Raw genomic sequence first — 288,358 nt, forward strand, 5'->3', positions numbered from 1 at the left:
CTACCCTATCCGAAAGATCATTTATGTAGATAGAAAACAACAGCGGACCTACCACACTTCCCTGGGGCACTCCAGATGATACCCTCACCTCCGATGAACACTCACCATCGAGGACAACGTACTGGGTTCTATTACTTAAGAAGTCTTCGAGCCACTCACATATTTGGGAACCCATCCCATATGGCATCCGTCTGACACCCTTCATCCATGGTTCGGAAGATATCATGTGAAAAGAGGGAGAGTTGCCTTTCGCAGGAGCGATGCTTTCTAAAGCCGTGCTGATGCATGGACAGCAGCTTCTCTGCCTCAAGGAAATTCATTATATTCAAACTGAGCATATGTTCGAGAATCCTGCAACAAACCGATGTTAAGGTGCGGTCCAGCTTCCACACCCTTTGCGCCACATTTATTTCCCAGCATCGTGGTTGCATGAATGTTTGAACAGGCTCTTCACAGTGCATCTCGGAATTAACCCAATAGCGTCCATATTATTTTTTCGTTAATTTCTTTAACATTTCTTACTTTTACCTTGCTTATGACATTAGAAAAGAAGCATTTAAAGTGGAAAAGTAATTTTTACCTTCCTGGTTTTCATGTAATCTACTGTACCATGTACTGGGTGTACAAGTGCAGATATTGTACTTTAATATTTAGCCACTTCAGTGTGTCAGCTGTTTTTTTTTTCTCTGCATCTAACTCTTCCTGCAAACACGGCACATAATTTAAAACCTGACATTTTCTGCACGGTCGTAGTTGCACGACTTAGTGGACTACGCCTGTTGGTATAGACTGACCGTTTTGCGTCCACACGTCCACACTTCAACACCTGACCGGCTTGCCCAGGGAATGGCTTGCTATTGCCACATGTACTTGGAGGTATGAATCAACCTAAAAACATACTACTCCAAATAGCTATGATTATTACTCTGCACATTAAGTTAGTACTAATGTAACATTGTTCAGTCACTGTCCTCTGTCATCAGTAAAAATATCTGTACCCATACTGCCAAGTCCCTGTGTGCTGCACTTTTAACAGGAAACCGTACATTTGTATGAATTACGTTCTGCTGCCAGTGATTGCTGATTTCTGCAAGGACATTATGTCAGTTTCTGCACAATATGGGAATGTTACACGTTATTGTTCTGAAGCAAAGAAACTGTACATGAGTACAAATGACAAATCGAAAAGTAAAATAACAAATTACTTGACGTGATAAACCGCAAAATATTCAACGTGTAGTCGTGCATTACATTTCTTCCATTAGGTAGGTGCTGATGTCTTACAGTTTAGTCCAACACATCATCATCTTTTGTGTTCGTGTACTTTCAGAATCAGGTGCTTCGTTGCATCAAACTCAACTTCATCTCCTACAGTACAGTATGGGATTCAACCAGCCCCATTTGGTGGCTTCATATAGTTCGTCAAGTATGACTGCATAATTTCTCTTCGAAATTTTACAAGAGACATAGTTTTCCATTTTTTTGCTAGAGTATCCAGGAATTGTGTGCTCTGACATCCAATAACTAACAGAAAACAGTTCAGTACCATTTCCTGTTACAGATATTTATCTTGTACTGATTCACATATTGACTCATTCGATCAATTCCACCGATGTGCTTGTTGTATTCTGTCAGAATGGAGGGTCAAGGAGCTACAAAGGAACAAGATACTTCCCAAATAATGCAGTTGTCACGCCGTTTTCACAGAAACACATAATTTTCCTTTTGTGTGGCAGAATGTACCTCTTTTTCATTTCCTTCTTTGGAAAGGGGGAATTTTGGGACATACTATTTTCTCTCGCAGTCCCAGTGCGTTCAAAATAATACCACATTAAAACAGCAACAGGCATAATAGGATGATGGGTAGAATCATCAAAATGCTCTCATTTGTATTTAGCGTTACCTTTATGTAACGCTGAAAATCTAATATGTGTCGTTACGATACAAATAATGTTGCATGCATTTAAATAAATAGCATGTGACCGTTGGTGTGCTGGGGAACTATTTGCTGTTCTTGAGCCTGAATGATAAAATAGTTTCATTGTTACATAGAGTATGAATCCATGATTTGATTCTTAAAACTACTAACATAGGAATGGAAGAACATATGTTCAACAATCCTTAAATAACGATACCAAAATTGTGGAAGACCATCACTGTCCAAGGCTAACTGTGTCATATTCATCATCATCATCATCATCATCATGTGTTGTGCCCTAGGGCAGGTCTTCACATGTAGCTTTCTATGCACTCCTGTCATTTGCTAGCATCTTCATTTTCTCATAACTGTTTCCTTTAATTACACTATACGCCCTCTGATATCTTCTGCATCTTCTTCTTCTACCATTCACCATTCGCTCCATACCATCCATCAGTAAGCAATCTCTTTTCATCCAATGTCCAAGCCAACTTTATTTCTTCTTCCTGATTATCTTTAAAATTTCTCAATCTCCCCCCCCCCCCCCACCACCCCCCACTCTTCTCACCTCCTCCTCATTTTTCACTTTCTCTACCCATTTTATCATTTCCACCCTCCTCCAAACCCGCACCTCAAATCCTTCTATTCTTCTTCCTTCCTCTTTCCCCAGTGTCCATGTCTTAGCTCTGTATAATACTGTACTCCATATAAAGCACTTTCCCAGCCTCCTCCCGTCCGTTCACCCACATAGAAGCCTCCTATTCTTATTAAATGCCTTCTTGGCAATTTCTGTACGTGTTCTCATCTCCTCATTACATCTGATACTTCCTTAATTATGCTTCCCAGATATCTGAAAGCATTAACTTGTTCTGTATTTTGTTGTTCTAGCTGTATAGTTGTTCGTACTTTTGTTGCATTTTTGTAGTTTTCTTATTAATTGTCATTCTGAATTCCTCACAGGACTTACTTCATTCTTTTAAGATCCCTGCCATGTCACACGTAGCATTAATGTAACGCTTGGCATTGATGGGTTGAGAGAGCCGGTTCTCTGACTCTCTGCACAGCTGTTCACCTCCATTACGTCTTTTGTTGCAGACAAGTCTAAGGACGCCATCAGCCGCACCATGGTGTCCCAGGTGAGCATAGCCATGGGGCCCATGGTTCCACACAGGAACGACAGGAACGACGAGTTGCCGGAAGTGTTCGAAGAGCCGTGACGTCACACGCCTGCCTGACGTCGGCAACAATCGCACCACGCTCGAGCGCCACGTGACCGGGGCAACAATGGGAAGCCGCCGAACCGGCATACACCATTCACTGCATCCCTTCTCAACACTTTGATGCGTGCGGGCGTCCGCTACAAAAACTGAAAGTGGATTTAACGTCGGTAAAGAGTCGGACTGCCAAAGAGTTTATCTGTTACCAAAGATATAAACGTTTAATACTGGAGCTTATTGTTGATTTCAGAATATTTTCAAAGTGACAAAGACAAACAAAGTGATTCTTCAGCTGGGTAGTAAACCACTACCTTCGGACAGTAACAGCAGACTCATTGTACGAAAATTTTCACAGGCTATCTTACCATTTTCCTACACCTCCACGTCCTCTGCTGTATTACAGATGTTTTTAATTACTTCCTTTCACTACGTCAGTGTACTAGATAATAGTTCACAACGAAGACTAACCACGCCATGAATTTCCGTAGTAGCAACTGTATTGCGTATTCTACAAACACTGTCATCCAAGAAATCTGTTCACTCTAATATTTGTAAATACTTCGAACGTGTACTTGCTGTGAAAATTGCTCATTGACTTTGTGCATCAAATATACGTGTACTGCGAATTCCAAATGGGAGAAAATCGTGTGTTTGATGGAGCGAAAATTAGTAGTATTTCAAGAGGTAGCAAAGATGTAAATGTTTACCTTTTTAGAACTAGAACTTACACGTGATTGGGTCACTTTATAATAGAAAATCGCATTGAGAGAGAGATAAAGAGAGCATTTCCATGCTAACAGCGGAAGGCTTCTTGTAGGTCAGTGCTGAAGTTTCCACACACTTGCAGTTTCATAAGAGGTACCGCGCTTTGATTTTCATTAGGTGTCCTGCCATTCCTTGAGCGTGCTGGAAATATGTTTACAACAGAGCAGAGAAAGAACTAGTAGTTAAATTCTAGTTCTCTGCTCATATGTCTTCCACGGCTCTACCACAGGAATACCAGATAAACTGTACATCACAAATACGAAAAGCTGCAGAGCATACGCCACCTCCTGCTAATTACCTATGATATTTCCTCATAGATTATACACACGAATTTAAGACTGTATAAAATGTGTACCTGGCCAAATATAGACGTTTGGCAATTTTGTATAAAAACAGCAACCATTGCTTCTTGGTGAATTACCAACCAAATATTTTCAGTAATCAGTGTTCCACAGATTTTTAAACATCTTAAGAAAGCAGCAATAAACTGCGGCAAGGATGTATTCTTTACTGTCGAGAATACTTTTGATCCGAATGTCACCCACAGTCGACGAAGGCTGTGAGAGATTGATGCACTGATAACTTCCGTCGACTGAACGTGATCTTTTGGTCGACGCAAGTCTCAACTATAAAGAAAATATTCTCAAAGCAGCTGTGCGTGTTTAATAATGACATATTTATTTCGAATACTAATGAGTTGTACATATAAACACTTCACTTGCTGATATGGTTTAGTTAAGGCTGTTACTTTTGGTTTTTCTAGTTTTTTCCAGGCAAAAACAAAGATTAGCTAAGTGGTCACTGACTAGGTATCAGAACATTCCTTCATGACAGTCTAGACACGAAGGCATCGGATTGATAACAGAATCATGATATTCGATTCCACATAGATAATTGTCTCAACTGGAGCATGTGACAGGTGATAAGATGTTGTATTGTATTGTATTGCATTGTATTATATGAAACTGGGGACCGAGAAACGATGGAGAGGCTTCGTCCCCGCCGTAGCCCTCAGTGGTTCACAACCCCACAACAGGCTACAGCAGTCCACTCACCCCACCGCCGCCCCACACCGCTCACACCACACGAGCGTAACCCCAATGTTTGCGTAGTAGAGTAATGATAGTGTATGCGTACGTGGAGAAAGTGTTTGCGCAGCAATCGCATGACATAGCGTAACTGAGGCGGAATAAGGGGAACCAGCCTGCATTCGCCGCGGCAGATGGAAAACCGCCTTAAAAACCATCCACAGACTGGCTGGTTCACCGGACCTCCACACAAATCCACCGGGCGGATTCGTGCCGGGGACCGGCACGCCATCCCGCCCGGAAAGCAGAGTGTTAGACCGCACGGCTAACCGGGTGGGCGATAAGATGTTAGTCGTAAGATATTAAACATACATTTTCACTGCTTTAATGCCTTAGAAAACATTTCACAATACAGCTGAGACTAGACCACTCCCATAAAAATTGCTTCTTCCCATATACAGTTTCTACCAGCCAGTGCTCTCTCAATATTTAATTATTGGCTATCTCTATTTGAACTTCTGAGCCGTTATCAGTGGCCCGTGAGTTTCTTGGCCGACGGCTGCATTATAGTTCTAATCTATGCCTAAACTGGATATCCAACTCAGCTGTTTAACCAGCCAAAGACCCTCACACCACGAAGTGTCACTAGAATGCAAAACAAAATACGTTCCCATTCTGTGCCAACATAGTCCTATGACACCGCGTGTTCCAGATTTCTGCAGAACAACACGATGGACTGTTTCAGGACTAGCGCAAAAGAACGATGATGACTCTGCTGTGCCAGTTCAAAAATTTGCCTGCAATTCAGACGTTGGCAGTACGATCAGAAAATTGATTCTGCTTTATTTGACTTGTTTCTTACCCATACATTTCACTGTCGTGCAAAAGAACGCCACGAGATGCAGCACACATCCCTAAATTATTTACTATATTAGCGAAACTTTTAAATACGTATAACTCGTAAAAACGTGTGTTACAAGCAACGCAGAACAAAGTTGACATCGTTTTTTCAGACATGCCACCACTAACAAGTGCTACGAACAAAGGATATACTTATAAAATATAAACTGATATTAAAAGGTGGAATGCCACTTACACCTCAGTCGAAAATTAAGTACATATTAACATACTTGGTAACTGACGTCACGCATTGACTACTAAAAACTATGTTGCCAGTCAGTGCCATAGGATAGATGTCCTCCAAAAGTTAATGTATTTCCTTAAACTGGTCATGAAATTCTGAATTTTCAGGAAAATTATCAGTACTTATAGACGTTACATGTATCTATTTTGACAACGCAGATACATGTGTAGGGTGACACATTTCGGGAACATTGTTACGAATGCTTATCAGTTTCCTGCAGGATATACATAGTCATGACACAAAGCGTACGAATTATAGTTGGCACATTAAATCTCCATGGATTTCTTTAAACGCACTGAAACTATAAATATTAATAACTCAATCCATTATCAAGAAATAACGATATCTTTAGCAAAACTTACCATCTGCAGGAACAAAACCACGAGATTGTAAAATTTGTAGCAAACGCTAAGAAAATAATTATTCTGGTTTTATACATCTCTTCAAAAGAAATATTGCAATATCCTGCAGATCTGACAATCCCTGCTTCGATATTTTTGTAGTCCACAACATAAGTTTTATAACCTGAAACGGATAAATAATCCTTAAACACGTATACACCGATGGAAATTTTTTCTCCGACAACAACATAGCGGAAGATGCAAAGCACAAAATGCAGGAAGACCGAGGAATTTCAGTGCTGAAAGACAGAATTCTGCATCCAGATAGTACAGAGAGCACTGAATATGAGTGAACGTATCCTCAAGACTTCTACTAGAGTCAACAGTAGGATCTTCGACGATATGTTTACTTCAAGAGTCCTTGGTGGGAGCTTTGAGAATGAGTTCAATCTTAACATACTCTGACGGACACATCTGCCAAGAAGCATTTTGGGTTAGTGATAACGTCTGAAAAGACGAAACGTAAAGAACTAATAAATACAAATTGTGTGAGCACTGACTAGTATAAAGTATAGAGACTAAGTTAATGAGCTCACCAATCCCCCCCCCCCTCCCCCCAACAACAACTGAAGTATTAATCTAATGCCTAGCTGTATTGCTTTCCACATTCTAGTTCTCATATCCACTTAAGGCTATAGGCATCATCAGATGGTTTATACACTCTACACAACGACTCTTCAAAGTACTGTACAAGTACAAAGTTTTACTACAATACAATGTATTCAAACCTTATAATAACAACTTTACCAAAAGTCTAAACTGAAAATGATACTATATGTTTGAATCGAAACTGAAACACGCAATCAAAAATGCAATAATTATATTTCTTAGTATACTATTATAATAAACGATATGGGCAGTACTACTGATTAACCATATAAATATTCTAAAATTATTACTTTTCTATGTTAATTACCTTAAATTACAATGCTGAGAGTTATTTTCCATCACAATTTTATCATATCTTAGAAAAGAATAATGTGTCCGTAGGAATGTCACACAAACCGCATTGGTAATTTTCTGGGACATGGCTGACTAGAACAAAATATACCGTAACAGTGCTAAATTCCCAGTCATATATACCTGAAGCGGCTTCCTACCAAAACTTGTTAGAATAACAAAGATCTTGCACTCAAAACAACAACTAAAGTGTTCAGAACATTACTTACAGAAACAGGAGATTCTTAGCAGCGACTGTCGCCACTTGAGTTTGAGCGCAGACAAAGGTAATGAAACATAGCCAAGTTACCATTAAAGGGAGAACTCGTTCCCAAAGTTGGCAGCACTAGAGAATATGAGCATCCCAGTCGCCAGATACGTGAGCCTGTTGAGTGGGCATGAGAGAGGGAGGGAGGGAGGGAGAAACAGCCGAGGACGTAAACGTCGCTCCAGAATGAGAAACATCTCGATAATCCGCCAGTAGAATGCCCCTGAGGAGTTCAGTGTTCCCCCTACAACCCATTCCAAGCCTACGCCACTAGGCGCTTCTGTCATTTCATCAGCATTTGCAGATTACGACTGTGTCATCATATATATTGGTCAGCCATCAATATAGGAGTAATAATTCTCCGTTAACGTCTTTCAGGGTAGAAAAGTAACGAAGAACAGACCAAAATTACTTCGTCCCATAATTGTACTCCATATCACAATAAGAGTACATGCTAAATCATTCTTTGTGAACAACAGTGTCAGCAATACTCATATCGTATTTGCTGGATTTTCGCTTGACAAAATTCTCTTGTGTGTGTCGTGGATGAAAATACCCACATCCACCAAGAAGTTAGTTGTGATTAATAACAGACACACAATATTCACAATATTAAGGACAGTAAAACTGCGAAAAAGAAGAGCTACAACAGGTTTCTCCCCATAAATGCTTAAAATTTAGGTTGTACTAATCCAAAACTGTTTTATGACCCCTATAAATTATTCAAAGCCTTTCCAGATCCCTATGCCACTATTTCTGATATAAATGTAAATTGCTCAAAATATCTAACAATTGTTTTAAAAATGGGAGCACCTCAAACATGCAAAATATCGACAAGAACTGTTGAGACTTTCTAGCCCAACGCTGTTACAGACAAACAGTGTCACAGAATGCTAAATATAGTGACAAACAGTTTTTAGCAAAAATTATCTTATTTGTTTTGTATATTTCAGTTTGTGCAACAGTTTAAAAATAAAATGTATATGCTTTTCATTTGCTATTGTAGGGAGTGAACACCATTTATTAAATGCCTATTTCTTGCAGTTTTATTCTGGGACAGACAGGGACATTTACCATTTCTCAATACAAGCGTTTTATTACATGATCTTATTGGTAACTCAGTACAAAGAAAAGGAAATATTTTTTTAAGTTTTATGAATCATCTAACTCCGTAAATAACACTCTTTACCTTTGTCTAGTCCACAACATTGTTACCAAATATTATGGCTGATGTGTTATATAACATTGTTTAAAGTTTATTTTCGGATGAAAACAGTTTTATTCAATAAATGTTAGTACCCAACACTTTACCTGCATCTGGCATATAGCAAACCTGTAAATCTGAATGCCTAATGCAGATAAAACTTTTCTGTACATAAATATATTTGTTTATGAAGGTATCACTCTACATACTAAATGATTTCCTTTATCTTGCAGTTACCAGTTACTGGCATTAATATGTGTAATGTGCCTCTGCACAGATAGTGATATTTCTGTCAATTTAATAACAAAAATATGATTGAAAATAAATGTCTTAATGATAAGTTAAATTCCCTAAAGCACATTGAGATTTCTTACACAAAGTTAGTTTACACCCACTACCAGCACCCTTATAATATTCAATATTAGAGCTCGTTCATTTTATTACTTTTTCTAACTTTTGTCCATGTCTGTAAACAGGACAATATATCATCATAAAAATTATTACCATACCTCTAGAGCATGAAAATAAAAAGTGTAACCGTAAGCTAGAGTTATCACTTTTTTATAAGTACTGTGTACAGTGTTTTGCCAAAGAGATTTTTCTACGTACAGTGTGTGTGGTGCAAAATATGATGTTAATACACCAATGTATAGTGAAATTTTGGAAGCAAATCGACTATAATACAGTGGAAGGGTATGCCATTACTTTAGTAACAGTGCCAAAGCAATAAGTGTTGATCACCTGATGTATATTTTATCATGACTTTACACTTACAGAACGTATAGAATATTTGTAGCTATGAGAGTGGATTCATTGAAAAAAAAACAGTTTTTTTTCTGTTTATGAGAATAAATGAGTAGTTTTGAGGAGAAATACGATGCAATATTTTGCACTGAAAAATAATTTTGTTTGTTAAGCTACAATACATGACAGGAGAATGTAGTGAGATCACTTTATCTTTATAAATATAAGTTTCGTAATTTCTGTTTAATTTTGAGTTTAGCAATATGTAAATATCTTTGTTTCTTACACAACAGTATTCAGAGGGCAGCAGTGGTTTAATTTCTTGATTATTCTATGTAATGTTTGTGCACAAAGAGTTAATTTTAGAAAATCTTTGTAAATAGTATGCATAATTTATGTATCAAATTTAGTTATTGTTATACAAAAGACACTTTCTTTGCTCCAAAATTTGTGGCAATTGTTGTCTCTTTATAAATGCATATAGTTTTCTATAGTAAAATAATTAAATACTGTACAGAAGCCATTGATGAGTTACGTTTTCTTAAGATACATACCACTCCTACCCATCATAGTTTACATTCAGTTTTCTACAATACAAAATTTACTTATAGACATGGAGAACAAATGATTGTTTCTGAATGATATTTGATGACAACAGTGGAAGTGGGCTTGTGTAATTTTAAGAAGTATTGTTTTTCCTTCTAATATGAAACGAGTACTGCACTGATCGTTTATACTTTGTATTAATAGTGTATTTGTTGCGGAAATTTTATATCGACGTTTAGGCACTGAACAAAGTCAAGAAAAATGAATTTATGTCTAATTATCTTAAACTGCACGTGATACGGATCTTATGGTCAGTTTCGATTGCGAGAGTCCCGTTTTGTGAGTCTTTGGAACTATTTGCGTTAAGGTTAGACAATCGTTTCACTTATTTCTTTACTCAGTTTCCCAATTCATATTACTTCCTGTTTGAATGAAAATGCTATGAACAATCCAATGAGTATTCCGTTATAGTCCTGGCAAACCTATGCCTCGAACAAATTGAAGTAAACGCACTAGAATAAACGAAGTTCAAGCCAAGGTGTGTCATCCATACGTGCACGAGTCGTTTGTAGTATGCCCACATGGTACGAAAAATATTGAAAAGTTCCTGGAACATTTAAATTCCACCTATCACATTACGAAAATCCCAACGTCAAATCTGAAGGATGACACTTCCTCGACGCTTTAGTTAGGAGAAGGCCAAAGGGATCCCTTGGATCACAGCGTTTATAGTAAACCAACGCACAATGACTCTTTTTACTCCTCGAGCCATCACCATCTGCTACAAAGAAATTCCTTGCTGAAAAGTCTAGTTGTCAGATCTCGAAAGCTGTCAGACAACAGGAGCCTCGCCGAAGAAGCAGAAATTTCACGAACAGTGTTTCGAATGAATGGGAACTGAGATCCAGAAATAGAGCGGGCGTTGCAGTCAGAATCAACGACGCTTGTCAACGAAGTTGAGATTGAGAGGGAGAGAAATAAAAAGAAATGCCAAGAATCGCTTATCAGCCTTGTTGTCACTGTTGTTGTGGGGCTAGTGGAGGACTGGTTTGATGCAGCCCTCCAAGCTAATCTATCCTGTGCACGTTTCTTCTGTCCGCACAACTGCTCTAACTTAACATGTATTTGAAAATCCTTATTGCGGTCAAGACGTGTCTCTGTCTCCATCTACAGTTTTTACTCACCACGCTTCCCTTCATTACATAAATGCAATAATACGATGATGTCCTAGGGTGGATACTATCATGCGATCGCTAATTGATAGTCAAGTTGTACCACATACACTCCTGGAAATTGAAATAAGAACACCGTGAATTCATTGTCCCAGGAAGGGGAAACTTTATTGACACATTCCTGGGGTCAGATACATCACATGATCACACTGACAGAACCACAGGCACATAGACACAGGCAACAGAGCATGCACAATGTCGGCACTAGTACAGTGTATATCCACCTTTCGCAGCAATGCAGGCTGCTATTCTCCCATGGAGACGATCGTAGAGATGCTGGATGTAGTCCTGTGGAACGGCTTGCCATGCCATTTCCACCTGGCGCCTCAGTTGGACCAGCGTTCGTGCTGGACGTGCAGACCGCGTGAGACGACGCTTCATCCAGTCCCAAACATGCTCAATGGGGGACAGATCCGGAGATCTTGCTGGCCAGGGTAGTTGACTTACACCTTCTAGAGCACGTTGGGTGGCACGGGATACATGCGGACGTGCATTGTCCTGTTGGAACAGCAAGTTCCCTTGCCGGTCTAGGAATGGTAGAACGATGGGTTCGATGACGGTTTGGATGTACCGTGCACTATTCAGTGTCCCCTCGACGATCACCAGTGGTGTACGGCCAGTGTAGGAGATCGCTCCCCACACCATGATGCCGGGTGTTGGCCCTGTGTGCCTCGGTCGTATGCAGTCCTGATTGTGGCGCTCACCTGCACGGCGCCAAACACGCATACGACCATCATTGGCACCAAGGCAGAAGCGACTCTCATCGCTGAAGACGACACGTCTCCATTCGTCCCTCCATTCACGCCTGTCGCGACACCACTGGAGGCGGGCTGCACGATGTTGGGGCGTGAGCGGAAGACGGCCTAACGGTGTGCGGGACCGTAGCCCAGCTTCATGGAGACGGTTGCGAATGGTCCTCGCCGATACCCCAGGAGCAACAAATTTGTTGGGAAGTGGCGGTGCGGTCCCCTACGGCACTGCGTAGGATCCTACGGTCTTGGCGTGCATCCGTGCGTCGCTGCGGTCCGGTCCCTGGTCGACGGGCACGTGCACCTTCCGCCGACCACTGGCGACAACATCGATGTACTGTGGAGACCTCACGCCCCACGTGTTGAGCAATTGGGCGGTACGTCCACCCGGCCTCCCGCATGCCCACTATACGCCCTCGCTCAAAGTCCGTCAACTGCACATACGGTTCACGTCCACGCTGTCGCGGCATGCTACCAGTGTTAAAGACTGCGATGGAGCTCCGTATGCCACGGCAAACTGGCTGACACTGACGGCGGCGGTGCACAAATGCTGCGCAGCTAGCGCCATTCGACGGCCAACACCGCGGTTCCTGGTGTGTCCGCTGTGCCGTGCGTGTGATCATTGCTTGTACAGCCCTCTCGCAGTGTCCGGGGCAAGTATGGTGGGTCTGACACACCGGTGTCAATGTGTTCTGTTTTCCATTTCCAGGAGTGTATTTCTTTTCTTCCCAATTCGATTAAAAAGCGACTCGTTATTCACTGTATCCAACTAATCATCAGTATTCGCCTGTAACACCACATTTCAAAAGCCTCTCTTCTCTTTTTGTCTGAACTCTTTATCATCCACATTTTGCTTTCAAACAGGTTTCCACTCCTGACAAATATCTTTCAGAAAAAACTTCCTAATACATTTATATTAGATGTTAACAAATTTCTCTTTTTCAGAAATGCTTTAGTTCCCATTACCAGTCAGCATTTCATATCCTCTCTACCTGCGCCATCATCAGTTATTTTGCTGCCCAACTAGCAAAACCCATCTACTACTCTTATCGTCTCATTTTTTTAATTCAGTTCCCTCAGCATCACCTGTTTTAAATCGGTTACATTCTATTACCCATGGATCACCTTCGTTGAGATTCATCTTATAAACACTTTTGAAGACACTCTCCATTCCGTTCAACTGCTTTTCTAAATGCTTCGCCGTCCCTGACAGAATACAATGTCGTCGGCAATCTCAGAGTTTATATTTTTTCCCTCTGAATTTTAATTTCTTTTCGAAATCTGCCCTTGATTTCCTTCACAACGTGTTCAATATACAGATTTAATAACATCTGGTACTGATTTCCTTCACAGCGTGTTGAATGTACAGATTTAACAACATCGGGTATAGGGTACAACCCTCAGTGCGTTCTCGACCACGGCTTCCCTTTCATGCTCTCAGACTTGTTTCTGGTTTCTGTACAAGTTGCAGGTAATTTTTCGATCCCTGTATTTTAACCCTGATAACTCCATAATCCTAAACAGGGTTTTCCAGTCAACACTGTCAAAAGCCTTCTCTAAAGCTGCAAACGTTATAAACGGAGGTTCAAAATGGTTCAAATGGCTCTGAGCACAGTCCCCTAGACCTTAGAACTACTTAAACCTAACTAACCTAAGGACATCACACACATCCATGCTCGAGGCAGGATTCGAACCTGCGACCGTAGCGGTCGAACGATTTCAGACTGTAGCGCCTAGAACCGCTCGGCCACTCCGGTCGGCAAACGGAGGTTTATTTCTGTCTTCTAGTACCGTCTGAGCTGCACATTATTGTTGCTCAGTCGGGAACTGAAATACATCATAGGAGGAGAAGGTGAAAGCTTACATGCAAACCTTACGTCATACTGAAGTCAAATGACTTGGCAGGCAACGTGTACTGATGAGTATACAGTAACGAACAAAACTTGTCAAAACTAATTTTTTTTCTCTCTGTCGCATCTACTTCTCCAACGTTCTTTCTGCTTTTAACGTAGATTGCCTTACGTAAGTTATCAAATGGCGGAGTCTTACCTGTGTATTCTAAAACTCATCGTTCAGTAAAAAATATACTGATGAGTTGAGTGTACCTTTTTGTGCGTCCTCTCAGCTGAACTTTCACCAGTGGAAGTCAAACCGCCGTCTACAACAAACAGTCGAGAAACTCTATACGGCAAACAAATGCAACCTTTTCACAACTGCAGCGATGTTAGCGCTTTGAGCAGTTAGCCTATAGTAACAGAAGAATGGCTCGATACACACTGAAAACTTACTGTTTTTAATAGTATTCCTATCTTATTTCCTACTCACTAACCGGGGTAGTGATTTTTCCAAGATGATGATGCAAATGTAATTAAACTAATATCTCGCCAATCTGCTATCGTCAACGTATTATAATACAATCTGAGTGCTGTGCATACGCCATTGACAGTAGCCGAGCGCATTATTATCACCGACGACGAGGACGAGAAATGAATTGTAACCTTGAGTGTTTTAAGTCGGAAATCATTACAAGGTTATACGTGAGCCCGGTACGTTCTTACTGACGCCTTGCGCCTATTGTAGTTCAATTTCTTTGAGAATTTCAGACTCATTTTAATGCACCCAAATCTAGGCATCATTTTTACGAGACATTCTTGGCCTCTAGGAGCTACTTCTTTTTGTAAAATTACTGTTGCACTTGAATCGCCTCCATAGATGACGAACGCTTTTTTTTTCTTTAGTACTGGTTCAGTGCATCTGCTGGGCAGTTCTCGTTGTTTAACCGACCATTTCTTACTCGTGGGATTGGAAGTGAAAGATAACTCCACCAAGAAAAAAATCTGTATGAGCTTATTGTATCACAAACATTATTACACTATCCGTATATCATTTAATCTCCTCGTTTATATGCGTATAAAGTAATGTAATACACAAAGTTCGCTTGCTTTCAGGAATTTCTTATGACACGCTAATTTCAACAACGGTAATTTCCATGAATGATTGCCTATTTAAGTCGCGGGGTCCAAACGATACATATCGTAAATCGATTATGCGACTCTGGTGGCGGGCATTATGAGTGTGTTTACGTTGGTCACTAATGTAACGACAAAAGAAAATCGTTACAAAAATACTTGTTACTGCAAAGGAGACAACTTACCTAACTCGTCGTCGGTGTTGTCGTCATGTGAAAGTCCGCTACGGTGGTCTGGATGGATAATTTGGATAAATCGAGCCATGTATTCTTCCTGAAACTCGTTCGTTTTCCGCACTGTCCGCAATGAAAGTGTAACGGTATTTTAGCGTAGAAACTGTTCTTACGAAGTTTTATACACTTCGCACCACCACAGTCCCTTCTTTCCTCATCTGGTAGTACTCCATATTTGCGACAAAAAGTCGAACAATTTTCTACGCGCCGAAGAAACGTCAAGTACATCAGACATCCAACTCACTAACGACATAAATCGTCTGGGTTTCCCTAGCAACTCACTAATAATTCGCGGAGATATGTAATTTAGAGCAGCTAAGGGAACGATGCAAAACAGATAAAAATGACGATCACAAATAATTGATGAGAACGCCCGCCAGCGGAGCCGCGTGATCGATTTACGATCGCACGCTCGATATGTATCGTTTGGACCCCTCGACTTCGATAGGCAATCATTCTCGGAAATTACCTCAACAATTACTTGGCAGTTCGCACACAGCGAGAGAAGCTGGTAGGTAACCACAAAAATATTAAAAAAAAAAAAGAATCCAAGTATTAGTTACATTCGTAAAGCGTTCAAACATTTATACAGTAGTGACATCACGAAAAGGTGGTTAAAATAATGCCCACGCCATTGACAGCAGATGTTGTGAAGACACTAGGAGAAAATGAAATATTAAACGTTATCTATCATGTCCGAAACGTGTAACTAATCATTCTAAAACGAGCAATGATTATTCATAAATTTATTGTCTTTACGTCTCAGCATCCTTTAGTAATCTAAATACTGACATTTGCCTATTATACTGTAATTACAATTGTCGCCACAGCTTATAGTGTCGCAATACACTCTGGAATACGGCTTCATTTGAGTGAGCTTCAGCAGTCCGTACGTACAGTGTAAGTATACATGGTAGCCGCTTGGCAGCACTGCTCTAGCGAAGCTGCAGAAAAGATAACAAAACGTTGCCTTGGACGCTGGTCAAAGTACATCTGCATCTGCATTATTAATTTATTTGAAGCAGTTGAAAATGAGACGGCAGCAAAGAAGACGTTGCTCAATTGGGCATCTAATCGATAGTAAGGTATAAAACTTTTATCCATTACGGATGAGGATCGTGCTGCGGCTGTGACGAATAATGAAATTACTGCAAGCAATCGCCGTTTGTTTTGTTCTACAATTTTATCATCCCATTACCAGATACGAACCGCCTAGCGATTCATCATCAGATAGTACATATTTATCGTTTATTTGCAGCTGTGTGGGGGTCGTGTAGCTGTGGCAAGATGTATAATCGAAACATGTAAGCACTGAGTATGGCGAGAACTACTGACTTTATGGCATCGACTTTGTTGCGTTACTTACAGTTGCTAGTATCTGTTGGTTGGTTGTTGGTGCACACAGTATTCTGGAAAACATAATGAATGTTTCCCAGTGACGTCAATTTTACTGGACTTCACACCCTTAGCCACAGGTAACACGCCCCACATGCTTAACAAAACATAAATAAACCAAGGAGTACAGCTAAAGTATTGTCAAAGAGTTTGTGCCAGGGCAGAGTCTCTCTTTGTTCTGTTCTTGTAATACACACTGGCGACAGCAAGTATATATCAGTTACAATATTGCAAAAATAACATGAACTTACATGGTAAAACAGACCTGTGCTATTTATAAAATCTATTAAACAATGAGTTTGGAAGATATTACATCTACAATTTTGGGACTGAAATTAAGTTTGGCATTTCATTTATCTTTTGTCTTACTAGTATTGATCAACATTTTTGAAATAAACAATAAACATCACAGCATTACTTATTATGTATTTCCTTTTTTAATAATGAAATGTTAAGCAGGGTATGTGGGAGGAGGAAATTTGTGTGTGTGTGTGTGTGTGTGTGTGTGTGTGTGTGTGTGTGTGTGCGCGCGCGTGCATGCGTGCGCGCACACACTAGAAGGGGCAGGGTGGGAGGGAGGGGGAGAGAGAGAGAGAGAGAGAGAGAGAGAGAGAGAGAGAGAGAGAGAGAGAGAGAGAGAGAGAGATAGTAGTTGTGCCAGTGTAGAAGAGACAGGAGAGAGTGAGAGGGGGAGGAGGGAAGTTTTTCAAGTTTAATTATCCTTTAAAGTTTTGCAAAAATGTACGGCTGATGAAAAAATAAAGATGAAAACGCTACATAACAAAAAGAAAATGAATGTAAAAAAGGTATATCGCAGGCGATGGAGATACGATATATTACATCCTGTTCTGCACATGTGAGTGCTCACCCTCCCTAGAGGCACACTACCTGGCCAAAAGTAACCGGACACACATTAGTGGACATTTATGTGGGGTGTGGCATCCTTTGTCTTCGCTTGAACTGTACTGGGGAGACTTCTAATGAGGTATCTGAATGTCTGTACGGGGAATGGCAGCTCATCTTCCTCTTGAGACGAAACCATCGACGGTAGTGAACTTGAACAGTGGGTCTAGCGCCAACTTCACCGTCTAACCCTTCCCAAAGGTGTTCCATTCTGACTGGGACTCTGGGTAGGCCAGTCCATTTCGGGAATGTTACTGTCCACAAAACACTGTCTCTCAAATGATGCTTTGTGACAGTGTGCATTGTCATACTCACGCAAACAATCGTAGTCTCCGAACTGTTCCTCTACTGCACGCAGCGCACATTGCTGTAACATGCGTTCACACCCTACCGCACATGGCGTCTTCTTAAGGGCAACACTCGGCCGACACCCCAATATACAAAAAAGACCCCCCTACCACCAGAACAGCTCCTCCAAACTTCACTATTGCCACTACACGTGATGACATGTAATGTTGTCCAGGAATTCGCCAAAACCAAACGCTTCCGTGCAGTGTAGCATGATTCATCACTCCAGATCCCAAATTGCCAGCCGTCCACTGTCCAGTAGCGTCGCACTTTACCCCACGTCAAACGTGGCTTAACCACTGACCACAGCAATGTGTGGATCCACCATTGTACCCCATTCCTTTTAACTACCTGTGCACAGTAATTATGTTCCTGGACTGGTAGTAGCACTTTGGACCTAACAGGAGATTCCTTCGGTTGATTTCTTGCGATTTTATACAACCACCCTCTGCAATACTCGACGGCCCCTGTTCGTCAGTGCGAAAAGTGTCCACAGCTTCTGCTCTAGTAATTACTGTCGCTGCCTGTCGATCACGGAGTCCAGCGTCGAAGCTTTTCTTCGGTCAGGGATTGGGTGTTCGTGTTGCCCTAGTAATTTCGTCTCCTCCTCATCAAAAAGCCGCCTCATTCGGCGAAGTGGCATCAAACAGAAAGACTTTCACAAACCCAGATGGGGTCTCCAGGGCAACAACGCCATGTGATTGTAAGGTATCAAGCAATTCCAACACCTTCCATGAAAACCCTGACATGATAGTAAATCCGGCAATATGTCACACAGCTCCGAATAAATTCTGACATTAAATTAACCAAAGTAACATGATCAACGAATGAGCAAATGGAATACCACAGACTAACACAAGAACACCTAAAGGCATGTCATACCTTCCTACCATGAAACAGATGCAGTTCCGAGGGGAGAAACAAGAACAGAAGCCGAGAGCAGAGTCGTCTAACCTAGAAGGCCCTACGATAAGAGAAGGACACCCACACGCCGGCCGACCGCCAAGACCACCCCCCTCCAGCCCATGTTAAAAGATAGAGCCCTCCAGAAGAACAGTATAGATCTGACGATAACACTAAAAGGGCCACACCAGCTGCAAGTTTGAGCGTGAGACTATAGGCGTCTCTGTTACGTAGGAAACAATAAAAACATTGCCCCACCACGAAAAGTATGTTTCTCATTGGATAGACAGAATTTTTGTAGGCGGAGCTTAAGGTTAACATTGAGACGCTGATTGGTCAGTTAAAAACACATCCAGATACCTTTTCTTAAAGCAACTTCAGTAAACAGTAGTAAGGATAAGTTCGAGAGAGTTGCTACCGAGACGGCGAGGTGTGTGGAGCTGCGCCGCCAGCCGCCCCTGCACTGCCTAACCACCGACAAGGTAATGAACGCACGCGATGCCGCATTTTTGAGCACATAAGGCTTCACTCAGAACTGCAGAATTCTCATCTGTTACTTCCCCTTTTTATGTAATACTGGTGTCGATCGTATTCACATTTGCTACTTGAAGTTAAAATCTGAAACGCGATGAATTTTCTGTTATATAATTATTGAGAAGCCACATCAGCCACTGTAATTTACGACAAGTTAAATAAGCAATTAAAGATAATTGGGGGTCACTGTAGACCATTTTTGATAGTGTTCTCTTTTATGAAACTTAATTTAAACCTAGATTATAGATGTGATATGGCATAGGTCATCCTTCGATCCGTTATAGAACTTGGAAACCCATTCAGGGAACATTCGTTCACATTTTTGTAGAACGCAGTTGGTTTTTATCATCCTGTATTAAAATATTTCCTTTTATCAATAGTAGAATTTATAAACAATGTTTTGTGAGTAGAATAAAAATGCCAATGGTAAGCTTAACTGCTTTTTCGACATTCTTTTACCAGCTAACTAAAAATAGGAAAGCCTTGAACCCCTTCCACTAAATTTAGTTAGTGTTACGATTATTTTACAGGGAGTGCAGTGGAGCTGACGCTGAAATCTTGATTATATCATCGCTAGTCTCACTGAACTCTTCTGAACTCTACATGTCATGTGTGGTCTGGCGTCTCCAGCAACAGTTCCCAGGTTCAAACTAGTCAATTCCCTAAAAAAAAAACATGCTCAGAGCGTCATTGCGCGAAAGTGGTAGGGAGACACGACTTAGAACAAACAGCAACCACGCAGAATGTTAGATGATCATTCATTTATACAGTACATTAGGTCTGCCCGGGCTTCGATTAACTGTGGGTGCCGTTTCACGTTTCCACTGTGCAGTCACATCACCAGTAGTAGTCCTGGGCAGTTTTAAAGGACTGAAACGCCCCTGACGCGCCCATCACTACAGTGACTGTACAGTGACCAGACCGTCACTCGGCTGTCCCGCTGTCGCTGCTTCCCTGCTGACATCCCGACAGCCCTCGCCGCCTTCCATACTGGCGGGTCCGCCTCTCGTAACGTCTAAAGGTCGGCTGCACACTACAGAGAGGTGTCTGGATACTTTTGATCATATCGTGTACTTTATGGTGCCAGTGACTCCGCTCCTTTCATAGATATAATCAGGCTTTCTTGAAGGCACTGACAGATGTCTCTCCAGCACATGAACGAAAGCAGCTGCTCCATATCTGACATGGGACGCACAATCGTTTCGTAAGCAGTCTCTTTTGTAGAAGCCCTCTTTAACAGTTTTCAATTACGAAGCTTTACAATACAGAACTGAGTTTTCCGCTTTTTCCAAAGTAGCGCTATCCAATCTCAGTCTATTCCACAGTGATGAAGTGCGACTGGAAATGTCCTGTAATGTTGTTGTTAAATTTGCGTGTGCAGATTGGACACAACTTCTTTCATTGGCGTTGGCATTCTAATGCCCTGAAAAAACGAGACGCTTCAATGTGCGTGTGCTTGAAAGTTGGGGAACCCTTTCAAAACTTTTCACACTTACCTGCGAACTCCATTCTTGAGTATTAGCAATACGGAGGACACAACTTCTTTCATTGGCGTTGGCATTCTAATGCTCTGAAAAAACGAGACGCTTCAATGTGCGTGTGCTTGAAAGTTGGGGAACCCTTTCAAAACTTTTCACACTTACCTGCGAACTCCATTCTTGAGTATTAGCAATACGGAGGATTTCAGCAGCTTGCCTTCTTTTGCCAATTTTGCATCAGACTTACCGGGTTTACCGTTGTTTGTGTACTGATGTTCACCTTGCCATTTTTCACATAGTAACAAGTGAGACAAGGATGTTGTCTGTCGCCAAGTCTCTTCAACCTGTATGGAGAAATGCTGGCGAGAGAAGCGCTGAAAGGATGCGGAAACTTCAAAGTACGATGATGATGATGATTGGATTGTGGGGTGCTCAACTGCGCGGTTATCAGCCTGTACAAATTCCCAACGTTTTCTCAGTCCAATCTCGCCACGTGCATGAATGATGATGAAATGATGAGGACAACACAAACACCCAGTCACCTCGAGGCAGGTGAAAATCCCTGACCCCGCCGGGAATCGAACCCTGGACCCCGTGCTCGGGAAGCGAGAATGTGACCGAGAGACCACGAGCTGCAGACTTCAAAGTAGGAGGACGTCTCATCAACACATGATGAACAATTTGGTGGAAACGGGAAGAAAATACGACATGGAAATCAACATCGAAAAATCAAAAGTGATCCGCATATCAAAACGTGAGAAACACTTGAAGATAACTGTTGACAATCGGGAACTGGAAAATGTGAATCAGTTCAAGTACCTGAGAAGTTTTATCACAAAGGATGCCCGCTGCACCAACGAAATCCGAGCAAGAATCGCCATGGCCAAAGCTGCTTTCAACTAGAAGAGGACTCTGCTGACCAGCAAGTTGAGTTCGGCATTGAGGAAAAATTGATAAAGTGCTACATTTGGAGCATTGCACTGTATGGAGCAGAGAGATGAACCATGAGAAAGGAGAAAAAAAATACTTAGAGAGCTTTGAAATGTGGTGCTGGAGGAGAATGGAAAAGATCAGGTGGACAGATCGCATAAAAAATGACGGTGTACTGCGACGAGTAGCAGAGAAGAGAATTATTCTGCGTACAATTCTTCAGAGAAAGGCCAACTGCATTCGACATGTATTTAGACACGAGGGACTCATACATGATGTCATCGAAGGGAGACTCAGAGGAAACCCAGGACAAGGGAGAAGAAGAATTCAACATCTGGACGACATGAAAGACGGAAGGAGATACAACAGACTGAAGGAAGAAGCTGAAGACAGGTAACAGTGGAATCAGAAATTCTCCGTATGAAGACATGGACCTACTACTAGGCAGAATACTACATAATAATAATAATAACAAGGAATGATCGGTAGAGTAAGTCTGAACATGGTACCAAGTGGACGACGGTAAACGTATCACTTACTGCGTGAGCCACGATCCCACAGCAAACTCTACTGCGTTAACACACATATTTACCATTCATGGAGCTTATTGCTGAATTTTTCGTAATACATATGTAAATAACAAGTACGTAGTTAGCAAGTTTTCAGTGTCATAGAAAAGGCAGCAGCAGGCTTCTGAAATTGCAGTTCATGTACCAACTAAAGATATACTGAGCTTCTACTTTCATTAGTTTGCTAGAATGGCTACCGTAGTTTAGGATGACGACTCCGTGATAATAGAGACTATAGGTTCCTTTGAGAAAGCGAGAGCAGAGACACTCATGAAATATATGCACGAAGTACTCCATATTTTGAGAGCTGGTAGTACGCACCAAAACAAGGAAAAAAAGTCCAGTAAAGTTAGGAATGCATACCATAAGAGGTATCATCACTTGTTCATCTTCGCTACTGTGTGACACCTCTCTTGTACTCCAAGCTCTCTGCTAATACGAAAGGCCTGCAGAATGCAGTTAACAAAAGAGGAAACATTCCTGTGATAGTCCACAGATGTGGCACGCATTAAACGCATGTTAGTGTTATTATGTGAACCATAACCACAGTGCTGGACAAGTGCACTACTTACATTAGCTCTAATGGCATCAGTCTGTGATTTGGCAAGTCTGTGAAATGTTTTTGTCAGAATCTAACCGTTCTTTTATATTGTAGTTTTATGTTTAACTGAATGGAAACATCGGCGAAATTCCTTCAACGAAGAAGACGAAGTAAATATTCCAGCGTTCGAACCAATAACCTCTCCCAACATGAGTAACTTACAAGTATCTATGCTCGGAGTCGTGAAGCAACTTAAATCACTTAATAAAAGCAAGTCTTCCGGTCCAGACTGTATACCAGTTAGGTTCCTTTCAGAGTATGCTGATGCGGCAGCTCCATACTTAAGAATCATATGCAACTGCTCGCTCGGCGAAAGATCCGTATCCGAAGACTGGAAAATTGGACAGGTCACGTCAACATTCAAGAAAGGCAGTAGTAGTGATCGTCTAAATTACTGGCCCATATAATTAACATCGATATGCACCGGGAGTTTGGAACATATATTGTGTTCGACGTAATGAATTGCTTCGAAGACAACGGTCTACTGATACACAGACAATACAGATTCAGAAAACATCGTTCCTGTCATACACAACCAACTCTTCACACACACGAAGTGTTGAGTGCTATTGACAAGGGATCTCAAATTGATTCCGCATTTCCCGATCTGCAGAAGGATTTTGATTACCTCACAAGCGGCTTGTTCAAATGGTTCAAATGGCTCTGAGTACTACGGAACTCAACATCTGAGATCATCAGTCCCGTAGAACTACTTACACCTAACTAACCTAAGGACATCACACACATCCACGCCCTAGGCAGGATTCGAACCTGCGACCGTAGCGGTCACGCGGTTCCAGACTGAAGCGCCTAGAACCGCTCGGCCACACCGGCCGGTCACAAGAGGCTTGTAATCAAATTGCGTGCTTATGAAATATCACTTCAGTTATGTGACTGGATTCGTTATTTCCCCTCACACACGCCACAGTTAGTTGTAATTGACGGAAAGTCATCGACCTAAACAAAAATAATTTCTGGTGTTCCCCAAGGTAGTGTTACAGGCCCTCAACTGTTACTTATCTATATAAACAATGTAGGAGACAATCTGAGCAGCCATCTTAGGTTGTCTGCGGATGTTTCTGTCATTTATCGTCTAGAAAAATTATCAGAAGATAAAAACAAATTGCAAATCGATTTATAAGAGATATCTGAATGGTGCTAAAATTGGCAACTGACCCTAAAGAATGAAAAGTGTGAGGTCATTCACATAAGTGCTAAAAGGAATCCATTTAAATTAGGTTACACGATAAAGCACTCAAATCTGAAGGCCGTAAATTCAGGTAAATACAGAGGAGTTACAGTTACGCACAACTTAAATAAGAAGGAACACATGGAAAATGTTTTGGTGAAGTCGAACCAAAGACTGCGTTTTATTGGCAGAACGCTTAGAAGATGCAACAGACCTACTAAGGAGACTGCCTACACTACGCTTGTCCGTCCTGTCTTGGAATACTGCTGCGAGTGTAGGATCCTTACCAGATAGGATTAACGGAGTACATCAAGAGAGCGCAAAGAAGAGCAGCGCGTTTTTTACTATCGAGAAATAAAGGAGAGAGTGTCACTGACATGATACAAGATTTGGGATGGATATCATTAAAACAAAGGCGTTTTTCGTTGCTGCGGAATCTTCTAACGAAACTTCAATCAGCAACTTTCTCATCAGAATGCGAAAATATTTTATTGACGCCGACCTACACAGGGAGAATCGAACATCATACTAAAATAAGGGAAATCAGAGCTCGTGCGGAAAGATATAGGTGTTCGTTTTTTCCGCTCGCTGTTCGAAATTGGAGTAACAGAGAACTATTGTGAAGGTGATTCGATGAACCCTCTGCCAGGCGCTAAAGTGTGATTTCCATAGTATTAATATAGATGGAGATATTATTCCACACGGGATATGGCAGACATGATCTTCTGTTATGTGTTGCAAATGGAAGCAACCGTCAAACCCTTGTCCAGTATGCTGGAAAATAGCCAGAACGTGAAATTGTGCAAGCGCATTTTCCAACAACTAGCAGAGCCTGGCTCTGTAGCTCCAACATCGGTGGATCGCGCCTCACTTAGCACCATTCGTACTCCTGTTGTGGAGGGGCGAGTATTGCCACGGGTACGTTATAGTGCAGTAAATCTAATCCTTTCGGAACTGTCGCATGTCAATGGAAGCGTTCCACACCGTATAAATTTTGGGCAAACTTTCTTACCTAAATTATATACTTCTCGTCGGTAGATATTTCTGGACCATTTTAATTGTCAAAAAACTAATTTTCTGTCAATTAATTTTTATTATTTGCATCGACATATTTCATAACATCGATCTTGTACCACGAAAATAAATGGTCACAGTTATTAACTTAAATGATCTGAAAACAAGTTGATACTGGAGACAATATTTTTACTCTTTAAATTCATGCAAGCAAATTTTTTGTCTTCATTTATAATTTTTTTTGTAATTTTATTATCAATAATATCATCGATCTTATAAACAAACAGGACATCATTATTATTCACATTTTCAAAGTTTATCATCTCTGTCAGTAATCATTAGATACATAACGCTCTACTTAAATTATTATCCAAAAACGACAGAAGTCAAAACCTATAAATAATTTCTGCAACTAAAGTCAATAAGTTATTAATTTTCACCATTACTAGTTCTAGATTGTTCTAGAACAATTATTCATTTTATACAGGGTGGTCCATTGATCGTGACCGGGCCAAATATCTCACGAAATATACGTCAAACGAATAAACTACAAAGAACGAAACTTGTCCAACTTGAAGGCGGAAACCAGGTGGCGCTATGGTTGGCCCGCTAGATGGCGCTGCCATAGGTCAAACGGATATCAACTGCGCTTTTTTAAAACAGGAAACCCCTTTTCTTTATTACATATTCGTGTACTACGTAAAGAAATATGAATGTTTTAGTTGGACCACTATTTTCGTTTTGTGATAGATGGCGCTGTAATAGTCACATACATATGGCTCACAATTTTAGACGAACAGTTGGTAACAGGTGGGTTTTTTAAAGTTAAAATACAGAACGTAGGTACGTTTTAACATTTTATTTCGGTTGTTCCAATGCGATACATGTACCTTTGTTAGCTAACATTTCTGAGAAGGCATGCTGTTACAGCGTGACTACCTGTAAATACAACATTAATGCAATAAATGCTCAAAATGATGCCAGTCAATCTCAGTGCATTTGGCAATACGTGTAACGACATTCCTCTCAACAGCGAGTAGTTCGCCTTCCGTAATGTTCGCACATGCATTGACAATGCGCTGACGCATGTTGTCAGGCGTTGTCGGTGGATCACGATAGCAAATATCCTTCAACTTTCCCCACAGAAAGAAATCCGGGGACGTCAGATCCGGTGAACGTGCGGGCCATGGTATGGTGCTTCGACGACCAATCCCCCTGTCATGAAATATGCTATTTAATACCGCTTCAAGCGCTCGCGAGCTATGTGCCGGACATCCATCATGTTGGAAGTACATCGCCATTCTGTCATGCAGTGGAACATCTTGTAGCAACATCTGTGGAACATTACGTAGGAAATCAGCATACATTGCACCATTTAGACTGGCATCGATAAAATGGGGGCCAATTATCCTTCCTCCCATAATGCCGCACCGTACATTAACCCGCCAAGGTCGCTGATGTTCCACTTGTCGCAGCCATCGTGGATTTTCCGTTGCCCAATAGTGCATATTATGCCGGTTTACGTTATCGCTGATGGTGAATGACGCTAAATAGAACGCGTGCAAAAAGTCTGTCATCGTCCCGTAATTTCTCTTGTGTCCAGTGGCAGAACTGTACTCGACGTTCAAAGTCGTCGCCATGCAATTCGTGGTGCATAGAAATATGGTACGGGTGCAATCGATGGTGATGTAGCCTTTTCAACACCGACGTTTTTAAGATTCCCGATTCTCGCGCAATTTGTCTGCTACTGATGTGCGGATTAGCCGAGACAGCAGCTAAAACACCTACTTGGGCATCATCATTTGTTGCAGGTCGTGGTTGACGTTTCACATGTGGCTGAACACTTCCTGTTTCCATAAATAACGTAACTATCCGGCGAACGGTCCGGACACTTTGATGATGTCGTCCAGGATACCGAGCAGCATACATAGCAAACGCCCGTTGGGCATTTTGATCACAATAGGCATACATCAACACGGTATTGTCCTTTTCCGCAATTGGTCCATTTTAACACTGGAGTCACGAAGCAAATACAGTCCGCACTAGAGGAATGTACTTATACGTTTGTGACTATTACAGCGCCATCTATCATAAAGCGAATAAAGTGGTCCAACTAAAACATTCATATTTATTTACGTACTACACGTATATGTAATAAAAAAGGGGTGTTCCTGTTTTAAAAAACGCAGTTGATATCCGTTTGGCCTATGGCAGCGTCATCTATCCGGTCAACCATAGCGCCATCTGGTTTCCCCCTTTCAAGCTACACGAGTTTCGTTCTTTGTAGTTTTTTCGAATGATGCTTATTTCGTGAGATATTTGGCCCGGTCACTATCAATGGACCACCGTGTATATACTGTGGTTAGGCGCCTATGGCGTCAGACAGCTTCAGACAGGGTGAGGCAGCTTTAGATAGGGCTAGACAGCTTCAAGTTGTTGTAATGTGGCATCAGATTGTTGAACATGGCAGGGCTTTCTCAGATGACTAAAGTTCTTTGTATGGCGCAAGCCAGTGATTACAATTAAACTTTCCCTATTAACACGTTATAACACGGAAACTAGTTACTGTACAAATACCAAACTTGGTAGCATTAATGTCAAGGACATGTGGAAGAGGAATAATGCAAAATCAGTTCTACTGAAACACTTTTAATGTGCTGCTACGGTACATCACACCATTACATACCGGTACCGTTACTGCTACGGAAGGGGCTCAATATGGTGCCCATCAGTCTTCAGTAGAGTCAGAACGAAGCAATCCGTAGGTATGCTGGCTGCCTCTATAGATGTGCTGCGCTTCAGATCAGCGCCGTGTGTGAATGTTCCCCTGGTAAACCCTGTCCTTCAGGTAGCCCCACAACGGAGTGAGATCAGGTGATCTTGCCGAGCAAGCAGTTGGAAACGATCGGCTGATAATTCGATCGTCTCCAAATTTGTTTCGAAGGACCAGGTGAAGTTCACGAGAGATGTGCGATGGGGCCCCACAGTGCATGAAAACTGATGAGTCCAATGCGTCTTTCTCCTGTAGGGCGGATATAACATGCCGGCGGAGCGTATCGGAGTAACGCTCTCCAGCCACACTGCGCGCCTTTGGTCCTTGAGCCACAACGTGTTCAAAAGAGTATGGGCCAATGATGAACGTAGCCGCGAAGCCACACCATACTGTGACACGTTCACCATACAGAGGAACTTTACGCACAGTGACTGGAGGTGAAGATCTCCACACTCGGCTACTCTGTGCATTCGCCACACGCCTCAGAGAAAAATGAACTTCGTCTGTCCATAGGATGGTGGACGGCCAGCCTTCGTCAACTTCACTCCATGCGAGAAAGTGGAGATCGAAGTCAAGACGTCGTTGTGCGTCCTGTGTTGCAAGCTGCTGTATGATATGGATCTTGCACGGATACCATTTCAGAGTGGTTCGAAGCACCGGCCATGAGATGTTCAATTTACGTGACACAGCACGCGCACTGCCTGACGATCGGGAATCGCGCGCAGCGTTGTCTGCCATAGCAACGGCCACTTCATCAACCAGCTGTGGTGCAACCGGTAGTCGGCATCTTCCCGGAGCGACGCCCAGTTCTCCAGCTAACTTCTTCATCTCGCTCCGCACAGCAGGTGGAGAAAGAGGTCCCTTTCATACTCCTTTCAGCCGGTGATATTCTCGAAGTGCAGCTGTAACACTACTGTTGTTTTGGTAACAGAGCTTCACCAACACTGCCCTGCTCTTTTTGTCCAAGCTCATGTTGACACATCAACAAGTGCACTGCGACTGATCAGGTGTGTGAATCACGATGATTGACCACGGCACCTGGTGGCCAAGGTTGGAACTGTACGGTGGCACTGTGACGCCTGAAGATCATGCACTCCATACTCTGGACATCAATGCTACCAAGTTTGGTATTCGTACGGTAATTAGTTTCCGTGTTACAATGTGTTAAATAGGGAAATTTTATTTATAACCACCCAGTATTTTTTAAGAAGTGTTTCCTTCATTTGATTACAAGTTGTGTTCAAAGCAATTAAAATTTAAAGAAAATTGACAACAACAACAAAATGCTATAATATCAGTCATTAAAATGAAGCCGCGACCAAATTTTTTTATAGCTTAGGAGGAAACAAAGGAAGAAGCCATGCCACTGAGACCACCATTTCAAGACCAGTAAAATCAGTAAAACTTTATGAAGCTTATTCCCCTATAAACTACACTATTCCCTTATAAACTAACGTGTAGTTTGTCGCAAAGTAAGTGTGAGCATTAACATCCATTAATGTAAGTGAACGATAATAACGAAAATGCATCATATTAGCAAGCACATTACATTACAAGCTCTGCTGTTCCACAGTAATAAAATAATGTGATCTCATGTCTTTATCATTTGTCTAGTGCATTCTGAAGGTCGTTCGTAATATCAAAGAGCTTCCACACAAGAGATGCGTCTCACAGTAGTTTAGATTAACAAGTGTTCAGAGCTCTTAAGGTATTCATTTGGAGCCCATGATTTCTGGACTTTTCCCTTGTTTTGGTCCGTACTGCTACCTCTGAAAATACGGAAAACTTTTCTAAAAAAAACGCTATATATAAATAGCGACACATTGTTGGGATGACTGCCGTTCTACATTGCAGTTCAGCTCTAGTTGGAGCCACGAGCGATGGCAGTTGACTTTAGCCTTGTTCCGGACACCTACGTCACGCACCTTCCGACGGCCAGCGAGCCTTCAGTAGTGTTTTGTTTTGGGCGCTCTGCTGCGAATGATGTGTGCGATGCGAGCATTCTAAGCGATCGAAGTGAGTTATTTAGTGAATTTTTATTCAATTTGTTGGAACCTCTCGTGGCTGATGTTGGTGGTGACCGACAAATTCTGCACAAGCAAAAGAGAGACGTAATTTGCTGGATACACGCTTTCATTAGACGCAAAGCACGTTCACGCGCGTACCGCAACTGTCGCTTGGAACCGGCAACAATGCAATCCCCGTCCTTGTCTCGACCTGCGAGAACCGCCATCGTTCGTGGATCGGACTATAGTGCCCTACGGTTGTGCCAACGTTGATGGATTTTTTTTTTTTTTTTCAGTGGCATGATTTGAAGGAACGAGGTCACACTACTGAAAAGAGCGCCCCAGCTCATCTTGCAGTCGAGCACAAAAATGTGTGCCGGGAGCCTTTTCTCTCGAGGGCAGCGTGGTGGCAAGATTAATGAGGCCAGGCTCCGTATAGGCGCACTCGAGCGCCGCATGATGGATGGAGCCGCGCCGCGCCGGCTCCCACGTAAGAAGTGGGCCAGCCACACACCGTATGCTGGCGCCAGGTTGGGCACTCCGTACAGCGCGTACCGTAATTAGTGGCGGAAGCTACACCACACGTTCCCAGACTGTTTTGTCTCCTAGAGCACGTAGAACATTTTTCCCGATTTGTGTGGACCCCCTGTCTCTAGTCAACATTGTGTTGTTCTGCTGGTGTAGACCGGTGCGTTCATCCCTTCCAGACGCTCAGTCAGAGTTCCAGCTCCGTACAGCCATCACGTGATTTTTGTGAGCGGCATCAGTGCAGTTGAGTTTTTGTTGTGTGTTACGAAAATGGAACAGCGGACTTTAGAGCAACGTTATGCCATCAAGTTTTGTGTTAAATGTGGGGAATCTGCGAGTGTGACATTTGAAAAGTTAGCCCTAACATTCCTTGTCCGAGCACATGTTTTTTGCAGGTACAAATCATTTTTGGAAAGCGGAGAACACGTTGAAGACGAACTTCGCTTACAAAAACGTCGAACATGCGCGTGCTCTTGTGAGACCAGACCTACAGGACAAACTGCCAGTCTCGTGTTTTACAAATATGTCCTTGAAAGGCTCAGGAACAGGACGAATCGAGTGGGACCGGACACTGGAAACAAGTACACACTGCGTGATGACAACGCCCAATGTCACACGGCAACTTCCATCGCGCAATTTTTTTACCTGAAAAGAAATTCCTGTTGTGCCTCAGCCACCCTGTTTGCTTCATGTAAGTCCTTGTGACTTTTTTCTTTTCCCGAAATTGAAAAAATGTCTTAAAGGGACGTCATTTTAGAAGTCTGCAGAGCATTAAAACTAATGTGGCTCTATCTGTTGAAGCCTCCCAGTGCTGTTACCAAGATTGGGAACACGACGCCCGCCGGTGTGCAGCTGCCGAAGGTAGTTTCTTTGAAGGCGGCAGTACTGTTGTAAAAAAAAAAGGAAACATTTGGTGGATGAAACATCAGTCTCATTACTTTTATCACACACTTCGCATCGAATTTTTACAAATTCTGCAACTTCAAATGCGTTTCTGATAGCCGATGTGGTACTACTCACTTTGATTTGTTTACCTCTAGAAGTGTAGGGGGGAAATACTTCAAAAAATCCTGCTAAGTTTTGTGTGTTTAATAGGGAACCCTGCAACACTTCGGAACTGCTAAAAATGCACAAAACGGCTCTCAGCACTATGGGACTTAACTTCTGAGGTCGTCAGTCCCCTAGAACTTAGAACTACTTAAACCTAACTAACCTAAGGACATCACACACATCCATGCCCGAGGCAGGATTCGAACCTGCGACCGTAGCGGCCGCGCGGTTCCAGACTGTAGCGCCTAGAACCGCTCGGCCACCCCGGCCGGCAAATATGCACAGGAATCGTATGTACATCCTAAGCGAGGCTACATCCGGCAGTTGTGTCACGTCGCAAATTTCATCCCCTCTTCGTGACTTTGTCCACTCTGCACGTATTGAACTCGAAATTATGGTAAATCGTGTAGAATAAAAATGAAAAAGCTCCTTTGTTTTCGTTTTTTGTGTTTTTGGTACTCAACACAATTGCAAAACTTCAGAATATATGACAGTTTACAGTTTTCGTGTACTGTTTGGTAAGAGTATGGATTGGGTTTTTGAACTACCAGTTCGTTAAAGGGCAATATACAACCGACCACGCGCGACAAACTCTAATCGTAAATCAATTGCAACATACCTGAGTGTCCGACCTTGATCCCTCTTAATTGTTTCTGGAAACCAAACCTTGATTAACTTAAGCTGAATGGGTAATTTGGGTGGAAACATTGGTTTACATAGTATGTGGGTGACCTCTCTCGCTGCTGGATCTGCGTGGATAATTGCTTGAGTGACACAGTTACGCCTAGTTTTAATCTCTAAACAAAGATGTACAAGTTTCAGATTTCGTGGTACTATTCTAATCACAAGCCGATAAGCCACTTTATCTTTCTTCAAAAAACCTTTTCATCCTCTGCTACAAGGAGTTGGAGCGGTCTGTTCGATATCCAGCTCATTATATAACCACAGTTTTGTTCAGCCAAGTATCAGATGAGCTCATAGTATACAACTATCCTAATAAATAGGTTTTCTGTTAAAACCGATTAGAGGAAGGAAAGAAAACCACACATTTTTATATCACAGCCAGCATTTTCTTTCTCGCAGTCGAAGAATTTATACAGCACTTGTGAATTTGAATGTTTCATAAAAATTTGAAGGAAATCGGTGAAGAAGTTTTTGAGATTTTTTAGAAACAGCGTTACCCCTTTACATATTTGACACTGCTTGCTTTGAATGGCGAAAAATGGTAATCTTGTAAAATTAATACATAAATGTTTTCAAAGGGGGGGATGAGCCTGACGATTCATTAGCAAATTTTCAATATTTGATTTCGTTTTAGTTAGGTTTCACGTTATATCTACTCGGTCTGTGATGTCCGACCTGTGGTTTTTACTTTTTTATTTTTTGAATAATACAGGCAACCACAACGAATGCCTTCTCCACGACGTAGTAACAGGTAAAAGGCATAAACAGCAAGAAAAAATAGTTTGCTTACTTGCACTCCCAAACAATAAGACATTGATTCACTTAAGCTACGGTGTGTTCACACAGAGATGAACGAGGATACCCTAGTTCAGGATCGGCACAATTCAATCGACTTCATCGTGCTCAGGTTTTGTGTCTGACCACTGCCAACCTCAGAGATGTAACACAGGATCTGGCGTGTGTAGTCAATGTGAAGTGATTGTTGTGCTGTGTCGCAAATTAGTAGTTACTTGATGAGTGACGTAGCGGTTCCTGGCCCATCACAGCCAGCGCCAGATACTCTTACCAGTCCTTGGAAAAGGGCAACCGGTAGTACAGGATCTGGCAGAATGAGGAGTGCGATATAAAAAGGCTAGAACCTCGAAAGAAACTGACAAATTTATCGAAACACACGTTGAATTCAAAGAGAAATACATGCCATTACATATCGTATAGATGGTTTACTTGGTTTTGAATATAGCACCATACCAATGTTCGGCATCATGTTCCGTTCATTACTTTATGTGGTGAACGAAAGAATGGGATCTCTCCGCAGGTATGAATATCCTTTCCTTGAGTTCAGCCACAGTATCGCCGGCCCGTGTGGCCGAGCGGTTCTAGGCGCTTCAATCAGGAACCGCGCGACCGCTACGGTCGCAGGTTCGAATCCTGCCTCGGTCTTGGATGTATGTGATGTCCTTAGGTTAGTTAGGTTTAAATAGTTCTATGTTCTAAGGGACTGATGAGCTCAGATGTTAAGTCCCATAGTGCTCAGAGCCATTTGAACCAGCCACGGCATGTGGACATTTAGTGCACACTTGAATCTTCCAATATCCCCCAAGAAGAAGCCAGCGGCAGTCAAATCGGGCGATCGTGTTGGCTAGTGAATGTCTCCAAAACTGGAATTGAACTGGTCAGGAAAATGAAACCCCAAGGCGTTCACGGACTGGTGGGCTGTATGAGATTTTGCCCTGTCCTGTTGGAACCGTACGTCACTGTTCAGTCTTGGAAAGAGGGGGTCATTTAACAGATGGACATAGGGTTCACTAGTAACCATTACTGCATGCCCATGAAGGTCCTCAAAGAAATATGGGCCGACCATACCAAAAGAGGCCAGACAGCAGCAAGCAGTCTCATGTTGACACCGCACGGGCTCCTCACGCAGCCGACGATGATTACGTTGTGCGGCAATTCTGCGAAAGGACCATCCCGCCACAATTTGATCACTTTCGAATCTGCTCATTTGGCTGTAGTGTGCATGAGTGTGTCTCCTTGGAAAGGTTGCCTGCTTGCTTCACGGGTTTGCACCGCTCTGAGCCTTCTGGCTGTGAGCATTCCTGTCGAAGGGTAGACACAGATGGCGATCTAGTAACTATGCCACGACGCTATCTGTTGCCGGACGACTTTGAAACCATTATCAAGTGAAGCGACTATCTCTCAGATGGTATAGACTCTCATCGGATCAAAATCGACGTCGTCTTTCCACTTTGCCAGTAGCGTCGTTACTCGCTCCCTGCCGAGGACTACTGCTGACATATGCGAGCCCTGCAGTGTCACGTGCTGTGACGTACGCGCCTCGGCCTGTCGTTCTCGTGGGCGTCGTCGTACTCGCGTTTACGAAACGAACGACCGCGGTCAACCGAACAAACCGACCAAGTTAATCGTAGCAGTGAATATTCTAAGAAGCGGCGGGGATGGCACCCACTTCGACAGCGTGGCCGGACCGGACATGTGTGACATACAATTAAAAGTTGTGTCAGATACTTTGTTTTAAATCACTTACTGGAGGCAGAACTGAGTAATAAAGTAACTGAGTATGCGAGTGGTTTGCTTCTTGCTACTGAAAAATGCAAGGCCCGCTGTCACCTACAAGAGAACAACGTACCTGAACATTTTATTTAGTGAGAAAAACTTTATTACGTTCGAAGTTTACCGTGTACTTTGTTATACCTTTTTCTACGTGAACCTTTTAAGTTGTAAGACAAATGTGTGCGTGTATGAAAGTAGTTCAAAGCGACTGACAGTTTTCTCAGTCGGACAATGACAGCAGAACACCCCATGAGGGGTGTTACCCAATTGCATACCCCGAATCTTTAAAAATTAAAGGACTTTATCATCAAAAGGACTTAAAGAACTACGACAGTAGGAATCTTCACGCGTTCCGAGAGACTGTAAATATTTACATTTTAAATACCTTGTATTTTCAAATTTTTTTATATGTGACATAAAAGGACATGATCTGGACTAGGAGAAATGCTAACTGTTTTTTGGAAACGAAGCAATATCTAATACCTTTCTTCTCCTTGTACAGACATTTGTGTTTTACTGTATTAGGATTAAACTTGGTCCAAAATTAGCGATTTTCACTTACGTGAAGTAAATTACTGCTGTTCACGAATGAATAAAATATGGTGGAAGAGTGGAGAGGTAATCAGTTACGATTTGCAAACAATGTCTTTGTGAATAAGTAACCACACCTCATGTGTAAATAACTGTCTTAATGTTTCTTGAAGAAAGTTATTTGCTCTAACTGCACTAATAAATTCCATGACCATCTAACGTATATAGACAGACAGAATTATATTGAAAAACACTTCGCGTGCGGCTAGTCGTTATAAAGTTATTGAACCTTAGTGATTCAAAAATGAAAAGAAATCATTCACGCGACGTACATGAACCGAGTCACGCGATAACTTAACAAAATAACTGTGTGATTGTATGTCAGTCATATCATGCCTGTCTACTCATGTACAGATGTAGATACGCAAGATATACATTTTAGTAATAAATTGTGATAAACCCAAAACAAAATTATTTCTTAATTTTATCCATTGTTTATCAGTGCTTCTTCCGCGACTGTTTTACTTTCGTAAAATGAAGAACAAACCGCCTTCAGTCACAAGTTGCGTTTATTTACTGCACTATGCATTTCAAGCCCTGGAGGCTCATCTTCAGGTGCTTTTTAGTGATTTACATCAGGTTTTTTAGTTGTTTTCCTGTTGAGATTACATTTTTGTGTTACAACATGGTATATTGTAGATATAAGTTTAACAGCTTTAATAATATGAAACTAACTTATAGTTTATTAACGCTGTTAAACTTATATCTACAATATACCATGTTGTAAAACAAAAATCAAAAATGTAATATCAACAGGAAAACAACTAAAAAACCTGATGTAAATCACTAAAAAGCACCTGAAGATGAGCCTCCAGGGCTCGAAATGCATAATTCAGTAAATAAACGCAACTTGTGACTGAAGGCGGTTTGTTCTTCATTTTACGAAAATTATTTCTTGAATTAATTATGCTAAGTGCTGTATGTTCTCATGATTTTCAGAAAATTTACTTTGATTCTTAAGATTTTGAATGGATTAGCCAATTACTTTATTTGTAAATAACATTGTGCTAGATATAACCGACGATCGTGGTTTAATCAAAACATGTTCAAAAATGTCCCGCGGAGGTTCAAGTCCTCCCTCGGGCATGGGTGTGTGTGTTTGTCCTTAGGATAATTTAGGTTAAGTAGTGTGTAAGCTTAGGGACTGATGACAGCAGTTAAGTCCCATAAGATTTCACACGCATCTGAACATTTTTTTGTTAAAAAATGGCTCTGATCTCTATGGGACTTAACTTCTGAGGTCATCAGTCTCCTAGAACTTAGGACTACTTAAGCCTAACTAACATAACGACATCACACACATCCATGCCCGAGGCAGGATACAAACCTGCGACCGTAGCGGTCGCTCGGTTCCAGACTGTAGCGCCTAGAACCGCTCGGCCACCCCGGCCGGCTCAAAACATGTTACTTCATAACTTTAGGACAGTATTTCTCTCTTATATTCATGCTGTTTGGTGCATGTTTCCTTCAACGAGCGGGAATTTGCTACGCTTAAACTTGTTCTCTTTTCCGACACGTGGTTAGGTACTGGGATGTTGCTTTCCATTCGCAAAGGTAGAAAAATGGCAGCCACAGTATGATGTACACAACGCCACTGAGTATAAAATCGTTTCGTCTGTAATAAGTATCAGGCCACGGAGTATCACATCCACAAACACGGCCGAATATTTGATAAAAAAAACTGTAGACGTAAACACAATCTTGCGAACACTATACATGCAGATTCAGTTCCGTATTGTAAGAAAGCTATTTACGCTCCAGTGGACATGGAAACACTGCCTGGTCCTGAGTAAAAATAACTGCAAATGACTTTCGGTTAGAATGGAGTGCAAAACGGCGTAACGCTTAGTTACCGCATGAAGTTTAGAGGATCCAATGCGTTTGCTGATACGTTACAATGTGCAAACACTCAAAACATATGAAAACAGACAGTGCAATGGTACTCACCTCCGGTGGACTGGATCCTGGATGCAGCTACGTGGATAATTCGTGATCGACGCACATCTTCTGTCTCCAGCAGATTCTGCTGGAGGTGCTGTATCCACAAACACCTACGCAGACGTTAGAGAGCAGTGAACCGCGGTCACGAACTAAACCAGCGCTTTGTCAGTGAAACCCGAGAAGGCGACGCCACAGTTGTTATTATCTTCGCGCGCTTAGCTCTTGAGTTTGTGCGAGACGTGCGGAGGGCAAAATCCAGTACTCTACGAGACTGCACTGACATTTCTTCACTGCCTGTGGCGGGTGTTTACGTAAATACTGTTGCGGTGAACACCAAATATGAAACACGGGAACGGCACGGTTTGAGCTAAGACAGTACGGCAGGCCACAGCCTTCAGAGTAACGAAACTTCAGATCAATGAAAAATACATTTCGCCAACTGTCTCGGATCGTACGAACATTTAAATACACGAATTAAATGTATGTTATAAAATAAATGCACTGCTCTGATTTTATGGTAGGGCAGCTTCTCATTTCAAATCATTACGTAACATTGATGCAGCTCGCTCAAGTTTTTCATGTGCTCCCGAGACTGGAATGTTGATCGTTCATGTCTGCCAGCTAACCGTCGCTTTTCCAGCACGGTCACAGCGCATGCGTGAACCAGGACAACACGGCAACGAGGTTCGCCAACCGGCGCCATCTAGCACGTCACAGCATTACTCGCCGGCGAACGCCGAGTAAAGCTCCCTGATGTACACGCCTCGTCCTTTTAAGAACAAATAGCAATCAAAATGTTTTGAAGGAGCTTCATGAGTTACTCAGAGACATGATTTTATTGTGGCCACGAACACAAACCTTTTTTTTTTTTTTTTTTACACCATGTGTAACGTGTGTGATCTCTGCAGAACGTGTAGTGCCTTCGACAAACTTTTTGGTCGTTGTTAACCCTCCATTCCTCGCGCCGATGACAATCGTCACTAAGTTAATTTTCCCGCTCTATTTTGTTTGACTGGGGCGGATTGAGTACGCCCCGTTTACAGTACCTTTCCGTTAACTCTCCGACGGTTAGCCTCAGCCATTATTGTCTATCAGTTACGCAAGATACGTTGTTCATGAAACGCTATTATAGCCCGGAGAGTATTGGTCATCCGATCGAACTCTGGTGTTACAGTCTGAGACAAAGTAAGTGTATGTTAGTTTATTGTTTTCCTAGATTCAATCCTGTTTTCATGTCTGCGCATATCGAAACTAATTACAATTAATTTGCTTTTCACTTACAATAATTACCTCACAAAAGTAAATATTTCCTTTACTTATAGTTTGTGAAATAACTGTCAAAGGTAAAAATATCTAGAACAGCTTTTAGCACAGATCCTACCGCATAGCTGGAACAGGATCTTGTGATATTAATACGCATGTAACTGGAACCAAAAATGAAGCACGTGTAACAAAGGCAGAAGCAGATATTCTGAAGTTATTCTTGGATGAAAATATAATTCGTATTACTGCGACATGTACCAATATTTACATCAAGTTCGTGGTATTTTTTTCAAGGAACGGGACGGTAAAGAAACAGGTATTATAGAGATCTGAGCTCTCATTGGTTAACTCTGAGACGCTCTACAAAGAATTCATAGAAGTTGTGGGGTAAATGATAGGAACATGTCTGAAGGAACTTTGCATCGTTGTTCTTAACAACACGGGCACTGCACTATCGTATTCATCCGCCTTTACCAGGCAGTGACTTTCTATTAAAATGTCCTCCCCTGCACGGCAATTTAATGTGCGTAGGGGTACAGGTTGCGACGTAGAAACGACGGCATATGGAAGTTTGGGTCTGATCGGGAGTTGCACATGGATAGCCAAAATAGTGAAGGAGACCGCTCGCGTAAAGCGAGGTTCGAGTCGCGGTCCGTCATAGATTTTCTCTGCCGTCATTCCTTTATATAGCTGATGGTTGTTCGCATTCGCAACTGCGAATACATTGCAATGTTCTTCTTAACAACACTTCTCTGCCCCCATAATGCAGCTGCATGCTTGTAGTGTATGCTGTCACCGCAGTAGCTCCAAGCATTGAAGGGGGCTATAAAAATTACCTTTGGAATAAATTGCGATTTGTATCGATTCATAATTTCAGTAATGGATTTTTGTAAAGTTTTTCCTTCTTGATCGAGAGATGAGAAGTTTGTGTTATTTTTATCGGCTCGTGTTTGTATATAATATATGTGTTAGCTTTGTACGTTCATCACGAAAAAAAATGAACATCCGCTCTTCTCCTGTCTAAGTTTCATCTTTCTTGTTGCTCAAGTTCTGTAAGCTGTGTATTAAATTCGGTATCCTAGTTAGTCGAATAATTAATGTTATCATCATCTATACTGCCGCGTCTCACTTCAGTTCTCTCACCTAACAAAGCCCTTTTATGGTTTTATTTATTTATTTATAGAAACTCATTTCGGGCTTAAAACAGGAGAGGCGTAAAACGGCAAATGACCAAAAGCGTATCGCTTTCTACCGTGGCATATTTGTTTAAATGAAATTAAAGTATCCCTAGGACATTTCGTGCCGATCAGTTTTCGATAGTTTAGGTAATATTGTTATAAGAATTGCAGTAAGTTGATCGGTCACTCGCAGTCTAACAAGGGCGTGAACCAATTTTCTCACTGGTCTGACACGAAAGCAGAGGAATGGGGCGTCTTTGAAGTAAAAAAGTGCAAAATGAATGTTGTACTACATCATTCGCACTGAATTGTAATGTTTATTAAATTATATTTCTGGCCCCATCTTCACTGAAGCTTGCTTCCCCGTAAAAGACATAGAATCTTAACAACAGATAGCGGTTCCACTTGAGATTGCAGAGCGCTTCACACCTAAATTACATGTACGTTACCTCCATAGTTAAAACGTTGTCAGCTCTGCCTCTGCCACAGTTTTATTTTAAACGGCTAACTTAAATTAGACGACGAAACACTACATAAACATGTGTAGATAGCTAACCAGTGAGGGGTTGGGCTGTCTTGTTACCTGAGTACAGTGCTCTCCGAGTTCGGGTAAGGGTTTAACTATTTTCAGCAGACGTCTTGGGGTGCTATTCAGAACTGTGATCATAACTGTTTTTTATGTAGTGAAATTGCGTCCCTCATTATTGCATTTATCTCATAATCCATTATCTGCACAAAAAATATCATTAGGGTGTCCTGTATCTTTCTTTCCCAAATTCGGCAGAACTATACAAGTTTTGTGCTGAGATCTCTCGAAAGATGGGTGCCAACTTCACATATTTTCAGCTATTCAAAATTGTGATCATAATTTTTTTCGCGAAATTTTACAGAACTATTCAAAATTTTTATGGAAGACTATAGAACTACAGCACAACTATCAAGAACTTTGAAGAAATTATACGTTTCTCGAAAGTATGGTGCCAGCTTCGCAAGTACTGAAAATGAGTCACTCATTATAGCAATTATCTCATTAACTATTATCTACAGAAGAATTCTTCGAGAGACATTCAGAATTGTCGTAATTATTTTTTGGTAAATTTGGCAATTAAGTTTTTATAAGATTAAAATTTTCTCGAGTACTATTGTTTCTTTCGCGAAATTCTGCAGAACTATTCAAATTTTGTGTTGAGAACTCTAGAACTATAGCATATCTAATAGGTTCGCAGGAGAGCTTCTGTAAAGTTTGGAAGGTAGGAGACGAGGTACTGGCAGAAGTAAAGCTGTGAGGACGGGGCGTGAGTCGTGCTTGGGTAGCTCAGTTGGTAGAGCATTTGCCCACGAAAGGCGAAGAGCCCGAGTTGGAGTCTCGGTCCGGCACACAGTTTTAAGCTGCCAGGAAGTTTCATATCAGCGCACACTCCGCTGCAGAGCGAAAATCTCATTCTGGTATAACATATCTATCAATAATTCTGAGAAGAATGTACACTCCTGGAAATTGAAATAAGAACACCGTGAATTCATTGTCCCAGGAAGGGGAAACTTTATTGACACATTCCTGGGGTCAGATACATCACATGATCACACTGACAGAACCACAGGCACATAGACACAGGCAACAGAGCATGCACAATGTCGGCACTAGTACAGTGTATATCCACCTTTCGCAGCAATGCAGGCTGCTATTCTCCCATGGAGACGATCGTAGAGATGCTGGATGTAGTCCTGTGGAACGGCTTGCCATGCCATTTCCACCTGGCGCCTCAGTTGGACCAGCGTTCGTGCTGGACGTGCAGACCGCGTGAGACGACGCTTCATCCAGTCCCAAACATGCTCAATGGGGGACAGATCCGGAGATCTTGCTGGCCAGGGTAGTTGACTTACACCTTCTAGAGCACGTTGGGTGGCACGGGATACATGCGGACGTGCAGTGTCCTGTTGGAACAGCAAGTCCCCTTGTCGGTCTAGGAATGGTAGAACGATGGGTTCGATGACGGTTTGGATGTACCGTGCACTATTCAGTGTCCCCTCGACGATCACCAGTGGTGTACGGCCAGTGTAGGAGATCGCTCCCCACACCATGATGCCGGGTGTTGGCCCTGTGTGCCTCGGTCGTATGCAGTCCTGATTGTGGCGCTCACCTGCACGGCGCCAAACACGCATACGACCATCATTGGCACCAAGGCAGAAGCGACTCTCATCGCTGAAGACGACACGTCTCCATTCGTCCCTCCATTCACGCCTGTCGCGACACCACTGGAGGCGGGCTGCACGATGTTGGGGCGTGAGCGGAAGACGGCCTAACGGTGTGCGGGACCGTAGCCCAGCTTCATGGAGACGGTTGCGAATGGTCCTCGCCGATACCCCAGGAGCAACAGTGTCCCTAATTTGCTGGGAAGTGGCGGTGCGGTCCCCTACGGCACTGCGTAGCATCCTACGGTCTTGGCGTGCATCCGTGCGTCGCTGCGGTCCGGTCCCAGGTCGACGGGCACGTGCACCTTCCGCCGACCACTGGCGACAACATCGATGTACTATGGAGACCTCACGCCCCACGTGTTGAGCAATTCGGCGGTACGTCCACCCGGCCTCCCGCATGCCCACTATACGCCCTCGCTCAAAGTCCGTCAACTGCACATACGGTTCACGTCCACGCTGTCGCGGCATGCTACCAGTGTTAAAGACTGCGATGGAGCTCCGTATGCCACGGCAAACTGGCTGACACTGACGGCGGCGGTGCACAAATGCTGCGCAGCTAGCGCCATTCGACGGCCAACACCGCGGTTCCTGGTGTGTCCGCTGTGCCGTGCGTGTGATCATTGCTTGTACAGCCCTCTCGCAGTGTCCGGAGCAAGTATGGTGGGTCTGACACACCGGTGTCAATGTGTTCTTTTTTCCATTTCCAGGAGTGTATATTTCCCGAAAGTTAGGAGCCAACTTCACCAGAGTGTTGTATGGGTGTGGCGAGACATGATCCTCCAGCCTATTGCCTGGTCCCACAGTCAAAGTTTAGGCTTCGGTGACGGGTCCTTCTTTCAGGACAATAATGCATGGCGCCTGTCTCCTGAAAGTCTTCCTCCACAATACGGGAACCAACCCATTGGAATGGACTGCAGTATCTGCTGTCATGAACCCGACTGTGCTCCCGTGGGACCATGTGAGACTTGCAGCGCATCGTTGAAGGAACCCTGCTCACATACTGGGTGACGTAACAAGGACTCTCGTTGAGGAGTGGGAAAGGGTCGAGTGCCGCCTTGTGGACGCCATGCTGAGCAGCATACAAGCATGTTACAGTGCAATGGGTGGAGCTGTTGTGTTCACGAAATAGGCTTGTTGCCCAGTGGAAAGATGACAGGAAGACGATCCCTTACGACATAAAGTAGTGATACGTACTGAGATAGCTTACTATGCGCACAATAACTAATCAGCTCTGTCATGCAACAGATCAGGTAGGAAGAGACAGCACAGGTAAGTAATACTTAATACAATTTATTAGCAGAATTTTGCGTAATACTTAACTACAGTACAAAGGTGAGACGTGGCCATGTGATTAAAAGTTCACTCCAGAAAACGATGACAAAACTGTGCTGTATTGTGGGTCTGCCCCTACTCTGACAGCAACCCACATTACAGCCAAGCTAAGTAAGTAGCCGTCTTCTCAGTTGGCGACACACGACATTGGTCATGACACGCTCGCCCACCAGACAACAGCTCGAGCACTGTCAGAGGTCACTGCCCCCACAGACCTTTTCCTTGTCTGGGTTGTATCTTGGTGGCCAGGCTGTTTCCAGGCCAGTGCACAGGTACCGAAGGGCCATTCCACTCCGCGTGGGCTTCCTGGGCCACGCGCTCAACGCAGTCACTTTTCATCAATAAGGTGCTCACTCCGGAGAAATAGCTACACCGTTATCGCGGTTCATTTCTGTCCCCACATCCCGGATTTTCCAACATGGCCGTATCTTGTAGAAAACGTGACCCTGACGTGGCGACCAATCTTTGGACTTGTAATGTATTTCTGTTTCATATCACCAACAGCTTTGTCGAACTTAGCTTCTGGACTGAGACTTCGATAGTTCCCTTCATCGCTGTGATTCTCGCGCACTGGGCGCCAGTATTCTTAGAAATGAACTCCCTTGAACTTGTGCGACTTTTTTGGCCTCCTACCATAGTAACTGATCAATGTTCATTTTCAAGATGATTTCTTTTGGTTTATTGAGACTCGACCGGCCATCTGCCTCAGTGGCTTTTCAGCGTTAATTTTCAAGAAGAATTGTCTAGGTTTAATGACTAGTTACAAACCAAGTATTTCCGGAAAATACTGCGAAAATTTGAAATCAATAACCTGTAAGTTCATTGTTCACGTGGGCTTTATTTCTTGAGGTACTACGGACTCATACAATAAAGTGAACTATGAACTAGGCGTATGACAAGTCTGCCGGCAATGACAGCGTGCAGACCGCGGCACTGTCGGCCACAGCGAGTCAGACTTTGGAGTCAGTGGTTCTGAATGGAGCTGTGCGTCCGCGGTCAGCGGGCGAATGTTTGTTTGCGAACCGTTTGCGTGATTTCAGGTGGAAGCAGGACATAGTCCCTGCTATGAGCGGCCTTTGTAGCATCAGACCATTAACTATGGCGGCCTGATAGGACTATTTCAGTGACGTATGGCGGAAGCATAACATAGTCCAATACGTGCGTCCTCTAGGGCGTCAGGCCATAGCTGTGTGGCGTCACACTGGTGACTTGTCTTCCCAAGTAGTACCCTCTCTATGTACGTCTGCATATAGTATGTAATGGTGGACGCAGCAGCAAGAACACCGTATCGAATGTTACCCAGCGGAAAATGGGCATCTCACATGTGTGCAAGGATATGTACGGATAAAATCTTCTCAGGCGATCAGCCGAGTGGCGGTGTAGTCTTAGTGACACGACAGCGCCACCACTGGACTGATCACGCAGAATATTTCATCACTGGAATACTCAGAGAAAGCCCACAATAACAAAGATATTCACTATGAAAAGGATTGCCTTCATTTTGGTTATTGTTCTGCTTTTAGGCCTATTTCACAGTAAAGTTATTTTTCTTTATTTCACATGGCTAGGTCTTTCACTTCTTGCTCTCCTTCAGAGTGAGTCGATACACTTTCTCGGATATGCAGGTCGTTCAGAACGTTTTGGAGCAGTTTACGAACTCTGCATTCTGATCAACGTAAGAGTGTTGCCCACGGTATACACCGATCTGAAAACCAGCATTTTTTTCGCAAGTTAAATGACGCACCCTTCGGCCAAAATAATAAAATTCCGTCAGCGAAACCCGGAACTGCCGACAGCACTCCACCCCGAGACACCACGCCTCCTCCCGTCCACAAGAGTCCGCGATCGACTCCCAGATTTCGCGAGTTAAGAGCAACTTCCGACATTTCTTAAACATTCAGACATCTTAACCGATCTACATTTACATCTACACTGAAGCGCCAAAGAAACTGGTGCAGGCATGCCTATTCAAATACAGAGACATGTAAGCAGGCAGATTACGGCGCTGCGGTCGGCAGCGCCTATATAAGACAACAAGTGTCTGGCGCAGTTGTTAGATCGGTTACTGCTGCTACAATGGCATGTTATCAGGATTTGAATGAGTTTGAACGTGGTGTTATAGTCGGCGCACGAGCGATGGGACACAGCATCTCCGAGTCAGCGAGGAAGTGGGAATTTTCCCATACGATCATTTCATGAGTGTACCGTGAATATCAGGAATCCGGTAAAACATCAAATCTAAGACATCACTGCGACCGGAAAAAGATGCTACCAGAATGAGACGACTGAAAAGAATCCTTCAACATGACAGAAGTGCAAGCCTTCCGCAAACCGCTGCAGATTTCAATGCTGGGACATCAACAAGTGTTAGCGGGCGAAACATTCAACGAAATCTCATCGATATGGGCTTTCGGAGCTGAAGGCCCACACCCTTGATGTCTGCACGGCACAAACCTTTACGGCTCGCCTGGGCCCCTCAGCACCGATATTGGACGGTTGGTGACTGGCAACGTGTCTGGTTCGACGAGTCTCGTTTCAAATTGTATGCAGCGGATAGACGTGTAAGGGTATGGAGACAACGTCATGAATCCATGGGGCCTGCATGTGAACAGCAGACTGTTTAAGCTGGTGGAGGCTCTGTAATGGTGTGGGGCGTGTGTAGTTGAAGTGATATGGGATCCCTGATACGTCTAGATGCTACTCTGACAGGTGACACGCATGTAAGCATCCTGTCTGATCAGTTGCATATATTCATGTCCATTGTGGATTCCGGGCAATTATAGCAGGACAATGTGACACTCCACACGTCCAGAATTGCTACATAGTGGCTCCAGGAACACTCTTCTGAGTTTAAACACTCCGATGGCCACCAGACTCCTCAGAAATCAACATTATTGACCATATCTGGGATGCCTTGCTACGTGCTGTTCAGAAGAAATCTCCACCCCCTCGTCCTCTTACAGATTTACGGACGTCCCTGCAGGATTCATGGTGTCAGTTCCCTCCAGCACTACTCCAGACATTAGTCGAGCCCATGCCACGTCGTGTTGCGGCACTTCTGCGTGCTCGCGGGGGCCCTACAAGATATTAGGCAGGTGTACCAGTTCCCATGGCTCCTCAGTGTACATGCATACTCCTCAACCCAGCGCACAAGGAATGTCGTAGGATACCTTGTACCACTACTAGACATTCCCTTCCCTGTACCACTCACAAATGGAGTGAGGGAGAACCACCGTCTGTATACCTCCGTATGAGCCCTAATTTCTCTTATCTTGTATTGGTAGTCCTTAGGCGAAATGTACGTTGGCGCCAGTAGAATCCTTCTGCACCCAGCCGCAAATGCCGGTTCTCTGAACTTTCTCAATAGTGTTCTACGAAACGAACGTAGTCTTCCCTCCAGTGATTCCCATATGAGTTCAAGGAGCACTTCCGTAACACTTCCGCGCTGAATGTAATAGCACGCTTCTGAATTACTTTTACGTCTTCCTTCAATCCGAGCTGGTGTGGATCCCAAGCACTCGATCAGTACTCAAGAATGAGACGGACTATTATTCTATATGCATTCCCCTTTATATGAGGGATGTTTAATAAGTAATACAACACTTTTTTTTAGAAATCACATTGGTTTCCAGAATGAGATTTTCACTCTGCAGCGGAGTGTACGCTGTTATGAAACTTTCCTGGCAGATTAAAACTGTGTGCCCGACCGAGACTCGAACTCGGGACCTTTGCCTTTCGCGGGCAAGTGCTCTACCAACTGAGCTACCTAAGCACGACTCACGTCCCGTCCTCACAGCTTTACTTCTGCCAGTATCTCGTCTCCTACCTTCCAAACTTCACAAAAGCTTTCCTGTGAACCTTGCAGAACTAGCACTCCTGGAGGAAAGGATATTGCGGAGACATGGCTTAACCACTGCCTGGGGGATGTTTCCAGAATGAGATTTTCGCTCTGCAGCGGAGTGTGCTCCTTTGCCCGCGAAAGGCAAAGGTCCCGAGTCGTAACGAAAAACACCTTTGTTTTAATGATTGTCACTTCAATTCACGCATCATTCCTGTCGCACTATTTCCCCTATTTCGCGATAATACAAAACAAGCCGCCCTTCTTTGAACTTTCTCAATATCATCCGGCAGTCCCACCTGATGCGGATCCCACACCGCACAGCAATACTCCAGAATAGGGAGGACAGGCGTAGTGTAAGCAGTCTCTTTAGTAGACCTGTTGCACCTTCTAAGTGTTCTGCCAATGAATCGCGGTGTTTAGGTTTCTCTACTCACAACATTAGCGATGTGATCGTTCCAACTTAGGTTACTTGTAATTGTAATCCCTATGTATTTAGTTGAATTTAGAGCCTTCATATTAGGATGACTTATCGTGTAATCGAAATTTAGCAGATTTCTTTTAGTATTTATGTGAATAACTGAATTCCAGAGCTTCAAATGGTTCAAATTGCTCTGAGCACTGTGGGACTTAACATCTGAGGTCATCAGTCCCCTTGAACTTAGAACTACTTAAACCTAACTAACCTAAGGACATCACACACATCCATGCCCGAGGCAGGATTCGAACCTGCAACCGTAGCGGTAGCGCGGTTCCTGACTGAAGCGCGTAGAATCGCTCGGCCACAACGGCCGGCTATTTAGCATCAATTCCCACTTTTCGCACCACACAGATATCTTATCTAAATCATTTTACAATTCATTTTGGTCATCTGATGACTTTACAAGACGGTAAATGAGAGTACCATCTGCAAATAATCTAAGAGGGCTACTCAGATTGTCTCCTACGTCGTTAATATAGATCAGGAACAATAGAGGGCCTATAACACTTCCTTGGGGAACGTCGGATATTACTTCTGTTTTTCCCGATGACTTTCCGTCTATTACTACGAATTTTGACCTTCCTGACAGAAAATCACGAATCCAGTCGACATTCCATAGGCACGCAGTTTGGCCAGAAGGCGCTTGTGAGGAATGGTGTCGAAAGCTTTCTGGAAATCTAAAAATATAGAATCAATTTGACATCCCCTGTCGATAGCACTCATTACTTCAAGAGTATAAAGAGCTAGTTGTGTTTCGCAACAACGATATTTTCTGAATACGTGCTGACTTTGTGTCAGTAAATCGTTTTCTTCGAGATACTTCATAATGTTCGAATACAGTATATGTTCCAAACCCTACTGCAAATCGAAGTTAGTGATATGGACCTGTAATTTAGCGGATTACTCCTATTTCCCTTTTTGGGTATTGGTGTGACTTGAGCAATTTTCCCGTCTTTAGGTGCAGAACTTCCTGTGAGCGAGCGGTTGTATATAATAGCTAAATATGGAGCTATTGCAGCTGCATACTCTGAAAGGAACCTAACTGGTATACAATCTGGAGAGCAAGCCTTGCTTTATTAAGTGATTTCAACTACTTAGCTACATCGAGGATATCTATTTCTATGTTTCTCATCTTGGCAGTAGTTTTTGATTGGAGTTTCGGAAAACCGTGTTTAATAACTCTGCTTTTGTGGCAGTGTCATCAGTGACTTCACCATTGTTATCACGTAGTGATATGCTATTCATTTTGTGAACACAACCTACGACCAGCTTAGAAACAGAAGTGATGACACTTTCTGCAGGACCCGACCATCATTTTGCAGAACAATGCTCAAACACGTACAGTGCAAGCTGTTACTGATTAGTTTGACTGATGGGGCTGCTAAGTGCTATATCACCTACTGCACTCCCCTGACTTAAGCCCTCGTGAGTTCAACTCGATTTCTTAACTGAAGGAAACACTTCACGTCATTCGCTTCAAAACTGCTACAAATTCGTTGGGCAACAGACCGCGCCACTCGAACTGTCAACACAACTGGCACTGCTAAGAGTATCCTACAACTTCCACATTGCTGGCAACGGGTTATACACAATGCTGGTGACTACTTTGAAGGTCAGCAAAACTTTGAAAGACGTATCTATTTTGTAAGAGCTGTAAATAAATCGTTGCCACTATTAAAGTTCCAACCCTCGTAGTTGCTTCGCTCAATGAGACAGAAGTGTAAGACATTCTGTCGTCACCACCGAGCGCTGATCATTACTTAACCATCAATAACGCCCTGATTTCCAGGCTCTCGCAGAGACTGGAGAAACTGCTCAGCACTGAAGAGTTAGGCGATCGCACCCCATCGGAGCTACTTTCCCTACTGGGTACCTTAAGCTACGGCCACAGTGGCACCGACAACGGTCGTCAGACACTGTCGCCAGAGGCCGCCCGACAGCGTGATCACAGTGCGTCCGATCTCCTTCCTCACTTTGGATCAAAGGAGGTTAGGTTAGGTTAGGTTACAATTTATTCTATGTATGAAGTAGGTAAGATTTTACCCTCTTAGGATGGGTTGGATACCAAGACACCTCTGTGCTTGAATACGAGTACTGCATAACGGCTTCTGCTATTAAGGGGGCGCTGAATTCATCTAAATGAGCCTTCCTGTCTCGTAAAGACCATGGCGAATACTATACACTCTGTCTTCAGTTATCGGAATAAACGGACAATTTTTTCGAATATATGAGATGACGGGAGAGGGGTTCTGTTACATACTCGATATAATTCGTAGTGACCTTGAAAAGGAAGTTCTAAACACTATGCTTCGATATATTTACTTACAGTTGTGCAGACGTACGTCAATTGACCAATGACTGTCATTTTCCACGCGAGTGAAAGACAAGCATGAAATGTAGCATAAGATACTCTGAAAATTTATGCACTTAAAAGAGGAAATACAACCGTACACCACATTTGCAAATCACTTCATATTAGCAGAATCACTACCCTACTCTGTGTGGCTGGTCCCAGCGGACGTTCGAGTCCTCTCTCGGGCATGGATGTGTGTGTTTGTCCTTAGAATAATTTAGGTTAAGTAGTGTGTAAGCTTTGTGACTGATGACCTTAGCAATTAAGTCCCATAGGATTTCACACACATTTGAACATTTGAACTACCCTACTGGCACAAAACGTCTGTAATGATAATTTGTAGACAACTAGTGACAGCCTACCACAAAAAAGATCCAATACAGTAGCTGTAAGCATGTCAGATACGCCAACCTCTTCACTTGAACACATTAATCTCTGAGCTTATAATGTATGCCTAAAATTTGCAATAAAGATTTTACCTATTTGAGGTTTCAAGTAAACCTACGTTTTCAGTTGACAGATTACGAACTATATCCCGATTCTGATATTTTCATCGTCAGGATGCTACAAACTCACTGTTTCTTAGAGTAAACTTGTTGGTTTCTCACGCTCCATTTTTCGTGCGCGAGAACGTCGGTGGATTTGACAGAAGAAAACAAACTGATTTGAATTCGACCGACTGTCGTCCGAAGCCTGTACGTTCGGGAGGTAAGACCGGATAGCTGACGTGCATCTGTTCGCTTGCGTCGCAACAGTTTGGCCACAGCCTCAGGCAGACAACACACTCACCGCGCTACAAGCAGAGACTGCCGAGCCAACCGCGCAAGTTGCTGCACTGCGGACGCAGACAAATCGGTCGCTGATCTCGTCACCACCACTCACCTGGAAAGCGCAGCATCTCACCTTTGTCGGCAGGTCTTTGCTGGTACCAGCGACGGTACTGATGCGAGGTGCGAGAGTTTAACCCGCCGTGCGAAAAGGGAAACTCAGCAGGAAGACAGTGGCTCCCCAGATGGCAATCGTCGACTGTTTGTAACAGAACGTGGCACAAAGTGGCAGTTTCTGGTAGACGCGGCTGCTGACTGGTCATGCTATCCCTCTGCCTGTCCGCCACGTCGCAACGTTGATAACTGCCAGGCTCTCGCCGGAAGCGGTTCTACAGTTGCTACGAATGTTTGTGTCACTTTAATGCTGAATTTAGGCCTACGGCGAAAATTTGAATGGCAGTTCGTCATAGCGGAAGTGACGCACTCAATACTCGGAGCGGATATTTTATCTTTTTACGGACTCCTGCTTGGCAACGGCCTTGCCGCAGTGGCTACACCGGTTCCCGTGAGATCACCGAAGTTAAGCGCTGTCGGGAGTTGTCGGCACTTGGATGGGTGACCATCCAGGCCGCCATGCGCTGTTGCCATTTTTCGGGGTGCACTCAGCCTCGTAATGCCAACTGAGGAGCTACTCGACCGAATAGTAGCGGCTTCGGTCAAGAATACCATCATAACGACCGGGAGAGCGGTGTGCTGACCCCACGCCCCTCCTATCCACATCCTCCTCTGAGGATGACACGGCGGTCGGATGGTCCCGATGGGCCACTTGTGGCCTGAAGACTGAGTGGTTTTTACGGACTCCTGATTAACCTCCACCACCGACTCCTTCTTGACACTACCACCAACCTAGCAAGTCGAGCAGGAGTGCATTGTGTGGAAGACACAGCAGTACGGATGATTACTAGTGATTCTTTGTTCAGAGGGCTCCTCAGACGGTTTCCGGAGATCACATGTAAGGCTCATACACAGGCACCAGTGCACCAATCGACGGTGCATTATACAGGGCGTTTCAAAAACAATATACGTATTACAAAACATTATTTCGTCCAAACTATCGATCGCTGCGTCTCGGCTCGGCTATTGGAGAAACGAATACACTGTCTAGTTTATATTAATCGACGCTAGATGTCAGCTGTTTTCTGTTTTGCTGGATAACCTACATACGTTTAAAATGGCTACTCCGGAGCGGAAATCATTTTGTGTTCTCGAGTTTGCGAAGTGCAATTCCGTGATTACAGTGCAAACACGTTTCAGGTTGAGATACCAAATTGATCCTCCGAATGGGTGGAACATTCGCTGATGGTATCGACAGTTTCTAGATACAGGGTGTGTATGTTAAGGAAAGGTGTTGTGCCATATCCCGACCATCTGTTTACGGCCCATTCTTCTTTGATGGAAACACGTTTAACGGTCAGCGGTATCTATGCCACAAAACTGGTTGTTTCCGAGGCTGCACGAAGACAACTTCATTTTTCAACCGAGCGAGGTGGCGCAGTGGTTAGACACTGGACTCGCATTCGGGAGGACGACGGTTCAATCCCGCGTCCGGCCATCCTAATTTAGGTTTTCCGTGATTTCCCTGAATCACTCCAGGCAAATGCCGGGATGGTTCCTCTGAAAGGGCACGGCCGACTTCCATCCCCATCCTTCCCTAATCCGATGAGACCGATGACCACGCTGTCTGGTCTCCCTCCCCAAACAACCAACCAACCATCATTTTTCAACAAGACAGAGCACCGCCTCACTGGGGTCGCCGAGTGCGTGAACGTTTGAATAAAACTCTACCAAGGAGCTGGCGCGTCTCAGCTGGGCTCCACGGTCACTGGATTTGACACCCTCTGACTTCTTCCTGAGGGGTTTCGTTAAAGACAACGTTTATGTACCGCCACTCCCACAGAACCTGGAAGACATGAAGAACCGGATCCGTACTGCCATAACATCAGTGACAAAGGACATGCTTGCCCGAGTATGGGAGGAATTTCAGTATCGATGTCTTATTGTTCGTGTCGCTGATGGAGGACATATTGAACATCTGTAATCTGAACTTGAGAGGTTTGTAAATATGTGTGTAAAGTTTCATATTCGTATGTCTTAAAGTTTAGTAAATATATGCACTCGAAATACGTACATTCTTTTTGAAACACCCCGTATTTTGACTACACCTGGATCACCACTTCATCCTCGATCGCACCGCTTGACACCGCAGAAACTGAAGATATGAAGATAGTTAAGCAGGAATTCTCCTCAATGCCTGGGCGAGGAATCTGCTGCTCATCGAGCAGTACAACTACATGTGTAACCTCTCCACTACTTTTTTTTGTTACTGTATGGAATTTACACAATTTTACGGAACCATATACGAACTGAACTGTAACTGATCTGATGGCAGCTTGACTTTGTATCAAATGCGCAACGGAAGTAAAACGTTTATCTAGCCGTAATTAAAATTTCCACTTATCTCGCCTCTTGACAACGTTTTCGCAAATTTCTCGAAAGCACAACAGCAAACAGCAAGCAGGCAACAGCGAAGCTATATTCTTGTTTCTAAATTCATATTCAAACTGTTCCATGTGGTAATGCGTAATGACAAACAGTGGGGTGGGAAGAGTCACTATCTATGAAATGATATTCCAAGACAACGATTTTAGAATGAAATAGTATATTCAAAAACACAGATTGAAACTTCACGTGATCTTCACACATAACATGGGTCTGAACAATACTGTGCTTAACAAGGTGAACAATGATTCAAAAAGGAGGTGGAAAGTTAGTAGAGAATTTCTATAAAAATGAAACAGCTTATCAGTTGATATCTTAATGCCTGACTCAGGGAAGTGGAGTGGTCTGTCTGTCAGCTCTGAGCAACTTAACTGGCTCACAATAATCGTTCCTAGCTGCGTAGCGCTGTAGGCTTACCTCAAACTTCTTCTCTTCAAAAATAATATTATTCAAAATTTATATTCCTTTCACGTTTCATTGCTTACATCATGTTCATTCTTGCTGTCCTTTCTTCATCTAACAGATACAATCACAAGTCCACACAGCACTATTAAAACGTCCACCACACTTGAACTAAGAATCTATCAGAGTGCACATAGGCAAAGAGTGAGCCGGGAAATGACCATAGATTGTTTAGCAGTAACGTAACTTGCTCTGTCTCTGACGCGCACATCATTGATGTACACAACCAAATGACATGACCACCTTACACACGTGGCCCCAAAAAAAGAGTAATGGGCGGCTTCCACATAGTGATTACAGACAACTCAATGCCAGAACCATTTCAGATCGATATCCAGTACCGCGTGTTGAAGACATTACGTTCAGTGTCCAGAGTAAGCACACCTTTTCTACGTTGTACTTAGTTCGTGCCTTCTATCTTATACCTGTGGCGTCAGACGACGTTGCTAAGATCGATATCTGCACACCGTTCGGCCTCTTCGAATTCACCTGAATGCCTTTTGGATTCTGTAATGCTGCCCAAACATTTCAGTTGTTCACGGATGAAGTCATACATGACTTAGACTTTTGTTACATGTGCATCGACAACGTCCTGGTCATGTCAAACTCGGAGGCAGAACACGTCACACTTAGGACAGATCTTCACCCGTCTACGTGCACACTGCCTGCTCATCAACTCATCAAAGTGTGTCTTCGGAGCAGCTGAAATTCAGTTCCTAGGCTACACTACCAATACACAAAACATACGGCCACTGCAAGAGAAAGTATACGCTATACTTAATTTTCCACAGCGTGCAACAGTTAAAGAATTAAAACGATTTCTTGGCGTAACCAATTTTTGCCGGCGGTTTTTCACAATCGTGCCCTCCTAGCTGCACCACTGAACGAATTCTTGCATGGTTGACCAAAGCCAAAGAATAAACTCCAGTAGAGTAGTAAGGCTGAGTTGGCATTCACCAAGCTGAAACTGCCATTGCACAGGCAGCACTATTAGCACACAGAATTCCGCAGGCGCCCCACGCCCTGACGGTCGATGCGCCTGCCACTGCAACAGCAAACTGACCACCACTGGCAGCCCTTTAGCCTGTTTCAGTAAAAAGTTATCGCCATCCCAGCAGATTGGTCCACCTACGACCGTGAACTGTCTGCTGCCTATGCCGCTATCAAAAATTTCGTCACATCTCAGAGGGGCAGCAGTTTACTCTCGTCGGAGATCACAAGCCACCAACATATACTTTCCGCCAGCATCCTGAGAACGCGTCACCTCGTCAGCTGCGACATCTCGGCTATAGTGGACAGTCCACTACCAATATTGTTCACGTTGGTGGAGAACCGAACGCGTCAGCTGACGCTCTCTCTCTCTCTCTCTCTCTCTCTCTCGGATTGAAGAGATTACTGGTGCTGTTCATTCTGAAGCTCTCGCCAGTGAGCTGCGAGGTTTGTTGGTGCAACCATCAGACCTACAACTCCGCCGTATTACGGTGCCACCGTCACCTGCGCTGCTGTATTGTGACATCACCACTAATAAGCCATTTGTGACTATTGACTTTCGCCTCTTTACATAACATGTCGCACCCTGGAGCACCAGCGACTACCAGCACGGTGAAGCGAGCTCTTGTGGGGCCACACACAAGCAAATATTGCAAGTAATATGGGCAGCAATGTGCGGCCTGTCAGTGGAAAAAAAAAAGCCGGCACATTAGGTCACCTCTTGGCAAGTTTCTTCTTTAAAAAAAATGTTCAAATGTGTGTGAAATCTTATGGGACTTACCTGCTAAGCTCATCAGTCCCTAAGCTTACACACTACTTAACCTAAATTATCCTGAGGACAAACACACACACCCATACCCGAGGGAGGACTCAAACCTCCGAAGGACCAGCCGCGCAGTCCATGACTGCAGCGCCAGAGACCGTTCGGCTAATCCCGCGCGGCTTCTTCTCCCGAATCATACATTTGAACATGTCTACCTAGACCCCGTAGGACCTCTCCCACCACCAGAAGGACACATCTACTGCGTTGCAGCCATCGACCAGTTTACATACTGACCTTAGGTGTTCCCAGTCGTCGACATTACCACCGAAACTGTCACAACTGCGTTCCTCCTTGGATGGATCGCCCGTTTCGATGTGCCTTGACAGGGGAAGACAATTTGAGTCACAGCTCTTCAAAGCAGTGCCGGCCGGGGTTGCCGAGTGGTTCTAGGCGCTTCAGTCTGGAACCGCGAGACCGCTACAGTCGCAGGTTGGAATCCTGCCTCGGGCATGGATGTGTGTGATGTCCTTAGGTTAGTTAGGTTGAAGTAGTTCCAAGTTCCGGGGGCCTGGTGACCTCAGCAGTTAAGTCCCATACTCCTCTGAGCCATTTGAACAATTTTTTTGTTCAAAGCAGTCGCCATCCTACTGGGTATGAAGCCTGTCAGAATTACAGCTTACCACCCGGCAGGAAATAGTTTAGTTCAACACATGCACCACCAACTGAAAGTGTTGCTTCGATGTCACGACTCACAGCAGTGGACACAGCAGTTGCCCTTCGTCCTCCTGGTTCTCTGTGCATTGCTGAAAGAAGACCCCCAAGCAAAACTTGTTTATGGCTAGCCGATACGACTGTCTGGCGAGTTCTTTGCCAATGTTGCACACGACTGTATTGACCCCTCAGATTTTGTACAAAAGCTGGCTATACAAATCCGGCAACTATGCCCCGCTGCTCCAGGGAATCACCAGATCCGTCGCCCTTTTGTTTATGACTAGCTATGGGAGTGACACTATGTCTTTGTACAGCATGACGCAGTACGCAAGCCACTGCAGCCACCCTACGATCGACTTTACTGTGTCACCAGCAGGGAAGACAAGATATTCACGCCGTTTACAAGGAGCTCCAAAAACCGGATTTTGTAAACCGATTTCCCAATACCGCTTCTGGGTGGTCATGTAAATACTTCAAAATCTATCCTGGAAAACCACTTCTAAGGTACCAGTTTCCAAGTTCTGCAATCGATTTCCGCTCCCATGTACATGCAGCCGGTTCTGCAACGTGCTTGGGATGTCTGGTTTCATCTTGTTTTTAAAAATTTTCAGGTAAATATTGGTGGAGTCGCTTTTTGTGTGGTGAAGGATATGTAGAAATATTAAGACTATGTCATAAACTGTAACAGCTGTTTTCCAGACGCCGTTTTTAACTGGGGTAGAAAATCTGCTTCAGACCTTAGCATATAAACACGACAGTGAAAAACTGTTTCCGAAATTTGGTTGTCATCTTTTGGGAGATGCGTCGCATGTAAATGCAGTGATTCAAAATTGATGTGTTGGACATGCCAGCCACCATCACGGTCAACAGGCACTACTTTCTGGGCAGCCTACACTGGTACGGAGTCATTGTCACACACCGTGGACTCAACGTACGCTCCGACCATTCCACAGATCATCCGCAATGGACGTGGGAGGCTCCAATATGCCAGTAAGAGCCTGTGCACGACACTTTGTTACCCGGTTCAGACAACATGCCCGATTCAACAGAAAATATCGTTGGCACTAAGGGGGAAGTGGTGAAGTATAATGCTACGTGCTAGTGATGACTATTTTTTCTGTAATGATTATCTATGGCGCAGATGCTGACTTATGTTTTCTCTTTGTTCTTATAATTTTATGTTGTGTTATTGAATGACCTATTTAATGGAGTTGTAAGAGTTCAGGTTTAGTTTTTGAGTTGCAATAAAGCTAATTATCTAGCCCTGCAACAACTTCAGAAGAAAAATGATGACTTGTGAATTTTTTTAACATCATCACGGGTGACGAGACTTTGTGTTATCAGTATGAATCTACCACAAAACGAAGAAGTGCAAAAATTTAAATGGAGAGTCAATGCTTTGACAACATAACATGTTACGTGGTTAAGCGCAGATGAAAAACTGAAGCAGATGCAGTGCCCATTATGTCTGTATGGTCCTTGAATATGGAGTTATAACTCCAAAACGTGCTGACTGTAATTAGAGAATAAAATTATTAACTATAATCCCTAAGCTAGAAGTTACAGTGATGGACATCACATGGCTAAGTATCTATTAATATCGAGTATCTTTTCTTCTGTATAGCAATGAAAATTTGATATTGTAGTTAGTACTGTAGTGGGCTAATAAATTATTAATTTATTCTTAAAGAAAACTTAGATATTTCAGTATTAATAGCTAAAAACATATTCACCTTACAAAATGTAATATTGGGAAAAAAGTAAATTTTATGAAACAGTTTATTTAAAATATGTCTTTGTTCTCTGCTGATCTTGACATCACATGTGTAATTATTTGTATTAATCTTTCTTCATCATGATATATATTTAACATAAATTTTAATAATACCTAAAATTGTATGCACTGTTGTGATGTTCTATATGTAAATGTATCTTTCATTGCATCAGCAGTAATGGGTAAATTGTTGAGTATCTGTGGTGAGTGGTGGAAGTAACAAGCTGCAGTTTATCTGGCATAAATAAATGAAGAAAATTTACAGGATAAGTACATTGCACTTTTCTTTATTTCAAATAGTAGAAAGCTAAAATCTGGATACAAATCCAATGAAAACTATTAAGACACAACCCTTCGCCTTCTGGAATGAATGAGAATGACTTAACAGGTTGACGAAGAATCATATGCATCAAGGTAGGTATCAACACAGTAGTGTATGGTTTGCCACTTTAAGAACTATTTTCCTGTCTTATGCAGGTAACTCTTTCATTATTTAGAGTACAGTGCTATGCCTGAAATGATATTTAAATTTACATCTTATAAGTGATCAAGAACATAATAATGTGTAAGCAAAAGTACCCTGCAACTTTGTAACAACATTCACGTAGAAGATATAGTATTATGACACAGAAAGATTATTTTTGGAACACTTACAATATGTTGTTCTGAGGTGTACATTTAATTCTTTGTCATCATTTACAAGTATGGTCTCGATCTTGTTGCATGATGATGACAAGAACCAATGTGTAATCATAGCAATTTTTTGTCTTAGTACATATTTGTCTTTTGATAGAAATATTAATAGATGAAACTGCTGCTTGAACTCATGTTGAAAGGATGAGGTTTATAGGAAATTCAGTAACAGGACTACTCACTACAGTTTCTTTAATAATACAAAAACAGTGGCACTTTTTCTTCCTTTCTTGTTGTAACTACAATCAATGATCCAGAGCAATTTTCCTTACTGCGTGCTTTACCTCAGACAGGTCCAGAATATTCAGAAGAGAGATGTCCTGGCTTGCATGTCAGTCATGCTGTTCTCTCTGAACTAGTAGTGTGCATTGAATGGGTATTCTGGATGGTTTGCCATTCTGTAATTGAAGATTGAAAAATATAAATCACAACAAACTAGCTGAAATGGTTTTATTAATAGGGAGGAGGTAAGACATCCTGAGTTACCAGGGTCCATCTCTACTCTGCTAGTGTCATCTTGTAAATGTTGGAAAGACTGTACAGTTCACTGCTCCGGTTCTCCAACCATATATACAGGAGTGCTGAACACTTCTCTTTTAAGTCCCATAGTGCTCAGAACCATTTGAACACTTCCCTTCTGAGGTGGCCACTGACAGCAAACTCCAAAGGACTGAGGTCAGGGTTACTGGAGGGCAAGGCACAGGCCCTGCTCAAACTATCCATCTTGGATCATATTAGCACATTAAATGTCTTCTTATGTCAGCAGAAAAAGTGGCGTTGACACATGATGTGTCTACCATACTCTCCAATAATGGGTAGTGGGTGAAATTTGAGCCCAATTACATGGGGGACTTGCTCTAAAATTTTATATTCCAAACACATTTTTGTTAACAAGCAGAGTATTTTGTACTAAAGTCAGCTGCAGCTGGTAACTACACATTTGCAGTTATCTCAAAAATGGCCTGTTTGATGACCTACATGTACTAGAACATTTTCCTTTCCATTAGCACAAACTTTCACACCTGCTGGCTGTTGCTATTAATTGTGATACCTCGTGTGAACAGCAGGTTATCCAGATATGTACATAATGGGGCAATGTGACACCAAAGATGATCAGAAAGGTCAAGGAACTAGACACCAATTACATGCTTCTGATTATTAAAATAAAGAAAACTCTTCCAGAGAGGCTCACATTATTATAAAAATTGTTATACAAAACAGGAACTGAATCAAGTCCAGTCTTTAAACTTGAAAAAATGCACCTCGCGTCAGTGAAAGTGAAGTGCCCAGAAAGAACAGAGGAAACTATATTATGTTTAATTGGGTTGACACAGTACGTGGCGGTATTTCAATGATTACATAATTGAGGCAAATTTAAAGAAACTTGGTAGTAAGTGCCTGTTTACAAGTATGTCATGACACCCCCTCTGGCCTGATTACACACACTGGTTGTATCCTCTCCTGAGCAAGCTGGCCCACAACTGTTCTGTCTGGTCCTTGGTATCCGGGATACTGACACTGGGATGGAACTGACGTCTGAGCAGATTGCATTGACCTCAGGAGAAATAGCCTGGGATCTTCCTGGTCACAGAACTACACTTCGCTCTTGAGATTACTGCTCGAACCTAGGGGTGTCGAAGGCTTCAATCCGGCCACTCGTCAGCCAGGCTGGTGTGGCAGTATAGGGCAGCAAAAGGAAAGCCCTAGTTTTAAATCTCAAATTTAAGAAATCATTCATGCAGGAGGATAGTACAAACACACTGAGGTTTGACCACCGTGCAGACTCCTGTATGAAGAACATGGTAATAGGCACCTCCGGCACAGAGAAGCAACTGAAAGCGTTGAAAACAAACAAGTTGCCAAGACTGAATGGAATCCCAATTCGTTTTTACATAGAGTACTGTGGCTCTCACCCAGTGCAAATCTCCAAGTGACTGGAAACAAGTGCAATTGACTCCTGTATCTAAGGAGCGTAAAAGTATGGACCCGCAAAATTACAGACCAATATCTTTAACATCAGTTTTCTACAGACCAATATCTTTAACATCAGTTTTCTACAGAATCCTTGAATATATTCTCACTTCGAATATAAAAAATTTTTTCAAAGTGGAAAAGCTTCTGTGAACAAATCAACATGGATTCAGAAACCTTTGCTTGTAGAAAACTCAGCCTTCCCTTTTTTCACATATCCTGCGAACCATGGATGGAGGGCAACAGGCAGATTCCATGTTTAGAGATTTCAGGAAAACATCTGACACAGTGCCCCACTGCAGACTTTTAATGAGGATATGAGCATATGGAACAGGTTCCTAGACATGTGATTGCTTCAAACACTTCTTAAATTGTAGAAGTCAGTAAAATGTCCTTGATGGTGAGTCTTCACCAGAGACGAGGGTATCATCGGAAGTGCCCCAGGAAAGTGTGATAGAATCACGCATATTCTCTAAATACATACATTATATGGAGGACAGGGTGGGCAGCAATTTGTGGTTGTTTCCTGATGATGCTGTGATGTACAGGAAGGTGTCAAAGTTGAGTGATTATAGGAGGATACAAGATGACTTAGACAAAATTCTAGTTGGTGTGATGAATGGCAGCTAGCTCTAAGTGTAGAAAAATGAAAGTTAGTGCACGTGAGTAGCAAAAACAATCCTGTAATGTTCTGATAAAACATTAGTAGTGCACTGCTTGAGACAGTCATGTCTATTAAAGATCTACACATGATGTTACACTCCATTATGAAATGAAATGGCCAGCCGGGGTGGCTGAGCGGTTCTAGGCACTACAGTCTGGAACCGTGCGACCACTACGGTCACAGGTTTGAGTCCTGCCTCAGGCATGGATGTGTGTGATGTCCTTAGGTTAGTTAGGTTTAAGTAGTTCTAAGTTCTAGGGGACTGATGACCTCCGAAGTTAACTCCCATAGTGCTCAGAGCATTTGAACCATTTGAAATGAAGACATAAGGATGGTAGTCTGCAAGTTGAATCATTGACTTCAATTTACTGGGGTACTTTTAGAAAAATGTAGTTTATCTGGAAAGGTAGAATGCTAAAGTGACCTGTTCTTGAGTACTGCTTGAGGATTTTGGATCCATACCACATCAGATCAAAGGAAGACATAGAAGCAATTCAGAGGCAGGGTGCTAGATTTGTTACTAATAGGTCTGATTACTGGTAGGCAGGTCTAATTACTGGTAGGTCTGTGAATATTATGGAGGTGTTTTGTGAATTAAAGTGGGAATCGCTGGAGGGAAGACAATGTTCTTATTGTGAAAGACTTTTCAGAGTATTTAGAGAATCGGCAGTGAGTGCAGAAAGATTCTACTGCCGCCAACACAGATTTGGTGTAAGGATCACGAAGGTAAGGTAAGAGAAATTAGGGCTCATATGGAGACATACAGACAGTTTTTTCCCCCACTTTACCTGAGATTGCTACAGGATTGGAAATGGATAGTAACAGTACAAGGTACACTCTGCAACACACCATATGTCTGTTTGCAGATTATATATGTAGATGTAGAAATAGGTGTAGATGAACATCATGCAGTCAGTTCACAGAGACAAATACCATGTGTGGATGAGTATTGCATGAGGAAGCAGAAGTGATTTATCCTTCTAGTGTAATATTTATGAATGTTTCTTCTTTTGCTTCTGAACTGCAACTAACTGCTGACAACAAACTTATTATGGGAGTAAATGTGCTATGAGGATGTTGTCAGTACTATGACAAAGTGCTTGTGAACTTCAAACAGAAAAAATAATGCCACTGAATTTTAATTTAATTAGTAAACAAAGTTTTAAGTTTCCAAAAGTGACATGATGTGAATAAGCTGAATTTAGGACTTACTCTGGAATGAAGGCTCGGACTTGCCGTCCAGCTGGTCCCTTATCCAGCTGCTCCAGTGTATCCATGTCTTCTGCAGACAGCTCAAAGTCGAACACCTGCAAGTTACAAAAAGGGTTGATACAACTCACTAAGTGCTGTTCAGTGTAACAGCTAAGCACCACTTTGAGAAAATAGTGTTTGGTCAGAGCACCAACATGGACGATAACTCGATTTTCTTATGACATACTACCAGAGCTGACAATCTCAAGTGGACTTCACCGCTGTAGTCTCCAGTCTCATCTCTGCACACTAGAGTAGCTATGTACACTTCAACCTCTTAGACTCAGTCTCCCTCTACACGTTTTACTTCGCACACTTCCCTCCATCACCAAAGTGACTGCTCGTTGATGCTTCAGGGCATGTCCTTTTGAATGACCCCATGTCTTTCACAAAGTGTGCCATACATTTCTTTTCTCCTCTGCTTGTTTTAGTGCTTCTTCATTAGTTATCAAATCTACCCATCTAAACTTAAGCATTCATCTGTAGTGTCACATTTCAAAAGCTGTTCTGTTCTCCTCTTGTCAGAACTGCTTATCATCCACGTTTCAGATCTGTACAGGGCTACACTCCAGACAAATACTTTGTTAAATCACTTTGTAACACTTAGCACACAAAGGCATAAAATCCATCATAATTTTGATAATTGACCAGTCTCTCCCAAATTAAATGTATTTAGTCAGACCTGCTTCTTAACTTCTATTTGTTTGAAATGTCATATTGTTCATTTGCCACACAGTTATTTTGGTGCATGACAGACAAGAATCAGACAAGATAGTAGCACTTTATTTAAACTGGTAGTTATTTCACAAAATAGAAGAGCAACTGTAGGCTAGAACAAATAAAATTGTTTTTGATTGTGTTGTGTGATGTTCAAAACTTTTAGTGATATTTACTGCCAGATATGAACACAGTTGCTGGTTGAATAATGTGATGGGTGTCACTGAACACAAGTCTCTGAGTGTAACCTTTCAAATTAAGGTGACATATATCTAAACTGCTATTAGTGATTCTCACAGCAAGTGGAGTGACATAGAGTTTCTCTCTTGCAGAATATTTGATGCCATTTAACTTATTGGTTATAACAAATATCTCATAATGTGTTCCCTCACATCACCTCCTTTAGTTTTGGTGACTAAAAGCCATTAATCACTGCAATGATTGTTCTATCTATACCCAGCCCTTCCTCACTCTGTAGTTACCCTAGCACAGATTGGCACAGTCGCCCCACATGTCTTGCTCACTGACGAAAGTGTTTTACTATCGATCAGAAGTGTAACGGACTATGTCTTTTACAGTGTACTAGATGTAGAAGTATGAAACCAGAATTTCCATATAGATAATGCTAGCCGTGAGTGTAAGGCCCATGAGAGCGTGTCTGCATTGACATCTGCTTCCTGTAACAGCTGACGACGAATGTCAGCACACAGTAACCCAAGTTCCAAACATTGGTTTCTGTTTCAAACCCATAAACATGGCGAGTTTTGAGCCTACAAACTACGATTTGTGGATAGCATTGCTTTTTTGTTATCATTTGAAGAAAACTACTGCATAATATCACTGAATGCTTGCTGAAGCTTTTGGTGAACTTGCTCTTGGGAAAACACAGTGTTACGAGTGGTTCAAAAAATTCAAAAGTGGTGACTTTGACATGAGAAATGACGAGCATGAGAAACTAGCAACAAAGTTTTGAAGACGACGAACTGCATGCCTTACTGGATGAAGACGATACTCAAACTCAACAGGAACTCACGGAAAAATGGAATGCTACACAGAAAGCCATTTCTCTTCAGTTGAAAGCTACGGGAAAGATGCAGAAAGTAGGAAAATGGGTTCCACATGACCTGAATGTAAGATAGCAAGCAAATCGAAAGACCACTTGTGAAATGCTGCTCAGTAGATACAAAAGAACAGTGACAGGTGGTGAAAAATCGATTTATCTTGAGAATCCTAAGTGTTGTAAATCATGGGTGAAACCAGGCAAACCATCAACATCCACTGCAAAACCAAATCGCTTTGGAAAGAAGACAATGCTCTGTGTTTGGTGGAATCAGAAGGGTGTCATTTGTTACGAGCTGCTAAAACCTGGTGAAACCATTAACACTGATCGCTACCAAAAGCAAATGATCAATTTACATCAAGCATTATGTGAAAAGTGACTGAAATATGGAAAAAGGCAGCACAAAGTCATATTGCTCCATGATAACGGCCCATCATGCACAGCAAATCGGTTCAAGGAAACAATGGAAGCATTCAGTTGGGAAATACTAGGGCATGCAGCTTATTCTCCAGACTTGGCTCTGTCCAATTATCATCTGTTTGCATCACTGGGATACACTCTCACTGAACAATGCTTCAGTTCATATGAAAACGTATGACAATGTCACGCTGACTGGTTCGCTTCAAAAGAACTGTTTCTTGGCGTGGCATTTGTAGCCCGACAGAGAGGTGGGAGAAATTTATAAAAACCAATGGAGATTATTTTGAATAAAATATTATTTATCAGTTTCAAACAACAACATCTGTAATCATTGCAACCAAGTTCCAGTTTCAAACTTCTACACCTGATAAACAATGAAGTCACGTATACTGTATATTTTACTAAATGGTGACAAACTGCAGAAAATGATCCCTAAGCAATGGAGCATCAAGTCTGTTCAGAAAATAATGCATAATTTGCATTTTGGCTCACATACAATTCTCTGAAGAATGAAAGTTCCAATCAGAGTATTTACTTCATCACCCATTGCTGTTTACCACCTGTGAACACTAGGTCCCCTTCAAGATTGGAATGAGAATCTACGTACTATGTGCATAAACACTATTTATCATAAGCATTCAGACACCCATATGTGATGCAGAATTGACCACTAGATGTCACGACAGGCAGACCTGACAGTATAAGAGGATGCATGGAGTGCAGTGTTCTCAGTAGAGAAACAGTAACAGCAGAATGGACCAATATCTCAGTCACTTCGAATGTTGGCTAGCTGTTGGATGCGACCTCAATAACAAATAACTCAGAGTCATTTCAACACTTCTAAGTCTGCCAAACTGGACTGCTGGTGATGTGAAGATGTGTGTGTGCTGAACCGAGACTGGGCACATCTCATATACTTATGGACAAGGACCACTGAGCATTGTGGGTGGTATTTGTAAAGAATCACATTAAATCAGCAGAAGGAATCACTCGTGAGTTCCGAAATATGACCAGTAGTGCACCGAGCACCCTCACTTTGGATGGGGCATTAAAAATAACGGGGTACAGTGATTGAGCAGCTCCTCACGCACCACACATTTCTGCAGTCAGTGACGTGCTGTGCTTCACCTACTTAATCATTCCATTTCATATCCCTTCAAAGTGTTACACACAGGTATTTGAATGAGTTGGCCAATTCCAACTGTGACTCGTTGATATTCTAGGCATAGGCTACTAAATCTTTACTTTTGTGAAGTGGATAATTTTAGATTGATGGGCACTTAAAGCAAGCAGCCAGTCTTTGCACCACTTTGACATCTTACAGAAAGATCTGGTTCAACATTCATAAAGCCTTCTTTTTAGTTATGGGAACAGCAGTGAATATGGGGTGGCAGGAAGCAGGGGCAATTGGTGTTTCTTGAGTGTGACATTAGACAGAGAATGCATGCATGGTTTGGGATAAAGCACAGATATCACTCTTCAATTTGGTGTAGCTTGACTGATGTAACTGTTGAGTCTGCGCGACAAATAAATTTTATTTGTTCTCATGTGTGGAAGCTGGCAAATTGTGTAATTTTCAGCACCAGCTATTACTGGTGAAGGCAAAAAGTAATATAACAATTCTAGTAACAATATTTATGGAGTCTAATGTAGACTGTATTGTAATAATGAAATCCTGCTCATTCAGGCTGGTGTCCGTTTTTGCCATGTTTTAATGTGCGATGTCACTTGGGTAGTGTGGGTCATACCAAAGTCAGCCACATAATAAAATCGTTTCTTTGTTTTTAGGGCATGATACCAAGTTTCAAGAAGAAGACTGCAGTGTGGGTAAAGGGATTTGGTGTGAGACTGCAATGGAGCGAACAGTTTCAAGTGTTTTGGAAAGCGAAATGACTGAAACAGCTGCTGTCAATTGAATCATTTTAAAGTTCTGAGAACTGTATGGCAAAGGAGATTAAAATCAGTTGTAGGAAATCAGCAGACATCTATGACACCTCAGATGGGGCTTTTGCGAACATTGTATTTGGACAACTTAACACTGAAAACAGTTTTTTTTTTTTTTTTTAACTTTAAAAAATTAGGCAAGTGCTATTGAACTAGCTTCCATTGTGTTCAAGAACCAAAATATTATTGTTCACAGAAAAATCTGTGTTTCTGTTGTACATTTTTACTTTTTTTGTTGTATGTTGTATGGTCCATACTACCCTACACTTTTATTAATACCCCAAATTGTAAGTCTCACCAAATCTTTTCTTACTATGTGTTGTTTTGGTTAGAAATGTTCAAATAAAGTATTTATGCAGTTATATCTAATTCCAAAATGACAAGAAAAGTTTTACACTAATTTTAGCTTGAGTGGCCCACAACGGCTGATGTTCAAGTAACACTTCATTGTAAATAATTGTATCATTTTTAAAAGACTGTGATCACTATAAATATTCTCTGTCAGGTAATTAATATATGACATGAACAACAATGGTGCCAACATACTTCCTTGTTGCACACTGCACACCCAAAGTTACTTCTATATCTGCTGATGACTCTGCATCTGACATAACACGCTGCATCCTCTTTACCAAGAAATCTCCAGCTCAGGTTGTTTGCTGACCTATTGTTTTCCACAAAGGCTCATCTACAAAAGACAGTGGCATATTTACTCATATTGTAGCTTCAGCTGTGGTGCTGTATTCCCAACAGTTCATTTGGAATCCACATGACTCTCTTTTTCCTCATCGTAAGTGTTCTGTCGAAACTGAAATCAGTCACTAAAGTGGTCATTAGCTTCTATGAGCTGAGGTCCTATTTCTGATTCTGACAAACAATGCCTTTTCACCATTGCTGGATGTCACCAACTTGTAAACACAAAGGAGACAGAATGAAAGACACAGCTTTGGACTGCCACTTGACAAACAAAATGCGCTCATGACAAAAACATTAGAACTAGATGAGATCGTGTTATCTTGACTGATGATAGATACTGTCTACTGGAATAAGCATTAACTGATATTCTGTCAACATCAACTGGCCTGTAAATTCTCATTTCCATTAACAAAAAGGCACAGAATTCTGAGGAGAGACATGTTGGCAGATGGATACAGTACTTCTTGAATTCCAAAATGCATTTCACTCAATCGGTACAATCTAATCAATGTTTATCAATGAAAGTATGACCATATACAGTATCAAATGAAGTTTGTGGCAGGATTGGGAATTTCTTGATAGGAAGGGTTCAATATGTTATTTTGGCTGAAAAATCATCGACAAATGTGGAAATAATTTCACATGTGCCACAGGTAAGTGTGTTGGGACTTTTACTGTTCAAGTTATATATCAAAGACAAGGTAGACAATATCAATAGTATTCTAAGACTTTCTGCAGAAGATGCAGTCATCTTTAATGAAACACTGTCTGAAAAAAGTATCACAAGTATCTGTTCAGTCTTAAATAAGATCTCAAACTGGTGCAAATGTTGCTGACTTGCTCAAAATGTACAGAAATGTGAAATTGTCTGCTCCACAAAATGGAAAGATGTCATATTCTATGACTACAATGTCAGCAAGTCACAACTGGGAACAGTCAACTCATACAAATACCTGGGAGTAACAGTTTCAAATGGCTCTGAGCACTATGGGACTCAACTTCTGAGGTCATTAGTGAGTAATAGTTTGTAGGAATACAAACTGGAACAATCACACAGGCTTAGTCATAGGTAAAGCAGGTGGACAAATTCAGTCAGCGAACAAAGGAGATTTCTTACAAAACACTCATGCTTCCCACCTTATGATATTGCTAAATTGTGCAGAACACATTCCAAATAAGTCTAAAAAGGAACGTCCAACATGTACATGGAAAGAAAGTACAAATTCCTACAGGTTTGTTTGAGTCACTGATATTCTAAAACACCTAAGCTGGATGTTAATCACCCACTACTGCATGGAGCCTACTTACTAGGGCATGAGAGTCACTTTTAATATCTAGAGATATTCTTCAGTCCCACTGTATTGCTGCAATAGGGGTCCTGAAGACAAGATTACACTCATTACGGAATGAACAAAGGTATTTAAAGGTTCATTCTAGCAGTGTTCTATATGACATGGAAGGGGAAGAAACTAATATGTGGTAACATGGTAACAACCCCCTGTCATGCACTTCAAAGCAGTTTGCAGAGTAAGGACGTAGATGCACCAAAACCACTAAGAATAAGCAGGCAATGGATTTTTGTATCTATCATGCTTACTTGAAGAGCTAAACAATGTATAAAATCACAGTTGTCTATTCTACAGCAGTGGCATTAATTCTGGATACTTTGCAGCGATTTATTGAAAGCATTCAGGAGTTTATTTTAGTTGAAATATACATCATAATTTATTAAAAACTTTCAGGAAAAATGCCTAATGTCCATAATTTGAAACTTTCAGTTAAAATGCAAAAAAATTAATCAAATTTAATTAAAAATCAAACAAAATACTCACAACTCGACAGTTTCAGAGAGTTACAAATTATTTGGCACAAAAGTTGTTGCAGTTTGACCACAAGTTATTAATTACAATGAGGTGAGGACTGTTGCCAGCCAAGTCAGCATGCTAATGTGATGCTCAGTGAACCATGCAGTTTTGACTCTGGCACTATGATTTGGCACACTGTATTACTAGAAGATGCACTGATCATTATTACCTTGAAATAATTCACTAATAGAGGGCAACAATTTCAACACTAATACTTCTTCTCTGTACTTTTTGGAATTAATGTTGCTCTGTACCACTTGCAGATGCCCAGTGATGTGCCTTGCCACGCAGCCCCACACCACGGCACTGGCTGGATGCTTCACAGTGGCAGTGGTGGACTGAGGGGAAAAGTCTTCATCTGGTTGAGGACAAACGAGCTCAAGTCCATCGCTTCCAAAGATGCTGATCTTAGTCTTGTCACTCCAAATGAATCTAGCTTAAGTCTTCTTGCATCCACTACCTCTGCACTTAAATCCATTGCAGGCTTTCCTGCTTCTGCATTTTGTTACAGTAAGGTTTCCTTCTTTGGATTTCTCGCTGGTAAACGATATTCATGAAGTTTTTGTCTGACTGTTCAGTCAGAATCTTCAACTGCTGAAGTCTTCAAGGTGGCATTTATGTACATCTTTTGCTATATGCCAACAACCTTGCAGGAAAGGACGGCAGATTCTATGACAGTCTCAGCCAGTCAGTATTGGTATTTTGTTGCATCTTGGAGCAGTTTTGCTTGACCCACTTTGTTCATATTGCTTGCAGACAGTCTTCAAATTTGGTTTTATAGTACCTTCACCCAATCCTTCCACTATCTCTCCATAACTACCGCTTTCTCCATAGCGTTTTCTTGCCCATCTTGTTTTACTTGGCAACCGATAAGCATGTTTTGGTAGAGTAGACATTGTTTCCAATAATGTCTTCTGTGTCAACTCAGGTCATTCTAGAGGAATGTCACTCTTCAGTAATAAAAAATGTATTGCTGACTACTTCAGTTACAACAATGATCAGAATGCTTTTTCTCATTGGATAAAGGAGTAATAATAAGCATTAACAGAACAAATGACAAATTAATTGGCAGCTGCACAAGCATATAAAATAATGGAGTTTTTAAATCATTGTCAGTTGAGTCAGTTCATTTATTATCAGCAAAAATACAACATATCATTTTCTAAAAGTGATCACTATATAGCATGCACATGGTAAACAAAAAGCAGAAGCATAATTCATTGATTTAGTATACCACAACTTACGTTAATCTCATACTGTTAAGATAAACTGTCCAGAATTAATATGACTGTTCTACGCACAAGCTGCTGAAGTTGTATCTGACAGCTCACACAAAGAGGATGTGCACTCACTTACATCAAAGTTCTGCTGGAGGCGGTCTGGGTTGGTGCTCTTGGGTATGGCTGCCACACCGAGTTGTATGATGTAGCGCAATAGCACCTGGGCATTTGTCTTCTCGTGCTTCTGTGCGATTTGTGAAACCACTGGGCTAGTTATCTGGTCTCGCTTTGGCATACTGAAATTGAAAGTAAAAGTCTGATTGCTTGTTTCAGAAGGATGTGAAGATGCTAGGTGTCGTGCTCATCAAGCTGCTGTGCACTGCACAGCAGACCACACTTTAATTTGATTTAAAACAGAGTAACTGACATACACTGATTGTTCCATAGATGTATGGCATGGAGATACTCTAAGATATGGACTATGTATGTAATACAACAATACTATAACAAAAATACATCTATACACACTATAATAATAATAATGTATGTATGTATGTGTGGGTATATATTTACGTTCCACATCTCCTCCTAAACCACTGGGCTGACCTCAACCAAACTTGGTACACATATCCCTTGCTGTCAGGCAACTACCTATCATAGTTCAGGAGATATGAAGTCATAAACAATGAGATTTGTGAAATCTGCTGCCTCATGCATGATGTTTAAATTTATTACTTCTGTGAAGTTAAAATCTTCTGGGTTGTTACGCCGCATCACATTTCTTCAAACAATCAATGTTTTGACCCCTCTGCTGGGATCTTCTTCAGAATATTGTGGTGTCCACAGTAGATTGGACATTGTCAGAGACCAGTGTTGCCTTCTCTTATAAATGGAAGTTTTTTTGCACTTGTGCTGGAGAAGTGGGATTATTGGGTAAAAATCTTGGGCTACCATTGGTGAGCCATCGTCATTGGATAGTAAGAGAAGTTCACATTGTTTGTCTTCCAGAGGTATAGGCTGAAAAAGTAAGACAAGATTTGTTGACAATTCTCCAAAAATCGAGACTGCTCAAAAGCAATCTATCAGTGCAGGAAAGGAAAGCTCTTAATTTACTCAAGACTAACAAAAGCATTGTTGTGACAGAAACAGATAGGGGAATGCTACAATTGTTATTAATGTGGGAATACTGCAAGAAGACTGAACAACTGTTAGCTGATCCTGTATGCCACAAGTTAAAAAACGATGTGACAAAACAAATGATTTGGAAACTGAAAAATATATCAGACCCCAGAATGGATAGCTCTGTTACAGAAAACCTAGTGGCTCAAATACCTGTCTCACCCAGAATGTATGGACAACCATACATAAAGAGAGAATCAGTTCCTTTGAGGGCTATAGTAAATGGGATTTATTTGCCAACTCACTTTTTAGCAAGTCATTTCTATGGAAAACTGACACATTTAGTTGTAAAAATAAATAATTTTGTCAAACATTCGACACAATTTTTAGAAATCATACACACTGCAAAGGTATCAGCAGTGGACATTCTCATTAGCTTTGAAGTGACATCATTGTTGACTAACTTCCCAGTACCAGATATGCTGTACCCAGCTACTAGTGCATGTGCGTGTGAAAGCGAGTGTACTTCGATCAACTGCCAACTGTTTCAGTGCAGGCTGGCCACTAGCAGCTGCCCGTAGGAAGTGTGCAGCACACAGCAAGGTGTTGCACTGATATAAGCACAGAGCAGTACTCACTCACTCCCACTATGTTCTTTTAGTTTGTACTGCTCACATCATTTGTTCTGTTATCACTCATATTACACATTCTGTATGATTCTTTTGACTTGTTATGTGTGGAGTCACAAGAGGCTTATTTCCATTGTTGTTCAGAGGTTTATGAATAAAGCCATATTTGTGTTACTTGCACCAGTTATGTGTGTTACTTGGTTGCTATGAGATATAGTGGAGATCATATAACGGGGTAGTTTCTCCAGATGTTTGCAACTGTGGCCAAGTGGTTCTAGGCGCTTCAGTCCGGAACCACGTGGCTGCTACGGTCGTAGGTTCGAATCCTGCTTCGGGCTTGGATGTGTGTGATGTACTTAGGTTAGTTAGGTTTAAGTAGTTCTAAGTCTAGGGTACTGATGACCTCAGATATTAAGTCCCATAGTGCTTAGAGCCATCTGAACCAATGTTTATTTCTATGAACGGCCTGACGGTCTTGCTATGCGGTCACCCTTGTCAACAGTGGCAGCTGACATTTTTATGGAGCATTTTCAAGAAAAGGCATTATCTAGTGCTCCTTTGAAACCTTCCTGCTGGCTCCGCTATGTGGATGGCACATTTCTTATATGGCCATGTGGCAAAGAAGAGCTTCATGGGTTCCACAATTTCTTAAATGGTATTCACCCCAAAATCAGCTTTACTGTGGAGGATGATGGTGAGGTCAGTCTCCTATTTCTGGACGTGCTGGTATATATCTGACAACTCTTGAGGGCTATGAATGTATAGAAAGCCTACCAACACAAAGAGGTATTTAGATGCCACTTCACACCACCACCAAGCCCAGAAGTAAGCACTGCTTAGCTCTCTGTTTTCATGTGCCTTCCTCATTAGAGATGACAAGAGCTTGGAATCTTTTAAAGAAGATAGTGCAGACCAATAACTGTGACAGTTTTTCATAGATAGGGCTTTTAAGCAAAATATTAATTACGTTAATGGGAAGGATGTGGAACCACATTTTCACTCTGTTAAGTTATCATTTGCTTCTGGGATCACTGACCCCATAAGCAGAAGTCTAAGGAAGATAGTATTCAGACAATTTTCTTCAGTCAAAACAAAGTAAAAGATTGCCTCCACACTATGGGCATCCACAAAATGATGTGTGGCTGTGGCAAAGTGTATATAGGCAAGGTTGTTAAAAAACCTATTAAGAAACATGAATGCCACACATGGCTGAAACAAAGTATGAAAACAGTGGTAGCAGAACATCAAGAGAACTGTGGTCTGGACATCGATTTCAACACCATATGTGTGCTGGCTAAGGAAACTAACATCTATAGAAGAAAAGTCCAAGAATGATTGAAATGTCCAAGAATGCATATCACTTTGATAGAGAGGATGGCTATAGGCTTCTGGCATCATAGCTCCCAGGGAGTGAATACAGGGTCGTGGCAAGAGAGCAATACAAAGAATACCCCGGAAGCCACCCCTGCAAACAATAATATCATGGCTAAACATTTCCCCTCTCATGCTCTGCCAGTTTTGCTTCTAGCAAATGGTGTGGGCCTCCCAATAGCAGCAGAAGGAATTTTAATCAATAACCCTTCTACAGCATAATTACGGGAAAAATCCCTTTCTAACCAGTGATGTTGGCCCACCAATGGTAGCCGCAGGAGTTTTAGCTAGTGGCCCTTTTCTTTGGCATTAGTGCAGGAAAACCTCTCTTACTTTCCAATTAAAATGGTCCATCAATGGTAGCCCAAGATTTTTACCCAACAATCTCACTTCCCGAGCACAAGTGCAGGAAAGCTCCCCTTTATAAGAGAAGATGACACTGGTCTCTGACAGTGTTCAGTCTACAGTGGATCACCATATGATCCTCAAGAAGATCCCAGCCAAGGGATTGAAACACCGACTGATTGAAGAAATATGATGCAGCATAACAACCCAGAAGATTTTGACATCAGTGGCAATGGCCACGAAAGCCTGCAGACATACAGATTACTTCTGTGTTCACAGACAGTACCCACAAATGCCGTTAAATCCACCTACAAAATTATATTGTGGTACCACACATAGTTCAGAAGATATGATGTCATAATCACTGAGATCTGACAGAAACTGCTCACTGTGCATGATGTTTAAATTTATTACTTCTTTGCTATTAACTACTAACTCTATTCGCTATACATTTTGCATACAGCGTCCACTATGTCCCTGAATGTACCTACACAAACACATCATTTTATAACACATATTTCAAGAGATATGACATCCTAAACACTGAGATGCATGAGAAACTATGGTATTATGTATGTAGTTTTAAACATTTATTTTTACTACTAAGACACTCCCACAGTTGAGTCAAGTCCAGGAAATGTTCTAGCCTTTGCCATGTGTGCCCATCTGGGAACAACATCCCAGCTGGGCACACGTGGCGAAGTCTAGAATGTTTTATTTTACTTTTGACTTGAGCATAGCTGCTCCAAATTCTAACTATTGCTTTTCAACAATGTAATTTTACAATTTAGCAACATTTCACCCCTGTATGTATCAAAACCTAGGTCAATGTACCTAACATTTATGTGCAACTGGTTGGCTGTTCAATCCTACGTTGAAACTAGTACATGGCTGCTGAGTAATCAGGCATGTTCAAAACTAGAACTATTGATGTCATTTGAGTAGGCTGATTTTTTGACGTATAGAAGAGAATGTGGGCTGTTTCATTTGCATTCAGCAACAGTTTACTTCTGTGAAGCCAGAACAGCAGCCTACTCATTGTATCTGATATCTGGTCACTCATTTATTGCACTGATGTGCTACTGAATAACGGATTTGTATCATCAGAAAATAGCACAGGAAAAGTTTTACGAAGGTTCAGGGGATATCATTAATAAAAAGCAGAAAGAAAAGGGAGACCTAGAACAGAGCCTTGTGGCACACCACAAGTAACCAGGACTTTGCTAGAGCAAGTCCTTTCGTTGCTAGTACTAGCCACTTCAGCTAGTGTGCTGTACATGCACTAGGGGCATAGATGTGCCAGAAGCAGAGTTTGCGTGTAGGATATGTCATAATTAGTAGCAAAATCTGAAATTGGTGAAAGTACAGAAGAAAATGTATTGTAGTAAACATGTGTTTGCAAACAAGCTGTCTGTGAAGTGATAGCTTGTGTTTGGTAATCAGCCACCACTAACTTCAGTGTCAAATGTCATCATCATCATCATCATCATCATCATCATCATCATCATCATCATCATCATTTAAGACTGATTATGCCTTTCAGCGTTCAGTCTGGAGCATAGCCCCCCTTATACAGTTCCTCCATGATCCCCTATTCAGTGCTAACATTGGTGCTTCTTCTGATGTTAAACCTATTACTTCAAAATCATTCTTAACCGAATCCAGGTACCTTCTCCTCGGTCTGCCCCGACTCCTCTTACCCTCTACTGCTGAATCCATGAGTCTCTTGGGTAACCTTGCTTCTCCCATGCGTGTAACATGACCCGACCATCTAAGCCTGTTCGCCCTGACTGCTACATCTATAGAGTTCATTCCCAGTTTTTCTTTGATTTCCTCATTGTGGACACCCTCCTGCCATTGTTCCCATCTACTAGTACCTGCAATCATCCTAGCTACTTTCATATCTGTAACCTCAACCTTGTTGATAAGGTAACCTGAATCCACCCAGCTTTCACTCCCATACAACAAAGTTGGTCGAAAGATTGAACGGTGCACAGATAACTTAGTCTTGGTACTGACTTCCTTCTTGCAGAAGAGAGTAGATCGTAGCTGAGCACTCACTGCATTAGCTTTGCTACACCTCGCTTCCAGTTCCTTCACTATGTTGCCATCCTGTGAGAATATGCATTCTAACTACTTGAAACTGTCCACCTGTTCTAAATTTGTTCCTCCTATTTGGCACTCAATCGGTTTATATTTGTTTCCCACTGACATTACTTTCGTTTTGGAGATGGTAATCTTCATACCATAGTCCTTACATTTCTGATCTAGCTCTGAAATATTACTTTGCAAACTTTCAATCGAATCTGCCATCACAACTAAGTCATCCGCATATGCAAGACTGCTTATTTTGTGTTCACATATCTTAATCTCACCCAGCCAGTCTATTGTTTTCAACATATGATCCATAAATAATATGAACAACAGTGGAGACAGGTTGTAGCCTTGTCTTACTTCTGAAACTACTCTGAACCGTGAACTCAATTTACCGTCAACTCTAACTGCTGCCTGACTATCCATGTAAAGACCTTTAATTGCTTGCAAAAGTTTGCCTCCTATTCCATAATCTTGTAGAACAGACAATAACTTCCTCCTAGGAACCCGGTCATATGCCTTTTCTAGATCTATAAAGCATAGATACAATTCCCTGTTCCACTCATAACACTTCTCCATTATTTGCCGTAAGCTAAAGATCTGGTCCTGACAGCCTCTAAGAGGCCTAAACCCACACTGATTTTCATCCAATTGGTCCTCAACTATTACTCGCACTTTCCTTTCAACAATACCTGAGAAGATTTTACCCACAATGCTGATTAAAGAGATACCTCTGTAGTTGTTACAATCTTTTCTGTTTCCATGTTTAAAGATTGGTGTGATTACTGCTTTTGTCCAGTCTGATGGAACCTGTCCCGACTCCCAGGCCATTTCAATTATCCTGTGTAGCCATTTAAGACCTGACATTCCACTGTATTTGATGAGTTCCGACTTAATTTCATCCACCCCAGCCGCTTTATTGCACTGCAATCTATTGACCATTTTCTCCACTTCCTCAAATGTGATCCTATTTCCATCATCATTCCTATCCCATTCTACCTCGAAATCTGAAACATTACTGATCATATTTTCACCTACATTGAGCAACTCTTCAAAATATTCCCTCCATCTACCCAAGGCATCCACAGGATTCACCAGCAGTTTTCCTGACCTGTCCAAAATACTTGTCATTTCCTTCTTACCTCCCTTTCGAAGACTGCTAATTACACTCCAGAATGGTTTTCCAGCAGCTTGACCCATAGTCTCCAACCTGTTTCCAAAGTCTTCCCAAGATTTCTTCTTGGATGCTGCAATTATCTGTTTGGCTATGTTTCTTTCTTCAACATAACTTTCTCTGTCTACCTGAGTTCTAGTATGTAGCTATTTTTGATACGCCTTCTTTTTCCTTTTACAGGCTGCCTTGACTGTGTCATTCCACCAAGCTGTTTGCTTCATCCTACTTTTACACACTACTGTTCCAAGACATTCTTTAGCCACTTCTAGTACTGTGTCCCTGTACCTTGTCCATTCCTTTTCCAATGACTGTAATTGACTACACTCAACTAACTGGTACCTTTCTGAGATCGCTATTATGTACTTGTGCCTGATTTCCTTATCCTGAAGTTTCTCCACTCTTATCCTCCTACATATGGACCTGACCTCCTGCACTTTCGGCCTCACAATCCCAATTTCACTGCAGATTAAATAATGATCAGTGTCATCAAAGAATCCCCTGAATACACATGAGTCCCTCACAGCCTTCCTGAATTCCTGATCTGTTATTATATAGTCAATGACAGATCTGGTTCCCCTGCCTTCCCAAGTATACCGGTGAATGTTCTTATGTTTAAAAAAGGAGTTTGTGATTACTAAGCCCATACTGGCACAGAAATCCATGAGTTGTTTCCCGTTCCTGTTGGCCTCCATATCCTCTCCAAATTTACCCATAACCTTTTCATACCCTTCTGTTCGATTTCCAATCCTGGCGTTAAAATCACCCATGAGCAGAACACTGTCCTTGTCCTTTACTCTAACAACTACATCACTGAGCACCTCATAAAAACTATCCATCTTATCTTGATCTGTCCCTTCACAATGCGAATATACTGACACAATCCTAATTTTCTTGCTAGACACTGTCAAATCTATCCACATCAGCCGTTCGTTTACATACCTTATTGCAACTACGCTGGGTTCCATTTCTTTCCTGATGTAAAGCCCTACACCATATTGTGCTATTCCTGCTTTGACTTTTGACAGGTAGACCTTGTATTCTCCCACTACCTCTTCTTTCTCACCCTTTACCCATAATGTCACTAACAGCTAAAACGTCCAGCCCCATCTTACTTGCAGCCTCTGCCAGCTCTACCTTCTTCCCAGAGTAGCCCCCATTGATATTAATAGCTCCCCATCTCATTACCATTTGTTTGCCAAGTCGTATCTTTGGAGTCCCTGGTTTGTCAGTTAGAGGTGGGACTCCGTCACCTCCAAAGGTCCGAGGCATTTTGCTCTGATTGTTGCCAGCATCATATTTAAAGTACCAGGGAAGCAGGTTGCTAGCCTTACTTGCCCCGAGTCCCATTGGGTTTTACCCCTAACGGCTGAGGGACTAACCTGTGGATTTGGTAGTCTTTGCCGTATGAGCACTAAGGTGACCACGACTCAGAATATGTCCGAGATGCCCAGCCTTATTCCAAAGTAACTGGTATCCCGACTGTCGGGACCACTTATTTGGCCACTCATATGTTGCCTGTGGTTCAGGAACTAGGACATGACTACAGGAACCCACACCATGAACCACAGTGTCAAATGTTGTCAAGGTTAATATAAATGTACATGGAACATAAAACTCAAATTTCACCTGTGGCCTGTCTTAACAAGAAATACAGTACCACTTCACCACATTACATGGCACAATTTACTGTACATGTACACATGCTAAAGGAGGTTTTACATATGCTGTCCAGTATCTCTTTTCCATTTTACACACAAATTTGTGTTTTCCCTTACAGTTGGATGCATTAAAATTTTGATCGCATTTACCAATTTTAGCTACCTTCGTGGTAAACTTCCTGAAATATATCAATTTACTGGTGAGTTTTCTTGACATGTAACTTATAATTTCTGCTGTAAAAAAGTGCCTGCTGGTTAACATGTCAAGATAAAATTAGATGATAATTTGTGTGTGTTTGCTCCAGTTTTTCCAATGAAAAGTGAAATAATTTGTAAATTATAGAGTCTAAAAAGCGCCATTATTAAACTAAACATAACAGTAATTTTATATTTTTATTATTTCTTCTCAGTGTAATAGACAGCAAATTTGTATTTAGGCTAGAAAGATGCAATAGGTGCACTTCTTTCTGATTTCACTACAAGCTTTTAAAAATCTCAGGAATTAGCTTAAATGGAAACCATTTCTTCTTTTAATATTCAGTGCTGGAATAAGATTAAGAAACTTATTTGTGATAGAGAGAACTGTCTGTGTAGAAGTTATTTCAAAAAGAGAAAACAGCCGATTTCCATGAAATCACTAGATTTAGGTTAAAGTCTTACTGACAGCTCAAGGAAAGGAAACTGATGTCTGATGGACATGGGAGGAGAGGGGGGAGCACCAAAATAATTTGCCACTTGTGTGGGAAAATGTTCTCCAGCTGCTCCTGTATACAGCGGTTCTTCATCTGCTGTTCTTATGTATCGACATATGATTCATGCTAATGTGATATTGTTGTACATAATGTAAGAAAATAAAGTGGTATGTACTTGCTAGCATCCACAGTGACGGCCGCGCGGCCAGGTGGCCGCACGCCTGGCGCCCCCAGTGGGATGTAGCCACAGATGGTGATGTCGAGGGCCCGGCAAAAGGCGCGCAGCTGGCTCTGCTGGAAGTAGACGTGCAGTTCCACCTGCAGGTTGGCGGGCTTGATGCGCGCCGACTGCCAGACACGCTTCACCTGCCTCGCATTGAAGTTGGATAGTCCGATAGACCGTGCACGGCCTGCATCCACCTGGCCCTCCATTGCCTGTAGGGCAATAAAGTGACATTGAATTCAAAGAAAATAAATGTCGTGAATTTCAGTTTCGAGAGTGGAAATGACACACTAAATGAAATGTAGATGGCATCTCTTTAGACAGTATAAAAAATGCAAAATTTATGGGAATAAATATTGATTCTCAGCTGGAGTACGTACTTGCAAACGGAATTCCAGCAGCATGTTATGCCTTTAGAGTCCTGTCATCAGTGTGTAAAAGCCAGTGTCTTTTATTTACATACAATTCATATATACACTCGATTCTTAGCCGTGGATTCCTTTTCTGGGGAACAAATGAACAAAACGTGAACACAGTTTCCAGACTAAAAAAAAGAAAAAGTTAAATATTTTCTACCAAGGAATTAAACTGTACAATAAACTACCTGGGGAGATTCAAGAGGTTAGTGAAAGAAACTTATTAAAAGGCAGGTAAAAATACATTTTAAGGAGTACATTCTACATCTACATCATCTTTCGCAAGCCACCTGAAGGTTTGTGGTGGAGTGTACATTTTGCACTACTAACTAAACCCTCCATCCCTGTTCCAGTGAATAGCCCATGGGAAGAATGATTGTGGATAAGCCTCTGTATTGGCTCTAATTTCTTGAATTTTCTTCACATGGTCATTATGAAAGATGTATGTGGGGAGGGGGGAAGCTATATGTTGTTCGACTCTTCCCAGAAAGTGCTCTCTCAAAATTTCAATAGTAAATCTCTCTGTGAAGCACAATGCATCTCTTGTAATGTCTGCCAAAGGAGTTTGTCGAGCGTCTCCATAACACTCCCACACCGACTAAATGATCCTGTGATGAAACATGCTGATCTTCGTTGGATTTTCTCTATCTCTTCTATCAGTGCTATCTGTTAGCGATCCTAGAAACATGAACAATATTCAAGAATCGGTCAAACAAGCACCTTATAAGCCACTTCCTTTGCGGATGAGTTACATTTTTTTTAAGATTCTTCCCATGAATCTGAGTCTGGCACCTGCTTTACCCACTATTTGTTTTAAATGGTCATTCCACTTAAGGTTGCACTGGGTAGTTACTCCTAGATATTTTACAGTAGATATTGTTTCCACTGGTTTGTCACCAGAAGTGTAGATATACAGTAGTGGATTTCTTTTCCAATGTATGCCCAATATGTTACATTTATTTATGTTCATGGTCAACTGCCAGAGCCTGCACCCACCATTCATCAATTCTCTGGAGGTCATTTTATGACTCATTACTACCTTCCAGCACTGCTATTTTGTTGTAGACAACCATATGATTTGCAAACAGCGTTAGATATCATTCGACACTACATCATTCAACACTATCATTTATGTATACTGCAAACAGTAACAGTCATATCACACTTCCCTGGGGTATTCCAGAAATTACTTTCACATCTGTCAATTTTGTTCCATTAAGAGCAATGTGTTGAGTTCTGTCTGCAAGGAAGTCTTAAATCTAGTTGCAAATCTGCCCTGATACTCAATAAGCTCATATATTTTTCACTAAACGGCGCTTTGGGACAATGTCAAATACCTTCCTGAAGTCAAGGAATGTGGCATAAACTTGAACACAATGGTCTATGGCACTGTGGCTCTCATGGAAGAACAGAGCGAGCTGAGTTTCAGAAGATCTCTGTTTTTGGAATAGTGTTAATTTTTATAGAGGAGATTTTCCTTCTCCAAGAGGTCATAGTTCTTGAGCATAAAACATGTTCCATAATTCTACAAGAGATTAATGTCAGCAATATAGGTCTATATTAGTATGCATCTATCCTACAGCCCTTTTTAAAAACAGTAATGACCTGCACTTTCTTCCAGTCACTAGGTACCCTTTGTTGCTCAACAATCTACAATAAATTACTGCTAGAAGGGGAGCAAGTTCTTTTGCATAATCTTTGTAGAATCTTGCAGCTATCTTACCTGGTCCCAGTGCCTTTCCATTGCTAAGTGATTGCAGTTGTTTTTCTATTCTGTGATGAGTTCTCTCAATATCTGCCATTTCGATGTTTGTACAACAATTGAAAGATGGGACCATGTTACAATCTTTCACTGTGAAACAATTTCGGAAGACCAAATTCAGTTTTCGGGCTTCTCTCTGTTATCTTCCATTTTAATGCCAGTATGACAACTCAATGAATGAATAGATGATTTTGACCCACTTACTGATTGTACATATTACCAAAACCTCTTAGGTTTTTTACTCAGACTGGTTGACAAAGTTTCACTTTCAAGGTCATTGAACACTACTTTCATTGCTGTCCTTATGCTCATTTTCACTTTGACTTTTATTTGGCAGTTAGGTTTGAGACAAAGTTCTCTTTGTTTATGTAGCAGTTTTCTGACATGGTGGATCTTTCCCATTCCTTAAGACCTTACTCAGAAAATATTTGTCTAGGGCATATCACATGATTCCTTTGAATTGTTTTACACATATGGTCCTCATCACCGAATATTTGATACTGACTGCTCAGATACTCTGAAATTTATATCCTGTCACTCTTGCTAAGCAAAAGTATCTTCCTACCTTTCTTAACATTCTTTGTCAGACCTGTAGTCATAGACGGTATCACAGCCTTATGATCACTGATAGCTTCCTCTACATTAACTGATTCAGTAAGTTCAGCTCTGTTTGTTACCAGGAGATCTAAGACATTACCCTCACAAGTTGGTTCTATAACTATATCCTCAAAGTAACTTTTGGACAAGACATCCAGAACAATGTCGCATGAATCCCTGTCTCTGGCATCAGTTTTGATAGCATGACACTCCCGATCTGCACCTGGCTAACTGAAGTCACCTCCTCTTACAACAGCACAATCAGGAAAATTATTAACGATATTCTACAAGTTCTATCTGAAGCATTCTAACACTAGAGCTCCTAACCCAGGCAGTCTATGAAACCATCCGATTGCCATTGTTGACCGATCTTTGATACATGATGACATACATCCTCTAAGGACATTGTGGCTAATTTATCAGGCAAATCATCTTTGATCATAATATTCTATACAGTGAAGGTTTACTTGGATGACACAGAGTAGGTGTTTGGCAAAATGTTAACAGAAATAAGTAATAACAGTGAGTGACAATAAGACAGCTACCATTTCTGATAACACTTTCACACTATCTTTTTCCCTTCTTTTCTCTTTTTCTCCTGGAAATCCTTACTCCAAATACTATGCAGTATACAATACCAGCAACTTATGCTCTTTCTAAGCTCAACATTTCACTCGTAATAAAGGGATGCTGACAGTTCTAGAAGCTAGAGACTGGGAATTTATGGTACGCAAAATGCAAACCAAACACTGTCACTATGGTCCTGATGCAACTGATGGAGCATTTAGTCTTACATTGTGAAATAATCTATGTATAGTGTGTGTGTTGTATCTGCAGTGTCTGGGACAGCAAAATGAATGAACAGTGTAGCACCAGCCTTTTGCACTGTTACGTAACTTCTTTACAAAACTACACAGAGGTGACAAAAGGCATGGGACAGTCATATGCACGTATACAGATGGCAGTATTATCATATACACAAGGTATAAAAGGGCAGTGCGTTGGCAGAGCTGTTATCAGTACTCAGGCGGTGCATGTGAGAAGGTTTCTGATGCGATTATGGCCACACAATGGGCATTAACAGGCTTTGAACACAGAATGGTAGTTGGAGCTACATGCGTGGGACAGTCCACTTCAGAAATAATTAGGGAATTCAATATTCCGAGTTCCACAGTGTCAAGAGTGTGCCAAGAATGCCAGGTAAGAGGCGTTACCTCTCACCACGGACAACATAGTGGTCTTCACTTTGCGATTTAGAGCAGCACCCTTTATGTAGAGTTGTCAGTGCTAACAGACAAGCAAAACTGCATGAAATAACTGCAGAAATCAGTGTGGGATGCACGATGAATCCATCTGTTACAGTGAGGCAAAATTTGGTGTTAATTTGGTATGGCAGCAGATGACCGATGCGAGTGCCTCAACTTGACTCGTGACTATATCGGTTGGAGCCGAGACAACTGGAAAACTGTGGTCTGGTCAGATGAGTTCTAATTTCAGTTGGTAAGAGCTGACGGTAGGGTTTGAGCATGATGCGGACCCCGTGAAACCGTGGACCCTGGTTGTCGACATGGCACAGTACAAGCTGGTGTGGCTTCATAATGGTTTGGACAGTGTTTACATGGAACTGATCACTGATTGGAAATGGTTATGTATGGCTTGCAGCCATTCATGGACTTCATGGATGCCAATACGCCATCTCACTGGGCCATAATTTATTGTGATTGGTTTGAAGAACATTCTGGACAATTCCAACAAATGATTTGGCCCCCCTGATCACCCGACATGAATCCCATCAAACATTTGTGGCACCTAATTGAGAGGTCAGTTTGTGCACAAAATCCGGGACTGGCAACACTTTTGCAATTGTGGACAGGTGAAGAGGCAGCGTGGCTCAATATTTCTGTACGGGCTTGCAACAACTTGTTGAGCCCAGGCCACGTCGAGCTGCTGCAGTATGCCCTGCAAAATAAGGTCCCACATGTTACTGGGAGGTATCCCGTGCCTTTTGTCGCTTCAATGCATTCTCCACTAGAGTGATAAGCAAAATTAATTGATTTCCATGATATCCCAAGGCCACAATCAACCATCTGTCCAATTCTTTTAATAAGTATGCAAATTCCTGGGGTGTATATGAATTATGTTATTTTCATTTTTATTAAATTGCAATACCATGATATGTCCAACCGGTCTGTAAAAGTGAATATGAATAACTCTACCACTACTGCTACTACTACTACTACTACTACTACTACCACCTCCACCACCACCACCATCACTACTAACACATTGGGGTGTGTGAGACTGAGCTAATTCTGGACAGAATCATGACATCATCATATTGCTCATAGGAACAGCGCTAACATGGGAAACTGTAAGGGGAAGATGAAATAACTTATTATGACAGCACTGCTATGAAACATTTGTGATGAAAATGTCCTTTTGCTAAGGTAAATCATCCATCACATGGGTAAATGTTCAGGACCATTGTCTAACACACACACAGTCATGCTATTCCTACTCATATTTGGTATATTCCGCAACAGCGGCATATTAAAGTCCCAGCAAACCTCAGTGTCAAATATGGTAACCAACTGCAAATAGTGAAGTTTATATTGATTTATAACATGTTTGTTCTCTGATACAGTGCATTCCTGTCCACACTAATGTATGTGACTGCAACAGTGCTGCAATTTAATGAAGGTAAACTTGTTATGCACTTAATGTTAAGATAAGATGAATATACTGAATTACAATTACATACATTTACTTATATGGTGAAATGAGATCACTGTCTAGGGGTTGAGATGTCCAAGTCATATTTTCAAAACTACAGAATGAAACACAACCTTGCACCACCAGTAACTTAGAAGTCATGTTCACATCAGTTAGTACAACATTTAGTTTCAGCTTGAGGTACGATATGCATATTTTCTCAACAACTTCACTAAAAACACTCTCATAACTTTATCTAACTGTGGCTGACAAACAATAGCTGCTATAACTAATTTTCTTGGCCTTACACCAGTCCTTGTATAAAAACAAAAAATATACATTATATCAAAAATGTTAGTACAATTCATACTCTTCAGAGTTATAATGGGAAATTATATGTTCACAAAACTTGACTCTGGCAGTAGGTTTTACAATGAAAAAGCAAACAGTTGACATTATTTGTTTCCTTACACAACTTCTTTTCTACACAAAATTTCATAAAGTATTAAATAATGACAATTACTTTTGAATTATGCAAATTTCTATTAAATTGTGTAATTATTTTGATTACTAACATTTATGCTTGTTTCAACTCTAAAGTTAAATTTTTTGACACAACTAATGACTTTTTAAATTCTGTTAGACATAATTACCCCCACCACCCAGTTGCCTCTCCCTTCATGTGCTGCTGCTCACAGTCTGGCTACAGTGTCTAGAGAGGCTGTGTCACGCGTGTGAGAGTTGCATCTGCGTGTGTGTGTGTGTGTGTGTGTGTGTGTGTGTGTGTGTGTGTGTGTGTGTGTGTTTTGTCTATTTTTGACAAAGGCCTCGTTGATCAAAATCTCATTTCTGATAGTCTTTTTGTTGTCCCTATCTGTGACTCACCAACTCCACTATATGGTGAGTAGCATCAACCCTTTTCATAACGTTGTATAGTACGTTTACCATTTTAGTAGTCAGTCTTGATATTTTGTACTGTAATTTCTAAACAATAATTTCAAAGAAAAACTGTATTACAAAACTGAAGAACTTTTTTTTTTTTTTTTTAAAAAAAAAACTGAATGCAGATGCATAAATATATTATTTCAGTTTATTCAGATCTATATCTGAATAAACTGAATAATGGTCTCAGATCTACATCTAACCAACAGAGAAGAAAATGAAGTGGAAGAATGGAGAAAGGTAGCAGAAAAATTTAAAAACATAATAAATTAACCTAAAAGGCAAACTTTCAATAAATTCACTGGAAATAGAAAAATTACAAAGAAGTCAAATTCATTGGAAATTTTGAGAAGCTCTCTAATACTAACAACATATTATACACAGATCAAAATAAAATAAAAGCAAATTACATCCTCATTTTAAATGCAGCTAAATAGTTCAAAAAGAAAGCTTCTACACAGAAAAGCATGTTGAGATACATCTAATAAATTATTAAATGATGATTTTACTTTAGAACAGCTTACACAAGTCATTTCAGGTTTAAAAGATAGGAAGAAACCTGAATCAGAGAACATCACATCTGAGTTCTCAAAACATCTTCATCCGGCTGCAATGGAAACATTATTGAAATTAATTAACCAGACACGGAAATGACACATACCTGCTCTCTCCAATAAAACTTATCACTATACTAATATTAAAACCAGGGAAACCAGCAGATAATTTGAACAATTACAACCCCATATCCTCAACAATCATCTTAGCAAAAAACTGTGGACAACATTATAAATTATTGATTGATGTGGTACCTTGAAGCAGAGAACTTCTTTCTGTGAACCAAAACAGATTTAGGAAATTCCATTCAACCACAAATCAAATTTTAAATCTTTCATGAGAAATAAAAGATGCCTTGACTAACAAGAAAACTTCCCTGGTATTATTTATTGGTTTTAAGGGAGCCTTTTTATTACTCATGAAAACCACACATTACATGTTGTACCACCACACAGCGAGACCTTCAAAGGTGGTGGTCCAAATTGCTGCACACACCAGCTCCTCTAACACCCAGAAGCATGTCCTCTTGCATTAATGCATGCCTGTATTTGTCAAGGCATACTATTCACAAGCTCATCAAGGCACTGTTGGTCCAGATTGTCCCACTCCTCAATGGCGATTCGGCGTAGATCCCTCAGAGTGGTTAGTGGGTCGCATCATCCATAAACAGCCCTTTTCAATCTATCCCAGGCATGTTCGATAGGGTTCATGTCTGGAGAACATGCTAGCCACTCTAGTCGAGCGATGTCGTTATCCTGAAGGAAGCCACCCACAAGATGTGCATGAGGGGGTTGAGAATTGTTATCAATGAAGAAGAATACCTCACCAATATGCTGCCGATATGGTTGCACTATCCAGTTGGAGTGTGGCATTCACGTATCGTACAGCCGTTACGGCACCTTCCATGGCAACCAGCGGCATACATCGGCCCTACATAATACCACCCAAAAACAGCAGGGAAACTTCACCTTGCTGCACTTGCTGGACAGTGTGTCTAAGGCTTTCAGCCTGACTGGGTTGCCTCCAGACACGTTTCCAACGATTGTCTGGTTGAAGGCATATGCAACACTCATCGGTGAAGAGAACATGATGCCAATCCTAAGCAGTCCATTCAGCATGTTGTTGGGCCCATCTGTACCATGCTGCAAGGTGTCTTGGTTGCAAAGATGGAACTCGCCATGGATGTCAGGAGTGAAGTAGTGCATCATGCAGCCTATTGTGCACAGTTTGAGTCATAACACGACGTCCTGTGGCTGCATGAGAAGCATTATTCGACGTGGTGGTGATGCTGTCATGGTTCCTCCAAGTCATAATCCACAGGTAGTGGTCATCCACTGCAGTAGTAGCCCCTGGGCAGCCTGAGAGGTATGTCATCGACAGTTCCTGTCACTCTGTATTTCCTCCGCGTCTGAACAACATCGCTTTGGTTCACTCTAAGATACCTGGACACTTCCCTTCTTGAGAGCCCTTCCTGGCACAAAGTAACAATGCGGACACAATCAAACTGGGGTATTGACCGTCTAGGCATGGTTGAACTACAGACAATACGAGCCATGTAGCTCTTTCTTGGTGGAATGACTGGGACTGATTGGCTGTCGGATCCCCTCCATCTAATAGGTGCTGCTCATGTATGTTTGTTTACATCTTTCTGTGCACTTAGTGACACCTCTGAACAGTCAAAGGGACTGTGTCTGTGATACAATATCCACAATCAACGTCTATCTTAAGGAGTTCTGGGGACCGGGGTGATGAAAAACTTTTTTTGATGTGTGTATATTGAGAGCAAAATTGCTACAAAAACTGAAAAATGTAAACATTTCTGGGGATGTTTATGTCCAACTAAGATAAATAATACATTCAGTAAATATGTATAACAAATCCAAGAAGGGAGATACTGAACGTTCAGTGACCAGTGCAAAATTCTTCAATACTTTCCTCAATGACCTCTCCTTATACATATCTACAGAAGAAGAAGTAAAAACCATACTTCTGCAGAAGGGGTTGTTATTTGGGTGTTATTACCAAACAACAAAAGGAAGCAATTATCAGATAAAATGAACCTGTAAATAGGGGCAATTTCCAACATCAAAACTTTGTGCCAGACTGGGACGTGAACTTGGATTTCCTGCTTGTTGCTACTGGTTGCCTTAACCATTTCAGCTGGTACTGGTGGATAAATATCATATTGCAGTGCAATATCATAAAATGAAACAAGTGACAAATCACCCCAAACATTGGTCACACGAAAACCTTATGGAAATAAATATGTACTAAAAAAACCTTCTAGCAAATATTTTCTTTATGTCACTCTTACACAAAATTAACTTTAAAAATTGGAAGGTAAGATATACAGCAGAATGAATATTTGGCATGTGAATTGACCAAAAATTAAACTGTATCCTACATAAAGAAAACAGTTGAGAAAGCGCAAAACAGACTCAGTGTACTGAAGACAGTAGCCGGCAGTAAATGGGGATGTTCAAGAACAATGCTCAGTGCCATTTACACAACCTACATGCAACTAATTTTAACACACAGTAGCAAACAATTTGTTATGGCTACTACCAGAAATATCAGCAGGTTAGAGATAGTCCAGAACCAGGCATTAAGAATTATAACTGGTGGAGGAAAATCAGCACATTTAGTATCCAACAGAACTGTAACTAGATTAGAATCTATTGAAATAAATATTCAAAGGTTCAGCATGAGGAACTGATTGCGCTACCCTGCCATATTAATCAACAAAAATAGATTAAAAAAATCTACTCACTGTCAGCAGCAGCAGGAGCCAGTGGCTCCTTCTTCTGGCAGGAGGGCTGAAGGGGGAGGATGAGGGATGAGAGAGAATGACACCCAGGATGTACCAGACAGGATGAGAAGGAAAGAATGATGGTTGGGGGTTATACCATATGAGATTTTAAAACATGAGGACTTAAAGGTGGAAGATAGGGTAACATCCAAGACAAAGATTGCTGACAAAACATCATGAAAGATCAGACAACATAGAACTGTTGTTGTTGTTGTGTTCTTCACTCTGAAGACAGGTTGGATGCAGCTCTCCATCCTACTTTATCACGTCCAAACCTCTTTACCTCAGAATGACTACTGCAACCTACGTCCTTCTGAATCCACTTACTTTATTTATCGCTTGGCTTCCCTCTACAATTTTACCCTCACACTTACCTCCAATGCTAAATTGGTGATCCCTTGATTTCTCTGAATGTGTCTATAAACCGATCCCTTCTTTTAGTCAAGGTGTGGCACAAATTTCTTTTCTCCCCAATTGTGTTCAGTACCTCTTCATCAGTTACATGATCTACTCATCCAGTCTTCTGCATTCTTGTGTAGCACCACATTTCATAAGCTTCTATTCATTTCTTGTCTAAACTGTTTGTAATCCATGTCTCACTTGCATCCTCTTTTCAAGACAATGTCCATTTCATTCAACAGCTCTTCCTAGTTCTTTGATGTCTCTAACAGAAATACAATGTTGTAGGAAAACCACTAAGTCTTTATTTCTTCTCCCTGATCTTTGATTCATAGTCAAATAATTTTTTTTTTTTTTTTTTTTTTTTTTTTTTTTTTTTTTTTTTTTTTTTTTTTTTTTTGTGCTTGCAGAATGCATGGTAGAGTAACATTGGAGTTGACTGCAATCCTCTCTCATCCACTTCTCAATCACTGTTTGGCTTTCATGCCCCCTCAACTGCCATCTGGTTTCTACATAAGTTATATAGCCTTGTGTTTTGCTACTGCTACCTTCAGAATTTCAAAGGGAGTATTCCAGTCAACATTGTCAAAATCTTTCTCTAAGTCTACAAATGCTATGAACATAGGTTTCCCTTTCCTTAATTTATCTTCTAAGGGAAGGCATAGGGTTAGTACTGTCTTGCATGTTCCTACATTTCTCCACAACCCCAGCTGATCTTCTCCGAGGTCAGCTTCTACCAATTTTTCCATTCTTCTGTAAAGAATTTGTGTCAGTATTTTCCAACCATGATTTATGAAACTGATAGTCTGGTAATATTCATACATTCCAGCAACTATTTTCTTTGGAATTGGAATGGTTACATTCTTCTTGAAGTCTGAGAGTATTTTCCCTGTCTCATATATCTTGCACACTAGATGGAACAGTTTTGTCATGGCACACTCCCCCAAGGATATTAGTATTTCTGGTGGAGTGTGATCTGCTCCAAGGGCCTTGTTTCAGTTTAGGTCTTTTGGTGCTCTGTCAAATTCTTCTCGCAGTATCATTTTCCCATCTCATCTACATCCTCTCCCTTTTCTATAATATTTCCTTCAAGTTCATCTTCCTTATACAGGCCCTCTGCATACTTCTTCCACCTTTCTGCTTTCTGTTCTTTGCTCAGGACTGGTTTTCCATCTGAGCTCTTGATATTCATACAGCTGCTTCTCTTTTCCTATAAAGCCTCTTTAATTTTCATGTAGGTGGTATCTACCTTTCTCCTAGTGAAATATGCTTCTAAATCCATACGTCTGTACTCTAGCCACTCCTGCTTCTCCATTTTGCACTTCCTGTCAGCCTCATTTATTAGACATTTGTATTTCCTTTCATTCGCTTCATTTGCTGCACTTTTGTATTTTCTCCTTTCATAACCCAAATTTAATACCTCCTCTGATGTCAAAGGATTTCTATGTCAAAGGATTTCTATCAGGCCTTGTTTCTCCACCTATTAGATCCTCTGCTGGCTTCACTACTTCATCTCTCAAAGCTTCCTGTTCATCTTCTACCATATTCATTTCCCCTGTTCTTGTCAATAGTTACCTAATGTTCCCTCCAAAACTCTCAAGAAGCTATGGTTCTTTCAAGTTATCCAGATCTCATCTCCTTAATTTCACATATTTTTGCAATTTCAACAGTTTTAATCACCAGGTCATAACCAATAAATACTGCTCACAGTTTGCATCTGCCCCTGGATATGTCTTCCAGTTTAAAATCTGATTCTGAAATCTGTGTATCACCATTAATTTATCAATATGAAACCTACTGGTGTCTCCAGGTCTCTTCCATGTATACAGCCTTCTTTCATGGTCCTTCACCTGAGTGTTAGTGATGATTAAATTATGCTCTGTGCAAAGTTCTACCAGAAGGCTTTCATTCCTTTTCCCTAGCCACCCTCTTTCTTTCCTACTATCAAACCCCAGTCTCCCATTAAAATTAAATTCCCATCTCCCTTAACTATCTGAACAATTTCTTTTCTGCCTTCATACATTTCTTCAATCTATTCATCATCTGTGGAGCTAGAGGGCATATAAAACTGTACTACTGGGCTGGGTGTTGGCTTCTCATCCATCTTGGCTGCGATAATATGTTCACTGTGCTGTTCATACTAGCTTTTCTGCATTCCTATTTTCTTATTCATTGTTAGACCTACTCCTACATTACTTCTATTTGATTTTGTATTTATGATCCCGTACTCACCTGAAAAGAAGTCCTACTATATTCAATTTCAATCTATTCATTTCTCTTTTTACTCACCTATCTGCCCAGTTAAAGAATCTAGCATTCTGCTGCCCTGAAGAAAGCCAATTTTGTTTCTCCTGCTAATATTAAATAATGAATAATAAATATGAGAGAAATATTTTTGTCTGTATCTGTGTGTACATCTATTCTCTGCAAACCACCATGAACTGCATGGCAGAGTGTACATCCCATTGTACCAGATATTAGAGCTTTTCCCATTCCATTCACATATGGACTGCAGGAAGAACAACTGCTTAAACACCTCTATATGTGCTGTGATCAGTCTAACTTATTATCCCTACGGGTGCGATATGTAGGGGGCACTAGAATACTGCTAGATTCCTCATTTAAAATTGGTTCTAGTTAGCATCTGTCTTCAATCATCTGCCAGTTCAGTTCTTTTAGCATCTCTGTGAGACAGTTGAAGTTATGTAGCAGCACTATACTCAATATAATGAGTTGAGAAGTGTACTAAAAGGTGTGTATTGCACACTCCAGCACTAAACATAATGCTGTTACATTAGTATACAAGGTGTATGAAGAACAGCTACCATGTCTGTTATTCTTTAGGATTCTTAAAGAGTCCTGAGAGCTATGAAACATCACATTACAGGACTGTTTAGTTACAATACTCTTGTAATCTACGGACATTTTAAGTAACTCTCAAGCAATGTGTGGTGCCTATTTTAGGAACTAAATTTCCACACATAAGATTGTTGAGCAGACATAGTTGTATAATAACATGAATGAGTATTTTAAAATCACATCAGTAGAACCAAAATAAATCAAACATTTTTGTCAACTACCTTTCTATAGAGTCTTCACGAAAATGTTTGGCAGCTTATATACAAACCTTCCACAAGCTGACATGGTCAGTATTCATATCGAGCAACATTTCTTCTCCATTATCCTTTGGATCCACATATTGGAAACCAACCGGGTGGTGTATGAGGTACAAGTCAACATAGTCTAGCTGCAGGTCATGCAGCGACTGCTTGAGGTGCTTCTCCACACATTCTGCTCGGTTTCCTGTCAATGGCAGCTGAAATAGAGGATTTTTTTTTTTTTATAAGTAATATTGGAAAACTGAGATAGTTTACCTGGTCGTTAAAGTAGGGAGACTCATGAAGGCAACTTATTTTGCATTATTTTCCCAGCAGATGCTCACAAATGCTTTCCATTGTGTGCCAGCATAGTCCACTGTAACTAGCTATGACGTCACGAATGTTGTGCAGTACTTTACAAGTAAAGTAAATAATCTGAAAAGTTAATAGCATGTCAGGAACGATGCTAAAATGATAATGTGTTAAGTTTCAGTTTAGTAACTTTAACAGTTCTCAAAATTTGGACATTTTACGTAAAAATTACCAGCGCAACAGTAAGTAGCTAAAAACTTCAAGATTTATATTCGGATTCCTTTTTCATTGTAATTTAATGGAAACAGCATGCTGGATGGTTCATGGTGGTTCATGGTGTGGGTTCGTGTTGTCATGTCCTAGTTCATGAACCACAGGCAACATATGAGTGGCCAAGTAAGTGGTCCCGACAGTCGGGATACCAGTTACTTTGGAATAAGGTTGGGCATCTCGGACATATTCTGAGTTGTGGTCACCTTAGTGCTCATATGGCAAAGACTACCAAATCCACAGGTTAGTCCCTCAGCCGTTAGGGGTAAAACCCAATGGGACTCGGGGCAAGTAAGGCTAGCAACCTGCTTCCCTGGTACTTTAAATATGATACTGGCAACAATCAGAGCAAAATGCCTCAGACTTTTGGAGGTGACGGAGTCCCACCTCTAACTGGCAAACCAGGGACTCCTAAGATACGACTTGGCAAACAAGTGGTAATGAGATAAGGAGCTATTAATATCAATGGGGGCTACTCTGGGAAGAAGGTAGAGCTGGCAGAGGCTGCAAGTAAGATGGGGCTGGACGTTTTAGCTGTTAGTGACATTCAGGTAAGGGGTGAGATAGAAGAGGAAGTGGGAGAATACAAGGTCTACCTGTCAGGAGTCAAAGCAGGAATTGCACAATGGGGTGTAGGGCTTTACATCAGGAAAGAAATGGAACCCAGCATAGTTGCAATAAGGTATGTAAATGAACGACTGATGTGGATAGATTTGACAGTGTCTAGCAAGAAAATTAGGATTGTGTCAGTATATTTGCATTGTGAAGGGGCAGATCAAGATAAGATGGATATTTTTTATGAGGCACTCAGTGATGTAGTTGTTAAAGGACAAGGGCTGTGTTCTGCTCATGGGTGATTTTAATGCCAGGATTGGAAATTGAACAGAAGGGTATGAAAAGGTTATGGGTAAATTTGGAGAGGATATGGAGGCCAACAGGAACGGGAAACAACTCATGGATTTCTGTGCCAGTATGGGCTTAGTAATCACAAACTCCTTTTTTAAACATAAGAACATTCACCGGTATACTTGGGAAGGCAGGGGAACCAGATCTGTCATTGACTATATAATAACAGATCAGGAATTCAGGAAGGCTGTGAGGGACTCATGTGTATTCAGAGGACTCTTTGATGACACTGATCATTATTTAATCTGCAGTAAAATTGGGATTGTGAGGCCAAAAGTGCAGGAGGTCAGGTCCATATGTAGGAGGATAAGAGTGGAGAAACTTCAGGATAAGGAAATCAGGCACAAGTACATAACAGTGATCTCAGAAAGGTACCAGTTAGTTGAATGTAGTCAATTACAGTCATTGGAAAAGGAATGGACAAGGTACAGGGACACAGTACTAGAAGTGGCTAAAGAATGTCTTGGAACAGTAGTGTGTAAAAGTAGGATGAAGCAAACAGCTTGGTGGAATGACACAGTCAAGGCAGCCTGTAAAAGGAAAAAGAAGGCGTATCAAAAATGGGTACATACTAGAACTCAGGTAGACAGAGAAAGTTATGTTGAAGAAAGAAACAAAGCCAAACAGATAATCGCAGCATCCAAGAAGAAATCTTGGGAAGACTTTGGGCCGGCCGCAGTGGCCTTGCGGTTCTAGGCGCGCAGTCCGGAACCGTGCAACTGCTCCGGTCGCAGGTTCGAATCCTGCCTCGGGCATGGTTGTGTGTGATGTCCTTAGGTTAGTTAGGTTTAAGTAGTTCCAAGTTCTAGGGGACTGATGACCACAGCTGTTAAGTCCCATAGTGCTCAGAGCCATTTGAACCATTTGAAGACTTTGGGAACAGGTTGGAGACTATGGGTCAAGCTGCTGGAAAACCATTCTGGAGTGTAATTAGCAGTCTTCAAAAGGGAGGTAAGAAGGAAATGACAAGTATTTTGGACAGGTCAGGAAAACTACTGGTGAATCCTCTGGATGCCTTGGGGAGATGGAGGGAATATTTTGAAGAGTTGCTCAATGCAGGTGAAAATATGGTCAGTAATGTTTCAGATTTCGAGGTAGAATGGGATAGGAATGATGATGGAAATAGGATCACATTTGAGGAAGTGGAGAAAATGGTCAATAGATTGCAGTGCAATAAAGCAGCTGGGGTGGATGAAATTAAGTCGGAACTCATCAAATACAGTGGAATGTCAGGTCTTACATGGCTACACAGGATAATTGAAATGGCCTGGTAGTCGGGACAGGTTCCATCAGACTGGACAAAAGCAGTAATCACACCAATCTTTAAACATGGAAACAGAAAAGATTGTAACAGCTACAGAGGTATCTCTTTAATCAGCATTGTGGGTAAAATCTTCTCAGGTATTGTTGAAAGGAAAGTGTGAGTATTAGTTGAGGACCAATTGGATGAAAATCAGTGGGGGTCAGGCCTCTTAGAGGTTGTCAGGACCAGATCTTTAGCTTACGGCAGATAATGGAGAAGTGTTATGAGTGGAACAGGGAATTGTATCTATGCTTTATAGATCTAGAAAAGGCATATGACCGGGTTCCTAGGAGGAAGTTATTGTCTGTTCTACGAGATTATGGAATAGGAGGCAAACTTTTGCAAGCAATTAAAGGTCTTTACATGGATAGTCAGGCAGCAGTTAGAGTTGGCGGTAAATTGAGTTCACGGTTCAGAGTAGTTTCAGGGGTAAGACAAGGCTGCAACCTGTCTCCACTGTTGTTCATATTATTTATGGATCATATGTTGAAAACAATAGACAGGCTGGGTGAGATTAAGATATGTGAACACAAAATAAGCAGTCTTGCATATGCGGATGACTTAGTTGTGATGGCAGATTCGATTGAAAGTTTGCAAAGTAATATTTCAGTGGGAAAGAGATATAAACGGATTGAGTGCCAAATAGGAGGAACAAAGTTAGAACAGGTGGACGGTTTCAAGTACTTAGGATGCATATTGTCACAGGATGGCAACATAGTGAAAGAAATGGAAGCGAGGTGTAGCAAAGCTAATGCAGTGAGCGCTCAGCTACGATCTACTCTCTTCTGCAAGAAGAAAGTCAGTACTAAGTTATCTGTGCACCGCTCAATCTTTCGACCAACTTTGTTGTATGGGCGCGAAAGCTGGGTGGATTCAGGTTACCTTATCAACAAGGTTGAGGTTACTGATATGAAAGTAGCTAGGATGATTGCAGGTACTAGTAGATGGGAACAATGGCAGGAGGGTGTCCACAATGAGGAAATCAAAGAAAAACTGGGAATGAACTCTATAGATGTAGCAGTCAGGGTGAACAGGCGTAGATGGTGGGGTCGTGTTACACGCATGGGAGAAGCAAGGTTACCCAAGAGACTCGTGGGTTCAGCAGTAGAGGGTAGGAGGAGTCAGGGCAGACCAAGGAGAAGGTACCTGGATTCGGTTAAGAATGATTTTGAAGTAATAGGCTTAACATCAGAAGAGGCACCAATGTTAGCACTGAATAGGGGATCATGGAGGAATTTTATAAGGGGGCTATGCTCCAGACTGAAAGCTGAAAGGCATAATCAGTCTTAAATGATGATGATGATGATGATGATGATGATGATGAGCATGCTGGATCTCACAACGTAATATTTTGGTTCAAATTCATGATTTTCTGTTTTTTTGTCCTAAAAGTTCGGAAGCAAGATGGATTAAGTAAGTGATTAGATAAAGCTAGGATGTTTAGATTTAGGTAGAATGGAGATACGCTATAATAACAAAGATGTGAGAAGTTTCTAAAAGGCAGCTATATAACTATAGCTGTAGCGTCTCTCCAAAGGGCAAGTTCAGAGCTCATCTATTGCGTGCAGTACAACTAAAATAATTCTCTCGCCAAAGGTATTTAACGTAGCCACATCAGAATTTTACTATTACTCTCCTGTGTGCTAATTACACAATTAAATCGAGAGCTTCATTGGCCTTAAGTGCATGAAGCAATTAATTATTTAGCAAATTGAAGTGGTGGTTTGCTAGCCCAGCAGCTAGGTCAGTAAGGCAAACTTTTGTCATCTGCGCCTTCGGTGGTCCGCACTATGGCTATATAAATAAGAGCATGCGAGCTAGAGTAAGGCCCCAGTTCTCTTCTAGATTCGTATCAGCACGCACTCCATGTCGGAAGCCGCATCGCATTTGTGCAGTTGCCAGGAACAGTGTTGGATGCCGTATTATGTAACTTGGTATGCACGTAACAATGAGTTTGCTTTGGGGTAAAGTGTTAATGGTGGAACAACTTCAGTGATTTATCCTTAGTTTGTGTATGTTGTATTTTCACGTGTCACCACAGGACAGACTTTCTTCCATTACTAGCATGGTGTTTGATGAGTATTAACACCAAATTTTGGCGAGCATTCACTTTGAACATTTACATCGATAACGATTATTGAACAGTTTCGTCTTCTAGGGAAAATAGGATCCGCACTATAGACTCTGAACAGTTCTGATAGTACAATAGCTGATGTGGGTAATCATTTGGAATTTTATGCCTTATCGTTTTCAGAATATAGTGAAAATTGTTATAGTAAACTTCATTTTCTATGAATCCCAGACATCATCCTAAATCTTCAAGTAATGAACTTCAATAATGACTAATTTATTTCTCCATCAGAGTGGGCACAGTGAACTCTAATTACAGGCATCACATTTTTGCTAATTACTTTCAGGTTGCCAACATTGTAGTTAGAGAGCCTGGGCTGACAACAGCAACATACCATAATACATCAACTTTTATTTTCCACCCACTGCCCCACAAACAGCCTCACAGTACATTTACTACAGTATGAAGTGATGAAGTGTGTTGTCACCAAGCAATCAGTCTGTAAACAAGTGTAACATTCACAAACATAATACTAGACGGTGAAATGAATTACTGTACACTATCCCTCACTGTATCATCAGTGTGACACCAAAAGCAATGAGGTGTATTCAGTCATAAAAATCCTTGACTGTGTCAAAAGAATTTAATGGATAATAAAACTAACTTCAAATACAAACTGAAATTATACCTTCTGCTCCACAGAAGAATTTCTCTACATGTTGCAATATGATGTGATTGTGGCTTTTTTTCTTTTTTTTTCCTTTTTTTTAAAAAAAAGGGGAGTTAATTGATAGCTACTATAAGAGATAAACAAATGATATTCGCGTTCAACAGGGAAACATAGCATTATTCCAGAAAGGCATCAAACTGTAGATGGAAAAAAGTAATGATAGAGAGAAATTAAAATGAGCAGCAAAGGATTACATGAAAGCATATTATGATTTATGTATTCAGTTGCCTTTGAAAAATCATGGAATATTCTATTAGCCTACAATCTTTATGTACATTCTTGCTGTATCTGTAAATAGCCATCTAAGCATTGGAATTCCTTAGAAATCCAAACTATGGCTCTGACAATACATTTTTTGTAGTCAGATGGCTGAAAAGGCACTTGCAGAGTGCCTATTATAAAATTTTCTATAATGGTGGACAATTGTTTGCAGTATCTTTCTATCTACTGTCTCATGCAAATGCTTAACTTCAGCATATTTCAAGAAATTGTATGTTCCACTGCTAAATGACTGGTTGCACATATACTTTGACATGATTCACGAGAGAAGTGTCAATAAAAGATATTGATGAAACTCGGTGGGTGTCTCTAGGGTGCAGAATAATGCAATACATATTTTTTTATTTGTGCCCAATTTCACTTCAAGGGGTAAAAGACGCCCTGAAAAATAATTTGGCATTTTAAGTTTAAAGGGAATTTTTTTGAAACAGTGATATGCAAAAAATGCTTCACATACAAAAGCTGATATGTACTTGATGCCCTTGAAACCTATACAATCAATTATTGTGATAATTTGAAATTTTGCAAAATACCCCACCACTATTTATCAAATCTGAAAAACTGAAAACTTGTGTTACAACATAAATGAAAGAAGCATTCCAGCCATGTACATCCCTGTGTCGTAAAGCTGGTTTCTGAAGTACCTGTTTTGGAAAATAAGCTGTACACTATGTACTGTTGGAGTATTTTCAATGTACATAATTAAAATATCTAAACATTCATTACTACTGTAATAATTTATTTTACTTATATTTTTTATGTTTTAAATTGCTATTTTACATTCATGGCTTTTTTTGTTTTTCAGTTTACTGTTTCATATACATATATTTTGATAGTTGAAAATCATAAGTAACTTATTATTGTGATAGAAAATAATTACAATAATGATAATCTGTAAGGAAATTCTTAAAACATAACATTTTGTTACACCATGCACATAAAATGAAAGAAAATTCTTCACATAATATGCATGACAATAAGCTTCACATAATATGCATGACAGAGAAGCCAGTATAATACAAAATTCTGCATGATTTCAAATTTTCAGTGGTGATCCTCTATATATACTGATTTTTGCCAGGCATATTTCAGTATATTGGTAAGTCATGGTGAAGGGAATTAATTATGTACTGCAGCTTCACTGTATTGTTTCTCAAGTGAAGATTGTCATAATCATTCACCAGAACTAGAACTGAAAATCTTCTCACAAAGTTATTCCAAAACAGAAAGCCGTATATGTTCCATGGCTGTACCTGTGCCATCAAGCTCTGTGGGGTCACCAGAGGTTTCTTGTTCTCAGGTATTATGGCAGTCACTAATACATAATCAGCTCTTTTCACCAAGGCTCACCGATGTACTGAAATAAGCCTGATACAAATCAGGATATTTAGATGATAACCAGCGAAAATTTGAAATCCTGCAGAAGTTTGTTTTATACTGGCTTCTCTGTCATGTATACTAAGTGAAGAAATTTCGTTCATTTTATATTCATGGTGTAAAACAAATGTTATGGTTTAAGTATTCCCTTACAGATTATCATTACTGTAATTATTTTCTATCATAATAATGAGTTACTTATTATTTTCAACTAACAAAATACACGTATATGAAACAGTAAACTAAAAGACAAAAAAAGCCATGCATGTAAAATGCAAAATAACAATTTAAAACCTAAAAAATATAAGCAAAATAAATAATTAGAATATTAATTAATGATTAGATATTTTAATTAGGTGTGTTGAAACTACTGTGATGGCACATTGTGTACAGCTTATTTTCTGAAAATGGTGTTTTAGAAACCAGCTTTACTACACAGGAATGTATTTGGCTTGAAAGCTTCTTTAATTTATGATGTAATAAAAGTTTTCATTTTGCAAAATCAATAAATGGTGGTGATGTATTTTGCAAAATTTCAAGTTATTAAAATAGTTGATTATACAGTTTTCTAAAAAATACAAGGAAAACATTTTTTGTGTATTGTTGTTTTGAAGAAATTCTCTTCAAACCTAAAATGCTAAATTATATTTCAGGGTATGTTTTACCCCTTAAAAGTAAAACTGGGCTCAAACTAAAAAAAATATATACTGCACTATTTTATCCCCTCTCCAGACCTGCCAAGTTTCCCAACGATCGTTTACTGACACTTGGGAATCTTCCCCTGTTAGTTGCTCTAGGTACCTGACTGTGAAAGAGGAGCCTATTTAACAGGAATGTTGATCATTCCTTGGAATAAAAAAACACTTTGTTTTATGAGGTTCATTCAAATTAAACCTGATGTGTGTCTACCTTTGCCTTACACATAAGGTGGCACCACATAACTGCGGGTATGGTGGTGCCATCTATTATTAAAGAGACTGATGAGTGTCAACCGTTCGATGTTGCATAGCACCAGCATGGTTTCACATAGAAGAGAAGGTGGTCACAGAAGTTATTGCCCACTACCAAACATGAAGGCGAGTAAGCAAGAACAATGCGGAGTGTTTCAATTTTTGGCAGTGGAGGGATTTGGAGGCCATGAAATATATCGACGGATGAAGGCTGTGTATGGTGAGCACAGCCTGAGTCGTTCAGGTGTTGTGGAATGGTGCAAACGATTCCTTGAGGGGTGTGAGTCACTGGAAGATGATGCTTGTCCTAGACAGGCTCATTGTGTCATCACACCAGAAATGGTTGCAGAACTGAGTGCTTTAGTCTTGGACAACCACAAAATCACCATGGATGAGATCCATCAGTTACTAGGTATTAACAAGGGCACTGCCCACACCATAATGCATCAAGACTTGAACGTCCGAAAAATCTGTGCACAGTGGGTTCTGCACCAAGTGACTGCCAAACAGTGCAATACTCAAACGGCGCTGTCTCTGAGTCATCTGCAACGTCGTCATGAGGAGGAATATGGTGTTCTGTCACGTATTGTCACAGGTGATGAAACATGGTGTTGATAAAATCATTACCATTACTTTACACTAGTGAACAGGTTTCGTTTGAATGGCTCTTATAATATTTTTTGATCATATAGTGCTATCCATTACTTTATCTCTCAGCTCACAGTCAACACTACTTTGAAACTAATATTAATCCCCTTAGTTTCAAGTTTCTCAGCTGTGAAGTTGTTATGCTTAGTAAATACATTTTACAGGAAACTAATGACATGTTTTGGGGTTGTCCCACTTCTGACACTGCTCAGCTAAAACCAAGCCTTTTTTTTCACCACACACAGTATTCCTTGTTCTTGTACCAACTATTGTTTTAGTCATGCTTTTAGATATGACATTTCCAGATGCAACCAAATTCTATGATGGTGAGCATGCACTCTGTCTGACCCTTTGCAGTGTACTTTTATACGATTGTTCTTCAGCCACAGTTGCAACATTGACATTTCTTCTGTTTCTGTGTGCACTTCTTAAAACTGTGCCTCTGCATTCCCAAGTAATAAGCAAAATGCCAAAGCTTACATTTCAATTACAATGTGTTTTGTGCAGATGGCACACATTTCAAAAAGGAGTGGGTGACCTTCCAACAACTAAACAACAGCTCTTTTTATTTTTAAACCAACTATACAAATATTTTATTAATGTAATAGACCTATTATATTTTATGGATAAAAAGCAGAAAAATTACTTGTACAAAATGCAACGAGTAGAAATATAATTGACTGTATGAATTTTACTTTGTAGTTTTTGTTTTTTCTCTTCTAATTCCACTACTTATAGTACCTGTTGCTCTTTTCTATAAACTCCACAAGTATGAAATAATTTGTTTGCTCTCAGACTGCTATAATTTCAAGTCCACATTTTCACACTGAGAATTATCTTGTAAAAGAGCTTCACCATTTTCACTATCAGAAGGTTCATCCAATATAAATGTTCTTGAAGCCTTGCATTTAATTTTTTTCTAATATTCCATCTTCTTTACTCAAATCTATGAATTTTTTTATAATGTTTTAAAAGTTTTCAGTTCAATTAAGTTATTTCAAAGTGGAGCAGTGGTTAGCACACTGGACTCGGATTCTGGAGGACTATGGTTCAAACCCATGCTGGGCCATCCTGATTTAGATTTTCCATGATTTCCCTTAATCACCTTTTCCATGATTTCCCTAAATTACCTCAGGCAAATGGTGAGACGTTTCCTTTGAAAGGTCACAGCCAAATTTCTTCCTCACCCTTCCCTCATCCAATGGGACCAATGATCCCTCTGATTTGATCCCCTCACCCAAATCAACTAACCAAATAGTTTCACTTTTTGCTGCTGTGTTTGGAAAATGCCAGACATCTTCATCTTCAGGTGCCCTTAATTTGTGCATGTTTTCAGTTCATTGCTTTTTCCAATGTAAGCCTAGGACTACAGCTAAAAAGTCTAGATTTTTGTTTGTTTGTTCTGTGTTCATATTCAGTTGTGCAGTTTATTTCGGCACAGAATGAACCAACTACAATATCTAGGCTGTATATTCACACTGCTGTGAAATCATCTGAATACACAGCTTGTTCATAATAGTCAACAAATTATGTAAAATTTGCTTTGCAAAAGCTGTTGGTCCTCGCAGACTTGTGCTTTGAGATTTTTGTGCAATGGTATCTTAATATTGGCTGATGAAATACTTGACCCTGACAATTCCAGCTATTTTAATTACATCTCAATGACTTTAATATGTTTGAATTTAGCTGTGTTATCTTACTGTCAGGCAGTCCTCAGATCAGACTTTTAATTTTTAATACTGTAATCATAAAGCTTACATTCTTCATCTGCAGTGAAAACATCTTGACTCCTATACTTTGAGCGATAATAATCTGATGTTGATATCTGATTACTACCTAACAGCTTAATATCAGCTACATTACAGTTTCTTAAACTGTCAAATAAAGCAGAATGGTACATCCCATACTGCAGCACTTCTAAGAGACTTTTTACCTCTTCCACGGTCTCTGCAATTTTTTATTCATTCACTTATATTTTAAAACATTCCTTTTTGAAAGTTCATACTATGTTATCCAATTAAATAAGATGACCGATTTGAGAACTTTTTACCTTTGTCACAATAAAAAGATCTTCTCTCTTGATTTTTCCAGAATCAAGCCATTTCTTCAATGTCCTCCCAATTTGGGCTTCATTATTATACCTCCGGGCTGTATCTATGTGTCTGTACCCAATCTCTAGTGCTGCATCTATCGCCTTCTCTATATCATCTCCCAGTGCCTGTAACATCAACAATAGTGTGACAATTTGTGCGTAGTTAACAATCATGCTGGCTGAAAGAATAATTTATTTTAAAATAAGTATGTCAGTGGTTCTTTTCAGGTTATGTCCATGAATGTGTAACTGAATACAGAACACTTTTATCATGCCATTGACAGTGACATTGGCACTTGTTTTATTCGGCTGTACATAGACAGGCATAATCAGAAAATTATCAACATAAATATTACGTGCAACAGGGAGCTACAAGGTAGCAGTCTTTAAAAAAAATTGTGCCAGTGAATTATTTGTAACAAATATCTTGCAGAATAACATTCTGTAATTGAAGATGGTATTTTAGGATATTTTTACTAGTTGTACTTTAAAAAAAAAAATCTTGTTACGACACATTTCTGACCAGATTTCACAATCCGTAGTGAGGCACGCAAGCCAGCTGCCTACGATATCCCCTGAAGGAAATGGAATATTGCTGGAGCAGCATAGTGAAAGGCTCCAGTCTCGCCCTGGTGGTGAGCTGAATCTCCTCATATTGTGTCCCAATGTTGCACTGCCTCAGTCATCTATGGGACCAAAGGTGTAGTGCTGTCACAGAAAAGCAGTGGAGTGTCACTACAAATACTTGTGGCTCCAAGACCAGCAATACCTCATCTTCAACCACTGCTAAAATCGTGACATATTCCACGTCAGCTATCAGTTCCATGTGGCCCAGTCAGCTTCTTCTACATCTACGTTTAGCCACTAGCTCTTGGCATATGAGCCACTACCACCCCTGACAATCCTCGAGCTGGTGCCACAGGGAAAGGTCAACTTTTACGGAAATCTCATTCATCTGTGGGTGTCTCCAAAGGGTGCCAAGTTTGGGAGCTGTGGCATGCACTTGACTGGCCACCAGAGTAGCTATGCAACTACCACCTGCCAAACACGTTCGCCAGGCTACACTGGCTCCCAGTACTTCACCGAGGCAGCCCTCCCACCCAGTGTCCCCCCGCAGCTGCAACCGAGCACCCCGCTGCACACTCTGCTGGAGCTAGCAGCTGTCACCTGGGGGTCTTTGCACACCACTGAGTCACTGCCACTCACCACTGTTGCAGCATCTTACAGAATAAAAGAATTGTATTGCTAGTGTTGGATAGACTGTCAGTGACACAGCACCACAAGTAACTGCTGTTAATAAGGCGAGTACACCGGTCATATGTTACATATCTTTACGAGCTTCAAATGGAAGCGACTTCAGTAATGGATAAGAACTGTGATTGCTGTGTGCAGCTGTGAGCTGAGTTAGTGAACATTCACTCACAGCTCCACGCGGTGTTGGCTTCCATCACACAGCTTGAGGCTGCTGCCGAGGGGCGTCACCGTAGGGGGTCAGATGTGGGGATGCGAAGGACGTCGATCACGTCCCTTGTGTCCCCTAATCGGTCTACTGCTGTGGCCGCCTCAGGTACTGCCTGGACTGAGGTTGACCCCTCACGCATGGTCGAGTGAGAGATCATTCCAAAGTCTGGCATGCGGTGAAATACTTTCCGAGGTGCCGATCGTAGGGCCCCCCCGGTTCATTTCACAAGCAGGTTTTGGGCGTTATCTATGGCTGGCAAATTCTCTAAGCTGGATGCAGTCATCCACACTGTTCCAGAGAAAGCTTCTCAGCCCACAAGGTCTGGGCATTCACAGAGGATGGGTTTGCTGGTAGCTCCAACATTAGGCATGTAAAGGGGTCCCTTAGGAACATGACTGCCAAGGAGGCGAAGGAAACCAGTGCACACTCCATGTGCATACCAGGGGGAGGGGGGGAAGGGTCATTCCAGGTGTGGAAAAGGCGCTTCCGGATATCATGAAGAGTATAGGGCGCAGCCAACTGCAGGTGGTGGCTCATGTTGGTACCAATGATGCGTGTTGCTCTGTATCAGAGGAGATTCTCTCTGGTTTCAGGTGGCTAGCAGAAATGGTAAGGACTACCAGTCTGGCTTCCGATATTAAGGCAGAGTTCACCCTCTGCAGCATTGTCGATAGAACCAGTTGTGGTCCTTTAGTGCAGAGCTCAGTGGAGGGTGTCAATCAGAGGATCAGGCAGTTCTGTGACCATGTAGGCTGCAGATTCCTTAACTTGCGCCTTCGGGTGGTGGGTTTCTGGGTTCCGCTTAATAGGTCAGGAGTACACTACACACAAGAAGTGACTACACATGTAGTGGAGCTGTGTGCAAGGGACTGGTCAGTTTTTTTAGGTTAGAGGGCCTCAGGGAACCCCAGAAAGGGCGTTCATGTAAAATGGGGCAGGTAAAACACAGTAAGGTAGTTGTGGAAATAATAGGTAAATTGTCATAGCCATGTTGGGAAAGATCCAGAGCTCCAAGCCCTAATAGAAAACACTGAAGCTCAAATGGTTATGGGTACAGAAAGCTGGCTACAGCTGGAAATGAGTCTATATGAAACTTTCTCAAATGACCTAACAGTGTTCAGAAAGGATAGAGTAAATAGAGTAAGTAGTTTACCTTCTAGTGAAATTGAAGTAGATAGTTTCTGTGGAATAGTATGGGCAGAGGTTGTACTTGACAATCGTACTAAACTATTAGTTGGATTATTTTACCGGCCCCCTGGCTCGGAAGATATAGTTGCCAAACAGTTCAAAGAAAACTTGAGTCTCATTTCAAATAGGTACCCCACCCGTACAACTATAGTCGGTGGTGATTTCAATCTACCCTCAATATGCTGGAAAAATAAAATGCTTAAAGCCAGTGGCAGGCATAAAACATCATTCGAAATTGTATTGAATGCTTCCTCAGAAAATTATTTTGAACAATTAATTCATGAGCCCACTCAAAGTGTAAATGGTTGCGAAAGCATACGTGACCTCTTAGCAACAAATAATCCTGGACACATAGGGCATATAATGATGAATACAGCGATTAGTGGCCACAAGGCAGTTGCTACTAGGCTGAATACCATAACACCCACAACCATCAAAAAGAAATGCAAGGCACATCTATTTAAAAAAGCTGATGAAAATGTTCTTGCACATCTATTTAAAAAAGCTGATGAAAATGTTCTTAACACCTTTTTAAGAGACAGTCTCCACTGCTTTTGATCTGATCATGTATGCATAGAAAAGATGTGGAATGATTTCAAAGAGATAGTATCGACAGTAATTGAGATATATACCGCACAAATTAATAAGTGATGGTACTGATTCCCCATGGTACGCAAAATGGGTCAGATCACTGTTACAGAAGCAATGAAAAAACGTGCCAAATTTAAAAGAATGTAAAATGCCCAAGACTGGCAAACTTTTGCAAAAGTTTGAAAGATAGCGTGTACATCAATGCAAAATGCCTTTAATAACTTCCACAATGAAACACTGTCTCTGAATCTCGTAGAAAACCCAAAGGGATTCTGGCATACATAAAGCACACCAGTGGCAAGACGCAATCAGTACCTTCACTGCACAATAACAACGGTGAAGTCACTGATGACAGTGCCTCTAAAGAAGAGTTATTAAACATGGTTTTCTGAAACGCCTTCACTAAAGAAGACATAGTAAATATTCCTGAATTCCAATCAAGACAATTGCCAAGATGAGAAACATAGAAGCAGATATCCTGGGGGTAGCAAAGCAGCTTAAATTACTTAATAAAGGCAAGGTCTGCAGTCCACATTGTATACAGAGAGGCACTCTGCATTGCAGTGTAGCTTGCTGTCCAGGTTTGAGCGGGTGCGTTTCTGGATGAGGTATCGAATATATTGCTTCCCCCTACTTATACCTCCCGAGGAGACCACGAATCTAAAATTAGAGAGATTTGAGTGCGCACAGAGGCTTTCCGGCAGTCGTTGTTCCCGCGAACCATACGCAACTGGAACAGGAAAGGGAGGTAATGACAGTGGCACATAAAGTGCCCTCTGTCACACACTGGTGGGTGGCTTGCGGAGTATAAATGTAGTTGTAGATACCAGTCAGGTTCCTTTCAGTGTATACTTATACAACAGCTCCATATTTAGCAATTATATACAAACCCTCACTCACAGAAAGATCCGTACCTAGATACTGGAAAAATTGCTCAAGTCACACCAATACCCAAAAAGGAAACTAGAGGTAATCCACTGAATTACAGGGCCATATCACTAATGTCGATTTACAATAGGGTATTGGAACATATACTGTGTTCAAACATTATGAAATACCTTGAAGAAAATGATTTATTGACACACAGTCAGCACGGATTCAGAAAATATCGTTCTTGTGAAACACAACTAGCTCATTATACTCATGAAGTAATTAGTGCTATCGACAGGGGATGTCAAAAGGACCACGTTTTTAGATTTCCAGAAGGCTTTTTCAATGTTCCTTGCAAGCATCTTCTAACCAAACTGCACGCCTATGGAATATCACCTCACTTGTGTGACTGGATTCATGATATCCTATCAGAAAGATCACAGTTCATAGTAATAGATGGAAAGTCATCAAGTAAAACAGAAGTGATGCTTGGCGTTTCTCAAGGAAGTGTTATAGGTCCTCTATGGATACTGATCTATATTAATGACATAGAAGACAGTCTGAGTAGCCGTCTTAGATTGTTTGCAGATGATGCTGTCATTTACCATCTTGCAAAGTCATCAGACGACCAAAACAAATTGCAAAATGATTTAGATAAGATACCTGTATGGTGTGAAAAGTGGCAATTGACCCTGAATAAAGAAAAGTGTGAAGTTGTTCACATGTAAAAGAAATCCACTAACTTTTGATTATGCAATAAGTCACACAAATTTGAAGGCTGTAAATTCAACTAAATACTTAGGGATTACAATTACGAATAACCTAAATTGGAATGAGCACATAATTAATTTTATGGGTAGAGCAAACAAAAAGACTGCGATTCATTGGGAGAACATTTAGAAGGAGCAATAAGTCTACTAATGAGACTGCTTACACCATGCTTGTACACCCAATTCTGGAATATTGCTGTACGGTGTGGGTTCGGCATCAGGTGAGACTGACGGATGACATGAACACGTTCAAAGAAGGGCTGTTTGTTTTGTATTATCACAAAATAGGGGAGACAGTTCCAAAGATATGATACATGAATTAGAGTGGCAATCATTAAAACAAAGGTGTTTTTTGTTGCGATGGGATCTTCTCAAGAAACTTCAATCACCAGTTTTCTACTCCGATTGTGGAAAGATTCTGTTGGCACCCACCTACATAGGGAGAAATGATCATCATGATAAAATAAAATAAATCAGGGCTCGCACAGAAAAATTTAACTGTTCAATTTTCCTGCGCACCGTTCGAGAGTGGAACGGTGGAGAGACAGCTTGAAGGTGGTTCATTGAACCCTCTGCCAGTCACTTTATTGTGAATAGCAGAGTAATCATGTACTTGTAGATGTAGATTGATCTCTTTGGGTTCCATGAGTGCTGGAGAGTCAGTAATAAGTGACCCATTGAATTTCACTCACCATCCTGTAATGAGCATCCTGGCATTGATGGTGTCTGAATTCCCTTACCTATTACTGTTTCTACCTATTTTACTTTTCTACAGCTGACAGATCCAATATTGATTCCTCCAAAGTCATTTCTTTTGTTAAAACTTTGGTTCCAGATGAGATGAGAATCACTTCATCACATGAGCTATATCTTTATTGCTGAACAAACCAACCATTTTTTAAATACTTTCATACCTTTCAAAGCCATTAGTGAAAACACAGATTACAAAGCTTACAGCTTATGGTGAACCATAATTCTTTCACTGACCTGAGAATTTTTTATCTTCACCTTGCAGCTATTGAATTTCATTACTTCTGACAGTACAGGGTTATTACAAATGATTGAAGCGATTTCACAGCTCTACAATAACTTTATTATTTGAGATATTTTCACAATGCTTTGCACACACATACAAAAACTCAAAAAGTTTTTTTTGGCATTCACAAATGTTCGATATGTGCCCCTTTAGTGATTCGGCAGACATCAAGCCGATAATCAAGTTCCTCCCACACTCGGCGCAGCATGTCCCCATCAATGAGTTCGAAATCATCGTTGATGCGAGCTCACAGTTCTGGCACATTTCTTGATAGAGGAGGTTTAAACACTGAATCTTTCACATAACCCCACAGAAAGAAATTGCATGGGGTTAAGTCGGGAGAGTGTGGAGGCCATGACATGAATTGCTGATCATGATCTCCACCACGACCGATCCATCGGTTTTCCAATCTCCTGTTTAAGAAATGCCGAACATCATGATGGAAGTGCGGTGGAGCACCATCCTGTTGAAGGATGAAGTTGGCACTGTCAGTCTCCAGTTGTGGCATGAGCCAATTTTCCAGCATGTCCAGATACATGTGTCCTGTAACGTTTTTTTTGCAGAAGAAAAAGGGGCCGTAAACTTTAAACCGTGAGATTGCACAAAACACGTTAACTTTTGGTGAATTGCGAATTTGCTGCACGAATGTGTGAGGATTCTCTACCGCCCAGATTCGCACATTGTGTCTGTTCACTTCACCATTAAGGAAAAAATGTTGCTTCATCACTGAAAACAAATTTCGCACTGAACGCATCCTCTTCCATGAGCCGTTTCAACCGTGCCGAAAATTCAAAGTGTTTGACTTTGTCATCGGGTGTCAGGGCTTGTAGCAATTGTAAATGGTAAGGCTTCTGCTTTAGCCTTTTCCGTAAGATTTTCCAAACCGTTGGCTGTGGTACGTTTAGCTCCCTGCTTGCTTTATTCGTCGACTTCCGCAGGCTACGCGTGAAACTTGCCCGCACGCGTTCAACTGTTTCTTCACTCACTGCAGGCCGACCTGTTGATTTCCCCTTACAGAGGCATCCAGAAGCTTTAAACTGCGCATACCATCGCCGAATGGAGTTAGCAGTTGGTGGATCTTTGTTGAACTTCGTCCTGAAGTGTCGTTGCACTGTTATGACTGACTGATGTGAGTGCATTTCAAGCACGACATACGCTTTCTCGGCTCCTGTCGCCATTTTGTCTCACTGCGCTCTCGAGCGCTCTGGCAGCAGAAACCTGAAGTGCGGCTTCAGCCAAACAAAACTTTATGAGTTTTCTACGTATCTGTAGTGTGTCATGACCATATGTCAATTAATGGAGCTACGGTGAATTTATGAAATCGCTTCAATCATTTGTAATAGCCCTGTATGTAAAGGGTAACTTCTTATTTGCTATACAACTAGTAACAGTTCTGTTTTCTTTTCTCCAACTGCACTGTAAAATCCAGGATTTTTCCCTATCTGATACTGTCTTCACGATGAACTCACTTGTAAGCACCAAATTGTGTGAATATTTTGCAAACAGATACCCTAATGCAGGACAAAGGCAGTCATTATAAAAGCACATGTTTGTAGTCAAATCTCAAACTTAAGAAGCACTTGATGGTATAAAAGTAACTGAATGGAACAGGTATTCGGAGCGGTTTTATTTCTTGCTTGGATCAAATAGATTCCCATTTTTTCTCTCCCAGAGCTTTGATACATTTCCAGTACTTAAGTGTGTGGGACCCTTACCACATAGGACTAACAGGGAACATTGAAAGTATATGGGGAAGGGCAGCATGAATAGTATAGGTTTGTTTAATCTGTGGGAGAGTGTTACAGAGAAATGGAAGACTCTTGAGGATAAACATAAATTATTCTGAGAAAGTCTGTTAACAAAGTTTCAAGAGCTGGCTTTAAATAATGATTCTAGGAACATATTCGGTGTCAACATGCAATAACCTCCTACACCACTATCAATGGAGAGTATATAAAGCATGTCTGGCAATTGGGAAAAACAGTGCAATCATAGTCATAATGCAGAAATGGAACAATTTATCTCATGTCACTAAAGGACATGATCAATCAGTTTTGGGCTGAGAGTGGGAGCATTTCTTAAACTGCTAAGTTTTTAAACTGTTCATGTGCCAACATGGTTAAAGTATACCACACATGGCAAAAAGGTATTATCCAAACCCAGCGCTGGGTGAACTGTGTTGTACCACAGGCCATAGATGACAGAGGTGAACAACGGCTGGAGAGATGTCTTCGGGTGAACAGACATCCAACTGTCAAGCAGCTGACTGTCCAGATGAACTGAAGGGTTACCAACAGAGTCTCATCATCGAGCATTCAGCGAATGTTGCTGCGTATGGGCCACTGCAGCAGGCACTGCAGCAGGCACCCGTACTGTCTGCTGTTAATTGGCAACAAAGGCTGGAATTTGTATGCCCATACCACAGTTGAACATCCACTGAGTGGCGACACTTGACCTTTTCAGATGAATCACGTTTTATGATCCATCAGACACATAGGCATTGGCATGTACAGCATAAAACATCTGAAAGCAAATACCCTGCCACAATGATCAGAAGGGTCCAGGTTGGAGGAGGGAGCATTATGATCTAGAGAAGTTTTCATGGCATTTTCTGGGTGGTCTCAACATTCTGGAAGGCACAGCAGGCCAACACAAGTATATATCTATCCTCGGGAACCAGCTGTGCACTGGTGGGGAGCACCAAAGATGACCTCAGTTTGAGGAAGGCCGGCGTGTACCAGATTCCATGTCAATGTGGCAAGTCGTATATTGGTCAGACGATGCGTACCGTCGAGGATCGATGCCGTGAACACCAGAGGCACACTTGACTGATGTATCCGAGCAAGTCGTCGGTTGCTGAACATTGTTTGTCAGAAAATCACGCCATGGAGTATGAACGCACGAGGATTCTGGTACAGACGTCGAGATACTGGGACAGCGTTCTTAGAGAGGCCATCGAAATTCGCACCAATGACATCCTCATAAACCGTGACTCTGGCTATAATCTTAGCAAGGCTTGGGAACCAGTGATTGGGTTAATCAAGAGTAAATCAAGCAAACACATAGTTGTGACGACCACAGCGGACAGAGCCATCACACCGATGTCATCTGAGACAACGTCGCAATTTGTTCCGCCGCCCGACCGTCGCGCGGGGACGGACAGCGGAGGGAGCGCGCTGCAGGCGGGGGGTAGCAGCCACAGCGTATGGATCTCCGTGCTGGCATGTTCACAGGAGCTCAGTCTGTCAGTTCGCCTGATGATGGCAACACGTATGATCGCCGAAATATTGTGCCCGTTGGACACTGTAGACTGACAGTACACCCGTGGATATCTTGATTATCAAATACGCCAGGAGAAACTCAAGAATCACAATATTCATACTGATCAGTTCTGCTAAACAAACACTTTGTTTCCTTTAGGTGCACTGCCTCAGAACATAATGCCACAAATGAACAGAGAGTTAAAATATGCAACACTCTTGCCTTTTGGTCAGCACACTGAGAAATGTCTCTCATGGCAGAACAGACTGAACTGAGCTTTGTGATTTAATTCAATCACATATACACTCCATTTTAATTTGTTATTCAACTGGACCCCAATGAATTTTCCATGTTGGTACACAGTATCAATAAAAAAACTAGCACTGCATGGCTAGGTAGTATTTGTGCTTACACGTATTGTGTTTAATACAGCAAAATTAACAGGAAAGCTGCTGCTTCCTCATTTATATCAGACTGTCCTCTTCATTTTCTATCCTTATCTTAATATGTATAAGACCACACTCACACTTATCAAATAATGACAATAATCTTTGCCAGTAAGAAAAGAGCCCTGTTTACAATAAACACTGCTACCTACCATGCAGTTAACAGACATCCTTATTATTGAGTCAGGATAATCAAACAGCTTACAATTGGCATTGCAGCGGCAAACATCAGAAATGTTGTCCTAAACCAAAAGGAAATACTGCAAACAGCAGGGAGGTAGTCACCGTGGTTGCGAAATACTGACTCGCATTTCTCCAAATAAAAAAGCAGATAACGTAACACAACTGACAATCAGGGACTTCAGAACTGACACTTACACAGCCAAGGGACTCATTCCCACAGTACCAGTCACTCCTAGAATCTACTGAGAGCCAAAAATACATTAGGAAAATTTGAGGCCAGTAGTGAACAGGATCAATTCACCTGCATCTAATATGGCAAAATGTCTAGCCTGTGAACTAAGATCTCTAGCTGGCAAAATGGACTCTCATGTGAAGAACTCAATGCACTTCACAGAAAGCATAAAGAGAGAAATAATTTTACCCACAGACATCACAGTCAGTTTGAACGTAAATCATTATTCACAAACTTGCCACTAGACCAAACTGCTGGATCATACAAGAGCATGAACCACCAGATATATGTGACCACAATGAGCTATGTTTGTCTTCAACACATTTCAAATGGCGAGGAAAATACTATGGGCAGACAGATGGTATAGCAATAGGGTCTTCCTGATCTCTATTAGCAGCCGGTATATTTGTGGAGGTCTTTGAAGTAATGGCACTTTGTTTATGTCCCTTACATCCACAATGGTGGTTCAGATAAGTGGATGATACATTAGCCATATGGTCTCATATTTTTGAATAAAACGCACAGGAAAATACAGTTCACACTCAAGGTAGAGAACGGTGCACTTCCATTTCTGGATGTGGAAGAATACAGGACAATGGACAGCACACTAGGTCAAAGACTATGCCATCACTTGTTCTTTAGGTGTCACAGCTTGGCTTGGTGGTGCCTTGGAGGCCAAGGAGTAAAGGAGCATACACAAGAATGTAAATGATCATTAAGAAGTGTCATTCATTCGACTGCTAACATCAAATCAGTTCATGGGTATGTTATAAAATGTCATGAGCTGCAAAACAAAAGAGATCATTCAGCTATTACTGTAATTGAAGCGTATGTGAAAAACATCTTACTGCAAAGCTGTTCACTTTATTCAGTAGCTTGGAGAGACTGGAGCTCTCTTTCAGCACCTGCACATCACAACAAGGTGACAAATTCTAGGAGCACACTTCCGTGGCACTGCATAGCAGGAAAGTAATTAACTCTGAGAACGGTGACTGGGAATTAATTATGAGGTAAGTTGACGTACAGACATCAGGGTAGAGATCATACATGATGTTACAAATTCACCATGAAAACACTCCATGTTAAAGAATTTGTTGCCAGGGAAGCAATTCTCAAACACAACAACAGAAATGAGAGAAGTACTGACACTCCAAGGCATAGGCTGCAAGAATAGCAAGCTTCCAAAAAGTGAATACCCTCAAAATTTCTAATAAAATTACCTACTCTCTCTGTCTTATACATGTCATTTAGAAATTTCAAAACAAAATAATGTAACACGCTGGGAGAAAACAAATTATGCTTATAAAAGAATTCTATGATATGGATAATGTTGATTTCATTAACCATGTAGATCACTGAATTGCTTCTGTTCAGTTCAGTACATGAAATTTTAAACCAGCTACAAAATGAAAGATTGTGATTTCGCCAAATTTATTCAAAATTTACCCCAAAACAGGGAATTTTATGCAGACTTCAAAGGTCAACATAGCTGATGGAGAGGTCAAGTAAATGGCTTACCATGAGGAAGGGTTGTTGCACCAATGTCATTTAACATCACCACAAATGACAAACCACTTTCAGTGAACACGAGTTTCTTTTACGCTGATTCTCTTGAATTAGTGTGTTAAGGGAAATCTTTTGAAGACAATGAATCCCACCTGATAGATGCACTGAAAAATTTGAGTTTCTATTATTCTAAAAACCAACTTCACCCAAACTCACATAAAATCCAACTGTGTGTGTTTCATCTTAAGCACAATCATGCACATTGTAAACTTATAACCACATGACAACAGATACAGTTGGTATACACACTTCAACCAAAATGTCTGGGAGTCACTCTGATCATACTCTGAAGCACAAGAAGCATTGTGAGAGCATGAGAATGAAGCCAGAAATGATATCCTTCACACAATCATTGGTAGCAAGGGGAGATCTTGATCATGTACCCTGAGAATGAAAACACTAACAGCTGGTTACAGTGCAGCAGAGTATGCATGTCCAGCCTGATAAAAATCTACCCTTGCAAACTTAGTTTATAAGGGATCAAATGAAATGTGTAGTCTAATTACAGATTGTTGTTCGAAACCTATGCCACTTGCAAAACTCTACCAGCTCACAAGCATTAACACCCCCAGATATTCATTGTGTAGTAGCTCACAGTGTGTAAAGAACAAATTGGGATCATCAGACAAACCATCCATTGCATGGGCACATTCCAGTAACTCCAAGGTTGAGGTCCAGGAGGAGTTTCCTTGCAACCACTTCAGTCTAACAAACAGCAGCAGCGACAGCAAGAAAACAGTGGTTGATTTCCAAACATAAGACTAACTCTATCTGGCCTATCCATGTCAGAAACCCTCTCATCTAGACATGAACAGTATTGAATCATGTGGAGGCCACTCATCCATTCTCATTCTGTAGTTGGAAGATCCGGAGTAACCTCCAGAAAAGGCACTTCCCTGTGTATAAACATCAACTATGATTGCAGAGAAGCACATACCATGAAACACCTACTGCATTCTCGACTATGCCATGTCTCCTGCACAGAAGAAGACCTTCCTGTGACTCCAAGCACAATTGGAGTTGCAAGATTTTGATAAACAGTAGTGTAACTTGATAATTCTTTCTTTTGTTAGCTTTTAATGGCAATTACCGTGTATTGTTTTTGTTTCTTGATGGAATAAATAAATAATGTTGATTTTCATATTTATGATTGTTGCTGCACCTTTCGATTTGACTGCACTACTGTTGTCTATCTAAAAAAATGACAGAGTCTACAGTATTTCACACAAAAAGATCAATGGCAAATAAATAAAAATTAAAGAATCCATCTTTATTGCAATCAAAGCAGATTTCCCTTTATTTCTTTTTTTAAAAAAAAGGGGGTGGGGGGAAGAAGAAGAAGAAGAAGACGGTTTACATAATATTACCTCTGACTCCTTTCATACAATACCTATTTTTATACCAGTAAAGAAGAGCCACATTTGGTGTGAAGAGATCAGCAGAACTTACTATGTTAAGAGTCCACTAATGCTGCAAACCTGCGTTACTATGGTAATGGAAAAAATATCTGATTTTAGTTGATGTTACATTACTCATGGCAGTTAGAAAAATAATGAAAAAAGGAACAGAAACATAATCAATGTCAGGATAAAAAATAAAGTAACTCTGAGAAAGAAATAGGAGAATGATTTTGTGCATGGACAGAGAGTAGTATGCAACTAAAATACAAAACTATGAGCCATCATTATTACAGCACATCAGATATTTCAGTCAAATTGTCATCAAATTTATTACGAAGCTACTTGCTAATATGATTAATAAGTCCATGTCAGAGAGCTGTTTCATGGCACCTTAAGAAATGCTTGGCTTTTATAACTATGCTTAAAGATTGATTACAAGAAAGGTGAAAACTGCAGCATGTGAGAATTTTACCACTCATGTCATAAATCTTTGTACACTATATAAAATGTTAATAAAATTCTTTGCATTGCAAAATATACTGTCCAGAATTCAGTGTGGATCTGAGAAGAATAAATCCACCACTTTAGCAACACAAGAATTTGTGGACTTTGAAAGCACTGGATAGGGAAGAATCAATAACTGTCATATTCTGTAACATGTACTCAAAATGACAAACTCATATATCAAAGACAGGTATCAGATGAGAGTAGCAACAAACATACAGACATACATGAGGAAGATCATATGTGGTATGCCAAGGCATGTGTGATAGGACCACTGTTTTTCTCAGTCTACATTAATAACCTTCCTGATTATGTCCCGAACAATGCCATCCTATCTGTTGATGGAGCCAATATTTAACTAAAGGAACAAGTCTGGAAGAAGTTGTTCCAGGGTCTGAAAGTGTATTACTTAATATAGATAAATGTACACTCATGAGCTTAAGGAACAACAGAAGCAAACAGTTTGTTAGCACTAAATGTTAACAATAACAACAAACACAAGCAAGTTGGGCATATAAAATTTTCAATTCTCCATACAGACAATACATTAATATGAACAGAGCACATCACAGAGTAGTGTAAGTTGTAAATTAAATTCGGCCTGCTGTACCTTATGAATATCAGCCAAAGTAGCTAGTATTTAAACCCCCAAAATGTTTTACCCTGCACATTTCCTCTCCAGTAAGTGGTACGGAGAACAACTGCAAGGAAGTTCAGTAAATATGAAGAAGCAAATACTCATTATATAGAAAAGGGGATAGCAGTCGACCCTTTTCATATTGTTCTCATTCCATCCCTAATTTTCTGTTGTTTGAAAAGTATTACTCAGTTATAGAAAAAAAAGAAAAAAATTGAAGAGTTACATCAGACACTACTGCAAACAGATAAAAGTAGATGGATCTGTACAATCATAACAACAAGTCATGTATGAAATCATGCAATAAATGTCACTAATACAACATAAATCAATTGTAATACAACTTAAGACTGGTTAATATGTAATACAACATAAGACTGGTTAATAAATGAATACAAATCTTGTCTGTAATCCCACTAATGACAGGTTCAGAGACTTTACAGTAAATAATTAAGAGGGCATGAGAATATGGGGATCCAGCAGTAGACACGTAGCAAAATCTAACATACATGTGCTGTTCCAAGCCCTAGAATGGGCATTTTGTGTCCATTGAAGAAAGTTAAGTATTCCATCTTGCCAGTCATCTTGCTGTTCCAGGTTTAGCAAGTAGTGAGTAATACTTGTGTACTGTCTGCAGACTGTGCTGCGGAACTCAATTCCTCAGTACTTACAGCAGTTATATAATTACCTTATCTGTGGCTTGTCTTTTATGACACTACATAAACAGTGAGATAACTCCTATCAGATAGCATCTGCTATTAAAATGAAGTGGCCATTCACCAATATCTTAACAGAATATGAATGTAGGTTGATAACTTATCACAACTCTGCTACTGGCATCAATTGGTCATATCAACTGTAGACAACATTAATCTTTGGGACTCAGGTCGCTCATCTGAGCCGCCATGTTAATTCAGTCTGTTCTTATACCTTGTACTGTGTGCACATGTATGATAATTGTTGAAATATATGTATGTGCAGATATTAGTGGGGACAGTTTATTCTGCATACTGTTATTCGTATCCTGTTTCCCATACTGGTGCCCCCAAAGTTTTAAGTCATCCGCGCTAGGTGTTGTAAATCAACAGGTTATGGGCATGCCACCATGGCCACCTCACCCAATACTTTATTTGAAGATTTGGAAGCCCAACTATGACTGCCCGGTCCCTTCAATCTTTCACCAACGGCCGGCTCTCCATTACTTCATAGTGATTCATGATCTCCTGCCACATTAACCTCAAACTTTGTTGTTCTACAACAGTTGAGTGCTACACTGTTAACTCAAACAATGGACTCTGAAACTTCCTGGCAGATTAAAACTGTGTGCTGGACCGAGACTTGAACTCGAGACCTTTGCCTTTCGCAGGCAAGTGTTCTACCAACTGAGCTACCCAAGCACGACTCCCACCCCATCCTCACAGCTTTACTTCTGCCAGTACCTCGTCTCCTACCTTCCGAACTTTACAGAAGCTCTCCTGCGAACCTTACAGAACTAGCACTCCTGAAAGAAAGGATATTGCGGAGACAAGGCTTAGCCACAGCCTGGGGGTGTTTCATTCTTGGTTAGTCCAAAAACATTAATTGCGTGTGATGATACGCCTCTGGTAGACTCCGCATTCCCGACGCGCTTGCCACATTCACTGCCATATGTGTCAGACAGTGCTTCTAATAACACTCGTGCGCGCGATATGACCACGCTCACTGCACGGGCAGCTGCATGTTGATAAACATCCCCCCTCTCTCAATGCCCCCCCCCCCGCGAACCATGGAGCTTGCCATTGGTGGGGAGACTTGCGTGTCTCAGCGATACACGATACAGATAGCCGTACTGTAGGTGCAACCACAACGGAGGGGTATCTGTTGAGAGGCCAGACAAACGTGTGGTTCCTGAAGAGGGGCAGCAGCCTTTTCAGTAGTTTGCAGGGGCAACAGTCTGGATGATTGACTGATCTGGCCTTGTAACACTAACCAAAATGGCCTTGCTGTGCTGGTACTGCGAACGGCTGAAAGCAAGGGGAGACTACAGCCGTAATTTTTCCCGAGGGCATGCAGCTTTACTGTATGGTTAAATGATCATGGCGGCCTCTTCGATAAAATATTCCAGAGGTAAAATAATCCCCCATTCGGATCTCCGGGCAGGGACTACTCCAGAGGATGTCATTATCAGGAGAAAAAAAAAAATTGGCGTTCTACGGATCGGAGCGTGGAATGTCAGATCCCTTAATTGGGCGGGTAGGTTAGAAAATTTAAAAAGGGAAATGGATAGGTTAAAGTTACATATAGTGGCAACAAGACTTATGGTCAGGTGACTACAGGGTTATGAACACTAAATCAAATATGGGTAATGCAGGAGTAGGTTTAATAATGAATAGGAAAATAGGAATGCAGGTAAGCTACTACAGACAGCGTAGTGAACGCATTATTGTGGGCAAGATAGACATGAAGCCCACACCTACTACAGTAGTACAAGTTTATATGCCAACTAGCTCTGCAGATGACGAAGAAATTGAAGAAATGTATGATGAAATAAAAGAAATTATTCAGATTGTGAAGGGAGACGAAAATTTAATAGTCATGGGTGACTGAAATTCATCAGTAGGAAAAGGGAGAGAAGGAAACGTAGTAGGTGAATATGGATTGGGGCTAAGAAATGAAAGAGGAAGCCACCTGGTAGAATTTTTCACAGAGTATAACTTAATCATAGCTAACACTTGGTTCAAGAATCATGAAAGAAGGTTGTATACATGGAAGAACCCTGGAGATACTGACAGGTTTCAGATAGATTATATAATGGTAAGACAGAGAGTTAGGAACCAGATTTTAAATTGTAGGACATTTCCAGGGGCAGATGTGGACTCTGACCACAATCTATTGGTTATGAACTGTAGATTAAAACTGAAGAAACTACAAAAAGGTGGTAATTTAAGCAGATGGGTCCTGGATAAACTGACTAAACCAGAAGTTGTGCAGTGTTTCAGGGAGAGCATAAGGGAACAATTGACATGAATGGGGGAAAGAAATACAGTAGAACAAGAATGGGTAGCTTTGAGAGACAAAATAGTGAAGGTAGCAGAGGATCAAGTAGATAAAAAGATGAGGACTAGTAGAAATCCTTGGCTAACAGAAGAAATATTGAATTTCATTGATGAAAGGAGAAAATATAAAAATGCAGTAAATGAAGCGGGCAAAAAGGACTACGAACGTCTTAAAAATGAGATCGACAGGAAGTGCAAAATGGCCAAGCAGGGATGGCTAGAGGACAAATGTAAGGATGCTGAGGCTTATCTCACTAGGGGTAAGATAGATACTGCCTACAAGAACCTTAAAGAGACCTTTGGAGAAAAGAGAACCACTTGTATGAATATCAAGAGCTCAGATGGAAACCCAGTTCTAAGCAAAGAAGGCAAAGCAGAAAGGTGGAAGGAGTATATAGAGGGTCTATACAAGGGCGATGTACTTGAGGACAATATTATGGAAATGGAAGAGGAGGTAGATGAAGACGAAATGGGAGATATGATACTGCGTGAATAGTTTGACAGAGCGCTGAAAGACCTGAGTCGAAACAAGGCCCCGGGAGTAGACAACATTCCATTAGAACTACTGACAGCCTTGGGAGAGCCAGTCCTGACAAAACTCTACTATCTGGTGAGCAAGATGTATGAGACAGGTGAAATACCCTCAGATTTCAAGAAGAATATAATAATTCCAATCCCAAAGAAAGCAGGTGTTGACAGATGTGAAAATTACCGAACTATCTGTTTAGTAAGTCACGGCTGCAAAATACTATTCTGAATTCTTTACAGACAAATGGAGAAACTAGTAGAAGCCAACCTTCAGGAAGATCAGTTTGGATTCCATAGAAATATCAGAAGACGTGAGGCAATACTGATCCTATGACTTATCTTTGAAGCTGGATTAAGGAAAGGCAAACCTACATTTCTAGCATTTGAAGACTTAGAGAAAGCTTTTGACAATGTTGACTGGAATACTCTCTTTCAAATTCTGAAGGTGGCAGGGGTAAAATACAGGGAGCAAAAGCCTATTTACAATTTGTACAGAAACCAGATGGCAGTTATAAGAGTCGAGGGACATGAAAGGGAAGCAGTGGTTGGGAAGGGAGTGAGACAGGGTTTTAGCCTCTCCCTGATGTTATTCAATCTCTATATTGAGCAAGCAGTGAAGGAATCAAAAGAAAAATTCGGGGTAGGTATTAAAATCCATGGAGAAGAAATAAAAACTTTGAGGTTCGCCGATGACATTGTAATTCTGTCAGAGACAGCAAAGGACTTGGAAGAGCAGTTGAACGGAATGGACAGTGTCTTGAAAGGAGGGTATAAGATGAACATCAACAACAGCAAAATGAGGATAATGGAATGTATTCAAATTAAGTCGGGTGATTCTGAGGGAATTAGATTAGGAAATGATACACTTAAAGTAGTAAAGGAGTTTTGCTATTTGGGGAGCAAAATAACTGATGATGGTCGAAGTAGAGAGGATATAAAATGTAGACTGGCAATGGCAAGGAAAGCATTTCTGAAGAAGAGAAATATGTTAACATTGAGTATAGATTTAAGTGTCAGGAAGTCTTTTCTCAAAGTATTTGTATGGAGTGTAGCCATGTATGGAAGTGAAACATGGATGATAAATAGCTTAGACAAGAAGAGAATAGAAGATTTTGAAACATGGTGCTACAGAAGAATGCTGAAGATTAGATGGGTAGATCACATAACTAATGAGGAAGTACTGAATAGGATTGGGGAGAAGAGAAGTTTGTGGCACAACTTGACTAGAAGAAGGGATCAGTTGGTAGGACATGTTCTGAGGTATCAAGGGATCACCAATTTAGTATTGGAGGGCAGCGTGGAGGGCAAAACTCGTAGAGGGAGACCAAGAGATGAATACACCAAACAGATACAGAAGAATGTAGGTTGCAGTAGGTACCGGGAGATGAAGAAGCTTGCACAGGATAGAGTAGCATGGAGAGCCACATCAAACCAGTCTCAGGACTGAAGACCACAACAACAACAACAACAACATCTGTCATGGACAGTTACCCCGCGCCTAACATAAACGATTTCACTCATGTGTTATAGGGCGCTACAATCTTCAGTGTTATTGACTGGAAACCTACCACCAGATTCACGTAGTGCCAGATGACATCCCTAAAACAGCTATTATCCCACTGCTTGGTTTGTTCAAATACAACTACGTGCCATTTGGCCTAAAAAACATGGTGCAAACATGGCAGCGTTTCATTGACTCCATCTTACGACAGTTCGAGTTTTACTTCGCATATTTGGATGACACACTCATTTCAGCAAGTCAGCTGAGGAACATGAAAATCATTCATCCACGGTCCTCCAGTCCTTGAACTCCAACAGCGTTGAGGCCAACAAAGAAAAATTCTAGTTGTGTCAGCCTTCCATCACTGTATTGGGTTACACCATCTCCATCGATGGAATACAGCCTCCCAAATCTCGTGTGCACACCATCACTTCAGTGCCACTCCCGGGCTACTTACATAGAACTTCGACATTTCCTGGGCACAATAAATTGCTACTGTCGTCACCTGCCTTCTGCCGCCACTGTGCAGGTCCCACTGACAGTCTCATTGTCGGGTAAACAGTCTTCAGAACTCAAACCCGTTCGCTGGACTGCACCTATGCTGGAGGCTTTCAATGCATTAAAGACTTCTTTAGCTCAGGCCACGACACTCGCCCACCCCGACCCCTCGGCTGAGTTGTTCATCACTACGGACGCCAGTGACATCGAAGTGGGGGCAGTACTACAGCAACGCAAGGCAGACACGGTTTCCTCTCTTCATTTCTTCTCTAAAAACTCTCAACAGCTCAGAACAAATACTCCGCATTCGACAGAGAGCTCCCTGCAGTCTATGAGGCCGTTAAACACTTATCTTATCGGTCCTCTTCCACCGTTGGAGGGCCACAGATACATTCTATCCACAACTGGCCGCACATCCCACTGGGTAGAGGCAGTCCCCTTACCCAACATCACTGCCGAGACCGTGGCCAAGGGTTTTATCTCCTCACGGATTGCTAGGTTTGGTTGTCCGACCACCATTACCACCGACCAGGGTTGGCAGTTTAAGTCTTTCCTGTTTACCATTTTATGTAACGTCTGTGGCATAAAGAAAATTCACACCACAGCCTACCACCCACAAAGCAACAGGTTAGTGGAACGGTGGCACCACACTCTAAAAACGGCACTCAGGTGCCTTGACTGCCTCTGGTCTGAAGCACTTCCATGGGTACTGCTCAGCCTGCATTTGACTTTCAAGCCCGACTTACAGAGATCTATCTCACAATTTGTTTTCAGGGAGAACCTCTGGTATGATTTCTTTTTTTTTTTCTTAGTAATTTAATTGAAAGCTTTGTTGCTTTGGTAAAAATAAAATTGGTTCTTTTTGTCGTGACAGAATAAATTACTATTAATCACACCAGATTTGTCGGAGAACAGCAGCAACATGTGTAATTGATCCAGCTTTAAGAAACTCTATTACCTTTTAGCGGAAAATTCGTGCGGTACTCTCCGACGTTAGAAAAGTCGTAGTGTTCCGTTCGGAGCAGGAGGCGGCTGTCTTTTCTCCTTCGCGATATCGAAAATTACTAAAGAAAATGAACAGAAATTTTTTTTCGGAGGAAGATCGCGCGGAGAAAACAGACGGAAGTTACATGAAAGAAACCTAAGGGACCAACTGATTGGATTTGTACGAACATATAAACGGAACTGAAAGAACTTGGAATAAATACTATAGCGATGTCGTCACGACAGCCTCCTGTTCCGACAGAACACACGCTGGATCATAAGCTGCATAAATCTTTTAAACAGGAAGGATTATCATAAGTATAATTAATGAAAATAAGGTTGAGAGATTTTCTTTGAAATTAAATAAACTTCAAGGCTTCAAGTATTATAATATGAAACGGAAACTTACATTAACATGGCCACCCATTGTGGCGGTGGAGCGAATTTTTCACGATATACATTCTCGCTTGTTTGTGGCTACATATATTTTTAATCACTTAAACTCTTAACTTTACAATAAAAATGATTATATCAGATGGAGCACAATACTTTTGCGTCCGACTCGCAACACATTCACAGAAGAGCTAGACAGCGACGCGGCTCCCTGCAGAAGTAAAAACTGGCAATTGTTATTTTGAAACATAGGTGCATCGGTTTTTTTTTTTTTTTTACTGATCGATAGCAGCGTATAACAGTTTATAGCTATCGTGATATTCTGCGCTTTTCAGGAGCGCGGCAAAGATATCTGGTTACAACATTCATTGGTATATGTTAGAAGTTCGCACATACTGACGCAAATACAGAAAAAAAAAAACTTTTACATGTTAAAAATCGCAGTGATAAAGGCTGTAATGTCACAATGCCTCCCATGTGAGGCATGATGATTCCGGAAGGATCATCAGGACTCACATGTAGTTTCAAGACATTACTGTGTTTTATCATCTGTTTACTTTCGTTCTAACATAAAATTGGAATGAGTTTGTCATTTAGTTATTTTATGCTTCCAGTACAGTTATGAAAACAAATAGTCTTTCAGTGTCTTTTGTGCACTTTGGCACTTCTCTCAGTTCATCGTAAAGTGTCCTTGCACTGTCATCTTAATTGCTGTTACGGTGAAACAAAATATGAAAAAAAAAAACAATCTTAAGTCTAACACACACAAAGATAAATGAATAATACTCTATATAGAAAACAAAACATGTCAGTAGACAAACATACACAGATACATTGAAATAATTACTTAAACAGTCCTCTAAAATTGTCTGTGACCTGTTTGGTCTCGTAATGTTTTTTTTATCCGTTTCATTAGATTCTTTTAGAATGTCGTTGTTAATCAGGACGTTTCACTTGACACTACAATGTACACTTTTATTTGTCACGCGCTCACTTAACCGGAGTCTGCAACGTCTATTCTCGTTCGGTGAGCGGCGTCGTCCGAGAGGTCACGACCCTGGGTAGCGTCCTTTTTTTTTGTGTTCGCTCGTGTTGCCTCTCTAGTGTCTCGCATCAAGCGTCATGTCGTTTACATGCAAATAAACAGAAAGAAACCTGTGTTAGGTTCGTGCTATAATGTAGACTTACAGGTAAAGGTTTTATAGGATTCTGGACAGGATTGATAACCTTCCCCTCCAGTTAACGTTTCAGTGCTCAGTAATGCCTTGTCTTTATTTAACTATCTATCGCAAAATATCCGACGTGACTGATTAAATGGAAATTAATTTGAAGCTAAGACTTCTCGTTTTACAGAATAAATAAAGTTCATAATTAAGTTTCACTGTGATAGCTTTAGCAATGTCTCTTGCGTAGTTGTGAGACGGAAAACATTCTAAGGTCAATGACACGCCTCCACAGCGCGCGCGTCGGTTGTGTTTCAAATGTTAATTGTTGAGTCCAATTGCAAGCAGCTCCGCGCTGTTGCCGGTTACTAGTCCAGTGCAACACGCGCTCGTGTATGCTCGTATGAAGTTTAACGTGTGTCACTCGCGCTCTGCTAAAATGAGAACACGCGGAAACACACGTCTAGTGTCCTTTCTCCATCGTCGATCGGCGTATCGAAAACTTGGGTAGAAAATACCACCGTCTGTTTCGAGGATTTCACACGACAGTCCCTGCGACCCGCCATGCTGCTTACACACAGGTAAGTGAAGTCAACGTTTTACATATAGTTTGCAAAATGCTTTGCTGTGATCGCTGTCACTACCTGCACTTGCGTGTACACATGTCACTGCACACGTATTTTGTACACTTCATCACTCGCATTTTGTTTAGAACGTCTTAGAGTGTCTGCAAATTCACATCTCCCATCTCACATTGCGATTTCAAAGTTCACAGTTCAAGTTACTCACAGGTAAATACATTACAAGATTAAACAATGTCCATAAATTACATACATAGATACATACATTTCTTAAGTTTGCTTACAGTCACAAATTCTGTTAACCTTTTCAGTCACGCCACGCCGGATTAGCGTATTGAATACCACTACTTGTGCATCAAGGCACGATTATTTCGGTTATTCTCTCTCCCTTTTACAAAGGTAAAATTGTTCTTAAAACAAATCTTTTAAGCAGCTTGTTATTTCGTTTCTCTTCAAAATTTAGTGTCACTGTTTATGTAGAGCACAGATTGAACAAATTCTATCTCTACTGGTCGAGCATACTCATGCATTTCTCTCCGGAAGATTCATGCTTCATAAAGTTACTGGCTGCAAGTGCTACTCGCGGGATGTATTATAATCTCTCAACATTGCTACTCGCGATACGCGATTAGAACAAAATTTTCGCTAACGGATCTCTCCCACAAATTTCGTTTCCACTTCAACCGTCTAAAGAGCACTCAGATGAGCCTGTCAAATTCTAATCCTCACTTTTTTTTAATGGCATAGGATGGGGAAGTGGAAGAGGAGAGGATCAAATATGAACATAAATATACTATATACATATACAAATTCTAGCACAACTACACTAGGATATTTTTTTTTTTACCTTAGATGCATGACATGCGTCACGTGTGCCTTCAAGTGGCTATTCTTTAATCTAATATCAGATCTTAGTTTTATTATTACAATGTGAGTCATATCTGGTGACAGCTTTCTAGTTTATCACGCTTCCTTCTGGGCGATTGTCGGGCTTGGCTGTGAAATAGCTAATTACTTTAGTGCATCTTACATGTTTAAAGAAGAAACATTTACCATCAGGAATACTCCAGGCTTGTCAGTACGACGTATATGTTTCGATGTAGTGGCACTCTCGACTACATGACCTAACAGCTGTTGTAAAACACAATAAAGGAAATGCTTTGTTGCTTAGCTATTAAATCTTTATGAGGCTTACTGTTCGTAGATGATATTTTGAATCTGAGATTGAATCTCCTGAAAACTATCAAATACTACGTGATACTCTATCTGTTATTTACTGCTTTTGACAGTTCAAACACTTGGCTACACAAATCTGTTTAATTCTAAAGATCGCGCTAACAAAAGGTATAGTTCATGGCGGTGTTACAATAACGCACAGTTTACACGCAATAGGCTGTACTCTGTACACTTAAAGACTAACATTCCATCTTGAGGGCTGAAAAAGAAATTGCTTAACCTAATATTTCATATATATATATATATATTCATTGGAGTTGGAAGGTGGCAATCTGCTACTTCCTTCCGTATCTCCTTTCACCAATAACGGCATTCCTCAATGCCAACAGCCAACTTGGACTGCTTACACCTATGACTAACTTAAAACTAACTGAGAATCTATCCTCTCAAATGGAATGTGCTTTCTTTTTCGTACGCCATAATAAATCAAATCTTCAATTACCTCCATAGTTTTTTCGCCAAAGTGTGAGTACTCGTATTGGTGTGTTTGAATACCGAAGTGTTTCGCAGGTTAAACCTTAGGCTAATGTTCCTTTGCTCGTTACTTTGCCTTGTTATACTTCTTGAGATCCTGGTGGTGATACAATCCTTTAATTCTGCCAGATGCTGGATCCGCCATTAGATAACATCCTGTATGTGGTTTTCTAATTACTACAAATGGTCCGTCGTACAATAGCCTCCATTTCCGATTTCTTTTCAACAACTTCGATGGCTTAAAATGTGTCCGTAAAAGCACCTTTTCATTAATATCATATGTAAGGGCCTTAGATACTTTCTTGTCATAAGACTTCTTGCGTAGATTCGCCTGTACAGCTAAGGATACCAATGCTTGCCTAAGTTTTGCATCTAAATCTAATTCTGGTTCTACAATTTTAGGTATGGGATCTAACCATTCATTTCTTTCCCGATGACTCGTCATTAGTTCCGCAGGTGTAAATCCAGTTGAGAAGTGTGGAAGATTGTTGACAATCTGCTCGAATGAAGATACAAAGTCAATCCAACGGGTTTTGTCTATTAGGTATGTAGGTTCGAATGAATCTATTGAACTCTTTGAAGATACGTTCGGTGGGATTAGATTGCGGTCTGAAACGAGATATAAGTATTTGTTTGATGCCATGTCTGGCAAGAAAATTGCGCCATTGTCTGCCAGTGAAATTCGATGCATTATCTGATAGAATGGCCTCCGGCTTGCCAAATCGAGGAAAATAGTCTTGTTCGATTCGACGGATGATCGGAAGTGCACTGGATGATTTCACTGCATAAAGTCTCACATGTTTTGTGAAAAGATCCAACAATGCGACTAGGTATTTCACCCCTCCCCTCCCTTGCGGCATGGGGCCGGCGAGATCAAGGGCCAGAACTTGATTTGGTCTCTCAGTAATAATTGGATTCAGAGGAATTAGGTTCGAATGGTTGAAGGGTTTTGCCTTCTGGCAGATAAGACATGTACTTAACAACTTATGGATTCGATGGTGCAAGTTTGGTACATAGCAATAGGCAGAAATCTTTCGTTTGCATTTTTCAGGTCCATAATGACCCCAGGAAAGATGTGTGTACCAGATAAGGTGTTCAACGTATGCGTGTGGTATACACACACACCATCTACCAGAGAGGAGAGAAGTTCGATGGAATAAAACATCGTTGTGTAGTTTATAAAATTTGGACAAGTGGTGATCGGGTTTTGTTAGAAGAAGTTGTTTGATCTTACGCCATTTGGGATCTGTTTCTTGGAGTATGCGCATCTGCTTGCAGAGCTGAAGGAAATACTTTCTATGTAGTGGGTCTTTCATTAGAAGAATTCGGTAGTTAGACATCTGCTCGATAAGTTCACTGGACTCGGGAAGTCCTTGCGGCATGCGTGACAAAGCATCCGCGATAATGTTGTTTTTACCCTTGATGTATACTATTTCGAAATCATACTCTTGCAAGAAGAGACTCCATCGTGTAAGACGAGGATGAAGAAGTTTACATGAGAGCAAGAAACTAAGAGCTTGGTGATCAGAAAAGACCTTAATTTTCCGACCATGGATGTAGTAATTGAACCTTTTAAAGGACCATACAACGGCCAGAGCCTCCAACTCTGTCACCGAGTATGACCTCTCACATTCTGTGAGAACCCTACTTGCAAAGCTGATAACTCTTATCTCTTCTTTTCCATCAATTACTTCTATTTGAAACAAACAAGAACCAAGCCCCTGAAATGAAGCATCTGACGAAATACAGAATTCTTTATCCATGTCTGGATGGAACAAAATATTGCTGTTAAGAAGTGCTTGTTTAATGCGATCAAAATCTGTCTGACACTCTGGCGTCCAATGCCAGTGAGTGTTTTTCTTTAGAAGATCATGCAATGCTTGACTGTTCATCGACTGGTCCGAAATAAACTTTCTGAAAAAGGAAGTCATTCTGAGGAAGCCTTTCAACTGGCGTTTAGAAGAGGGCACAGGAAAGTTTTTAATAGCTGCTAGTTTGTCTGGATCTGGGGTAATTCCCTGTGATGATACAAGATGTCCTAAAAATTTAATCTCGCTTTTACCAAATTTAGACTTATGTAGATTAGCTGTGACTCCATAGTCAACAAACCTCTGGAAAACTTTGCTTATTATGTCTAAATGTTCTTCCCAAGATTTCGTAGCAATCAGTAAGTCATCAACATACACTGTTACTCGATCCAACAGTTCAGGTCCTAATACATGATCAAGTGCAGCTATGAATACGCCTGAACTCACATTCAAACCAAATGGAACTACTTTGAATTGGTATGATCTACCTGCAAATATAAACGCTGTATATTTTCGAGACTGTGATGTCATCTTGACCTGCCAGTAGCTCGATCTCAAGTCTACGGATGTGAGGAATTTTACTCCATGAAACCTTTGTAATTGTTCATCCATAGCCTCAGGTCGAGTTCTTACTGGAATAATTATTTTATTTATGTTTCTTGCATCCAAAACTATACGTACACTACCATCCTGCTTCAAAACTGGCAATAACGGACTACTGTAAGGTGAGTCTGACGGTTCAATGATCTCCCACTTAAGCATTTTACGTATTTCATTTTTCACAGCCTCGCGCCTTGCATACGGGACAGAGTACGTTGTCTTGCAAAAAGTAGAATGGGGAGCGACCTTCATGTCATATTCGTAGTCACGTATTACTCCAGGTTTCGAAGAAAAGACATGAAGATACCTCATAAGTAAGTGCAGTAAATCTTGCCTTTGTATGTAATCAAGTTCACTTGATTCGCTTACTTTATTCAAAATCTCTTCTCTAGTCGGAAGTCCGTCATCAGTATCAAAATCCGTCCAACTGTTACCCTGTCTTGTCATGTGTGCTTGGTTCAAAAACATTCGCTGTACCAGTCTCCGTACCTTAACTTTGTGCTCAGTGTTGACTCTTTTGACCTTGCCGCGCAACAATTGCAGCGTTACCTCCTGTTCACCTACTCGGATTGTACAGATACCCTTTTCTATATCAATCACTGCCTTATTCTTCCTCAGGAACTCCATTCCTAATAAGCATGACACTGACAAATTCTTAACTACTAGAAATACACACATGAAAGAAGTAGAATTAATCCTTATCGGTACCTGAGCTTGCAAATTGACTCGCTGTGATAAAGATCCTACCGCTCCTGTTACTGAACAACCTTGTACTGGTAACGTTAAAATTTTCATCCCTGCAGAAACTTTCTTAAACATACATAGTGATAAAGCATTTACATTTGCACCAGTATCAATAATAGCATCTATTGGTGTATTGGCTATGTAAATTTTAGTCATTGCTTGTACTTCGTCTTCCCATACGTCATTCAAGTCTGTCTCAATATTTTCCTGCAACAAATCGTCTCTCAAGTCAGTGTCGCGATCATAACGTATTACGTTAAGTCGTTCAAGATCGAGTTTGCCCCCATTATGTCCCGCAGCATCCCCAAGGAGGCGAAAAGGTGCTGCCTTTAGTTTTCCGCTTTCTTGTGATGCGACTGATTTGATTCTTCTGTCACATCACTTGACCATTCTCGCTGGTTTTTTACCCATTGTGTTTGTTGATTTGTATCAAACCCTTGTTGGTAATGCACTTGATTACCAGGCTGAAAAATCGGTACATTACTTGCCTGCGTAAAATATACCGGTGGATTGTATTGTTTTCTTGGTTTATTGTTATTGTATCTAAAGTCCTGTTGTGGTGCCGTGTACTGTTGTTGTCGCATGAATGGTTGTTGCTGAGGCGTGTATTGCTGTTGTTGCTGGTGTTGTGGCTGCCCATAGGGTTGTGGTGGAGGTAGCTGACCTCCGCAATTTTGATTGTTGCAACGTTTACCCTTGTATTTGTTCCCATTCTCGTAGAAGTTACTACCGTTATTGTTTGATTGGTATGGGGCATTCCCGTAATACTGTTGTTGCGTGTTGTATATTGGATTGTACCGTTGGTTGCCGTAATGCTTGTTTTTGTGTTTACCATTACGGTCACCATTGTTTCGGCCTCTATTGCGGTTATTGTACTGTTTGTTTCCGTATTGTGTTTCGTGTGAACCATTTCCATTACTACCGTTTCCATTCGAATACGTGCCTGCGTTGTTGTTCTTACGGTTAGCATTCGCACGCGCGTCTTCGTGTATAAGATCGAGCGAATCAAGGACGGATAAAAATGCGTCCTGATCTTCCTCTGACACGTTCACTAATTTCTCGCGTATGGAAATGGGTAGTTTTGACTTAAGGATCATAATAACATCTTTTGTTGTTATGGGAGTGTCCCAATATTGTATCTTTCTCAAGTACTTCTCAAAGTACCGGCGAAGTCCGCCACTGTTCGAATGGAAAGGTTCGGCGTTATAGACCTCTTTGCGTAGGCGTTGCTGAACACCTGCGCTCCAAAATTTGCTTAAAAAATTTTTCTCAAACTCGCTAAATGTTTTGCACTTATCAACCATCTCGGTTCCCCATATAGCACTTTCTCCTTGTATGTATCCGGTAATGAATTGTATTCTCTGTTTGTCATTCCAGGCAGCTGGAAAGACTCCTGAAAAGTTCTTTAGGAAAACGACTGGATGAATATTTCGCTTTTCCGGTTGGAATGGTTGAAAAACTCTGTGTTTCAATACACTCTCCTCTTTCATGAGGGTTGTGAGTGTCAATTGTTCAGTGTTGTTGTTGTGTGAATCGTTAAATTCATTTTTCAGTCGCGGAATGTACTGTGGTGTGTTGTGTTGTTGTGTTGTCTGGTATTGATGTTCATCTGGCTCAGAAGGTAGTGAGTGTTTCCCGTCACTCTGGTTATCATACTGTAGTGTTTGAATTTGCTGTTTCAGGTCGGATATCTCATCTGTTACTTGCTTCCGCCATTCCGGCAAATCCCGGGTAAACACTCGTCTAATTTGGCCTAGTTCAGTACAAACAGTGTCTCCTGAACTGCCGGGTGCAGATAATATGTCTAAGGTTGCGGATTTAACAACATCTTTCAAGTCACGTGTAACCTTCTCCTCAACTAGCTTCTCTTGTACATCAATCCATTCTTTGTAATGTTCGGTAAGTGCTTTAGTGTGCGAAGCAACACTACTGTTAACTCTTTCGTCAATAGTTCGGTCCGAAATGTCATTCGCCATTGCACTTACTTTTGATTCTACAGTGGCTACCGCTGTCGCTAACTCGTCTACCTGTCGTGCAACTGTTTTATACGCAAGTTTTACCGAATCGGTTTCTTTGCGACACGCTTCGATTTGAGTTGTGAGATTCTGACCGATGTTCTCAATTTTGTTATTCAGAGTGCTTATCTGGGTTGTCAAAGTGGTTACTTGCTCGGTGACGTCACCCTTAACCGAATCTATCTGTGCCGTGACGTCACCCTTAACCGAATCTATCTGTGCCGTGACGTCACCCTTAACCGACTCTATCTGTGCCGCGACGTCACCCTTAACCGACTCTATCTGTGCCCTGACGTCACCCTTAACCGAATCTATCTGTGCCGTGACGTCACCCTTAACCGACCCTATCTGTGTTGTCATATCCGTTTTCAGCTGTGATAAAAACTTGTCTCTGTCTTTCTCACGTTGTTCGCGATCACGTTCGCACTGTTCCCTCTCCTGTCTGTCTAATATCAATTCCTGTAACATTTTGACAATGTCAACTGATACCGTTATCGGGGAGGTGGGTGTTTCCTGCTGAGTGTCGTCCACGTTAGCTACCTCTTGTCTGTCGTCTGTCCTGGCCGTCGTTCCGTGTGAGCGGAGTCGGTAATGTTTGTTAACAGTGCCGTCGCTTTCGTCTGCAGAGTTCGCGCTCGATTGTCCGTCCGCCATAATGAAATTCAACTATTGCCAACTTAAAATGGGTACTGTCAACTGAAATTCTGATTGTCAATTATTCTTGCCGCGCAAGTTAAAGTCGCGGCGCGTTCGTCAAATGTCTAATGTTACGTGGGTAATAACTGACACACGTCTGTAGCAAAAAGACAAGATGGAGTCAACGCCGTTGAAACAATTGATTGCCAACGCTGTTACACAGAAAAGACTGAAATGGCATCCATCTTGAACTTACACGAGAATACTAACTACAGTATAAAACAAATAGGCCAAGCAAAAGGTTACAGAAAATGTTCAAATATTTACGTAGAAAAAAAAAAAAAATGGTTTTTTACGTTAAGCTACAGAAAGGATAGAGTGAGGTCGAATTTGAAGGTCAATGAGCTACTCTTTAGACAGAACTATGGCGAACGAAAATTTGGTACTCACTCGGCGTTGTCTTCAAAACTGCAAATCTGCGTCTTATTAAATCCCAAGATATTTGTGTACATACCGCGTCCTTCAAGATTGCGTATATTTATTGCTCATCCGTAATTTTATGCAGCAGTGGGTTCCAAAGAGTGATACATGAAATAAGACAATCATATATTAGTACCGTGACACATTCAATATTTTAGTCAAGTCCCTGTTCGGGCGCCAGATCTGGTATGATTTCTTTTTTTTTTTCTTAGTAATTTAATTGAAAGCTTTGTTGCTTTGGTAAAAATAAAATTGGTTCTTTTTGTCGTGACAGAATAAATTACTATTAATCACACCAGATTTGTCGGAGAACAGCAGCAACATGTGTAATTGATCCAGCTTTAAGAAACTCTATTACCTTTTAGCGGAAAATTCGTGCGGTACTCTCCGACGTTAGAAAAGTCGTAGTGTTCCGTTCGGAGCAGGAGGCGGCTGTCTTTTCTCCTTCGCGATATCGAAAATTACTAAAGAAAATGAACAGAAATTTTTTTTCGGAGGAAGATCGCGCGGAGAAAACAGACGGAAGTTACATGAAAGAAACCTAAGGGACCAACTGATTGGATTTGTACGAACATATAAACGGAACTGAAAGAACTTGGAATAAATACTATAGCGATGTCGTCACGACAGCCTCCTGTTCCGACAGAACACACGCTGGATCATAAGCTGCATAAATCTTTTAAACAGGAAGGATTATCATAAGTATAATTAATGAAAATAAGGTTGAGAGATTTTCTTTGAAATTAAATAAACTTCAAGGCTTCAAGTATTATAATATGAAACGGAAACTTACATTAACATGGCCACCCATTGTGGCGGTGGAGCGAATTTTTCACGATATACATTCTCGCTTGTTTGTGGCTACATATATTTTTAATCACTTAAACTCTTAACTTTACAATAAAAATGATTATATCAGATGGAGCACAATACTTTTGCGTCCGACTCGCAACACATTCACAGAAGAGCTAGACAGCGACAGTGCAGAAGTAAAAACTGGCAATTGTTATTTTGAAACATAGGTGCATCGTTTTTTTTTTTTTTTTACTGATCGATAGCAGCGTATAACAGTTTATAGCTATCGTGATATTCTGCGCTTTTCAGGAGCGCGGCAAAGATATCTGGTTACAACATTCATTGGTATATGTTAGAAGTTCGCACATACTGACGCAAATACAGAAAAAAAAAACTTTTACATGTTAAAAATCGCAGTGATAAAGGCTGTAATGTCACAAACCCCATCATACTAGGGGAACTCGTCCAGCCTCAAGCACCTGAAGACTTCCCCCCTCCCCAGATTTCATAAGTCACATGCGCACCCACTTCAAACATGCCTTACTGCACCCACCTATCAGGCACTCCTTGCCAGACACTTACGTGCCAGCCACTCTCAACATTTGCTCCCATGTAACGCTGAGAGACGACTTGGTCCGACAACCTCTGCAACCAACTTATCTTGGCCCCTTTAAAGTCCTCTGGTGGGGTGATACAACTTTCAACATCATCGCCAAAGACAGTCCGCAAACTGTTTCGTTACACCAACTCAAACCAGCATTCATGGAGCCCGACGTCCCTCTACTGGCTCAGTCTGATTCTCCTAATTACTCTCCCACCAGTCTCTCTTTCCTCGGGCCACCACACCGTTTTGTTCACCCGACGCTTGCCTGTCACCTTTCACTGGTTTCTCAAACAGTCACCCTCCACCCCGTGAGCTGGTTCCACCCTCTCCCATAGTCACCCTGCTCTGCAACGTGCCCCCACACCGTGTGGACGACATTTCGATTGTCACTCTCGATGACCAAGTTCTCATTCTGCTCACAGACACCACAGTCCCGCCACCCAATGACCAGTTAAACACCAGTGTTGTGCATAGCCTCACCCTCCCTCGTGAGTGCGTGCCACCAGATGGCCGATTAGCATCTGGGCCTGCCACACCTACACCCCGCCATCCGCCATTCAACCCACCTGCTCTCGGGCTGGCTGCCACATTGTCTGTCCTCGCTAGCTCAACGACTTCGAGATGGACATGCCTCCCATCGCTCCGCCTCCGCATCCCGCCCCGGTCGGGATGGAGGTCCCCCCTCCCCCCATAGTACAGAGTAGTGCATGTGAGTCTTGAGGGAAGACTATGTGGGCATCGACAGTGTTGGTGGTCATATGAGCTGGTAGATGCATGACCATGCATCTACCAGCTCGTATGACCACCAACACTGTCGATGCCCACATAGTCTTCCCTCAAGACTCACATGCACTACTCTGTACTATGGGGGGAGGGGTCGGGGGAGGGAGGGGGGAGGGCTGTGTGGCGGCAGTGGGTCATATTGACCATAGACAACATTAATCTTTGGGACTCAGGTCGCTCATCCAAGCCACCATGTTAATTCAGTCTATTCTTATACCTTATATTTTGTGCACGTGGGTGATCAATTGTCAAAATATATGTATGTGCAGATATCAGTGGGGACAGTTTATTCTGCATACCGCTATTCATATTCTGTTTCCCATAGGTCTCTTACCTAACAGTGGCAGCTGCATCCACGTGACAAACAAGCAGGTGTCGCCTATATTACTAAACAAATAAAACGGTCACCCACTCACAGTTGCAGGTTGTCATGCGCAACAAGAGGTTGATTTCCAGTATTGTTACTGACTGAATGTAAAACTTTAAAATGCTGTCACAGTCTACTCATTAACAGATACAGTCTTACACTGAAGGTTTAACAAAATATGTCAAATATGAGAGTTAGGAACTGTGTATATGTCTCGAGGCAGCATAACTCACAGACTGGAAATTACCCACACTATATTCATCCAGTATTTGAGAACAAGTGTAATTACCAACTTTCAACAAACTTTGCACATAGTTTCAAACTAATTTATTTCAGATATGTTTTTGTTTTCTAGTGACCTTGATGTCACATTATTTGTATTAGTCTTCTTTCACTGTAGTTTATCTATAACACAAATTGCAACAATTCCTAAAATTGAATGCATTGTCAAGACGTTTTATATGTGACTGTGACTGTGATCATATCAGCAGTAATAGGAGAACTGGTGAGTTGTTGTGAAGAGCAGTGGATGTAACAAGTTGCAGTTTGCCTACCATGAATAAATGAAGAAAATCAAAAGGATATGCTTCCTGGTCATTTTATAAATGATCAAGAAGTAAAAATCTACCTCAACTTTGTAACTGGATTCACAGACAAAATACAGTCTTGTAAAACGAGATGCATATTTCTTAAACACTCTGTAATGTGATATACTCAGTTGTCATTTTAGTACTTTGTCATAATTTACAGACTGTCACTTGTTTTATGATGAGGACTACAACTAAATTGTCTAATATAGCAATTTTTTGTATGTACCTGCATTTTGATAGACATGTTCCTAGATGAAACTGCTGCTTGAGCTTGAATTGACAAGGTGAGGTTCTGAGGAAATTCAGGAATAGGACTATTCACTACTGTTCCTTTATTGATACAAAAACAGTGTCAGTTCTTTTTCATTTCTTGTTACAACTATTACAATTAGTTGTCCACAGCCATTTTCCTTCCTGCATGCTTCTCCTCAGGCAAGTCTAAAATCTTCAGAAGAGAGATGTCCATGCACGTATGTCCGTCATCCTCTTCTCTCAGAACTAGTAGCGCTCACTGTACGGGTATTCTGGATGGTTTGCCATTCTGTAATTTGAGATCAAAGAACATAAAACACAACAAACTAGATGAAATGTTTTTATTAATGAAGAGAAGGTAGGACACCCTGAGTAATCAGTGTACATCTCTACTCGGGAAGTGTCATCTCATAAAGCTTGGGAAGGGTGTGTAGTTCTCTGACCGTATCAACAGGAATGTTGTGCACTTCACTTTTGAGATGGCCACAGACAAAAAAAATCCAGAGGCCTGAGGACAGGTGGCGTTGGAGGGCAACCTACAGGTCTCATTTCATAAGAGGTTTGGATACAAAGTAGTGGTAAGACTGCTGTAATATCAAACCAGCAAGTCAGTGAGCTGCAATCTGTGTTGACACAATAAGGGCCTGTGAGATGAGTTTGTACAGTGTGCAGATACAGTACTCTGTCAATTTACTGCAGTGTGTAGGTCGCTGAATGTCATAGCAATAGTGCAACTACCCTAACATCGTGTTTACAAAGATATAGCAACATTCTCGGTTCAAAACATAACTGAACAAGGTCAAAGTACACAAGAATGTTTCCAGAGACTGCATGAAGCATGCGATGAGCACAATCACACAATGGGTTAAAGTGTTCAGATTAGGCACAGATGCTGTGAAGGATCAGCTGCGCACAGAATGATCCCGCATGGAGGACAATACAGTTCAACTCCTCACATCCTTGTTGGACACTGATCACCATTGGACTGTGCAAGAGTTGACAGCAGAAGTCAGATATGCCAAAAACTGTGCTCCACGTTCTGCACAACATCCTGGGATACTGAGAAATTGCAGCACGTCCGATACCCCACAATATGTCCGAGGAGCTGTGAAGGTGATGTTCATTGTAGTATACGACACTGACAGGGTAATACTGCATCACACTTTACCACCAAGGGTGATAGTAGATGCTGCTTACTACTGTACGTTCCTGCAACACCACCTCAGTCCAATGCTCAGGGGAAAGAAACAGCATTTTGTGTAACAGCACCTCATCATTCAACATGACAATGCAGGATGCCACATCACTGCTGCCATCCAGGACCTCTTGTGCTACTGGTGATGGGAGAGACTGGAACATCCACAGCACTCACACAATGCGAGTCCCTGTGATTACAATTTCTTTGCCAAAGTGAAAGAACCACTGCTATGACATTATCTGTGCCACAGGGGGGTCAATATGGGACATCAACAGAAACAGATGCACATATGGTATATGATGCCTTCTGGACATAAATAATGGAGGTGATTATATTTAAGGTGTGCAACTATAAGTACTTCTTTCAGTAAAGTAATTTTTTATGAAAAATAATGGTCCCTATTACTTCTTATCTAGCCATTTTAAATGCATCTCAGATAATATTGGGGCTTCAGATGCAGTCTTACATGAGCAGCAACATGTGCAGTTGCCACATGAAGCATTTACCACATCCTTCAATAATGGGCAGTGGGATGATGTGGTTTCTACTAACACAAACTTTCACATGTGTTGGTTCTTGCTATTATGACACACTGTGTATATGGCAGGTTATTCCGGCTGTATACGAGATGTGTGAGAAAAGTAATGAGACTGACAACAGTGTGAGTAATCTGGCAATGCTGTTGTTCAGATGCGTAGACCACTATGTTCATCCGTTCCAGATGCTCAGTCCAAGTTTCAGCACCATACAGTCACCAGGTGATTTTTGAGAGCACCATCAGTGAAGTTGTGTTTTTGTTGTGTGTTACGAAAATGTAGCAGATGGTTACCCTGAGTCCTTGTCAAGATCTTTTGATTCTATACCAGTACTTTTTCAAACAGAGTGCTAGGAGGAGTATCCTTAAGAAGGTTTCCTACCCAAATTGATACCTTTGCAGTCCTGAAGAGCTCAGCTGCTGTCTTTACCAGAAACTCATACCCTCTACCACGGGGATGTCTTAGGCATAATCTTAGGCATGGCCAATCCATTGTTTCCATCCTCTCACCATCCAAGAAAAGAGCACCTTTGTCCAAATAGACTGACCTGAATTTGGGTCCGGGACTTGTGTCGCCACCAACTGTCCCAGAGAGATCCATCTGTAAAAGCTCCATCTGCTGTGAGGTGATGCTGACAATCAAATGTCCCTGATAGATTACCACCCTCCTGAAAACGAGACTGCATTATTATAGGAGTGTTTCCTTACTTTATGCCTTGGCTTTTTCTGGATCCATTTATCCTGAGAAATGAGAGTATCAGACTACTCCCTTGTTCACTTGTTCCCCATATGATTACCTCCTCCACTCTGAGGAAGTCTTTTTTAGGAGCTCCTAGTTTCAAGACCTTTTAATTCCCTCCATTTATGTTTAGGATGCCATACTTGACCTTCCTTTCCTGTTTGTCCTTTGAGGAGTTTCCTCCTCTGAGCCCCAAACAAGGATTTGACTAGACCTGGTCCAAATTCTCAGTGACCGTTTCCACTTCTTGGAATGGTCTGTTGCCCAATCCATTTGCGGACATTTGCAGAAAAAGCTTCCATAGATCTGGATGTATGAGGTCTCAAAATTAACTAAAGAAGTTAATTTTGTTTCATGTTATCCATTACCATCCTATTAGAATTGGGGATTTATTTTTTCAACACCACAGAATCCCATACAGTGCAAGGCAAAATACACAGGGTGGTCACCGGGTATCCTTGAGGTTCCATTAATGATACATCTTCCCACATGCCACACACTCTCAGTAAGGACTGCATCACATCTTCAGTTTGTTATCTAGGGAAAAGTGGAATGTTGTGGAAGCAAATATGGGAGTGACTGAGGGGAGGGGCATTGTGGGACTCTTTCATCTAGTTCATCTCCTGAGGCTCATCCAAAATGGGAAACCATGGCAATAGTTGTGATAGCCAAGTATAAACCTCAGCTTCTTACAAACACACAAGCCTCTCTGCATGTACAGACAGTGCTTCTACAAGGTGATGTCCCCCAGAGAGGGAGTGATGGATAGTGTGAGTCATTTCTCCATCTAGTATTATATTTGAGAATGTCTCTGTTATGTTCTACTTGTGATTGCCTGTTGACAACAGACTTCACAGGGGAGTATATGTACTGTGATACTATTGCCAGTATGCCAAACTGTTTGTATACTTCAAGCAGAAAGAATAACCTGTTCAGAAATTAATTTAACTAATAACCAAAATTTTAACTGTCATTTTATAGAACTAGGTATATTGCTGGTGGCCCACGTCTTCTCAACACAAGAACTCAGTGTCATCATCATGTGTTTCCTGAGATTGGTTGCTTTGCTGGACAGGCCCCATATTTATGGCTGGGTAGTGCCTGAATTCACTATGCTGTCTATGCCCAATGTGGCTGTTTCTTGTGGTTGTGTCCATCTCAAGGCGTTTCCCATTCTGTCTGCGATGTGAACACAGTATGTCTTAAATCAGTGGAAGCACCAGAAGAGTGAACAAAAGATGGAAGGAACACCAAGGCCACTAAATCAGCAATAGAACAATGCCTGGAACTTTAATGCACCATAAAGTATGACAAAACCAAGATCCTGGGTCAAACCCACAGATCCTGAGACAGTGTCATCAGTGAATCTACTGAAATCAGGATGGTGGAGAACCTAATGAACTGGGAAGCTGGATATCAGCTCAGTATGGCACAGAATCCAGCTTTGGAACTACTACAGAAACATGGAAAAAGTTACCTGGTCCGGTAATGAACCTCAGATGACTGGGGGCATAATTAACAGTATCAGACATCATAAAGAGCACCAGGTGGAAACTATCTCCTTGAGGGACAGACATAGCAGTCACTGAAAAGATATGAAACAACTTCAATGACCTGAGACCTCATTCACTGCACAACTTGGGAGCACACATAATATGGAACACTTGACAGCAGCTACCACCACACAAAATTACTGTGGTGTGTTCAGACATAATATGCAACTCCAGCAGCAGCCTGACGACGCAGGAATCACATCTCGCAGGCGTGTACTGAATTCAGAACACCAGGAGGGTGATATTGCCATGAGAGAAAGCTGCTGTGGTCACAAACAGCACAAGAAATGTCTACAGCTCCAGGTTAGTGCTAGAATGCGTCTGCTGGGTGCGGACCAAATACAGATAGCCACTGGATGGCTGCCACCATGGAAGACAACCACAACAGGTGCGGTCAGAATATGGAACGTCTCGAGAAGGATACCACTGAAAGAAACACCCACAGTGAGTCTGGACGGCACAGTAAACACCAAGCATGGGCACAAATGGGACCCAGCCACCAATACGATCAGTCTCAGGAAACACTGATGATGACATCAAGGTATGACATCAAAATATCATGTTGGGAAGATGCAGGCCACCAGCAGTACACCCAGTTCTATATGACGACAATGAATCAGTGAGAAAGTTTAACAAATTAAAATTTTAAGTTTCTGAAAATAGTGTGATTTGTATAAACTGAACTTAGGACTTACCCAGGAAAGAGGCCTCGGACTTGTCGCCCTGCTGGTCCCTTATCCAGGTGCTCCAGCATGTCCATGTCTTCTGGGGACAGCTCAAAGTTGAACACCTGCAAGTTACAGAACGCATTCATACAACACGTTAAGTATGCAGTTTTAAGGGAATATTGTAGTCGGGTACTCTCAGAACCCAGAGCACCTACATGGATGACAGTTCAATTCTCATACACTGATGAGCCAAAACATTATGATCGGTTATTTAAAAGCCCATGCTATCATTGTTCACTGTTCAGGAAGACATCAAGCACAAGGGATTACAACTGGTCCCTAATAATGTTCACACAGTCCACAGCTGTCACAATGCCTTCGATTACTATTGCGAGTTCCTCAGAAGCTCAGGTGAATGTCCCCAATAACACAGTAGTGCTCCCACGGGCCCGTGTCTGTGGCGCACAGTGCACTGCATGTTTCGAGCAGCTTTTCACACGGACATGACCATCGAACTGGTTTAACAATAAATGGGACTCATCTGACTGGGCAACATGATTTCATTAATCTGTGGGCCAATTTTGATGATCCCGTGCCCACTGAAATCATAAATGATGATGTTGTTGGCTCAACATGGGAACACGTAGGGGTCCTCTGCAGAACACCGTGTTCAACACTGTGCACTGAGCAGTGTGCTCAGAAACACTTGTCTGCACCAGCACTGTACTCTCTCATCAGATCTGCCACAGACTGCTGCCTGTCTTGATTTACAGTGGACAATCCTCTGAGCTCTATGTTCTTATCACCTACTCGTGGTTTCAGCATTGTTCAACCACTTCCCACAGATGCTCATGACAGTAGTGTGCAAACAGCTGACCGTCTGGGCTGTTTCCGAGAGGTTTACTCTCAGGCACTGGGCCACAACAATCTGGCTTTCATCAAACACTTAATTTGGTGGATTTCTGCATTTGCACCACTTACCCCCCATCCTTAGAATGATTCCCCATTTGTCTGTGCTCCAATTCTTATCTTACTGTATCACATACACTCAGCACGACCAGGTGGCAGTGGTCATAACGTTTTGGCACATCAGTGTACGATGCAAGACGACAACCGAGCATCTGAAGTGGGTGTCACTGCTGCAGTCTTCAGTCTGGACACTGGTTTGATGCAGGTGTCTCTGCATTAACAACTGCAGCCTATACTGACTTGAGCATGCTTATTGTAATGATTCCTCAGTCTCCCTCTACAATTCTGACTTACCGCACTTCCCTCACAAAGTTGACGAGACTCAGGATGTGTCCTGTCAACTGATCACTTCTTTTAATCAAGTTGTGTCACAAATATCTTTATGCCCATTTTCTTCAGTACGTCCTCATCAGATGTTCGATGCACACATCTAATCTTCAGCCTTCTACTGTAGTGTCACATTTCAAAAGCTTCTGTTCTCTTCTTGTTTCAACTGCTTATCATCCACATACCACTTCTGTATAAAGCTACTTGAGACAAATCTCTTTGCAAGAGACTTCCTCACCTTTAACCCTCGAGTGGGTGCACTGTTTTTCGCAACATGGTGAGCACGCAGTGTACTTTGCACAAGTGTAAAGAATAGCAGTCTTTTATGTTACCTAGGTACCGTTGGTGGGGAGGCTTGCGTGCCTCAATGATACAGATAGCCGTACTGTAGGTGCAACCACAACGGAGGGGTATCTGTTGAGAGGCCAGACAAACGTGTGGTTCCTGAAGAGGGCAGCAGCCTTTTCAGTAGTTGCAGGGGCAACAGTCTGGATGATTGACTGATCTGGCCTTGTAACACTAACCAAAATGGCCTTGCTGTTCTGGTACTGCGAACGGCTGACAGCAAGGGAAAACTACAGCCATAATTTTTCCCGAGGGCATGCAGCTTTACTGTATGATTAAATGATGATGGCGTCCTCTTGGGTAAAATATTCTGGAGGTAAATTAGTCCCCCATTTGGATCTCTGGGCGGGGGCTACTCAAGAGGACACCGTTATCAGGAAAAAGAAAACTGGCGTTCTACTAATCGGAGCGTGGAATGTCAGATCCCTTAACCTGGCAGGTAGATTAGAAAATTTAAAAAGGGAAATGGATAGATTAAATTTAGATATAGTGGGAATTAGTGAAGTTTGGTGGCAGGGGGAACAAGACTTCTGCTCAGGTGAATACAGGGTTATAAATACAAAATCAAATAGGGGTAATGCAGGAGTAGGTTTAATAATGAATAAAAAAATAGGTATACGGGTAAGCTACTACAAACAGCATAGTGAACGCATTATTGTGGCCAAGATAGACACGAAGCCCACACCTACTACAGTAGTACAAGTTTATATGCAAACTAGCTCTGCAGATGACAAAGAAATTGATGAAATGTATGATGAGATAAAAGAAATTATTCAGGTAGTGAAGGGAGACGAAAATTTAATAATCATGGGTGACTAGAATTCGTCAGTAGGAAAAGGGAGAGAAGGAAACATAGTAGGTGAATATGGATTGGGGCTAAGAAATGAAAGAGGAAGCCGCCTGGTAGAATTTTGCGTAGAGCATAACTTAATCATAGCTAATACTTGGTTTAAGAATCATCAAACAACGTTGTATACATAGAAGAACCCTGGAGATACTAAATGGTATCAGATAGATTATATAATGGTAAGGCAGAGATTTAGGAACCAGGTTTTAAATTGTAAGACATTTCCAGGGGCAGATGTGGACTCTGACCACAATCTATTGGTTATGAACTGTAGATAAAAACTGAAGAAACTGCAAAAAGGTGGGAACTTAAGGAGATGGGACCTGGATAAACTGAAAGAACCACAGATTGTACAGAGTTTCAGGGAGAGCATAAGGGAACAATTGACTGGAATGGGGGAAAGAAATACAGTAGAAGAAGAATGGGTAGCTTTGAGGGATGAAATAGTCAAGGCAGCAGAGGATCAAATAGGGAAAAAGACGAGGGCTAGTAGAAACCCTTGGGTAACAGAAGTAATATTGAATTTAATTGATAAAAGGAGAAAATATAAAAACGCACTAAATGAAGCAAGCAAAAAGGACTACAAACGTCTTAAAAATGAGATCGACAGAAACTGCAAAATGGCTAAGCAGGGATGGCTAGAGGACAAATGTCAGGATGTAGAGGCGTATCTCACTAGGGGTAAAATAGATACCGCCTACAGGAAAATTAAAGAGACCTTTGGAGAAAAGAGAATCACTTGTATGAATATCAAGAGCTCAGATGGAAACCCAGTTCTAAGTAAAGAAGGGAAAGCAGAAAGGTGGAAGCAGTATATAGAGGGCCTATACAAGGGCAATGTACTTGAGGACAATTTTGTGGAAATGGAAGAGGATGTAGATGAAGATGAAATGGGAGATATGATACTGCGTGAAGAGTTTGACAGAGCACTGAAAGACCTGAGTTGAAACAAGGCCCCTGGAGTAGACCATTCCATTACAACTGCTGACAACCTTGGGAGAGCCAGTCCTGACAAAACTCTACCATCTGGTGAGCAAGATGTATGAGACAGGTGAAATACCCTCAGACTTCAAGAAGAATATAATAATCCCAATCCCAAAGAAAGCAGGTGTTGACAGATGTGAAAATTACCGAACTATCAGTTCAATAAGTCACAGCTGCAAAATACTATCGTGAATTCTTTACAGACGAATGGAAAAACTGATAGAAGCCGACCTCGGGGAAGATCAGTTTGGATTCCATAGAAATGTTGGAACACGTGACGCAATACTGACCCTATGACTTATCTTAGAAGAAAGATTAAGGAAAGGCAAACCTACGTTTCTAGCATTTGTAGACTTAGAGAAAGCTTTTGACAATGCTGACTGGAATACTCTCTTTCAAATTCTGAAGGTGGCAGGGATAAAATACAGAGAGCGAAAGCCTATTTACAATTTGTGCAGAAAGCAGATGGCAGTTACAAGAGTCGAGGGGTATGAAAGGGATGCAGTGGTTGGGAAGGGAGTGAGACAGGGTTGTATCCTCTCCCCGATGTTATTCAATCTGTATATTGAGCAAGCAATAAAGGAAACAAAAGAAAAGTTTGGAGTAGGTATTAAAATCCATGGAGAAGAAATAAAAACTTTGAGGTTCGCCGATGACATTGTAATTCTGTCAGACACAGCAAAGGACTTGGAAGAGCAGTTGAACGGAATGGACAGTGTCTTGAAAGGAGGGTATAAGATGAACATCAACAAAAGCAAAACAAGGATAATGGAATGTAGTCGTATCAAGTCAGGTGATGCTGAGGGAATTAGATTAGGAAATGATACACTTAAAGTAGTAAAGGAGTTTTGTTATTTGGGGAGCAAAATAACTGATGATGGTCGAAGTAAAGAGGATATAAAATGTAGACTGGCTATGGCAAGGAAAGCGTTTCTTAAGAAGAGAAATTTGTTAACATCGAGTATTGATTTAAGTGTCAGGAAGTCGTTCCTCAAAGTAGTTGTATGGAGTGTAGCCATGTATGGAAGTGAAACGTGGACAATAAATAGCTTAGACAAGAAGAGAATAGAAGCTTTCAAAATGTGGTGCTACAGAAGAATGCTGAAGATTAGATGGGTTGATCACATAACTAATGAGGAGGTATTGAATAGAATTGGGGAGAAGAGGAGCTTGTGGCACAACTTCACTAGAAGAAGGGATCGGTTGGTAGGACATGTTCTGAGACATCGAGGGATTTAGTATTGGAGGGCAGCGTGGAGGGTAAAAATCGTAGAGGGAGACCAAGAGATGAATACACTAAAGAGATTCAGAAGGATGTAGGTTGCAGTAGGTATTGGGAGATGAAGAAGCTTGCACAGGATAGAGTAGCATGGAGAGCTGCATCAAACCAGTCTCAGGACTGAAGACCACAACAACAACAACAGGTACAAATATGAGCAAAATAACAGTTTAATCTTTGTTTAACTAAACTATAATAAAATAAACTATCACTACTTCACTCTGTTGCCACATACAAGTGTCACCCCATAGTAATGACCCACTTGAAGAATTAAATTGCGCCGGCCAGTGTGGCCGTGCGGTTCTAGGCGCTTCAGTCTGGAACCGCGTGACTGCTCCAGTCACAGGTTCGAATCCTGCCTCGGGCATGGATGTGTGTGATGTCCTTAGGTTAGTTAGGTTTAAGTAGTTCGAAGTTCTAGGGGACTGATGACCACTGATGTTAAGTCCCATAGTGCTCAGAGGCATTTGAACCAATTAAATTGCACAGTTGCATCAGATTGCTGCCAACTGCTTATTTGATTACTAATTATCTCACAGATAACTGCCTCATTGTGGGACTACGCTGCTAGTTCAGAATCTGGGCCGTTTTCTTGTACAGATCATAAATTATTTCTCATCAGGCTCACTGTTTATTTTATATAACTGCTGCTCACTTGGAAGTATGACAACAGAACTTATCACTACATTAGCTGAAGCAATGAAGAAGAAATATGTTTGGACTCTCAATTATAGAACAATGGAATGACACAAGACAATGTTATTTGTGATTGGTGCACTTCATACATTGGCATGTTCGCTCCAGGGTTAAACTTATATTTTCTGTTAATAAATTCATCCTCATTTGCTTTTTATCATCAGTCCATATTTTATGCTCTCTCTTCTGTATCCATGTTAGTTATTTTTCTGCCCTAATATCAAAACTCATCAACTGCATTCACTATCTCATTTCCTAACCTAATTCCTTCAGCATTATACAATTATACTGTATTCTGTTGCCCATGTTTTACTTTTGTTCATGTTTGTCTTGCAACCTGTTTCAACACACTATCTATTGTGCTCAACTGCTTTTCCTAGTCCTTTACTCTCTAACAAAATTACAAAAAAACTTAAAGTTTTTATTTCTTCTCCCTGGAAAATGTGAAGGGGAAGGTAACACGCCAGATAAAACAAATGGATCCAGAACGTCCAGCAGTGAAAAGTTCGGTTTTTAAATTCCATAAAATTCGTGCTTGACCAGTTGAGATCAAAGAAATTGATCAAACAATGAAAACTTCAGGTTTGGATATAAGATCGTTTTTCAGGGGTTTGATTGTTTACCATCGTTCCCTAAAATGAGAGATATTCTACACAAGATCCCACCCAGCACTCCTTAAGTGGATTCTACTGCCCATCCAACCTCCACAGCATTCAACCAACAGCTTAATCTTCAGCATTCTTCTGAGACAACATATTTCAGTAGCATCTGTTCTCTTTTCATCCAGAATGTTTATCATCCATGGTTCAATTCTGTATGAGACTGTGCTCAAGACAAATACTTACAGAAAAGACTTCATAACACTTAGCACAAGTACGTATAAAATTCATCATAATTTTGATAATTGAGAAAAAAGGAGGTTCTTGCAATTTTGTTGCTTCCTGTTCCATAATGTTAGCGACATATTTCAGAAAAAAAAAAAAAAAAAATTACGTGCTATATATCACTAAACACAAGTCTCCGAGTGTTGTCTTTCCAGATTAAGTTGGCAGATATCTAAAAGTCTTTTAGTTATTTCCACGGCAAGTTGACCGTAATTCAGTTCTTTCTCTCACCAATTAAGTGATGCCACTTTACATTTTCATTGTCTCTTTGTTTTTTGTTTTCTGTTTTCTGGTTACTTATTGTTTGTTTTGCATGTTATTACTCTCATACATCATTCAGTGTTAGATCATTGAAAATAAGCAAAGCAATTACTTGTTTGTGTGTGTGTGTGTGTGTGTGTGTGTGTGTGTGTGTGTGTGTGTGTTTGTGGATATTCGGCTCTTTATATATATCCTCATTCAGTTTCTATATGGTTCACTGCTTCTGGTTTAAGACACTAATCACATGCACAAACAAAGCAATCGAAATGAAGTAACACCCGATATGTGTGCAACATACCTAACACACAAGTATGGTTTACATAGGTCAAACCTTCATGAAAGAACGATACACTGAACATCAACGTTACACCCACCTTTTGCAGCCAAGCAAGTCTGCTATTGCTGAACATTGTATTTCCACTGGACATTCAATGGAGAACGAGAAAACAATGATTTTGTCTACAGCAACACCTTTCTGGGACTCCATTATTAAAGAATCCATACAAATACACCTGGTGGAAAATCTGTTGAACCATGACAGCGGCTACCAGCTGGACAGTGCACGGAATCCTATCATCTCCACAATTTGCTCAAATTGAAGAGGACAGAGTGCGCTGACGGCTGTGGCAAACAACAACCCAGAGGGCGACTGCGTTCTGCTATTCCACCAGCGAGGGCATTGCCAGCAGGCAGTGTGGTCCATCTATCAAGTTTTCGACACACACACAGAATAGTTACAGCACGCTATATATTGTGGAATGGAGGACGTTTTCGTTAGTCTGTGACAGCTCGCCTGAGGATGACTGCCAGGTGCCCAAATGACGACTTGCTGCAAGCCTGAAATTTGATTAAACTATTAAATATTTCCAATTTCAACTGGAGACCAGAGAATTTACCATCTTTAATGACCATAAGACTGTCACATATAGCTTCTGACAAAATAACATGTATTGCTCACTTCAGTAACACAACCAATTAGTCTGCATATCTCAGTTCAGCACAGATATAAAACACATTCCTGGAATAGACAGTGTAGTGGCCGACTGCCTCTCCCGCATCGGCAGCATCACTTGTTCAACAGATTTCACAGAATTCATGGTGGCACAACTATCAGACCACAGACTGCACAACCTGCTCGAAGACTCTGAGTCATCACTTAGACTTCAGATAGTAAAGATTCCCAGCACCAATGGCAAGCTGTATTCCGACGTGTACAGTGGCAAACCTGCCTTTTCCTACCCAAGGCATTCAGGAGGTGTACTTTCAATAATAGACATTACCTGTGCCATCCAGGAATTTGTGTGGAACACAATTAGTTGCCAGTCATTTTGTGTGGCCAGGAGTGTAGAAAGACTGCCAAGACTGGTCAAGGATATGTATTAAATGCCAACGTGCAAAGCCACCAGAAACGTGGGTAACTTTCCAGACACAACAGCTTGAATTGCATGCATTCATATCAATGTGGTCAGCCCTTTCCTCCATTGAATGGCCAATGGTATTTATTAACAATGACTGATGTGGCTTCCGGCCAGTGGGTGAAGTGTCACCCATTGGCCGGAAGCCACATCAATAGACAACATCTCAGCAGAGACTTAAGCTTCTGCCTTTGTTTCTAGTTGGGAGTCACGCTTTGGTTGCCCTTCACATGTCACGACTGATCATGGATGCCACTTTGAGTCTGATCTATTTGCACAACTTACTAAATCCAGTGGCACTATGCATAACAGAATAACGAGCTATCACCTCGCAAGCAATGGGATGATAGCATGCTGGCACGATTCACTGAAAGTAACCCTGACGTGGCACAATGCAAGCTGGACAATAGAGCTGCCAGGGGTTTTGCTCAGTCTGAGAAACATTTAAAAGCCAGATTTGAAACCTTGAGCTGCCAAATTGGTGTGCGGTCAGTCGTTGCACTTCCCAAGGGACCCACAATCCCAGCAGCTACCCAACTTGACAGACAGCGATTTTTATTTGCCAGTTGAGAGAACGCATCTTCCCATCTATTCCCAGCAACTGTCCAGACATGGCAAGGGTCCTACATTGTTGTTGTGGTCTTCAGTCCTGAGACTGGTTTGATGCAGCTCTCCATGCTACTCTATCCTGTGCAAGCTTCTTCATCTCCCAGTACCTACTGCAACCTACATCCTTCTGAATCTGCTTAGTGTACTCATCTCTTGGTCTCCCTCTACGATTTTTACAATCCATGCTGCCCTCCAATACTAAACTTGTGATCCCTTGATGCCTCAGAACATGTCCTAGCAACCGATCCTGTCTTCTAGTCAAGTTGTACCACAAACTCCTCTGCTCCCCAATTCTGTTCAATAGCTCCTCATTAGTTATGTGATGCACCCATCTAATCTTCAGCATTCTTCTGTAGCACCACATTTTGAAAGCTTTTATTCTCTTCTTGTCCAAACTATTTATCGTCCATGTTTCACTTTCCTACATTGCTACACTCCATACAAATACTTTCATAAACGACTTCCTGACACTTAAATCTATACTCGATGTTAACAAATTTCTCTTCTTCAGAAACACTTTCATTGCCATTGCCAGGCTACATTTTATATCCTCTCTACTTCAACCATCATACGTTATTTTGCTCCTCAAATAGCAAAACTCCTTTACTACTTTAAGTGTCTCATTTCCTAACCTAATTCCCTCAGAATCACCTGACTTAATGCGATTACATTCCACTATCCTCGTTTTCCTTTTGTTGATGTTCATTTTATATCCTTCTTTCAAGACACTGTCCATTCTGTTCAACTGCTCTTCCAAGTCCTTTGCTGTCTCTGACACAATTACAATGTCATCAGCAAACCTCAAAGTTTTTATTTCTTCTCCATGAATTTTAATACCTACTCCGAATTTTTCTTTTGTTTCCTTTACTGCTTGTTCAATATACAGATTGAATAACATCAGGGAAAAGCTACAACCCTGTCTCACTCCCTTCCCAACCACTGCTTCCCTTTCATGCCCCTCAACTCTTATAGCTGCCATCTGGTTTCTGTACAAATTGTAAATAGCCATTCGTTCCCTGTATTTTACCCCTGCCACCTTCAGAATTTGAAAGAGAGTATCCCAATCAACATTGTCAATAGCTTTCTCTAAGTCTTCAAATGCTAGAAATGTTGGTTTGCCTTTCCTTATTCTATTTTCTAAGATAAGTTGTAGGGTCAGTTTTGCCTCACGTGTTCCAATATTTCTATGGAATCTAAGCTGATCTTCTCCGAGGTAGGCTTCTACCAGTTTTTCCATTCGTCTGTAAAGAATTCATGTTAGTATTTTGCAGCCATGGCTTATTAAACTGATAGTTCAGTAATGTTCACATCTGTCAACCCCTGCTTTCTTTGGGATTGGAATTATTATATTCTTCTTGAAGTCTGCGGGTATTTCACCTATCTCATACATCTTGCTCACCAGGTGGTAGAGTTTTGTCAGGGCTGACTCTCTCAAGGCTATCAGTAGTTCTAATGGAATGTTGTCTACTCCAGGGGCCTTGTTTCAACTCAGGTCTTTCAGTGCTCTGTCAAACTCTTCATGCAGTATCATATCTCCCATTTCATTCTCATCTACATTCTCTTCCATTTCCATAATATTGTCCTCAAGAACAACTGTTGATAATATGTTTTTAAGCTTCCATAACACCTTCCTTTATTACTTTAATACAGCATTTCCTTTTGAAACAAAAACTTCAAGCAATCAAAATAGAAAGTCGTGGGTATCAAAAGGAATCAAAATTTCTAGTGAGAGAAACAGATTTCTCCAATATTGCTCCAAAAAGTACATAGTCACTGAAGAATTTTCTGACTATTGTAAAGCCTACAAAAAAACTTATCTTAGAGTGATTAGACAGGCAAAACTTTTATGGAATGACAATTTCATAAGAAACTCTTCAAACAAAATGAAAGCCATATGGAAAGTTATTAAAAAAGAAACTTGTAGTTCAAACACCTAAAAAGGAAAACATTTCTCTAACACTTAATGACTCTAAGGTCACAGATCCATACACAGTTGTAAACAAGTTCAATGAATATTTCACCTCACTAGCAGAAGATCTCATTCAGGCAAACTGCAAGGTATCGTTCTTCAATTCCACCAATATGTCAAACAGCGCTAATGCTACAATGTTTGTTTATGAAACAAACCCTGATGAAATTATGAACATAATGAAATTGTTACGCAATAAAATCTCTAGTGGCTATGATGAAGTACCTGACCTCATATTAAAGGTGTGTGCTCCCCATATAGTAAAGCCATTATCAACCATCTACAACCAATCATTAAAAACTGGCATTTTTCCAGATGCTCTCAAAATAGCTAAAGTCTCACCATTACTAAAGAAAGGTTCCCCTGATTTAGTATCCAATTATAGACCATTATCCATATTAAGCATCTTCTCAAAAATCCTGGAAAAACTTTTTTATGACTGGCTTATAAATTTCTTAAAAAACCACAACATGGTTTTAGTAAATCTTTATCCACGCAGACAGCAATTTGTGAACTGTTGGACCACATACTGAAATCAATTGACCAACATAATATAGCTGCAGGTATCTTCTTAGATCTCTCTAAAGCCTTTGACGTACTAGATCATAAAATACTGCTTGCTAAATTGGAAAGAAGAGGAATAAGAGGTGTGGCTCACAACTGGCTATGCTCTTACCTACAAAACCACAGACAGAAGGTATCACTTCAATATGATATTAATGTACAGAATAAAATAAATAACACAGTTTTCCTCTCGGAGGAAAGAAAAATAAGATATGGTGTTCCCCAGGGTTCTGTTCTAGGGCCATTACTTTTCCTCATTTACATAGATGATCTTGTTGAACGTATGAGCCCACAAAAAACTATCCTGTTTGCTGATGATACAAGCATAGTGTTGACTGGATCTAGCCCTGAATCCCTTCAGACAATATCTGATAACTCTATGAAAAAACTTTCTGAGTGGTTTAACAAAAATGGCCTAATTGTTAATAGTGGGAAAACTGTATGTTTCAACTTCCATCTAATTCCCACATCCAGTCAAAAAACTATCCAAGTAAAGTTAAATAACGATAAAATTGAAAATATATATGCAACAAAATTTTTGGGTCTATGGGTCCAACAAAATTTAAAATGGGACACACATATAAACAACTTATCAAAGAAACTCTCATCATTGTGCTATGGACTAAGAATACTAAAATCTACTACAAGTAAATCCACACTAATGCAAGCATACCATGCACAGTTCCACTCATTGCTCCGCTATGGAATCATCTTTTGGGGAAATTCAACTCACAGCACAAATATATTTAAACTACAAAGAAGAGCACTGAGGATAATCTGTGGCCTAAAAAAGCTGGAATCCTGTAAATGTCAATTTATAAAACTTAATGTTCTAAGCATCCCATCCCTATTCATTCAAGAAACAATTCTATTCACCAGGGAATACCTCTCAAGAACAGGCAAATTAATCCAAAACAATGATATACATGCTCATAATACCAGAGGGCAATCTAATATCCATCAAATTTTTTCAAGGACATCATCATACCAAAAATATATAACTCATCTGGGTGTCGTATTACACAATAAAATTCCAGAACAAATAAAAACTGCCCCAGATCCAATATTTAAAAATAAACTAAAGGCATTTCTGACAAAGCACTGTTTCTATTCAGTACAAGAATTCCTGGAAATGAAAAATTATAAAGTTCCTTTGTAAAATACTGTGATTAGAGTAAAACATTCTGTAGGCAAAATAGTAACCTAATTTCTACTATACACAACTATGTTTCAGTTTCACTTCCCAAAAATTTTTCAACTCGCTTTTTGAATGTACAAGTACACATTCTATTAGTATTAAAACTTAATTGTCTGTGAAATCTCAATGTTAATTTCATGTTTAATGTAGTTTTTAAATGACGTTGTCCTTCTGTTGTGTTTCCAGTTGACATTTTCACTATTCTGTAATCTCAGTGATTATTTGAGTAAATTTAAAGTAGCACTACATTGCCTACATGTTTCTTAGTTCCCCATGTAAATTGTTTGTATTCTCTGTATGTGAAGTTACTATATTCATCAATGAACAATTTTGTGTAAATTTTTTAAATGATATTTGTTAAGAAAAATGACTTGTCCTATATCATGTGTACTTTGTACAATATGTGATCCACAGGATAAATAAATAAATACAAATACAAATCACCCTTGTATAGACCCTCTATATACTCCTTCCACCTTTCTGCTTTCCTTTCTTTACTTAGAACTGGGTTTCCATCTGAGCGCTTGATATTCATACAGGTGGTTCTCTTTTCTCCAAAGGTCTCTTTAATTTTCCTGTAGGCAATATCTGTCTTACCCCTAGTGATATATGCCTCTACATCCTTATATTTGTCCTCCAGCCATCCCTGCTTAGCCATTTTGCACTTCCTGTCGCTCTCATTTGGAGACGTTTGTATTCCTTTTTGCCTGCTTCATTTACTGCATTTTTGAATTGTCTCCTTTCATCAATTAAATTCAGTATCTCTTCTGTTACCCAAGGATTTCTATTAGCCCTCATCTTTTTACCTACTTGATCCTCTGCTGCCTTCACTTTTTCATCTCTCAAAGCTACCCATTCTTCTTTTACTGTATTTCTTTCCCCCATTCTTGTCAATCATTCCCTAATGCTCACCCTGAAACTCTGTACAACCTCTGGTTTAGTCAGTTGATCCAGGTCCCATCTCCTTAAATTCCCACCTTTTTGCAGTTTCTTCAGTTTTAATCTACAGTTCATAACCAATAGATTGTGGTCAGAGTCCACATCTGCCCCTGGAAATGTCTTACAATTTAAAACCTGGTTCCTAAATCTCTGTCTCAACATTATATAATCTATCTGATACCTTCTAGTATCTCCAGGATTCTTCCATGTATACAACCTTCTTTTATTAGTCTTGAACCAAGTGTTAGCTATGATTAACTTATGCTCTGTGCAAAATTCTACCAGGTGGCTTCCTCTTTCATTTCTTAGCCCCATTCCATATTCATCTACTACATTTCCTTCTCTTCCTTTTCCTACTATCGATTTACAGTCACCCATGACAATTAAATTTTCATCTCCCTTCACTATCTGAATAATTTCTTTTATCTCATCATACATTTCATCAATCTCTTCGTCATCTGTGGAGCTAGTTGGCATATAAACTTGTACTACTGTGGTAGGTGTGGGCTTCATATCTATCTTGGTCACAATAATGCATTCACTATGCTGTTTGTAGTAGTTTACCCACATACCTATTTTTTTTATTCATTATTAAACCTACTCCTCCATTACCCCTATTTGATTTTGTATTTATAACCCTGTATTCACCTGACCAATAGTCTTGGTCCTTCTGCCATCAAACTTTGCTAATTGCCACTATATCTAACTTTAACCTATCCATTTCCCTTTTTAAATTTTCTAACCTACCTGCCCAAATAAGGGATCTGACATTCCATGCTCCAACCTGTAGAATGCCAGTTTTCTTTCTCCTGATAACAACGTCCTCCTGAGTAGTCCCGGGCCAGAGATCCGAATGGGTTCCTACATATAGACACATAATGCTATGCTGTGACAGCATCAAATCCCTGTTGCAACCACCTTACTCAGGATCACATAAAAGTGGTGTGATGAGGAGACTGCATGCTCAATATTATCATTAATGGCAAAATCACTACTGTCACATAGAATGTGTGAAACCTGCATATCTCTTTCAAAAAGAAATTCCACTGTGGACAACACAGCATATCCCTGACCCAGTTCCACCTGCTTCGTTACTGCCGGTTCTGACAACCGTTGATACCAAGAAGCCCTGCAGATGCAAAACACTACCAGTCTGACAACTCCAATTCCTTGTATGTTTATTGGATGGCTCTCTGCTTTCCCAGTGGGGGCTTGTCTAGCAGACAGAAGTGACACTACAGTGCAGTGTAAATTGTGCGGTTTTTGTGCGAAATTTTTGTAACACTGTCAAAGTGCCTCTGCATCAGCCACCAGAGGTCCTGTATTCTATGACCTTGTTGCACTTACTCTTAGAATAGTTCTTATTCTGTTGTTCATTAGTTACAGAATTGTATTTGACTGTTACATGTTCTAGTTGTTGGATTGATTCTATTTCCTTAAAAAACACCTCAATCTAACTTTCAACATTACCCTACTCTCTGTGCATTTGAAGAAACTATTACTGATTCTGACATGAAGAGCCTCTTTTGCTATGGCAGCAGCTAGTAGTAGGCATGCAGTAATTTGTTTGGATAGTGATAGGTACGAGGGTATTCCGACAAGTTATTGCTGTGTCTGCTGATTAAGACCATGGGCGGTGCTGAGGATGGAGGTATCAACTTTGCTTCGTCCAATTGCCAGCAGAGTACAATCCGCCAATAACCGGATGACAACGGACAGAAGCCTACCCATAACATAGCACAGAGCTATTGCCCACTTGGTTATAGATCATCATCCTGGGCTGACCTAGACAGGGAACGTCATTTAGTGAACTCTTAAAAGTGAACAGACAGTTAATGTAAATTGCATTTACTATGTACTGTGAAGTTTACCTATGATTATTTGCACTTAGCCATTGAAGGCCTTTTATTTGTGTTATATTACAAGCAGTGTTGCAGACTTAATCATTCAACAAATTGCACAGATAAATAAACCTTTTTAACTCATTTGTGTGACTTTGTTACTAATTTGTTAGAGTGTTGTAGAACCTTCATTCTCCCATACTATTACCTGACCCTGGGGCATAGCTATGTAATAGTGGCAGGGAGAAATGTCTTTGTGGTGTATTGCACTAGATGTTGTTTCACAAACTCACAAACTTGGCTTACCATAACAGTGGCAACTCAGCCTCCACAGCAGGAGCAACAAGGCATTTACAAAAGTTCTTAGGCTTTCTTCCCATTCCATTCAGGTATGGAGCACAGGTAATGTTTATTTGAATGCCTCTGTGTGTGTGCAGCAATTATTCCCATCTTATCCTCACATTCTCTATGTGAGCGATACATAGTGGGTTGTAGAATATTCCAAAAATCATCATTTAAATATGGTCTCAGGAACTTTGTTAGTAAATTTTCTCAGGACAATTCATGTCTCTCTTCGAGAGTATGCCAGTTAAGTTTCTTCAGTGTCTCTGTGCCACTCTCCCACAGATCAAACAAACCTGTGACCATCCGTGCTGCCCTTCTCTGTATACGTTCCGTATCCACTGTTAGACCTGTCTAGTACAGGTCCCACATACTTGAGCAATATTCCAGAAACAGTTGCACAACTGAATTTTAAGCAATCTCCTTTGTAGACTAATTGCACATCCCTAAAAATGAAATGAGCATACAGCATTGTGGTCCGGGAGTCCCCCATTCAGGAAAGTTTGGCTGCCGAGAACGAGTGCTTATTGCATTCGACGTCACATTGGGCGACTTGCGTGCCGGAGATGGGGATTAAATGATGATGAGGACAACACAACACCCAGTCCCTGGGCAGAGAAAATCTCCTGCCCCAGCCGAGAATTGAACCCGGGTCCCTTGGCGTTGCATTCTATAGGCACAACAAAAAGACTCACAAATAATAGCCCCTCAGCTGCCTGCGACTGCAGATATGTGTGTGTGAGTTATGTTTGCGTGAGTGCATATGTGTGTGGTTGCCATCTAATTCTGATGGAGGCCTTACTGGCCGAAAGCTATTATCTGTGACAGTCTTTTTGTTGTGCCTATCTGCTACTCAGTATTTCCACTATATGGTGAGTAGCAACTTATCTTTTCACAATATTGTTACATTCCATCCTGGATTTTCCATTGTTTGAAATTTATCACCTGCTTCACCCACGAATGAGCCTATGTGATAATTCAGTTTCATATCCCTACAAAATGTTACGCCCAAGTATTTGTGAGAGTTGGCCGATTCCAACAGTGATTCATTGATTTTATAGCCACGGAATACTGTTTTTTTCACTTTGTGAAGTGCACAATTTTACATTTTTGAACGTTCAAAGCAAGTTGCCAATTTGTGCACCACTTTGAAGTCTTATCAAGATCTGATTGAATATTTATGCAACTTCTTTCTGGCAACACTTCATTATAGATAAATGCATCATCTGTGAAAAGCTTGCTTTAACTATCAATATTGTCTGCAAGATCAGTAAAAAAAAAAAAAAAAAAAAAAAAAAAAAAAAAAACCGACATGAATGGCATGGTCCTAACACACTTCCCTGAGGCACTGCAGAAATTACTTTTACATCTGACAATGACTCTCCATCCATGATAACATGCTGTGTCCTTCTAATCAAAAAGTCCTCAATCTAATCACAAATTTCATTTGTTACCCCATATGATCATACTTTTGACAATAGGTGTATGTGTGGTACTGAGTGAAATGCTTTATGGAAATCAAGAAATACAGAATCTATCTGATACCCTTGTCCAAAGCTTTCAGTATGTAATGTGAGAAAAGTGCAAGTTGGGTTTCACATGTTCAATGTTTTCAATAACCATGCTGGATGGAATTGAGGAGGTCATTGTGTTCAAGATACCTCATTATGTTTGAAATCAGAATATGTTCTAAGATCCCACAATAAATCAGTGTCAAGAATATTGGACAGTAGTTTTGTGGATCACTTGTATTACCATTACTGTAGATTGATGTAACCTGTGCCTTTTTCCAAGAACCGGGCATGATACATTATACTGGTCTTTGATGGAAAAAATCGTTTAAAATTTTCTTCGTGATTCTTATGGTATTTTTTGTGCTGATTTCAGATAAAATAGTGAAAAAATTCCATCATCTTATTTTTATCCACAAATCACACATTTAATTTTTACTTTCAAGGTGTTTTTAACAAATGTAGACACTATAACCTTTTGGTTTGCTCTTGCTGTGTGCAAGGTTTTAATCTGAAAAATAAAAAGGAGATTCTGTATCTGAACATTCCTTCAACTATGTACCCTGTTCCTCATGGGCTTCATTTACCTGTACCTTGTCCTCCAGCTACATTTTAAAACATTTTGGACGATGCTGGCCAGTTGTCTCAAAGCAGTGATAACAATGGTGTTGATAGTAGTTATGAGCCCTGCAACAATGAGCCAAAACTCTTCACACAGTCAGAACTAAATGATCTGGTCTTAGGCCTTCCAAAGGATTCAGCCAAGATTTCAGGGTCTGGGTTGAAAAAAAAGGGTTGTTGGCTCCTGGATCATCGTTTTCTTGGTACAGGAGTAGAGAAAAAGAGTTTGTGCCTTTTTTCTGTTGAGTGGGTGACCTCGTTTTGAACTAATGCTCTTGGGTTGATAGAGACATTCAATACCAAATATGAACCCAATGAATGGAGACTTTTTATTGATTCCTCCAAAAGAAGCCTGAAAGCTGTTCTGCACAATGGCAACCAATACGCATTTGTACCAGTAGGATATTCAGTTCATTTGAAATAATTTTATGAGAATCTTGACCTGGTCCTTAACAAGCTTAAGTACTCTGGTCATAAATGGACCATTTGTGGGGATGTGAAAATGACCTCTATGCTACTAGGCCAATAGAGTGGCTACACAAAGTTCCCTTGCTTTCTCTGTGAATGGGATAGCCATGACTGTAAACAAAATTTTGTTAAAACAGAACAGCCAGTAAGTAAAATTTTGGTTCCTTGAGTTAAGAACATTGAGAAGGTGAATTTCATGGATCCTAAAAAGGTTTTACTTTTGCCACTCAAATCATGTTGGGACTGACAAAACAATTTGTCAAAGCATTGCCTAAAGAAGGAGAGTGTTTTAGATATTTTTGGGAGCAGCCCGATATAAGAAAACTTACGAAGAATGAAAACTTTGAGTTGAAAATGGAAAACTGAGAAAGGAAATCATGAAAGTTTTTTAAACAAATGGCAACCAGTTTTCTACGAAATAAAAAAGACCCAAACTATAAGAATATTGTAGCCAATCTGTTGACTAACTACAAACTGTTGGGCTGCAACATAAGCATTGAAGTTCATTTCCTTCATTTTCATCTCAACTATTTTCCAACTGTCTGTAAAGAACAAGGAGAACATTCCATCAAGATACAAAAGAAATGGAATGAAGATATTAGGGACATTGGGATGTGAATATGGTGGGTGACTATTGTTGAATGTTAAAAAGAGAAAATCCTCAACTCCACATCAGGAAAAATATACAAAGAAATTTGGAAGGAAAAGGGAAACGTTACTATAAAGATTTGCAATAGTGATGTAATAAAGCCTTATCAACTTTTCTTACTCTATGTTTAATATTAACCTATGTTTACCAACATTACACATGAATAATACTGATATAAAAATGGCCTTTTTTTAGGATTTTTCCTAAAAACATTACCTCTTTTTGTGGACAAACCTTGCGTGATAGAAAGAAAACCAATGGCATTTCTGAAATCAGCACCAAAAACTACACAGAAATCAGTAACAAAAACTAAAACAATTTTCAAATTTTTATTATTATTATAATTTTTTGCAGACCTGTGTTATAGTTAGAAGAGAGACTAACTCAGCTGCAAATTCAGTATAGAATCAGACAGGGATTCCACAGGGCCCTGGAGTATTGTTTGATTTTACCAATTTCAGCTGTTTCTCAACACCACTGACACTAATACTTATTCTGTTCATCTTTTCAATGGTACAAGGATTAAATTGGGCCAATTCTCCTGGGTTTTCCTTTGTAAAGGAGCATTTGAAAACGGGATCAAGCATTTCAGCTACTGCTTTGCTACCCTTAGTTTCAGTTCCTCTCTCATTCACTAGGGGCTGGACGCTAACTTCGGTGCCACTAACAGTTTTTACAAATGACCAGTGTTTCTTTGGGTTTTGTGAAAGATCACGTGACAATATTCTGCTACGGTAGTCATTGAAGGCATCACGCATTGCTTGCTTGACAGACAAATGTGTTTCATTTAGCAACTCTCTATCTACAGCCCTACACTTTGTTTTACATCTGTTATGCTGTAATCTCTGCTTCTTTAGAAGTTTCTGTACAGTGACTATGAATTATTCTGTTGAGTACATCTCTCTCCAGTGCATGGTCAACTGTTCTTTTACCCTGAGCCAGAATTCCTCTGCATATTCCCGACCCGTGCTGAAAGTTTCAAGTTCCTCATTGCGATAAACTATTACTGATTTTTTATCTAGTTTACCAAACATTTATAACTTTCTGCTTGTTTTATTTGGCCTTTGTGCTTTGGTATTCATTTTTGCCACAACCATGTCTTGGTCACTAATACCAGTTTCGATGTGGACATCCTCAAAGAGGTCAGGCTTTTTGTTGCCATTAGGTGCAATATATTTTTAATATGAGTGGGGTTCCTAACTATCTGTTCTAGGTAGTTTTCAAGGAAAACATCTAGTACAGTTTCACAGGGTGTCTTATCGCACCTGTGACTAACACAATTGTAATTTTCCCAATTAATTGTTGAGTAATTAAAGTCTCCATCAGTGATTACAGCATGATTGGTGAAATTATGTACAAGTGAACCAAGGTTTTCTCTAAAGTTTTTGGTTCCTTCAGAGATGAGTACAGGGGGCGATAAGAAGGATCCAATTATTATTATACAACCACCCCTGATACTGAGTCTTGTACAAACAATCTCACGTGCAGCTTCAGTTTCTACCTTGGTGGATTTCAGTTTCTTGTCTACTGTGACAAATACACTCCCTCCATTTCCTATTTGCCCATCCTTTCAATATACAGTCATATTTTCCCCAAAAATATGACTTCTATCAATTTCAGGTTTCACCCAGCTTTCTGTACCTAGTATTATATGAGATTCACTGCTTTTCAGGAGTGCTTCAAACTCTGACACTCTTTTGCAAATGCTACAGCAGTTTACTGTTAGGATTTTAATACTCTCACCTGCGAGAGGCAGCTCTTTCGATCTTACACTGACACCTCAGGGTTTCCTACAGCTATCATCATCTGAACTTGATGGATAGTCACCTAATCTAATAAACCATTGTGTGTGCCCCACACAGTCAGCTACCTGAGTAGCAGCCTCTGATGTGCAGTGCACACCAGGTGCATATAGGGGAACCCTACAGTTCCCAATCTTACAGTGTAAGGTCACGAAATTGCAGCCTAGCTTGTCACAAACTTTCAATATCTCTGGTTCAGTCCTTCTACTCGACTCGGAAACAAAGGGCCACAAACAGTTCTGAGGACAATGCTGCAAATTGTGAGCTCGGTTGAAGCTCCATATACGAGGCTGGTCTTCTCGACCTACTCTGCCTGTAGCTGGAATGCCCAAGAATGACATCATAGCCCTGATAACAGGCATCATTTGTTGCAATGTGCACCATAATATGCAGTTGGTTGCACCCTGTTCACTCAATGGCTGCTGGAATAGCCTCTTCAAAATGTTGAATGAGGCCTTCAAGCATACACACTGAGTGCACCCGGTGTCCTTTCCTGTCCCTTGCTGCCATTTCCCTAAGAGGTACTGTCATTGGCCATACATTTGAACTGCTGATGATAAATAGACCACTACCCTTTTGTGCTTGCGCCCTCCTGACAACAGACAAAAGAGGTTTCCCCAAAATGGGTGAAGTGAGTACCACTGGCCCAGTTTCAGTTTCTTGTAGGTTAAGGAGATTGGTACAACACCCTGAGTCTTCTCTGGTCCCCGTCCACACTGTACAGGACGCCTAGATCTACCATTGACACGCCACTCACAGTCAAGTGACGAGTAACGACAGGTCCTGCTCTTTCTGAAAAGGAGGCAGGATCCACTGGACAGGATAGTACTTGAGGTACAGGTATTGCAGGTACACAACTCTGAGAAGCTCTTCCAACACACCAATTCACAGCAGCTGCCAATCATTTGACAGTAGTGAAAGCAATTTCCAGCTGCTTATGAACATCAAGCAGCTCACCCCATGTTCGAGAACAACATTCACAGTAGGGCTCCATTTTGGCTGGTGCAATTTATTATAAGGCAGTGAACATATAACTTTCAATTTAGCCCACTGATTATCTTATAATCACTTGAGCTAAGAAATTGCTATTTTCCTATAATAATTGAAGCAAATGCACAAAACAAGATTTCTGTTAATGCAACACAGAAACCTGTGGTAAAAACTACTAGTTTCCTAAAACATTTTGAGGTTAATTACAGTTGTTAGCAAACTTGAAAACAGCACTAAATGCGGATACTATATAGGGCTACCCTTTTTTAAGGGAAAACTAGATGTAACACAATATGTTAGCTAGAAAACTGCTACAGTAACTAAACCACAAACGCTGGTTTGCTACAAATCGCTTGTAGATTCTACAATGGACAATTGTAGCTTCCGAACATTTTCAAAAACACATGTTTATTTGCATTCATACACAGTGAAGTTGACGGTTGATGTGTTCTTTGGCATACTGTAACCACAAATGCTGATTTGCTACAAAATAAACTATGCATCCAAAACACTTGTACCAGTAACTTACAAAAATTTAATTTTGTGAGTGCTCAAAAATTCTGGAAATAACCTATTCCTCAAATAATTGTACAATGAAATTAGAAAATAATTGTTTTGAATGAGAATAGGCCTACTGTTCCCAAAAAATTTAGAAGATTAAGTTTAATCCTATAATTAATGATAACGGCACTCACAAATGTTCAAAATTTCACAATATATCACAATATAAATGGATATTTAAACAGTCAGAGGAAGATTAAGCGGAAATGACATGAAATATGTGAATCTAAAACTTTAAATTGGAACATGATCTTGTACATGACCTCTCACACAAAATTCCTATCTCAGCTTTTATATATAAATAAATGTGTGGATTTCAAGGATTTTTCACTTAGCTCATTCTGTGCACACTTCTACATTGGCGTGCTGAAGAAGAACACTGCAGTGTGAGTGTATTTCGATCAAATTTGCTAAAAATGTGCAGCACCAACAAAGCACACCTTCTGCCTGTTGCAGCTAATAATTCATTTTTGGAGACAATATTGTTTGCATCAGCATAAGATTACATTCTTTCATAAAGCAGCATCTGTGAGGCAGTGGTATGTGGGCTATAACATTCCTGAAATAGACTGGCATGCCTAGAGCCCCAACCTGAATCCAGAGGAACACCTATGCAATGAGTTAGAGCATCGACTTCACTTCAGACTCTGCGCCCAAGATCATTTACCTTTTCTGGTCTCAGTTCTTGAGGAGGAATGGCCTGCCATTTCTCCACAGACATTCAGAGACTCACTGAAAGTGTCCACAGTTCGTAATGTTGAAGAGTGAACACATTCCACATTAATGTCCAGTAATAGGTATCCAGATACTTTGGATCAAATAGTTTTAGTTCCCATGGACATCAGCATACATTCTCTGCAAGCCACAGTGAGGTGCATGGAAATGGGTACTTTCTATTGTACCAGTCATCACAGCTTCTTCCCATTCCATTTATCTATGCAGCATGGATAGAATCACTGTTTAAGCATCTTGGCGCACATTGTAATTAGTCTGGTATTGTCCTCGACATCCATATGGGAGCATTATGTAGAGAGTTGTAGCATGTATCAGGAATCATCATTTAAAGTTGGTTCTTGAAACTTTTTAAGTACATATTCTTGGGATGACTTTGTCTATGTTCAAGTGTTTTACAGGTTAGTTTTTTCTGCATTTTGACGCTGATATCAGAAGATTCAAACAAATATATGACTATTCATGCTGCTTTGGTCTGTATCTGTTCAACACATGCAGCTAGTCCTATCTGGTATGGGTCCCTCACACTTGAGCAATATTCCAGAATGGGTATCACGAGTGATTTGTAGACAGTCTCCTTAGCAGACCAATTTTCCTCAGTATTGCACCAATGAATCAAAGTCTGCCACCTGCTTTACCTACAACTGAACCTATGTGATCACTCCATTTCATATCCCTACATGTTACACCCAGATATTTGTATGAGTTGACAAATTCCTGTTGTGACTCACTGAAATTGTAGGCATAGGATACTACATGTTTACATTTTGTGAAGTGGATGATTTTACATTTATGGGCATTAAAGCAAGAAGTCAGTCTTCGCACCACTTAGAAATCTTATAAAAAGATCTGATTGGACATTCATACAGCTTTTTTCAGTTAGGGGAACAGCAGTTAGTACATGCTGGCAAGAAGTAGCGGCACTTGGCATTTCTTGGATTTGCCGTCAGACAGAGAATGTGTGCAGTGTTTGGAATAAAGCACAACACATCACTCTGCTATTTGGATGAACTTAAATGATGCAATTGTCGAGTCTGTGCCATAAATAAATTTTATTTGTTTTCCAGTGTTGAAGCTGGGGAATAGTGTAATTTTCAACACTGATTATTACTGGTGAAGGCAAAAAGTAATATTATCATTCTAGTATTAATAATTAATGAGTCTAATGAAGATTTATTGTAATAATGAAATCCTGTTCATTCAAGTTGATGTCTGCTTCCGCCATATCAAATTCAGGTGCTATGGGCCACAAAAGCAAATCTGTTCTCTGTGTTTAGGGAATGATACCAAATTTCAAGAAGAAGATTGCAGTGTGGATGCAGGGGACTGGGCTGAGACTGCAATGAAGCAAATAGTTTCGAGTTTTTTGGAAGGCAAAATGACTGAAAGCCGCTGTTGATCAGATAGTTTTTAAGGTTCTTACAAGTATAATGCAAAGGAGATTAAAATCAATTGCAGGGAATCGGCAGGCATCTATGACGCCTCAGATGGAGCTTTAGCCAACATTGTTTTTGGACAATTTCACATTTAAAACAGTTATTTTAACTTTTAACTTTGAAAATTAGACAATTACTGTTGACTTAGCTTCAACAGTGTGAAAGAACCAAAATATTATCGTCCACAGTAAAATCTTTGTTTCAGTTGTACATGTTTTTCTTTTTTGCTATAGTGTACTTTTCATATTTAAACAGATTACAATTCTTGGTTAGCCACAAAAAAACTTTTTTAAAAAATCTATAGAAATTTTCAGATAAAGTTACACCTAATTCCCAAATGACACCAATTTTAGCTTGAGTGGCTCATAATGGCTGTTGTTCACCTAATACTTCATTGTAAATAATTTTATCATCTTTAAAAGTCTAAGATTACTGTAAATATTGTCTGTCAGGTCATTAATATACAACATCATTAATATACAACATAAGCAACAATGGTCCCAACAGACTTCTAGTTGCACACCCGAAATTACTTCTACATCTGTCAATGATTCTCCATCTGAGATAACATGCTGCATCCTCTCTACCACAAAATTTTCAGTTCAGGTTGATCGCTCACCTATTGTTTTGCACAAAGAGTCACCTACAAAAGACATCATTGTGTAACAGTGGCACATTAACTCATATTGTAGCTTCTGTTATGGTACTGTACTCCCAGTAAATGATTTGGAGTCCAGATAACTCATTTTCCTCACTGTACATGTTCTGCCAAAACTCAAATCAGTCACTAAAGTAATCATCAACTTTTATGAGCAGTGGTCCTCTTCCTGATTCTGACAAACAATGCCTTTTTACCTCTTAAAAAGGTTGCCCACTAGTAAACACAAAGAAAATAGAATGAAAGAGACAGCTTTTAACTGCCACTTGACAAACAAAATGCACTCATGACAAAAACATTAGAACTAGATGAGATCAAGTTCTCTTGATTGATCATAGGTACTGTCTATTGGAATAACCTTTAACTGACATCATGTCAACATCAACCAGCATGTAAATTGTCATTTCTGTTAACAAAAGGCGACAGAATTCTGTGGAGAGACATGTTAGCTGATGGATGCAGTACTTCTTGACTTCCAAAATGCATTTTACTCATTCAGTACTATATAATGAATGTGTATCAATGAAAATAAGACCACATAGTGTATCAAACAAAGTTTGTCACACGACTGGGAATTTCTTGAAAGGAAGGGCGCAATGTGTTATTATGACTAAAAAATCATCGGCATATACGGAAGTAATTTCACATGTGCCACAGAGAAGTGTGTTGGGACTCTTGCTGCTAAAATTATAAATGAAAGACCAGGTATACAATATTAATAGTTTATAATTTATATAAAAAACAGCTACCAGCCACATGTATGGTTTAAAAAGGTTTATTATCTTCAGACCATGACCGGTTTCGGATTTTTTCATTACAAATCCATCTTCAGATGGTAGGTTACAAGCATTCTTAGTTGGACCTAGTTTTGTTTATTTTATTCGCTTGCTGCAGAGCTGTGTAGTTCTGCCTGATGAAATATTCGTGCGTTTATGTTTTTGAACACAAGCTTAATACACTTTTCAATATGCACTATGTGAGTGCTATTCCAGTCAATGGACGTAACTTTCAACCTCATCATCTTAGTTTCACATGCAGTACATACGAATAACATTTATAAAACATGGCCCAGCTCCACATTACAAACGAAAGCAATTAATAGTATTTTAAGATTTTCTGCCGAGAATGCAGTCATCTTTAATGAAATACTGTCTGAAAAAAAGCATCACAAATATCCACTCATTCTTTGGTAAGATCTCAAACTGGTGTAAATATCACTGACTTGTTTAAAATGTGCAGAAATGAAATTTAAAATTGTCTGCTCCACAAAATGTAAAGGTGTTGTATCCTATGATGACAACATCAGTAAATCACAACTGGAAACAGTCAATTCATACAAATACCTGGGAGTAGGAGTTTGTAGGAATACAAAATGGAATGATCACATAGGCTGTCATAGGTAAAGCCAGTGCCAGACATCAGATCACTGACAGGATGCTGGAAATATGCAGTCAATGAACAAAGATGATTGCTTACAAAACACTCATGCCTCCCATCTTAGAATATTGCTTAATTGTGCAGAACACATACCAGAGAAGTCTAAAAGGGAATATCCAACATGTACAACAAAGGAAAGTACAAATTCCTACAGATTTGTATGAGTCACAGAAATGCTGAAACACCTGTATTGGTAGACTGTCCAGGTTAGTCACCCACTACTGCACGAAACCTACTTATCAAGATATGAGAGACAGTTTTAAGTGAAAGATCTAGAGATATTCTTCAATGCCACCGTATCGCTACATTAGGGATTCTGAAGACAATGATACAGCACAAACAGATGTATTTAAAGGTTCATTCTCACAGTGTTCTGTATGTGAAAGGGAAAGAAACCATAATATGCAGTAACATGCTAAGTATTCTCTTCCATGTACTTCACAGTGATTTGCAGAGTGAGAATGCAGATGCATTGAAGTCACTAAGAATGAGCAGGCAATGGATGTTTGTATGCATCTTAACCACTTAAAGAGCTAAATGATATATGACATCACAGTTGTTCATTCTACAGCAGTGGCATTATTTCCAGACACTCTGTAGAGATTCATTGAATATTGCATTCAAGAGTTTATTTTACTTGAAATATACATCATAATTTACTACAAATTTTCAGGAGGCATTCCCTAATACCTGCTGTTTGAAAATTGCAGTTAAAATACAACAATTTAATCAAATTTAATTAAAAATCAAACAAAATACTCACACCTCAACAATTTCAGAGTGTTACAAATTATTTGGTTCAACAGTTGTTGCAATTTGACCACAATCACATTGAGGTCAGGACTGTTGCCGGCCCAAGTCAGCACGCTAATGTGATGCTCAGTGAACCACGCAGTTTTGATTCTGGCACTGTGATATGGCACACCGCTTTGCTGGAAGATGCACTGATCGTTGTCACCACGAAACAATTCGCTGAGAGAGGGCAACCAAATTCAACACTAATACTTCTTCTCCGTTCTTTTTGGCATTAAGGTTGCCCCATAACACTTGCAGATGCCCAGTGTCAAGCCTTACCATGCTGCCCCCACCATTGCACTGGTGCTATGCTTCACAGTGGCAGTGGTGGAATCAGGGAAAAAGTCTTCGTCTGCATCTGGTCGAGGGCAAACAAACTCAGTTCCATCACTTCCAAGGATGCTGATCTCAGTCTTGTTACTCCAAATGACTCTAGCCCAAGTCTTCCTGCATCCATTATCCATGTGCTTGTATCAATTGCATGCATTTCTGCTTCTGCATTTTCTTATGTTAAGGCTTCCTTATTGGTGTTCTAACTGGCAAACACTGTTCACAAAGTTTTTGTCTGACTGTTTGATCAGAGTCTTCAACCTCTGAAGTCTTCAAGATGGCATTTATGTATGTCTTTGCAGAAAAAGATGGCAGATTCTATGACAGTCTCAATCAGTGAGTATTATTTTCAGCTACATCTAGGAGCAGTTTTGCTTGACTGAGATTCTCCATACTGCTCGCAGACTGTCCTCAGATCTGACTTGGTAGCACCTCCACCCAATCCTTGCACTGTTTCTTTGTAAGTATAACTTTCTTCATGGTGTGTTATTGCCCTAATTATTTTACTTGGCAAGCAATAAGCATGTTTTGATAGAAGAGACATCGTTTCCAATAATGTCTTCTGTGTCAACTCAGCTCATTTTAAAGAAATATTGGTCTTCAATAATAATAATATATTGCTGAGTACTGTTTAAAGGAATAATAATATCCATTCACTGGTTGATTTGTCAGAACAGAACAAATAACAAACTTCCAGACTGAGATTTTCACTCTTCAGCGGAGTGTGCACTGATATGAAACTTCCTGGCAGATTGAAACTCTGTGGCAGACCAAGACTCTAACTCGGAGTTTGAGTCTCAGTCCGGCACAAAGTTTTAATCTGCCAGGAAGTTTCCTATCAGCGCACACCCCACTACAGAGTGAAAATCTCATTCTGGAAACATTGCCCAGGCTGTGGCTAAGCCATGTCTCCACAATATCCTTTCTTCCAGGAGTGCTAGATCTGCAAGGTTCGCAGAAGAGCTTCTGTGAAGGTTGGAAGGTAGGAGACAAAGTACTGGTAGAATTGAAGCTGTGAGGACAGGTTGTGAGTCATGCTTGGGTAGTTCAGTCAGTAGAGCACTTGCCCGTGGAAGGAAAAGGTCCCGAGTTCGAGTCTCGGTGCAGAACACAGTTTTAATCTGCCAGGAAGTTTAATAACAAACTTACTTGGCAGCTGCACAAACATGTAAAATAATGAAGTTTTTAAATCATTGTCACTTAAGTCTCTTCATTTATTGTCAATAAAAATAACATATCATTTTCTAAATATGATGAATACGTAGTATGCATATGGTAAACAAAAAGCAGAAGCATAATCCATTGATTTAGTGCACTACAATTTACATAAATCTCGTAATGTTAAAATGAATGAACATTTCAATAGTGTCCAGAATTATTGTCACAATTATATGAGCAAGCTGCTGAAATTGTATCCAACAGCTCACACAAAGACATTGTCCACATACTTACATCAAAGTTCTGACGGAGACGGTCCGGATTAGTGCTCTTAGGTATGGCCGCCACACCGAGTTGTATGATGTAGCGCAACAGCACCTGAGCATTTGTCTTCCCATACTTCTGTGCGATTTGTGAAACCACTGGGTTAGTTAGCTGGTCTCGCTTTGCCTGTCTGAAATTGAAAGAAAAAGTCTGATTGCATGTGGCAAAGAGATGTGAAGTCACAGGGTATTGTTACACAGAATACTAAACACCTGACCACACCCAAGTAGTTATTCAACAACTAGATATGTGCTCATCAAGCCACTGTGCAGAGCACAGCAGACCACAGTTTGATTTGATTTAGTTCAGAGTAGCTGTATTACGCTGGTTGTCCTGTAGATCTGCAGTGTAGAGATCCTCTAGGGTATGGGCTATGTATGTAATACAATAATACTGTAATAAAATACATCCCTACACACTATAAAAATCTAGGTATGTATGAATGTGCCACATCTCCTCCTAAACCACTGAGCCGATTTCAACCAGACTTGATACACATACTTACTGTCAGGCATCAATCGCTGTTGGGATAAGAAACACCTACCTATCATAGTTCAGGAAATATGAAGTCATAAATAATGAGATGTGTGAAATCTACTGCATCATGCATGATGTTCAAATTTATTATTTCTGTGAAATTAAAATCTTCTGGGTTATTAGGCCTCATCACATTTCTTCAGACAATCAATGTTTTAACTCCATTGCTGGTATCTTCTGTAGAATATTTGGGTGACCACAGTAGATTGGACATTGTCAGAGACCAGTGTTGCCATCTCTTATAAAGCATAGTTTTTCCACACTTGTGCTGGAGAAGTGGGGTATTGGTTAAAAATCTTGGGCTCCCAATGGAGGGCCATCATCCTTGGATAGTAAGAGAAGATTTCCCCGTTTCGTTTTCTGAAGGCACAGGTCACAGAAGTAAGACACAATGTGTCAAGAATTCTCTGGAAATCTAAACCACTCAAAACCAACCTATCGGTGCAGAAAAGGAAAGCTCTTAATGAACTCTAAGAGTAACGAAAGCATTGTTGTGATAAAATCAAATATGAGGAGACCTGCAGTTGTTATGAAGGTGTGGAATACTGCAAGAAGATGGAACAGCTATTAGCTGATCCTACATACCACAAGTTGAAAAATGATGAGATGAACAGAATCATTTGGAAACTGAAAAATCTGATATCAGACCCCAGAATGTGTAGCTCTATTACAAAGAATCTCATGCCTTGAATACCTGTCTCACCCATAATATATGGATAACTCAAGTTACACAAAATTGGGTTGGGTTGTTTTGGGGGAGGAGACCAGACAGTGAGGTCATCAGTCTCATCAGATTAGGGAAGGAAGTTGGACGTGCCCTTTCAAAGGAACCATCCCAGCATTTGCCTGGAGCTATTTAGGGAAATCACAGAAAACCTTAATCAGGATGGCCAGACATGGGATTGAACTATCATTCTCCCGAATGCGAGTCCAGTGTGCTAGCCACTGTGCCACCTCGCTTGGTTACACAAAGAATCATCTCCTTTGAGACCTATAATGAATTGGATTAATTCACCAACTTACTTTTTAGCAAATTATTTGTCTTGAAAACTGATACATCTAGTTGTAAAAACAAATATTTTCACCAAATATTTGAGACAAGTTTTAGAACTTACACGCAGGATAACAGCAAGCAGGTGACTGGAATTTGATAGTAAGAAAAGGAAGAGAAGGAAACATACAGGTGAATATGGATTGGTGTTAAGAAATGAAAGAGGAAGCCACCTGGTGGAATTTTGCACAGAGCAAACTTAATCATAGCTAACACTTGGTTCAAGAATCATAAAAGAAGGTTGTATACATGGAAGAAGCCTGGAGATACTGACAGGTTTCAGATAGATTATATGACGGTAAGACAGAGATTTAGGAACCAGGTTTTAAATCGTAAGACATTTCCAGGGGCAGATGTGGACTCTGACCACAATCTATTGGTTATGAACTGTAGATTAAAACTGAAGAAACTGCAAAAAGGTGGGAATTTAAGGAGATGGGACCTGGATAAACTGACTAAACCAGAGGTTGTACAGAGTTTCAGGGGGAGCATAAGGGAACAATTGACAAGAATGGGAGAAAGAAATACAGTAGAAGAAGAATGGGTAGCTTTGAGGGATGAAGTAGTGAAGGCAGCAGAGGATCAAGTAGGTAAAAAGATGAGGGCTAGTAGAAATCCTTGGGTGACAGAAGAAATATTGAATTTAATTGATGAAAGGAGAAAATATAAAAATGCAGTAAATGAAGTAGGCAAAAAGGAATAAAAACGTCTCAAAAATGAGATCGACAGGAAGTGCAAAATGGCTAAGCAGGCATGGCTAGAGGACAAATGTAAGGATGTAGAGGCTTATCTCACTAGGGGTAAGATAGATACTGCCTACAGGAAAATTAAAAAGACCTTTGGAGAAAAGAGAATCACTTGTATGAATATCAAGAGCTCAGATGGAAACCCAGTACTAAGCAAAGAAGGTAAAGCAGAAAGGTGGAAGGAGTATATAGAGGGTCTATACAAGGATGATGTACTTGAGGGCAATGTTATAGAAATGGAAGAGGATGTAGATGAAGATGAAATGGGAGACATCATACTGCGTGAAGAGATTGATAGAGCACTGAAAGACCTAAGTCGAAACAAGGCCCCGGGAGTAGACAACATTCCATTAGAACTACTGACAGCCTTAGGAGAGCCAGTCCTGACAAAATTCTACCATCTGGTGAGCAAGATGTATGAGACAAGTGAAATACCCTCAGACTTCAAGAAGAATATAATAACTCCAATCCCAAAGAAAGCAGGCGTTGACAGATGTGAAAATTACCGAACTATCAGTTTAATAAGTCACGGCTGCAAAATACTAATGCGAATTCTTTACAGACAAATGGAAAAACTGATAGAAGTCCACCTCGGGGAAGATCAGTTTGGATTCCATAGAAATATGGGAACACGTGAGGCAATACTGACCCCACGACTTATTTTAGAATCTAGATTAAGAAAAGGCAAACCTACGATTCTAGCATTTGAAGACTTAGAGAAAGCTTTTGACAATGTTGACTGGAATACTCTCTTTCAAATTCTGAAGGTGGCAGGTGTAAAATACAGGGAGCAAAAGGCTATTTACAGTTTGTACAGAAACCAGATGGCAGTTAAAAGAGTCGAGGGACATGAAAGGGAAGCAGTGGTTGGGAAGGGAGTGAGACAGGGTTGTAGCCTCTCCCCGATGTTGTTCAATCTGTATATTGAGCAAGCAGTAAAAGAAACAAAAGAAAAATTCAGAGTTGTAATTAAAATCCATGGAGAAGAAATAAAAACTTTAAGGTTCGCCAGCGACATTGTAATTCTGTCAGAGACAGCAAAGGCCTTGGAAGAGCAGTTGAATAGAATGGACAGTGTCTTGAAAGGAGGATATAAGACGAACATCAACAAAAGCAAAACTAGGATAATGGAATGTAGTCGAATTAAGTCAGGTGATGCTGAGGGAATTAGATTGGGAAATGACACACTTAAAGTAGTAAAGGAGTTTTGCTATTTGGGGAGCAAAATAACTGATGATGGTGGAAGTAGAGAGGATATAAAATGTAGACTGGCAATGGCAAGGAAAGTGTTTCTGAAGAAGAGAAATTTGCTAACATCAAGTACAGATTTAAGTGTCAGGAATTCGTTTCTGAAAGTATTTGTATGGAGTGTAGTCATGTATGGAAGTGGACAAGAAGAGAATAGAAGCTTTCAAAATGTGGTGCTACAGAAGAATGTTGAAGACTAGATGGGTAGATCACATAACTAATGAGGAGGTACTGAATAGAATTGGGGAGAAGAGGAGTTTGTGGCACAACTTGACTACAAGAAGGGATCAGTTGGTAGGACATGTTCTGAGGCATCAAGGGATCACTAATTTAGTATTGGAGGGCAGAGTGGATGGTAAAAATCGTAGAGGGAGACCAAGAGATGAGTACACTAAGCAGATTCAGAAGGATGTAGGCTGCAGTACATACTGGGAGACGAGGAAGCTAGCACAGGACAGAGCATGGAGAGCTGCATCAAACCAGTCTCAGGACTGAAGACCACAACAACAACAACAGCAAGTGACATTCTTGTTAGCTTTGATGTGACATTGTTATTTACTATCTTCCTGATATCAGATTTGCTGTCTTGTGCTACCAGTGCGTGTGAGTGGGAGTGCGCTGACTGTAGTGTTGCTGCGAGTGTGCAGTTAGATTAACTGCCAACTGTATCAGTGCACGCTGGCCACTACAGGCCGCCTGTATGAAGTGTGCACACAGCACAGTCTCCGTCCAACCGTCTACTGGCATCTCACATCTACTTGTGCACTGAACAGTGCCAGCTCACTCTCATTGTGTTTTTTAGTTTGTACTGCTCACATCATTTGTTCTGTGAATCACTTATGTTGCACCTTCTGTATGACTTTTTTGTCTTGCCACGTGGGGAGTCATGAGAGGCTTATTTCTTTTATTGTTCAGAGGTTTATGAATAAAGACATATCTCTGTTACTTAGATCACTTTCATGTATTAGCTGGTTACTACACAATGGGCAACATGTTTAGAACAATTTCCACATGTGCAACCTCTAAGTGCAGTTTTGTCAGGTTTAGTCATTATGGACACCATGCTACCAGCTCTGATTGAACAGCTTACTTCAGCAGCGACTACTTTGCCAGCTTCTGTTAACAGACATGGTACCATTCCCCCAGTCTATCCACCCACTTTTCCTCCATATGATGATTCAGCTGAGGATTTGGTAGCTTACAAAAAAAGACTCAGACAGCATTTTTTGGCTTTCGATGTGACAGCCTCAAATTCGTGCATTCTGTTGTGGATTCCACCTAAGGTGCATCAATTACTGTGTCAGCTTGCCCCTTTACAAGAAACGGGATCTGTTTCTTTTGATCACATGTGCACTTTACTGTCCAACTACCATTGCAAATGAACGTGTCATAGCGACAATACTGCAAGAAACCAAAGCAGTCGTACAGGGCCCAGGCAGCTGAAATTCACGGCCTTAACTGTAAGTGTCAATTTGTTACTGATGCCCATAATGACTCTTACGCAGATTCTATGGAGCGTGATGCAATTATCTGTTTAGCTCCAGACAAGGAGGAGTGCCAAAAGGCTTGAAAAATTTGCACAGTTACCACCTATAAGTCTTGCTTTCAACAAAGAACAGCCACCCCACACTTTTAAGAGAAGCAAGGAGGGGGTCACAACCCTAGCATGCTGTAATGCAACAGGTGACCACAAATTAAAACTTGGTCTCATTGGAAAATCATTTCAGTACATTAAAATGGATAAACTTTCAGTTTGGTACTGGAACCAGTCAAATAACTAGATTAATGCCACAATTTTCAAAGAATGGTTTCCTGAAGTATTTGTCCCATCAGTTGAGCAGTTTATAACATTTAAAAACCTGCCAAGGAAGGCTATTCTGATTTTGGACAACGCATTTTCACACCCAGTCATCAAAGAGTTAAAAAATGGTGGCACACAAGCTCTGTTCTTACCACCCAATGTCGCAGTGTTACACCAGTCCACGGACTGAGAAGTTTTGGTTAGTCTCGAGAGAAGATGTGGGTGTAAGCTGTTATCCCCCTTCTTTCTACAAACAATGATAGTGAAGGTCTTACCCAGAAGTTAAAGAATATTGACCTATGGGATATTGTTGAATGGATGGTGGACTCCTGGAATGAGTTAAGAGTCACTAACACTAGTTCATTCCTGGATCATGTAGAGAATGAGTTCATAATCAACCTCATGAACAAAGTTCCTGGATGTGAAGAAGCCGATGAAAATGAAGTTGAAGAGTAGTTAAAGACTGGTATTGAGCAAGGCATTATGCTCGATTCAGAAATTATTGCTGCTGTCACAATTAACAAAGAAATCCACAAAAATCATGAAGACATTGATGTTCAAGACTCTGCCATACAACACACTAAAATATCATATAGTGAGGGACTAAAGGCTGTCAAAACTGTCCTTCAGTATTTTGAACAACAAGATGCGTTGGTAATAGAGTTACTGTTCCTTCATCATCTTCATGATGAAGCATCAAGATGCAGAGTGCACTGCGGAAAACAAAAGGACATCATACAGTCCTTTAAAAAATTTTAGCCAATTTTTTAAAAGTAGGTTAGTTGTTTTTCAGTAGAGAAAGCTTTATGCCTTCATAAAGAAATTTTCTGAAGTTTGTCTTATCAGGCAAATTACTGTATTCCTTAATTTTTATTAGTAAAGGCTCTATGCCTTCATAAAGTAAGTTTCCTTCATTTAAGAATAAATTTAAATATTTGTAGGTTACATTTATATATAATTTATGTATTAGGTATTTTTTAAAGTTTATTTGGGCTATTTAAGTTTGATTTATAGTATTATTTGTAAACTGTTATATTCTCAAGCAACAAATAAAAGTATTTTATGACAGAAAAATCATAATTATTCTTTTTTAATACCTTTCCTGATAACTTGGCCTACAATGAACATTTCCTGTATCTCAAAAGCATCGCCAAAGCCTCAAAGTGACACTTTGTGGCACATTTAAAGATACCGATGTTTCAGTAAGTGTCTGGCACCTACCAGGTGGCCAGGTATTCCACCCTACAAGACAGGGTCCCAGTGGCATCTCTGTGGTGTTACGTTCTCAACTTCACTAAGAGACTATGCTATGGTCACTATGGATGGACAAACAAGACTGAGACATGAATGTTCTCGTGCGCTGTTCATGTTCATCTTTCAATTATACCACTACTCGCAGCACAGAGTATTGCTCTCCTATGCAGAACAAATGATCAGGGTTAACAGGTAAATATTTACATTGACGTTGGGTGACTGCTCACCTTCTCTCCTTTCATTTTCATGTTTTCATGATTATACTTGATTTTTGGGCACTAGTATACTTTATTTACCACATCATGTGTCCACAATGCCAGCAGGCAGCATTCAGTCTCACGGTACATACACTCCTGGAAATGGAAAAAAGAACACATTGACACCGGTGTGTCAGACCCACCATACTTGCTCCGGACACTGCGAGAGGGCTGTACAAGCAATGATCACACGCACGGCACAGCGGACACATCAGGAACCGCGGTGTTGGCCGTCGAATGGCGCTAGCTGCGCAGCATTTGTGCACCGCCGTCGTCAGTGTCAGCCAGTTTTCCATGGCATACGGAGCTCCATCGCAGTCTTTAACACTGGTAGCATGCCGCGACAGCGTGGACGTGAACCGTATGTGCAGTTGACGGACTTTGAGCGAGGGCGTATAGTGGGCATGCGGGAGGCCGGGTGGACGTACCGCCGAATTGCTCAACACGTGGGGCGTGAGGTCTCCACAGTACATCGATGTTGTCGCCAGTGGTCGGCGGAAGGTGCACGTGCCCGTCGACCTGGGACCGGACCGCAGCGACGCACGGATGCACGCCAAGACCGTAGGATCCTACGTAGTGCCGTAGGGGACCGCACCGCCACTTCCCAGCAAATTAGGGACACTGTTGCTCCTGGGGTATCGGCGAGGACCATTCGCAACCGTCTCCATGAAGCTGGGCTACGGTCCCGCACACCGTTAGGCCGTCTTCCGCTCACGCCCCAACATCGTGCAGCCCGCCTCCAGTGGTGTCGCGACAGGCGTGAATGGAGGGACGAATGGAGACGTGTCGTCTTCAGCGATGAGAGTCGCTTCTGCCTTGGTGCCAATGATGGTCGTATGCGTGTTTGGTGCCGTGCAGGTGAGCGCCACAATCAGGACTGCATACGACCGAGGCACACAGGGCCAACACCCGGCATCATGGTGTGGGGAGCGATCTCCTACACTGGCCGTACACCACTGGTGATCGTCGAGGGGACACTGAATAGTGCACGGTACATCCAAACCGTCATCGAACCCATCGTTCTACCATTCCTAGACCGGCAAGGGAACTTGCTGTTCCAACAGGACAATGCACGTCCGCATGTATCCCGTGCCACCCAACGTGCTCTAGAAGGTGTAAGTCAACTACCCTGGCCAGCAAGATCTCCGGATCTGTCCCCCATTGAGCATGTTTGGGACTGGATGAAGCGTCGTCTCACGCGGTCTGCACGTCCAGCACGAACGCTGGTCCAACTGAGGCGCCAGGTGGAAATGGCATGGCAAGCCGTTCCACAGGACTACATCCAGCATCTCTACGATCGTCTCCATGGGAGAATAGCAGCCTGCATTGCTGCGAAAGGTGGCTATACACTGTACTAGTGCCGACATTGTGCATGCTCTGTTGCCTGTGTCTATGGGCCTGTGGTTCTGTCAGTGTGATCATGTGATGTATCTGACCCCAGGAATGTGTCAATAAAGTTTCCCCTTCCTGGGACAATGAATTCACGGTGTTCTTATTTCAATTTCCAGGAGTGTATTTACGATGTTTTGCCTAATTAGGTGCTCTACAAATACTAAGAAAAAGTTGCAGATGTGGCTAGGAAGAGATGTCTAGCCTAGTACACACTTGTCCACAGCTGCATCCCAACAATTCTGCCAGAGTATGCACAACTACTGGTCGAACACGAGAACCGACTCCAAACACAATTCGAATGTCGTGGTTGAAAATGGTCTACACACTTCTGACTTCTGGTCAGATGAATATCGGGTAATATCAACAGCAGCACAAAATGGTATAACAGCTGTAGGATTCGTTATGAATAGGAAGGTAGGGCAGAGGGTGTGTTACTGTGAACAGTTCAGTGACTGGGTTGTTCTAATCAGAATCGACAGCAGACCAACGCCGACAACGATAGTTAATAATAATAATAATAGTTCAGGTATACATGCCGACGTCGCAAACTGAAGATGAACAGATGTTGAAAGTGTATGAGGATATTGAAAGGGTAATGCAGTATGTAAAGGGGGACGAAAATCTAATGGTCGTGGGCGACTGGAATGCAGTTGTAGGGGAAGGAGTAGAAGAAAAGGTTACAGGAGAATATGGGCTTGGGACTAGGAATGAAAGAGGAGGAAGACTAATTGAGTTCTGTAACAAGTTTCAGCTAGTAATAGCGAATACCCTGTTCAAGAATCACAAGAGGAGGAGGTATACTTGGAAAAGGCCGGGAGATACGGGAAGATTTCAATTAGATTACACCACGGTCAGACAGAGATTCCGAAATCAGATACTGGATTGTAAGGTGTACCCAGGAGCAGATATAGACTCAGATCACAATATAGTAGTGATGAAGAGTAGGCTGAAGTTCAAGACATTAGTCAGGAAGAATCAATACGCAAAGAAGTGGGATACGGAAGTACTAAGGAGTACTAACGATATAGATACAGCAATAAGGAATAGCGCAGTAGGCAGTACAGTTGAAGAGGAATGGACATCTCTAAAAAGGGCCATCACAGAAGTTGGGAAGGAAAACATAGGTACAAAGAAGGTAGCTGCGAAGAAACCATGGGTAACAGAAGAAATACTTCAGTTGATTGACGAAAGGAGGAAGTACAAACATGTTCCGGGTAGATCAGGAATACAAAAATACAAGTCACTGAGGAATGAAATAAATAGGAAGTGCAGGGAAGCTAAGACGAAATGGCTGCAGGAAAAATGTGAAGACATCGAAAAAGATATGATTGTCAGAAGGACAGACTCAGCATACAGGAAAGTCAAAACAACCTTTGGTGACATTAAAAGCAACGGTGGTAACATTAAGAGTGCAACGGGAATTCCAATGTTAAATGCAGAGGAGAGAGCAGACAGGTGGAAAGAATACATTGAAAGCCTCTATGAGGGTGAAGATTTGTCTGATGTGATAGAAGAAGAAACAGGAGTTGATTTAGAAGAGATAGGGGATCCAGTATTAGAATTGGAATTTAAAAGACCTTTGGAGGACTTACAGTCAAATAAGGCAGAAGGGATAGATAAAATTCCATCAGAATTTCTAAAATCATTGGGGGAAGTGGCAACAAAACGACTATTCGCGTTGGTGTGTAGAATATATGAGCCTGGCGATATACCATATGACTTTCGGAAAAGCATCATCCACACAATTCCGAAGACGGAAAGAGCTGACAAGTGCGAGAATTATCGCACAATCAGCTTAACAACTCATGCATCGAAGCTGCTAACAATAATAATATACAGAAGAATGGAAAAGAAAATTGAGAATGCGCTAGGTGACGATCAGTTTGGGTTTAGGAAAAGTAAAGGGACGAGAGAGGCAATTCTGACGTTACAGCTAATTATGAAAGCAAGGCTAAAGAAAAATCAAGACACTTTCATAGGATTTGTCGACCTGGAAAAAGCGTCGACAATATAAAATGGTGCAAGCTGTTCGAGATTCTGAAAAAAGTAGGGGTAAGCTATAGGGAGAGACGGGTCATATACATATGTACAACAACCAAGAGGGAATAATAAGAGTGGACGATCAAGAACGAAGTGCTTGTATTAAGAAGAATGTAAGACAAGGCTGTAGCCTTTCGCCCCTACTCTTCAATCTGTACATTGAGGAAGCAATGATGGAAATAAAAGAAAGGTTGAGGAGTGGAATTAAAATACAAGGTGAAAGGATATCAATGATACGATGAAGTGAAGAAGAATTAAATGATCTGCTGAATGGAATGAACAGTCTAATGAGTACACAGTATGGTTGGAGAGTAAATAGGAGAAAGACGAAGGTAATGAGAAGTAGTAGAAATGAGAACAGCGAGAAACTTAACATCAGGATTGATGGTCACGAAGTCAATGAAGTTAAGGAATTCTGCTACCTAGGCAGTAAAATAACCAATGACGGACGGAGCAAGGAGGACATCAAAAGCAGACTCGCTATGGCAAAAAAGGCATTTCTGGCCAAGAGAATTCTACTAATATCAAATACCGGCCTTAATTTGAGGAAGAAATTTCTGAGGATGTACGTCTGGAGTACAGCATTGTATGGTAGTGAAACATGGACTGTGGGAAAACCGGAACAGAAGAGAATCAAAGCATTTGAGATGTGGTGCTATAGACGAATGTTGAAAATTAGGTGGACTGATAAGGTAAGGAATGAGGAGGTTCTACGCAGAATCGGAGAGGAAAGGAATATGTGGAAAACACTGATAAGGAGAAGGGACAAGATGATAGGACATCTGCTAAGACAGACTCAGCATACAGGAAAGTCAAAACAACCTTTGGTGACATTAAAAGCAACGGTGGTAACATTAAGAGTGCAATGGGAATTCCAATGTTAAATGCAGAGGAGAGAGCAGATAGGTGGAAAGAATACATTGAACTGTAGGGGGCAAAAACTGTAGAGGAGGACAGAGATTGGAATACGTCAAGCAAATAATTGAGGACGTAGGTTGCAAATGCTACTCTGAGATGAAGAGGTTAGCACAGGAAAGGAATTCGTGGCGGGCCGCATCAAACCAGTCAGTAGACTGATGACCAAAAAAACTTCAGCATATTACATGGCACAATTTACTGTACAACCATACACACTAAAGGAGGTTTTCCATGTGCTGTCCACAAATTACTTCATTCACAGAGTTTCTCTTTTCTGTATCACACACAAATTTGTGTTTTTCTTTTCAGTTTGATACATAAAAAGTTTGATCACATTTACCAATTTTGGCCACTTCCATGGCAAATTTCCTGAAATATACCAATTTGTCTTCTTGACACTTAACATAGAACTTCTGCAGTAAAAAAGTGTCCAATGCTTAACACATCAAGATAAAATAAGTTGATAATTTTTGTATGTCTGTCCCAGATCTTCCAATGGAAAGTGAAATAATTTGTAAATTATAGAGTTTAAAAAGTGACATTATTAAACTACAGATACATAACAAAAATGTTATATTTTTATTATTTCTACTCAGTTTAATACACAGCACATTTGTATTTATGCTAGAAAGATACAATAGGTGAATTCCTTTCTGCTCTCTCTACAAGCTTTTAAAAATCTCAGGAATTAGCTTAAATGGAAATTGTTTCTTCTTTTAATATTCAGTACTGGAATAAGATTAAGAAACTTATATGGGTTAGAGAAGATTGTCTACGTAAAAGTTATTTTAAAAGAGAAAACAACCCTTTTACACGATCACTAGACTTAGCTTAAAATCTTACCGAGAGCCCAAGGACAGGAACCTGATGCCTGAGGGACATGAGAGGGGACAGGAGAGCACCAAAATAATTTGTCACTTGGATGGGAAAATGTTCCCCAGATGGTTCTTTTTCTGCTCTTCTTACATACCCACAAATGACCACTGGCTTGTCAAAAACTGTTACGGCACTATGAAGTGCTTGTGTGATACTGTTGTACAAACTGTAAGAAAATGAAGTGCTACATACTTGCTAGCATCCACAGTGTTCGCCGTGAGACCAGGAGGCCGCGCGCCTGGCGACCCCAGCGGGATGTAGGCACAGACGGTGACGTCAAGTGCCCGGCAGAAGGCGCGCAGTTGGCTCTGCTGGAAGTAGACGTGAAGCTCTACCTGCAGGTTGGCGGGTTTGATGCGTGCCGACTGCCAGATGCGCTTCACCTGCCTCGAGTTGAAGTTGGACAGCCCGATAGACTGAGTGCGGCCTGTGTCCACCTGTGCCTCCATCGCCTGAGAACAATAAATAACAGTGAATGTATAGAAAATAAATGGGGAATTTCAGTTTTGAGAGTGAAAATGACCCAGTAAATTAAATGTAGATGGCACCTCTGCAGACAGTGTAACAAATGCAAATTTATAGGAGTGAATATTGATTCTCAGCTGAATTGGTGTGGACACACAGACTTATTTGCATACAGAATGTCAGCCACATGTTATGCCCACAGAGTCCTGTCATCAGTGTGTAAAAGCCAGTTTCTTTTATTTACATACTAATTATACACACACTCAGTTCTTAGCTATGGATTTCGTTACTGGGGAACAAATGCACAAAACATGAACACAGTTTTCAAACTACTGGTACATAAAAGAACAACAAGAATATTAACCAAAATTATTAGTTGAGCTCATCATAAAGATTTGTTCAAAACATTGATGATTTTAGCTATACTATGTGCCAACATTTATTAATCATTTGTACACATCTACATAAATCCTTATAAATAGTGTACAAACAACTCTGCCCATGACCATGGAAAAATATCTACATGAACTAATATTTCCCAAGAGAGAATAAAATAAAATTTGAAACAACATTTTCTACCAAGGAATAAAACTGTACAATAAATTGCCCTAGGAGATTCAAGAGATTAGTGAAACTTATTAACAGGCAGTTAAAAGTACCTTTTAAGGAATACATCCCATACAGTGGACATTTACTTGGCTAACACAGTGTAGGGGTTTGGCAAAATATTAATGGAAGTATGTCATAATAGTGGCAATAAAATGTCTGTCATGTCTCATAACATCTTGACACTATGTTTCTTCCTTCTTTTCTCTTTTTCTCCTGGAAACCCTTTTCTCCCAAAGTTATGCAGTGTACAATACTAACACCTTACCCTCTTCCTGAACTCAGCATTTTACTCATTAAAGAGGGATGCTGACAGTTTTTCAGGCCAGTAAATGGGACTTTACAGTACATAAAATGCAAACCGAACACTGCCGTTATGGTCCTGATGTCAGATGATAGAGCATGCAGTCTCACACTGTGAAAAAAATCTGTCTTCAATGTGTGATGCATGTGCAATGACTGGAAGAGAGAAATGAATGAATAGTGCAGCACTAGCCTTTTACATTATTACATAATTTCTTTACAAAAGTTCACAGAGGTGACAAATGACACTGGGTAGTGATACGCACATACACTGATGGTAGTATTATTGCATACACGAGGTATGAAAGAGCAGTGCATTGGCAGAGCTGTTACTAGTACTCAGGGTGGTTCATGAGAAAAACTTTCCGAGTTGATCTATGGCCGCACAATGAGAATTAACAGACTTTGGACACAGAATGGTAGTTGGAGCTAGAAGCATGCGACATTCCACTTCAGAAATTGTTAGGGAATTCAATGCTCTGAGATCCCCAATGTCAAGAGTGTGCCAAGGATACCAACAATGAGGCATTACCTCTCACCACGGACAACACAGTGTCCGATGTCCTTGACTTAGCGACCAGGAGCTGTCAGTGCTAACAGACAAACAACACTGTGTGAAATAACCACAGAAATGTGGGATGTACAATGAATATATCCGTTAGGGCAGTGTGGTAAAATTTGGCGTTAATGGGCTATGGCAGCAGACGAATGATGCAAGTGCACATCGCCTGCAGTGCCTCTCCTGTGCTCGTGACCATATTGATTGGGCCCTAGACGACTGGAAAATTGTGGCCTGGTCAGATGAATCCCAGTTTCAGTTGGTACCAGCTGATGACAGGGTTCAAGTGTGGTGCAGACCCAATGAAACCAGGGACCCAGCTTGCCAACAAGGCATTGTGCAAGATGGTGGTGGCTCCATGATGTTGGTAGCTGTGCTTACACGGAATGGACTGGCTCCTCTGGTCCAACTAAACTGATCATTGACTGGACATGATTATATTTGGCTACTTGTAGACCTTCCAGTTCTCAGGTTTTCAAATATCATCTGGTGCAGTCCTCATCAACCAGTCTTTCCTTCTCATCCCATTCAGTATGTCTCCCCTGACCCAGGGTTCTGGATGGCTTTTCCAAACTGTACTCCTTTTCCTAAACCTCTCTAGTCTTATTCCTTCAGTCCTCCTCCTTCCCCTTCAACTCTTATTCTGGAAGAAGGAGCCACTGGCTCCTAAATCGTGCAAAAGTCAACCCTTTTTGTGCATGCCTGCATATGTGTGTGTGTGTGTGTGTGTGTGTGTGTGTGTGTGTGTGTGCGCGCGCTCTGCTGCTGGTGCTTGGTGAGTAGATTTTTTATTTTTTTATCTAGCCATTTACATTATATTGTCAAATATGGATTATTTTCATTGTTTTAATGTTAAGATAAGATGAATATACTGAATTATGATTACAGAAATTTACTTATATGATGAAATATGATTATTGTCTAGGGGTTTTTGATATGTTCAGCTCATATTTTAAAAACTAAAGTATGAAACACAAACTTGCAGCACCTGTAACTTATGTTATCCAAAATTTTTGAGGTTATTTTCACCTCAATTAATACAACATTTTGTTTCAACTTGATTAACTATATGCACATTTTCTCAACAACTACACTAGAAACACACTCATAACTTCATCTAATTGTGGCCAAGTAACAACAGCTGCTGTAACTAATTTTCTTGGCCTTGCACCACTATATCAAAACAAAAAAATTCATTATATTAAAAATGTTAGTAGAATTCATACTCTTCAGAGATATAATGGGAAATTATATGTTCACAAAAAATTGACTTGGGCAGTAGGTTTTACAATAAAGAAGTAGACAGTTGACATTATTTGTTTCCTAACACAACTTCTCTTCTATACAAAATTTCATACAGAATTAAATTATAACAATTTTTTTGAGTTAGACAAATTTCTATTAAATTATGCAATTATTTTATTACTAACATTTCTGCATGTTTCAACTCTAAAATTAAATGTTTTGATACAACTTATTACTTTTTAAATTATGTTATACATTACTAACTATAAGTAAGTTTATCATTTCAATAGTCAGTCTTGATATTTTACACTGTAACTTCTAAACAATAATTTCAAACAAAAACTGTATTACAATATTGAACTACTATTCTTTTGAATTTGACAATTTTGTTTTAGCAAAATGCAGATGCATAAATATATTATTTCAATTCATTCAAATCTATACCTGAATAAACTGAGATAATGGATTCAGATATACATCTAATTAACTATGAAGAAAGTGATGGGGTAGAATGGAGACAGATAACAGAAAAATTTAAAAAGACAATAAATTAATCCAAAAGACAAACTTTCAACAATCTCACTGAAAACAGAAAAACTACAGAATGTCAGTGGCAATGTTCATAAATTCATTGGAAAACTTGAGAAGCTCTGTATTACATACAGATTATATACAGATCAAAATAAAGCAAAAGCAAATTATATTCCCGATTTAAAGATGTACCTAAATAGTTCAAAAAGAAAGAGAAAATCATGAAGCTTCTATACACCAAAGCACATTGAGATATATCTAATAAATTATTAAGTGATGATTTTACTTTAGAGAACAGCTTGCACAAGTGGTTTCAAGTTTAAAAGATAGGAAGAAAGGTGGATCAGACAACATCATGCCTGAGTTCTCAGAACATCTTGGTCCAGTTGCAGTGGAAACATTATTGAAATTAATTAACCAAACATTGAAACCACATATACCTGCCTTATTGAAAGAGAGTATCATTATACTAAATTAAAATCAGGGAAACCAGCAGATAATTTGGACAATTACAGGCCCATATTTCCCTGCCTCGTGATGACTGGGTGTTGTGTGCTGTCCTTAGGTGAGTTAGGTTTAAGTAGTTCTAAGTTCTAGGAGACTGATGACCATAGATGTTAAGTCCCATAGTGCGCAGAGCCATCTGAACCATTTGAACAGGCCCATATCTTTAACAATCAAAATAACAGGAAACTATGGACAAGATTGTAAATTCTTGATTGAAGCGGAGAACTTCTTTCTATGAACTAACAAAGATTTAGAAAATTCCATTCAACCACCGATCAAATTTTAAACTTCTCATGAGAAATAAAAGATGCCTTGATTAACAAGAAATCTTCCCTGGTATTACTTGTTGATTTTAATGGAACCAATGTTAATACATGGAGGGCAACATTTCTAGAGAAACTGAAAGATGTAAACATTTGTGGGAAAATATTGCACTGGATATGTGACTTCACACAAGGAATGTTATACCAAACTAAGATAAACAATGCATTAACTAAATATGTATAACAAATCCAAGAAGGGAGTTCCTCAAAGTGCAGTGACCAGTGAAAATTATTCAATACTTTCATCAATGATCTCTCCTGATACATATTTACAACAGAAGAAGTAAAAATTACATTTATGCAGAAGATTTCATTACCAAATGACAAAAGGAAACAATTATCAAACAAAATGGACCTGAAAATGTATTCGCAGCTGCGAATATAGGTGACACCCAACTGTAGAACGGAATGATGACATAAAAAATTTGTGCCAGACTGGGACACAAACATAGATTTCCTGCTTGTTGCTAGTGGTCACCTTAACTATTTCAGGTGGTATCAGCAGATAAAACTGCAATGAAATATCATAAAATGAACCAAGTAACAAATTGCACCAAGGATTGGTCACATGAAAACCTTATGGAAATAAATATGTACTTGGAAAACCTCCTAGAAAATACTTTCTTTGTGTCACTCTCACCCAAAATTAACTCTAAAAATTGAAGGGCAGTATATACAGCAGAACAAACACCTAAATGGTTCAAATGGCTCTGAGAACTAAGGAACTTAACATCTTAGGTCATCAGTCCCCTAGAACTTAGAACTACTTAAACCTAACTAAACTAAGGACATCACACACATCCATGCCCGAGGCAGGATTTGAACCTGTGACCGTAGCAGTCCCGCGGTTCCGGACTGAACACCCTAAATACTTGGCATGTGTAGGGATCAAAAATTAAACTGGCAGCCCCACATAAATAAAAGTGCTGAGAAAGCAAAAAAGCTGAGTCAGTGTACTGCAGACATTAGCCAGTAGTAAATGGGGATGTTCAAGAACACTGCTCAACAACACTTACACAACCTCCATAAGACCAATTCTAACACACAGTAGTGAAGCAATTGTTATGGCTACCACCAGAAATATCAGCACGTTAGAGATAGCCCAGAACCAAGCATTAAGAATTATAACTTGTGGAGAAAAATCATTACCTTTAGTATTCAAGAGAATTATAACTGGATTAGAACCTATTGAAAAAATATTCAAATGTTAAACATGAAAAACTGATTAATCTAGCTAATCATATTAAACCAACAAAAATAATCAAATTTTGGAAACATAATATAATTGGATAGATAAATCTACTCACCAATGCCAGCAGCTGGAGTCAGTGGCTCCTTCTTCTGGCAGAAGGATTGAAGGGGAGGAAGAGAGGTGAGGGGTCAGTGGAAAAGACTGGTTAGGTTTAGGAAATGGGGAAAGTTACAGAAAAGTCACCCATAATGTGCCAGACAGGACAAGAAGGAAAGAAAGATGGTTGTGGATTGCACTGGATGAAATCTGGAAACATAAGAGCTTAAGGTGGAAGATAGGGTAAAATGCAAAATGAAGATTACTGACAAAAACATCAAACAAGAGTTAGTAAGAGTGGGAAGATAGGTGCATTATATGTGGTAAATATGTGAGAAGGGAAGGGAGGGAGGGGGATAGAAAGATCAAACAACATACAATTGTTGTTGTTGTGGTCTTCAGCCTGAAGACTTGTTTGAGTCAGCTCTCCATGTCCTGTGCAAGCCTCATTACCTAAGAGTGACAACTGCAACCTAAATCCTTCTGAATTTGCTTACTGTATTTATCTCTTGGCTGTCCTCTACAATTTTACCCTCATACTTACCTCCAGTACTAAATTAGTGATCTCTTGATGTCTCTGAATGTGTCTTATCAATCAATCCCTTCTTTTGGTCAAGTTGTGACACACATTTATTTTCTCCCCAATTCTGTTCAGTACCTCTTCATTAGTTACATGATCTACCCACCCAATCTTTGGCATTCTTCTGTAGCAGCACATTTCAACTCTTCTTGTCTAAACTGCTTATAGTCCATGTTTCACTTCCTAACATGGCTACCACTCCAGACAAATACCTTCAGAAAAGACTTCCTAATACTTAAATCTATATTGGATGTTAACAAATTCCTCTTCTGAAACATGTTTCTTGCCGTTGGCAGCCCATATTTTATATCCTCCCGGCTTCAGCCATCATCTTATTTTATTGCCCAAATAGAAAAGATCACCTACTACTTTCAGTTGTCTCATTTCCTAACCTAACTGCCTCAACATCACCTGATTTAATTCAGCTATGTTCCATTACCCTTGTTTTGCTTTTGTGATGTTCATCCTATATCCTTCTTTCAAGACAATGTACACTCTGTTCAATTGCTCTTCCAAGTCCTTTGCTCTCTACGATGGAAATACAATATCATCAGTAAACCTCAAAAGTTTTTGTTTCTTCTTCCTAGACTTTAACCCCTACTCCAAAGTTTCCTTTGCTTTCGTCTGGTGCTTGCTTAGTGCACAGACAGAATAACATTGGGGTAGATAACAGTCCTGTCTCACTACCTTCTCAGTCACTGCTTCCTTTTTATGTCCCTTGACTCTTCCATTCCCCCATTATAATTAAATTTTCATCTCCCTTATTGTTGTTGTTGTTGTTGTTGTTGTTGCTGCTCCTGCTGCTGTGGTCTTCAGTCCAAAGACTGGTTTGATGTAGCTCCCCATGCTACTCTATCTTGTGCAAGCCTCTTCATTTCTGAATAACCACTGCAACCTATATCTTTCTGAATCTGCTTACAGTTGTCATCTCTTGGTCTCCCTCTATGATTTTTATAACCCACACATTTCTCCAATACCAAATTATTGATTCCTAGATGTCTCAGAATGTATCCTATCAACTGATCCTTTCTTTTGGTCAAGTTTTGCCGGAAGTCCTTGTCTCCGAAATTCTATTCAGTACCTTCTCATTTGTTACATGACTGACCCATTTAACCTTCAGCACGCTTCTGTAGCACCACATTTCAAAAGCTTCTAGTCTCTTATTATCTAAAGTGTGTATCATCCAAGTTTCACTTCCATACATGGCTACGCTCCAGACAAACATCTTTAGAAAGGACCTCATAACACTTAAATCTCTTTTCAATGGCAACAGATTTCTCTTCTTCAGAAATGCTTTTCTTGCCATTGCCAGTTTATGTTTTATATCCTCAAGCATCAGTTATTTTGCTGCCAAAACAGCAAAACTCATCTACTCCTCTGAAAGTCTCATTTTCTAATCTAATTCCCTTAGCATTTAATTCAGTGATATTCCATTATCCTTTTCATGCTTCTGTTGATGTTCATCTTATCCTCCTTTCAAGACACTGCGCATTTCACTCAACTACTCTTCCAAGTCCTTTGCTATCTCAGACAGAATTACAATGTCATTGGCAAACCTCGAAGTTTTTATTTCTTCTGCCTGGACTTTACTTCCTACTCCAATTTTTTTTTGTTTCCTGTACTGCTTGTTCAATGAACATATTGAATAACATCAGAGATAGGTGAGAACCCTGTCTCATTCCCTGCATGACCACTGCTTCTCTTTCATGCCCCTCAACTCCTATAATTGCCACCTGGTTTTTGTACAAATTGTAAGTAGCCTTTCTGTCCCTCCATTTGACCACTGCTACCTTCAGAATTTCTAAGAGATTATTCCACTCAACATTGTCAAAAGCTTTCTCTCTAAGTCCACAAATACTATAAATGTAGGTTTGCCTTCACTTAAGCTATCTTACAAGGTAAGTTGTAGGATCAGTATTGCTTTGTGTGTTCCTACATTTCTCCAAAATTCAAGCTGATCTTCCCCGGGAACTGCTTCTACCAGTTTTTCCATTCAGCTGTAAAGAATTAGTGCTAGTATTTTGCAACTGTGACTTATTAAACTGATTGTTTGGTAGTTTTCACACCTGTCAGAAACTGCTTTCTTCTTGAAGTCTGAGGATATTTTGCCAGTCTCATACGTCTTGTGCACCAGATAGCTTCCTCTCCCAAGGCTATTAGTAATTCAGACAGAACATCCCCTATTCCTGGGGCTTATTTTGACTTACATCTTTCAGTGCTCTGTCAAATTCTTCTCACAGTATCAAATCGTCCATCTCATCTTTATCTACGTCCACTTCCCTTTCTATAATATTGCTTTCAAGTTCACATCCTTTGTATAGATCCTCCGCACACTCTTTCCACCTTTCAATTTCCCTTCTTTCTTTAGACTGGTTTACCATCTGAGCTCTTGATATTCATACAACTGCTTCTCTTTTTCCATAATGCCTCTTTAATTTTCCTGTAGGCAGTCTCTATTTTTTCCCTAGTGAAATTTGCTTCTAAATCCTTACATTTGTCCTCTGACCATTCCTGTTTAGGCATTTTGCACTTCCTATCAGCCTCATTTATTAGACATTTCTATTGCCTTTCACCTGCACCATTTGCTGAATTTTTGAATTTTCTTCTTTCATCGGTTAAATTCAACATCTCTTGGATTGTCCATGGATTCCTACCTGTCCTTATCTTTTTATCTATTTGATCCTGTGCTACCTTCACTGTTTCATCTCTTCCATTCACATATGGAGTGCAACAACAACAACTGCTTAAACAACTCTGTGTGTGCTGTCACTAGTGTAATGTTGTCTTCATTATCCCTATGGGTGTGATATGTAGGGGTTATTAATATACTGCTAGATTACTCACTTAAAATTGGTTCTGGAAACACTCTAATTAGGCTTTCACAGGATAGTTTGCATCTATCTTCAATTATCTGCCACTTCAGTGCTTTTAGCATCTCTGTGACACAATGGAAGTTATATGGCAACATAATACTCCACACAATGTATTGAGAAGTGTACTAAAAGTGTGTATTGCAGACTCTGCAAGACTAAACCTAACACTGTTACATTACTATACGACAGGGAGTGTGCAAATCATGAGCAGCTACAGTAGCCACAAAAACAGGACACCATGTCTGTTATTCTTTAGGATTCCTAAGAACCCTAAGCAGTATGAAACATCACAGTACAGGACTGTTTAAGTACGATTCTCTTTTAACCTATAGATATTTTAAGCAACTCTCAAGCAACGTGTGATGCCTATTTCAGGAGCTAAATTTCCACCCGTAAGACTGTTCAACATCCATAGTTTTGCAATTATATGAGTGAGTATTTTAAAATCACATCATTGTAATCAAAATAAATCAAATGTTCCGGTAAATCATCTTTCTACAGATTATCTACAAAAAAGTTTGACACCTTATTTACAAACCTTCCACAGGCTGACATGGTCTGTGTTCATATCTGGCACCATTTTTTTCCCATTATCCTTTGGATCCACGTCATAGAAACCGACCGGGTTATGTATGAGGTACAAATCAACATAGTCTAGCTGCAGGTCATGCAGTGACTGCTTGAGGTGCTTCTCCACACATTCTGCACGATTTCCTGTCAATGGCAGCTGAAATAGAGGAAAATTCTTTTTTAAGTAATACTGGAAAACAAAGCTAGTTTCAATGGTTGACAAAGTAGGCAGGCTCATGAAGACAACTTATTTTGCTTGTATGTATACCATTTGAAATTATTTTCCCATCAGATGCTCACAAAAATCTTCACTGCACAGATGAGAGATATCAGAATAAGTTGAAAAGTAAGTCCCAGGACTTCCCATTCCAAATTGTTCAAGCAGCTGGGAATACTTGTCACCAGTTCTTTAGTACATATTTTCCTTTTATGTGTTTTATGAAGAAACCTGCTCTTCATGATAGCAACTGAGCAGTCCATTGCATGACACCACACTAAAGGAGGTGTCTGGCTGCCCTTTCCTGTGGCTATGAGAGCAAAATGCAACATTTAGATTAGATGTACTTTTTATTCTGTAGATCCACAGTGAGAAAACCCTCATCTAGGATAGGTTGTTAAACAAAGTGCGAAAGTGGTAGAAAAGTCTTACACATTTGTTGTTTAAGAGAAAACAGCAAATCCCTCACAAATATCTTAATGTACAACACAGAGAGGCATGTGTAATAAGGATAATATGTGGTGTTCATTCCAGAAGCTCTTTAAATAGTTTGGTACACTGACAACAGTCTCACAGTACATTTACTGCTGTATGAAGTCTGTTGTCAGTAAGCAATCAGTCTGAAAAGAAGTGTAACATTCTCAAACATAATACTAGAAGGTGGAATGATTTACTGTATACTAGCCCTCACTGTATCATCAGAGTGATACCAAAAGCAATGACGTGTATTCGGACATAAACATATGTGTTGAAAGAATTTAATGGGTAATAAAATTAACTTCAAACGCAAACTGAAATTATACCTGCTTGGCAACTCCTATTCTACAGAAGAATTTCTCTACATGTAGCTGTGTGATGTGATTGTGGCTTTATCTTTTTTAAGGAGAGAGGGATTGAGAGTTACTACACAAGATAAACAAATCATATACATGTTCTGAAAAGAAACACCAAAAAATATGTATTGCACTATTTTACCCCCTCTACTCACCCAAGTTTCATCAAGATCATTCACTGACACTTGTGAATGTTCTCCTGTTAATTGCTCTTGGTACCTGCCTGTGACAAGGGAGCCTATTTTACAAGGAGGTTGGTCTTCTATGGAATAAAAAATGCTTTTTCATAATTTTTTGGGCCATATAATGCTATCGATTACTTTATCTCTTAGCTAAGAGTCAACATTGCTTTGAAACTATTATTAAGCCCCTTAGTTTCAGGCTTCTCAGCAATAAAGTTGTTATGCTTAGGAAAGATCTTTTGCCAGAAACTAATGACATCTTCTGGAGTTGTCCCACTTCTAACTCTGCTCTGATAAAACAAAGCCTTTCTTTTCACCACATATCATTCCTTGTCTTCTCTTGTACCAATTATTGTTTTAGATATGCTTTTAGATTTGGCATATCCAGATGCAACTGAATTTTGTGATTGTGAGCATGCACTCTGACACTTTGCAGTGTACTTTTGTACAAATGTTCTTCAGCCGCAGTCTCAACACTGACAAAGTGTACATTTCTTATATTTTCCTGCACACTTCTTGAAAATGTGCCTCTGTATTTCCAAGTAATAAGCAAAAGGCCAAAGTTTACATTTCAGTTACAATGTGTTTAGTGCAGATGACGCACATTTCAACAAAGAGTGGGTCACCTTTCAACACCTAAACAACTACAGCTCTTTTTATTTTTAAACCAACTAAACAACATTTTATTGGTGTAATAGACCTATAATATCCTATGGATACAAAGCAGAAAAATTACTTGTACACAGTTCCACTGCTTATATGAAGACCATTTTCTTTTTTCAACCTCCGATTGCTTAGTATAGAAGCTACGCAAGCGGCAGAAAGTGGACATGCACTGTAGGCTACTGCCATTGCTGACCTCAAGGCATCAGTCTGCATTGCACTACAGCCATGTAAACATGGCTGCCGTCATTGTTGCTCACGCCAAGTGTGAATCACAAAGTGTAATTTGGTTTCTGCAAGCAGGAGGGAATAGTGCAACAAAAATTCATCGGACAAAGAGCCGAGTGTACGATGATAACTTCATGACTGACAGTGTTGTGTGTGAATGGTGCTGAAAGCTTAAAGATGGCTGCAATGACTTGCACAATGAAGAGGTCCAAGGACACAAGTCTGTCATTACAGCCGACCATGTTGAACAAGTTGACAGAATGGTTAGAGAAACTTGTATGTTCATAATAGCTGCTTTGTCTATGGAAATTTCAGAAGTTTCAAGATCCATCGTACATTCTATTGTTACTGAAAATTTAGGCTACAAAAAACTTTGTGCTCGCTGGGTTCCAAAAATGATGACGGATGCCCACAAAAGTCACCGAATGGCGTCAGCTTCGAATTTCGTTAGCCTTTATCACGATGAAGGAGAGAACTTTTGAAATAAATAGTTACTGGAGATGAAACTTGGATCCAATACAACACACCGGAAACAAAATGGCAATCACAACAATGGACGCACCCAAATTCACCAAACAAACCAAAAAAAAACTAACATTCAACAAAATAAAGGATTTGGCCACCACATTTTGGGACCGAAAAGGCGTGTTGCTTGTAGAGTTTATGCAGACTGGAACCACTATCAAGGCAGATGCTTATTGTGAAACTTTATGATGTTTGTGGAGAGCCATGCAAAACAAACGAAGAGGAATGCTGACTTCAGGAATTGTGTTGAGCCATGACAACGCTCGTCCACACACTGCTAGCACAACCCAACGGGTCCTTGAACAATTTCAATGGGACATTTTCAGTCATGCACCGTACAGTCCTGACCTGGCACCCAGTGACTTTAACCTTTTCCCTGAACTGAAGACATGGATAGGAGGGCAGCACTTTCAAACCAACGAAGATCTTCAAAACAACATCAATGCTCATTTGAAATCATTGGCAGCAACATTTTTTGAAGAGGATATTCCAAAGCTTGTCCACAGGTATGATAAATGCCTCAGTCTTTTCAGTGACTATGTTGAAAAGTAACCATAAGTGTACAAAACTTTTGGTAATAAAATAATTGTTTTCTATGAACTTGTCTTATTTATAGCCTATTGGAGGTTGAAAAGAAAAAAAGGCCCTCATCATATTTTGTTGCTCTTTTCTATAAACTCCACAAATAAGAAAGAATTTGTTTGCCATCCTTAAATTGGCATAATTTCAAGTCCACATTTTCATAATGAGAGTTATCTTGTAAAAGAGCTTCACCTTGTTCGCTATCACAAGATTTATCCAATATAAATTTTCATAAAGCCTTGCATTTAAAATTTTTTCTAATATTCCATTTTCTTTCTTCCAATCTATCAGTTTTTTCTAATGTTTTAAAAGTTTCCAGTTCAATTAAGTTATTTTCAGTTAATATTGATAGTTTCACTTTTTTCGTTCTTGCAGTTTCAGTTTCTGCTGCTGTGTTCAGAAATGCCAGACGTCCTCATCTTCAGGTCTCCATAACTTATGCTTGTTTTCAGTTCATTGCTTTTTCTGATGTAAGCCTAGGACCACAGCTCAAAAATCTGGATAACTGTTTGTTTTTGCTGTGTTCATATTTGAGCAGTTCATTTCAGCACACAATGAACCAGCTACAATGTCCATGTTGTTTATTCACACTGTGGTGAAATCATCTGAATTTATAGCATGGTCATAATAGTCAACAAATTATGTGAAATTAGCTTTACTAAAAGCTGTTGCTCTTGACAGGCTAGTGTTTTCAGGTTTCTGTGCAGTGTCATGTTCTTTGATATGGTTGAACTTAGCTGTCATATCTTATTGGCAGGCAGTCCTTACATTATATTTTAACCTTTTAATGCTGTAATCATAAGGCTTACATTATTCATCTACAGTGAAAACTTCTTGAGTGATGATATTTTATTTATTTATTTATATACTTGTTCTATAGATCTGTACATGTGAGCAAGTCACTCAGATGTGGAACGTGTCAACGTACATAATAAAACACATAGAATAAAGACATTGTTATAGTATTAATAACAGTGCACAAAAGTCATACTTATTAGCTTAAAAAACTAGTCAACATAAATGTGAAGATAGCAGTTTCATATTTAGGGCATTATTGCATCTATTTTAACCTTGAACAGTAATCAAAACTTCCCACTTTGGGTTTAAAAGTGACCCAAAAATGGAAATGAGAAAAACAGGAATTTTTACATTAGGGCATTATTACATTAGTTTAACAGTAAACAGTGTCAAAAAATTTAAAAACATCTTTCCAATCTGGGTTTTACTTATTTCTCTGAAAGAATTCCTCTAGTGAATAAAGTGAGGTCTCAAGTAAATAATTTTTCAAGCTACATTTAAATACTGATGTACTACTCCTTATACTTCTGATGCTGTTGGGTAGGGAATTGAAAATTTTCGTTCCAGCATACTTTACCCCTTTCTGAATAAGTGTCAAGTTCTTTAACTCACAGTGGAAATCCTCTTTTCTTCTGGTAATCTGATGTTGATGTCTGATCACTACCATACAGCTTAATATCAGCTACATTACAGTTTCTTAACCTGTAAAATAAGGCAGAACAAAACATCCCACATATATATCTGCAGCACTTTTAAGAGACTTTTTATTTCTTCCACAGTCTCTGCATATATTTTCTTCACTCACTTCTAGTTTAATATGCTCCTTTCTGGAAGTTCACACTATGTTACCCGATAATATAAGATGACCAATTTGAGAACGTCTTACCTTTGTGACAATAAAAAGATCTTCTCTCTTGATTTTTCCAGAATCAAGCCATTTCTTCAATGCCCTCCCAATTTGGGCTTCATTGTTATACCTCTGGGCTGTATCTATGTGTCTGTACCCAATCTCCAGTGCTGCATCTATCGCCTTCTCTATATCATCTCCCAGTGCCTGTAACATCAACGGTAGTGTGATAATTTGCATGCAGCAATTTACTTTTGAAGAAGTATGTTAATGATTATTTTCAGGTTATGTACAACTGGACTCTTTATCTGCTATCCTTATCTTAATATGTACAAGATCACACTCACACTTGTCAAATAATGGCAGTTATGCAAGTCAGTTAAGAAAAGAGACCTGTTTACAATTAACACTGCTACTTATCATTCAGCTAACAGATATCTTTATTACTGAATCTGGATAATCAGACAGCTATCAATCAGCACTGCAGTGATAAACATCAGGCATGTTTGTTCTAAACCAAAAAGAAATATGGCAAACAGTAGTGAGGTCGTTGTCATGGTTGTGAAATATTGGATCATATTTCTTCAAATTAAAAAGTAGATAATGTAAGAAAACTAATAATCAGGAACTCCAGAGCTGACACTGACACAGCCAAGGGATGCATTACAAGACTCTCAGTTGCTCCTAGAATCTACTGAGAGCCAAAGATACAAAAGGAAAATTATCCTTTAAGGCCAATAGTGAATGGAATCAATTCACCTACATGTAATTCGTCAAAATGTCTAGCCTGTGAACTAAGACCTCTAGCTGGCAAAACAGACTCTTGTGTGAAGAACCTGATGCACTTCATAGAATGTGTAAAGAGATAAATAATTTTACCTACAGACATCACGGTCAGCATGAACGTAAAGTCATTATTCACAAACTTGCCAGTAGATGAAACTGTCTGATCCTACAAGAGCATGTACCACCATATATATATGTGACCTCGATGAGCTACATTTGTCTTCAACATACTTAAAATGGCAAGGAAAATACTACAAGCAAACAGGTGGCTTAGCAACGGGCTTTTCCTGATCCCCGTTAGCAGCAGATGTATTCCCGGAGGCCTTCAAAGTGACATCACTTTGTTCAGCTGCCTTACACCCACAATGCTGGTTAAGATATGTGGATGATAAGGTCACTACATGGTCTCTTGCCGAAATAGATCTACACAGGTTTTGTGAATTTTTTAATAAAATGCAGAGGAAGATACAGTTCATGCTCGAGGTAGAGAAGAGTGGAGCACTTCCACTCCGGGGTGTGGAAGTATGCAGGACAATGGATGGCACACTACCGCAGAGACTATACCAGAAGCCTACACATATGCACAACTATTTGCATGCTAAATCCACCAAACCCCACCCCCCCTGCTGTGGAGAAGAACTCAGTTGTCTGTTCTTTGACCACCTATGTACAGCACATAGTGGTGCTCAAAACCTAACACATGCTCCAAAAATACTGCATACAACATTCATGGCCAATAGTTAAAGCCCTAAATCAATCCAATCAGCCATGGCAACAAACAAAAGGAATTGAGATAGGCAAGAAATCAACAAACTGCTGCCAGCAGTGTGCTTACCTTACGTGAAAATTGTCACTGACCAATAGACAACAGCACGTCCCCACCCTGTCCACCATAGCAACCTATCACAATAAAGTTTCCACTCCTTCTGCCTCAAGTGACCAATCACAACTAGGACCTTCCCAAATAATGATGTAATGTCAAGCTCAGTGAGTGGCAATGACAAAATATAAGTGACTCCTCAAAGGTAAAGCACATCAGTCCACCCAAAAAAGGCCACTCTGTCACCAAAACATTGTTTTTTTCCAGTAAATCTTTTAATGTTATGACATGGTACAATACTCAGAAAACTTTCATGTCAGCTGACTCTGGCTGTGGAAGCCAAAGCAGTTATGAAACTAGTTCTACAATAAAAAATAAGGGAGGATGAAATTTTTTCTTGCTCAGTATATGTTCTTATAAAAAAAAATTAAATACGTCTTAAATCTTTGGAACTGGCAGGATTCTTTCTTCTTCATTTCACACAAAAGGCAATGAAAAGAAAACAAAACTGTGTAAACAAATTAGAGAAGTAGAAAGAGTCACTCCTGGACTGACATTTGTTGTCCATAAATATTTAATTTTTTTATGTGATCTTTACCCAGCTACTCATGTTTTGGTCACTGCAGGCACAGTTTGTGTTACCACTACTTATCCAGAATAAAGAATCCCCTTGTTGGCATAAATGCTCATTATTCAGAAACAAATCTTCTTTTGTCAAGAGAAGGTGCAAAAATTCTCACGTTTTTGAGGGGTGAGAGAATTATTAGCTAACAAAGGTAAAATAGTCAAACTATTGAAAGTTCAGGTTGGAACATCTACAATGTAGGAAAAGATAGGTAGCTTCTTACCATAATTTGCAGACAGGCACAATTGCAATGCATTTAAACATAAGCTTCCAGCCACAGCCTTCATAAGAAAAAGGAAGAGATCTACATAGGCCTACCATTCATTCACATAAGCAAGCACACCTCACACACCCAACCACCAACTCGAGTCATGTGTGCGTGAGGAGTGTTTGCTTGTGTGAATGAATGCTATGTGTTTCCCTTTCTTTCTCTGACAAAGGCCATGGCCAAAAGCTTGTGTGTAAGTGTCTTTTAATTGTGCCTGTCTGCAACTTGACGTGTCATCTTTACAGTATGTAGCAATCTATCTTTTCCTACATTGTTAAAAGTTAAATAATGTCATATGCCGCAAAAACTGAACTGACATGCGCCGAAAGGTGGATGCAAAATATTGTGTGGAATTCTTCTTCTGAAGTCTTAAGAACAAAATTTAAGTGGTGAATCTAGGACTATTTTACAACCCCTCTATAGCAACAGCAAAGACAAGATTAGATCACTCACAGTGCACGCAGAGAGGTCTAAGCAATGATCCTTTGCACGTTCCATTTGTGGATGGAATGGTAAGAAGTCCTACTAACTGAGACACTGGGAAAGATGTACTGACAAATATGTAGATGAATACCAATATCAGCTGCCTACACACTGTCTGAAAAAGTAAAGACCTGTCAACATTTCTGGGCATTAAAATTTCAGTACCAAACAAAACAGCATGCCACACAAGTCAAATGGATATGCAGACTTTTAGCATTTAATGACAACTGGATGAAGTAGGCAGGATCAACATCAACTGCATTCTGTATACAGGGTGTTACAAAAAGGTACGACCAAACTTTCAGGAAACATTCCTCACACACAAAGAAAGAAAATATGTTATGTGGACATGTTTTCGGAAACGCTTACTTTCCATGTTAGAGCTCATTTTATTACTTCTCTTCAAATCACATTAATCATGGAATGGAAACACACAGCAACAGAAAGTACCAGCACGACTTCAAACACTTTGTTACAGGAAATGTTCAAAATGTCCTCCGTTAGCGAGGATACATGCATCCACCCTCCGTCACATGGAATCCCTGATGCGCTGATGCAGCCCTGGAGAATGGCGTATTGTATCACAGCCATGATACAATAGCTTTCAAATGCCCCTCTTGACTTTCATTTATGCATAAATGAAAGTCAAGAGGGTTGGGGTCAGGAGGGCGTGGAGGCCATGGAATTGGTCCGCCTCTACCAACCATCGGTCACCGAATCTGTTGTTGAGAAGCGTACGAACACTTCGACTGAAATGTGCAGGAGCTCCATCGTGCATGAACCACATGTTGTGTCGTACTTGTAAAGGCACATGTTCTAGCAGCACAGGTAGAGTGTCCCGTATGAAATCATGATAACGTGCTCCATTGAGCGTAGGTGGAAGAACATGGGGCCCAATCAAGACATCACCAACAATGCCTGCCCAAACGTTCACAGAAAATCTGTGTTGATGAAGTGATTGCACAACTGCGTGCGGATTCTCGTCAGCCTACACATGTTGATTGTGAAAATTTACAATTTGATCACGTTGGAATGAAGCCTCATCTGTAAAGAGAACATTTGCACTGAAATGAGGATTGACACATTGTCGGATGAACCATTCGCAGAAGTGTACCCGTGGAGGCCAATCAGCTGCTGATAGTGCCTGCACACGCTGTACATGGTACGGAAACAACTGGTTCTCCCGTAGCACTCTCCATACAGTGACGTGGTCAACGTTACCTTGTACAGCAGCAACTTCTCTGATGCTGACATTAGGGTTATCGTCAACTGCACGAAGAATTGCCTCGTCCATTGCAGGTGTCCTCGCCGTTCTAGGTCTTCCCCAGTCGTGAGTCATAGGCTGGAATGTTCCGTGCTCCCTAAGACGCCGATCAATTGCTTCGAACGTCTTCTGTCGGGACACCTTCGTTCTGGAAATCTGTCTCGATCCAAACGTACCCCGCCACGGCTATTGCCCCGTGCTAATCCATACATCAAATGGGCATCTGCCAACTCCGCATTTGTAAACATTGCACTGACTGCAAAACCACGTTCGTGATGAACACTAACCTGTTGATGCTACGTACTGATGTGCTTGATGCTAGTACTGTAGAGCAATGAGTCGCATGTCAACACAAGCACCGAAGTCAACATTACCTTCCTTCAATTGGGCCAACTGGCAGTGAATCGAGGAAGTACAGTACATACTGACGAAACTAAAATGAGCTCTAACATGGAAATTAAGCGCTTCCCGACACATGTCCACATAACATCTTTTCTTTATTTGTGCGTGAGGAATGTTTCCTGAAAGTTTGGCCGTACTTTTTTGTAACACCCTGTATAGGGTGAGGTCACACAACATGCTTCCCATTCAAACACTGCATTTGAATGTAGGTCATATGTGAGAAGATCGTGTTGCGGCTCTGTAGTGTATGGAGGAGAAACACCTATCAGCAGTGTGGTAGGATGGCAACCTTCTGAGACTGCTTTACAGATATAACTGCTGTGAAACCCCGTGTATTTGCTTCCTACAAAAAGGTCCAATAGGTACATCATTTTGGAAATCATGTAAAAAACCTTCAAATGCACGAGCAGTCGCAGCAAAAAAACGCAAATTCTGGATGTAAGAATTTGTCTTTTGATAAGGTTTTTAAACTCGCTGAGTTAGAGAGAATTTTATTTTGACCTTCTGCCACATTCACGTTTTCGATCCAGCTTGTGCCACAGAAATGCAAAGGAAAATCTGAGGAGGCTGTATATTCTGTATATTGACTTCTTTGTGCAGGTGAATAATGAAACTAATAATATAAGGCTCTTAAAATTGTGCAATTTCTCAATTTGTTTGCGACATGCCAGTTTTGAAAGCTCCATGAACTACATGCAGGCTGCAACTAACTAACTGTAAGAGTTCCGTGCTTTCAGAAAATTCTTTTACCTCATTATTCAAGGCCTTCCAAACTTTAAAATTCACTTTTGGTCCAGCCATAGACAAGCGCAAAATTTTTGGAAGACCCTGTAAACCAAAAGATCCTTTTAAAGCATGTAGTAAGTCACTGGCCCTTGTGCGTTGAATAAAGACAGAGTAAATATCAGGTTCAAACCTGGGACTTATTTCCATCCCAAAATCTAACTTCAATGTTCTTTGTGTTTTTCGAGAAACAGTGTTTAAAATATCGTCAAATCCAAGAACAGCATTGTCACATTTTTTAAACATGTCAAGAAGATCGTGTTGCGGCTCTGTAGTGTATGGAGGAGAAACACCTAGGTATCAACAATGTGGTAGGATGGCAACCGACTGAGACTGCTTTACAGATATAACTTCAATGTCCTTTGTGCTTTTCGAGAAACAGTGTTTAAACTATCGTCAAATCCAAGAACAACATTGTCACATTTTTTTAAACATGCCAATAAATTTGCCATGAACGTACATAGCAATACCATAACCAATACTGAATGCAATTTTTGTTCTTTGCAATTGCATTTTTGCTGCAATTTGACTATCTGGTAACATTTCCGGTAATGATTATATGCGATCAGCAGAATTCCAGCTTGGCAAATGATTATAAATTGTGCGTCAGCACCACAAGCTTTCAGATTTTGTGCCACTTTCTGCACTGAAGTCTCCTTAGATTGACAGTTTTTTTGAAGTTGAAGGTGTCACACCTGCCTCTATAGTACCTACCGGTTGCCTTGTTAGACACTGAAATTCCCATAAACTTTATGTAGTGTTTAAATTATACTGTTCCATAAGACCAAATACATGCAAGAATGTACAATTACAATTAAATTTTTTGCCAATTATTATGAAACTCCTGGATTGTTGTCACAACATCCTCATCTAGTAATAATCTAATGTTTAATTCTTTGTTAACTTATGTTCTTTGGATCGCTGTGAGTCGATATAGGGAGGAAAAATCTCGAAAACAATTCTTCAAAATGGTTCAAATGACTCTGAGCAGTATGGGACTTAACATCTGAGGTCATCAGTCCCCTAGAACTTAGAACTACTTAAACCCAACTAACGTAAGGACATCACACACATCCATGCCCGAGGCAGGATTCGAACCTGTGACCTTAGCAGTCGCACGGTTCCGGACTGAAGCGCGTAGGACCGCTCGGTCACAGCAGCCGGCTAAGAATTCTTCCATTAAATATGTTATTCCAAAAATCTTAACTGCCCATCATAATGTCATATGCCGAGGCTATCTGATATACATTCCTGCCACTTACATTCTCTAAAAACTGTAAAATACAACATAAATTGTCATGGTGGACTGAACGCAATGATTTCCAAAATCAACACAAATAACTCACAGATAAAAACAAAGAACAGATTCATTTAATTTAAAAAAAAAGGACTCCAGATACAATTTGCATGGCTGCAAAAAGTGACGATCGAAATAGATCACTGCACTCTTAAGGAACATTTAGTGTTTCGTGACGGCTGATATTTAAGGAGGTTGACGCACTCGGGCATAAAAGTCAGAGTGTACCTTTTTTAAAGCAAAGATAATTAAGGTAATTGTAATCAACGTCTTCCTCCCCCACATTGACCCAGAGTCTCAAGGAATGCAGTTAAACAAAGTCACCTACATTTCCATAGTATATCTAAGACAATGACATCGTGGCAACGTCCACGTCTTACAAAAAATAATCTGACCTTGTTCATTGACTTGGGATTGAACTGTCACTGCGTCAGGTTCTTGGTGTTGCATAAATACATTCATCGGTAAATACTCCCATTTATTTGCGGAAAGTTTATGTTTTTGGTTATTTGCGTGCCTGTCCAAAGCACTTTTCCCCATTGTCGAAATATTTATCGTTGCGTTGCAGCAAGAGCATAATGTATTCGTTAGTAATTTGGTTTCACGCATAACCTATGGATAAACTGACTGGTATGTACTCTCGTATCAAGTTTGTTTAGGCACGACTAAAAAACACTGCACGCTGAAAATGTTATAAACTTGTTCAATTGCGCGGGCGATTCACACAATATGTCTCCCATATTGACGGTTTCCGTTGTGTCCTTGCATGTCAGAACCATGTAAATGACACTGGGCGCGGTCGAGTTGTAACATTCGGTTCGTTTAAGTAGCTGCCAAACAGCTACTTTCAAGCAAAAAAAAAAAAAAAAAAAAAAAAACTGCGCAACTACGATGATGCAGAAATCCGTGTTTTGGCTTTGCTCTGCTTGAACGTCTCCCGTCCAATCTCTGGTTAGGTTCCCGCACATAGTGGTGGATACACATCTGATATGCTTACCTTATTATTAAAAAAGACGTGTAAACGTGAAAAAGCCGAATGTGGGAACTGTGATAGCTTCGAAACGATTGAAAAACGCGCCACAAACAAAGCACGAGTAACGTGAAGTGCTACTCCACTGTAACTCACGTAGCTAAGCGCCTGCGCGAATCTGGTAGCGCAAGAAAAATTTTTCTGGGTAGTTTTATTTTATTTATTTCTTACTCCATCGATCCAACTGTGATAAACTGACAAGGGTACAGAGTGTGTCAGTAAATAATCAGTACAAAGGTGGAATTAATTATTTATTGTTTATAACATCACTCTTAACCAACTTTTAATATGATCTGTATACATATATCCAAGGTGCATGGGAAAATTAAAATTGTTGCAGAATATCTGATATACGTTTCAGGGTTTTTCCTAAGCGCTACTTTAATAACAAATTCTGAATAAATTATAACCACAGATATGATTCGATTGTTTACCATTGTTAAAGCAAGTTTTACAAAAACGTGTAATATGTATACAAATTTTGTAGTAATAATAAAGAATAAGGCAGTCAGTAAATACATATCAAGAATCACACACTTTCTTCCTCCAGAGAAGCTCTACAATCATTACATGCGACAACATTGTGGCAATGTGCTTGCAAACGAATCTTTTGCAGCTATTGCAAGTGACAGTAATTTTTTTTTTTTTACCACCACAAATCTGGCACCTCCCACACCTTCTTACAGTCTCATCGTGATTGGAGGGAATTGATTGATGAGGCGACAGAAATCCTTGAATATCTCGTGGTAGAGTAGAGAGCTGAGGCCTTTCTTTCAAATGGCAATCCATCAGAGCCAAGGCCAGGGTTGTTAGGTAGGTTCTTCTTCTGAATCTTTTCTCTGGTTTGTTTGCAAAAAACAAGACCTGGGAATTTATCCCAGCAATATCCAGATAACGACAAAACAATGCTAAGGGCCATGTTCTTGTGGTCTTTTGTGTAGAGTAGGATGTACACATATCATCCACATTATCGACTCCACCTTTCGTTGCATTTCGTAGTCCAAATTTACAACAGACTTGCCTGTAGCGGTGTCGATTTCAGCAGTTTCATGCATTGACGACAGGGAAAGCACAGCCTTCTTCCTTTTTGTTTGGCACAAAACAAGACAGAAGTCATCTTGAAATCCGAAAAGACAATTTCCAATTTCTCGCTATCTAATGGGCAAAAATTCCGGAGGAATTTCCTTCTTGTTCTTTTTCAATGTTCCAATGAACGTTAGCCCATTTTCTAAAAGATGCTGGGATACGGGGTAACCACTGTAGTAGTTCTCCGTAGTTACATTCCTGTGAGTTCCCTTGATTGGCTCAACCAATCTCTTCACAATATCCATTGGCTGGTTAGATGCAACATATGGTCAAAGGATTCTGTCTGCTGCAGTATACTTCAAAATTAAAAGTACAAAAGTCTTGCAATCGCACAACGCATACAACTTAAATCCATACTTAGCGGGCTTATTGGGCATGTACTGAACAAAACCACAACGTCCGCGTAATGGGACAGGCATTTCGTCTATGGTTGTGAACTCCCCTGCCTGTAGTTATTTCTGCACTTGTTCAGAAATGCTGAGTGAAGATTGCTGATGGTAGCAAGTTTATCAGTTGCTAGTCGTTTTTTTCTTGTAGAAGTATCGTCAAACCTGAGTGACCGGAGCAAGAACAGAAAGCGCTTGTAACCAATTGCTGCCATTAGAATAATCATTCCTGTTCCATTTGATGCCCACACTTCTAATACATTTTTGCGTCCTTATTTTTGTACAGCAATGAGAAATAGGCTTCTAAAAGAGCCGTTATTTCAGAATCAGAAGCAGTTTTGCAATCTCTAGCCCTTGAGTAATTCACAGTTGATCTCTTGTTATTTATGTAGTTGTTTGTGTTTGCAATGACATAAGCAATTGTCTCAGGATAAAATAATTTGAGAAAACTTTCAATTTCAATTTTAGCTTGTCTACCATTGCGTTTCGGGCCAGATAGGACTTTGATTAGATTCTTACGTTTTGGTTTCCCTGGTAGTGCTAACGGATTATTTATCCACAAAGTTTCTTGGTCCTTACCAAAATAAAAATGGCAGTCATCATGTGGCATTCCTTTCACTTCATTCCCGTCAAGACTGCTCAGATTCGCTGGAATGATCTGCAGTTTCAATTATTTCTGCTTCCTCATCGCTGCCAGAGATATCTGCGTAATCTTCTTCGTCAGATGATTGCAGAAGAAGACGCTCAATTTCTTTTGGTGTTAGTCGTTTCCTTTGTGCGGACCTGGGAGACAATAAAATAATTCAAATACCAAAGCAATGTTTTAACTAAATCATCATTCATCCACAGAGTTGTAAAACAAAGCTTCTAATCATCAAAACATTCGACAGTGGTACGGCTACATGTACTTACATTACCGGGCGCGTGCGGTACGCAGTGCCGTCTCGGTGCAGTCGTCCACTTCACAGGTGAGTCACAGCTGTTATGGTGGGTATAATGACTGAAAGAAAACAAAATTGGCGGCACTGTATGCCCCCACGCGCTCGCCGCAGGGACAAATAAAGCCTTTCATTCAAGCTGCGACTTCGCACAAACGGACGCTCCGTTAACATCGTGTCTCTTGAACAGAGGTCCACGCCGGGAAAGAAATTACGTCGAGTCGTTTGCATGAAGACTCTGAGATAAAAGAAAACTAAACTAAATTCCCCCTGAGCAAACCATGGAGGCCCAACTGTGGCGACGGCCGCCGTGTCATCCTGAGTGGGTGCGGGTATGGAGGAGAAGGTGGTCAGCACACTGCAAGACATTGAGGTAAACACGGAACTACGCACATAATGTCGAAATGCGTATGCTTCTTAAAACGACCATAAATTGATTTTAAAAATATTTTTGTATACAAAAGTGAAGTGACGAATATTATTACAAAATCCAGGCTCCTCGCGGAAATTCAAGGCTTTTCCCCGATTTTCAAGGTTTGGTGGCCACCCTGCAATAGACTCACGTAAAACTAAAAGTAAGACATTACCCAGCTTTCAGAATTAATAATACCTTCAGAAGGGAGGAAAGAGAGACTGGTTGGGGAACGTCAAACAGGAAGGACAGCCACGCCCCAGGATGAGAAGGAGCTACCTGTACTGAGGGCAGGGGTAGTCAAAGATGGATTGGGAGGCGTCAGGAAGAGTTCATTTCTCACATTTCCTTATTTACCATTCCCTCTACACGTACATAAAAATTGTTAGAGATGGAAGGGGAAGTGTCGGGGATAGTTGTTTCTCACGTTTCTTTCTTTAGCATTTCCTCTATAGATGAATAAATATCACTAGCCTTGGGCCCTTCAAAAGGGAGCACCACTATTTCATTTTTGTATCCAAAAGGACACAAATTTTCTTCACATCTATAAAATTTGAGGTGTATTTACAATAACTCGACAGTTATTAATAAAAATGACACAAGCTCTTCGTCTCCCTCAACTGTTCTGCTGAATTATCGGACCCCAGAGTCTCTACGTCTCAATCCAGTGTGTCACAGAACACGAGTTGTGGCTGATAAATGACCAGCTCGTGGACAGCCCCCAATTCTAATACTCCGACACAGATTTATGCCACTGTTCTTCCCCATTAATAAATGTTAACTCCTGAGGTAAACACAAAAAACTTAACTGGTGTAGAAAAAAAGTGGCACACATTAGATAAACTCATACTGTACCGAATGTATAAACGTGATGATAAGAAGTAAAAATTGTTATGAGGCTAAGATCTTACAGCTTTTATGAGCAGTATGTAAAAAGGTACATAGAAGGAGATCCAAATAAGTGTATGTCAGCGCAGGATATTATTATGCAGGATCAGTAAGATAGGACAAATCTGCTTAATCCAGGAGAATTGAACAACTGTTTTGTCACATCAGTCAGAGAACTTGCAGACAGAATGAAGGCTACAGACACATGTGCAAGGAATGTGCTTAATCTCCAGCTGTCTGAAGGACTATCTTTCATTGGGTGATGATCATGCCCAATGAGGATTGCAAAATAGTTTCCAAATTTTCCACTTCCACATCTATGGACTGCCACTGGTAGTCTCATTATATTATTAAAACGATTTTTCACTTCCATTAGTAGGCCACTCAGTTTTATTTTTAATAAATGTTGAGAGTATAGAGTTTACCCAGATTCACTGAAAATCTCTACATCTGCATCTACATCTACATTTATACTCTGCAAGCCACCCAACGGTGTGTGGCGGAGGGCACTTTACGTGCCATTGTCATTACCTCCCTTTCCTGTTCCAGTCGCGTATGGTTCGCGGGAAGAACGACTGTCTGAAAGCCTCTGTGCGCGCTCTAATCTCTCTAATTTTACATTCGTGAAGGGGAAGCAATATATTCGATACCTCATCCAGAAACGCGCCCTCTCGAAACCTGGACAGCAAGCTACACCGCGATGCAGAGCGCCTCTCTTGCAGAGTCTGCCACTTGAGTTTGTTAAACATCTCCGTAATGCTATCACGGTTACCAAATAACCCTGTGACGAAACGCGCCGCTCTTCTTTGGATCTTCTCTATCTCCTCCGTCAGACCGATCTGGTATGGATCCCACACTGATGAGCAATACTCAAGTATAGGTCGAACGAGTGTTTTGTAAGCCACTTCCTTTGTTGATGGACTACATTTTCTAAGGGCTCTCCCAATGAATCTCAACCTGGTACCCACCTTACCAACAATTAATTTTATATGATCATTCCACTTCAAATCGTTCCGCAGGCATACTCCCAGATATTTTACAGAAGTAACTGCTTCCAGTGTTTGTTCCGCTATCATATAATCATACAATAAAGGATCCTTCTTTCTATGTATTAGCAATACATTACATTTGTCTATGTTAAGGGCCAGTTGCCGCTCCCTGCACCAAGTGCCTATCCGCTGCAGATATTCCTGAATTTCGCTACAATTTTCTAATGCTGCAACTTCTCTGTATACTACAGCATCATCCGCGAAAAGCTGCATGGAACTTCCGACACTATCTACTAGGTCATTTATGTATATTGTGAAAAGCAATGGTCCCATAACACTCCCCTGTGGCACGCCAGAGGTTACTTTAACGTCTGTAGACGTCTCTCCATTGATAACAATATGCTGTGTTCTGTTTGCTAAAAACTCTTCAACCAGCCACACAGCTGGTCTGATATTCCGTAGGCTCTTTGTTTATCAGGCGACAGTGTGGAACTGTATCGAACGCCTTCCGGAAGTCAAGAAAAATAGCATCTACGTGGGAGCCTGCATCTAATATTTTCTGGGTCTCATGAACAAATAAAGCGAGTTGGGTCTCACACGATCGCTGTTTCCGGAATCCATGTTGATTCCTACATAGTAGATTCTGGGTTTCCAAAAACGACATGATACTCGAGCAAAAAACATGTTCTAAAATTCTACAACAGATCGACGTCAGAGATATAGATCTATAGTTTTGCGCATCTGCTCGACGACCCTTCTTGAAGACTGGGACTACCTGTGCTCTCAAAATTTGTTCCCATATTCCAAAAGGATGATAATTCCCTCAGGGCTGCCAAACAGTCTCTGCTGTGCCAATACTCTCCAAAACATTATTAACTATTCTGAAAAAAGCATGTCCTCTTTCACAACAGTCAATATGGATTTCAGCCAGGTAGACATATCACTGCTGCTGTTATGGAAATTCTTCATCAGATATAAACAGCTTTCAAAAATAAGATGATCATGTCACTTGCATTATGTGATCTAAGTAAAACCATTGCACTGCATTCCATTTATCGTATTACTAAAACTGGAGTATTATGGTGTACACAAATTGACATTAGCAGTAATTTCTTATTACTTCAACAACGGAAAACATTCTGTCTCAGAAATAAACATTTTTTAGTAAAAATTGGTGTTCCAAAGTGCTCTGTCCTTGGTCCCTGTTTTTTATTATCGCTATCAATGAACTGCCCCATTGTATATCACAATCTGTAATCTGCTGAACTTGTTATGCACACACACACAATAGAATACAATAAATAAATGTGTAAAACTTTTAGGAACATACATTGGTGCCAAGCTCAGCTGGGAAGAACATATTACCCGAGTTTGCAAAAAGCTCTCACCTCTGTGAAAATTGAGAAATGTAGTTTATGGGGACATTCCTCTCATATCAGTAACATTTTAAAAATAAAAATGGTCCATATAATATGCAATGCTGATACTATGCAGCATTGTCCCCTTCTTTTTACTAAACTTACAAAGATATGAAAGAGACGGGCATCAGAAAGTAGAAATGATAGATGAGAGTAGCAACAAATGTCCATGGGGAAGATCATACATAGCATGCCACAGGAAAGTGTGCTAGGAACATTGTTTTACTCAGTCTACCATCCTAATAACATCCAGAAGAAAGCCATCCTATCTGCTGATGGCACCAATATTTTAATTAAAGAAACAAGTCTGGAAACCGAGTGAGGTGGCGCAGTGATTGGCACACTGGACTCGCATTCAGGAGGACAACAGTTCAATCCCACGTCCGGCCATCTTGATTTAGGTTTTCTGTGATTTCCCTAAATGGCTCCAGGCAAATGCGGTGATGGTTCCTTCGAAAGGGCTTGGCTGACTTCCCTAATCTGATGAGACCGATGACCTCGGTGTCTGGTCTCCTCCCCCAAAACAACCCAACCCAAGTCTGGAAGAAGTTGTTCTAGCATCTGAAATGATATTACTTAATATACAGGGTGTTACAAAAAGGTACGGCCAAACTTTCAGGAAACATTCCTCACACACAAAGAAAGAAAATATGTTATGTGGACATGTGTCCGGAAACACTTACTTTCCATGTTAGAGCTCATTTTATTACTTCTCTTCAAATCACATTAATCATGGAATAGAAACACACAGCAACAGAACGTACCAGCGTGACTTCAAACACTTTGTTACAGGAAATGTTCAAAATGTCCTCCTTTAGCGAGGATACATGCATCCACCCTCCATCGCATTGAATCCCTGATGCGCTGATGCAGCCCTGGAGAATGGCGTATTGTATCACAGCCGTCCACAATACGAGCATGAAGAGTCTCTACATTTGGTACCGGGGTTGCATTGACAAGAGCTTTCAAATGCCCCCGTAAATGAAAGTCAAGAGGGTTGAGGTCAGGAGAGCATGGAGGCCATGGAATTGGTCCACCACTACCAATCCATCGGTCACCGAATCTGTTGTTGAGAAGCGTACGAACACTTCGACTGAAATGTGCAGGAGCTCCATCGTGCATGAACCACATGTTGTGTCATACTTGTAAAGGCACATGTTCTAGCAGCACAGGTAGAGTGTCCCGTATGAAATCATGGCGGTGAATCGAGGAAGTACAGTACATACTGACGAAACTAAAATGAGCTCTAACATGGAAATTAAGCATTTCCGGACACATGTCCGCATAACATATTTTCTTTATTTGTGTGTGAGGAATGTTTCCTGAAAGTTTGGCCGTACCTTTTTGTAACACCCTGTAGATAATTTTTTTGATAGTAATACTAACCAAAAAGTGTATACTCATGAACTTAAAGAACAACAGAAGTAAACAGTATACGTTAACAACAACAACAAACATGAGCAAGTTGGGCACATAAAATTTTCCATTCTCCATGCAGACGATACATTAACACATAAAGGGCACACCATAATGTAGTGTAAGTCGTAAATTAAATTCATTCTGCATGTCAGCCAAAACAGTGTCCTCAAAACATTTTACCCTGCACATTTCCTCTCCAGGATGTGGTTCAAAACAGAACTATAAGGAAGTTCAGTAAATATGAAGAAGAAAATACTGGTTATATAGAAAAGTGGTAACTGTACAATAGTCAGTGAGAAACACTGAACAGGTTGCAGACCAAAATTCAGATAATCAAACTAGGAAAAGAATTTCTGAATATGAAAAGGATAGCCTGCAACACACCATATAGAGGAGATGCTGAGAGGCAGACAGACACACTGAAAAAAAAAAATGCTGGACTGCTATCAGACTAAATGTTTCATCAGAGACAGGCTAATGATATTTACCAGTCTTTTTAAATGTGCCTATCCACCACCCAACATCTCATTTATGTGGTGGGTAGCAGTCTATCATTTTCATATTGTTGTTATTCCAAGCCGAATTTTCTGTTGTTTGGAAAGTATTATTCAGTTTTAGGAAAAAAAAAGAAAAGGAGAGTTACGCCAGACAGTACTGGAAACAGATAACAGTAAATGGATCTGTACAATCATAACAACAAGGCATTATGAAATCAGCAATAAGTTATCAGTGATACAATATACCTCAATTGTAATACACCATATGACTGGTAAATAAATGAATACAAATCTTGTCTGTATTCCCACAAATCACAGATTGAGAGATTTCTGACTTTTCAGTAAATAATGAAGAGGATATGAAGAGAATGTGAGAATATGGAGATACTGATGCAGACATGTAACAAAATCTGACATACCTGTGCTGTTCCAAGCCCTAGAATGGGCATTTTGTGTCCATTGAAGAAAGTTAAGTATTCCATCTTGCCAGTCATCTTGCTGTTCCAGGTTTAGCAAGTAGTGAGTAATAGTTGTGTACTGTCTGCAGACTGTGCTGTGGGACTCAGTTCTTCAGTAATTACAGCAGTTATCTGTATAATTACCTTATCTGTTGCTCGTCCTTTATGACACTACATAAACAGTGAGATAACTGCTATCAGAGAGCATCTGCTATTAAAATGAAGTGGCCATTCACCCATATCTTTACAGAATGGTACTATAGGTTGATAACTTATCACAACTCTGCTACTTAAGTAACAGTCATAGTCTCTTACCTAACAGTGGTAGATGTGCCCATGTGAAAAACTAGCGAGCATAGTCTATACTACTAATTAGATAAAATGGTCACAGTTTCAGGTTGTCAGGGGTAACAAGAGGTTGATTTTCAGTATATTTATTGAGTGAATGTTTAACTTTAAAATACTGTCGTAATCTACTCATTAAGAGCTACAATCTCACATTGAAAGTTTAACACAATAAGTCAAGCGTGAAAGTAAGAAACAGTGTAACTCACAGGATGCATATTACCCAGACTGTATTCATCCAGTATTTCAGAATGAGTGTACTTACTCACAACAAACTTTGCACATAATTTCAAACCTTTACAGAAAAAAATTTTCTCCCACATCCCACACAAAATTATGAAACAATGAAAGATTATCACTTCATACATTTTCACTGTCCATGCACTAAAATTGCTGCATCAGGTATGATGTTTTAATCTCTTAGTCCTTTACTGTTAACTATATTTGCAACATATATTGCGGACAGCATCTCTATGTGCCACTGAATGTACCTACCAAATTATACCATTGTACGACACATATTTTGAGAGAGATGATGTCATAAATATTGACATGAGTTAAAAACTAGCTTAAAAAAAAAAAAAAAAAAAAAAAAAACTGGGTGATTCAGTTACTTATAGAATCAGGGAGAGGGGGCAGAGGGGGGGGGGGGAGTGGGAGGCATTATTAATTCACACAGAAGTCCTAAAAAGAAAGAAATGTGCTCAACTGACAGTAGAATCAGAACTGTTCCTTTAAGAATGACACTTTCATTTTACCTCCCCAAATCTGGCTTGTGCTCTGTCTTTAATGATCATGACATAGGTGTAATATTAAGCATTACTTTTCTTGCTTTTCCTAATAGTAAGAACAACTGTTTTACTTTCTACACAGAAACAGTTCCTCCTACTATTTGATATGTCTATCTTCTTTACTTGTATGTGGAATATTCAAGAGATTAAGTATATTCTCAAGTATTTTATCTTTGCTTAAAGTTCTTGAACATGATGCTCATGTCATATGAGGTGGTGAGTCATTTTCACTAGTATTCTCATCCACAGTTCCTCACTGAGTGGTTAGCATCAGTGCCTCTAGATTGTGGGGTCACAGATTCCATTCGTGGCAGGGTTGGAGATTTTCTTCACTTGGGGGCTGCGCATTTTTGTCATCCCAATCATTTCATCTCATGTTCATTAATGCTCTACATTTTAATGTTCTGTAATTTTTCAAACTTGTAAATAAAAAGTTTATATTCATTAAAAAAAAGTGGCATCAAATAGAAAGACTTGCACTAGCCAGCCAAAAAACCCCAGATGTGGTCTCCCAGCCAATAATGCCATACAGTGATTTCATTTGTTAGTTTTATTAATACAAACACTAATTTTCAGATGCATTACATAATGATAAAGCACAAATATATAAACAGACTTTCAAATTGCAAAGAATTCCCAGGGGAAGCTGTGGACTCTGGTGGTTTGCTCCAACCTCTCCTCTGTATGTTTGGGACCTCACAGTGTGCCATTCTTTTCAGTTTTCTTTGTACTCATAGTTAGATGAGTTGGAGAGCAATGCCCAGGCATCAGTTTCTTAAAACAGTGCAGTGCAGTTCTTCTGACTGCTATTAAATACAATACATTTGCAACACATTAGAAGAATCACTCACAGCTGACTGTATCATGTAGTCACGAGGTGCTCAGTCATGTTCTCACTAGTAACATATTTATTATTTATAATTTCTGTATTTATTATCAACGGATATAAAATTAATAAATATTGAATTACAACTTTTTAAATAAAAATAAAATATCTTATTTTTAATTACTAATCACAGGCAAATGTAAGTATTTAGAATAAATTAAAGTTTGGTACTAAAATATCACATACTAAACACACACTTTCATATTTCTGTTGGTAGTAAGATTTTCTAACTGCCCACCAATTCTGCAATAATAGTGATTTACAATGTAGAGAAGTAACTTAATACAATTTATAAAGCAGAGTTATATAAAGTTAAAACATAAAATAACAGTTACTCACCAAATACTTTATTACAAAGTTTTATGAAACCTAATAATTTTTTTTTAAAACCTCTATTTTTCAAACTTGTAAATAAAAAGTTTATATTCATTAAAAAAAGGTGGCATCAAATAGAAAGACTTGCACTAGCCAGCCAAAAAACCCCAGATGTGGTCTCCCAGCCAATAATGCCATACAGTGATTTCATTTGTTAGTTTTATTAATACAAGCACTCTAATTTTCAGACACATTACATAATGATAAAGCACAAATATATAAACAGACTTTCAAATTGCAAAGAATTTCCAGGGGAAGCTGTGGACTCTGGTGCTTTGCTCCAACCTCTCCTCTGTATGTTTGTTGCTGAAAGTTGACTGCCAAGTAGTGGGCTGTAATGGCCAGGCTGACTACCATACTATTAAATAGAAAATAAAACACCATTTTACTTCTGAAGATTGAACTGTGTTACTGCTATATGTCAATTTTTGAAGTAAAAATAATTTACATGTGTCTATCCAATTTTAATTTATTTTCATGTGGTTAGCAATTAAAAATTGCAGTATGCTACCTTTATTAAAAAACATGTTTTTCTATTGGTTAATTAACATCTCTATTTTATAACATGTATAGACCTTATATAAAAGGTATAGAATGTATGTAAAAGTAAAAGAACTTGCTCCTGTATGCAACTGAAACAAGAACCTCAGGCAGAGAAGCCTTATACATTACAATTCGCCTACTAAGATATGAATGTTTAGTATTTAACAGCAGTTAGAAATCTTCTAACATTGAAAGGCAAATTTTTGAAGTATTTTTGAAAACTGTGTCATACTGATTTAAGAAACTGACATTCAGGCACTGACCTTAAAATCTTATAAGTATGGAGAGAATTGAGGAGGGGGGCGTGAGGGGGGGGGAGGGGGGGGGGTTGCTATGCAGCCTATCAGGTCCCCTCGTGGGACACACCCACAGCCATCAAATTCTGCTGTTTTACTTGAATACCAAATGGTTTGTCCCTTATGGCCCTTTCTGTAAAGTTGTTCCACAGTTGTTTGTTCTTCTTCTTCTGGGGTATCTAAGGCTGGCACCACTTCTCTGCTCCAAGTCTCCATGTTCTGCTTCTTAACTTACTCAGTGTTCATATTTCTTGCTTCCATTGCTTCCTTCACATCATCTTGCTAGCTGTGCTGTGGACAACCCGTTTTTTCTGCTGTGATGGTTTCTGCCTTAGTATCTTATTGGGTATCCTGTCTTTATTCATCCTACTCACATGACCAAATCACATCAGCTGTTTTTGTTGGAAGTTGTAATTAATATTCATCCTTTGCAGATTATATAATTTTTTATCATATCTATCCTAGAAAGTCAAGGACAGTCTACTAGAAGAGGTCAGTGAATATGTCTACCTCGGCCAGATTATAAATACGAAGGGAGACATACGGCCAGAAATCTATCGACGGATCGAGCTCGGCTGGCAAGCATTTGGGAAGAACTCAAAAATATTCAGATCAAAAATGCCAGTAAATCTGAAGAAAGCAGTATTCGATCAATGCATTCTTCCTGTGACGACGGTACGGCTGCGAGACACGGACACTGAACTCATTTACAAAAGGGAAACTTAGGACAGCACAGAGAGCCATGGAGAGATCAATGCTGGGCTATACGAGAAAGGACAGGAAAAGGGCAGATGACACCCGGTCTGTGACAAAGGTTAATGACATCTTAGAGAGAGTAGGTTTCTCGAAATGGCAGTGGCCTGGCCACATCGCGAGAAGAAAAGATGACAGGTGGACGAAGCTAGTACTGGCGTGGAGTCCAAGAGAGCACCGGAGGCCTAGAGGAAGGCCACCAGACAGATGGGACAAAGACGTCGAGGAGACCGCTGGTAACACCTGGCAGAGAACTGCCCGAGACCGTCCCACTTGGAGAAGACTGCTGAAAGCCTACCTGAATCCACGACTCGAAGGGGCCACATCATCTAATGATTGAATTGGCTGATGATGATGATGATGATCCTAGTATGGTTTGACAATATAATGGTTTGAGCTTTGTCTCAAGTGACCCACCTCAGTGGCTTTTCTTTCTCCCCCTCTAACATCCTTGGTTTCTTCTCCATCCAAAATAACACTCTGAATTGTAGTCTTATACATTCTTTCTTGTTGTTTGTATCTTCTTTTTCCAAAGAACAGTGTTCATTGCATTTGTAACAGCTCGCCCTTTGTTTCAACATTACTTGTCTCCTGTTTATTAACTAATAACATTTACTTCACTGTCTACTTCCAAATTCTTTAGTTTTCCTCTTTCAATGGCCAAGTACTCACTCTTGCTCATCTGCATCTTGAGGGCAGCTTTATTCTATTCCTCTTTCAACCTTCTTATCACATATTATCATATATTTCTGATCATCTTCATCTTCCGCTAGTGCAATATGGTCATCTGCAAAACATTGCACAGAAGTTAATTGTTGCAGGAAAATAAAGTTATGTAGGAAATGACAAGTGATGTAGGAAACAACTGGAGCTCACATGCTTCCCCATAACACCTGCATGTTGACTGAATATCTAGCAGCCCCTGTCTAAAGTATTTCAATGTCTTGTGTTGGCAGGAATTTCAAACACTTGAGCAGTACTCGAGAATGGGCTTCCAGAGCCGGTTTGAGAACATATTTGCACACAGGCAACTAGTTGTTTGGTGTACCCCCCCACCCCCTCTCTCTCCACCTTATACAGTTTCTTCCACGTCATTTTTCACTGTCAGTTGTGATATGCACACACTTGGCGTCCCTCCAGCTTAACTGCTACTAACTACAATACGTTCTGTGTGGGAATCTTGCAACTGTGAAGCCCCTGCAGTCCCTCTTAGTTTGGCATCGCAAGCAGTGGCTTGTGTCACTTGTGCCTTAAACTGGCCCTGTGGGTTGTACTACTGTTCTGTACAATTTTTGCTTTCCTAAACTTCTAGCAATAACCCAAGGTCAACCATTTTCCTCCCGTGATACCAGTCTTACGTGTTTGTTCCATTTCGTACAGCTTTTTGTTACACCTAGATATTCAATTGATGCTACTCTGTGTGGTGTGCGTAGTGTAAGACCTTCAGTACACACACCATCAGATTATTTGACTTGTCGCTCTAACGAAGTAGGTGAGTGTCAGCAATATGTCTCGTGGTCTTATCATGGCGTGTTTATTTTCTGCCGTTAGGTCAGACGACAGAAATGCCACTTGCACGCTTGGAGTACCAGATTGACGGCGACCAACATTGGCAATCTGAAGTTCCCTTGGTATTGGTACGTTAATCTTATTCTCACATATCTCTGATACTTGACAAAAGTGTCTATACATTTATCTTTATGGCTAAGTACAGGAATATGATAATCTTATTAGGTGCAGACTGAAACTTGACTATAGACTGGTACAGACTAATGCAGACTGGTGCAGACAAGTGCAGACTGGCACATACTGGTGCAGACAAATGCAGACTGACTAATCGGAGGTCTGTACACTCGTTATAATACCTCGCGCATTCAGGTATCACTGCGCGAGTGTGATCCGTGAGGAGAAAAGGTTCTACATTAGCAGCAATCTCATTGACTGCGTTACATATTAATATGCGGATCGGCGGAAGCAGAATTTGGTCCGTCTCTAAGGCAGCACCATCTAGTAGTGCGGAGATGGACGAGCACTGCGCCTGCGCTGTTGTGCTTAGCGGGATGCGCTCTAGTGGGAATGTTGTATATGCACTGACTACGCAGAACTATGTACACAACACTCTGACAGCCATCACACCTCTAATCTTATATTCAAACATTACATTATTCTTTTTTCCTACTAATGTAGATTAACTTACACTTTAGACTGACCTACCACACTTCACAACAAATGTCTAAGTCACCCACATCCCCTTATAATTACTCAACAACAATACTTCCCTGTACACCGCAGCATCATCAGTAGTTAGTCGCAGCCCCATGGTTTGCAGAATATTATGGGAGAAAAGAGAAATTTAGTTTTGCATTAGTGATCCAGTCATACCTAGATATATCGAACCTCAATATATTGAAGGCCTATCTGTATCAAATTATTTCTTCATTCCCTTCCCTCAGAAGCCCAAAACCTTGATATTTTAAAGAAAACACACCATTATATTGAAGTTTTTTGAAGTTTTGAGAAAGGCAGAGTTTTACCTCTATATATCGAAGTTCAGCGGAAAAAAATTCTTCATATCAAAGTCACCTTTATATACTGAAGTCTTTCATGCAGTACCTCCATACATTGAAGAGCACACAAAAAGGGGAATCCCAGTCTCTCCCATCCCTGCATCGATGCATCAGTGAGATCGGTGTCACATTGCAATTCCCATGCCCTCTGTGCAGGTGTGATTTGATGCAGTGTTTATTTTGCTTGAGTGGAAGCTGAAAGTGTTACCCATGGCCTCTACACAGAAGTATCTGACAGTCACTGAAAAGCTAAAGTTAAGTGATGAAGTAAAAGCAGGAATGAAGAAACAGGAAGACATACACTATGTGATGAAAAGTATCCGGACACCCCCAAAAACACACGTTTTTCATATTATGTGCATTTTGCTGCCACCTACTGCCCAGTACTCCATATCAGTGACCTCAGTAGCCATAGACACCATGAGAGAGCAGAATGGAGGTTCCACTTAACTCACGGACTTTGAACGTGGTCAGATGATTGGATGTCATTTGTGTCATACATTCATACGCAAGATTTCCAACTCTCTTAACATCCCTAGGTCCACTGTTTCAAATGTGATAGTGAAGTGGAAATGTGAAGGGACATGTACAGCACAAAAACATACAAGCTGGCCTCGTCTGTTGACTGACAGAGATCACCGACAGTTGAAGAGGGTCGTAATGTGTAATAGACAATACATCCAGATCATCACACAGGAATTCCAAACTGCATCAGATCCACAGTAAGTACTATGACAGTTAGGCATCTGCTCATAAGCCACACATCATGCTGGTAGATGCCAAATGATGCCACACTTGGTGTAAGGAGCGTAAACATTGGATGATTGAACAGTGAGTAGAAAATCATTGTGTGGAGCGACAAATCACAGTACATAATTTGGCGATCCGATAACAGGGTGTGGGTATGGCGAATGCCTGGTGAACATCATCTGCCAGTGTGTGTAGTGCCAACAGTAAAATTCAGAGGCAGTGGTGTTATGGTGTGGTTGTGTTTTTCATGGAGGGGGCTTACACCACCACCACCTAGAGACAAGGCCGCGGCGTGAAATTCATAGCAGGTCGTGACGTCACTCCAAGCGGGCCACCATGTTGTGTTTCGAAGCGTTTGTTTATCTACACGTTTGTTGGATCGAGTGCTATATTCGTGCTTAAAACTAGCGATTACAGAGTTTACGTGTAGTGAAGCTACTGTGAACATGGTTTACAAGTGTCGTGTGCCAAGGTGTCGTGGGAACTACAGAACTCGACTGAAAGTAATGTTGTTTTCCTTTCCGAAAGATGCGAATCTGCGTTGGAAATGTCTTTCAGTGATTCATCGGGACAATTTCCAACCCACTGAGCACACGAAGGTATGTAAAAACTATATACCTAGTACAATTATTATTTTTTGCTGGTGGAATATCTTGCATTTTGGATACATTTGACTAAGATTGTGAGCAAAAGTTCGCAGTAAATAGGCCTAGTATTCGTTATCAAGTGGCTTTATTTTGATTTTGAAAACGAAATACAAATTTGTGGCTCGTGTTACTTTATATTCGTGTTTAAATTTCTCTGCAGTTCGTATTTTGTTACGCATTACCGATACGTTTTATTCTCTATTTGTGAGTGGGTGTTGTTTTTCACTCTCGCATTAGTTAGCAAATATTACACCATAATGTGCAGTCAATGTTTAATAAGTTACTAGAAATAGATCTCTTCCTAAAAACAAAGCCACACTTAGATGTTCTCTGTATTACTGAACACTGGTTAACAGAAGACAAAATTAAAAAAAACCCACTTGGCGAATTTACTCTAGCTGGTTATTCTTGTCGGAACAAAAGTAAGGGAGGTGGTACAGCAATCTATGTCAAAAAATATTTAAGATACAAAAGCCTCACGAAGTACAATAATATGCAAATAGAAACAGACTTTGAATTCTCCTTAATTATCTTAACAGACTATAACCTATTGATACTGAATGTATATAGAGCCCCTGACGGGAACATCCAAACCTTCAAACACTCCCTCGAAGCACTACTCACAAAAATTCACTCACTAAACAAAACTCTATTAATAAGTGGAGACTTTAATATTGACTTCCTCACACCTGGAAAAAACAAAGACGAATTGTTGAATATTACAAATTCATTCAACCTATCCCCAACTGTAAACATACCAACCAGGATCACAAAAAATTCAAAAACAGCTCTAGATCAGATTTTCATAAACACAGACAAACTGCACCACTCAATCGAAGTCATCAGCACAGGTTACAGTGACCATGAAGCTCAAATACTAACAGCGAATTTAAATTACATAGGACAATATCCCACAATAACTAAAATGCAAAGGCAATTTAATGATGATAATATAAGGCTTTTAAACTATCTGTTAAGGGCTGAAAACTGGGCAGAGGTCTATAAAGAAAATGATGTAAACTACATATTTAATTCCTTCCATGAAACATTTCTCCACCACTTCAATACTGCATTTCCACTGAAATCCAGGAAAATCGGAAACAAACGCACAAACTCATGGGTAACAAAAGGGATAAGGATTTCTAGCCAAAAAAAGTGTGACTTAAAAAATCACATGAAACACCATGACGTCGATGATCAGTTTAGGTCATATTGTAAGACCTATTTTGCAATCTATAGGAAAGTTATCCAACAAGCAAAAAAATTATACAATGATAAATTTATAAAGGAATCTAACAATAAAATGAAAGGCTTGCGGACAGTTGTAAAAAATGAAACAAACAGTAAGCAGCACGTTATAAACAAAACATTACAACTAAACCTAAATGATGAAGTCACATCAGATCCCCAAAAAATAGTAAATGGTTTTAATGACTATTTTACTAAATAGCAGAAAACCTGATAAAGAACAACTGCCACAGACCAAATGCTCAACACCAAACACTAATAGAAACCGTACCGGTACAGGCATCAATGTTTCTTCACAAAGTCTCCAATCCTGAAGTACTTACAGTTATAAAAGGACTAAAGAATAAGTACTCCAGTGGTAGTGACAATATTCCTGATTTAATTGTAAAGAAATGTGGAGAATCCATTGTAGAACCCCTAACCCACATAATAAATGCATCCTTTACAAATGGAGTTTTCCCTGAGCTACTAAAGACTTCTAAAATTACCCCACTTCACAAAAAGGGCTCTAAAAATTATGTAGCCAATTACCGGCCCATAGCACAACTCAGCTCATTCTCAAAAATATTTGAAAAATTATTTTACACCAGATTGGAAGACTTTACTAATAAACTATCCTTATTGACAAAACACCAACATGGTTTTAGAAAGCAAAAGACAACTACCACAGCTATTTATGAATATCTCAACGAAACCTTAAAAGCACTGGATAATAAGGAAATCACCACTGGTATCTTTTTAGATTTATCCAAAGCGTTTGATGTAATTGACCATACCATACTCCTTAAGAAGTTAGCAAATAAAGGTATAAGAGGAATTGCAAACAAATGGTTAGAATCTTACCTGTCAAACAGATTTGTCAAGTCATACCTGTTAAACAATGACTGCACACTAAAATTCAATGGAGATATTCATAACTATGCAACAAGGCAGCAATCTGACCTACATATGATTCAGTCCAGAACTACCCGCTACCAAAAAAGTGTTTTAAATGTTGGGATAAAAATGTATAATAATTTACCCAATGAAATCAAAGCAACAAAGAACCCAAGAGCCTTCACACATAAGTTAAAAAAATATCTTTTGGACCATTGCTTTTATGCAGTTGATCATTTTTTTGAAGGGGTTAAAAATGTAAAAAATATGATAAATGTTCAATTAGGTCTGAAAATTATATGCTGTGCATGTCTATGAAATACACTGGACTACTTTACTATTACATTTGTATTGGCTGTTTGTATTTTACCATACAACATTTGCATTTACTGTTTTGTTAAAGATAGCTAACTTCCTCATTGCAAAATAATGTAAAATCAATTTATTAAATATTACCTGCAAATATATTCCCTTGACCTATCCAATATCGTATGTAAAACCTTACATCTCTTTGATTTGTATTAACTGTTTTGTTGAAGATAGATAATTTCCTTGCTACAAAATAATGCAAATATCAATTTGTAAAAATTACTGTAAATAGTTCTCTTGACCTATCCAATATCATATGTACAGCTGTACAATACTATGATTGCCTGGATCAATAAAAATACAATACAATACAATACAACTACTGTTTTCACGTTTAAAAAGCGATCTCTCAGTATGAAGCATATCTGTGTTATTTTTCGATGTGTCAAACAATGGAACAAATTAATCTAGAAATAGGTTAAATTTATTATTGACGTTTTTAGCTTGACACATTGTCTCATTCCAACTGCTGCAAATGCCTGCTGAAGGTTTGTAGATTTTCACTGTTGACTTATGCTCAAAATCTGCCATATTTTTACGGGAAAGAAAATTTACATTACAATAACAACGCATAATTGTTTTTGTGAGGTGAGTTAAAAGTGAATGTTTGTTTGGGGAATGTACTCAGCTTTCCTGAGGGAGCTCTATAAACAGTTACACAATATTTATTTGGGATACTGAAGGCAGAGGAATTTAGTATTATACACTGTATTAGTGCAGAATTTTGCAAGTGAGCGTAAATAATAGTTGTCTGGTCCAGAAAGAATGTACTTTATCACAGTGCATTTTTCACAAATGTATCTTGTTTATCATGTATATCGCAATATTATTTACATCCCGCACTCGTAAGGTTTCACTGGCTATTGATAAGTCTTATGCAATTACATTACCGGTAAAAAAGAATTATAAACTATAGTTTCTGCTATATCGCGATTGATAAAGTTACTTATTTGAACCATTCGGCAAAGTACTCTCCTCTTTGCGTGGTATCATTTGCCAAGATCTCGTTTCGTTATCTCCAGCGGTTTACGAGATATGACAGGCGTTATGAATATTTCATTCCCGCGCGTTGCGATCGGAAGTGAAGTTGCTGCAGATGCTCAATTTTTTCGAGATTGGAAGCAGATATTGATCCAAAGTTTTACGAAAATTTCAAAACCTCATCTGTATTTCATACTCAGCAATAGAATGTGTAATATGTATCAAACACAAATTCATAGCGACCCCTATTTTTTGATGGCAACGTTCTCAAATTTGATACTCATCTGTGAAATACCACAATAGTTATGACCATTATCGAAATGATTGGCACTTCATCATGAAGCTGCCATATAAAGCTAAAAGTATTTCAGAAATTAATTATTTTTTACGGAATAGGTTCTGTAAAACGGTTTGACAAAGATTTGCAGGCCGTGCGTCTTGATTCTTTAAGCGCAGTGCCAAGCCAACACTGGCCCGCTTTGCGTGACGTCACAAGAGCGCGCCGCGGCCTTCTCTTTAGGTGGTGGTGCTTACACCCCTTGTTGTTTTGTGTAGCACTAATACAGCATAGGCCTGCATTGATGTTTTAAGCACTTTCTTACTTTGTTGAAGAGCATCTTTCAACATGATTGAGCACCTGTTAATAATGCACAGCCTGTGACGGAGGGTTACTCAACAATAACATCCCTGTAATGGACTGGCCTGCACAGAGTCCTGACCTGAATCTTATAGAACACCTATGGGATGGTTTTGAACGCTGACTTTGTGCCAGGCCACACCGACTGACATTGATACCTCTCCTCAGTGCAGCACTCCATGAAGAATGGGCTGCCATTCCCCAAGAAACCTTCCCGCACCTGATTGAATGTATGCCTGCAAGAGTGGAAGCTGTGGTCAAGGCTAAGGGTGGGCCAACACCACATTGAATTTCAGCATAACCGATGGAGGGCGCCACGAACTCATAAGTCATTTTCAGCCAGGTGTCCAGATACTTTTGATAACATAGTGTAGCTGCAGAATTTGGGATTCCAGAACATTGTCAACAATAATGAAGAATTAAGACTGCATGACTACCACAGATGAAGGGACTGATTAGGAACGACAAGGAAAGGCCAAGTTTTCAGGTTTGTAGTGGTTCTGACAATGGAGGAACAACAATGTGAACATTAGTGGATTTATTTAGAAAGAAAAGGCAGATTATTTTGCAGCACCATTGGGATATGATACATTTCATGCCAGTAATAGGTGTTAGAAAATTTCGGGAAAAGACACAGTATGGTTTTCCAATAAGTAAATGGGGAAAGAGTCAGTGTACATAAAAAAATTTGTGATGAGGGGACGTTAGAATTGCAGAGATTTCAAGATTACAAACCAGATGATTTTTTTTTTTAATGCAGACGAAGTTGGATTTATTTTAAAAAAATGTCTTCCAGACAAAACTTCAACTTCCTCAGCAGAAAAATGTCAGGGGTGCAAGCTAAGCAAATATGGTGTTACTATTCTGTTAGCAGCAAACATGACTGGCACAGAAAATCTCAGTCGCTTGTGACAGGAAAACCTAAGAAACTCAGATGTTTTACTGCGTGTAAGCCGTTTCCTGTGGAGTACACTGCAAACAAGAAAGCATGGATGACTTCAGAAGTGTTTCAAGTAGTTAAAGGATTCTGATAGGAAAATGACTCGTGAAAACAGAAAAGTTGAGTTGTTTGTGGACAACTGCAGTGCATATAATGCCGTCCCCTCCATTAAAATCCATGATAGTACAACTTTTACCACCTAACACTACATCAAAACTGCTGCCCTCAGGTCAAGGAAAAATCAGGAATGCCACAGGTGTGGCACAAATTATCTTTCACAATATTGACATTGACAATCCTACAACTATCAACATTTTAGTTGCTATGAGAATGATGGATAAAGTGTGGAGAAACACAAAGCAACAAAAAAATGATCATCGGTTGTTTCTGAACATGGGGATTTTCTACGACAGACGAAAATGAGCAGTTGGTGGGTATAATACTTATGCATGTAATATCTTAGTCTGACTCTGACAATGGTTTACGGAAATTTTGATTAACGTTTTTATTTTACACAGTACTTACATTTGTCAGTATTCTCCAATCTGAATGGATGGAAATGGTTACTCACTTTAGCTCCACTCATATTCATTCTGAAGATTTTGTGGACGAATAGGAGGGGGAAGAGGGAGGTGGAAGGTCGAAGAAGCAATGTCAGTGACTGTCAGGCAGGCCAAAGCAACTCTGGACAGAATCGGTGTACATGGAGAAGTGTGAGTAGGTTGAGGATAATGTATTCTTAGCTGTTGTAATCATAGACAACAAAACTGACTCACAGATGATCAAAAGTTTAAAGCAAGCCAAAATTATGGATTACTTTTAGAGCCATCGATTTCTGGAAATTTTTACACACATAGCTGTGTATTCTTTTATTGAATTTAATTTTTTATGATGAAAGTATTTTATTGTAAACTCATTATACCTCATTATATGAAACCCTCGATATATCAGATTAATTTTGCCTTCCCTGGAGATTTGATATATCGAGGTTTGACTGTACTTTCTAAATCCTTGTTGATTTGGAGATACAAGCTTTTCTCTCTCAAGAAAATTTAGTATATTCAGAATCAGAATATGCTGAAGAATTCTGCAGAAAATTGATATTTGTCTGTAGTTTTGTGGGCTGTTCTTTTGCCCTTCTTATAAATGGAATTCATCTGTACATTGTTTCATATACTCCGGACTTTCTGTTGGGTGACACTTTCATGATAAATACAAGCTTCTGAAGTCCTTGTCTGTCAATCTCTTCTGATGCAGTAAAAGTTGACCAATTCCAAACAGAATCTCCTTAATTAATCGCTACAGTAACTCTAATGAAGGAGGAACTCAATGCAACTGACTTTCTAGTTTGACAAGTAGTTGGGTCATCGGTATTCCTTGGAGCAGTGTATGGCACAGAACTCTCTTCGCTCCAGTTGCGAGTGACATCAGGTGCAATGTCACCAAATTCAGTGCCACATGAAGCCCAAAAGGAATACCTCAGACAAACAAACCAAATAAAACATAATCTAAAGAAAATATTATCCCAAGTAAGGATATCATTAATTGTTGAGAAGATGATGTTATCTCTCCTCTCAAGAATGCTTAATTTGTCACGTTTGTTCATTCATGTTGTTGCGGTCTTCAGTCCTGAGACTGGTTTGATGCAGCTCTCCATGCTACTCTATCCTGTGCAAGCTTCTTCATCTCCCAGTACTTACTGCAACCTACATCCTTCTGAATCTGCTTAGTGTATTCATCTCTTGGTCTCCCTCTACGATATTTACCCTCCACGCTGCCCTCCAATGCTAAATTTGTGATCCCTTGATGCCTCAAAACATGTCCTACCAACCGATCACTTCTTCTAGTCAAGTTGTGCCACAAACTTCTCTTCTCCCCAATCCTATTCAATACCTGCTCTTTAGTTACGTGATCTACCCACCTTATCTTCAGCGTTCTTCTGTAGCACCACATTTCGAAAGCTTCTATTCTCTTCTTGTCCAAACTAGTTATCGTCCATGTTTCACTTCCATACATAGCTACACTCGATACAAATACTTTCAGAAACGACTTCCTGACACTTAAATCTATACTCGATGTTAACAAATTTCTCTTCTTCAGAAACGATTTCCTTGCCATTGCCAGTCTACATTTTATATCCTCTCTACTTCGACCATCATCAGTTATTTTACTCCCAAAATAGCAAAACTCCTTTACTACTTTAAGTGTCTCATTTCCTAATCTAATTCCCTCAGGATCACCCGATTTAATTTGACTACATTCAATTATCCTCGTTTTGCTTTTGTTGATGTTCATCTTATATCCTCCTTTCAAGACACTGTCCATTTCATTCAACTGCTCTTCCAAGTCCTTTGCTCTCTCTGACAGAATTACAATGTCATCGACGAACCTCGAAGTTTTTACTTCTTCTCCATGAATTTTAATACCTACTCTGAATTTTTCTTTTGTTTCCTTTACTGCTTGCTCAATATACAGATTGAATAACATCGTGGAGAGGCTACAACCCTGTCTCACTCCCTTCCCCACCACTGCTTCCCTTTCATGCCCCTCGACTCTTATAACTGCCATCTGGTTTCTGTACAAATTGTAAATAGCCTTTCGCTCCCTGTATTTTACCCCTGCCACCTTCAGAATTTGAAAGAGAGTATTCCAGTTAACATTGTCAAAAGCTTTCTCTAAGTCTACAAATGCTAGAAACGTAGGTCTGCCTTTTCTTAATCTTTCTTCTAAGATAAGTCGTAAGGTTAGTATTGCCTCACGTGTTCCAACATTTCTACGGAATCCGAACTGATCTTCCCTGAGGTCCGCTTCTACCAGTTTTTCCATTCGTCTGTAAAGAATTCACGTTAGTATTTTGCAGCTGTGATTTATTAAACTGATAGTTCGGTAATTTTCACATCTGTCAACACCTGCTTTCTTTGGGATTGGAATTATTATATTCTTCTTGAAGTCTGAGGGTATTTCGCCTGTCTCATACATCTTGTTCACCAGATGGTAGAGTTTTGTCATGACTGGCTCTCTCAAGGCCATCAGTAGTTCTAATGGAATGTTGTCTACTCCCGGGGCCTTGTTTCGACTCAGGTCTTTCAATGCTCTGTCAAACTCTTCACGCAGTATCTTATCTCCCATTTCGTCTTCATCTACAACCTCTTCCATTTCCATAATATTGTCCACAAGTACATCGCCCTTGTATAAACCCTCTATGTACTCCTTCCACCTTTCTGCCTTCCCTTCTTTGCTTAGAACTGGGTTGGCATCTGAGCTCTTGATATTCATACAAGTGGTTCTCTTCTCTCCAAAGGTCTCTTTAATTTTCCTGTAGGCAGTATCTATCTTACCCCTAGTGAGACAAGCCTCTACATCCTTACATTTGTCCTCTAGCCATCCCTGCTTAGCCATTTTGCACTTCCTGTCGATCTCATTTTTGAGACGTTTGTATTCCTTTTTGCCTGCTTCATTTACTGCATTTTTATTGTTCATTCATATGCTACTACAATCCATTATTTGCCTCAGTCCAATACATCCATCAGAATTATTACTTATAAAATCATGGAAAATCTCATACTCATACACCTGCCATCGTTCATAAATGAACTGGCATCAAAAGTACTTCCCTAGTAAGATGAACTCAAACTACAGAGTGAATCAAAAAGGATTTTATAACTTTGGAATGATATAGGAATTTATTGAGATAACTTATAGAATCAAAAGATGTGTTGAACAACCTCAAGTCTGATTCACATAGTGCATCAGTACCCGATTCCACCACGTGGAGTGCCAGCATACTGCACAGTTGAAATGGCTGCTTTCACTGGTACGGAGCATACCATCTCACTCCTCAGAATTGACACCACAGGATTTTTTTCTCTGGGATTCCCTTAAAGACGGCATGTGTGTTTCTGCCCTTCCAAACAATTTAGCTGACCTGAAAAATCGAATCTCCGCTGCAGTTGCACAAATTACACCCAATTTGTGCTTCTTGAAGTTTTCCTGCTGTACTGAATAATACACAATGTTTTGGGAAACTGACGACATGCTGTAATATACACTCCTGGAAATTGAAATAAGAACACCGTGAATTCATTGTCCCAGGAAGGGGAAACTTTATTGACACATTCCTGGGGTCAGATACATCACATGATCACACTGACAGAACCACAGGCACATAGACACAGGCAACAGAGCATGCACAATGTCGGCACTAGTACAGTGTATATCCACCTTTCGCAGCAATGCAGGCTGCTATTCTCCCATGGAGACGATCGTAGAGATGCTGGATGTAGTCCTGTGGAACGGCTTGCCATGCCATTTCCACCTGGCGCCTCTGTTGGACCAGCGTTCGTGCTGGACGTGCAGACCGCGTGAGACGACGCTTCATCCAGTCCCAAACATGCTCAATGGCGGACAGATCCGGAGATCTTGCTGGCCAGGGTAGTTGACTTACACCTTCTAGAGCACGTTGGGTGGCACGGGATACATGCGGACGTGCATTGTCCTGTTGGAACAGCAAGTTCCCTTGCCGGTCTAGGAATGGTAGAACGATGGGTTCGATGACGGTTTGGATGTACCGTGCACTATTCAGTGTCCCCTCGACGATCACCAGTGGTGTACGGCCAGTGTAGGAGATCGCTCCCCACACCATGATGCCGGGTGTTGGCCCTGTGTGCCTCGGTCGTATGCAGTCCTGATTGTGGCGCTCACCTGCACGGCGCCAAACACGCATACGACCATCATTGGCACCAAGGCAGAAGCGACTCTCATCGCTGAAGACGACACGTCTCCATTCGTCCCTCCATTCACGCCTGTCGCGACACCACTGGAGGCGGGCTGCACGATGTTGGGGCGTGAGCGGAAGACGGCCTAACGGTGTGCGGGACCGTAGCCCAGCTTCATGGAGACGGTTGCGAATGGTCCTCGCCGATACCCCAGGAGCAACAGTGTCCCTAATTTGCTGGGAAGTGGCGGTGCGGTCCCCTACGGCACTGCGTAGGAGCCTACGGTCTTGGCGTGCATCCGTGCGTCGCTGCGGTCCGGTCCCAGGTCGACGGGCACGTGCACCTTCCGCCGACCACTGGCGACAACATCCATCGATGTACTGTGGAGACCTCACGCCCCACGTGTTGAGCAATTCGGCGGTACGTCCACCCGGCCTCCCGCATGCCCACTATACGCCCTCGCTCAAAGTCCGTCAACTGCACATACGGTTCACGTCCACGCTGTCGCGGCATGCTACCAGTGTTAAAGACTGCGATGGAGCTCCGTATGCCACGGCAAACTGGCTGACACTGACGGCGGCGGTGCACAAATGCTGCGCAGCTAGCGCCATTCGACGGCCAACACCGCGGTTCCTGGTGTGTCCGCTGTGCCGTGCGTGTGATCATTGCTTGTACAGCCCTCTCGCAGTGTCCGGAGCAAGTATGGTGGGTCTGACACACCGGTGTCAATGTGTTCTTTTTTCCATTTCCAGGAGTGTATATCCGCATATATCTGTGTGTATTCGGTATTGAGAAACAAACACATAATTTTACACGTCGGGAGCCATGACACACTGGCAATTTACATTACTCAGTGGATTAATTGACTGATGTAATATTGTCTGTCAATTGGATGTGAGTGCACAGCAGACATTCCTTGGCTATTGCGCTTTTCTGTGGAGAGCACCATTTTATATTGAAGAAGTACAACAATCCTATTACATATAATTTTCTCTAGTCGAATGTGAAGGATAAGAGATGCTCAAAGAGTTGGTCTTATGGAAGAATTAAGCTTATTATTGTGACAGCTTTTAGACTCTATCAAATTTAATTTGCTGTTTATGACACTAATTATGTCTGATTCATAGTATTCTCTTTGCAATTGAGTGTAACAGTTTTACGTCAAGAGATAAATAGCACTTTCATTAGATTTAAAGTGACTTATATGAAATTGTGGACAATGATGACTGCTACAGAGCTCTTGAACAATGATTTTTGGATAATCCCTGGCAAATCTGCATATAGAATCAAAATATTGAGAAGTTCATTAACTCTTGAATAATTTTCTGTGAATTTCCTACACTACCAGATGGACAGCAACATTTCCTTTGTGAACTGAATTGCACTCTGACAGACTCTCAAGAGTTCTAAAGTGACAGTAAAGAATCATTTTAGTTTTTTCAGGCAACCAAGCAATAATTAACAGTTTTGCAGCTGATGAACAAGATCTTTCAGACCAGGTTACACGAACCGTAACACTGAATATATTACATCAATCAAGTTCATTTAAAATGACGTTCAGTGTTATAACCTTTAATCACCAATAATTGCGTGGATATTCACACTCACTTAGAAACAATAGCTCGTTACAGGATAACAACTCAGTATCTCTTATTCGACTGCCGTGCCGTGACATGCGGCCGGCACCGTTCGTAGCTAGGTGGCGCTCCCGCGCTCAGCGGAGTTGCAGAGCGCCTCTATCGCCGTTTGCGCGTACTGTCGTGGCGGCACTGTTAAATGTCGTGCCACTGTCACAACACTTTTCCCCCCTTGAAAAAAAAAAAAAAAAAAAAAAACACTCACTTCCTTGGAGACACGGACATCCATGGCCTCTTGTGAGGCCCCGAGAAGATCCCGCGGAGAGACACGAGAGTATGGTCGAAAATGTCCAGGACGGAAGCTCGTGCGTGGAACGTGCCTCCTGGACGAGATGATGGGTGAAAACTCCGGAGCAGCATCCATAGGTGTCGTGGACCTGGGGGTGTGCTCCAGCGAGATGGGTCCCGGAGAAGGCGGCGTCGCGACTGGGGCCGGTTCCGGCGTACTCGGAAGCGGTAGCGACGTCGGCTGCATCAACACGTACGGTAGATCGGCAGCAGCGACAGGACTGGCTTCTCGGGCTGGTGGAGGCGAAGGAAGGGGCGGTGGCACCGGCGTGGCCACCACTCGTGGGCGCATCTGGTCATAATGGCGAACAACCGTGCCGTCGTCCGTACGTATTTCACAAAGCCGGCGGCCGCGAAGAGCCTTGACAACCCCTGGAATCCATTTAGGGCGAAATCCATACCCTCGTGCCCACACGTCGGCGCCCACCGAGTATTTTCCCGCACTAGGGGACACAGCACAAGGCCTGACAGGGTGAAGCAGGTGCAGTAGAGTGCGCGGTTGGCGGCCATGCAGGGCTGCGATCACCCAGAGGCGTGAAGCGATAAGAAGTCATCCGTGGAAAAACCACTAAGGAATTTTTTCATCTGCCTTTTGAAAGTGCGGACAAGGCGCTCGACCTCCCCATTCGATTGCGGATGGAAGGGCGGTGCTGTAACATGATGAATCCCTTGTCCAGTACAAAAATCACGGAAGGCCTGCGAAGAGAACTGAGGGCCATTGTCCGTGACGATCGTCGACGGAAGACCTTCTAGCGCAAAAATTTTGGACAAAGCCAGCGTCGTTGCCGCAGTGGTGGGCGACGGACATCGAACAACAAACGGAAACTTCGAGAAGGCGTCGATCAACAGTAGCCAATAAGTACCGAGGAAGGGGCCGGCAAAGTCAGCGTGCACCCGTTCCCATGGCTGCGCCGGATCAGGCCACGGAGAGGGCATTGTACGAGGTGCAGCCAGTTGTTGAGCACACGGACCACACGCAGCAACCATGTGGGCGATGTCCGAATCAATATCGGGCCAGGGACTTAGTCCGAGAGGTACCCCAATGGCCTTCATGCTACAGTTTGAGAACATCTTTGCGAAGAGAGGCTGGCACCACGACCCATGGAGATGCGCCATCCGTGGCCAGAAGAGCAACACCATCACGAACAGACAGACGAAGGCGCAAGGCACGGTAGTTGCGAAGGGGATCCGATGCCCGGCCCTTGGTCCTGTCTGGCCAACCCCTTTGAACAAAACCGACCACCTGACGCAGGACCCGGTCCCACGCAGTAGCCGGCGCGACCTGCGAACCTGTAGGTGGAAAACCCTCGACCGCACGACGTTCTTCCTCATCAATGTGGAAACAGGGTAGTTCATCTCGATCGAAAACCGGGTCGGGGCCCATCAGCAATAGCGACAATGCCTCAGCGTTGGCGTGCTGGGCCGTGGGGCGATAGTGAATCTCATAGTGAAAACGAGACAAGTATAAGGCCCAACGTTGCAGGCGGTAAGTTGCCTTATCCGGAAGCGACGCCGATGGGCTAAACAGAGAGACCAGCGGCTTATGGTCGGTGATGAGGTGAAACTTAGAACCATACAAAATAACGCTGAACTTTTTTAGAGCACAAATGATAGCGAGCGCCACCTTTTCGATTTGAGAGTAACGCCGTTGCGCATCGTTGAGGGTCTTGGAAGCATAGGCGATGGGTCGTTCCGACCCATCCTCATACCTATGGGCAGTGTACAGGGAGTACAGCGAGGGGCCGAGAACCGACCCCTGCGGCACCCCTGCACGAATCTGCCGGTCTGTGGACGTACCGACGTCAGCCCTCACGTGGAAGGTTCGTTCAGACAGGTACGACCGCAGTAGCGTCGTGTGGGACGTCGGTATCCCTTGTTCAAAAAGTTTGAACTCGAGACCGTCGTGCCACACCGAGTCAAACGCTCGGGAGACGTCGAGGAACACTGCCCCAAAGTATTCTCTAGTTTCCAGTGCCCTCATCGCCGGTTCTACCGCCCGCAAGAGCTGGTGGGAAGTGGCATGTTCTTCTCGGAACCCGAACTGCTCGTCCGGGATGATGCCCTCCTGGGTGGCGTGTCGCATCAGTCTTCTCGCGTACAGCCTCTCGAAAACTTTCAAGAGGGACGGGAGCAGGCTGATGGGTCGGTAGCTCGATGCCTGGCGTGGGTCCTTGCCGGATTTCAGAATGGCCACGACCTCCGCGTGTTTCCACGCAGAGGGATAGACACCTGATCGGAGGATCTCGTTGAAAACATCAGCAAGTTGCCGGTGTAAGCCCGGCGGAAGATTCTTCAACAGGAGGTTTGTGACACCATCGCTGCCTCCAGCCTTCTTGGGGTTAAGCGAGCGAAGCTACACAGCAACTTCCTCCTCCGTTATCGGTTCGATAACGTCGCCTTCCTCCCTTGTGGCGCGGAAGGTTGGTAGTTGTTCGTGGACCCACCGTACGTGGTCGTCGTCGATGACTTCGGCTACCGGTGTGAAGCCAGGACGCTGGCTTTCGCGTCCTGGTCGCTGGCGAAGTCGTTCCAGGCCTGTAAAGGCGGTATTCGCTGTCGCCGCCGTAGGAAGGATTTTACCACCCTCCTTGCACTACCATCCTCAGGATTGAGGGTAGTCACCAGGTCTTCCCATTCCTGGTTCCGATGTTGCTCGACTGCTGCCTTAATTTCCCGTCTCATGCGGCTTAAGTGGCGCTTCGTGTCTGGTTGGCGAGTGAGCTGCCATTCACGAAACAGTCGGTTCTTCCCGGTGATGGTGTCCAGGATAGGGCACGGTAGCTGTCACGAGAAGTCTCGTGGCCCTTAGCGATGTCTCGGCGTGGCTTCCTCCGCTGCTCGGAGTATTCTTCGGGTGAAGAATGCTAGGGAGGCGTCTGCCCCTACCTGAGCAGGGTTTGGCGCGTCCTCGAGCAGTTCGAGGGCTTTCGTCTGAAAGCGCTCGGCGTCGAGCCTGCGATAGCTCGGACGGCTGTCTGGAAGAGAAGCTCCGGCCACGACGAGGCCAAAAGTGACCGGTACGTGGTCGGAGGAGAGGACGTCACGCGTCTCGGCGGTCGCGAAGTGCCCGATGCCCTTCAGAAGAGCAACATCGAGCACGTCCGGCTGTCCCCGTGCAGGGAACATGGTGGGGTCAGACGGCCCCACGGCGATTGCGTCGTTGCGGTGAACAACGCGGGAGAGGCGGCGCCCGCTGCGGCTGACAGTTCGCGAGTTCCATTCGGTGTGTTTCGCATCGAAGTCCCCGGCAATGAAAGCTCGCCCGTCCAGCGACAGCAGGACGTCGAAGTCGGCTTCGTCTAGCGGTCTGCCAGGCTGCCGGTACACCGACACGAAAAGAATCTTTCCGACGGTGGTGTTGACGGCCACTCCTGTGGCCTCCAGCGCGTGGAGCGCCGGCAGTTGAACCCGGTGGTGGCACAGTGACTTCTTTACGTAGGTGTCAGTGCCGCCCCCGTGGGTGGCTCTGTCATGTCGGTAGCAGCAAAAATCTGCTGCTCGCACGTCGACCCCGGGTTTGAGGAGGCCTCTGTACAAGGCAGATGTCGACCGCCTCGTCCCGTAGGAATTGGCGAAACTCGCGCTGCTGGGAGTGGAGACCCCGAGCGTTGAACGTGCAAATGGTTAACCCGTAAATACGGTCGTTATCCGTTTTGAGGCTGGCTTCTGCCGGCGGTGGCCTGGAGGGCCGCCGTCACTACTCCCACGAGGACCGGTAGCTGCGTCATCAGCTGGTCGAGCGACCGCAGAAGCGCGGCCAGCTCGGTGGTGTCTTCCTTCGCCGTTTCGGGAAGGTTGACTCCTTCGCGACGTTTCCCGTAGTCGGCAGCAGAGCGGCGTGCTGGGAACGCCGTGCGCGGGCGGCAACCCTCCTTACAGCCGCGGGCGCCGGAAAGCCGCCTCTCCCGGCTGCAGGCGGCGCCGCGGGCGAGGCGAGGGCAGCTGCGACGGCTGCGGTGCCGGTGCGGCATCCCCTGCGAGCGGCCGTGGCATCTCGGCGTCGCTTCCGGATAAGGCAGCTCACCGCCTGCAACGTTGGGCCTTATACTTGTCTCGTTTTCACTATGAGATTCACTATCGCCCCACGGCCCAGCACGCCAACGCTGACGCACTGTTGCGATTGCCGATGGCCCCCGACCCATTAGCGACGTCCGCGAAGCTGCGGCTGGGGTTTACGCGGCTGGCGCGCTTCCCGCTCTCGAATGCGGCGCATCCCCGGTTACAGGCGACGTGGTCCCCGTTACAGTTACACCACGTCGGCCGGTCTTCCTTCTTCTCGGGGCAGTCCCGCGACGGGTGCTCCTCGGCGCACTTGCAGCAGCGCACAGGAATCCTGCGAAACTTTGCCACGTGGTCCGTGCGCTGGCAGTTGAAGCACTGGGCTCGTCTGCCTTTTGCGCGGAGTGGCTCGACTTTTACGTCGAAGTCGGCAATGTTTTCAACATGAAAAATTTTCCGGTTGTCGACTTAAACAAGAAGGAACAAGGGCGAGTCCCCGTGGGTCTTGGGCGACCTCATCAGGCCGACGTGGCGGGTCTGGAAGCCGAGTTCCCCCAGCTGCCGCTGTAGGAACGCCGGCTCCATCTTCAGCGGCAGGTGACGAAAAACGACCTTCAGCTGCTCCGTGCTCTGCGTGAAGCAGTTCCATATCTCGGTCTCACAGAGCTGCATGAGTTTCGCGTGGTCCTCTATGCACTCTGCTCTGGCCTTGTAAGTGTCGGTCCCCGCGATCATCTTCCGCGGTTTTGCGACGCAGTAGAGCTTCTCTCTGAGCTCGCTATAGCCCTCACTCCACTGGACGGTAATCAGCGGCGGGCGGCGGGGCGCTTTCGTCGCCGTAGTCGGTGTGGTCCCGTCCCCGTCGGTCTCGGCTACTTCCGGCAGACCTGCAAACCGGTTTGCAGCCTCGACCTGTTCCGGCGTCACCGGTCCGAACGACCTGGCTGTCGCTGTGTGGCGCCGGGAGGGCGCGACGAAGCCTTCTTCGTCGGGCTTCCTCGGCGATGCGGTAGTCGTCCTGCAACGTATCCCCCTCTTCTTCCGCCTGGCGCGACCGGAACTTGCCTGGGGGGAGTGAGTGTCCTCTACGGCCGCGGCTTGGCGCTTCCGTGAAGTTTTCTCGACCTCTGTAGGCTCGTCGGGTGTGGCCAGCCTGGACGTCGGTGAGGGCGCGGCGGCTTCTGTGACCGGCACGGCTGGTGCGACTGCCGGCGCGGCAGCTGTCGTGGCGACTGCGACAGGTAATTGCCTGTCGCGACCCACAGGTACCAGGGACCGGAGTCTCGTCAGTACCTAAACCCTGTCCGCATCGGTGCCCGTGGCCAAGCATTGAATGCAGATGCAACTCTCCTCGGGAGTCAGCCTGGCGATGGCGGCGGCAGATCCCTCCTCTGCCAGGGGGATCGGCGGCCCGACGCGTCGTCCCGGCACAGAGACAGTGCCGGCGCGGCGACGTCCGTTCGCGGAAACTTCAGCGTCCGCCCGGCGGCCGCGAGCAGCACTCTCACTCGTCGTCCTCGTCGGTGGTGGGGGGGGGGGGGGGGGCAGCCGCTGCCGTCGTCCGGGGAACTTCCCTCAGACCGCTATCTGCCACACCCTGCGTCTCGCCGGAGGGATCGTCTCCTTTCGGCTCCTCCTCCACGTCGTAACCCCCAACACGACAACTTTGCCTCTTTAGAAAGACACGACAGTTTTTTGCTTTCTCAGATAGTGGGGTCACGCCACGTGGATTTTACCGCACGAGTTCCTAAAGGCCCTTGCAGGCTGATGTCGACTCTGAAAGAGAGAGAGAAAACGCTGGTTAGCGAGAACACGCAAGGCGAGTAGCCATCAGCGTGAACCCGCGCAACCGATCACTACAAAGTCACCAGCGAGAGGTTAGCCTCGGCAGCTTCAGCACAGAGCGTCCGCACACTTCGGCAGCCACAGCGCAAGTGCGTCCCAGTGTCGGGGTATCTGCCTGCCTGCACTCATCTTTTGCTTTCCCCTCTTTGGGGAAGTGTGAGGGGGAGTCTGTAGCCTTTCGGCTTTTACTCCCCTGTGAACGTGTGTGTGTGATTTTTCTATAGTTTTTGGTGTCTGTGATTTGTGATGATTGTTGTGAGTGTGTCTGGTACTTGCCTGAGGTAGGCGAGAAGTTTGGTGTTATATGGGAAGGAACAGGATGATGGATTGGGTGTTGGGATTTTCTCTTCGACTTAGTCGTCGAAGATCGTCATAGGGCGCTTGTGCTTATCGCGGGACATGTCATACCGACCTAGGGAGTGGATGAGTGCGTTTTCGGATCTGGAAGAACCCTCGTAGAAGGCCCTTGCCAGATCCTGGAAACGCTCTCTCAGGAGTGGGATTTCGGCTGCGGCGTGCAGGTCGTCTATGGGGAATCCGAGTGGTAGATGCAGTGCCCTTCTGAGGGCGCGGTTCTGCAGCCTCTGGAGTTTGTCCAGGTGCTGCTTTGCCGCGTATCCCCAGACAGGGCACGCATACTCCATTACTGGCCGGATCAGGGCCTGATAAACATTTACTGCTACTGGGCAGGGAAGGGAGCTGGTTGTGTTCAGGATAGGATATAGGATGGACATTCTGGCGCAGGCCTTCCTGTGGACCTCGTCTATGTGGGGTTTCCACGTAAGACGAGAGTCCAAGGTTACGCCAAGGTACTTGGCGGTTCTGCGCCAGGGGAGTTGGGTTCCATTTAGGTGGAGGTGGAGGGGGGGACGTTGAGGAGGTTCGCGCCTTCCGAGCCTGCGGGTAATCAGCATTGCCTGCGTCTTCTCCGAATTGATGGTGATGCGCCAGCGACGGGCCCAGGTTTCTGTGTCGTCTAAAACCCTTTGTAGCCTACGAATGACCAGGTCCTTGTTCGCATTTCTCGTGTAGAAGGCTGTGTCGTCTGCGTACTGCGCGGTGTGCACCAGGGGGGCCGTCGGAATGTCCGCAGTGTACAAGCTGTACAATACGGGCCCCAGGACCGATCCCTGTGGCACCCCAGCACGAATACGCCTTCTGGTGGAGGTGGCAGTTTCTACTTTGACGGAGAAAGTCCTATTCGCGAGGTAGCTCTTGATTAGCTGAACAATGCTCCCTGGAAACCCTTGTGAGTACAACTTGTAGAGTAGCCCTCTATGCCATACTGAATCAAAGGCTTTGGCTACGTCTAGTAGCACTATCCCGCAGTAGCCTCTGTGGTTGAAGCCCTCTGTGGCTGCTTCAACCATTCTCATGACCTGTTGTGGGGCAGAGTGGTTCTGCCGGAATCCAAATTGGAAATCCGGCAGAATTTGCTCTCTGGTAATATGTTCTTGTATGGGTTTTAGCAGGAGGCGCTCATAGATCTTGCTGAGTGTTGGCAAGAGGCTAATCGGCCTGTAGTGCTGCGGGAATAGAGGGTCTTTTCCTGGTTTGTGTATCGCGACCACTTCCGCATGTTTCCAGCAAGCTGGGAACTCACGGGAACGAGTAATCTCGTTGAGGACGTTCGCGAGGTGTGTGATCGCTGTGGGTGGGAGTTTTTTGACTAACTGGTTTGTGACACTGTCGTGCCCTGGCGCCTTTTTTGTAGGGAGGGACCTGATTACTCTTGCCACGTCCTCGGGGGCAAAAAGTATGGGTTCGTCCTCTGGGTCCTCCTCAGCATTGAGGAAGACGGCCAGTTGACGACTGACTACCTCTTCATGCTCTTCATCCTCGGGTTCTGCCGTTTGAAACTGCTTCTCGAAGGAGTCGGCGAGGGCGTTGGCCTTCTCAGCATTGCTGTAGACCAGTCCCCGCTCGCCGTGCAGTGGCGGCATCCTAGCGCGTCTTTTTGTGAATTGTTTGGTTGCTTGCCAAAGTGTATGATCGTCTACTTTGAGAGCTGTGAGGCGGTTTTGCCATTGCTGGTTTCTGTGCTCATTGAGCGCTACCTTCAGTTTTCTCTGTAGACGATCGAGCAGCCTCCTGGTGGCCTGATTTCTGGTGATCTTCCACTCTTTTGCCACTCTGTTCTTTGTCGACTCTGAAAGAGAGAGAGAAAACGCTGGTTAGCGAGAACACGCAAGGCGAGTAGCCATCAGCGTGAACCCGCGCAACCGATCACTACAAAGTCACCAGCGAGAGGTTAGCCTCGGCAGCTTCAGCACAGAGCGTCCGCACACTTCGGCAGCCACAGCGCAAGTGCGTCCCAGTGTCGGGGTATCGTCGGTCGCATTCCATGATGGAGACGCATTCCATCGAGACACTAGATAAGGTACACACAATAACCGGTGTGCCCATAGAGACGACACGTCACCTTAAAAGTTGGCGTTTGGATACATGGCAAGGTGAGTGGGATGTAAGTGATAAGGGACGTAGGCTGCACGACTTCCTCCCTGACATAAGGGAGCGGTTGAGAATGAGACATATCGATCCCAGCCGCGGTATGGTACATTTCTTAACCGGGCGCGGACCTCACCCCACGCACTTAAACCGCGTGACTCTGAGGCAGACACCTACATGCACGTGCGGGGAAGAAGGTTCCCCAGAACACACTGTCTTTTTCTGGGGGCAATACGCGAACAATAGACATACACTACACTTAGGTTACACAGATACAGCCATAGATATATACACAGCAATAAGAGACGAAGAACAACGGGCACAATTAAACGCACTGACAAACAGTATTTCAAAAACAACACATGAAGAGTATATGCGGACACGACGTCACAGACATGCCTATGTGCAGCGTAACAGAAATCTCCAGAGGATGGACAGCGATACCCTCAGTGACAGCGAAAATAGTGAAAATGAGGAGGAACAGGAGGAGGAAGCTGAGATGTGACAGTAAATAAGCAAATTGCTGGCAATCTAGCCAAGAAAACACCAAATTCTGTACAAGGATGCGCACCTAATGTAGTTAATACATAGAATTAGTAACAAATAGGATAAGAAACATTATTTCTCTACTAATAACCATTTGTGTGTGTGTGTGTGTGTGTGTGTGTGTGTGTGTGTGTGTGTGTGTGTGTGTGACTGGCGGTCAACGGCTCGATGAAACCATTCGGAGGTATTCACCGTCAATCACACTCGGTGATGGTACTAACGTATCTCTCATCTATCCTATCTTCATTTTATATTCTTCTTAAAAATAACAAAATTTTATTTATATTTCAACCTCAAATTATTGTTATTTTGAATCATTCTTTGTAAATGTTCTAGATAAAACAAAAGGAAAGAAAACTGTAAAAAGATGAAAAACGAAAATTGTAAGATGTACGACCTGTTTTAAACATCAGGTAACAGGTCTATAATTTGGCAATAAAAAAAAAAATTCCTTCGAAACGTTGCTACGAGACGACGACACTACTCGGCTGACAACACTTGAAGACTTCATACACTCCTGGAAATGGAAAAAAGAACACATTGACACCGGTGTGTCAGACCGACCATACTTTTGCTCCGGACACTGCGAGATGGCTGTACGAGCAATGATCACACGCACGGCACAGCGGACACACCAGGAACCGCGGTGTTGGCCGTCGAATGGCGCTAGCTGCGCAGCATTAGTGCACCGCCACCGTCAGTGTCAGCCAGTTTGCCGTGGCATACGGAGCTCCATCGCAGTCTTTAACACTGGTAGCATGCCGCGACAGCGTGGACGTGAACCGTATGTGCAGTTGACGGACTTTGAGCGAGGGCGTATAGTGGGCATGCGGGAGGCCGGGTGGACGTACCGCCGAATTGCTCAACACGTGGGGCGTGAGGTCTCCACAGTACATCGATGTTGTCGCCAGTGGTAGGCGGAAGGTGCACGTGCCCGTCGACCTGGGACCGGACCGCAGCGACGCACGGATGCACGCCAAGACCGTAGGATCCTACGCAGTGCCGTAGGGGACCGCACCGCCACTTCCCAGCAAATTAGGGACACTGTTGCTCCTGGGGTATCGGCGAGGACCATTCGCAACCGTCTCCATGAAGCTGGGCTACGGTCCCGCACACCGTTAGGCCGTCTTCCGCTCACGCCCCAACATCGTGCAGCCCGCCTCCAGTGGTGTCGCGACAGGCGTGAATGGAGGGACGAATGGAGACGTGTCGTCTTCAGCGATGAGAGTCGCTTCTGCCTTGGTGCCAATGATGGTCGTATGCGTGTTTGGCGCCGTGCAGGTGAGCGCCACAATCAGGACTGCATACGACCGAGGCACACAGGGCCAACACCCGGCATCATGGTGTGGGGAGCGATCTCCTACACTGGCCGTACACCACTGGTGATCGTCGAGGGGACACTGAATAGTGCACGGTACATCCAAACCGTCATCGAACCCATCGTTCTACCATTCCTAGACCGGCAAGGGAACTTGCTGTTCCAACAGGACAATGCACGTCCGCATGTATCCCGTGCCACCCAACGTGCTCTAGAAGGTGTAAGTCAACTACCCTGGCCAGCAAGATCTCCGGATCTGTCCGCCATTGAGCATGTTTGGGACTGGATGAAGCGTCGTCTCACGCGGTCTGCACGTCCAGCACGAACGCTGGTCCAACAGAGGCGCCAGGTGGAAATGGCATGGCAAGCCGTTCCACAGGACTACATCCAGCATCTCTACGATCGTCTCCATGGGAGAATAGCAGCCTGCATTGCTGCGAAAGGTGGATATACACTGTACTAGTGCCGACATTGTGCATGCTCTGTTGCCTGTGTCTATGTGCCTGTGGTTCTGTCAGTGTGATCCTGTGATGTATCTGACCCCAGGAATGTGTCAATAAAGTTTCCCCTTCCTGGGACAATGAATTCACGGTGTTCTTATTTCAATTTCCAGGAGTGTATGTACTACAAGGACGGTTTACGAAAATGCTTTTCTTGATCCGGTTATCTAATTGTCGACACGGGGGAAACATTTTGTTATGGAAGTCAAGGGGAGCACATTATGCAAACGAAAATCTTAACACGATGTCAAATTTTCAGTTTTGTAACACGAGGTAATTGTGACAGAATAGCCTAGTCATGCGTTAAGTACTAAGTGGTCGTCCACATGCTTTCTTTCCAAGAAACTGACGAACTAATCGTCAGGTTTGTAATTACCTGTTATCAAGTTTCCTGATCCGCCTACCTGTTTCAAACATGATATCCACCTTTGGCACGGGCAACATTCAATTCTGTACCATAACCGTGTGGTGGCATGGAAGCCATGAGAGCTTGGCAGGCCGCTGGAGACAGCTGACACCACATCTGCCCACTCAAGTCTCTAAATTCGCATTAATTACAGGGAGGAGGCGATGACCTCTGATGCCACGTTCAATTACATCCCAGATGTGTTCAATCGGGTTCGGATCTGGCACATGGTGGGGGCATCACATCAGTTAGAGGTCTCCACTGTTCCTCGAACCACTCGACCACACTCTCGGCCACGTGACACGGGGCGTTATCCTGTTAAACTTGCCACTGCCGTCGGGAAACATGACCGCCATGAAGAGGTGTAGGTGGTCTGCAACCACTGGCCGTCGCGGTGCCTTGACCAGGCTCCACTGGACCCAAGGTGCCCTCGTGAATGTTCCCCAGGGCACAGTGGAGCCGCCGCCAGCTTCTCTCTGTACCACAGTACAGGTGTCAGGGAGCTGCCCCCCTGGAAGAGTTTCCACTTATATTCCGTGGAATGTATTTATTGTCTCACTTTGGGTCCTAGTACTGCTCCACAATCAGTAACACCAAAATGCACGTTCTACGTAAACGCGTTTCCAGGCTACATCAATTTTTAACAATTCGTAGATGCAGCACTTCATGCTAATGTTCACACAATTTCAACACTGTTTTGGGGTTGAAATCATTTCGTTGGCTGTCCATTGTAGCGTTTTCATCTCATTTTGTATCGCGGTATTATCGAGAGATAAATCTAAAATTCTATTAATCGTTGAATTGAAATAGTCATAGTTTTGCAAAAATTCGTGTGATAATTTTATTTATGATGCCAGTCGTAGTGGCTTTTATATGTATTTCGATTTTGTAGTTGCATTTGTTGCTTATTTTTGGTGTAAAAAATTTATGGATTTGTTTCTTCCATTCCTACAGTAAATTTTGTGTTAGGGTGCAAGTCGTTTGCTTGCTGATAGCTGTTTTGTATATCATCTCCTTGTACTGGTAATAGTGTATCAACATATCTGTGTAGTGGGTAATTTTGTTTAGAAATGGCCAGTTTGAATTGAAGAATTTCTCTTCCAAACTAATCACAAATACAACTGCTATGGTGCATGTGATACAGTTTGCCGTAGCTACTCGATCTGACTGTGTATAAAATTTACTCACAAGTTCAGAATAGTTTAGAGATAATGTACGTTGTAACAGATTTATTAATTCGCAAGTTTCAGTAACATTTACGTTATGTAGGTGGCTTCTTTTTATGACATCTATGAAAGACGGAGCCTATAAAATTTTAGACCTGAAAGTAAGACAATAGTCACCACCTATTTCAAATATATAGAAAAGCTACGATGACCCACATTATCATAAATGAAAATTGTCACCCAAATTCGCATAAATACGCATATTTCAAATCAATGATTAATGGAATTTTAAATTTACGTCTTGTTAACAATGGGATACAAAATGAAATAGAAGCGCTACAATACATAGAGCAACGAAATGTCTTCAGCCCCAGAATAGTGTCAAAATCGTATGAATAGCATACAATACCAGAAACGGATTGCATATGTAAAACAGTAAAATTAAAAAGATAAAATTAAAAATAAACCTTTCTATGTCGCAACACTATACATACGCCAAATATATGGAAAGATCAACGACTTATTTGTGAAATCAAAAATAAAATTAATAACTTGAAGGGCCAAAATACCGTGAGCAAAAAACAGTATCTCCACTTTTTCCGTCGCAATCGTCTGAAAACTTTATTGTGACGATTGCAATAAACTTTATATCGGATAACAGGCACGAATTTCGGAATTAGATTTAAAAAAAATAAAATAAACACGACACTGCGAATTCAACCAATTCACAACTTAATTTCATGTAAAAAGCGAAGAACATTAACAGAAAAAATTGAAAATGCCTTAAAAATTCTGCACAAAATAGCCAATGGACATACACCGAAGATTTTGTTGGAAAGTGAACTTTGCACTTCATGTTACGTTTGATATATTTTGTTTGTAACTTTACGAATAACGAACTAACACTTTGCATGATCTTTACTTATTTGCTTTTTAGGAAGGAAGGAAGATTGGGTTTAACGTCTCGTCGACATTGAGATCATTAGAGACGGAGCACGATCTCTAATTGTGTCAAAGATACGGAAGTAAGTCGTTGGTGCCCTTTCAAAGGAACCATCCCAGCATTTTCCCGCAGCGATTTAGAGAAATCGCAGAAAACCTAAATCTGGATGACGGGACACGGGTTTGAGCGGTCATCCTCCCGGATGCGAGTACAAGCGTACTAACCACTGCGCCACCTCACACTGTTGGTTTGGTTTTCATGGCCAAACAAGAAAATAGGTCGGATGCGTCAGACTCTCATGCCCACTACTGCTGCTGCTGCTGCAGCTGCCGCTGCCACCTCCATGCTAGGCAGAAGCAGTGCGGCGCCTGCCGGTCACAAAATTAGTAGAGCTGCAGCTGTTCTGTGCGTGCGTGTGCGCGTGCCATCGACACACTGCCAAGGCTCACAGCCACAGCTGTGCGATCTGCTTGTAACTTCGTGACTTGTGACGTCATTGTGGTACCAACTGAGTTATGTCAGAATTGCAGATCGTCTACTTCATGCACACCAAGCTTCAAATTATTTTAAGGAATGCTAATGACCAATTGTTCAGGTAGTTGTGTGCATCCAAATAATAACTGATGACCCTATAAAGTTCTAAGTGCTGTTCGCATGCACATCATTCTTATAATATAATAGCGAACCCAGAAGTACACCGCAATTGCTAAAAATTTATGGGAATTGGGTGTCAATCCTGATCTCCTCTTCCCCTCTGTTTGTCCATCTCCTCCGCTCCTCACCACCTCTTTGCCGATCTCCTCTTTCCCATAGTTGTTTATTGTTACAGCAAACGAAACCTTTGTTGAGCATTGAAGTCTCTTAAAATCAGTGGACGAATCGGTAGGGATCATTATATTTTCTGTTAAAACCACTCATGAACAAGATAATGAAACCACACGTTTCCACAGCACAGTACTTTCTTTCACGTGGTCGATTTTAACAGAAAACCTGAACGTAGTTATTTAAAAAGCAGATAGTGTATCCGATCTCAATGTTTATTACACTGTGTAAGTAGTCTGTTTAGGTTTTTATATTGGTAACGTCATGTAGCGCTCTATATGAAAATCACTGACTGTGCTGTGTGCAGTCTGTGGCTGGTTGGCATTATTGTAATATTCGCTATTGTAGTGTTGGGCTGTAGGCTGTTAACAGCGCGTAGCGTTGCGCAGTTGGAGGTGAGCCGCCAGCACCACGGTGGATGTGGAGAAGTGAGATGGCGGATTTTTGAGAGTAGGTGATCTGGACGTGTGTCCATCAGAAACAGTACATTTGTAAGAATGGATGTCATGAACTGATATGTAATTATGATTACACTATTAAGGTAAATACATTGTTTGTTCTCTATTAAAATCTTTAATTTGCTAACTATGCCTATCAGTAGTTAGTGCCTTCAGTAGTTTGAATCTTATTTAGCTGGCAGTAGTGGCGCTCGCTGTATTGCAGTAGTTCGAGTAACGAAGATTTTTGTGAGGTAAGTGATTTGTGAAAGGTATAGGTTAATGTTAGTCAGGGCCAATCTTTTGTAGGAATTTTTGAAAGTCAGATTGCGTTGCGCGAAAAATATTGTGTCAGTTTAGTGTTGATCAGAATAGGTAAAGAGAGAAATGTCTGAGTACGTTCAGTTCTACTCAGCTGTGTGAAAATCAAATAACGTAAGGGATTTACCAGCACAGTAATTCAATAATTTTTCTAAGGGGACGTTTCAACTGTCGTCAAGAAATCCGAAGTAAATCGGTGTAGACCTTTTCGAGATTTTTGCCAAGAATGTTTGTCCTTTACATGTTTTATGTATTAAAATATTTACATCTTCTGTCTGTCCGAATATATAGCATCGAGTAAAAATTTTAAGGAAATGTACCCAGAAATTTTCGAGAGTCTTGGTAACTTTCCCCTTTACATATTACTGGAGAGAGGTCCCAGTGTACAGCTGGTACCTGATGACACAAGCCGTAAGACCGTCGCTGCAGACGCAGCCACGAGAGAGTAGTCTGAGGACACGCCCTCACGAGGTTCCACACACCGCCGCTGCTCCAAGATCGTTACATCAGGCCGCAGCGACTGAGACAACAGCCCAGATCTGGCAGAGCTTGTGTTGTTAGTGAGAACTGGTGTAACAAAATTTTATAACGTTAAACGTCCTCTGACGCGTGGCTGTGCTTCAGTATAAGCTGTAGTCTTTTACTCGGCAACAGTGGCAAATATCTATTCTAGGTCAAGTGGAAACGGACGGCTTAGGTGTGGAGTTTTTTCTGTTAAAGAGTTGCAGTCGAATGGTGTATGTGTGTACCCTACTGCATCCTCCTGAAAGTATATCTAGGCTTGCTAAAATACACAGAATTTCTATATCGTAAGTATTCAACATATGTAGCCTATGTTCATCCGAAAGTTTCTTACAATATTGTCTAAAAATCTGAATTAGGTACATCAGTCAAGAAGTTTACAATTTGTTAGTACCAACGTTAATAAATAACTTTCTGTAATAGTAATTATTTCTCAAATAAGGTCTGTTTATTAGATGTCACTACTTCCACTTCACTGCTATAATTGTCTGCAAACGAACATTATACTTTATGCAAGGGTACGTAGTAATGACGATGACAGATCAATCATCACTTCGTGGTACGGCACTCTTATAAGCTTTGGAATGTAGGAACTACACATGACGCGATGTCACCTGCAAAGTTTTTGAGCAAAAATGACAAGTTACGAAGTAGGTTTCACCAACACAACACACGTCGCACATACAACAGAAATGAATAAATTTTCCTCGTTTGCTGAAAACCATAGCAGTTAAGCGATAAACTAATGCTATTCTATGTTCAGTAGCGCAAGTTCCAGTATCACAGATCTTATAGACCTAATGCTGTTCCCAATCTGGGTGCTACGACGGTGAGGTAACACGATTTTCACCTGAAGTTGAAGCTGAAAAGTTAATTTGAAATTTGGTTACAAACTACAGCCAAATTATTTCGCACTCGGTATGAAACACCGCCATCGTCTACATGACAGCTCCGCAGTTGACAGTGCAGTACTTGGAAGGCGGTCCATCGAAGTATTTTTGACTGCTCCACTCTAAAATAGCACGTGTGAAAGGTTAACACCTAAATGTTTCCTTGCGTGCCCTTACTGCTCTTACTTCATCACTATGGTCTGGCAGTGCATGGGATGTGACGGTAAGGTTTTTCCTGAGTGGGCCAGCAAGTTTATGCTCCGAATGCTATTCCCACAACATGGGCAAAACATTCGGGACTTTACCCCAGTGGCACACTCAGACAAAACCTTATCGTCACTGAGCCGTGTGTCGACTCGTGCTACACCTTGTGTTTAGATTGCACTGGATTTCCTTTTCTTCCCCCGACATGTTTGTTTGATATGTTGTCTGTCAGTAAGTGGCTGCTTCGTTGTCTTTTCCCTCTGCTATCGATATCTGCGTTTTTGCTTCCGGGAAACTGCTATGGAGGAAGAGATCTTTGACCGGTTGTAACCTCAGGTGGTGGAGCGGAAGTAGGGGCGTTGCGCACAGAGAGAGTGTGGTGCACAAGGGAGGGCATTGTGGCTCTCCAGCGCGGACCAGGCGTGGTCGGCTGTACCGAGTCGCCACGTCATGTATGTCGGTTGTGTGTAACGAGTAGGTCGAGTGGGCGGAAGAGCTCCCCGCTTGTTGGTTGTATACAGAATCGCCCCACGAGTAGTTGCTGTTCATTTCGCCTTGGTGGGACGTTAACAAGCTTCTTTAAATCCTCTGTCTCAACACTGGAGTTTAAAAGGAGACACCTAACATGAAGGAGCGGTCACTACCCGTTAACGTTGCAGAGAAGACGTGGACTCCGGTGGCAGAGCGTGTTGTCGCGTGACCGTGGCGTGTTGGGTACGCTGGCGACGCGTGCGCGGTCGGATGTGTGGATCCTTGCCATCGGAGGTCGTTTACTGCCTGTTCGAGCGTAATTGCAAGTTAAGTTCGTGGAAGGTCTAATCATTAAGTAATAATTTTGTGTAACCAACGTCTCTTCTGCCTTGTGGCCTCGGGCGACCGTGTTTCCTGTCCCTGGCACCGTTGTAATTGAAGACGGTGATCTTTCCTCCTCCTCTTGTTACTGTCCGATGGGAGGTGTAGTTTTGGCAGTTTAATTGTTTCGCTATTCTGTCGTGGGTTATGAGTAAATTCATGCTTCGTGTTGGCGGATCATGTGGTCGCTCATTCAGGACTGTGGTGTAATGTTTCCTTGCACGAGGTTAGCTCTAATTCTGTCAGCAATTTAAGCCATCTTATAACAAGTTTTCGCTGGCTAAAAGTCGGTGCAGTGACCAGCCCGAGAGTGGCAATTGTGTTTACGGGCGTATTTAAATTGGTCAGTATTCTGTCTAGCCTGAGCATCCCTGAGTGGGTGATTTGTGGCCGCCTTACACGGGTCCGTCATATCTGTTATGTTCTAATGATATTCCAGGACACTCGTTTAAAATTTTTTTAAATTCCTCCAAGTTTGTAAATTCCTTTTATTGCCATTAATCGTGTGTTTCCTGAGGCCTGTTTAATCTTTCTAATGGCGGTGTTGGTAGCTTCACTACGTCACCGTACTTTATGAAAGTTCTGTATTTACTTTAGTAGCCTGTTTACTAATGTTCTTTAAATTTTTTAAATTGTTGTATTGCTATAAATTACTTTGATTGGCGTTAGCACCGTATTGCTAGTTTCTGTAAGATATGAATAAAACATTTGTGAAAATCTCTACTCGACAGAAAACTACTAGAAATTTGGCCCCGTTCCCCAACTTGTGGTGTGGCTTGTAGTAACCGTAACCACTGCGTGTGTCAGTCACATCACAGGCATTGGCAATTAGTAACTGATGCATAAAAACATTTTATGAACTCTTTACACAATCAATTTTATTAGTTTCAGAAAGTGGTTTACAAATTTGACTATCCAAATGTGTGTCGTTTATTGCGTAAGTTCGTAATGTATTTCTTTAAGTTTAACAAACACAAAAGATACATATAATGGAGAGTAGTCATCAATAATATAGTGTGGTTCACTATTTACAACAGTCTTCCAACGATGGGATAACGTTTCGATTTTCCGAGTGTAGAAATCACGTGTTTTGAGGCGGACAACTCTTCGGGCCATGGCTGGAGACCATTTTCAACCGGAAACGAAGTTCCTTGATTATTGATTGACAGAGGGGGGAAAAGGTCAAAATCAGAGTACAAGGTCAAGTGAACAACATGGGTGCGGAATGACCTGTGTGCGGTGCGGTGTTACTCAGAATGCGTGCAGCCGTTACCGTGGAGTGACGTCACACCTCGAGGAAGCATGTCTCTTAGTACAACACACCGCCGCTGTCCCGCCAGATGCGTGACATTATCTTCTCTGGACGCCAGCTGGTCTTCATGCAGGCAGTTGTTGCTTCTTTTGGGCTCAGCCGTTCCTTTCTTTTCCTTATCCTAGCATAAAAACACCGTTTCTCACCACCAGTAACCATGCAAGATAGGAATGGTAGGTGTTGATCACGAGCGCATTCATCGCAAGCGAGCAGAGATCCACATACGGTCATCCACTGATTACTTTGATTTTGGCTTAGAGCATGCAGTAGCCGCACAGCCTATTTTGGAGCCTTCCCCATTCCGTGTAAATGTCGCACGATCGTGGAATGATCGCAGTTCATCACATTCGCCACGTCTCGTGTACACTGTCGTGGATCGTTGTGGATTAATGCGCTTAAACGACCTTAAACCCCGAAGTCTTGCAGAACGTGGAGATTTACGGATGTCAAAACGACCCTCCTTTGAACGAGAAAAGCATTTTCTTGTCGTGCATCTTGTAGGAAAAGCTGAGACATTTTGCTGGCTTAGACTCCTGAAAAGGAATTTGTAATTAGTAAAACTCAGAACACAAATAGATCCCCAACGTCATAGTCACTGCATTTGAGTAATATGTAAATATACTCGACGATAAAAAATCTGTAGTCTAAGCGAGCCATTTGCTGTTAACTGTTTCACAATTGCTCAGAAAAAATTATGAGTTGAGTGCCTGTGAACGGGTACTAGGAGGAGACTAATTAGGGAAGAAAATATGCGGTTAATCGACGGACAAAAAACGTGTAAGTTGTCTGATTAGTAATGGGAATGATCCATTAGGGAACAAGTTTATCATCCCGCTTTATGTAAATTCAGCCTCGTATTCCAGTATCTTAAACAAGATAGAAGAGGGAACGCAACAATAATGCCAGACATATTATAGTAACAAATCTTACACAAGGCTGCTGGATCACGACACTGCATTGAAACAAGTAGGGATACGATGTTACAAAACTGAGCAGAACCAAATTGGGGTACACATCCGTCTGTATCCGCATTGTACTCGGCAGCCACCGTACAGTGTGTGGTGGAGAGTTCTTTTGTCCCCTCCTCCCCACGAATCTCAGTCTGGCGACTGATTTTCCTGTAGTTTCTTTTGTTGGTCGTTCCACTTCAAACGTCTCCGAGTAGTTACTCATACAGGAGTTGGAAACATCCCGAGAAATGCATTCTGGAACACAACCGCCGAGCCTGCAGGACGCGCTGTGCATTCTGACCAGGGGCAGCACCTGTTTAATTTACTGGAATACAATGGTCAGTTTACGTGAAGCGGGATGATGGACTTGTTACCTAATGGATCATTCCCATTAGTCAACTGTGGACGCAACAGCGTTCTGTGCACTTGTGAGTGCATCGTGTTGTGTTGGAAGTAAATATACTCCAGGTTGGGCAAACTGTTTGTGGTCGTGTGGTACGTGCTTTGGTAACCACAGTAGCCGAAGTACTAGATGTTTCAAGAGGCATCACATCGAAGCTTTGCGCGGTATTTGGAGATACGGGAAAAATCATCCGAAAAGTCCTACGCAGACGAACCTGTGTGTTGAAGAGTGACGAGGGCCTCCCGTCGGGCAGGCCTCTCCGCCTGGTGCAAGTCTTTTGAGGTGACGCCACTTCGGCGACTTGCGCGTCGGTGAGGATGAATTGAGGATGATGACACGAACACCTAGTCCCTGAGCAGAGAAAATCTCCAACACAGCCGGGAATCGAACCCGGCCGCCCGCCATGACACGCGGTGCGCTCTCCACTCAGCTACGGTGGAGCCTTTGTGACAATCACTGAAGGGGAATATGACGAACAACAGAAGGAAAGCCTCAAAAGTTTGCAGAAACAGACAATGTCCAAAGGGATACGGTAATTACTGTTTATTCAATGTTACCTATGATTCTTCTTGACTGCAAAAATATTTATTCACATGACCGGTTTCGGTTGCTCTCGAACCATCTTCCAATCTGCAATTTCGGTTGCCCCGAAATTGCAGATCTGAAGATGCTTCTAGAGGAACCGAAACCGGTCATGTGAATAAATATTTTTGCAATCAAGACGGATCATAAGTAACATCGTAGCCTCAAAAGTAACTGGAGAACTGGATGTAGCACACGCAAACCCTGTCAGCACCAGAACATCGAGGGTGCTCCATAAGCCGGCAAAAGAAGTGTGAGCTCTAATTCCAAAGCCACTTATCGGTGATGCAGATGCCCGAACAGGAGAACTGGTGCCGAACCCGTAAATCCCGGTCAGTGGAGGAAAGCTGGGAAGTCATGTGATGAGATGAGAGATTTTTCACACTAAAAATGGTTCCAATGGCTCTGAGCACTATGGGACTTAATATCTGAGGTTATCAGTCCCCTAGAACTTAGAACTACTTAAACCTAACTAACCGAAGGACATCTCACACATATCCATGCCCGAGGCAGGATTCGAACCTGCGACGGTAACGGTCTCTGAACTGTGCTCAGATAGATTTAAAGATGTTAATGTAAAAGTGAACATATGTCAAGCAGAGGTAGAAGCAATTAAGACATACTACTCATGTTCTGTAAAGAGTAGGTAATGTAGAAATGGAAGTAGAAACTATTACCACTAACATTGCTAAAATTGAGAGTCAAGTAGTTTCAGTAGCCTCTGGTAATAGTAGTGTACAACAAGTTGCAGCTGCAAACGGCGCTTTTATCGGGTGTCGGCAGTTCTTACAGTTCGATCCAGACAAAAACATCCATCCGCTAGATTTATGGAACGATTTTGATGTGTTCCCATCAGTTTGGTCTGAACGCGAGAAAATTTCCTTTATTAGAAGTCATATGGCAGGTGATGCAATGCGTTACTCAGCTGATGACATGCTGAAGTGTAGCACATTAGCGAAACTTAAGACTGCTTTCAGTAATGAATACTGGTCTAGTCATAAGCAGAATGAGGAATTGAGAGAATTTTGGAGTGGGAAACGGCTCAATGCAGGCAGGGAATCTATCAAAGGGTTTGCCAGATCTTGAATTTCACGTCTCCCACATTTGACGGAAAAGCTGAAACCTGAAATCATAATACTAGGTCTTGAAGCTAAAATGTCATGGTATTGGCAAACTAGAATCCTATCCGCCCCTAGAGACAATCTTGACCGTTTCATTGAATGTTTGGAACGTGTAGAGCATGTTGCTGCCAATGAGGAGTAGGTACGTAATAACAGTAATAGCACTAGTAGTAATTTTTGTGATGAGCAGAATGGCAATGTAAACATCCGAACAGTAGGTGTTCGCCATCCTAGGAACCCGATGATAGTAATTTTGTTCGTAACGAAAATGTACAGGTAAACAACAGTGTTGAAAGCAATGCTGTTCCCATTAACAATAATGGCAATAGGGAAAACTATAGTTGGCAGAGAGCGGATAACGTTCCCTCTATGAGGACACTGGCGCTCACCAGGCGGTTAGTTTTCCTAAGCCAGTAATTACAGCGATTGGTAAGACAGATCAAAATACTCAAACCGAGCATTCGGATGAGTCGATAGCCTCCAGTAATACAGTATTTAGTTGATACCGTGTTAGAGACGCTTTCTAAGTGGGAAGAGCAGGAGAAGGCGCAGCAACGTCATGTTAGGGAAGAGCTACGAAGTACTGAATTGTCAGGCGAAGAAGCAGAAAAAATCCATGCTTATATTTACGGTGAGGATTTTGTGCTCTTATCTAAAGTGCCTGTGCAGGATGTTGATACTGTACTAATAGATTTAGGACAGGAGGTAAGTGAGAATGTAGAGGGTAGCCTGTTGTGGGTCGATGAACCCAGTGGCTGTGACCAGTTGTCACTTGAAAAGGAACCCGACGATGATAATGAAAGTGGTTTAGCTGTAACTAGTGTTATACCCGGTTTGGAGGCGCAGAGTCGCTCCGACAACTATAATTTGGGTGAAGTTCAGCAAACTAAATGTAATGAAGTCGTGCGGTGTTTTGATTTGAAATTAGTAGACCAACTGGAAAAGGCAGCTGAAAATGTGGTTCAGGAAACCCCTACACACCTTGACCTGAATGTAATGAAGACAGATGTCAATCACTTTAGCTGGAGACAAATCCAAAAGGAACTGTTGGATGAATTTGAGGAACCACCTGTACAACCTAGAATAAGCCACCCTATAATTCTAGTAAATATATTAGGTGTCAATGTACGTTGTCTCTTAGACAGTGGCAGTGAGCTGAGTGCGTTGTCTCAGTCCTTTGATGCATTACCTAGTGAAGATAAGCTTACAGTAATGAGGGTATCAGGACCGAGAATAATTGGTGCTACTGGCAAGGTGTCAGAAACGGTAAAGCAAGAAGCTTTGCTGCCCTTTAATATTAATGGTAATGTAATTGGTCATCCATGCTTAATATTAAACAATCTCAGTATCGAGGTTCTAATTGGCATAGATTTCTTGTCAAAGTATCAAGGTGGTGTTGACTTTGAAAGAAGCCAGTTAAAAATGGTCTTGCCAATAACCGGAGTAGTCGTGGTACCATTTATTGACAAACACATAGTAACTAATGAGACTTGGGAGCTGCCTATACGTGTTCTGAAAAATTGAAAGTATTGGGACGAAGATGTTGACCTTAGTAAAGGTAGGTTGAACACAGCAGAAGCAGAAACAAAAACAAAAAAAAATCATGTTCGTATACCAAGGACCTTTCAGGATTATAGGAAAACCACATGCAAATGCGTATAGGCTGGAGTACCCGAAGAGTAAGAAAGTATTAGGTCTCAGAAACGTAATCGACCTAAAGAAATTCGTAATAAGCCAATGAATTCTGTAGGGAGGAGGTTGTTCTGTAACCTCTACACAGTGTGGCAGCTGTGCAGTCCCAGCTGTGTGAGATCTTTCCCCATTTCAGGTCTCACTCATTCTTCATCTTTCCTATCCACCAAGTTTCGACCCCTTCTTTCCAATACTAAAATTTTCCGATATGGCTATCAAGACAGTAATAAACGACGAGTTCTATAACCATCCACCGATTAGTGAAGAAACTGCTGGATATGACAAACCTAACAGTGACAAGTAAACAATAGGTGTGAAGTAATGAAGACTTGAATGTATCTGAGTAACAAGTATATATACGTTTTAGGAAGAACCTTGGTAATATTATAAGTACAGAGTGTTGTTTTGGTGGAAATGGTTCCAGAGTAAATTAAAAAGGATATGCAAACTTCGTTTGTAAGCAGAAGCTGAAGTGGCGATGAGACCTATTGTCTGCATTAGAGCTAATTGTAAATAACATAAAAGATTGGTTAGTGTTATGGAATATATGCAGATACGTTGTAATGGTTAACTCACCTTGTATAGCAGAGAATGGCAATAGTAATGGAATTGAATAGTGTTTGTGGTTGAGACGTGACGGACACGTCCTTCAAGTATTTATGAGGTTGGAGCTGGCCATTATTTTGGTGTACTGTGTGCTAGGACACGTCTACACGTATTAAGGTTATGAGTTGGAGGCGTAAATGCGACCATAGGTACCCTTATGTTAGATGAGACAAAGCAGCTCATGGTGTCCTATAGGTTTAAGGAATTTAGCATAACGCATATCCATGATTACTTATTGCACTTAAAGGTAGTCGAGAGAGACTGCCTGTGGTTTCAGCATCCGATCGAGTGGAAATGGACTGCCACGTGAGCAAACTGATCAGCTGCAATACACCGTAGAAATAAAATCAATGTGCTATCCTGTGCTTTAAATTATTAATACAGTGAGTATTACATAAGTACATACACTAGCAACCTAATTGAATAACAAATGCAGACGTGAATCATTATTAATAACTCAGCATAATTAAACTTCAATGAAATGTGGAACTGACACAGCAGCGAAAGACCAATAAGTTAATTTAGTAATCGACTAATCGTAGCGTGCTTTGAACACTCAGCAATTGTACTCCTATTACCACAAGTTACTCAAACGTTCAGAGAAGCTAAGGATGACAACTAATAATTAAGTATACTCATACCATCTCTAAGAATGAGATAGTTGATGATGAGTTAGACTGTAAACAAATACAGATGTATCAGTAATGTACTAAGCATTGGTTCAGTGTTCCGGCCCAGGAATAATAATTTTAGATTTAAAGATTTCATGATGGTATGCCTCGGGCATAAAATCATCTTTAATACGTGATTAATGCCGTACTGAGCTATTTGTTTACCGATTTAATTACAGTAAAGTAACCGTGAGTTTGAAATAGAAAACCGTTCTGTTAACTTTGTTTCAGTAACGAGTTGAGAGGTAAAATGTTTGTGTGTGTGTATATATATATATATATATATATTTCATTGTGATTCTCCCATAGCTATTAAGTGAACGGAGACTGAGGCACTCTTTTTGTTTGTTCTACAGGACAAACCAGATAATAGCAGCCTAGTAGCTACGTGAAAGCGTGGAGTGACTTGGACACAAGTCACAGGGACAGTGACGCCTCCCCTTTCCCGGTTATAGTATAGAGTGGACGTGAAGGACGCACATCATAGCAACTTCCCCCCCTCTACCCTTATGAATCAAAATGTAGACCGCCAGCCAAAGCGGATACAACAACGTATGTAAAAATGGAAGTGTTATGATTTGTGAAATTCTCCTTCAGCTGTAGAAAAGACTTAAGATTTCATTACTTATTTATGTAACAAGAATAACCATGACATTTTCGTTGTACTTATGTATGTAAAAATATCTACAGACAATTTAATAGGTTTAAGATTTTCACCTAATTAAGTAAAACTTGAGCCAGACAATTTCATAATTTTACATGTTTGTGTTTTTATGTATTTGAGGCAATATGTATGCCAAATTGTTTTGTTGTTTTTCGAAACTATTTAAAATTGAGTGATTTTCTAGGCAGTATCATGCCATCCGTTTTATACCTGTTTAATGAGTAATTTAATATGCATGGCGTTAGTGCCATGAATTTTACAGACTTTCAGTTTACGTATGCTATAGATGTTCTTATCAGTTTTGCTTAATAGGCAGTGAACATGCCAGTAATCTAGATAATTGAAGTAGATAAGTTTTCTTTTAATATTTCTAAATGTTTAAATTTCAATTTTTCCATTTTCGTAGGGAGTTAAGCTATACTCTTGCTTCCCTTTTTGTAATTAATTTTTTTCATTTACATTCAAAAAAATTAAGTAGAGGGTGATGTAGGGAAACAGCCTACTCACCCCATATAACATTCATATGCTTTTCATTGTGTGCCAGCCTAGTCCGCTGTAACTAGCTATGACGTCACGAATGTTTGCGGAACACCTTAGACATAAAGTAAATAATCGGAAAAGTTGAGAGCATGTCAGGAGTGATGCTAAAACAATGTGTTAAGTTTCAGTTTTGTAACTTAGTTTTCGAAATTTGGACGTTCTACATAAAAATCATCGGCGCAACAGGAAGGAGCTAGAAACTTCAAAATTTATATTCGGATTCCTTTTTCATTGTTGTTTAATGGAAACAGCATGCTGGATCTCTCAAAGTAATATTTTGGTTGAAATTCATGATTTTCTGTTTTTGTGTCCTAAGAGTGTAGCAGCAAGATAGATTAAGTAAGTGATCAGATGAAGCTAGGATGTTTTGATTTAGGTACAATGGAGATACGCTATAGTGACAAACATGTGAGAAGTTTCAAGAAGGTAGCTATAAAACTATAGCTGTAGCGTCTCTCCAAAGGGCAAGTTCAGAGCTCATCTATGCGTGTAGTACAACTAAAATAATTCTCTCGCGAAAATTGTGTAAACTAGCCACATCAGAATTTTATTATAGATACGTACCTGTGCGCTAATTACACAACTTAATCTAGAGCTTCATTGGCATTCAGCGAACGAAGCAATTAATTATTTAGTAAACTGAAGTGGTGTTTTGCTAGCCCAGCGGCTAGTCAGGAAGGCAAATGTCGGCTGCGCCTTCGGCGGTCTTCACCGCAGCTATATAAACAAGAGCGTGGGAGCCAGAGTCAGGCTCCAGTTCTCTTCTAGATTCGTATCAGCCCGCACACTCCGTGTCTTTTTTTTGTGGGGTTTAAGGGCGCTCAACTGCTGAGGTCATTATCGCCCAGTCACTGTTGTTAGAGCACATGGAATCTAGTAAAACTCAAGGGGATGGGGGGGACACCAGAAGACCTGACAAAGATGCAGATAAAATAAGTAAAAAGGTTAGATGTCTTTGGACAAACCAGTTAAAGTTATAAAACGCAGAATACGAGCAGCTGCTCGAGCGTCATCAGCTAAAACATCTGGTAAAGTAGATGGCAGGGACAGGACAACACGAAATTGACTAAAACGGGGACACGACAATAAAACATGGCGCACTGTTAATGCCTGACCACAAGGGCACTGCGGGGCTGGGTCACCGGAGAGCAGGTAGCGGTGGCTAAACCGGCAATGCCCAATCCGCAACCTGGTCAGAAGGACCTCCTCTCACCGCGATGGTCAGGTGGAGGTTGTCCAAGCAGTTGGGAGCGGTTTTACTGCCCAGAGCTTGTTTCCTTGGAGGGACGACCAAGCATCCCACCACAACGACACAAGCCTCTTACATACATCCCCACGAAAGTCAGATGATAGGACACAATGGGAGGCTGGCCGAGGCAGGAGGACTGCAGCCTTGGCTGCAGCATCCGCAGCCTCATTCCCAGGCACTCCTACATGTCCGGGAACCCACAGAAAGCTGACAGAACCACCATTATCAGCGAAAGAATGGAGGGACTGCTGCATCCATTGAATCAAGGGATGAACTGGATAGGGAGCTCCAAGGCTCTGAAGAGCACTGAGTGAGTCAGAGCAAAGTACATACGATGAATGGCGGTGGCGGCGGGCATACTGAACGGCCTGATGGAGAGCAAAAAGCTCGGCCGTAAAGCTCGAACATTGGTCGAGGAGCCGGTATTTAAAGGTGGCAGCTCCGACGACAAAGGCACAGCCGACACCATCGTCAGTTTTGGAGCCATCGGTGTAAATAAAGGTGTGACCGGCAAGTCGAGCACGAAGTTCGACAAACCGTGAGCAATACACTGCAGCCGGAATACCCTCCTTTGGGAGTGAGCTGAAGTCGAGATAAATATGAACCGGAGCCTGGAGCCAAGGTGGTGTCGGGCTCTCACCCTCTCTGAAGATGGTAGGGAGGGCAAAATCCAATTGTCGAAGCAGGCAACAGAAGCAGACTCTGGGGGGCAGCAGGGTAGACACATACAACCCGTACTGACGGTCGAGAGAATCGGCGAAGGAGGACTGGTAAGAGGGGTGGTCGAGCATAGACAACAGCCGGCAGGCATACCGACACAGCAGTACGTCGCGCCGGTAGGTCAATGGTAATTCGGCAGCTTCAGCATAAAGACTCTAGACAGGACTAGTTTAGAAGGCTCCGGCCGCAAGACGTATCCCCCGATGGTGGACAGAGTTGAGCCGGCGTAAGAGGGATGGCCGAGCGGACGAGTAGACGAAGCTCCTATAATCCAGCTTCGATCGGACAATGGACCGATACAAGCGAAGCAGGACAGTGCGATCCGCTCCCCAAGATGAACCACTAAGAACTCTGAGGACATTAAGGGAACGAGTACAACGGGCCGCCAAACAAGAGACATGTGGAGACCAACACAGTTTCCTGTCCAACGTGAGCCCTAGAAACTTAGTTGTTTCCACGAATGGGAGAACAACGGGACCGAGATGTAAGGATGGCGGAAGGAACGCTTTATATCGCCAAAAGTTGATACAAACCGTCTTCTCTTCAGAGAACCAGAAGCCATTTGCCACGCTCCATGAGTAGAGGCTGTCTAGACAACGCTGAAGGCAGCGCTCCAGGAGGCATGTTCTCTGGGCACTGCAGTAGATCGCGAAGTCATTGACAAAGAGAGAGCCTGAGACATTAGGTGGAATACAATCCATAATTGGATTGATCGCGATGGCAAAAAGGGCTACGCTCAAGACGAAGCCCTGAGGCACTCCGTTCTCCTGGAGGAAGACGTCAGACAATACGGAACCCACACATACCCTAAACTTTCGATCCGTTAAAAAGGAATCAATAAAAAAGGGGCAGGCGACCGCGTAGGCCCCACCTGTGCATAGTGTGGAGGATACCTCCTCTCCAACAGGTATCATAAGCCTTCTCCAAGTCGAAGAACACGGCTACCGTTTGGCGCCTTCACAAAAAGTTGTTCATGATGAATGTCGACAAGGTCACAAGGTGGTCAACAGCGGAGCGGCGGCGACGAAAACCGCATTGGACATTAGTAAGTAGTCGTCGAGATTCAAGAATCCAGACTAACCGAGCATTAACCATGCGCTCCATCACCTTACAGACACAGCTTGTAAGAGAAATGGGGCGGTAACTAGAAGGAAGGTGTCTATCCTTCCTGGGTTTGGGTGTAGGAACAACGACGGCGTGACGCCAACGCATGGGGACCTGACCTTCGGTCCAGACGCGATTGTAGGTACGAAGAAGGAAGCTTTTGCCCGCCGGAGAAAGGTGTGCCAGCATCTGAACGTGAATGGCATCTGGCCCCGGAGCAGAGGATCGGGACAGTGCAAGCTGCACGTTCGAGTTCCCACATAGTAAAGGGGGCATTATAAGTTTCCAGATTCAGCGAGTGGAAGGAAGGTCGCTGAGCCTCTTCTGCCTCTTTCCTGGGAAGGAAGGCAGGATGGTAATGGGCGGAGCTTGAAACTTCCGCGAAAAAGCGGCCAAAGGCGTTGGAGACAGCTACAGGATCAACAAGGACCTCATTACCTGAGGTCAGGCCAGGTACCGAGGAGTGGGCCTTAATGCCCGACAGCCGGCGCAGGCTACCCCAAACGACGGAAGAGGGAGTAAAACTGTTAAAGGAGCTGGTGAAAGAGGCCCAACAAGCTCTTTTGCTGTCTTTGATGACTCTACGGCATTGCGCTCGGAGTCGTTTGTATGCAATACAATTCGCCAACGTACGATGGCGGCGAAAGGTGCGTAAAACACGTCGTCGAGCACGGATAGCGTCCCTACAAGCCTCGTTCCACCAGGGGACGGAAACGCGACGTGAAGAAGAGGTAGTACGAGGAATGGAACGTTCGGCAGCACTGATGATAACAGCAGTGAGGTATTCGACCTGACTGTCACAACTGAGAAAATCGTGGTCCGGAAAGGTCGCCAGGGAGGAGTAAAGTCCCCAGTCAGCTTTCAGTATGTTCCAGCTCGAAGGACATGGGGATGGGGTGTGGTGCAGGAGACGAACGACACAGGGGAAATAGTCGCTCGAATAGGTGTCAGAAAGGACATACCACTCGAACCGACGGGCAAGAGTGGCTGAACAGATCGAGAGGTCCAAGTGGGAGTAAGTATGAGTAGAGTCCGAGAGGAAAGTCGGGGCGCTGGTATTGAGGCAGACAAGATTGAGATGGTTGAAGACATCCGCCAAGAGTGAGCCTCTTTGACAGGATGCAGGAGAGCCCCAAAGGGGATGATGGGCATTGAAGTCGCCAAACAATAAAAACGGTGGGGGAAGCTGAACGATCAGGTGCATCATGTCAGCCCGACTAACAGCAGATGACGGTGGAGTGTAGATGGTACAAACTGAAAAAGTAAAAGCAGAAAGAGTAATACGGACAGTTATTGCTTGGAGTGGGGTGGTCAATGGGATGGGATGGTAATAGACATCGTCCCGAACGAGCAACATGACCCCACCATGAGCTGGGATACCGTCCACAGGGGTGAGGTCATACCTCTCCGAGGTATAGTGGGTAAAGGCAATATGGTCAGTCAGGCGCAACTGTTTTCCTGGAGACCAAGGACGAGCGGACAGTGCAGGCGGAGGAGCAGTTGTAATTCCTCCAGATTAGATCGAATACCTCTTATGTTCCAATGTAACAAGGCCATCGCTAGTCAAAAAGTTGGGGGAAGGATACGAGGGAAGAGCTGGTCACCTCGACGGCCGCGGAGGGCCAGGTTGCGAGGGAACAACGCTACAACCGGCGGGAGGCGGATCCTGTTCCATCGAGTCGTCGCCAGCTGCGGCCGCTGTCCCTGGTTGTGTAGGAGGGGCAGCATCATTTGCCGACGAGAGGCCAGCTGAGCGCCTGGCAGCAGAGCGTCCCGGCGAAACTGAGGACGGCCGGGAGCAGCGACTCACGGATGGAGCGTCAGACGAAACGCGCCGGGGTGGAGAGGGGGATAGAGACTTCTTCTTGGAGGCCTTCTTGGAAGTCCGAGGAGGCACAGGGGTGGTGGGCTGGACCCGAAGAAGGTCCTCACACGCGGGGTCCGTTTTGGAACGCCGGACCTCGGAAGCTGGGGTCCGGAATGTTTCCCCGATGGACGCCTGAGGAGAGGATCACTTCTCAGGTGGCGGGGGGAGAGGAGGAGGAGGATGGGTGGCCCCTGGGGCAGAGGGGGCAGGGGCCACGGGGGAGGAGGATTTGGAAGGGAGGGATTTGGGAGGTGGAGGCAGAGCCCCCTGATGGGCGGAGGAGGCGGAGGGGGACAGGATAGGGGTGAGGATACCGCGGAAGGAGTGGACACAACTGAGGCAAACGAAGTGGTCAACGGCACGGGATGGAGGCGGTCATACTTCTTCCTGGCCTCAGAATAAGAGCCGATCCAAAGTTTTGAGTTCTTGTATCTTTTTCTCCTTCTGATATGCGGGGCAGTCTGAGGATCTAGGCGAGTGGACGCCAGGACAATTAATGCACCAAGGTGGTGGGGTGCATGTATGTTCCTCACGAAGAGGACGTCCACAATCGCCACAAAGGGGCTCAGCCTCACACCGTGACGACATGTGCCCAAAGGGCAAACACCGGAAACAGCGCATAGGAGGCGGGACGTAAGGTCGCACGTCGCACCGGTAGCACATCACCTTTACCTTCTCCGGGAGAACGTCCCCCTCGAAGGCGAGGATAAAGGCCCCGGTGTCTATGCGACGGTCTTTGGGGCCGCGCTGGACTCGCCGGGCGAAATGCACGCCTCGGCGCTCCAGGTTGGCCCTGAGCTCCTCATCAGATTGCAGCAGGAGGTCACGATGAAAAATAACCCCCTGCGTCCTATTCAGTGCCAGATGTGGGACAATGGAGACTGGGATGTCCCCTAGGCGGTCGCACGCCTGGAGCGCCGCCGACTGTGTGGCGGAGGTGGTCTTGATAAGAACGGACCCTGAACGCATCTTGCTGAGAGCCTCAATTTCCCCGAAGATGTCCTCAATGTGTTGAACAAAGAACATGGGCTTGGAGGTGGCGAACGTCCCCCCATCGGTTCGAGAACAGACCAAATAGCGGGGGAAGTACATCGCCCCAAGCCGGCGGGCCTGTCCCTCCTCCCAGGGAGTGGCCAAGGGGGAAAGGGCAGGAGAACCAGAACTAGAAACGGTACCTTTTCTTTTGAAAGACTCGGCCGCAGAGCGACCTGATGCGTGTTGACGTTTCATCTGCGAAACGTCCGCCCCGATACCACCCACTCCGACCAGGGGCTCTCCCCACGGGCGCCACCCAGCCGCAGCAAGGGCCACCTGGCAGAATGACCATTGCCGGGAGTCCTGATGCCCCAAGGAGACGGGCATCTACTCCTTGGCCGATGTGGGGAGGATGCAGCTCAGGTATCGGCAGTACGATCCCTGTGTTGTCAGGGGGCTACAACCTAGAGGGTACATGATGACCCCACCACAACGGGCGGGCTACCGTGCTGGATTTCTGGTGCCATGGGAAGTCCATCATGATCGCTGGTGCAGATGGAGGCGAACTATGGGCGTAACTTGGACAACCCATCAGGCGTTTAGGCCCAATTTGAGGAATAGTGGGTATGGTTACAACGCCGGTACAATGCTGAGTGCCAAGGTCTTAGTGCACTTAGGACCAGTGGTTCACCATGTAAGGTGTCCTTCCCCAAAAGGCTTGTACTTCTGTAGAATTTTGAAAAATGGTCAAACCCCAAGGGGGACCATCACATGGAAGGCCGAAACGGTTGAAACTCATTTTAGTCGCCTCTTACGACAGACAGGAATACCTCGGGCCTATTCTTACCCCGGACCCGTAGGGGGGGGGGGGGGGGGGGGCACTCCGTGTCGGAATCGGCGTCGCATTTTCGCAGTTGCCAGGAACAGCCTGGGATGGCGTACTATGTAACTCGGTATGCACGTAACAATGAGTTCGCATTGGGGTAAAGAGTTAATAACGGAACGAATCCAGTTAATTTATTCTCAGTTTGCGTATGTCGTATTTTCACGTGTCGCCGTAGAACAGACTTTCTACTATTACTAGCGTGGCGTTTGATGAGTATTAACATCAAATTCTGGCGAGCATTCAATTTCAACATTGACATCGATAACGATTATTGAACAGTTTCGTTATCTAGGGATAATAGGATCCGCGCAATAGACTATGAACAGCTCTGATAGTACAATAGCTGATGTGGGTAATCATTTGTTTCGAATTTTACGCTTTATCGTAATATAGCGAAAATTGTTATAGTAAACTGCATTTTCTATGAATCCCAGACATCATCCTAAATCCTGAAAGTAATGAACTTCAATTTTTATTTCTCCATCAGAGTGTGCACCGAACTTTAATTGCAGGCATCACATTTTTGCTAATCACTTTGTGGTTGCCAGCATTGTAGTTAGAAAGCCTGTGTTGAGAACGGCATACAAACAATAGAAATAATAACTATTTTCCACCGGCCGCCCCACAAATGTAATGTTTTGTATCTGCATCTACGTGATTACTCTGCTATTCACAAAGTGCCTGGCAGACGGTTCAGTGAACCACCTTCAAGCTGTCTCTCTACCGTTCCACTCTCGAACGGCGCGCGGGAAAAACGAGCACTTAAATTTTTCTGTGCGAGCCCTGATTTCTCTTATTTTATCGTGATCATTCATCGCTATGTAGGTGGGTGTCAACAGAATATTTTCGCAATCTGAGGAGGAAACTAATGATTCAAATTTCATGAGAAGACCCCCGTCGCAACGAAAAACGCCTTTGTTTTAATGATTGCCACTCCAATTCACGAATGTCTGTGGCACTATCTCCCCAATTTTGCGATAGTACAAAATGAGCTGCCCTTCTTTGTACTTTTTCGATGTCATCCGTCAGTCCCACCTGATGCGGATCCCACACCGCACAGCAGTACTCCAGGATAGGACGGACAAGTGCGGTGTAAGCAGTCTCTTTAGTAGACCTGTAGCACCTTCTAAGTGTTCTGCCAAAGAATCGCAGTCTTTGGTTTGCTCTACCCAGAGCATTATCTCTGTAATCGTTCCAATTTCGGTTATTTGTAATGGTAATGCGTAAGTATTTAGTTGAATTTACAGCCTTCAGATTTGTGTGACTTATCGCGTAATAGAAATTTAGTGGATTTATTTTAGTACTCATGTGAATAACTTCACACCTTTCTTTATTCAGGGTCAATTGCGACTTTTCGCACCATACAGATATCTTATCTAAATCATTTTGCAATTCGTTTTGGTCTTCTGATGACTTTACAAGACGGTAAATGACAGCAGAATCTGCAAACAATTTAAGAAGGCTACTAACATTATTTCCTATATCGTTAATACAGATCAGGAACAATAAAGGGCCTATAACACTTCCTTTGGGAACACGGATATTGCTTGTGTCTTGCTCGATGACTTTCCGTCTATTACTACAATCTGTGACCTTCCTGATAGGAAATCACGAATCCAGTCGCACAACTGAGACGATATCCCAGTTGGTTAGAAGACACTTTTCGGGAACGGTGTCGAAAGCCTTCTGGAAATCTAAAAGCATGGGATCAATTTGACATTCCCTAGCGATAGCACTCATTACTTCATGACTATAAAGAGCTAGTTGTGTTTCGCAAGAATGATGTTTTCTGAATCCGTGCTGACCATGTGTCAATAAGTCTTTTTCTTACAGTTACTTCATAATGTTCGAAAACAGTATATGTTCCAAAACCCTACTGCAAATCGACGTTAGTGATTTGGGCCTGTAATTCAGCGGACTATTACTACTTCCCTTTTTGGGTATTGGTGTGACTTGAGGGAGCGGTTGTATATAATTGCTAAATGTGGAGCTATTGTATCAACATACTTAGAGCAACCTGAATGGTATACAATCTGGACCGGAAGCCTTGTCTTTGTTAAGTGATTTAAGCTGCTTTGCGACACCGAGGATATCTACTTCTATGTTTATCACCTTGGCAGTAGTAGTTGATTGGAATTCAGGAATATTTACTTCGTCTTCTTTGGTGAAGGAGTTTCGGAAAACCGTGTTAAATAACTCTGCTGCAGTGGCATTGTCATCAGTGATTTCACAGTTGGTATCGCGCAGTGAAGGTATTGATTGCGTCTTGCCACTCGTGTGCTTTATGTATGACCAGAATCTATCTGGATTTTCTACCACATTTTGAGACAGTTTCATTATGGAAATTGGTATATCATTTCGCATTGAAGTACGCGCTATGTTTCGAACTTCTGTACAACTTTGCCAGTCTTGGGAACTTCGCGTTTTTTTTTTTAAATTTGGCATGCTTTTTTCGCTGCTTATGCAACGATAATCTGACCCGTTTTGTGTTCCATGGGGGATCAGTACCATCACTTGTTAATTTATTTTGTATGTTTCTCTCAATTACTGTCGGTACTATCTCTTCGAAATCATTCAATACCTCTTCTACGCTTACGTGATCAGATCAGAAGGAGTGGAGATTGTCTCTTAAAAAGGCATTAAGAGCATTTTTATCAGATTTTTTAAATAGATATACTTTGCGTTTCCTTTTGATGGTTGAAAGTGTTACGGCATTCAGCCTAGCAGCAACCGCCTTGTGGTCGCTAATCCCTATATTCATCACGATACTCACTATTTCTCCAGGATTATTTGTTGGTAAGAGGTCAAATATGCTTTCGCAACCACTTACACTTCGAGTGGGCTCATGAACTAATTGTTAAAAATAATTTTCTGAGAAATCATACAGTACAATTTCGGATGACGTGTTATGCCTGCCGCCGGCATTAAACGTATAATTTTTCCAGCATATCGAGGGTAGACTGAGGTCACCACCGACTGTAACTGTACGAGTGGGGTACCTATTCGAAATAAGACTGTTCAGTAACTATGTCTTCTGATCCGGGAGAGGGGGTGGTGGTAAAACGATCCAATCAATAGCTTAGTTCGATTGTCAGATTGTCAAGTATAACCTCTACCCATATAGGCTTGCTTTGTTTTGGTTAGTGTAGCTCAGTGTCGTTTAGACCGTTAGTGAGAGAGCCTTTCGAATTCCTGCTGCTAATAAGCCGAGTACATCGTTCGTTTGTTACATATTTTGACGAGCTTCAAACAGGAGCGACTGCAGTAATGGATAGGAACTGTGATTGCTGTGTACAGATGCGACCTAAGTTGGCGACCCATTTCGCAGTAACTACCTACTTTAATTTCATTACAAGGCAAAGTACTTCTGACAGCAATAAATACTCCACCACCAACTGTATTTAATCTATCCTTTCTGAACACTGTTACAGCGTTCGAAAAAATTTCGGCTGAACTTACTTCCAGCTTTAGCCAGCTTTCTGTACCTACAACTATTTGATCTTCAGTGCTTTCTACTAGGGCTAGGAACTCTGGTTCTTTCTCAACACAGCTACGACATTTTACAACTACAACACTGATCGTTTCTACTACTAACTTACTGTTAGTTACCTGCCCCCTTTTAGACAGACGCCCTTCCTGTGGTCCCCCGAGACCCTCTAACCTAAAAAGCCGCACAGTCCCTTCCACACAGCCCCCGCTACCCGTGTAGCTGCTTCTTGTGTGTAGTGGACTTCTATTAAGCGGAACCCGGAAAAACACCACCCAATGGCTTAAGTCAAGGCATCTGCAGCCTACACGGTCACAGAACCACCTGAGCCTCTGATTCAGACCCTCCACTCGACTCTGCACCAAAGGAGCACAGTCGGTTCTATCGCGATGCTGCAGATGGTGAGCTCCACCTTAATCTCGCAAGCAAGACTGACTCTTTACCATTTCCGCTAGACGCCCGAAACCAGAGAATCTCCTCCGACCCAAAGCGACACACGTCATTCTACATCTACATGGATACTCTGCAAATCACATTCAGGTGCGTGGCAGAGGGTTCATCGAACCGACATGGTACCAACAAGAGCTACCACCAGCAGTTGGATGCACCCTCTACTCTTCATGGCATCCGGAAGCACCCTTTCCACATCCGGAATAACTCCCCCCCCCCCCCCCCCCAGTATGCACACGGAGCACACACTGGCTTCCTTCCCCTCCTTGGCAGCCATGTTTCTAAGGGGCCCCATTATGCACCTAACATTGAAGCTCCCAACTACCAGCAAACGCACCCTCTGTGAATGCCAAGACCTTGTGGGCCGAGAAGCTTCTCTGAACACGGTGGATGACTGCATCTGGCTTCGAAACATCGTCAGCCACAGTTAATGCCCGAAACCTGTTTATCAAATGAACCGGGTAGGACCTAAAAATAGCCTCTCTGAAAGTTTTTCGCTGCCTACCAGACTTTGGAATGATCTCGAACTTGACCACAGGTGAGAGGTCAACCTCAGCGCAGGCAGTACCCAGGACAGAAGCAGTAGTGGACCTGCTGGAGGACAAGTGGGACGTGCTTTATGCCCCTCGCATCCTCGAGTCCAATCCCCCCCAGTGATGCCCCTTGGCAGCAGCCTCAAGCTCTGTGATGGAAGCCAACACTGCCTGGAGCTGTGAGTGAAGGGTCGCCAACTCGGCTCGCATCTGTACACAGCAATATCAGTTCCTACCCATTACTGCAGCCCCTCCTGTTTGAAGCTCATAAAAATATGTAACAATCGGTGTACTTGGCTTATTAGCAGCAGGAATTCGAAGTGCTCTGTCACTAATGGTCTAAGCGACACTGACCTACACTAACCAAAACAAAAGAAAGCCTATATGATATGAGGGTCGATAATGGCTGTACTGTAAGCTATGCGGTTTCTCTGTATTGCCATTTCTGATAATTGGTCATCGTTATTGAAAAGTAACTGCAGTGCATCTCTTCACATGTTTACAAGTAACACATCCCACTTTTTGCATTTAGAGTCAAATGGTAGTCCACACACCCGTCTTGTATCCTCTACAGGTCGTCCTACATTTCACTATGGCCTTCTGACGTTTTCATCTCCCTATAGACAGAACCATGGACCTTGCCGTTGGTGTGGAGGCTTGCGTGCCACAACGATACAGATAGCCGCAACCACAATGGAGGGGTATCTGTTGAGAGGCCAGACAAACGTGTGGTTCCTGAAGAGGGGCAGCAGCCTTTTCAGTAGTTGCGGGGGCAACAGTCTGGATGATTGACTGATCTGGCCTTGTAACATTAACCAAAACGGCCTTGCTGTGCTGGTACTGCGAATGGCTGAAAGCAAGGGGAAACTACAGCCGTAATTTTTCCCGAGGGCGTGCAGCATTAACCACACAGTAAATGATGATGGCGTACTCTTGGGTAAAATATTCCAGAGGTAAAATAGTCCCCCATTCGGATCTCCAGGCGGGGACCACTCAAGAAGACTTCGTTATCAGGAGAAAGAAAACTGGCATTCTACAGATCGGAGCATGAAATGTCAGGTAGGTTAGAAAATTTAAAAATGGAAATGGATAAGCAGATTGAGAAGGATGTAGGTTGCAGTAGGTACTGGGAGATGGAGCTTGCACAGGATAGAGTAGCATGGAGAGCAGCATTAAGCCAGTCTCAGGACTGAAGACCACAACAACAACATAAACAAAAGCATCATCCGTAGTCAAAGTCACGGAACCTCCAACGTTGTCCACCAGGACGTTGACGTAAACTGAATACAGTTGTGGCCCTACAACACTCCACTGGGATGATCTCCGAAATTAGTTTGTCTATTTTGTTGCATTACGGATGTTGTGTTGAGTTCTACCAGTAAGGAAGATCGAGTCACATATCCAGTCAGATAGTCATAAAGCTCGTATTTTGTATGCGAAAAAGTGGTATGGGACTATCTAATACCATCCTAAAGTTTAGGAACCTGGGACCGACCTAAGCCCTTTGTGTCACACACAGCGCCCTGTTGGAGCACAGCTGAGTGGCTCTGTGGCCTTGGACAGAATTCGTCGTGCACATGTTCATTTGTAATGGGTAGTGTAAGACGTAGTTAACCAGGAATGCTCAAATGGGTTGGCGGGGATGGCACTTGTCCAGAGAGAAGTGTACAGCGCACAGTGCAAAAGGTACTCCCTTGCGTGTGCACCAAAGTTGGTCAACAAGTCAGCAAAGCGTGCATTTCCACCTCCCAGTTGGTTGGGTAAAGAAAGGACCAAACTACGCCGTCTTCAGTCCCTCCAACCTTGGATTAATTAAAACCAATAAAATCCCACATTGGAAGAGGGAACTACAAAGTCCATAAAATAATAAACTATTGACAGGGAAGGAAGAAATGGGTAGAAGAATAGGTGAGCGAAGAAAAGTGACTATTGACAGGGTCATGAAGGAAGAAGCACAGGAGACAAGAGAGACGCTCAAGACATAACAGAGCCCGTAAGGAAAGAGTGGGAAGGCAGAGGGTTGGGGTGAACCACCAAACCCAGTTGAAACCAATCCAGTCGGGGCGAAGTGGGGAGAAAGTGTGCCCGCCAGTCCCTTCACTCACCGATAAGGTGGAAGGTCCCATAAAGCAATAAAATTTCCCATTAAGAATAAAATGTAAAACGAGTTCTGCTGCTAAGGCATTGTCCGACAACACCAGGAGTAGCGTCTCTGGAATGCTATAAGTCCGTTGCAGGGTGGCTAAGATGGGGCAGTCCAGTAAGATTTGAGCCACATTCAACATCGATCCACAACGACAGAGAGGGAGGGTCCTCACGACGGAGGAGGTAACTGAGTCAGCCAAGTATGGCTGATGTGAAGCCAGCATAGGATGACAGAGGCCTTACGAGAGGCCCAGGAGGAGGACTGCCACATAGTTGTAGGATCCTTAGTCGCCCTGAGATTGTTCGGCAAAGAGCGCGCCATTCTGCGTCCCAAAGGCCAAGCGAAGGTCTATTTCTGGAATGCCAATAGCAAGAGATGGCCCAGTAGTAGCTAATTTAGCCTGTCAATAAGCAAGTTCATTGCCAGGAATTCCAACATGGCCTGGGGTCCAAATGAAAACCATCAAGCATCCAAGTTGAGTAAGGAGAGAAACTGAGTCCTGGATAGCGATGACAAACAGGTGATGAGGGAAGAACTGGCCGATAGCATGCGAACTGCTCAATGTATCACTACATATAGTGAAGGATAGGCCTGAGCAGGAGCGGATATAGTCCAGTGCATCCAAGATGGTTACCAGTTCTGCAGTAAAGACACTACAGCCATCTGGCAAGGAACGAAGTTCTGTGGTTGTGCATAGGTGTAAGCAAAACCAGTGTGACCAGAAACCATGGAGCCATCAGTATCGATCACTTCTGAACCCTGAAAAGAACTGAGGAGACAGGGGAACTGGTGGGTAAGAGGCAGTGGAGGGACAGAATCCTTTAAATCGATTGAGAGATCAAGACAGAGCTGTGGCCGAGAGATGCACCACGGAGGGGTACGTGCGTGAGCAGAGAAAAGAGGTGGTACAGAGAACTGCTGGAGCTCAGAAAAGAATGAATGCGGACAGCCATGGTAAGCTCATATCGTGGCTGCTGCTGCGGCAGGATGATCTCTGTGTCTGGATAAAGGAGACCTTAACTAGGATGCTTCAGGGTGCAACGAATGTGAAGTACATAAAATACCAGTTGTTGTTGGCGCAAAACTTGCAGTGGTGGAATCCCTGCCTCTGCGAGAAGGCTAAGTACGGGGCTAGTCCAGAAGGCCAGAAGGCACCAGTCGCAAGTTGGACCCCACAATAGTGGATGGGGTCTAGTATCTGCACCGTTGAAGATGACGCAGAACCATAGACAGGACTTAAATAGTCTAAACGAGACTGGACCAACGCTTGGTACAGTCGTAGGAGAACAGAGCAGTTGGCACCCCAGGTGGTATTGTACAGACACCTAAGAACATAGAGATGGGACAAGCACATCCTCTTCAGCTGGCGAAGTTGAGGGAGCCATGTCAACCAGGCATCGAAGACCAGACCGCAGAAGCGATGGGTGTCCACCAGCTGATGTTTGAGCAAAGTGTTGAGCGAAATTTTCTGCCACAAAGTCCAGACTGGTAAGGACACCACCACGCTCAGAAATTCCTGTAACCCCAGTGGGAGGACGGTGGCCAAAAATTCGCCTGAGTTGCGCCCAGACTTGTGAAAAGGGGAGGGGATGTGGTCCTATAGCAGCTTCATATCGTTCCGAGCAAATCCGTTTCTGAAATTTGATTAGGTGGCGGGCTCGGGCACGGAGACGTTTAAAGACCAGAAAAAGAGCAGTAGAAGGGTACCGTTTGAAGTGTTGAAGAGCACGGTGGCTGTCTTTTATGGGTGCAGCAATTTACAGAGTCCACCAAGGGACCATCTTCCGGTGGGGGGGGGGGGGGGGCAACCTGAGGAAGAAAGGATTGCTGAAACAGTAGCTGAAGGGATGGTGGCTGTCAAAGTCTGTGTAGATTCATCAACACTTGTGTGGTAATACAGGGTGGATGGCAGCAGAGGAGAAGGCATCCTAATCAGAACCAAATAACTTCTTAACGGACCTCAGAAGGCTTTTTGATAAATATTGCATATTTTTCAGTGTTTAAATTGGCTGTAAACAAGTGCAAATACGAAAATCTGCAACCGACAAAATGATACATTCAGCAGTGACGCTTTATTCACTGTGGAAAAGAGCATGGATTACAGATTCGAGGCCACTACCAGGGATGTCGCTGGTGGTTGGTTTATGGGATGAAAGGGACCAGACTGCTACGGTCATCGATCCCTTTTTCCAAACCTTAAAAATACCCACTGAGGAATAAAAATGGCAACGGAAAAACACAGGACAAGAAAGACTTAGAGACCAGACAAAACGAATGAAAATCACAGAGTGTGGCAGTGGTTGGCCGACCATAGAGATAAAAAGGAAAAGGCCACCGAAGGACACATTAAAAACTAAATCTAAAATCGTAGGCGAAAGGCCAGATTTACCACAAAAAAAGTACAAACACTTAGATTAAGTGATAAAAGCCCCCTGCCCAAATAAAACGCAAAGTAAGCCTGTCATGGCAGTGTCATGTGTTAAAAGGGTAGGGAGCGTGCCAGGCAGAGCAGATGTCTACCTGACCACAGCCAAAAGTAGACAGGCCAACAAAATGTTGACCACCGTCAAGGCCGCCCCACACCGAAAAAAAGGCGGATCGTCACGATGCAGTAAATAACTGTGCGTCAGCATGGTGTGGCCAATGCGGAGCCGACAAAGGACGACTGAGTCTCAGAGTGGCTCGCATGGATGACCGCCACACAGTCGTCGTCTCCTTGATAGCACGGAGTTTATTAGGTGTGGACAGATCGCGCCATTCAGCGTCCCAAAGTTCAAACACTTTGCGGCGTAAGACCGCTCGCAAATCAGTCTCCAGCAGGCCAATGTCCAGAGTTGGTTCACTGCTGGCTTTTTTTTTGTTTTGGTTTTTTTAGGGCGCAAAACTACTATGGTCATTAGCGCCCGGTCCGTGACTTAGGAAACAGTAAAAAACCGAAATTGAAAACCAGCAGCAATGGCAACGAAAGTCATAAAATTGGAGAAACTAAAAGCAGAAGGAAGGCTTAAAAATCCACTACAGAAAGGGGTTGGTTGTCCCCAAAGAAAGCTTCAAATGACTGACGTCATTTCACTGGCACTAATAAACTTGAGAACGCGGTCGGCTGAGCGCGTGTCATCTGCTAAAATCGACGATATATCAGGCGATAGCTGTAGACGGGAGCGTAACGGATTAAAGTAGGGGCACTCAATTAAAAGGTGTCTTACCGTCCACAGCTGAGAGCAGTGGGGACAGAGTGGGGGAGGATCGCCGCTTAAAAGATGTCGATGGCTAAAAAGACAGTGCCCTATCCGGAGTCTAGTTAAAATTACCTCCTCCCGACGACGCGTTCGGGAGGAAGAAGTCCAAGCACAGGGAAGAGCTGTCACGTCCCGCAATTTATTATGGGCAAGTGTCGACCAACGCGTGTGCCATAAATGAACAACACGACGACATAAAACGCTCCGTAGATCGGCGAAGGGAATCGATTGAATAGCTGGCCCAGAAAGAGAGACTGCAGCCTTGGCCGCTATATCGGCCGCCTCATTTCCACAGATACCAACGTGACCCGGGAGCCAGAGGAACGCCACCGAGACGCCCCCCAGGTGGAGCAAGCGCAGACAGTCCTGAATCCGGGGACCAGAGGGTGGACAGGGTAGAGGGCTTGGAGACTGAGGAGAGAGCTGAGAGAATCTGAGCAGATAACGTACTGTATCCGCTGATTGTGGCGGATGTAGTGGACAGCCTGGAGAACAGCGTAAAGCTCCGCAGTATAAACCGAACACTGGTCGGGAAGCCGAAAGTGATTTGGGGTGTCGCCAACAATATAGGCACTCCCTACGCCTAACGATGTTTTCGAGCAGTCGGTGTAAATAAATGTGGTGTCCGTCATTTGTGGACATAGAGCAGCAATTGCCCGACGATAAACAAGTGAAGGGGTACCATCCTTGGGAAATCGACAAAGGTCATGGAGCAGGCAGATCCGGGGACGGAGCCAAGGCGGTGCTGTACCCCAAGTTGTCAAGAAGGTTTTAGGAAAGCGGAAGGAAAGAGAATGGAGCAGTTGACGGAAGCGGACTCCCGGTTGTAGTAGGGAGGAGGGGCGGCCAGCATACCCTACATCAAAGGAGGCGTCGAAAAAAAAGGTCATGGGCTGGATTAGCAGGCATGGAAGACAGATGGCTAGCATAACGACTCAGAAGGACTGCTCGCCGATTCGACAGCGGAGGTTCAGCAGTCTCAGCATAAAGGCTTTCCACAGGGCTGGTGTAAAAAGCTCCAGACACTAAACGTAATCCACAGTGGTGAATCGAGTCGAGACGCCGAAGAATAGATGGCCGAGCAGAGGAGTAGACTATGCTTCCATAGTCCAATTTCGAGCGCACTAAGGCGCGATAGAGGCAAAGAAGGACCACTCGGTCCGCTCCCCAGGAGGTACCATTCAGGACACGGAGTGTGTTAAGGGATTGCAGACAGCGAGCCGAAAGATAGGAAACGTGGGAGGACCAGCACAGTTTTCTGTCATACGTAAGACCCAAGAGTTTAGCGACGTCTGAAAACGGAAGGTTGACAGGACCTAGATGTAAGGAGGGTGGAAGAAACTCCTTACGTCGCCAAAAATTAACACAAACGGTCTTACTGGGAGAAAAACGGAAGCCGGTTTCGATGCTCCAAGATGGAGGCGATCGAGACATCCTTGAAGACGTCGTTCAAGAAGGCTGGTCCGTTGAGAGCTGTAGTAGATCGCAAAATCGTCCACAAAGAGGGAGCCCGAAACATCAGGAAGGAGACAATCCATAATTGGATTTATGGCGATGGCAAACAGTACAACACTCAGCACGGAGCCCTGGGGTACCCCGTTTTCTTGGGAGAAAGTACGGGAGAGTGTAGTGGTCACCCCCACTCTAAATGTGCGCTCTGCCATAAATTCGCGAAGAAAAAGGGACAGCCGACCTCGAAGCCCCAAGAGAACAGTGTGCGGAGGATGCCTGTCCTCCAACAGGTATCGTATGCTCTCTCCAGATCAAAAAATATTGCTACTGTTTGGCGTTTCCGGAGAAAATTGTTCACGACATAAGTGGAGAGAGCAACAAGATGGTCAACTGCAGAACGATGCTTTCGGAATCCGCATTGGGTAGGTGTTAAAAGACTGTGGGGTTCCAGCAACCACGCTAAACGGTAATTCACCATACGCTCCAAAACCTTACAGACACTACTCGTGAGAGAAATGGGGCGATAGCTAGAGGGGAGATGTTTGTCCTTTCCAGGTTTCGGAACCGGAACGACGATAGCTTACCGCCATCGTCTGGGAAAAGTACTGTCGGTCAAATTCGATTATAAAGGCGAAGGAGGTAACGCAGACTATGGGTTGATATATGCAGCAACATTTGGACGTGGATACCATCCGGTCCTGGGGCGGAGGAGCGAGAAGAAGAGAGTGCATGTTGGAGTTCCCGCATGGAGAAAACAGTATTGTAGCTTTCGTGATTTTGAGAGGAGAAAGCAAGAGGTCGCACTTCCGCTGCACGTTTTTCGGGAGAAAAGCTGGCAGGTAATTTGAAGAGCTCGAAATCTCAGCAAAGTGCTGACCCAACGAGTTAGAAATTACGACGGGGCCCACTAATGTGTAATGCGCGACAGTGACCCAGAGACCGGGGAGAAATTAGGCGCGCCTGAGAACCGTCGAAGCCGACTCCAAACTTCCGAGGAGGGAGTGAAGGTGTTAAATGAGCTAATAAAGAATTTCCAGCTTGCCTTCTTGCTATCGCGGATGACGCGACGGCATCGCGCACGGAGCTGCTTATATCGGATACAGTTGGCCAAAGTTGGATGGTGACGGAAAATGCGAAGAACACGTCGCCGCTCACGTTTTGCGTCACGGCATGCCTCGTTCCACCAAGGAACTGGGGGGCGCCGGGGCAATTCGGAGGTGCGTGGTATTGAATGTTCCGCAGCAGTAAGAATAACGTCGGTAATATGTGTGACTTCATCGTCGACGCTGGGAAAGTGACGGTCATCGAAAGTCGCTAGAGACGAAAAATGTGTCCAATCGGCTTGGGCAAACTTCCAGCGTCGCGGGCGCATGTAGGGCAGTTGAGGCTGCAGTCTAAGGACACATGGAAAGTGGTCACTCGAGTGTGTGTCATCAAGGGCGAACCATTCGAAGCGCCGAGCTAGCGGAACAGTACCGACCGCAAGGTCCAAATGAGATAAACTTGTCGTGGAGGCAGACAAAAATGTAGGGACCCCAGTGTTGAGGCAAACTAGATCTGCTTGGTGGAAGACGTCTAGCAATAGTGAGCCACGTGGACAAGGATGTGGAGATCCCCAAAGCGGGTGGTGGGCATTGAAGTCCCCAACCAGCAAATATGGGGGTGGAAGCTGACTAAGAAGTTGAAGGAGATCAGCTCGAGTCATTGGTGTGGACGATGGAATGTATACAGTACAAAGAGAGAACGTGTATCCAAAAAGGGAAAGACGGACTGCGACAGCTTGGAAGGAACTGTTTAAGGGGATTGGGTGATAATGGGGAGTATCATGGAGCAGAATCATGAGTCCTCCAAGTGCTGGAGTGCCTTCAACAGAGGGGAGATCATATCGGACGGACTGAAAATGAGGGAGAACAAAGCGGTCATGGGGACGCAGCTTTGTTTCCTGAAGACAGAAGATGACCGGCGAGTAGGATCGTAAGAGGATCGACAATTCATCCCGATTGGCTCGAATACCGCGGATATTCCAATGGATAATGGACATAGGGTGACCAGAAAATGGAGGAATGTGACCAAGGTTGCTGTCAACTCAACAACTGCTCAGAGCTTGCTACAAACAGCATGGAATGGCATTCAGCCGAAGGCAGACGATCCTGATCCATAGGTTAGTCAGGAGCAGCTCCTACCACCAGCGATCGGCCGGTTGATCGGCCGCCAGCAGTGCGCCTCGGCGACACAGAAGACGGCCGACGGCGACTTCCGCTAGGTGGTGCTGTAGATGGGACACGCCTTGGCGGAGAAGGAGAGGAACTGGGTTTCTTATTAGCCTTCTTGAAAGTATGATGTTTAGATGAAGCAGGAACCGATGGTTGGGAAGTTGCGGTACGTAAAAACTCTTCACGAGTATGCTCTTTTTTCGAAGTCTTGGTGTCTGACTTTTGGGCTCGAGACTTAGCAGAACTCGACGAAGGGTGAGCCAGAGAGTGGGCAGGCGAAAGTGGTGAGGTTGAATGGGAGATCTTTGCGCTGGCCGATCTGACGACCGTGGCACTAAAGGTGAGGTCGCAAGTCTGCGTGGCCGCCTCCTTTGTTAGCCGAGGAGAAGCAAGGACAGTGCTGTATTTTCCTGTCTGAGGCACGGTGGGCCGTCGACTGGCGAATAATTTTCGAGCAGCAAAGGTCGACACCTTTTCCTTCACTCTGATTTCCTGGAAGAGCTTTTCGTCCTTGAAAACGGGACAATCTCGAGAGGAAGCAGCGTGGTCACCCATACAGTTGATGCAGCGAGGGGATGGAGGTGGACAAGCACCCTCATGGGCATCCCTGCCACACGTAACACATTTGGCCAGATTGGAACAGGACTGGCTGGTGTGATTGAACCGCTGACACCGATAGCAACGCGTAGGGTTTGGGACGTAAGGGCGAACGGAAATTATCTCATAGCCTGCCTTGATCTTTGATGGGAGTTGAACTCTGTCAAATGTCAAGAAGACAGTGCGGGTTGGAATGATGTGCATGTCAACCCTTTTCATAACCCTATGAACAGCCATTACGCCCTGGTCAGACAGACAGTGCTGAATTTCTTCGTCAGACAATCCATCGAGGGAGCGTGTGTATACGACTCCACGCGAGGAATTTAAAGTACGGTGCGGTTCCACCCGGATAGGGAAGGTTTGTAGTAGTGAGGTACGCAGCAATTTTTGTGCCTGCAGGGCACTGACTGTTTCTAACAACAGGGTGCCATTCTGTAATCTGGAACAAAACCTTACAGGACCTGCAATTGCGTCGACACCTTTCTGAATAATGAAAGGGTTGACCGTGGAGAAGCCGTGACCTTCGTCAGACCGAGAAACAACAAGGATCTGTGGCAACGATGGAAGAACTGTGTGGCTGAGACTCAGTGAACTTACGTTTGTGAGCAGACATAGTGGTAGGTGAGGAAACCAATGCGGAAGAATCCCCCATGATTACCGGCGTCTCCGATGGCGCGCTCCTCCCTTGTGGGGGCCCTCTCTGAGGGCACTCCCGCCTTAGGTGATTGTTCACACCTCAGGTCACACCTCCCGACAAACGGACGGAGGGACCAATCGGCACTTTCGGAAGGTATCAGCTTGGGTACTCACCCCTCCCTGGGCCTGGCCGTTACCAGGGGGTACGTACGTGTCCTACCTGTCTACCCGGGGCGGGGAATTACGCGTTACCCCGTCACCGGCTACAGATGGAAGTGCGTGGGTCGGCCTTCAGACACGCACAGGGAGGAAAAAAGAGAAAGGGAAAGGAAAGAAGAGGGGTCTCAAACGCCGCAGCGGAGAAAAGGGCAAGGAGAAGAGGGAAGGAAAAGAGAAGGACAGAGGAAGTACGAAGACTTGCAAGTGTAGAAAGCAAGGAATTTTTAACAGTTTCGAGCGTCCGTCTCCAGACGTAGGCACAAACCATACTCCCAGAGGGGGAGAAAGGGAAGGAAACAGCCAGGGGTGAGGGGTGACGGAGGCGGGGCAAAGATGGGGGATGGGGAAGGATGTGGAAAGGGAGGTTATGCAGCCCAGAAAGGAAGGAGGGCCACAATAGCTCGGAGTCCCGTGCTCGCTACGCACGTATCCACAAAAGAGTTGTGGACCCCCTGGGGGGCACTGCTGGCCTGTTTGGCCAGGCGGTCTACATGTTCATTGCCCGGGATGCTGACATGACCAGGGGTCCACACAAAGACCATAGAGTGGCCACAATGGGCAAGAGCATGGAGGGACGCCTGGACAGCCATCACCGGACGAGAGCGAGGGAAACAATGGTCGATAGCTCAAACTGCTCAGGGAGTCGCTAAAGATAACGAAGGACTCACCTGAGCAGGAGCGGATATACTCTAGGGCACGAAAGATGGCGACCAACTCAGCAGTGAAAACGCTGCAGCCAGCCGGCAAGGATCGTTGTTTGTAATGGTTCCCTAGAGTAAAACACGCCAGAGCCCTGATACGTGGCTAGTATGGAATAAAAGCGGCGGCAGAAGGCCTTCAGAGGGACTAGGTCCTTCGGGCCCTGTGCCAATTCGAGCCTAAGGCAAGGGCAGGGCGCACACCACTGGGGTGTACGCAGAGGGGCCCGGAAAGGAGGTAGAAGTGGGAAAACCCCAAGCCTGGAGAGAAGCTCTCTGATGCGGACCGCAATCGTACAACCCGACCGGGGCCGACGTTCTGGGAGATGGACTACCGACTGCAGGAACAAGAGACGATAATTAGGATGCCTGGGCAAGCTACAAACGTGCGTAGCATAAGCGGCCAGTAAATGTTGGCGCCGTAACCGCAGTGGAGGGACACCTGCCTCCAGAAGTATGCTTTCCACAAGGCTGGTCTGGAAAGCACCAGTGGCAAGTCGGATCCCACTTTGAAGAATTGGGTCCAGCACTTGCAGCGCAGATGGGGATGCTGAACCGTAAGCCAGGCTCCGATAACCCAGATGGGACTGGATTAATGCCTGGTAGAGCCATAACAGGGTAGAGCGGTCGGCGCCCACACCTGGTGTGGCTCAAGCACCACAGAGGATTAAGATGCCGCCAACAAATCTGCTCAAGCTGCCGAATATATGGGAGCCAAGTCAACTGGGCATCAAAAACTACACCCAAAAAGCGGTGTCTCCACCACAGCAAGAAGTTCGCCGGCAAGATAAAGCTGCGGCTCAGGGTGAATTGTTCGTTGCTGGCAGAAATGCATAACGCAGGTCTTGGCAGCCGAAAACTGGAAGCCATGCTCGATAGCCCAAGACTGCCTTACGGATAGCACCCTGCAGCTGATGTTCAGCAGCTGCAATGCCAATGGAGCTACAGTAGAGGCAGAAGTCGTCAGCATACAAGGACGCTGAGACAGACGTTCCCACCACCACAGCGAGCCCGTCAATTGCAATTAAAAACAGGCAGACACTTAAAACAGATCCCTGTGGCACCCCGTTCTGAACTCGGGAGGAACTATGGGAGGCCGCGACTTGCACGCGGAAGGTTCGATGCGACAGAAAATTTCGGATGAAAATCGGCATTGGACCGCAAAGACCCCAACCATGAAGCGTAGAGAGGATGTGATGGGGCCATGTCGTATCGTACGCCTTCCGCATGTCGAAAAAGACAGCGACGAGGTACTGACGGCAGGCAAAGGCCGTACAGATGGCTGACTCCAGGCTCACCAGGCAGAGCAGCCTTTACGGAACCCACCCTGAGACGGAGCCAGAAGGCTCTGAGACTCGAGTACCCAACTCAACTGCCAGCTCACCATGTGTTCGAGCAACTTGCACAGATCGTTGGTGAGGCTAATGGGGTGGTAGCTGTCCACCTCCAATGGGTTCTTGCCACGTTTCAAAACGGGGATAATACTTTCCCGCCATTGCGACGGAAACTCACCCTCGATCCAAATACGATTGTAAAGGTCGAGGAGGCGTTGCTGGCAGTACACTGAGAGGTCTTTCGGCATCTGCCAGTGGATGTGATCTGGCCCGTGCACTCTGGAATTCCCACTCAGTGAATGGGTGATTGTAGGATTCAGGATGGCACGTGTGAAATGAAAGGCTCCCATGGTCCAACCGCTCTTTAATGGAGTGGAAAGCCAGTGGGTAATTCACAGATGCGGAACTGAGAGCAAAATGGTCTGCTAAGTGGTTGGCAATTATGTCGGAGTCAGTAGAAATTGCCCCATTCAGTGAGAGCGCAGGGATGCTGACAGGGTTCCGACAGCCATAGAGGCGTCTAATCTTTGCCCAGACCTGTGATGGAGAGACATGGAGGCCAATGGTGGAAACATACCGTTCCCAGCACTCCTGCTTGCATTGGCAGATAAGGCGGCGGGCCCGCGCACACAGCCGTTTGAAGGCTGTGTTCTGAAGACGGATGCCGCTTGTGACGCTGGAGCGCCCGCCGGCGTTCTTTAATCGCCTCAGCGATCTCAGGCGACCACCAAAGCACAGTCCTCTACCGAGGGGACCCAGAAGAAAGGGAAATGCCAGATTCTGCGGCAGTAACGATGCCGGTGGTGACCGAGTAAACCACCACATCAATGGCGTCATTAGAAAGAGGCTTAATAGCGGCCATGGAGGAGAACAAGTCACAGTCAGCCTTATTCATAGCCCACATGCAAGGGCGCCCAGAAGACTGACGCTGTGGCAGTGACGGAAAGATCAGAAAGTGCTCACTACCACACAGGTCGTCATGCACTCTGCATTGGACAGACGGTAAGAGGCTAGGGCTGCAGATAGAAAGGTCGATGGAGGAGTACGTGCCATGTGCCACACTGAAATGTGTGAAGGCACCATCGTATAAAAGGGAGAGGTCGAGCTGTGCCAATACGTTCTCAACACTGGCGCCTCGACCTGTTGCCACTGACCACCCCACAGAGGGTTATGGGCGTTAAAGTGGCCCAGTATCAGGAAAGGTGGCGGCAATTGGGCTATCAGCGCCGTCAGGACATGCTGCGGGACATCATCATACGGTGGGAGGCTGCAGACGGTAACAGCCTGTGGCGTCCACATCCGAACAGCGACAGCCTCTGAAGGTGTTTGCAGAGGGAAGGACATAGATGCAGACGCCACAAGACACCATTTCATAAGCTGCCCGGTTCTTATAATAACCCTGATAGCCACGGAGGGCGGGGGTTCGCATTGCTGGAAACCAAGTTTCTTGAAGATTGATGCAGAAGAAAGCTGAGAAGTTGTCGGAGCTCAGCAAGATGATGGAAGCAACCACCGCAGTTCCACTGGAGGAGGTTATTGTCCATGGCTGAGAAACGTGTGAAGGGACTGGGGAGGCAGATTACGCCGCTGGATCACCTTCTGCCTCCAATGAGCACCTCTGTAAGTTCTATCCATTGCGTCTGAGGGACCGGCGAGATCGATGTCCTCAGCGGACGCAAGAATCTCCACCTTATCCTCAGACAGAGCTTGTAAGTAGCGGTGGAGTAGATGCCACCACAGGTGCCTCGGTCTTATGGGTCTTCAATGGCGCTTTCTATCGCTGTTCCTTTGGTTGCCGTTGCTGGGAGGGCATATTGGAGTCAGTCTCTGGGACCGAAGATGATCGCGAAGCTCGAAGACCAGCGACCTGTGGCTTCTTCAGCCACTGGTGGGTGTCTGCGGGGCCGCTGGTAGGAACCTGGGAAAGGAGTGACCCAAGGGATCCCTTCCGAGCGAGAGAAGCCGAAGAAGGCTTACGCTTCTCCAGCTTAGAAGTGGGGACTGGCGTCCACGGTGGTTGAGGGGGTGCTGCTACTGAGGTAGGTGGTGTGGGAGCAACAGCGAGAGAAGTGGCCCCCACCGTGAAGGGGGCAGGTGTGGTTCTCTGGCTCTGAGAGCTGGCTGTATGTGGTGCAGCGGATGGAACTGGAGCAGGAGTGACAGTGGCGGCATAAGATGACATCATGCGCACCGGATGAAGCCGTTCAAATTTCCACTTAGCTTCAGTGTAGGTCAGTCGATCCAGGGTCTTGTATTCCATTATTTTCCGTTCCTTCTGTAGAATCTTACAGTCCGGCGAGCAAGGGGGATGGTGCTCTCCACAGTTGACACAGGTAGGAAGCGGGGCATATGGAGTATCAGGGTGTGATGGTCGACCACAGTCACGATGTGTGGCTGGAAGCACAGCGAGAAGACATATGGCCGAACTTCCAACACTTGGAGCACCGCATCGGGGGAGGGATATATGGCTTGACATCACAACGATAGACCATCACCTTGACCTTCTCAGGTAATGTGTCATCCTCGAAGGCCAAGATGAAGGCACCGGTGGCAACTTTATGATCCCTCAGACCCCGGTGGACGCGCCGGACGAAATGGACGCCTCGTCGCTCTAAGTTGGCGCGCAGCTCGTCATCGGACCGTAAAAGAAGATCTCTGTGGAAAATAATGGCCTGGACCATATTTAAGCTTTTATGCGGGGTGATAGTAACAAACATCCCCAGCTTCATACAAGTGAGCAAGGCTCGTGACTGGGCAGAGGATGCTGTTTTGATTAAGGCTGACCCTGACCGCATTTTGGACAAGCCCTCCACCTCCTCGAACTTTTCCTCTAAATGTTCTACAAAGAACTGAGGCTAACAGACACAAAAGAGTTCCCTTCAGCTCTGGTACTGGCAGGATACCGAGGCGAATACCTTTCGCTGTCATTCATAGCCCATGGTGTGGCGAGGGAGGGGAACGATGTGGGGTCATACACATTAGCTTAGAGACTACTGGTGGCTGGCCACCAGCAAGAGAAGATGTGCCACACTTCATTGCGTGTCATCCACCCTGATGCCACCTGCCACCTATTCCGACCAAGGGCCCTCCCCATGGGCGCCACCCAGCCACAGCAAAGGCCACCTGGCAGGATGGCCATTGCCAGGAGTCCTGATGCCCCAAGGGGATGGGCATCTACCCCTTGGCATACGTGGGGAGTTAACGACACAGGCATCAGTAGAGCGATCCCTGTGTTGTCAGGGGGCTACAACCAACACATGGCAGCCCCACCACAATGGACTGGCTACCGTGCTCGATTTTAGGTGACATGTAGTCCATGGTCGCTGCCAGTGCAGAAAGTGGCACTGCACATTGCATGGCGGAAAGTGCACGCCAGAACGTATCCATGCCAAAGAGATGGAGAGCAGGCAGGACTGCAATGCAACGACGAATAAGCTGACGAAAGTTCTCAACGCAAGATTGACACAATGCACCAAGTAATGCGCCCATCCCCAATCGGCTCGCTCTTCGGAAAAATTTTGAGATATGGAGGTCAAACCCGACAGGGGACCATCACATAAGGACGAAATGTTTGAGACTCCATTTAGTCGCCTCTTATGACAGGCAGGAATACTGCAGGCCTATTCTAACCCCCGAACCCACAGGGGGAGATGTTGCTGTGGACGTTACATTTCAAGTTACAGTGTACGCTTCCTTGTGGAACTGACTACTTTGTTTCTTTTCCAGTGCAATGTCAATTAATGAGGGGTAGTCAGAAACCCTAACAGCAACTGTTTTTGCAGCTGATTTGCAAATAACTGGTCCCCCTGAATTGCGGATAAATTTGTAATTATTATTGTACCTCAAAAAGGTATTAAACCTCAAGGTGAAATTCTTACCGTTTTGGATCGTCTAGTGCTATGCCACAGTGCTCTGCTGTGGGGCCTTTTCATTTTCCACCTGGGCTCGAGACGTTTACCTACCTTTATTTTTTCTCGTGCAGTTAGAGCCGCTAGCAGCTGCCAAGTCAGCCCTTATCCCAAGTGGAGAGCGTCAGGCTTCAGTGCTTTTCCTTTATTTTGTCCGTCATCTTTATGGAGAACTCGTCAACTTTATATGGACCCACACGGACGACTGTTGGGGCTCGTCTGTACCGACCAGGAAGTTGA

The 288,358-nt window shown here is 42.1% G+C and overlaps 3 protein-coding genes across 3 annotated transcripts in view; 1 reads left to right on the forward strand and 2 right to left on the reverse strand.

The window, feature by feature from the left end:
• Window positions 1-4,886, forward strand: part of LOC124717108 (G-protein coupled receptor moody-like) — a 336,472-nt gene extending 331,586 nt beyond the window's left edge. The window contains exon 10 of the mRNA XM_047243820.1: window positions 3,014-4,886. Coding sequence (XP_047099776.1) covers window positions 3,014-3,135 — 122 coding nt within the window. The 3' untranslated portion in view covers window positions 3,136-4,886. The remainder of the gene's footprint in view (window positions 1-3,013) is intronic.
• A 57,676-nt stretch (window positions 4,887-62,562) lies between these two features.
• On the reverse strand, window positions 62,563-118,826 carry LOC124716883 (1,5-anhydro-D-fructose reductase-like). The gene is made up of 8 exons (XM_047243436.1): window positions 118,716-118,826; window positions 104,019-104,186; window positions 93,152-93,340; window positions 79,829-80,044; window positions 72,289-72,316; window positions 71,782-71,795; window positions 70,664-70,813; window positions 62,563-62,661 (listed from the first exon to the last, which is right to left on the reverse strand). The coding sequence occupies exons 1-8, from the start codon at window positions 118,788-118,790 to the stop codon at window positions 62,563-62,565; spliced, it is 939 nt and encodes a 312-aa protein (XP_047099392.1). The 5' UTR covers window positions 118,791-118,826.
• Window positions 118,827-138,478: 19,652 nt separating this feature from the next.
• On the reverse strand, window positions 138,479-215,099 carry LOC124717295 (1,5-anhydro-D-fructose reductase-like). The gene is made up of 7 exons (XM_047244110.1): window positions 214,963-215,099; window positions 198,792-198,959; window positions 193,846-194,034; window positions 184,234-184,479; window positions 171,878-172,027; window positions 142,994-143,088; window positions 138,479-138,562 (listed from the first exon to the last, which is right to left on the reverse strand). The coding sequence occupies exons 1-7, from the start codon at window positions 215,035-215,037 to the stop codon at window positions 138,520-138,522; spliced, it is 966 nt and encodes a 321-aa protein (XP_047100066.1). The 5' UTR covers window positions 215,038-215,099; the 3' UTR covers window positions 138,479-138,519.
• Between the last annotated feature and the right edge of the window lie 73,259 nt (window positions 215,100-288,358).

The sequence above is a fragment of the Schistocerca piceifrons genome, chromosome 9, assembly GCF_021461385.2.
Source record: "Schistocerca piceifrons isolate TAMUIC-IGC-003096 chromosome 9, iqSchPice1.1, whole genome shotgun sequence".
Lineage (NCBI taxonomy): Eukaryota > Metazoa > Arthropoda > Insecta > Orthoptera > Acrididae > Schistocerca > Schistocerca piceifrons.

Excerpts from the sequence above, each read along its gene's own strand:
- LOC124716883 (XM_047243436.1), bottom strand. The coding sequence starts at position 118,790 with ATGACTGGCAAGATGGAATACTTAACTTTCTTCAATGGACACAAAATG. Across the intron at positions 93,341-104,018 it reads ATCTTTTTATTGTGACAAAG|CTGCCATTGACAGGAAACCG; the intron begins GTAAAAAGTTCT and ends CCTCTATTTCAG. Across the intron at positions 72,317-79,828 it reads TCCCACTGGGGGCGCCAGGC|CAGTACAAACTAAAAGAACA; the intron begins GTGCGGCCACCT and ends AAATGATGTGAG.
- LOC124717295 (XM_047244110.1), bottom strand. The coding sequence starts at position 215,037 with ATGACTGGCAAGATGGAATACTTAACTTTCTTCAATGGACACAAAATG. Across the intron at positions 184,480-193,845 it reads ACCATGTCAGCCTGTGGAAG|GCGATGGAGGCACAGGTGGA; the intron begins GTTTGTAAATAA and ends TATTGTTCTCAG. Across the intron at positions 143,089-171,877 it reads GTCTCCGTCAGAACTTTGAT|GTGTTCAACTTTGAGCTGTC; the intron begins GTAAGTATGTGG and ends TGTAACTTGCAG.